Source organism: Pithys albifrons, chromosome 12 (genome assembly GCF_047495875.1).
Source record: "Pithys albifrons albifrons isolate INPA30051 chromosome 12, PitAlb_v1, whole genome shotgun sequence".
NCBI lineage: Eukaryota > Metazoa > Chordata > Aves > Passeriformes > Thamnophilidae > Pithys > Pithys albifrons.
Genome location: NC_092469.1, coordinates 17,472,832 through 17,761,189, shown reverse-complemented (window position 1 = coordinate 17,761,189; position 288,358 = coordinate 17,472,832). Strand labels below are relative to the sequence as shown.

The window sequence follows — 288,358 nt, the reverse complement described above, 5'->3', positions numbered from 1 at the left end:
GCACACACTTGTACTGTATTAATAAATGGCATTACATTTGTGTAGTCATTTTGCCACCAACCGCCTCTTCTGCTTTTCCTGTATTTTTTGTGGCCTTTGGAAAAAAAAATAATCTTGCTTAATCTTTCTTATGCATGCCCCAGTGTTTTTTAGCCACAGCAAATACTAGAAGGAAGGCTATTTTTAAGCAGTATAAATGCAGAATCATGAACTTGGTGATAGACCTAATTTGATCATGGGATGTTGGAGGCTGCACGCAAACGACCCAATTAGAGCTTCTGCACTTCAGCAGCCATTTGTTCATACAAGCTCCTCACTTGCATGCACAGGGGGCACACATGTGATGCAATGAACAGTTGTTTATGCTCTGCCTAGGACAAAGAGAGTTTAGATGTTAATATTTGACATCTGCATTTATTTAGTGGGTGTTTTTTTAATCGCCCCTTTCTGATTGACAGCTATTCAGAAGAGTGTTTCTCTGGGCTTATATTCTCCAGGTACAAGTATATACTGTATCTATTAAGACCTTCTGATCTCTGTCACTTTTATTTTACTCAATAATGTACCTGTCGTTTTAGCTAAAACCTGATTCCAATTTTTGTGGGGGCTTTTTTTTTTTCTCTTTCTTGCAACATTTGGCTTTTCAGAAATCACAGGCTGCATCTTCAGAACCAGCCCTTAAATCTGCTCCAGCAATCAACTGCAGGTGCAATTTTGTGAGTACAACCAATTGCAGGAGGAAATTATGGAGCTTAAAGATCAAGCCTTGCCCTGATTTGTAAGCACAAATAGCAAGTTATAACGAAGTCGATCGGTGAGTGCTCAGTTGCTCGGTGTAATGCTGCTGTTTGCACCCGCAAATTAGATGATAAGAAATCAAATCCTGCTCTTCACAGTGTCAGTTGATTGCAGGATTGATGTGGGAGACTGAGATGAGGTCAGTCCCTCTAAAAATGTGATCCTTCCAGCTTACTTGTGCTTTTCCAATAAACACAGAATTTGCCATGCACTGTTGGCTGATCTGTCTGATTTGGCATCTTCAGCAGTTGATGGCATCCTTTGCTTCTTTTTTTTTTTTTAATAAAATAAAAAATGGGGAAACTAAACATAAATCTGTGGGGATGCAGAGAAGTGGCTTGCAGAAAGCTAAGAGGTGATTTTATAGGATTCAGCCCCATAGGTGCTGTTCCTTTGCAGTAAATATCAATTTTGAGAGCGAGTTCATGTGTGCTGGGACAAGAACTGACAAAGAAACTTCCTCTGCCCCATTTCCCTTCCTTCCCTCAGTGGGTTTGGGTCTTTGGAGTATGTGTTGATCAGGCAAAGACTGTCTCCCAGGATATCTCTGTGAGTTTATAGCCCATCTCCTTGCAGCCTGGTGACAGCAGAAATTGCAATGGATAAATCACTACATAATCTCTGTGCCTTCCTGTGTGTTTCTTGAAAATGAAGCATAAAATGTTTTATGTAGTCCCAATGTTGGGTTATAGGTTAAACTCAAATCCAGATGTATTTTTTGAGCCTCTTACACTTTGGACTAAAAGGTAATCATTTACTACTGGCTACCCAGAATTTTACATCTATATATATCTGAGGGGTTTCCTAATATACACTTAGTACTTTGAACTCGACCATAATTACACTGTTATTATCTTCATAAGCTTTACTTATCTCATTATCAGCTCCTTCCCATGCTGGAGGTCAGTGGAGTATCCCTTCTATTAGCCATTTAATCCTTTTACCCAGTAGCTCTGTTCTCATTGATTCACTTACTGTATTTCTCTGCAGCTAATATTTCTGACATTTCAGCCTAACCTCTCCCCTTGCCTTTTCCTCTGTCCAAAGTAATCTCTCCCCCTATAGATTCTGAGTTCATTACTGCCCGTTTTAGGAGTGCTGCAGGTCGCCAGTAGAGCCTTTATGGATTTGCCTTTGGAGTCGCTGCCGTTTGCTGGGGCTGTGTGTCCTCAGCACAGGGTGGGACTGGGGCACACCATCACAGTGGGAACTGTTTGCAGGGAGACAGCTAAAGATTGTTGTGCTGAGGGCAACAAATAAAAGGAACCCATTCCCATAACTAGCAAAGGTACACTGAAATCACCACTGTACTAAGACAGAACTTTTCCTCATTTATTTTAGAACAGATATTTTTGCTGATGGATACTCTGCTGTTTTAGAAATAGCATTTATTGATCTTGCTTTCCCTTTGAGATATAATCAGCATCTTTGTTTCTTAGTCCCTTTCCATCATATTGTCATTCACATGTGATCCCATTCAACGTGAATCCTGGTTTATATTTCTGACAGGAATTGTCACTGCACACAGGAACTTCCGTGGAGGAGAGAGAGAGATTGGTTTTAAAAAATCTTCCAACTACTTTTCCAAAGAAATTATTTCCTGTACTCTAACTTGAAGTATCATTACATCATTTTTTTTTTTAGTTACTTTTTATATTTTCATAACATGGCAGTTACTTAGGCATCCGGAGTGCACTTCAGCTCTTGGCAGTCTAAGGGTACAGCTGAACACGTGCTAAGTCTGGCAAGGATAATTATACCAGCTGTGACCTTTTGGAACAGATATTTGGACCAAAGGAGTTTTCAGTCACTTTTGATTGACTTAGAGCTTACTTGAATTTGCTTTCTGTAAACTTCAAATATTACCTTCCTGGTGCCGTGGTTAAACTTGGTTCTGTGTGTGTGGTGAGTGGTTTCATCATTTGATATTTGCTCCACTTTATGATGTTTGGTGGCTTTGGGGAAGTTTTGCTGCAGACTGGGCTTCATGTTGAATGGTGTTTTGGGCTCATGTGGCTGTAAGAGGATGAGAAAGGTGTCCCTGGAGATGGGCACTGGGTTCCTGCCACTGGGGAAAGGAAGGATGGAGTCTCAGGGTGCCTCAGCAGCTCAGTGATTCCTACTTTAATGCCATGTGCTTCATACCTCTTAGGGGAATAAAGGGAAGATGAAAATCAATAGAGATAAAAGTTCTCTCCTGTTGTTTGGTTTTGGGTTTTTTTCCTGGCAGGGGGGAGGGAGTGATGGTGTGTGTTTAAATCAAGACATTACTGGTGTTTCTGAGAGTCTGCTTGGATCCACAGTGGAGTCTTGGTTCTACTTCATGCTTTTTACACCTGCAATGCTACATCTTTATCTCTGCTTTATTATTAAAGGGCAGCTGCTTAATTAAGGCAGCCCTGTTCAAAAACAAATGACTGCAAGGTATTGAACAGAATTTTTCCTTCTGTTGTAGAGGTACACCCCTGAGTGTGCATGCTGGATAGTAGGATCAGTTAATGTAGCATTATTATTAATTTAATCAATGAACAGCTTGCCCAGAAGTGCATGAGAATAATCTGTTGCTATTTATGCATCTCTCCTTTTCACCATTCTTATGCTCACAGGGTATATAGAGTCATCTTTTATTATTTCACCTTTTTTGGCTTCTGTGCTCCAGGGCAGGCAGAGTTGGCAGCATTTCTCAGACTTGGTTGCTTCCCACTAAACAATTTCACTGTTGACCAAACAATACGTTTGTTTCTCACGGAAGGTTGTGCTTCCTGTGAAAGGCAGGGAACTGTCAGAGTGGAGACATATAACTCCAGGCTGCTGAAAAGATCTGGACTTCATAGGGCTTTGTAGCCTCTCAGCAGCTACGGCTGAGCCCACCCCGTGGTCTCCATCACTGCTGCTCTTCCATTGAATAGGGTTTGTGGGAGTGAGTTCTTCCGAGGAGGGTGAGCAGGGGTAATCCTGTTGTTAGGTAAACTACACCTAAGAGGATTAAAGAGGTGACATTCGTGTCCTCTCTCTGATCATTCACTTGTGCTTAAGATAAGAGAGGAGACCTTTTTTTCACTCTGAATGCACCAGTCTTATGTCAGTGTCAGACTGGGACAGGGCAAGTGAGCTGCTTCCCTTCAGGACTCCATTTTGGGGACATCTGTGGCTACCAGACAGATTGGTTACATTGGGAAATAATGCAGGTTTCCAGAGTAAAGCAATTGCTGGTGGGGACAGTACTGGTTTGAGGCATTGTTCTCACAGCTAACTCTGATGGCTGAGTGTCCATTGGTGCTGGGAGGGCACTGTGTGCCTCTGGAGCTCATCTGCCAGGGTTGTTTCATCCCAGCCTTTACATCCTTGGGAACTGCAATGTCCTGTGAGCCCAATCAGAGTGGGGATGATGGAGAGGTACAGTTCAGTGGTGCATCTGCTATCACAGCCTAACAAAGAGGCACTCTGTGTATTTTGCAGCAGGAATAAAGCCTGGAGAGTGCCTCTAAAACAACACAGTGTGTACGCATCCATCTCACCTCAAATCTTCTCTGTCTCTGATAAGTCTCTTGTGTTCACATCCAGCTCATCTAACACCAGGGCCACCTGTCTCCTGTGAAGCCTCGAGGATGTTTTTGCCTTTGAGTTCCCTGGCTGGGAGCTTGGCCAGAGCTCGCTCTGCCTCTCGGCGGGTGCTCGAGTTGGAGTCTGCGATCCAATTACCCAGGCTTTGCCTGCACACAGCCCTAAGTGGCTGCTGAAGGATGACTCATCTTAAATCATTCTTTCTGTCAGCTTTTGTGTTCTTCACCACACTCTTGTTTGTTTAAACCAATGTAGTCACATATAAAACGCTGACAGCACATGCCCAGCGTGCAGGTAATAAAGAGAGGGCATCTCTGCACAGCCTGTCCTCTTCAGCAATCCTTATTTTGGGGTAGTGCTGTTTCCACTGAAATCTTGCAGGCAGGGATTTTGCTCCCAGGGAGGCATCAGGCTAAACTTTCCTGTAAATCCCACCCTACCTATGCATTTGGCACAGTCATGTTGTTTTAAAACATGGTAAAAGCAAATAGATGGCATAATGTCCCCTTAGCAATAATGCACCCTCTGCTGAGCTGGGTTTGTGTTCCATGCAGGTTATACACAATGTTAGAGATATTGTGGCCAAATTCTTCCCTGTTTTAACACAGAGGTGGACTCTGCTGGAATCTGTATGTGGAAGTGGGTCATGAAGATATGGCAATGCCCAGATGTGTGACCCCAGGAGCAGCCACCCTGCTGTAGGCACTTTGACCCAGCAATGCCACAAATGCAATCAAGAGCCTGGTAAAGGCTCCAAACAAAACTGCTTCTTGCATTTGAGCAAAACAAATGCTCAGCATGGAGCCAATTCCTTCAGAAACATGAATGCAGATAGGTTTGCACCCAGGAGACTGCAGTGCAAAGGCCAAATGCTGCATTTATTTAGAGGACCTGGAGGTAAAGGAGTGTGGGGGGTTTTGGTTGGTTTGTGGGTGTTTTGTTTTGTTTCTTTTTTCCTTTTAGGAGCAATTTAAGCATCAGTACTGAGTAATGAGTGTGACCCAATGTGTGGCACATTTCAGGGTCCCTTTTTCTGATCCATCTCCCACTGGGAAGATATAGAGAAGGAAGCCCAAAAGTGTCAGCACTGGCTTCCACATGCAACACTTTCTAAGTTTCAGTAGTGTTTTACAGTTGTACAGCTGTACATTTTCCCCTGCACAACCCAACCTGCTCAGTCTGGGCTGCAGGGCTATCACAAGGTGAGCACCATGAGCAGGGTCACCCTGCATCCAGATCAAGTGGTGGGAGCCTGAGAGCTTCCCAAATGTTAATGTTATGAGGCATAATATCCTGAAAATCTTTCTCTCAAATATATCTTGGGATGTATTCCCAATAGATCTTTTACCTTGGAGAGAAGCCAGGGCTCATTCTTTTAGGCTGTAAATTCTTCAGTGCAAGGATTTTTGTTTTCCTTTATATCCCCAATGCACCCCGTGCCACTGCACACTCAGTCCAAGCCAAGTAATATATTACCATATGAAAACATCATTTACATCCAGCCAAGGTTCCTTTTATTCTCCCTCAGAAAGCTCAGACATCTGAGAGGCAGATGGGGTAAATCACACAATACTGAGCCTCTGAAGGCCACCCTCTCTAACCTGGCCCAAACCCAGCCCTCTGCCCCATGGCACCCCACCTACCTGCAATTCATCATCCCTCAGTGGCACAGAGGTGCTACAGGGCTGGCCAAAATCAGAGTTTATCTGGGGGATGTGGCCCTGTGTGAAAAATCAAGGCAAAACTACACAGAAGATCCAGTGAGGGAAAAAACACAGTGTGGAAATTTCTAAGGTACAAGTCCTGATGAGCTTGTGGATTCCTGTAGTCTGCATAATATTAAGGATCATTAAAATGAAAACAGTCTGGCATTGCAGGCAGGAAAGGAATCTATACCACTTATATGATAATACTATGAAGCTACATAGAGGCTCATGAAATATGAATGTGCTTATATGCACCATACTCTAACTCAAATTTGTAATGCTAAGTAAAGTAACTACCTGCAAAACACACATCCAGGCAAAAACAGTCAAGTGGAGAAGGCTTCTTTTGATGTACCACAGCTTAGCACTCTGTTATTTTCTTGTTAGTGTGGCATTTTATTTTGCTTGTTATGCAGAAATTGTCTCATTGGGTGTTCTAATATTTGTATTGATAGATGGGAGGTCACTGAGGTTTAGCTCTTGGTCATTTTTGTGCATCTCCATTTTCTTGGCATTATCTGTAGTGTTTGAGTCCTGTTTAAATCTTGGATTCCCCATTTTAGAAACTGCAACTAAATTATAGATGCCTATTCTACACGTGAACATTCACCAAACATGCAGATTATGTGGGATTATTACTATTTAATAATTATGTACTTGCTCACAGACATCAACAGCCACATGCACACAGAGATTTAATTTCTGTGGCAGTGGCTTTACAAACCAAGGCTAGTTTTGCTTGCTGTAGACTTCAATGAAACTGCTTCCAGGATGTGAAGGTTGGCATGGGTGATAAAAACCTTTATGGGTGTGGAGACTAAAGGCACTGAATGAAAGAAGGAGGTGATTGTAATGAGAGAATTAAAAAATATATCCTGAACTCACAGAGGGTTAGGGCAAAGTTTAAGAGACTCTGGATTTATCATTTCAATGTGAGTTTATATGTCTGAATTATGGCTTCAGGTGGCAACTGTTGTGACTTCTCCAGTGAGCATACAAAGTCATGGAAACTACCCAGAGTAAAATGTACTGTATTAAGAAATAAATGGTAGGAGATTTAACAAAAAGAATGGTGCCTTAGCTGCAAAAGCCTTCTCTGCTGCTCATTGGGGCTAGATAATTGCTTTCAAGTGTTGTGGTTTTGGAAAGGAAAGAAATATTATTTGGATGGTCAAGAGAGAACTGGGGAGATCCTGCTGTGACTGTGGCCTCGACCCAAGGCATGCCAAGCCCTGCCATGGCATTCCTGGCCCTTGGCTCCCTTCCCTCAGCAGCAGGAGCTGCAGCTCTGCAGTGAATGGCAATCAAACCCCTGCTTCGTTAAACGGGCTGACACTGCAAATGTTTCACACAAAGTGGTGCTTGTCCACCTGGACATCCCGAGTGTGGGGTATTAGACAGACTGAACATTTGGTCTTGTGGGGAATTGGTGCATTTTTAGGAGTTAAACTTCAAGATTAAACTATTAAACTGTTTCAAGACACTTCTCTCAGCAGTGTCTCTCTGTAGCACAGCTGGCAGTCGTTGTGCTGCCCCATGGATTTGGAGATGCTTAAAAAAGCTGCAGTGAAGCCTCTTGTTCTTCCAATTGACCAGGGGATTTGGTGCATGGGGAGTCTGTAATAGATGGACCCCATGGGATGCTCAGCCTTGCTTTTGCTGATGCTTCTTTTCCCTGCCAAGAGGTGACACATTAAAGCTTTCAAACACCTCGTCTCGGTCTCAATGTGGAGACTCTGTCGGGGTGTCTGTTGTAGAAAAAACCCCAAACCTCACGTGGCTCCCCCAGAACCTGGAGCCAAGCCCTACCCTGGGAGAGGAGGGTGTGCAATTGCACAGACAAGAACCAACAAGGGCAAATCAAAGATAAACACCTTTCCTGCAGTTTGATACCTTTATAAACACTTTTTTCTTTTCTTGCAGCATTTAGGGCAAGTGTCTAACAGTCTATTTTTCCTTGGGTTTATTTTTTGAAGTCTGTTTCTCCCCAGGAAGTTGAATGGATGAGCAGGAGTTTGATATTATCTGCCCCTTGCTGTGGAAAATGTCACAGGCATGCCATGACAAATGCCACTGCTCTCCTCTTTCAGAGGCAAGAGCATCAGTTGCCAGTCACACACAAACTGGTGGTTATATTAGCAGGGAAGTCAAGCTGGCTTTTACCCAAATCCGCATTTGTGGAAGAAAAAATGCCTGTGCGTTCCTCTGTGACAGAAATGAAAACCAAGATCAATGACTTACTCTTCCAAGTCTTATGTGCAAGGTAAAACTACTCTTTCACTCTGTGATAATGTCAAGTGGAGAGAAATATACACCTCGTGAGGTCATGGTCAGTTCAGGAGAAATATGTTTAAGAATAAATGGCCTGCCTTTTCTCTCTGTGTGTGGTGGTACGGGGAGGTCTTTTTAGTAATGAAAAATAAATGAAATGGATGATTGCTATATCTGTATTAAATATAACAAAAAGTTAAAATTATGGGAATTTTTTTTCTATTTCTGTTTAATCAATGTGATTTTTCTACTCTCTCCTTTCTGGCTGTTCCAGCTCTTTGGTAAAGGCAAAACTGCTTCTGGCTCACTTGACACATTGATTTAAATGTTGTCAGCTGTTTTGCAGTCCAGCCCCAGAGTTTTCCTGGTATTTACAGCAGCAGGAGGGTGAGATATGCACTGGGGAGAAACTGGAAACCAGGGAACACTGTGCTCTGGAGGGAAGGAGGGGGATTTCCTGGCTCAGATATCCCTCAGGAAATGAGTGCAGTTGCCCACAGGTTATGAATAGTGGTTTGTTATCAGGAAAACCAAGAAGCTTTCCTGCAGGTGTTAACTGGGAGAGAAGCAGATCCATACCCAGACCTTCCAGGGCTTTAACCACAGCAAAGAGCTGATGGAGAACCATGAGGAAAAAAAAATAAAATTGAAACTTGGAACAGCCACAGCTGAGGATTTGGTCAGGAACAGCCTTTCTGCTGTGACTTTGTATTGGTCCAAAATCTGAGTTTACTGTCCATGCAAACCAGCAATGCTTGTTAAAAGAATTTCCAGTAAGTAGGTGTGTGTGATAAGGATTCCAAGTTCTTTTTTCCTTAAGAAATAACCTCTGATCTTGCTTGTAGTTGTATATCTCTGGTTTTTTATTTAGACTTTTACGTAATCTATCAAAATTACCATTGGGCAAGATCTCCCTTCTTGATCCTGACACACAGCACAACATTCCAGTTTGGGGATCCTAAATGCTGCTACAAAATATGAAACAGGAATAGATGAGTGTGCTGGTTTGAAGGTGAACCAGCAGGGAAATGAACTCACCACGAGAGAGATTATAAGTCAGAGCTAAAATTTAATAATAATATTACAATAACAACACTGATACACAAGGGAAATTGCTTTCAACTCACAATACCCCAGCAGTATAACCCAGTGTCCTGGGGCACAAACCCAAGGGGGTTTGTTTGCCCTTCTGCTGAGACCCCTGTGGCTCCCCCAAGTCCAGAGCAAAAGGAAAAGAAAAACCTGTTGGTGCAGGCGAGGGCTGTGGTCTGGGCGAGAGCGGGGATCTCCTGCTGTCAAGGTCCTGCTGCTGCTCTGGATCCGACGAGAAGGTTCCCGAGGTCTTCTTACCCACCACTCATGTACCCTCAGGGAGCACTCAGTCCCTCCCCCTGGGCGGGGACTCACACAATGGGTGATTAACTCTGGGAGCCAGGGGTTGTTGAGCTGTTGATGGCCCATTAGCAGCTCCGCCCCCCTCAGGCTGGGTGTGAAGTGATAATGGCTCCCTGGGCAGCTGCTGCTAATGGCCCATTGTCCTTGGGGAATGAATAGAGGGGGTGGAATACACAGGTTTGATCACCACCACACAGGGTTAGCTGGTCCCTCCAGCTGAACTAGGACATTATCCACCCCTTATTCCACTCCATCTAGTCATTCCCAAATTAACCCCCTTTTTACCTATACATATATATACACATATATACAATGAAACATTACAAACTCTTCTCGCTCAAAATTAGGTCCCCTTGTGGTACACAACGTGTTTCTCCATCTTTTTGCATTACCCACCAAGTGCAACCAGGTCCTTGAGCAAAGACAATCCCTCGGATGGGTTTGCCTTTGTTTGAGGTGGGACTCACCCAAACAGTCTTTCCTAACATACCTCTCATATGGACCACCGGGACTTTATCTCCATCTACAGTATTCAAGAGTTCTGATTGGGCAGGGCCAGCTCGATTGATGGAGCCCCGGGTGTTGACCAACCAGGTGGCCTTTGCCAAATGCAGCTCCCAGTGTTTGAAAGTTCCCCCACCCAACGCCTTCAAGGTTGTTTTCAGCAGTCCATTACATCGCTCAACTTTCCCGGCAGCTGGAGCATGGTAGGGGATATGATACACCCACTCAATGCCGTGCTCTCTGGCCCAGGTGTCTATGAGGCTGTTCTTGAAGTGGGTGCCGTTGTCAGACTCTATTCTCTCTGGGGTGCCGTGTCTCCACAGGACTTGTTTCTCAAGGCCCAGGATGGTATTCCGGGCAGTGGCGTGAGATACGGGGTATGTCTCCAGCCATCCAGTGGTTGCCTCTACCATGGTCAGCACGTAGCGCTTGCCTTGGCGTGTTTGGGGAAGTGTGATGTAGTCAACTTGCCAGGCTTCCCCATACCTGTATTTCGACCACCGTCCACCATACCATAGAGGCTTCACCCGCTTGGCCTGCTTGATGGCAGCACATGTGTCACAGTCATGGATAACCTGTGAGACACTGTCCATGGTTAGATCCACCCCTCGGTCACGAGCCCATCTGTATGTTGCATCTCTGCCTTGATGACCAGAGGCATCATGGGCCCATCGGGCTAGAAACAATTCACCTTTATGCTGCCAATCCAGATCTACCTGAGAGACTTCAATCTTGGCAGCTCGATCCACCTGCTCGTTGTTACGATGCTCCTCATTAGCCCGGCTCTTGGGTACATGAGCATCTACGTGACGGACCTTCACACTCAGCTTCTCTACCCGGGCAGCGATGTCCTGCCACATCTCAGCCGCCCAGATGGGTTTCCCTTTGCGCTGCCAGCCGGCCTTTCTCCAGCGTTCCAGCCATCCCCACAGAGCATTGGCCACCATCCACGAGTCAGTGTAAAGGTAGAGTCTTGGCCACTTCTCTCGTTCGGCGATATCCAAAGCCAGCTGAACAGCTTTCAGCTCTGCAACCTGACTTGATCCACCTTGTCCTTCAGTCGCTTCTGCGACTCGACGTGTAGGACTCCATACAGCTGCTTTCCATTTCCGGCTTGTCCCTACAATGCGGCAGGAGCCATCTGTGAAGAGAGCATATCGCTTCTCCTCTTCTGGTAGCTGGTTATATGGTGGGGCCTCCTCAGCTCGTGTCACCTGCTCCTCTTCTTCTTCAGAGGACAATCCAAAACTCTCACCTTCCGGCCAGTTGGTGATGATTTCCAAAATCCCAGGGCGATTAGGATTCCCTATCCGGGTTCGCTGCGTGATCAGAGCAATCCACTTACTCCATGTGGCATCAGTGGCGTGATGGGTAGAAGGAGCTTTTCCTTTGAACATCCAGCCCAACACTGGTAGTCGGGGTGCCAGGATGAGCTGTGCCTCAGTGCCAATCACTTCTGAGGCAGCTCGAACTCCTTCATACGCTGCCAGGATCTCTTTCTCAGTTGGGGTGTAGCTGGCCTCAGATCCTTTGTATCCCCGGCTCCAGAATCCCAGTGGTCGTCCTCGAGTCTCCCCAGGTACTTTCTGCCAGAGGCTCCAGGATGGGCCATTCTCCCCGGCTGCAGTGTAGAGCACATTCTTCACATCCTGTCCTGTCCTGACTGGCCCAAGGGCTACTGCATGGGTAATCTCCTGTTTAATCTGCTCAAAGGCTTGTTGTTGTTCAGGGCCCCACTGGAAATCATTTTTCTTCCGTGTCACAAGGTAGAGAGGCCTTACAATCTGACTGTACTCAGGGATATGCATCCTCCAAAAGCCCACGGCGCCTAGGAAAGCCTGAGTTTCCTTCTTGCTGGTCGGTGGGGACATAGCTGCTATTTTGTTGATCACCTCTGTTGGAATCTGACGACGCCCGTCTTGCCACTTCACTCCTAGGAACTGAATTTCCTGAGCAGGTCCCTTGACCTTACTTCGTTTAATGGCAAAACCAGCTCTTAGGAGAATCTGGATTATCTTCTTTCCTTTCTCATAAACCTCCCCTGCTGTGTTCCCCCATACAATGATGTCATCGATGTACTGTAGATGTTCTGGAGCCTCACCCTTTTCCAATGCAGTCTGGATCAGTCCATGGCAAATGGTGGGACTGTGTTTCCACCCCTGGGGCAGTCGATTCCAGGTGTACTGCACCCCCTTCCAGGTGAAAGCAAACTGCGGCCTGCACTCTGCTGCCAACGGAATGGAGAAAAAGGCATTGGCAATGTCGATGGTGGCATACCACTTGGCTGCCTTGGACTCCAGCTCATACTGAAGCTCCAGCATGTCCGGCACAGCGGCACTCAGGGGGGGTGTGACCTCATTGAGACCACGGTAATCCACCGTCAGCCTCCACTCTCCACTGGACTTTCGTACTGGCCATATGGGGCTATTAAAGGGTGAGTGAGTCTTGCTGACCACCCCTTGGCTCTCCAGCTCACGAATCATCTTGTGTATGGGGGTCACAGAGTCTCGGTCAGTGCGGTATTGCCGACGGTGCACTGTGGCTGTGGCCAGCGGTACCAATTGTTCTTCAACTTTCAGCAGTCCTACAGCAGAAGGGTCCTCTGAGAGGCCAGGCAAGGTGCTCAGCTGTCTGATTTCCTCTGTCTCCACAGCAGCTATGCCAAAGGCCCAACGCAGTCCCTTTGGGTCTTTGAAATATCCATTCCTCAGGTAGTCTATGCCAAGGATACATGGGGCTTCTGGACCAGTCACAATGGGGTGTCTATGCCATTCCTTGCCAGTCAAGCTGACTTCAGCTTCCAGTACAGTCAGCTGTTGGGATCCCCCTGTTACCCCAGAAATAGAGATGGATTCTGCCCCGACGTATCCTGATGGCATCAACGTGCATTGTGCGCCAGTGTCCACTAAAGCTTTGTATTTCTGTGGGTCTGATGAGCCAGGCCACCGAATCCACACAGTCCAATAAACCCGATTGTCCCTCTCCTCTACCTGGCTAGAGGCAGGGCCCCCCTAGTTCTGGTCATGGTATTCACTGCGCTCTCCCTGTGAATATGACCGGGAGGTTCCTTCAAGAGGATCGGGCATAACATCATCATTCCTATACTGTCTGGAGCCTTGCCCACGAGAGACCGGAGCAGCCTTCAACCTTGAAGAATTGCCTGTGTTAGTTGTGCCTCTTTGCAATTCACGTACCCGAGCTGCTAAGGAAGAGGTGGGTTTCCCATCCCACTTCCTCATATCTTCTCCATGCTCATGGAGGTAAAACCACAGATTGCCGCGTGGAGTGTACCCTTTCTCCTTAGCTGGGAGACGCCTGCTTCTGATGGCGGAGACTCTTGTTTGTTCTGGAGAGATATGGAAGAGTCCTTCCTTAATCTTCTCTTCCAGTTCAGCCAGTTTTGTTTCCACAGCTGAGACATGGGCTCGTAATGGAGCAGTGACAGTGTCTTCATAAATCCTGAGTTTGCTGACCAGTGCACCCACCTTGTCTTCTCCCTCTCTCCACTGCAATGTTGCAAGGTAGCGAGAATACATTTCTGGCCCAAGTCGTGCAAATTTTAACCACATCTGGGATGTGCACTGGACACCATCTGGACTTTTAGGGAATCTCTCATCCTCTGAAAAGATTATCTCCAGTACGGCTAATTCCCTTAAGCACCGGATACCTTGTTCCATTGTGTTCCACTGTCCTTGCTGTACGTGGAGGTCCTCCTTACAAAGATATCTCTCCCTCACGCTTGACAACAGTCGCCGCCAGAGGCTGAGAGTTTCCTGTCTCTTTCCAATGCCCTGATCAATGACAACATCTCGAGACAGGGATCCCAGCTGCCTTGCCTCACTCCCATCTAGAATTGTATCATTGGCTGCAGCATCCCAGATTCGAAGTAGCCAGGTCAAGATGGACTCATTTGCCTGTCGTGTGAACTCTCTCCGGAGCTCACGCAGCTCTCCCAGGGATAGGGACCGGGTGATTATTTCTGGCTCCATTTCTTCTGCTTGAGATGAAGGTCCTGACTCTTCCTCGTCATGCACTATACGAACTGATTTGGTCTTTGATTTTCTTTTCTGGACAGGGGCAACTGCTATCGGTTTCTGTTGTCCTTCTGGCTCCTCCATGGTTTGCGTGGACATGGTGCTGGTTGATGTATCTCTCTTCCTCTCTGGCTCAGTCATGGTCTGGGTGGACATGGCGCTAGTTGATGTATCTCTCTTCCTCTCTGGCTCAGTCATGGTCTGGGTGGACATGGCGCTAGTTGATGTATCTCTCTTCCTCTCTGGCTCAGTCATGGTCTGGGTGGACATGGCGCTAGTTGATGTATCTCTCTTCCTCTCTGGCTCAGTCATGGTCTGGGTGGACATGGTGCTGGTGGGTTTGCTCCTTTTCTCCTCCTCCTGATGATGCTGTACCACACCAAGCAGTGTGCGGTAGGCAGTGGCCAGGGCCCAGCAGGTTGCTGTGAGCTGCACATCTCTGGGACTACCAGAGCATCTTCCTTTCACATAGCTTAGCATTTTGGCAGGGTCCTGCAGTTGTTCCGGGGTGAATTTCCAGATCATTTGAGGAGAGAAGGTCTCCAAATACTGGCCCATATCTTCCCACTTCCCGTGCCACTCAACATCATCCGCTCCCAGGGCAGGCCTCCAGCAAGTCTCCTTAGAGAGCCCAGTTCTGACCCTAAACATGGTGTATACAGTACAGAGGAGACAAAGCAACACTAACAGCAGGATTATGCTGTCCCTAACATCAAAAGGAAGCTCAATATTTTCAATGATTGTTGTAGCAGAGGTGAAAAGGTGGAAGTAACCATCTCCGCCTGTTTTCCCCACAGTCTGGGTGCTATTTTTAATGAGACCCCAGAGGTAACAACCCAAACCAGGACAGGCAGACCAGACTGAATATACATTCACAATGAAATTCATTGCTTCTGATGTTATGACAACATAAACATAGTATATTAATAAAGCAATTTTGATCCTTCTCCCTGGTATTAAAGAGAGCATCAAAACAGGCACATGGTTCCCCATGTGTCGAAATATGAACAGGCCCAGATACACCATCCACATGAATACATCAAGCAACATGGTAGTCAGGGAGTTTCTGTACCCAAATACACAAAATGAAATTGTAGTTCTGACTTCTCTCTCGTGCCCCACGTTGGGCGCCAAAAGATGTGCTGGTTTGAAGGTGAACCAGCAGGGAAATGAACTCACCACGAGAGAGATTATAAGTCAGAGCTAAAATTTAATAATAATATTACAATAACAACACTGATACACAAGGGAAATTGCTTTCAACTCACAATACCCCAGCAGTATAACCCAGTGTCCTGGGGCACAAACCCAAGGGGGTTTGTTTGCCCTTCTGCTGAGACCCCTGTGGCTCCCCCAAGTCCAGAGCAAAAGGAAAAGAAAAACCTGTTGGTGCAGGCGAGGGCTGTGGTCTGGGCGAGAGCGGGGATCTCCTGCTGTCAAGGTCCTGCTGCTGCTCTGGATCCGACGAGAAGGTTCCCGAGGTCTTCTTACCCACCACTCATGTACCCTCAGGGAGCACTCAGTCCCTCCCCCTGGGCGGGGACTCACACAATGGGTGATTAACTCTGGGAGCCAGGGGTTGTTGAGCTGTTGATGGCCCATTAGCAGCTCCGCCCCCCTCAGGCTGGGTGTGAAGTGATAATGGCTCCCTGGGCAGCTGCTGCTAATGGCCCATTGTCCTTGGGGAATGAATAGAGGGGGTGGAATACACAGGTTTGATCACCACCACACAGGGTTAGCTGGTCCCTCCAGCTGAACTAGGACAATGAGTGAAAAGAACACTTTGCTTTCTGCAAAAAAAGAAAAGTAGCTGTGTCCTTCCAGCCCTTGGGCACCCAAGGTTGAAATTTGGATCCCTCAGGGAGGTTATTTGCCAAACCACTGTTAGCTTGATTGCCTCTTTATTAAAATTACAAAACTGGTCATTAGAGGAAAGGCAGTTTGTATAATCCATCTATGTTTCACAACAGGCCAGTTCCAGAGCCTCACAAAATCCTCCTTGGAAAAGAAGTGTGAAAGAAGCTGGTGGTGCACATGATTGCATGGAGACTGTGCTGGCTGAAGAAAAAATATTGGTGCATCCATTTGGAGAGAAATAGTCTCAGGGGTGCTTTGGGGATTGGTGTTAAGCCTTGTTTTGTTTAATGAAGTGAAAGATGGAGTAAACAGCAGGTAAATGCAGGTTTTTCTAAATTGGAAAGGGTTGCATCACTTTGGAAAAATGAATCAATGGAGAATACAAAAAAATGGAGGAAAGGGGAAACCTCTGCTTTTACCAAGATGGTAAAATTCAGGCAGTTAAAATAACTACAAAAGAAATAAGCTAAGAGTTAGGCCATCAATTGGGGAAGGAAAAGGAATTAGGAAGGAGCAATGACTTCAGGCAACTGTGGAAGGCAAAATGAGAAAGATGTCATGATGTGGAGCAGGAGCACAGAGAGGAGACCCTGGGTTAGGGCTCTGTGTGTGTGTCATGGGTAGATGTCTCTTTAATGCCACAGAGAAGGGCACCATTGAAATATTGAGGACATTTTGTCCTGAAGGCTGGAATTTTCATAAATGCTCTGTACTTGCCAAAACCTTCTTCCAGGGAGCATCCCGGGAGTTTTGCCATTGATTTCCATGGGAGTAGATTTGGGCCATTGCTGAGACCTTTCTCAAATTCACCCTTAAAAGACAAAAGACGCTGACAAGATAATTTGGCCTCCGAGGTAGCAGCCAGAATGATCAGAGTGGCTCATTTCAAAGACAATATTCAAATAATTGACTCGGCGTTGGCTGCGCGGATGTTTGGCTCGATAACGGCCTTAGCCTCGGTTATCTGTGGGCAGCACCCAAAACTGAGGTGCTGAGCGTGGATCAGGAATGCCCACAGGGGGAACATCTGGGCTGCAAAACCACCGTGTGGCACAAAGGTTGAAATTCAAAGTCCTTTGCCAGGATGAAGGGCAGCCAAGAACTATTCATCAAAAGGAAGTGCCAGGTTTCAAAATACAGTGAGCACAGCACATGAGATTAGAATGAAGCACTGTCTAGGGGGACTCTTCTGGTTTCAGTTATTCCACAGAAATTAATTGGCTATATATTTGTGGACAGCAGGTAAAATGTATTTTTGTTGACAGCAAACAGTTCTCATCCCAGATGCAAAGAAATAATTTCACTTTTTCTTGCATCTTTCTGAGTGCTTGCACTTCTCTAAACCCTCCTTTTATTCTGTCATGATAGGGGTTTAAGAGGACATTAGAGGCTCAGATCCTTTTATGAAAAAGTGACATTTGGGGACAGGAATGTGCAAAGACACTCCCAAGCCTGCACAGAGCACTCAGTTTGTATCTTCATGTTACTGCTCATGGATGGAGAGTATTGAACTGACCTGTCTCTGACAGATTTCCTCTAAAGAGGTAATATCCTTCATGGAAAATAACTAGGTAGGACTTGTCAGTACAGCAGGAAACACTGTTTAGAAACATCTGAATGCAGGTGTTTAATTTAGCTTTCATCTGGGGTCCACTAATGGACATATTGTTAAATACAGCATTTTATATCTCCCTGCAAACCACACCGTGTGCTGGGCACTTTCCAGGGCTGATTGTCACTAATGCCCACCAGTATGAAAGGGCTCTGCAGAAAATGATGCTCTTCCTGACACGAGATGAGGGATGTAAAACTGTGGGAGATAGTGCTTCCATCAAACCCATCATGCAGAGGTCACCTGAGGACATCAGAGCCTGAATTCTGAGGTTCACTCAGAGCCAAGCCAGGGCAGGACGACACTGGAACATCAAAAATTGTCAAACCCAAGTCAAGGGGAACTTCAGATCTCTTGTTCCTCAGATATCTCGTTTTGTTTATTATAGATCCTTATTTGATATTACATATTTCATATCCTCACCCCAACCCAAATATAGCGAAATTTGCAATGCAAAGAAGGTCATTGTGTTACTACAAGTGAAAAAATCCCTACTGCATTTGTTAGCCCTAATCTGTGATCTCATCTACAAGATATTTTATTCATATATTCACATCTGCAAATCTAAAGTTAGCACCTACAGAAAGTGTAATAATAAACACCTATACAGAAATATTGGAGGATAAAGAGCTGAAATCTTTTCACTGATATTCTGAATTAAATAACCATTTTTCAATAGGGTCTCATAACTCAGTGTCTTGGCAATGAGGTGAGCAACAAATTTAACAGGCTTGACGTATTTCAATGGAAACACAGCAAAGGTGGGTATGAGGAGGGAAGTGTCTGACCATGAGTCAGAACTGCCATTCTCAGTACTCGAAGATTTGTATTTAAATCTAAAGAAAACATTTGCAACTTCTTTTAATAAAGAATAAAAAGAAGAAGATGATGTGATTTTGAGACTCCACCTCTCACCTTCCTGGGATATTAACCAAATGCTGACACCCTTTCCTGATGCTCTTTCCTAATTTTTCTTAGTATTGGACAGTGAGGAGGAAAATAGCTCCAAAATTGTCAGATGTGTTTGTGCCACTACCAGAAAGCTGAGAAAATTGCAGACCTACAGGGAAATATGAAAATTGCAACTAGGGAAAAATGCTTCACAAATGGGGAAAGAAAGAGCAAAGGCCATGGATATACTTGACACAGGGACTGTTTGTGCTGTTGGGAAAGAATTTATGTGCTCCAGGTGAAATCTCAACTGTGTCCAGGCCACAGAGGACTGGAGATACAGTGACAATGCTCTGTCACCACCATGCCTTGGTCTAGAAGGTGAATGACACCTGCATGATGATTTTACAAGCATGTAGTGTCAGCACCATGGCAATAAAAAGTTCTTTTGGTAGGAATTCATGTCTAAATACCACAGTAGAGTTCTGGTTTTGCAGTCCTTGAGGAGTGTTTGGTGCTGACTTGTATGTGCAAAAGTTACACCTTGTTGTAAGTCCTAAGAATGTGGAAAATAGTTAAGCCTAATATTTTTAAACTATTATAGCTCTAAACAGTCTTCTCTGAACTACTAAAAATTGTTCATTGAATCACAGAATCGATTGGGTTGGAAAAGACCTCCCAGATCATCAAGTCCAACCCTTGGTCCAACTCCAGTCCCTTTACCAGATCATGGCACTCAGTGCCACGGCCAAGCTCAGTTTCAAAACCTCCAGGGATGGGGAATCCACCCCCTCTCTGGGCAGCCCATTCCAATCCCTGAGCACTCTCTCTGCAAAGAATTGTTTTCTGCTCTCCAACTTCAATTTTCCCTGGCAGAGCTTGAGCCCATCGTGCCCCCTTGTCCTATTGCTGAGTGCCTGGGAGAAAAGACCAACCCCCAGCTGGCCAGAACTTCCCTTCAGGCAGTTCCAGACAGTGCTGAGGTCACCTCTGAGCCTCCTCTTCTCCAGGCTGAACACCCCCAGCTCCCTCAGCCTCTCCCCACAGCACTTGTGCTCCAGTCCCTTCTCCAGCCTCGTTGCTCTTCTCTGGCCCCGCTCCAACCCCTCAAGATCTTTCCTGAACTGACGGGCCCAGAACTGAATTTCTGCAGTCATAAAATCATAAATGGGTAAGTTTGAGCTATAATCCCATGACTTCATAGAAAAGCTTCACATCTTGCAGAACTCCACTGCATATTTCTGCAGTATTTCATGTACGTACATCATATGTGTAGAGCTAAACACATGAATGATGATGGAATGTGTATGAACAGTCAGTGAAACATTTTAAAAGGTATAAAGCAGTTTAAGTATTGCTTGACAGTATTTTGAGGATATTCTCTTGCTAATGTACAAGAGACAACTTCCCCATCTCCTCCCCCACCTCTTTCCCACCAGAAAACTTTAACATGCAATGCATTTATTCCAAAATCAAATTTACAGCTTGCTAAACTTTCTTTGTGTGTTCAGAATGCACCCATCGAATGAATTTATCAGAAATAATTAGTGTTTTTATCGCCAACGCTGATTGCTGCAGCATCACATTTCAGTGCTGGTGTATATAATTGCAAATCATTTCCTAGAGGTGTCACACAAAAGCAGAAGATGCCTTTTGGAGTAGTGTAGTGCCCATGGAATATAAGATTAATGCTTGTATAGTACAAGAAGACTTGTAAAGACTCGCTATCTTTTTTTTTTCCCTTTCTAACCTTGTTGATGTCATGAATATCAATTTACATCTTTCTTTTTTTTGAGATAATTTAACACCCCATTTAGTCATCCTTGGTAATGCAAATCATATCAATTCTGCTGCCAGACTACAAGGTGATCTCCATTGTATCCCTTGGAAATGAGAGATCCATTTTTCTTCATTTTATTTTTATTAAAAGAAAAAATCTTCCTTTTTAAGCCTTTTGATAAGAAACAATTGAGAATTCCAGGAATTTTAATCAGGGAGCAAAGTCGTAACCACCCAGAAGTATTACCCTTTACTCCTCAGTTATTCTGTCTGCCTCCTCTCCCTCCTTCCCTCTCAGCCCATCTGCATAATGTGATTAAGAGAGCAGTAATAATTACAGCAGCACAGAAGGAATGTGCAGAGTCCTGCATGTTCCTGGTAGGAAGCAGCAATGCTGTCCTGCACATTTCCCAAACATGTGAAAGAGCCTCTGGTGTCCTGGTCAACTCCCAGGTCTACCCAAAAGGTCCTCAAGTCTCCTGTTCATGGACCTGAGGGTCACACATGGACACACAGAGCCCACTCTGCCCCCCATGGACCTGCCTGGTCTCTCAGAGCACCATCAGAACCTTCAAGGTACTCGGTGCCCTCAGTGTCTCACTCTCCTCAACCAGAGCTCCTGTCAATACAAAGACATAAGATATTAAACTCTGCAAAGGGAACACTTTTTCATGCAGAAATCAATGGCTGATGCTTGAAGAGCTTTTCTTCTTTAGGTTGCTTTTACAGTTTTTATTTATCATAACATGAGCTGCAGACACTTTGTGTGCCTGTGTGTATTCTGTCTGTGCCTTAGGCTGGCCCTACCATTAAAAGCTACAGAGGGAAATAATCACCTCAGAATGAGGAAATTCAATATTGAATCTGTTAGTTGACCCCAGTTAATTCACTAGTCCCCAGTTCTCAAAGCCTCTGAGATCCTTGCCAGCCTCACAGCATTTCCATGATGTGGGAATTGGCCAGGCAGGAATTGCTGACCAAAGCACCCAATGAACTCCCTGCAGTGGGGCAGCAGCACCTGCTGATTTGTTCCTTCCCATCCTGCTGAATATACACCTGCAAATACACAGATTTTGTTTGTTTTTTGTATTTATTACACAAGTGTAAAAGGAAGATGTGAATACATGCTGTAAATGAGGAAGGAGCTCAAGGACTTGTACCTTCATGGTATAAATCAGGTAAAAATTATATTCAGGGAAGAAACCATATCCATGGAAAAAGCAAGTTTTTTCCTATTGTATATGTCCAGGTGCCAAAAGAAGCACAAAAACATTTGACTGTGTCTTCAAGCCAAGTATAGTTAATGCATTCTTTTTCTTGTTTGTTTTGGTTGCTCTGGGGTGGGTTTGTACCCAGATACAGGTAGGGACTGGCACACCTGGTGCCTGATAACATTGGTATTTCTCCCTGGCATACAAAGCCAGTTGCTGCAGGGTGGAAAGGTGCTGCAAACACTCAGGAAAATAAATACATAACATCCAGAAGGAAAGCAGAGCACATCAGAGCTGAGTAATTTCAGATTAAAAACCTTGCCCTCCTTCTGCAGGAAGGCCCAGAAGATGCAGGTTCCCTGGGACCATCCAAAAACTGTCCCATCCTGCAGCACTCAGTGATGTTGGGGATGGGGATGGGGATAGGGATGGGGATGGGGATGGGGATAGGGATGGGGATGGGATGGTCCAGCATGTGTGGACCTCCCAGGGCTCTTGAGCTGAAAGGAGAAGGAGGAGGAGGAAAGTGAGGCCAAAGATCTATTGCATCAAACATAATGGCTTTTTGGTTTCTTGTAGTGAATACTGGGGTGGCTTTTTTTAATGCAAAGAAGTCAATGCTTCCTTTTTCAAACTATTTTTTGGAAGTTTTTTTTAATTCTTTAGCAATTCACAGGTTGAGGGCTATTTTGCATAAAGACAGGTCAGCTTGGTCTGTTGAATGAAAGGCTTACAATGGAAACTGCCTTTTGTGGAGAATGAATATCCTTTGATTCTTGTGAGAGCATCTCACTGAGAAGGTCATTGTGAGGAGCTGTGCATCCAATTGTGTCCCTTTGAGAGAGGGAAGTTTTCTGGGGACACACCTGGAAGCCCAAATCTGCATGAGAAATGGAGAGAGGGGCAACTGCCACCTCCCCTCTGCAAGCCAGGACTGTCTGTATGTAAAGAGAACATCTTTGCATGGCTTTACATGGAAGGAGCACATAGAAAGGCATCCACTGATTAATAAGAAATAAAAAATCTAATTGTGTGATTGTGTACTTTCTTGGGCCATTTCTGGGAGATCAGTTCAGGGGCACCTTTGTCCCAAATCTCCAGCAGAAAGCTTTTTCTTTTTAAAAATATAATAGCACTGGTGAATTCTGATTTTGCTCAGGAGGAAATGGCTGAGAAATTTTCATTCTGGAGGAAAACGTATCAAAAATATTCTTTTAAAATTCTTATTTCCATGGTTTTAAAGCTGTAATTATTTTAAATGCTTAATGGCAGCTCACTATCTATATTGGTGACTATTCACTTCTGTTTGCCCTGTGAGTTTATCCTCTTAGTGCACGTGTGTGAGTGTGTGCATTTATGGATGTTTAAAACACATATGGTATGGAAAAACTATATATTTATCCATTAGAAGTTACTTGTTCTTCTGTCTTTTCAGATGCCTTGCTGCCAGCTGCCTGTACCAAAGGAAGTGAGCAGCTGAAACATTACAGCAGTCTCATTTTATGTCTGTTTATTGGGCACTGCTGCTGTGCTGTATATTTTCTAAAAGAGTTTATTGTCCACTAGGGCTCCTTTAAAGGGAGGTTTGGATACTGGGGACCTTAAAAATGATGAAACTTAAATGCAAATCCATTCACCTTTTCTTCCATGCAGTAAATTCTACTGCTTGTGCTCTAAAATGCAGAAGATAACTGTAACAGTATCCTATTTTTAATCTAATTTTTACTTTTTTGGGCTAATTTTCTTGTATTTACTCTTTCTCAAGCATGATGCAATTGCAGAATACAGAAATCACAGAAAGACAGTTGTTTCTTCCAGTTACAGTACGATTCAATGTCCTTGGTCAGTGCTGTGATGGTAATTTTACTGTTATTTCATCTTTGCTAGAGGGCCTGTTCCTGAGTAATGGTGATGTCCCTGGATTTGAAAACAGGGCTATGGGAGAGGAGGTGCTGAGAGGGAAAAGTGAAGATGGGTGTGAAATACTGAGGTAGGGAAAAGTATTTCTTCTTCAAACCAGGAGAGTAACAGATGTGTTTCTGGCCTGCCTTTTGACTCTTCGTGATGGATCTTTAGAGTCAGAAATCAGCACTGAAATCAGTCTCCAGAAGAGATTCAGTCCTCAAATCAGAAATTCCTTGAACAGTCTGTGCTCAACTCTAAGCATGTGCTTAGCTCTTTGCTTGCCCTCACTGCCGCATGGATGGCAGAAATAATCATCTGTGATGCTCAGTTTTGTTGGAAAGAAACTTCCATCCATCCGAGGGATTTGCATAATTGATTCCTGGGGGTATCTTTTCAGATCTAACAACAGTAATTAGGGAAAAATGCATCAAGAGCTGAGCTTATCTGTGTCCATGGAGCTTGGTGGGGTCATTCACTTCGAGGGTGGACTTTAGGCTCAGGCAAGACGAGCAGGTAGACAGCAACATCTGCTCACCTCTTTTTAGGTGTGTATTGCAAACTGTTTGCCATCTCTTGCATCACCTCTATGATGCTTTTGATAGCAATCCTCATCCCAGGCCACCTTTTTGCACAGTGCTGGGAATGTGCTGAGGCAAGCAGAGCACTGTATATCTCCGTGAAGCCCGTTCTTTTCATAACAGGGAGCTGCAAGTGTAGACTTGATGCTCCATAAAATTCTGACATCCTGGAAAGGGAGTCCTAGATCTGTTTTATACGCTGTAGTAAAGGTGATCTTTGGAAATTGCTTGTTGAATAACTCCACAATCTGCTGTACATCATTTTTATTGATGATAAGGAAGATGTCATCAGTATGGCTTGCCTTGGAGAGGAGGGTGGTGAGACATTGAGTAGGCTGAAAATATTATATTCTGTGTTAAAGACTTCAGAGGCTATTGTGGAAAGAAAATGTTCCCACTGGTATTCCTGGGTGTACTGGCTGCAAAGTTTACCAACATCTCCCAGTGCTGCTCAGCCCAGTGTCACACAACTTCATGTTCCAGGAGGTCCTTTGCTCTTGTAGAGGGGCTTACTTTTCAGTGCTGTTTGGTGGTAACTTGCTGTGAATTACTGACTTGTTAGCAGTCCAGCCATGGGGATGGACCTGTGCAGGTCTTTAACCTTCAAGTTCAGAAATACATCCCTGCCTGCTAAATATGGTTAGGGTGGGGTTTATGATGGCTGCAAACTGTAGACTATTAGGGAAGAATGACTGGGTTTATGAGCAAAGCAGGAACTCTCTCATCCACTGTGTGTGCTGGATCATAAAGGGGTCACCTCTCTTGTGTGGGATTTACATGGACAACTGCCTGCTGTGCTCCTGAGAGCAGGAACCATTACAGGATATTATGAGAAGCAGTTTAGAGGTTACATTCTAAAGCATTCACACTGCTACTAACCAAGAGGACTTTGCAAACTCTCTCTCTCCCAAATCAGTTTGTATGCATTGAAAACACACAAAACAATTAAAAGTGAATCATTGTCAAAGCAAATATCTTCTTTCCTCTTCAGATGGGTTCTTAAACCTCTTTATAGAGCATTTCCTCCTGGAGTTTTCAACCTTCAGAAGTATTCTTTTAGTACTAAGTGCTATGCATACATACCAGATTTGTCACAATTCTATAGATCTCTGGGGCTGCAACCTCAGCACCAAGACTTGGACACAGCTGTTTTATGCTTGTGAAAGGAATTGTATGGCAAGACCATCTGCAACTAGGAAAATAAGGACTTAATGACTCCACAGATCATTGTTCTTTCTTATTATTTAGTTCTTGGGCTCACAACTGCAATTCCTGTCTACCCCAGACAGCCTTGTATGTTTTGTACTTTTAAATCCTGTACATTTTCTCCCTTTAGATAATCAGTAATAGAGGTGTCCCTGAGACTGGAACCTTTGAGAAGCTCCTGTTAGAGGGCAACTGGTGTAACCCTCCTTCTAACACACACAGCTGTTTTTCATCTTTTCCTTTGGGTAACTCTTGGAAAAAGGACATACTTGAATCTCAAGAACTCACATCATTTGCTATACCTGCCTTTCATTTAATACCTACTACTTTCTCAAGACATTTGCTTTCAGAGGCGTTTTTCTCCTGTTTGTAGTTTTGATGGATTTTCAGCTTTTCCCATCCATAACTGAAAATGGGAATTAACCTTGAGTTTGAAGATTCATAGTCCACTCATTACAATATCCACAGCTGAAAGATCAGTCTTGTGTGAGCAGGTGAATGTAACTGCTTGCATCTGAATTTACAGCAGTATCTTCCTGTACCTGCTGCCAGTGGCTGCCCAAATAAGTTGGTTGACATCTGACCTTTATGCCTATGCCTGTTCCTTCCAACATAAGGTAACTATGTAAGATTTGAGTTTTCTTAGTGCCATCTGTTTTGTGACCCTGACTGGTCTTTCTGTTCTTCCTTTCATGGTGGCTGTGTTAGGGCCAGGAATAAATAGTGGTTAGATCACACAGTGCCCTTGCACATCTGTCCATAGAGTGAGCCACAGCAATGGACAAAAATATATCCTCTAACTTTTCTCCTTAACACCCTGTTCAAAGAAATCTGGTATTTCTTCCCATTCACGCCCTGGCCACTGATGCCCACCATGTCTGAATGTCAGAGAGGACAAAGGAAACCTCTGCTATCAGTATTCAAAATTTCATAGAATCATAAAATCGGTTTGGGTTGGAAGGGATCTTGAAGATCACCTGGTTCCAACCCCTGCCATGGGCAGGATACCCTTCCCTACACCAGGTTGCTCCAAGCCCTATCCAGCCTGGCTTTGGACACTTCCAGGGATGGGACAGCCACAGCTTCTCTGAGCAACCTGGACACCAAGGATTTCTTGAGATCTAGCAAGGAAGAACCCCAGCTAGGCAGCAGTCTCCAAAAATGGGAGTCATTGCCCATGGTGGGAAGAGAGGATGCCCCAGGTCAGCACAGCAGGAGCCTCATGCAAGCTGCTGCCAGACCTGCTGCAGCTGAAGGGACACAGGCTGGGCAGAGCTGCCATGGACTGCACGCTGCTGTCAGCACCCATTAAAACCATCAAAAAGGGGAAAACTTATGGCAGCACTTAGTAAGTCCCAGGTTATTTGCTCGGTGTATGAGGAGACTTGTGTGTCATATTTTATATCAGTGCATACAGCAGAGATGTGCTGCCCACAAAGCAGTGATATTCTGTGTTTAATAAATGTGAGTATTGATGTACAGCACTCGACCGGGCGAGGAACAGCCTTTTTTTTTTGCAAATGAGGCCACCTGTTCCTCCTTCCCCGATCTGACAGGTTTTAGTCTCTTCACTGCGAGTGGGCGGACAGTTGGATTTGATTTACTGGCTACTCTCCTCTCGTGTGATTGCAGCATAATGAGATCGATAATCAGCTCCATTTGCGGCACACACATAGTGACACACACACAGTCACACACACACACACACTGACACCCTGACACACACACACAGTGACACACACACAGTGACACACACACACACACTGACACCCTGACGCACACACATAGTGACACACACACAGTGACACACACAGTGACACATGCTGACACACACACACACACTGACACACACATACTGACACACACAGTGACACACAGTGACACACACAGTGACGCACACACAGTGACACACACACAGCGACACACACACAGTGACACACACACAGTGACACACACAGTGACACACACACAGTGACACACACAGAGTGACACACAGTGACACACAGTGACACACACAGTGACACACACACAGTGACACACACACAGAGTGACACACACACAGTGACACACAGTGACGCAGTGACACAGACGCACACAGTGACACGCACACAGTGACACACACACAGAGTGATACAGTGATACACACAGTGACACACACACACACACTGACACACACACACACACACTGACACACACACAGAGTGATACAGTGACACACACAGCGATACACACACACACACACACACACACACACTGACACACACACAGAGTGATACAGTGATACACACAGTGACACACACAGCGATACACACAGTGACACACAGACACACACACACACACACACACACACACAGGCGAAACGCGTCCCGCCCGTTGTTCAAAGTGCTTGGGGTTACGTGATAATGTGATAAATATGGATTGATTTCTAACAGCTCAGAGCTGTTACTCAATCGACCAAGTGCGTGTGGTACACGATAAAATTTACAGTTACGCTCTGTAGGTATTTCATCAGGTGAGACTGGACCTTGTTAGAGAAGTGTAAAAAATTGGAGAATCGATTTTTTTTTTCTTTTTCTTATTTTGATGCGCAGGTTCGCCCGGAAAATGGGAAGGAGATTAGAGATGTGGAAGGGGAGTTCATGCTACAAAGATTAAATATATGTATTTTTACACCAAAAAGATTGATCAAAATCATTTTGGGGAACATACAGTTTCTCACCCATCTGAAAGTAAAAATTGTTGCATTGTTTAGGCTTTGGCTGATTTTGCTGGTTTTGAGCTCCAGGAAAGTATAAAGGCAGATATAATTAGAAACATCCTTTCATTTTTAATAAGTATTGTTGAAAATACTTTTTAAGAGTCATAGCTTTTTTTAGATAGTTATTTTTCAGTTTTATTACTTTTAAATGGCTGCTACATTTGATGCACACTCATGGATTATCAATTGACCAAGTATTTTACCATGGGGAAAAAGTTGTTCCAAACACTCTGGCTTTAAAACACATACAGCAGTTTGCCATCAATGTCCATGCAATTTGTGTCATGTAAATTATACTTAAAGACAACCCAAGTGTTTATTGCATTGGAAATGAGGAATCTGGAATGGGTGTGTGCTGGATTGGTTAAACCCTTAACCTAAGCCAAAAAGCAGACACATGAATGTGCTGGAATCTGAACTGAGCAGCTGGTGAGGTGTGGAGTGGCACCACCCACAGGCAGTGGCACCAGGAACTGGCACTTAGTGGGCTTTTTCTGCACTTCTGTCCTCACCACTTCAGCTGCTCCAACAAAGTAGCCTGCAGATAAAGGTGGATAAAGGTGAGGATGAGTGGTGGCTTCCATGGCAGGGATAACCTGGTCCAGTCACCCCTGGAGTTACCCCTTGTCATCCTGCAGGCACAGCTGGACCCGCCAGCTGTAAGCAGTGGAGCCAGCAAATTTCCCACCTTCTCCATGTCCTCAGCTCTGGGCTAACACCTTTGAACCTCCAGCAATGCTCATCCAAAACTTTCCTGGTTTGTTTGGTTTCTTTGGTTGTTGATTGGGTTTGGGAGGTTTTTTCCCACTAAAAAAAAAGCCATTCCTGGTTTTTGTTTAAATACTCAAATCAAGGCACCCATGCTGCCTACATAGACCTGTCCTGGATAAACAGAACAATGTCAAGACTGTCGATTCAGGTCCTTCCACATGCATGAAGGCAAATAGACCCTCTCCAACTTATGCATATAGTGTAACCTCATCAAGACTGACAGTTTCTCGGTGGTGAGACTTTTCCTCTGTCTATCCCACTGCTCCAGAAGCTCCTTACCCTGTTTTATGATGACTGAGCTGCGCAGAGCCAGGTGTGCAGATGTCCCAGGTTGCCCCACTCTCAGTGCAATTCATGCTGGTCTGCAAGACCAGGATAGATGGGTGGTTGTTTCATTTTTGGCAGCACCAAAAAAAAGAGTCACTCAAACTTAATTAATTGTTGTAGCAAAGGCTCCCTCTGCCTTCAGCTCTGCAGTTCTCTCTGCAAGGAAATGCCAGGCAGCAGGGGAGGGGGGGACTTGCCACCAAGGAAGTCCTCACAAGCCCTCTTGGCTCACACTCACAGCCTGGCAGACCTGGAGCCAAAGCAAGTTACAACTGCCTTGATTTCTGGGGGCTTGAAATGCATGGCCTGATGTAAAACTGTGCAGAAGTAACACAGAACAATGTTGCTGGGTTTAGTGGCTGGCCAAAGCCAAGGGAGCAGAAGATGCTCCAGAGAGAGTTGTGGCTTTTCCCTGTCCTGTGGCAAGGTGTGGTAAATCAATCCTCTGTAAATTCTTTGTGCAGTGTCTTGGGTTTGAAAGTATTTGATACAAAAAAAAATAAATTCTAGCTAGCTGGAGTTTATACTTTTCTACCCTCATCCATCCTGCTTCATGGGTGATATTCCAAACACCCCTCCTGGTGATGGTGACAGCATCAATGTCTGTGCCACTTCTGAGGCTTGTGACATCACATCACCACCCAGAACATTTCCAGTAAATAAGGCAGGGCTAAGGTGCTTTGCCAAAGTGGAAAATTTAATTTTATTGTTGACTACACTGAAACCTGGATGTTATAGATCTGGAGTTTTGCCTTTGTGTTCTTCCTCTTGAAGATAATTGTGTGTTGTGCATCACAGTCTACCAGCAAACACCACTAATAGTAACAAATCTGACACCTGCAACTGAAGCCCTTGCTGGTACCCTCCTGTATGTGATGACACACTGGGTAGGACAGAGGAATAATTCATCAGAGCAGTGAGAAAAGAGTTTCTTTATTTACATGCTGGAGGGAAAGGATAGAAAGGAAACTTGGCAGGAAGGAATATCTAGTATCTTGCTAGAAGTGATCTTAGAGATGACACGTCATTAATAAAATAAAAACCCATTTCTTATCGATTTTCTGGCAGTTGTGTATCTTTAAATAGGCCAAGCAAAATTACAATATTTGTTTTGCTTTGTGAGCAGAAAGGTTAAAAAAATCATTTCAGCTCATAAAAAAAAAGCAACAAACCAAGAAGAATTATTCCCTTAGCCACAAGGAAGAAAATTTCTCAAGATCTTAAAAGCATCTTTAAATAAAATGCATTGTGAAATACAGTAGTTCAAATAAGCTCAACTCTTTTTACATATAAAAAGCTAGAAACTATTTGCAGAGACAGATTTGTCTGATTTGAAGTCACATTTTTAATGGTGAGTGGACCAAAACTCATCAAAGTCTAGTTATGAGTCAAATATTCTATTAGTGTTTTGTTATCCTAAAAATAACGGAAAGCTCTAGAAAGGCTGGAGACTGTTCAGTGTGTGCATGTGAGTGTATTTATGTGGGTATTTAATAGGGGTAGGTCTTTAAAATTCCTGTTTGAGTAGAAATTTAACTAGACCTTTGGCTTCTTCATGCTGTGAAAAAGGAGCATGTTGACATTTTATTGGTGAAATGTGTGCATTCAAAGCAGAGCATGGCATTGAAAATCCCTTGGGAATTTTGTTTGATCATTTTCTCCCTGCTAATGTTTGTGTTGCCCTTGTGTGGCTCTCTTGCTGTTTCCTTGCTTTGACTGTGATTTTATCTATTCACTAAGCAAATTATTTTCTCTGTTTCATGAACCTGTGTAAGAGAACTTATATATTAAGATAATTGCTCCAGAAAAAGAAAGACCAGGAGATCTGCATTTCAGGTCATTGAACTTCAGTTAAATTATGTTAACCTCTGTGTGAGAGGGAGGTGGGCATCACTTCTTGCTCCCTCCCATCTTGCTTCTGCATGTGTCCTCCTTTCTTGGGCAACCCAACTGCTGCACTGCAAGTTCCAGCCATAGGAAGGAGTGGCTGCAGTGGGTGGAAGTGGATGAACACTTGGGATAGTAAAACTACAAGGGTAGACTGTGGGGGTGACAGTGTATGTGTGGATCTCTTAAGGTCTGAGGTGACTGATGAGTGCATCCTTAAGGACCAGAGAGCCACCTGTATACTGTGGATGCCCTGTAGCCAGTAGAATCTTTCCATGTCTGTGAGGTGACCTGCTGACCAATAGTGTGCTGGCATGTTGGATACAGGAGTAGATAAAAGTGAAGCTGTTACTAAAAATCAAGTCCTTTGTCTTGGGTGAGCCTTCTGATCCCACTGCAGCCTGAGCTGTCTCTGCCTCCTCTGACCACTGCAAAGCAAATCTACCTCACCATGAACAAGGGGGACCCCAACGCTAGGCTGTGGTTCTGGGCTGCACTTCTAGGCTGTCTGGATCTCTTAAGGTCTGAGGTGACTGATGAGTGCATCCTTAAGGACCAGAGAGCCACCTGTATACTGTGGATGCCCTGTAGCCAGTAGAATCTCTCCATGTATGTGAGGTGACCTACTGATCAATAATGTGCTGGCATGTTGGATACAGGAGTAGATAAAAGTGAAGCTGTTACTAAAAATAAAGTCCTTTCTCTTCGGTGAGCCTTCTGATCCCACTGCAGCCTGAGCTGTCTCTGCCTCCTCTGACCACTGCAAAGCTGATCTACAATACCCCAATAAAGGGTGACCCCAATAGCAGACCAGATCCATGGTCCATCCTGGTTCATTTGATCGTAGCAGCAATGGCTAAAAGGGTTTGCTTCCCTTCTCATAAGGAAGGATACCTACAGCTCATCCATCTCCACTTACAGGGAGTCATCCATCACTGATGACTTCTGCTGGATATGTGTATCCAAGATTGAAATTGTGTGGCCTTGGAGAGCTGCAATTTTTTAAAATAAGGGCAAATTCTTCCAGTTTTTTCCTGTGTTGTCTCACTTGAAATGCTGTTTCTGTGTCTGAGACTTTCTGACATTGATGACCACATGACAGTCCAACCTAACTTAAGGTAAACCCTACTTCTAACTTCAATACTCTGTTTCTACCTATAGCAGACAGCTAGAAGTACATTTCATTGCAACCTTCCCCTTCTCCTTCACAGTAGATGTTGTGGCTTTTATCAACCTCTGTAAGAAGAGTCTGTCTCACGTGTGGTAACATGAAGAGTAACATCTAAGCCCAAGAGAATCAGTTAAGAAAAAAAGGCTGCAAAAATTAAATGTTTCCCTGTGTCTTGTTTTAAAGTGTTCTGGTGTCACTGTTGTGTTGTGTGTAAAGCAACTTGAAGAACAGGCTGTGGGAAACTTTTTCTTGGTCATATTCTCCCAGCTGTAGCGCAGACAACAAAATGCCAAAAGCAATATCCATGCTCTGAGTGTAATATTAAAGAGGAGGTTATTTTTAGAAGTTTTACCCAGAAAGCACAAACTTTAGCAGCCCAGCAGTGCACCAGTGAACCGATTGTGTGCTTTGGAAAGCCCTTCTCCTGGTGAGTGCAGATGAACATGTCCTTGCTGAACCTCTGCCCAGCCAAAGCCTCTGCAGCTGGAGTCAGGCAGCAATGAGCAGATCTGTTCTGCTTACAAATCGTGTATGGTGCTAAAGAAACTGTGGACTTTCTGAAGAAAGCATATGGGGATGTTCTCCTGTCTGGTGATCATGCTAATTTTTCCAGTTGCATTGTTTTCTGACTCAATGTTTGCCAGCATTCCCCCAGCAGCGGTGCCAGGCACTGGCACAGGGATGCTCCAGGGACTGTGACACAGAGGATGACAAGATGCTTCTCTCAGCACAGCCCAGATGGAGCTGCTTGAATTTTTCCCAAGGCAGGAACAGCCCAGCAAGCCACAGCAGGAGTGCAGGGAGAACCCAGGCCACAGCACCTCCATGTGTGCTCAGATCAGGTTGTACTCAGAAGTCTCTATATAAATGCTGTAAACCACCATTTAGGGATCTGCAGCTGGGATGGGCAAGTTGGAGTTTTTGGGAAAGCAAGGAGGTAGCAAAGCTAAGAGTGGCTCATGGGTTCCTGAAATCATAGAATCATAGAATCAGTTGGGTTGGAAGAGACCTCAGAGATCATCAAGTCCAACCCTTAATCCAACCCCACTTTGATTACCAGATCATGGCACTCAGTGCCACGTTCAGTCTCAGTTTAAAAACTTCCAGGGTCGGAGAATCCACCCCCTCTCTGGGCAGTCCATTTCAATGCCTGACCACTCTCTCTGTAAAGAACTTCTTCCTGATATCCAACCTAAACCTCCCCTGGCAGAGCTTAAGCTGTGCCCTCTTGTCCTACTGTTGGTTGCCTGAGAGAAGAGACCAACCCCCACCTGGCTACAACATCCTTTCAGGTAGTTGTAGAGAGTGATAAGGTCTCCCTTGAACCTCCTCTTCTCCAGGCTAAACAACTTCAGGTCCCTCAGCCTTTCCTCATGGGACCAGCAGCAAACTGGTATGTAGCTAAGAAGAAAAACTAGAAATCTCAAAGGATGTGTGTGCCCACTCAGGACCCATTTCATCCCACTGTGGCAGCTGGGTGAGCAGAAACCAGTCCCTCTGCCCCCCTCCGGGTCTCTGTGGCAGGAAGGCTGTGCTGTGGGCTCTGCTGCAGGGCTGGGGCCCCATCCCACCTCACTGCTGTGTGACACTGGCCTTTGCAGGCTCAGGGCAGGTGAAAACCAGTCTGACATTTGGCAGATGCTGGGCCCAAAAACTCTGAGATCTGCTGATTGGTTCAGAATTTAAGCTCATCTTCTGATCCATATTGAGAGAGCCAGCACCGACCTAGCGATCTTCCCCAGCCAGAAATAGATTATACAAAAAAAAAAAGTTCTTTACTGATAAATTAAACCAGATTTCAAAGTGATTTTGGCAAAAGATATACAGGGATTTTTGTACATTGCTATTACGTTAGTTGGAGGGTGTGATTTTTTTTTTAGTTGTTTTTTTTTCACACTCCTATGTGTCAGAGCTGGGCTAGCAAAAATTCAAATGTAGACCGAGCTTAAGAATGCAAGTTGTGTTTTACCATTACTCCTCAGGATGGGAGTATGGCACATATAAGAGCATTTTGCTTCCCTGAGTAGCAGATGAAATAAAACACCCATTTACTTTTCATGCCCAGAAATAGTAATAGCGGCTGGAGAAAGGAGATGACAATTTATTTTGAACACCAGTCGTTGCAGCACAGTTATAGCAGAGTTAGGGCTGGTCTGTGGCTGTGCTGCAGCCAGCAGGTTTTAGAGTGGCAATTTTGCCTCTCTGCTTGCCTAGGGATCATCTGTAGATTTTTGAAATGCACCTGTATCAAAAAATGGTCATTGCACAGTTTCTGGGACAGGTCCTCAAGTCTGTGACACCTTCCCTCCAACCCAGTAGTGTTCCCATCTGGAGCAGTTACAAGCTGTGCTCTCCCATTTGCTGACAGGAACCAGTTCAGGGTTAAATTGTTCATCCTGACTGTCCATCAGGCTTCTCTCCTTTGTTTTCACAGGTTCGGATTCAGCAAGATATCCGCATATATTTGAATTCACCTGTGTGACTATTTCCACTGAAATACAATAATAACAACAATTATAACAATGATAATAATTATAATAATTATTTGATGGTGATGATTATAATAATAATAATAATAATTTTTAAACCTACTGTCAGGCCTAAAAGTGAGGCTTATGCTTTGTTGCCATATCTGATCCCAGCCTGAATCCTGGTGTCTGAGGAAAAAACAGAGCCAAAAGCTCAATCTGAACTTTTAACCACCCTTAATGAGTCAGATGTTGAGTTCCTTGTTTAATTTTGAGTCAGACAAAGCAATCCCTGAGCTCTGAAGAAGCTTTGTCAATCTTCAGGATCTTACTCATACGGATTTTCCTTTCCTTCTCACCCACCCACTGTAAAGCACCATCTCAGTGTGCTCACCATCCACCCCACCCTCACACTCCCTTCTCAGCTCAGTCTGGGAAGCTCATCAGCTCTAACCCACCCATTCAGATCAAGAGGGGAAATGGGAGAAAAAAGGAAAAGAGACAAGGCAGAGACATATATCACATCATCTTTGGCAGCCCTGGGATGTTTTGCCTCTGGTTCGTGGTGTTTGTTTCCTTGTGCTGAAGGTGCTTTGGACAGGGACTCGGGTCTCGCTCCCCACTCCATCCCACCAGGAATGCTCACAGCAAGGAGCAGTGCAAATTCCAGATGGTATCCTGCCTCCAGAGGGACTCCAAGGCTTTTTGGTTTGTTGCTAAACAAGCTTCAGCCCTAACCCCCAGCAAGGGTGCTCCTTGCAGGCAGGAGCTGGGAGGAGACTCGGAGCAATGCACCTTTAAATGGCAGTGCTGGTAAAGCAGCTGCTCTGGGTATCAACTTGAGCAATGAGCACTTTAAAAATGCAACAAATAGGTAAAGAATCAACTCCATTGACTCCATGCTTTTGTTTGAGGAAGGCAAGAGGAAATTAAAAATCGTGAAAAAGCAAAACCAAATTCAACTTATAAAGGTATAAACTGATCGATAAGGAAAGGGAATGGAACGGAGACCCCGAGGGGAGACTGTGTTCACAAGTGTCAGGAATCTGACCAGCAGGAGAGGTCCCCAGGCTGCCACAGGGACAGAGACATGGGTGACCTTGGCCAAGTCTCTTTGCTTTAGATGAGCTTATGTTTCACCTGAACTGTCTTAGGTATTCAGGCTGCAAACTCTTCCCAGCTGGGACTGTCACTGTGGATTCACACAGTGCCAAGCAGGAAAAGTCCTGAGTGATTCTGCATTTCTGGGCACCTGGTAGAAAATAGCTAATCAGGTCTGGGGTTAATGCATGAAGATCAGGCATTACAGTTGATGTGAAAAGAGAATACAGCCTGCACTGAATGTTTCTATCCAGAAGTCCTATTTCTTTATTTTTTACATCTGCAAGGAACCCTAACCACAGCTGAAAACCAGTCACTTCTGTGCAAAACTGAAATGGCTATTTTTACAGCACGCAGTTGTTTTGGGCAGGATATGAAGAATATTATATCTGATTGAATGTGTAACAGCAGCAGAGGTGGACAGGATGTAATTACCCAAATTGTGGTTTGGCCAGGACACCAAAAATAGCCAGTATGAGATGCCATGAGGTTGTCAGTTCCTTTCAGTGTCCAGCACAAGTATTTAATGGCACCTCCAGAGATGGCACCTCCCCCAGCACGGATAATTCTCCATCAAAGGACAAGTACAATCAGCTCAATTGCTCAGCCCTTTTTGTGCAATACTTTCTGTTTTGCTTAACAGCCTCCTTTTCCCAAGCTGTCCAAAGCCAAAGCTATTAGCTTGCAAAAGCTGCCCAAAGCAGTGTGGCTGCAGGGAGGGATCTAGGACATCCTTAAATTCCTGTAACACGTACAGGGTTTAAATCCACTCTTGTTCCATGGGGTGGAAAAATGCTCCCTGGGTGGATTAGTCAAGAGAGGTGAGTGGTAGTGATGTGCATGAATTAATTTTAAGAAGTGCCTCACAGGCAGTGCCCAGATTTCCCTCTCCCCCCAGATGTGCTGGGACAGAGGAACTCATTATCTCTCTGGGGCTTATTTAGCAGACCTTGCTTTAGTCAAAGAACCAGTCCTGAAGGCATGAACTGCAATCAGAGCAGATTGAGTGAAGAAAATAAAAAAAAGGAAGGTAGTGGATTTCAGATTTTCACAGCCATTGCACTCTCCTTTCATCATACAGAGCCTGCAAGGGCAGCCCACAGTAGGTCCAAAGCCCTTCTCATCTCTCCCTGGGTTGCAGGGCAGTTGCTCCTTCTTTTCTCCCTCAGAGAATGGAAGGGCTCCTGCAATAGGAAATTCTTCCTTGAACTTTGTAGGCTGGTTTTCATATATGAGTCTTTAGACAGCTTGTTCTCACTGATTTCTACTTCTGGCAGTACTGTTCATGCAACCAGACTCTTTAGTGAGGGTTTGCAAGAGTAAGCTGACAAACCCTTTGGTGGGAGGGAGGGGAAGAAAAGAGAGAGAGCTTTTTTCCTTTTTTTTCTCACTAGAAGTAATTTGTGGCTCTATATTTGAAAGCTGCCTTTTACTGGATATAAAATTACTGTAATCCCAAAACGGTCTCCAAAGTGCCCCAAAGTTGCATTTAAAATGTGTGTTAATCTTTACATCACAGATGGCCTTCTCGTTTCCCGCTTTTACAATTCCTTTTGCTTCGAAGAATTGTTTTTATTTACACCTCCATGAAAACAGAATCAATTCCCCCACTGTTGCATATTCTTTGGAGAGAATATATTGATTGAAAAACCTTCTACCAGTCTTAATAATCTCAAGCAGTATTGACTATGTACAGTTGTACGTATCAGTTGTACATGTGGAAAGCTCACAAAATAACAATATCAATAATGTTCTGCAACAGAAACAATCATTTTATAAATAATGAATGTAGCATATTGAATTCTACAAGTATTTGGGGCACTTTTTTACTTTTACAGGCCTCGTGTCCAGCTTTGTTGACACCAATATAAATAAAAAATAATTCCATTGCATTCAGTGCAGTTACATTCGTGCAAGAGCCAATATAAGAGTGTCTTAGAGCCGTCGTTTGTCAAACGAGAAAGTAGGACATGGCATAAGTACCATCTGTGGAGAGTGATTCATAAGACAAGAATGCAGCATAATCAGTTAAATAAATACTACCCTTGTGTTTTCTAGTCTAAATGGACCTTACTCCAGCACAAATCATGGTGCAAAGTCAAAGCAATTGCAGGGACACGTGGAATTTGTTTTTCCAATTCTTAGAACTATGAGGAATTAGCTCCACTTTAAACTGAAGAAAAGCCAGTGACCTGCAATTATTCTTTTCCCCAAAGAGCAGGATCTTAATTTCTGCCTGAAGGAACATGGCACAAGAGGCTGGAGCAGGTCTTAACCCATCAGCCGACCTGAAGACATGAGTTTGAGAGAAGACAACTCACAGGCAGTGCCAATGCACGTCTTGGCTGTGCTGGGTCACCACGGGGTGAGCACAGAACCAGCTGGAGAGGTTGGAGAGGTTGGCTCCCTTTGTACAGCTACTGGGGCAGTTCCCTTGAACAGTGGTGGTGTAGAAAGGTTTCTGTGTAAGGGGAGCTTAAACCCAGCCCGAGCTCTCAGGGTTTGTTAGATGAGTCATCCTCCTTCTTTTCTCTCAAGCTTGGATTTTTCAAGGAGTTTGCTTTGTGTGTCCTCTGTTTAGAAGGAGGAACCTGCACTTTTTCAGAATTTTGACTTCATCAGAGTCGTGATATCCTTCAAAGCTAGAACAGAAAAATTGACATAATAAATACTTTAGCAATGAGTAAGATATTTAAAGTTACTTTAAAATGTACAAGGGCGTTATGTGGAAAGACATCAGGTATCTTTTACTTTTTCTCCACTATACTATTATTACTTGAATCACCATAGGTCCTAAAGGTCACTACTACAATTAGTAATCAGTATCACCAAACTCGAGTGAAACAAAGACCCTTCTCTAATGGGGTCTGAAATGTCAAGTGATGGGAACAAGAAAATAATAGAAGGAAAAACACAACATGATTTGTCCCAGGGTTATGCTGTGATCAGGCAGCAGACCAAGGGACAGACCTGGGGCCCTGTGGCTGAGAGCTGTAATTTTGCTTTCAGATCCCATGGCCTCTCCGTTATCTTTTCCACTCAGATCCCTTTCTTCACCCTTTGGCTGTTGTCACACTCACTGTTTTGCACTGCAGTGGACTTGCTCCAGGAGAAAAGTGCCCTTTAGTTATCAAGGCTCAGATGGATATCTGAAGACTGGGTGCTTAATGCCCTCAAGCTTTAAACTGTGATGGCAGCAGTGCCTGGGTCTGGGTGTGCCCCTTTGGAGCAGCTCCCTCATTTTGATGTGGTTAATCACAGCTACAATGACTCAGGCCCGTACGTGCAGGCAAGGCTGGGTGGGATCCCAGGGGTTTGTGTCTCCCTCTGAATTCCTAGAACTTTTTGTTCTTGCTTCTTCCAGTAATAAAAAGGGAAAAGCCTTTCTTTGGTGGCATTCTGGCATTTCTGCTGCTGTGACTCATCAGAGGTATGCAACAACGAGAGGAAACTTTTTAAAACTTATTGGCACTGGAAGGAGGCAAATGTTTATTTTAATCCAGCTTGCTTACATTTTCCCTTTTCTTTTACAATTCCATTTGTAAAAGGGAATGCAAATTACTGACATAATCTTAAACATGCAAAGAAGATGAGCATTTAGAAACTATATGGAATGTTCAATTCTAAATCTCTACAAAAGTGCAAAACATTAAACTCAACTAAATTCTAGTATTTGGGCAGTGTTTGAAGGACAAAGGATGGTGAAAACATTACAAATGCACTAGCTTAATTTCTCAGTTTGTGATGGATTAGCTTTAGCATGCATTTTAATTTGTAGTTGGATTTTATCAGCTGTAGACAAAGTTTGATAATCTCTTCTTGTTTAATTAGCACAATCCTCTTAGGAGGGAGGAATGCACAGACAGTAGTAATTTAAGTTCTATGACAATTTCATACTGACAATCTTGTCCTTAAAACATACCTGTATGGGATTCTTTTCAACATCTCTGTCCTACCTTCTCTTTCTGTAGTGGATCCCTGTGTGTACATCTAAGGGGAAAACAAAGAGAGGGAGCTTGAACTATAAAATATTTCCTCTGCGTAAAGAGCCAAGAGAATGTGTAAACAGAGTGTATAAATAACAGCTGGCTCCTTAGAAACCAGGAGACACACTCATAGAGGGGCTCAGATCCCTTACACTGCCTGAAATGGGAATCAACTCATTAACATTGAGACTTTACTCTGAATTTTATTTTTTTTTTGCACAGGTGGGTTCTGAATCTGGCCTTTTGTCTCTACGCAGAACAAGCATTTGTTGTTCTAGAGAACTGAAGCCTTTCTCTGGGGCTGATATTTTCTCCTGGTACAAAGCAAAGAAACTTTCTTGCCTCTCTTAGAGTTTCACACCATAAATACATCCTTGGCCTTCCATCCTTCACACTCAGGAACAAGGAGCTGATCATGGACGTTCATGCAACTGCCTTTGTCAGGACCTGGGACTCTGTAACCTCTATATCTGTTTTGGAGTTAAGCCCATACCACCAGGTTCATGAGGTCAGCACAGACCTCTAGGAATGTGGGCTGCTGTAGGAGAAGGGAATGCACTGAAGCATCCCATCCCAAGAGGTGTTGCAGAGCAGGAAAGGTGCCCCGAGCTCCCTTCTCCACACCAGGAAAGTCTTGCTGAAGCAGAGGGCAGTGACCTGGTAGCTGTTCAGCTCATCTGCACAGCCAACAGAGCTGTGCCTGCTGACCTCAGTCAGGCCTTGCCCTTCCACTGGGAAGAGCTCTTTGAGTTTCATGGCATGTAAGGCCAGTAGGAGCAAGGTCGAGCTTGCTTTGTGTCACATACATACACACATATAACCATAGAAACCTGACATAAATTTTTTAGTGCATACTTTACACTGCAAGGTTTTTTAGGTCAGACTTTAAAAGGACTGAATACATTTTTTTTCCACTCATGCTTTCCTTTGGCTCTGCTTTTAAAAATCAAAATCTTCCCCTCTGATTCCAGCAAGACTTAATGGTAAATTAATGCTGTTGTAATAACTTGGGCTGTGCCTTTGGAAGGAATCAGAAGACTCTTTTATTGCAGGCGTATCCAAAAAGCCCTATCCAGTTCCCAGCCCTCTGTGAGGCTGTTTTCCCATCCTTCCCTGCCAGTTTCCAGAATGGAATAGATGAGCATTCCTCCATAACCACAGATGGCTGGAACAGCACTGTCAGAGGTATCATTTTCAGACTTGTGGTTTCAGTATGTTCATTCTGACCTTTAGGGGGAAGCAACAGTGCCCTGACATTTAGGCTGGTTTATATCCCCTGCAATCCCTTTTCAATTAAAACTCATATCTACAGGGCTCCCTCTGAGCACCCCACAAACATTTAGGATAAATCCCTGATGAACCAGCACTGAATGGGCTGGACTGTGTTTTCACCTGGTTTCCAGGCTGCTCTGAACATCAGGAATCCTTGATTTGACCCTCTCTGGATGTATTATTTTGGCCATGAATATCCCAGGGCTGCCTTAAAAAGCTGTGGTGTTTCAGAGGGAGGCTGCGTGGGAATATTCAAGACTTCAGTGATGCAAAGCAAGAGGACTGCTGTCCATGTTGATGAGACCAGTGGTGGTGCCCGTGGGGAACTTGTCTCCTAATGATGTGTAAGACTGGCTGCTGGATCAGGGAGAGGCTTGAGAGCAGCCAGCCATGGAGATAACTCCATCCTCTGTCTGGCAGCAGCTGCCCTGCTCATTGTGAGCTGCAGTATCAGAAATACCATGGAAAAATGCACTTAATGAATTAGCTGTTAAACTCTGGTTCCCACTGATGCCTCTACCTTCTCATTTTGCCTTTGAAGTAACTTCTTTGAAAACTCATATTCTGTGTGCTTAAACTCACAGTGGACTGGGATCACACTTCTTAAACTCCTCATTATGCTTTTCAGAATAAATATATGCAGATATTGTTGCATTTTCTTGCTTAATCTCAGCAGGCAACTTCACTTTAAAGTATCTTCAGGCAATTACTACCCAGGCCTTCCCACAGCAGCTTTTCTGGCATGGGACACAGCTTGTGTGTGACAATACCCAGCCCAAAGAGTGCTCAGGTGCTGTTTTATCCTTTGCATTGGGCCAGCACAGGAAGGAAGATGTCACCCGTCTTTGGACACTCCAAAGCAGAGCCTAATTCAGATTTTGAAGCAGTGATTTGGCACTGCCCATGGGTGACTCTGTGGCCAAGGGAAGGGTTTCTGAACAGCAATTTCATCTGTAGGGACTGAAGCTTAGGAGGGAGGATTGTATATAAATGATGGCAAGTGTACTCATTTTTATTTGGGGCAGAATAGAATTTATTTACTTCTCATATATACCAAACAAAACAGTTTGTTGCCTTTTTCCTTCACCTCTATTCAGCTGCTTCCCTGGTTAGTGCAGGATGTTTGCAATATTGACTTGCCAAGGCTCCCTGGGTTGTTTTAGGATGTTTTTAGGCTGTTTTCTAAACAGGTTGTTGTTGTTTTACCTGTTTTGCTGCTGGCCATGGCTGGCAAAAGGAGCTAAGTGCATTATTCATAGAGTCAGTGTGAACCTGTGTGCAAGCTAGAGAGAAAACTCAAGATTTCTGCTTAGAGTAAATCACATCCTGCCTTTGCCTATCAGTAAATATTATTACTATTATTATAAAAATGTTAATGCTATCAGCAGTGTTTTGCAGTGCAGGCATTAGGAGGCACAGCTGAGCTTGTCTGACCTGATCCAGCTGAAGCAATGCTTGCATACTAATGAATTCATTGCCTTATTTGTCTCCTGATATGTTTTAAAAGGTAAATTAATGTTCTTCTACCCAGCCTTTAATGAATATCTTACATCCTGCATTAGGAACTCATTTACTTTCCTAACTATTGCCAGCACCAGTCACAAGGAACAGTTAGAAATTTGCTGGTGCAGGAAACTGTAGTCTTCAGAGTCGAAGATTAGTTTGATAATGGGAATTTTTCCATTTTCACACCTATGCTTGCAGTTAGGATAGTGTTTATATCGAGCTGATGAGCTGTATTTGAAAGATTACTGGAATAATTAAGATTTCAAACACAAGCAGTTGCACATCCCCCTTTATTTTCCTGTCAACACATATATAGGAGGTTGTGTCTTCTCCTATTGTAAATAAAGAGAATGACTGATGCTCCCCTGACATTTGGGGGCTGTTTTTAATGCAGTGCTATCATTTCCTCAGTACAGCAAATTTTCAGAGAGGCTTTTTATTTTACACAGCCAAACTGGGTTATTTTGCTTTGCCTTGTGCACTGTGGCATCTCCACAGGCACCATAACCTCCTTCCCTCAGGAATCACAGTCAGCTGCAGCTCTCAGACACTGCTGGGGTATAGAGTACTCAGCCTACACAGCTCACAGCAAAGACTTCTCTTCTTGTGGATGATAATAATGTAACAATAATAGAAGGAAACACCACATGGGGAGAGCTTGAGGTTCTGCAAATCCACTCTGGCAGTGGCCACCACCAGATGAAGCCAAGAGCCCTCCAATGAGCTCCTGTAGTGCAAATCCTCCAGGGAGTGGATTTTTTCCTGTCATTCTCAGGGCCTCACCACAGTTATGATCTTCTTGGCTGGTCCAAACCCCTGGGTTTTGCATTATGTTGTGGTTCCCCACGTCCTGTGCCATGAGAGCAGAAATTCAGAGGAAAAGGCTGCAAGAAGGGTACCCTCCTCATCAGCTGCTGAAGGCTGGACCACTGTGCATGCACTGGGACACCCCTGGACTGTCACATCACAGCCAGTGCCTGGATAAACATGGGATGCATGTTTTAGCTCAGAAGTCTTGCCCTGTCTGGCTTTGCTTTCACATCTCCACTCAGAAAATGGAGATAAGGATCCTCAGTTCTCACCTGAGAGAACAGTGAAAGGTGTTTGTTTATGTGTGTCCACAACCAGAAACACAGAACTACAAATGGCTATTTTAACGTTGCTCTGGAGGAAGGGAGTGGTCTGGAGGAGGTGACAAGAGGGAAGTCTGGCTAATGAATGACACAGTCCAGGTCCCTGTCACTCACTGCTGCTCCATGGCAAGTTTTATTGCTCTTTGATTTCATGTTCCAGTAATGTGAGCACTGCAAGCACAGAGTAAGAGAAGGTCCATGTTTGAGAGAGATTTCAGTTTATCTGAACAAGAGGTGAAAAGCTAAGGAGAAAAAGAAGGCAGGGGCAGGCCCAGGTGGAGCAGAATGCCTGGAGCACAGGACAAGGGGCCAAGCCCACATCTCCAGCACTTTTCCCACTGCTCTATGCATTGGACCAGGCTCTTCCCCAGAAATACATTCTGTGAATAAAATTATGGCCAGAGACCCGTGGTGTGTGTGTGATGGCCCTTGTCATCTTTGGTTCAGTTGCATTTTGGATCACCAAAGCTCTTTGGCAAAAAGGAGTTTTCACAGAGATTATAACTGGCACAATAGCCAGCCCTCGCTGGATAATTTCTTTGACTAATTTAGACATTTAACATTTTCAAATTAAATATAAATTTTAAAAAAAAAAAAGGTGAAGAAGAAGAAAAAAATATGGTTGGTTGCCTACAAGCCATTTAGAGTGTAATATTTCTGACAGTATGTGTAAGTTTCTCCATGGACAAAAGATCTCGTGATTTATGGAGCCATTTATTAATTAGAAGATTACAGCATGACTGCCTCTCAGTAGCAAAAAAAAAAAAATAGACTTAGAGTTAATTATAAATGCTGTAAAAGAGTATAAGAAGATTCATAATCCAACTCACCCTTTCTTCCTGCTTCAAATTATCCATGAAAACACTTAAAATATGTTGAACTTTAAACCTGCTAAATCCTCTTCAGCAAAAAGACCTTAAATTTAGGTAGGTGCTGTTATGCCTGTTCTTGGCCAGGAGGGTGTAAAGGCATAAAATAGGAGTTCAGCATTAAAATGTGTCTGCATCGTGGTTGCTGTGCCCCTCCTTTGCCAGACCTGAGTTCAGGGGCTGCAGAAATTGTGTCCGTTCCCTGGGATGTTTCCTCCATGGTTTTCATCTTCCTCTTTGCCCTTCAAGGATCAGCTCCACAGCAAGAAACTGCCGTTCCTGACACCTGTCCCTCCAACATCTTCACTTTTGTGAAACAAGAAAATCTGATTCTTATCTTTTGCTCAGAGTTTTGTTCCTATTTCCCACAGGATTTCCTTTTCTGTCAGCTTAATAGCCACAAGCTCTCTCTTTGCACTTGATAATCCCTTTGATCTCCTTCCCTCATTGCTCTGCACAGTGCCATGAGGATGTTACTACCTTTAATCTTTTTGCCATTGATCAGTAATATTTCTGTCTGCTGCTTCTCTGTGATTCCTTTGCTGAAATTACCATTACATGCCCTCTCTGTTTTTGGGGAGGAAGTGTCATAACATGAGGAGCTTTTCCGAGGAAGATCATAGTTGCTGGAATGAGTAAAGAGTTGGAGGAGAAAAGTTAGGACACTAACAGTAAATTTATTGGGTGTTTTACATATTTGTATTGTATTTTTTTCTAGATAGGGGAAAAACTACATTTAATCACCATTTCTGCTCTTTTGAACCCTGTCTGCTTCCTTTCTCTTCAAGGCATGAAGAAGGAATTCTAAAAACTCTGTGAGCTCCCATTTCTAGTGTCTCTCAATGGTCTGTGGGTGGAATTACATCTCTTTACAAGGCAAATAGGAGGTTTCCAACTCAAGTCAAGATGTGAGAACAGGTAACATTCCTGCTGCATCTGCAAATAGGTCATTGTGGAGAGCAGATTGGCTGATGAGGGCACTGGGGATGACAGGGGATGCAAAGGAAAACCCAACCTTCTTTTCACAGCTTTGTTGTTTAACAGTAATAGTAATAATTAAAAAAAACACTGTGAAGAAAGTGAGGCCATTATGACTCAGAGCCTCACAAAAGGTGGGCACTGGATCAAGAAGGGATCTTTAGCATATGTTCATTATTCTGGGTATAATTACACTTGACTGCAAATGGGTTTCACCTGCCACATGTTGTGTATGGATTTTTAATGGTCCAGGTTGTGAGACAGGGAAGGGAAGAGGCAGATTTGGTTCTGCCCATTCTATGTATGAAGAGTCTTCACAAAACTGTAATTCAAATGAGTCAGAATTCTGAGTGCTCCGAGGAATGAACCACAATTATAGACTTTTATGAAACTAAGATTGTAATGCATCAGAGGGACAAATGTTAATCTGTTAATCATCTAAAAAAGGCAGGATTTGGGGTCTTACATTCAGCTTATACCTTGTTACAAAGGCAGGGTCGACTCTGCCACAGGCATGGAGGGGAAAAGGGGGGTTTCCCAGACCCCATTATTTCTAAGCCCTCCCATATGAAAGGGTGGCTGTGTTGGCTGAGGGAAGATCAGATGAGCTTTGTTGGATGTTCATTCTGGTAGTGCCACCTCTGCCTGTTGAGGATGAGGTAGTGCCATCTGACCTGCTTGTTTTCCCTTAAAGAAAAAACTCCTTGTTCATTTGAATTCTACGCGAGCAAGAGATATTGCTGCTCCACTTACATGACTGAAGGTCTTGTATTCCCAAAGGGAGTCTCTTCCTCACAGCCCTGTGCTCAGGTTTGCTTTTTAACCAGAAGAGCAGACAAGTTCCTCTGCTAGACCAGAGGCTGCTGGTGCTGAAGTATCGTGGTTTGTGATGTATAGCAGAGTGTCACCTGTACAGAGAGAAATTATCCTCTCCACTCCCTCTGCATTTATACCTTGTATCTGTGAGTTATTGCATATTTTCCTGGCCAAGGTCTTGATTGCCTGAGAAAAGAATAATGGGCATAAGGGAAAATTCCTGCCTGTCTTGGCCCTGGAATCTGGAGGGTGGTTATTTCAAAACACCCACCCAGGCTGTGCACAAGAGAACTGCACATGGGGCTCCATTTGCTGTATAAATTCCCCTCTTAATGCCACGTGATGCAATTCTGCAAAGCCACAGAGCCACCTTACTCTTCCTAGATGTTCCTTAGTTTGGGGAAAATTCTGCATTTAAAGAGAGTCAGGGAGCCCATCTGTGGCCCAAGGATTACAATCCCAAGACTAAGGGCTAAAACCAAGCTCTCAGAGGGACTGGCTGGCTGGCTGCAGCCCCATGTGATGGCTGTCAGTCCCATGGGGACCTGCTGGGATGCCCAGCCCCCCTTACCCACCCTGGCAGGCACTCTGTCAGCTGCTTGCAAAGCTGGAGGGTTCACTTTGAGCATCATTTGCTGTTTTTTGAATTATTTATTGCAATTATGCTGGTGATCCACAGAAGCATTGCTGCTGTGCATCATATCCACATGTCTGCAAACACACTCCCAGGGCCAGATCCTAATTTTAGCTGCTTCTGCAAAATATTCCCCTCTGGACTGAGGGCTTGTTTCTGTTTCTGTTGAACTCTACAGCTAAGCAGAATGCTGGCTTAGGGAGCTGAAGACTGTTCCTCTGAAAGACAGGGATCATGAAGGGCACATATTTTACTTGTGCAAGATGATAAGTCAGGCTTCTTCCGTGTCATTTCAAAGGACAGCTGGAAGCATGGAGACCTCTTGCATGGCCAAGGAGCACAGAGCTGGAGCCAGGGTGAAGATCATTTGCACTAAAGACATTGCAGCTAAGCAGCTCTACCCCATCTTTCCCCAGTGCAAGGCAAAGCCCCGAGGCTGCAAATCCTGATCAAGCTTTGGTGTCCCGTGGGAGCTGCAAATGAGGTCCTGGAGCTTTAGTGAAGTCAGAGCAGTGATATTCATAAAACCTAACCTGTCATCAGGAGATACTGTAATCCAACCTGCTGTTCCTCAATGAATTACTAAGCATACGTAATAAGATGCATTTATTTAGCATTTGTAAGTTGTTAATCAGGACCTTGGGGTCAGGATGGGTTTTGCTTTGCTCAGTGACATGTGGGGCCAGCCTGGGAGGTGGAGCTGTGTCCCATTACCCAAAAGCAACTCCCCAGGGAAGATGACCCCACAACATATGCCAGAGTTTGGGTTTATTTATTTGGGCAGTTCTGAGTTTTTCATGTGCAGTTTTGTTAAAATCTTTAGGCTGTAGTTTATTTCCCTGTTGTCCTGATCAATTGGCTCGTAGGTCAGTTCAAACAGTGGGTAGGAAAGGAGTAAATACAGGAAAATCCACAAAATGTGTGAGATGGGGAGTCAGTCCTGTTGCTTCTCACAGTCCTCTTTGCTTAGCAAGTGAATCAGCTGATGTGTTATGAAGCTGAGCTGTAGGAGCACACCAGGCTGCCCCAGCATGAGCAACTTTTTGCACTGGACTCACATCTTTATTTATTGCTGCCACTGTTACTGACAGTGGTGGTAATTTTTTGTGTACAACACCTCCAGGCTGAGCATTTGAGGCACAGCACAACTTGTTTCCAGAGTGATGCAGGAGGCTTAACAACACGGGTTTCAAACCCATGCTGGTTGTAAAAAGCATAATTATTGTATGGAGGGTTATAATTATTGTATGGTGTGTTTATTAATAATAAAAGTCACAGTGGGTGGCTTTCTGGATGAAGTGCTGTGAGAAAAGGGATGCTTCCACCATCTCTCAGTGGGCCTCCCCCCATCCCAGACAGCAATACTCTAATTAACTTTTGGCAAGTAAAATCCAGCAAAATGGAGTGATCCAGAGGTGACTACAGATCTGTCAGATGCTACCTGAGAAATTACTCTGCTCACCACAAGGAAAGGGAGGGTCAAAACCCACTTGGTAATGATCAATTTTCCAAATGTGGTACATCCTGGGACAACAGATGCACACAAACTGAAGGGACACTTGGGGGAATGGAGTAAAACCCAAAACTGTCAGGATTCATAAATGAAAGAACCAAAGGGAAGGAAGAAGAAAAAGAAATCTCCAAATTTCATGGTTAGGAAAGGAACATTTCTCTTAAGATGTAAAATAATGACAGTCTACTGGGACTGAAATATTTAGTGTCCATTCAAGGAAGAATTAAAAATCAGCAGTACAGCTTTCCCAGAGTTTGCTTACATGTGTAAAATCAAAACCCTGAGTCATAAATTCCCATCTCCCACATCTTTCCTCTCTCCCAAATTCATAGATATTTATGCCAGAAGAGACTATCATGATCATTTTTTCTGACTTTTACAGGGCTTTATTTCCATACAAGGGTCCTGCTGAGCCTCTCCCATGCCCAGAGTTTTCTGCCCACCCTTGGCCTGTGCATTTCCCATTTCCCTGGGGTCTCACAGCCCCCCACACGCTCTGGTGGCACCGCTGCATTCCCACTGCCATCTCTGTGGACACAGAATTGCAAGATTGGCACCTTTGATTGCCAGGGACAGGAGGCATGTCTTCTGCTCCATGAACTGCCTAGCACATTTTTAGCACAGTAATGATAATAATCACACTCCTGAAATGTGTTCTCTGGGCATAAAATGACTTTGGTGTCTAGAATAGGTCTTAACTGCTTTTGTCAACACTTTAGGTCTTGAAGACCCTACAAGCAGCAATGGGTGTAGTTTTTAACCTGAAAACACACAATGCTTATCTAACATCAAAGCTGCATCCTAAGCAAGAAACTTGGTGTTTCTCTGCTGAGACTCAACCCAGGAAATGTCCTTGGAGCCTCCACTTTTGGATGCAAACACCCCAAAAGCTGTTAGTGTTTTCTTTCACTGAATTTCTACTTGCTTTTCTCTAATACAGCACCTCTCCTGTAGGAAAGAGGTAAGATTTTTGCTCCCCTCTGTCCAAACCCTAAAGCTTTTATTTTCCAGGGAAGAGTGAGGTTTTTGTCAACCTTTTTTCCATGCAATGGAAGCTTTCTGCATCACTGCACACAAATGCATTTTTGGTATTGGTAGTGTTCCAGCTGTTTAAACATGCATGTGTGTGTTTGTTTATCTCTCTAAAAAATCAGCATTTGATTGTATTTGTGTGTATATGCACTAGGAAATGTAGATTCATTTCAACCACAATCTTGTTATTAGTTCCACAAAACACACCCCTAATAACAACTGTGAAACTGCACAATTTTACAGTGCTGGCTTGTTTTGACTGCATTTTGAGCAAGGGCTACAATGGGGAAGTTCATGAGATCATAAAATCTGACTTCTAAAACAGTGCCAGCCACTGAAACTACCAACTACCCCTTTCACACACACAAGCATTATAATTATGGGATTTGTAAGGTAAATCTGAACAACAATGCTTGCTTACATTTTAAAGATAAAGGCATGGAAATGTTAATTACATGGTCTTTAAAGATAACTGATTAATTTCTTAAGGGATAGGTTTGGAAAGTCCCCCTTCAGAGGCTGCCTAACAATTGAGCTGCTGTTGACATATGTAGTTTTTGCTGCACATTGTATTTTCTGATGATAACATAATAGGCATAAATTTGATCCACTGTAAATGTGAGACTGAAGATAGAATTTGAAATTGTTGGCTGTTCAGGAGTCTGCACACGATATTTTATTGTTGGATAGTATTTCACATAAAGCTTAGAACAAGTCTTTTTGACTGTGGATACTTTTTTGCGTAATTTAAGTCTTTGAATAGTCTTTTAAGAATCATTGTCAACTCTTCAACTATATTGCCTTGTGGAATCATGATATTAATTTACACAAACTGCAAATCTATGTCATTTCCAAATTTGCAATTCATTGTTCCTCTCTGCTTGAATAAACCGTGCAGCTTTTTAAATGTAAAGATGCTTTTTGCCGTCACTGCTCCATTGCAGCTTTTTCTTTAACCTGGTTATTTCTCAGGCTGAATTTTTGCCCCTGATATAATTATTTCTAATTGCATGTGATTAGCTGCCCCTGTGTTTTGCTCAGCTGTGGGAAGGTGACTGTGATTACCTTGCTAAAGCACATCCCATGTTCTTCCCCACTGCTGGGATCAGACCCATGAGCTGGGAGAGCTCCTGCCTTTGGAAGTTGGGAGTTCCCTGCTCTTCTTTGTGCACATTTCATGTATTTGTGAGAGTTGGAGAGAGTTTATTGCTACAAATTAATGATTTCCTGGTTTCAAAAACCTTTCTTCAGATGACCTCAAAGCACTTCAGGTGCCCTCAATTTTGTCGAAATCAGCACAGCACATGGAAAACTGGGGCTTTCCAGCCCTGCACAGGCACTGCCATTGAGCTGCTCAGGCTGCTCAAGTGTCAGCTCCAAGTTCAACCAAATCACGTTTATCTGACACCACGAGTATAAGCCTGAGAGGAGAAGGAACAAATGCTCTGAAGGTGCTTTTTTAGACCCATATTCCTTCCCATGGACAGGAATACAGCAGCTCATGTGGATAAGCTGCTGCTCTGCTCTGCTCTGCTCTGCTCTGCTCTGCTTTGCTCTGCCGGGTGTTGGCTCTGGTATATCCCAGGTTTAGCAGAGGAAAATGAAGCACTAATTCTGCAATATTAAAGCAGACTTCTGGCTTTGCCATTCCTCCTACAGAAATGGAATTCTTCACAGGGAGAAGGCTCAGTGTTTCTGGCAGGTTTTTCAGAGGTGTGCTACAGACCACTGAGTCTCTTGGGATGTGACCTCTGCCAGCCTGGCTGGAGAGTCGCCGACCTCTGAGCTGCCCTCCAGCCCTGCAGCATTGCTGGAGAAGGAGGGTTTGTTCCTTTCAACATCCAAAATGCTTTCATCTCTTGCTTTGTTGGATGTTTGCATGCTAATATTTTGGGGGAGCTGGTGCATTATCCCTGTGCTGCCAGCAGCCTCTGTGCCTGCTGTATGGAAATTCATCTTCCCCAGAACTGGTTCTACATGAAGTTACAGTTCAGGCCTATTATCATTATTTAAAGTCACTTTTGCAGCAGCATAATAATAAAGCTTTTTTTAAAAAAAATATATTATCATTCTGAACTTTGTTGTTAGCAAGAGAAAGCAGAAATAACAGTATGCTGGGTTCAGCCATCAGTATAGAGTGTGTATCATCAGTCAAATCCATAAAGCTTTTAAGCTGTCTTGTTTTAAATTAAGGTTTACAATGCATTACAATGGGATATTTAAAACTGTGTACATGTTTTATCAGGTCCTCGTGACTCTGTAAATGCTCTCTGATTAGTAGGTCTAAACACAGCAGGCTTGATTCAAAGCTGGCTTTTACAATTAAATCCATTTATTTTGCAGGATGTTACCTGTATTGTATGGGGGGAATTAGAGCTCTGGTTTCATTTCTCATCAAAGCCAAAATTAAATTGGAACCAACTTTGATATTCACCAAAATCTGACAAGACCTGATAAAACAACTGAGTAAAAGGTTTGCCATTAGATGAAGACTTTGGGCAGGATGTTGCATTGTGGTAGTGAAGGGGAAATATGAAAAAAGGGGCAATATTTTTAAGTCTGGTACATATGCCATTCTTTAAAGTAGTGTTTACATGTCTCAAACAGTGTTATGTGCTCAGTGTTAAGTGCCCTTTAATGGTGACATTCATGTGCTGTAGAGATCTCACCTTCATTTAGACAACACAGAAAGGATGGAAAGGGAACCATGCAAAATGACTTGTCTGCAGTCAGCCATTCAGCAGCAGAACTGTGATTACAACCAAGTCTCCTCATTTACAGTCTGGTGCTCTGAATTCCACCAGCTGAAATCCCCATTCTTTTCCTGATCATAACTGCACATCCTGGCAGCTCTAAAAGAAGCCTGGCTTAGCTTCTACAGGTAGCTGCATCATCTGCAGTGGGAGAAGGTCCCACCTAAACCTCCTCCCACACTGCTAAGCATCTTCTCTGGAGCCAGGTGTTTAACATGGAATGGGATATGTTTGATATGTAAGGATAGTTGGGTTTCCAGACCAAGGTTTCTCCAGTAAACCTGTCAAAGCAGCAGCTCACCTGAAAAATGTGGTGAGTCACACAAAGACAGAGTGGGGAGGTGAAATGGGATATAAGCACTATGGATGCAAACATAGGTGGCATGAAAATTTAATTTGGTGCTGGAAAATAGTTTTCTTCTTCACTTTTCTATTTAGAAATTTGAAACCCCATTGGCAAACACCTTTGGGATTGAGCAGAAGGTCTGCAGGCAAACAGGAGTGGAGGAGTAAAGAAGAATACACAGAGAGATGACAATGGATGGAGGTCTCAGTGTGGAAAACTTGAGCGTACGTGGACCAGTGAGGTGAGCAAAGTCCTGATGGGAGTGGAGGGGATCAGCAGTTTCAGGTTGAACCGTAATTGTATTTCCAGGAGTGACTTCTCTCTGTAGTCTTGGTTGGCACTGTTAGGCTAAAGAGAATAAGCTTCTAAGTTTCAAATTCAACCCACATTATATTAATGGTATTTGAGTCATGCCTATGATGAGTGCAAAGGCCGGAGAAATCAGAGATGCAGGAGAAACCAGTCACAGATCAAAAGCTCAGATCAAACCTAAATATTCTCTTCACAGTCTTATTAAAGGTGGTGGTCAAGGCAGGCGTTGGCATTTAACTGTGACTATACAAGACTGACAACTAAATGAATGGGAAATCAAAAGCCAGTTTAATTGTTGCCTGTTGTTATTGTCAAAATGACCAGCTAATTAAATATTTATTGTTTACTGGTTTCAAGCATATATTTGGCATATTGGGATGCTGTGTAATCAGTAGATCATACATTTCCCCAGAACAAAATAGTAGCCTCACGGAAGCCTGTTGTGAGGATTAGCTGGCTAATGGGCTTGACTCACCCCCCGGAGCACCGAGGGTGCAATTTGCAATTGCGGTTTTGAGCTCCCAGCTGGAAGTGCTTCATGCTCCCATTCCATCTCCCTGCGGGGGGATACAGCTCTCTGCCTCCAGCCTGGGCTCTCTCGGAGCCCTGCCAGCAAAAGCTGCTCACCAGAAGCAGTGATTTAGTACAGCTGGCTCTGTCCTCTGTTCCCTTTCCTGCCCTCGCCTCCTGCCCAGCCACGTCCAACTCCTGAGCTTGATGGCTCATCAACTGCCCTGAAGAAAGAGGTTGTGTCTCACTCCCCTTCCTAAAGGGAAGCTTCCCAGCAAGCGGTGATGCCTGAGACTCCAGAAACCAGAACACTTTCTGCTTGAGCTACAATCACTTGGCTGTTTCCATCAGCAGGAAAAAGAGAGATCCTATAGGATCTCACAGTCCTGTTGAGTCTTAGATAAATGGGGATCCTTTGAGGCATAGGAGTGACATGAAAGAAATGAGGATAATGCAAAGACCTCCAAAATGCAAAAAAATCTTAAAATGGCCAGAGAAGGGCAGTGAAGCCAGTGAGGGATCTGGAACACAAGTCCTGTGAGGAGCAGCTGAGGGAGTTGGGATGCTTAGCCTGGAGAAAAGGAGACTCAGGGAAGACCTTATTGCTGTCTACAACTCCATGAAAGGAGGTTGTAGAGAGGTGGAGGTTGGCATATTTGAATTAACATATGATAGAATGACAGTTAAGGGCCTCAGGTTGCACCAGAGGAGGTTTAAATTGGATACCAGGAAAAAATTCTTAAAGAAAGGGTGGGGAGTGGTAGAGTTAACACCTCTGTAGGGATTTAAAAGACGTAGATGTGGCAGTCAGAGACATGGTTTAGTTGTGGGCTTGGCAGTGCTGTGGACTTGATGGTCTTTTCCAACTTAAATGGCTCCATGATTCCGTTTTCCTTATGCTCCCAGCTGCAACTGCAACTTTTTGGGAATGGTATTTTAGTGTGAGGGAGGGAGAACAACTGCACCACACCACGGCCCAAATGGGTGGCAGTAGTTGGGTGTCAAACCTGAGAGATGCCCCTGGGAGCCCCTCAGTGGGTGCAATGCTGTCAGCAACTCTGGGAGGGGGAAATCACACTCACAGACTGCACAGCAGAAAACACTTCATGCTCTCAGCTGAGCTTTTTCTCTGCTTTCCAACCCAGAGCAACAAGACTGGGTCTCAGCAGACTGTCAGCATCACTTGTACCTTCCTGACAGTGAGGAGGGAAGGGAAACAGGCCAAAGGCGGTGCCAGACCACCCACTCTCAGCACCAAACCTTGCAGGGGCAGATTGCCAAGCTATGAGTAAGCAAGACTTGGGGATGCTCACAGGCCTGGAGACATCTTTATTAAGAACGAGGAGGAGAATCCAGGCAAGCAAAGTCAGAAGGAACGAAAGAAAGTCTGTAGAATTGAGAGTGGGCTCATTGCAGGGAGCTTCACTCAGAGCTATCCCCACTAAATATCAGGAAAAGAAAAATAAAGAAAAAAACCCACAAAACCTGGTATTTTCAATTTCTCAATTAAAATGTAATTTACACCCTGCGCTCTCCCTCAGATAAAAGCATGCTCTGTTCACCCAAGTGTGAAACAATATTTACAGAAACATTTTGTGGCTTAATATGCTGCTCTGAGGATACAGCTGTCTGTGCACGTACAGGCCAGCCCTGCGTTGGCCAAAGGCAGCTCCCAACCCCAGGGCTCAAGGGATGGGGACTCAGGGAGCACTTGGGAACAGGGCAGTGGGGAGGGGAATTTCTCCAGACCTGAGCTGGTTGATCAGGGCTTAATTTGTGGCCATGGAATAACAACATCCTTCTATAAAGTGCAGACCATCAAAGCCTTTGCTACCTGAGCAGGCTGAGACCTTCCAGAGGAGTCATTCCTTCCTACAGCAGCTTCTGCGCCTCGGCCAGAACCTGATTTTTGTTTTTGGAGTCCGTAGGGAGCTTTGACCATGAAATAGGGTTTTACTGGGCTGGTAGGACTGACTGGAGGTGGGAGCAGGGATGCTCTTGTAGTTGGTTAGTGCTGCCTGTGATAAGGAGGAATTGAACCACCAATGGATACTTTCCCCTCCAGCAGTTACTGAAAGATGAGAAAAGATGTGTGGAGAAAAGGCTGTGTTTTGCTACATCATTTCTGGTCCTTTAGATTTGCTTGTGAAGACGATCACCTTCCAGCTCTGTCAGTCCCAGACTGAGGAGCTTTTGGCATAAATAAGATTGGAAAGGCTTTCTGGTACTTCCCTATTTGATACAAGGACTTGGCATGAGGTCTTTCAATGCAAGGATTTAACTTCCAGTACAGACTCACATGGTCCTTTCAATAGAAAATTATGGTTATTTCAATCATCTTTTTTTCCCAAGTTACCCAAATGCATTCAAGGGCAATGCATATGCAGTTTGTGTTTAGGGAAAAAATCTACATGGAAGTTAATAGAAATCTTCTAACAAGAACCCCACTTCCATTAATTGATTCCCTAATCAAGTGGAGCAATAGTTGTATCATTAATTTCAAGCATTCGATCTCTACAATCAGAATTGCTGGCTCTGATCTGAAGCCAATCAAACCACCAGCAGCCTTGCCACTGATTTCCATGGATGAGCTTCAAAGGAACTATGCACATGTTAAAATTAAACACATCCTTAATTTCCTTGCAGGGGGCCATATTTAGATTTCTTTAAATTACCTGTGCCAAGCAGAACCCTACAAATACTTAAAAGTGAGAACAAAAATGCAGCTACCTCCCAAAAACATGGTGCCTAACCCTGAATGGATAAACTTACCCAAAGTGTCGCTGTGTTTTCCTGGGGTTTGGCTCTTGTCTCTAATCCACTTACTAAATTAGAAACTCCAGCCACTGTGACATAGGCTGTCTCAGACAGAAATATTTGGGACCAAAACCTTCCCTTAGCACCTGACCTGGTTATGGGAGGTCAACCATCTCTCCTTAGCACGGTGACAACATGACTGCATGGCCATGGATGGATGCAAAATCAACCACAACAGAGTGGCACTGCAGCTCATGGGGGATTTAGGGGTCTTTTTGCACAGCAGATCCTGCTGGCATAATGTTTGTGTCCTAAATTTATAATGAGAACTCAGAGCACGATTCTAGGTTGAGCCCATCTGTTCTTATTTTTAAGTAGTTCACCTGTAGTTACTGTAAGACCTTTGCTAGGAAGACATATGCCCATCTTAGTCTGGGTCCAGGGGACAGCAGGGCTTCTCCAGGACCTGCAGCAGGGAATTCAGCCCTGGCCCAGAATATCTCCCTCTCCTCAAGAGCCAGTGTTGCAACATCTGCCTAAAAACTGGTGCAGGCTAGAAAATCCCTTCAATTAGGCAATTAAATTGACAAAATACCTCCAGTTCTGAAGAAATCTAATAATTCCTGAATTGGGGGCTTTTTGTGTTTTTTCCCCCCTACTTTTTTAATTATTACTATTAGAACAGATTAGCTCTACACACTGCTATCTTATTTGCAAGCCAACGAATTATAGATAGTAATTGGATAATCTCTCAATTATCCCCAGTGACTTAATTATCATCATTAACTGTATTTATTTCACTAATGTGAAGGATTTCTTTTGGGGGTTTCATTCTCCAGGCCTATTAGTTTGACTGATAATGGGGTATACTGGAAATAGCAAGGCAGAATTATATAATTTTTTACAAAATTATGGGTCGTATCTTCCAAAACACAAGGAAAAAGCCAAACCCATTCTATTTCAGGGATACATCTAAAACCAGAACTTTCAGCTCAGAACTTGATTATGTAAATTATGAAATTTTGTCTCTATTGCACCAACTTGCTGAATATACAGTGAATTTTGTTGTGCTATGCTACAAGAAATGGCAACTGTAAATTGAAAGCTGATGCAGACAGCAAGCACAATGCCTTAAGGAGAGAGTGCCATGATCTGAAATTCTGGGAGGTAAAGCAACTTTGTCTGACTGGTGCACTTGTACTTGAGCGTAATTAAAAAGCGCTGGAAGTGAAACTAATTCCTGCAGCTTTATCCTGGGAGATGGATCGCCCAGCTAATGAGAGAGATCCCATCCCCGCAGTCTCCATAGCAATGCCAGGTACAGGGGGGCTTTGAGCCCCATCTTGAGGCTGCTGAACCACAGAGGTGGCTTGGGCTGGGTGTCCAACACTGTTAACCTTCATCATTAGGAACATACACAGTACCTGGTCCAGCACCAACAAACAAAAATGACAGTTCTTATTCCTTTCCATGCCAATTTTCTCCCTGGCTTTGTTTGTCTTTTTAAGAGCCTGAAGCAGAAAAATATAACTGTTGGAAATTGCTTTACATTAGTTGATTATCTCTGGCTAAGTTGAGAGCATTTGGCCTTGCTTATTTGGAATAATTTAACGTGAGAACCCCACGGAGGGTGGTAATTTACAGGGTATAGTCTCAATTGTGGTACGTACGTTCTGCGAAGCAAAGGGCGGAGGAACTGCCAAACATATTTAGATAAATCTTTGAACTGCTGCTTATTATTCCAGGCCTTATCTTGTTTCAGTAGACCAAATGCTGTTAAAATCACCAATGTGCTCATATTAGAAGCAACATCATCTGAAGCTCTTTGTCTTTTCAGACCTGTAATGCCTGAATTTCCAGTGTAACCCATTTAAATGTGCTTTATACACAGATACATTTGAGTAGTTTATGTGAAGTGCTCTGCTGTAGGTGGAGGGTTGCTTTTTCTTACACTCAAATTCTCCAGGTTATTGCCTCATGCCCCTTTAGGTTAAACTACCCTGTCACCTCCCATCTTTGGCAGTCAGAGCTTTGTCTTACTGCCTGTGCTGGGGGCCAGCCAGCTCAGTACTAACACCTGCTACTGATCCAGCTTTTGATTACCTGAAGGATTATCTTGAATTGTGATTGTTATTTTTTTAATTACAATGGGTGGATTGCAATACTGTTTCAGTAACCAGATATCCATTTTATACATAAATATTGGCTTTTTGGTCTGGTGCAGCGGGAGCATACTCACACCTCTGCCAATAGCTTCATCCCATGTAAGTAATTGGTTTTCTCAAGGTTATTTATTTAGATGATTATTTGATAGCAGACTGCAATTTTGTTGTCTTTGATACATGAAAAGCTAGTTTTTTCTCTATTAATTTGTCCTCTGAACTTTATTCCTTCGCTCAAGCTACAGCCAAAAGACCAAGCCCAGTCATAGATCAAATGCCAATATCTGCTGTAAATCCATGTAAGCCAATGGATTATACAAGCAGAGAATTTAGGTCCATATATATTAGAAAAAGAGAGAAATAAATCTTACCAGCACTGAGAGAAGGCATTAGCTTATTGTGCTTGTAAGACTTTGGAAAACCTAATATAGATTCCTCCAGTGGATGAGCACCGGGAGCTCCATCATTTCCTACAACAACTACAACGTCGAGCTGCTTTGTGCTTTTATTTTTGTGCCTTGTTAAGTCTAGGCAGTGAGTTAGCTCAGATGGGAAAGCTGACCAGCTAAACTGGATTTCACCTCTCAGCAAAGGGAGCTCAGGTGAAAACAGCCTGATGTCAACGTAGAGCACTGATGTTAAAATTTAACATGGTTTAGCCAGACCTCTTTTAAATCACATCCCTGTTTAACCCACACACCTTTCCTGAGGGTCCCCTGAGCAGCTACGGCACAAATTTAGCCAAGATTTGCTTTAGTTTCACAGATTGTGGGAAACAAGGGAGAATTTAGGCTGGGACAGTGCCCACCCATGCAGGATCTCATCCTTTTGGCTCATTTCAGAGCTTCCAGAACAAATTTTTCCCCAAAGGCAGGCAGAGCTGGAGATCTTTGTGCTGATTCTCTTGACACCTGGTTTCTCTCTCAGACCTGGAGCAATTTGATAAGGTGAGAAGCTCAGCTCTCTGTTAAGATACCTTGAGCTTTCCTCATTGAAGAGAAAAGCCTGGAGGCATGAAATGGGGATATCTGGAAGGCTCAGAAGCTGGATAGCAAAATAAACCTCTTGCCTCAAATATTAACACTTCAAGCCTTTTCTCACGATTCTGAGAAATGAGGGCAGTGTCAAAATTTTGGGGAGACCTGAGCACTTGTGCTCAACCATGCTGTTCATCCTTAGAGAAGGAGCTGCTGAATCCCATGAGATTTAGTAGCCTCAGTGGGAAATGAGAGGTACAAATGAGCAGGAACAAGGGTAGCATATCCTATTCATTTCCTTGCTGTTGCTGTTACATGGACTTACAGCACCAGAAGATTGCATTTAAATCCCAAAAAAGGTTTTAATTAAAAAAAAATAAAAATATTCAGGTTTCGTAAAGTTCACCTTTCAGTGTAATCTTCCAGTGATTTAGAAATGTAATTATAAAGCCAATTGACAGTGCCCTTTAAAATATGTCATGTAGGAAAATTAATTTCAGGATTTTTTTTTTTTAATTTTGCCTCACTGTCATATCTTGGGCTAGAGAAAACCATCTGAAGCTCCGGTGAACCTTCCTCATAGGAATGGGGAATAGCAGGGCAGTGATAGACAATCCCACCCATGTTCCTCTTTCTTGCATCTCCTTTTAACATTTTGCTGGCTCACAGGCCAGATGTTCTTTCTCCTCAGGACTTTCACCAGCAACGAACAGTTAGTTCTGTGGAGTGGGACAAACCTGCTCAATTTTTCAAATACCTTGGGCAGTGTCCAGATGACAGTACAGAAGTGCTTTGGGATGAAAGTATGCTCATGGGAAGTGGAGCAGGATGAAGCAGGGATGGAGTGGGGAAGCTCAGACCTCCTACACACACCTCCCTGTGCGTGGAAGGGACCTCTTTAGCCTCTCCCGGTTTCCATGACCTAAGCACAGCCTGAATGAAGTTGCAGCAATGCAAGTTGCACAACTACAGACTAATATAATTTGTCACAATTAAGGATTGATTGGATGTTTTCATTCAGGTTGATCCAGGCCAAACTGTTACAAATGACCTCTTAGGCTTAGAGCATAAAACAGATTTGCTACATCAAGGGTGAGACTGGAAGGAAGAACATGGGGAGTGGCCATGCACCTCAGCAGTTCCAGTGCCATCCGGACTTGGAAGCTCTTGAAAGCAGGGAAACTATTCAGTGCACACCATTTAGGAACATTCCTAACTTAGGAGGAGTATTTTAATCTCTCTGAGTATTTTAATCTTTATGCAAGTGTTATCCATGTGCTTTGTACTTGGCTTTTGTTTCCATTTGGATGGAAAGATGAGAAAGGAGGGGGAAACAGGAACTTTGCCTATGGCCCCTCCAGGTCTGCAGCAAGATCAGGGACAGCAGTGTGTGTTGGGGAAAAGGGGAGTCTTTCTGAAAGGTGAGGAACTCACTGACAGCCTGTGGAAGCTGCTCAGTTTGGAGCTTGGTAGGAGAAAGGGGCTCCAGGCTGAGCCTCTCCCAGGAAATCATTCCACTTTGCAGGGAATGCTGTTATAAATATGAAAAATTGTTCACCGGGTCATGGATGTCAATCCTTCCCTCCACCCTGGTGAGTGCCTCGACCCACATTACCCCTTCAGACCTCCCAGAGCAGAAGACAGAGCCCAGCCCTTTGTTTCCAGCTGGGAAGCTGGAGGAAGAGCTGCCAATCCCAAACCCACGTGTCCAGGCTGCAACCAGGATCAGAGGCCCTCAAAGCTCGCAGAGGACAGCGAGGGATTGCAGCTGGAGGCAGGGTGAGGTGCTTCTGAATGTAAAGAGAAGTTTGAGGCTGTCAGCTTGGCTTGTATTTTTGGTGGCCAGGGCACCAAGCATCCGCTTCACCTTGGCACTCTGCGATGCTCCCAAAATAAGCACTGATAATGATGGGATGACCACTCTGCTTTCCTCCACTTGCAAGCCATTGGTGATAATGATGCTCATTATGCATTCAATAGGCTATTTTACTATATGAGGTCATTTAGAAAAGGATAATTAGTCCACAGCTTGCTTTCCATGTTATTTAATTTCTTTACTTCTGTTTGAGGAAAAAATAAAAAGAGGAAAAACTAAAAAAAAAAAGGGGCATGTAGGAATTGTGTTATTTTTGCAGCAAGCAAAATGGAGCTGTTTGATTTTCCTCACTCACAAGAGATATCATGAAAATGGTGCCCTGGTTTTTGCTAAATAATTTCTTGTCATTGAGCATCCAAAAGAGCATTTTAATCTCAATGTACGCGCTGCTATTGTATCAAATTAAGAAGAACAGGCACGGGAGGCTGCTCAGTGAAGAATCCTCTTCTCCATTAATTTGGATGTGTTAAGTGCACTTTTGGAAGCCAAAAATATTCTTGTAAAAACATGATTGCACAGTGGGATTTCTTTCTAGGGCTTCAGTCAACTACCAGCATTCATCACTGCTAAAATTGAAGCGAGAGTGAGAGAGCAACATCTCCAATTAACAGAGACGCATCACTGAGCTGTTTGTTTTGGTTGGGTCTGTCAGGGAGATCCTATGGGGAAGGTTTCCTACAGACCTACCAGAGCAGAGGATTTGGGGCTCTGAATCCCTCCTTGCACTTCCAAATCCCTTTTGCTTTTCTTGCAACAGCCCAAAACAAAGCAGTTCCCATTCAAAAGGCGTTCAGGCACAAACTGAATTCTCAGCCTATGAAATGGCAATCGTTATGCTCCAGGATGATACAAATATATTACTTTCTATATTGGCAGCTGCAGCACAATGCATTGATAGCTCAGGGAGGATGGCTCCAAAAGGTTTGCAGAAGATGAAGGATAAGCTTGGCACTCTCATTGCTTCCAGCAGGGAAGTGTATTGCTCTGTCCCTGGGTATGTCTCTGCTCCCTGCTGATCTGGAGCCACAGAGCCCCCTTGGATTGGGTCCCTCACTCAGCTGAGTTAAGAGGAGCTCCATCCCCCCCTTTTTGTGTGATCCACTGCACAGCCAGGCAGCGAAGGCAACTGAAGTCAGATGGTTTTCTATTTCTATCAAAGGGAAATTAATTTCATATGTCTGAGGAGGAATACCTGGAACTGCACTGGTGCACAGCAGCACTTCTAGGGGACTGACCTATTTATTGAGAGCTCAACTACGATTTTAGGTAAGTAGTCCCTTGAGTCCCTGGACAGCTGCTATACTAGGAATTTCCTAAAGGTGCTGTCTCCTGTACAGCCAGAGTCAATAAGGCATGAAAGAAATAAGATCTGAAACAGTGTAATGTATGAAATATGAATTGCACAGCAGCCTTGGATTACAGCAAGTCCAACCGAAATGCCTCGTGCTCCCCTTTACTTTTATTTCTATTAATATTCCTCAAGCAACAGCAAAGATCGATTTGAAGTCGAGAGCACAGAGAGTCATGGGAGTTTCATTAGCATGCAAATCTGAGTGAATTCATTAGCCCTGCAACTGATGCTGATGCTCCTGGAAACTAGTAAAAGAGTAAAGTCTGCAGAAGTAAATCAGGCTGTGCTAATGAGCCTGTTAATAAAGCTTTTGTAAGTCTTTTCCAGAGCCAAAGTGACAGAGCACATTGTCAACGTTAGATCTCTGTAGTGTGCCTTAGATGAGGGACTCATATTCATATATTTTATTTTTCTTGGTGCTAGGGAAGAAAGCAGAGAACCGTAGCAAAGGTAGAGAATGAGACAAAGGCAGTTACAGAATTTCCTCATCAGAGATAAAAGTATTGTGTGGCTGCAGAAAAGGGATGGAACGACAATTGCAACTGTGCAAATAAGATCCATTTGACTCAAATTTTATTTTAAAGAAAAACAGGAGACCGAATTTGTCATAATGGGCCTTTCACCTCCTGGCTGTGTGTTCTCATTTTCCCCTTGCTTTATTAGGCATAATTTCAGGATTGTGTTTTGTTTCATCTTCTCCTGAACTTGCAGAAATGCTCAGGCCACTGATGCAGTGCCCAGCTCTGTGGAGCCACTGCAGCCCCCACACCTCCTCTCTGTGTGGGGTGGATCCAGGGACACCTGGCTGGTGAACCCTGGGGCTCTGCCCCTTGGTTATGGGGACTAGAAAGACCTATACAAGGGCAGCCTCTGGTCCTGGCCCCTCATCTGTGGGGTAAGGTGGTCTGTGGCAAATCTGGTGGGTTCTGACAGCCTCAGTGCCCCCAGATGAGGAGCTCTGTGGTGCAGAGAAGGGCTCTGCTGGAGCAGCCTGGCCCAGCTGGGTTCTTGGCTGCTGGTGCAGAAGGATAAGGGAGCTGAGAGCAGCCTGTTTGGAGCAGCAAGTGACTCCAGAGGGTGTCCTGATTTCTTCTGATGATGGCAATATTGAGGAGGGAGCACATTGTGTTTAACAGAGTGAAAGCTGCATTACAGTCCTTCCACCTTAGAGTGGAACCCTTCTCTGCACAATATTGGCATTTTTTGACCCCCCTGGTTACAGGTAGGAGGGTGGATACCTGAGGGACTGGGTGACATTCAGTCTGAAGATAATTGTAGCACTGCAGCATTCCTTCCTTTGCCTTCCATTTTACCACTATTCCAGGTGTTGTAAAGTGAGAGATCTCCTTTCCCTGCTATGGCACCAAGGCTTTAAATTTTCCAGGTGGGAAATGAATTGCAGGGCCCAGTCCTCAAGCCCTGTCAAGATCAGCTGCCACCTGCACCAACAAGCCAGGATGCTGCTCGTGCCCCTCGACCTTGTGCCCGCTCTGCGTGGCAGCAGCAGCCACAGCAAGCAAAAAGGCTGCAGGTTCACCAGGCTTTGAGGCAGAGATAAGGAGGAGGCCAGTTAGAAATCTATTTGGGCTCTTTTTCCAGCAACCTCTTTGTGTAAAAGAGCTTGATGCAGGGGCAACCTGATTACTGCTTTCTCATCAAGTGGAAAAAGAAGTGCTTTATACACAGGCTGATGGAAAACTACTGGAATGGTTTTCAGTTTCCCTCTCTAACCTTTAGAGCTTTTGGGTGCCTTTAAGGGAACAAAAAGCTGGACAGGAAAAAGGGGGGAAATATATCAAAATATATTTGGAGTTAATGGCAGGTAATACAATAGACAATGCAGCTGGGCAATAAAAAGAGAGGCAAGGGGAAAGCATCAAAAATACCATCAGAGAGTGGAAAGAAAGAAGACAGAGAGAAAAGGTAAAAGCAAGGAAATGAAGAAAAAAAGCCGCTTGTATAATGGGGCAAAGGACAAGGAGGAGATGAGGGAAGGCAGAACAAGAGCAGTGCAAGAGAAATGAAGAGGCCTTGGGTGAGTGATGGAGCAGAGTTATGGGCAGGCACAAGCAAAGAGGAGAAATGGAGTGAAACAAAGTAAAAGGACATGTGGAGTGGCCATGATGCTGCTGATCTGTTTTCCTTAGAGCTGCAGAGTGATGGCAAGTGTTTGCATTAATAATGTTAATGCCTGGTTATCTGAGGGGAGAGGGAGCTGTGGCAGCTGGTGTCAGGCTCCTTCAGTGCTGTGCATTGAGAGATGGTGGGCCTTTTCCACAGCCTGCTTGGGTTAAAAGGGGAGGGAAAACACCATGAGGTAGATGATGCCAAGGTCTGGGCTAAGATCCACTGGTCTGAATGCCCACCTGCAGATTGCACCTTTTCCTGCAGTGTTGCTAACCTGCCACCTGCCCAAGGACATTTGGCTTGCTGCCCTTCAACTCTGGGGAGCTGAACTTCATTTGATACCATACCAGAGCTCTTTCTGCCCTGTTTTCATATACACAAGTTCACCCAAGGAGTTCATCCTGCCCATAATCTCATAAACCCAAGTGTCACAACACCTGGGCTCAGCTGCATTTCTCATCCCTGCTGCATGTTGACATTGCACACCCACCACAGCACTCAACATGCCACACTTTAGGTGCCCTCACACTGGCACCTTCCACACCAACTGCACCATCTGCTTTGATTCCTCTTTCTTTTGTATTATATCACACTTTGGTGGGGTTTTTTTTGCTGCAGCTGCAAAAGCCTTGGGAACATTCCTATAATGACTCCCATCCAGCTTGGTTTAGCAGATATTTGGGCTCTTTCATTCTTAGCTGCTGCATTACGTTTGGTTATCAACATGCATTATATCTGCTGTCAATTAGCTCTTATCTAACACCGTGAAATGACTTAACTCCTTCAGCCTGTTCGGAGATCTGTCCCTGGGAACACACTGCACAGCTTGTATATCAGCTTGCAAAGATCCAGGCAATTTTGTCACTTTTTTTTTTTTTTACTGGTCCTCATTACAGCTAAAGGTCAGTTGTGTTTCCATTGTAAGCCTAGAGATAATGGCATGATCCAGCAAACTCTTTCTTGTGTAAAGTTAACAGGACGATTTGCATAAAAATCCTTACTCAGGGAGTAATTTGCAGGATTGCACCTTTAAAACCTTCGCCTCAGGAGCAAGGCAAAAGCTGGAACCTGGAACAGCAATCTTCCAAAGCCGTATTTTATCAGAGGAAACGATCAAAATTTAATGAGGAGAAAAAGGTACTTAATGGCTGTAGATAGTGTAATTTCAGCCATAAAAATGGGATCATCTTGTGAGGCCTCTTGCTGCGGCCTTTCCAATCAATGGCAGCAGCCTCGGTGGTTACAGGATGAAGCCCTACAAGATGTTGGGCACAAGTCCCAGCCCGCTGAAAAATGCACGTGATGGACCACTTGGATGAGTGACTGGGGCTTTTGCTCCATGAAATCCATGCTTGACTGCAAAGTCATGCTATGACACTTTTTGCAAGCAAGCACAGTGAAATCTGAGGCAGGATGGCCTTGCAGTCGTGGCCAACGCTGCTGGAATCTCAGGAGGGTTTTCCTCTGCTCTCACAGCAAACGTTGCAAGTGTTCCACCAGCTCAGTTGTTTATCCTGCTGGAGACTCCCTGAGGTTCAATGCTAGCCTTGAAAATCTATTTACAGTTTTAAATATATGCCAAAGTGTAAGCTCTGGGACAATTCAGAGAAGTTAGGTATGCAAAGCAACCAAAATGGAATAAAAAAACTCCTTTCACAAGTCTTGGATGAGCATTTCTGCATATCTCCTTGAACAGCCCAAATGCCAAAGGCTAGCCTAAACATCCCAGGCCACAGCTAAGAAAAGCAACAGATGGATTTGGCCATTGGTGAGCAAATATTAGTCCTGGACAAAGGCACCGCTTTATTTTCCAAGTGTACCAAAATTAGAGAACCCCCTAGTGCTGAATAATTCTCTTCTGCCTTACTGTGAAAATTCCCAGTGTTCAATAGCCCTCCACAAGTTCTCATTTGATCCCTGCAGTGCAGTGCTCCTGTGGCTATATGTCAGCTGCAGTGGTGGTAAACATGTACACACTACCCATTTAGGGGCTTTTAAAAGGCTTCTCACTGTGCCCAGAAATTACACCTGTGCTTTCTTTCCTACCCATGCTGTTGTCTTTGTTTCTCAGGCTATATTAAGCTCCCACCTTCTTTTTTCCCCTTTGAGTGAGTGGAAATGTACAAACCCCTTTAAGTCCTGCTTTCTCCCTGGCAAGAAAATTGTGCAGTGGGACAGAGACAGTTAATCTGAACAGAGAGAAACATGGGGATGGCAGCAGATGTCTGCCCCTCCTGAAGACACTTGACTTTTCAGGAGCTCTGTGGTGTTAGCTGAAATCCCTGGCAGCTGCAGTGCCTGGTTTCCCGGAGACAGGGACCTGTGATATTCTGACTGTGTTTTCTCTATCTCAAAATAATGAAGGGAGACAGAGTATGTGGTAGCCTGAGGAGCTGCATCAGAAGAAGAGGAAAGCTGGATGCAAGGGTGCAATGAGGCATTGGCCTCTAATAAACTTCTCCTTTGTAGGAGAATCTTCTAATATTAAAGATGATCTGACAGAAACAAGAATAAGGGGAGATATGGTAAGTAATGTAAAATACCACATCTAAAAGGATGTTTGATCTGCTTGCACCATACTGCTAGAAAGGGGTAATTCAAATAGAGGTCCTGCTAATGTCAGTGGTCAAATTCTATGCTGGTCTTACTTTTACAGTACTTTATGTGGGAACTTTCACTCAAAAGAAAGACGAAAAAATCTAAGAAACAAAAAAAGGAATCAACCTCAACTGCTTGAACATCTCTGATAGCACAATGGTACTTTGGATGGTGTGAAGTTGATCTGTGAAGCTCTGCAATGACAGATATGACTAAGAAAATGACTCAAAGACTTTTGAAGTAAAGTGCTAGTACAGGACATGTTTGGTACCTCCTCTCTGACAGAGACAGAAGTGCCAACAGTGATCCTGCACTGAGTTTTTCTGATCCAGCCCACCCCAGTGACTCTGCTGTCAGAGTGCCTGCATGGGTAGTGGTGCTGCTCTCAGGTCCAGACCCAAGTCCCAGCAGGCTGCCTCTTCTACAGCTCTTAATGTGGTTTTTTCATGGGGCAAGACCCAACGTTTTTCCCAACACATCTCCATTTGCAATGCCAGCGTGGTGTTTTACTGTTAAATATCTGCTGATGCAACTCTGCTGAGAACTTAAGTCTTCAAGTTTTATCCAATTCATTTAAAAATAATAAAGCTCTTGCTCTGCATTTCACAAATGTGAGAACCAAGCCTCGGAGGCATTCGCATTAATTATGTTTCAATATCAAGAAATGCCTTCTGAGCTTTCCCCTTGACTCTTTGCAGTTCTCAAAGCTCTGACTGATCATATTGGGAGTGAACAGCACGTCTCCTCTCAAGCTCAGATCCTGCCTCTCCATTCTGCAAGTGGAATTATCTCTCTACGTCTGCACCCATAAAATGAAGTGCACTTGTGCTTCCAACTTCCTCAGAGTACCAGACAGTTTTCTGTGCTACAGTTCCTATTAATGCCTGCAATTAGCACTGACAAAAGTGCTGTTCCCCCCCTCCCTCCCCAAAACCACGCTCCTTTTATTGGTTTTATAGAAAATCCCAGGGCATTGTAATACCTCCCTGGTAGACATGTTTCAACAGAACAGCGAAGTCAGTGAGGCGTGACAGTGCTCTTTTTTCTAAACCTATACTGAACATCCTTAATCAAGCTTTGCTTTTTTAAAAATAATGGGCCTAATTCTCTTTTGGCTTACAGTATATTCATGCTTGTGTAATTCCATCAGGATGTACCCTCAGCTCCTGTAAACTGGCAGAGCATTTTCAACTTCATTTAAACCCCAGGAAGACTTGTAATAGCTGAAGATTTGGGCTGCTGATTTCCAAGCTATTCCTGATTTATGCCAGTTCAAAAGGATAATGGGTTCAAGGTTTTTTGTTTGTTTCTCTTTTTTTTTTCCATTAGATATACAGCCTTTACATCATTTATGTCAAATAATACACAAAGTACCAAGCAACTGCTTTTTCCTGACCTCTCAAACCCACTCCATTCCTGCTGACCTGTCATAAATCTTGCAGATCCAGCAGCTCCTGAAAACATCCACCAATCTTCATAAAGGCCCTCAGGAGGATCAGGCCAAACTATCAGGGAAAGTTGCCTCACACTTTATAGATACATTACATTTTTGGTGCTCTCTAAATTAGATGTTGTCTTCCCACACACAGACATACAATGGCATATTGTCATGGCTAGATTATGCTGTCTCCAAAGATCTCCCAGGAGGAAGATGATGGGTGGTTCATCATATCTCTGTCAACCCAACAGCAACAACACATCCTCAGCCATTGCACTGAGCAGGTCCTGCAATGAAGGAGTTGTGTTTAGATCTTCTCTCTCTTTTCTTCCATTCCCACATTCCATAGTCATCTGCCTGAGCAGCCCCCCCAGCTCTGGGAAGAGCAACAGGCAGGGAAGGAAAGTGAAGAGCTGAGAGCCAGCATGTTTCTGCTCAGCAGAGTCGAATTTGTCTCTTGTAAGATCCTGGTGACTTTGAAATGCAAGAAGGATGTGAACCAAGAAAGGAATGTGTTGAAGGGCTGCTGGGTTTAACTCCATTCCCGTGATCAGAGAGCACATTTTTCTCCGGGCAGCACTGTGGCTTGGCTGACATTAGACTGACGTTTAAATTAGGTACAGGCTCAGGGATAACTCTGATTGCACCTGGGACTCCTGAGTGCAGCACAGGGCAAGTAAATAATGATGCCTGTAGCAGTAGATAGAGATGCTGTTACTAACTTTGATACAGCAGTGTGAAACACTGGGTGAAACATCACACAGGCTGACAGATTAGAGACCTCATAGGCTTCAGGTACAAGAACAAAGAAAATAAAACTTGAGCTGAACTTCCTGTTATAAAAGTAGCTATGGAAGAGGCTTTCAAACAGCTGTAAAAGCCACTATGTGGTTCCAACTGGTGGCTGCACCCAATACTTCAGTGTAGAAATATGAACTGTAGCAATTGAGCTGTAGTTCTGCTATAAAATTTTTATAAACTTGGGGTTTTATGGATCTGGAACGCTACAGAATGTAGAGCATGAAAGCTATTTCAGAGGGAAAGTATCTAATTGTTAGGTTTGCACTGACTTACTTCATTCAGAGACACAACTTGTGATCTTTATTGCACTATACTGACAATATGTGCCTGCAAAAAGTTTCAGGCTTGTTAAGTCAGCTCTGAACTATCTGGTTGTTTTTCATCTCCCTTCCCAAGAAGAAAGGGCAGAAGGAGAGATATGTGAGGCAGGTACCAGAAAGCCAGAGGAGTTTCCTTGACATATTACACTGTAAAAAATACAAAGACACCTGTTATTACATTTTTGGGACTTCCACATAGTGATCTCTCATTAAGGGAACCACTTCAATATTCTGGGCACTCTCAAAGGTGTAAAGTCAGTAGCCCAGAGAATGCTTCTCTGCCCCCAGTCATGCTCTGATGTCTTTGTTGTTTTGAGTTTCCAGCCCTGGGACATCTCTCAGATTAAATTAAAATGCACTCAGCTTTCCAAAATGCTTCATTTCTCTTTTGTGTTTGAGGCTTGGCTGCACGAGTCAGAAGAATGTGGTGTCATCTGTTTTGGAGGACGAGCCCTGGCACTTCAAATGTTTTCCCTCCTGTAGGATTATTATCATCATTTATCATCCTCTATATGCAGTATATGGTATGAATCCTCACTCCTGACCCCACCAATGACATCAGTAGAGAGAACCCCACACTTTCATCAATTGTTTCCTCTCAACTGCTGCTCAGGTTTTAATATGGATTAGGATGAGTAAATCAGAACAATTTTATGGTGTTCTGCCAGTTGTGACTCACTGGTTTTTCCAGCACTTTGGATACCGATGTTTGTGTCCCCCAGAGAGAAGCCTTTCCACGCATCACTCCAACCCAGAGAGAGCTGCTGAGTCCCTGCTGAGACTCTGAGCTGTGCCCACCACGGGAGCTGTACAAGACAGGGAAGGCTCTGGCTAAGGACTCAAACTGATATTTATTAATAGTGTTAATTATTAAAAACTTATGCAATGTCCTCTCTCCGTCATCTTCCCAAATCTTTGACTCCCTGTAATGTTAGGAAATGGGATTCAGTGTTGCATTTGCTTTTGACGTGTATTCTAACCTACATAAGAGCAGAACTAATCATGCTATAACCTCATGAACACTTTTCTGTTGGCTTCAGCCTGATTCAGATACCACATCGTGAGATGTAAATCAGAACTGAGATACACTGGAATAAAGCTGGTTCATGCTAGAGGGGAAAAAACAGGCTCAGATTGGTTTAAATTACCCTCTTGCTTGCTGAAGTGCACATCAGTACTCCTTCCCAGGAAGGAAGGGATTCTCCACCACATTAGCTGTTTTCTGTTGTGGATAAGATGTATTTGCTGAAACCTGCTGCATGTTTGGAGGCCTCTTTGAAGATGATGTTTCATGAAATCAAGTGTAGGACAGTGCCCTCCCTCTCCCCACAGTACATTAGGGTTGAAGTCATGGAAATGAAACAGTTCTTGAAAAACACTTGGTGAATCTACATAATTAAAAATCTTTCCTGCTGGGGGTTAATGATTTGGGGAGATTAACTCGATAATGTAATGTAAAATGTCAAAATCCAGAAATCCTAGTGAAGCTCAGCAATAGGAGACAATTTTAAGTAAATAACTAGAGAAAGTATTTTGCAATTAAATTAAAGATGTTTCCAAACTACTGTACTTTGCTATAAAAATGCATCATCTTGAAAAGTCAAGTTTCATTTATTTTAATTAGCACTGTCATGAAGTATTCCATTCAGCAAACACTGACTAACAAGCCCTTTTCCAGACACCAATTTGAAATGTTTGAAACAGAAAAATAATCACAGACCCTTCACATGGTGTCTTCTGGCCCAATGCTCAGGTAGTTGAGATCAGCCTCACTCCCCCAAGGTCTGTGTGGCACTTGATTTATAGTGGGTGAAACAGAGGCTTTACCTTCCCTGATATGCCCTTTGGGAGGTGATGCAAAGTCTACTGACATCCATTGGAAGATTCCTCTTGCTTCCAGAGAAATTCAGGTTCAAAGCTGTGTGTGTTGGGATTAATCTCTGGCCCCTTTTGCTCTTCCCACACTTGAGTTATTTAACTGGAGAGGCGTCAGTATCAAATTGATGGAAAGCCAAAGTGATCTTGATCCTCCTTTGAGACTTATTGTTGGATTGCATTAAATATAAGCATAGAAGCTTTTTTATTATTAATGGGATAGAAAATCAGAACCATCAAGGAAAATAATATAAGTCCTATTAAGATGGATGAGTTGAAGTTAAGTCTATATATTCCTAACAAGATTGTTCTCTGTGACTCTTGTACAAGTGTATTGCCCTCTCAAGAGAAAACCTCACCCAGGTGGAAAAATGCCAGGGGAAATGCCATAAACTCCCCCTGGGCAGCTGCCCAGCCTGGCAGGGCATTGTGTAGGCAGTGCCCACACATGTCCAGGCACAAGGCTGCTTGGGTGGATGGTCTGCTCCAGGGTGGGAAATCTGAGGCTGCCACTCCAGGAGCTGACTTCCCTTAGGATCTCTTGCTTAAATCCTTTTCTCTGTCATCCAATTTGTTTTCACATCTGCCAAATATTGCAGCTCCTTCTGCATGTCTAGTGAGGGGATTATTTTACAGGCTTAACTCTTACTCCTAAAAAAAGAAAGTTACACTCGTAATGCTTGTTGTCTACACGGGGAGGTTGGTGAGAAATAAATAGAAGTGAGTGCGAAGGGCACTGTCAATTCTGCAGAAATGCCTCTTGTTTCACATGGCTATGGTCACATCCAGAGGGCTCAAAGCAGTGTTTGTGCAGCACAAGGTATCCTCCCGGGAGGGAGTGAGGACCAGCCGTTCTGGGCTGCTCCTTATTTAGCTACATAAAATCTTTTGATTTCATGCTGTTGCTCACAGCTAAAAACCCTTGTTCCACCTTAATTTCTCCCTTCTCTCTGCTAACGCCCTTCAAATACTTAGAGACTCTTCCCTCTTCCGTGCCATTTAGCCGTGCTTTAATCTCACCTCTTCATTCATTCATCACAAATCAATCTCTCCTGCCCCTAATCAGGGCAATGCAGCAGCTCTGCCGGAAGCTCCTCCCGTCAGTGTGGCACTAATGAGGGCACCGAGAGCCGGAGCGGAGCCGCGCCATGCCCTGGGGGATGCTCAACACCCACCCCCGCGGTGTCGTGTTTTCCATGGGCTGCCCCACCCGCCCCCCTGACACCTCCTAATGCAAAATCAAGGTCTGCTCTAGTCCTGCTGGCAGCTTACCCCCTTAGTATCAATTGGGGAAGAATGGTTTTGTACAGATAATAATAATAATTTTCATTTCCCCATCCTGAGTGTCCTCTTTTCTTCTACCCATGGGTAACTGACTGAGTGACAACGACACTCCCTCTTTCCTTCTTACCTTATAATAAGCACCAGCACATCTCTGCTGGTGTTGAACTCAAGCAAGTGTGCTCTCTGCACCTTCGAGAGGATCCTAATCCAAACATTACATGGCTGAAAGCATTCGAGTGCTTAAAGGATCCACAGCTTTTCCCTCCATTCCCCAGGGGTATTACACACAAACCAGTCTGGCAGCAGGTCCCTCCCCAGACCTTTACAGCAGGAGCAAGACCTCTGAATAGTCTCTGTCTGCACAGACTCTTGCATCTGATTTCCTCTTCACTGCTAATTTGCAAATCTTCATCAAAATTGCTACTATTAGGTTGTCTTCCACAATGTTATTCCCATCCTGAATGCTTCTAACACTTCATCTTGGCACCTCAGAATCAGCTCTGTCACTCCTTTGCTTTGAATTATATCAGTCTACACAATCTTCCCTTGAAGAATATCTTTCTTAGTGTTTACCCTCAGTAGAGCTGATGGGTGAGCTGGTCCCTGTCTGGTGTGTCTTTGGGCACTCAGGTGCAAGCTGAGTGTTTGAAGCCAAGAGTACAGCTGCTCCCCAGACCAGGGTGGCAGGATTTTGTTCTGGTTTACTTTCTTGCTAGTCCTTAAGAAAATATTGCATGATCCTAACATCCAGGCAAGGGATCCTTCCTGCCCTCCCTGCAGCACTGTACAGTTGTGTTTCTTCATCTGTCACTGCAAGTCTGTATGCGTTAGATGGTGAGAGGGAACTCACAGCTGGAGGCACAGGGTAGATGTTGCACAGATTCTTCTGAATCAAACTCATGAGGAGTGACTGAGGTCACTTGGTGTGTTCATCTGGAGAAAAGGAGACTGAGAGACATCACTGCAGTTACAACTTCCTGAGGAGGGTCAGAGGAGGGGCAGGCACTGATCTCTGCTCTCTGGTGGCCAGTGACAGGATACAGGGAATGGCCTGAAGTTGTGTCAGGGGAGGTTTAGGTTGGATATTAGAAAGAGATTCTTCCCCCAGAGGGTGGGTGGGCACTGAACAGGCTCCCCACGGCAGTGGGCACAGCACCAAGGCTGCCAGAGCTCAAGGAGCATTTGGATGACACTCTCAGGCACAGGGTGTGACTCTTGGGGAGGGTCCTGTGCAGGGCCAGGAGTTGGACTCGATGACCATCGTGGGTCCCTTTCAGTTTGGCATATTGTGTGATTCTGTGATCATCTGCAGTGGTGGCAAGCTGGACTGGGTGATTGCTCTGACCACTCCTACTCCTGTGGTTCTATCCTTTCTCAGTCTGATTTGCTTGTGTTTCACCACCACTGGGCTGTTCTCAATTTCTCTTCTGTGTCTGGTTCCCACAATGCTCCTTTTCTATTCTTCTATTATTAACTCAGTGTGAGGGGACCTGGCCCTTCCCTTGAATATCTCCTGCAAGTGAGAGAGATCCTTTCTCATCACAAGGCACCTTCAGTGATTTATAAACACTGCTATTTCTGTTTCCCAGCTCCTCTGCATCAGCTGGGGGGCTTTGACACCCTCAACTACCATGCACTCCTGCTCTTTTACCAGCAAACTGCTTCTTCCACATGGCTGTCCCAGTGTCTCCCAGGCAAGCTGCTCTGCTTTCCCCCCTGTCCCAGTTACCAAGGCAGCCCAGCCAGTGCCATTAAATCAGTTCCCTCTCCAGTTCACCTCACATTCAGTGTGGTTTAACAGGGTGAAATTCCCCAGTTTCTCACACAAATCTGGAAACTGTTTGGATCAGGTACTTGTACCCTACACTTAAAATGAACCATTTCTCACTGCGGTAGTAACTGCTGCCCTCAATGCCCAAATAGCATGAGAATACTATTTTTTTATCTCAGCATGATGGACTGAACTATTCATGGCAATGTCAGAGATCAGAAGGAGAAGGACAAGGCTGAAACCAGGGGAGCAGAGCCAGGGTAGTAGGAAGGAAGCTTGGTGATAAAAGAAATTGGTGAGATGACAGCCAGATGAGCTGTGATCTAAGCCTTCCTCATACCTTGGGTTTTTACACATGCACTCAAAACATGTGTCAGGGCTTGAGATTGTTGTCTCCTTTCTGGAGAATTATTTTGTCCTTACTTTAGCTGACAGGCACTGGGGAGAATGAAACACTGGTTAGACTCAAACACTTTGGTTGAGGCACAGTAGTGTTTTATTGCAGCTGACACCAATCAAGGCAAATAGTCAAAGTGAGAATTTTGATTTGGGATCCCTGAAAAGAAGGGAAGAAGTGAAGTGAATTTGGACTCACAGTTCAAAGAAAGGGGTAAGTAGGTCTTAGGAAAAGGTTTATCTTATCAACACTTCATGCTTTGGGAGGAATGGGCTGTTCTTCAAGGGACTCAGCAGCCCCTGCAAAGCTGCTCTGGCAGGATCAGTGCTTGGTACCATCTCTATTCCTGGGATTTCTTGAGTCTGGTCCCAGAGGGATTGTATTATTGCCTGTTTGTTCTGAGATGGCACCCATGGCCCACAGCAAATCCTTACCCCCTGGACTGACTAGCACACGACAGAGCTGTCACAAAACCCCTGTCCAAATGCAAGGGAAACCCTTGTCCTTGCAGAGGCTCAAATCCCAGCACTTACCACTCTGAATTAATTACCTTTGAATATCTCCATGGGGTACTGAGCAAGAGAAAACATTAAAAGGTGTCAGTGACTGACCTCTATGGACAGCTAGGGCTGGGTAATGACACACCAGCCCTCAGCCATTGAGGTGGCTCCGGGCAGGGGAATTTCAAAGCAAGATATGATGAGTTGGAGGCTGAACTTGGTTATATGGTGGTAAAGCATCTGCCATCAGGGGAGCTCCCCCAGGCTGGCATCGGTGGGAATGGCACAGGAACTGGCCCCACAGGACCAATGGGGAGTTAGAATGGCCTGAAGCAAACATCTACACTGACTTGCTCATATGAAAAAAGGTGACAAATTTTTGCAACAAAATGCAGAACTGTTTGAAATTCACAGTTTGCCGCAGCCCATTTTGAATTCAAGAACAGTCCTTCTATCAAAGAAAATTTCTGTGATGGCATATTAAGAAAAAATAGGCCACATTCTAATGAAAATGACCTACCAGGTCTACCAGGCCTGGTCCTGAGTGAGGCTGTGATAATATGGGCCCATTTCCCATGATTTTGGCTTTAAAAATACAGAGAAGGGCACTCTGTCCACAGCTGGTACAGAAAACAGACTTGTCAGAGCTGTGAATGAAGGAAATGGGAGACACCTAGAAAAAGGCATTTCTATCATCCTTTTGGAGGACACTGCCCAAACATCTACTGAACATCTCTCCTGTGAGGAAAGGCTGAGAGAATTGGGATTGTTCAGCCTGGAGAATAGGAAGCTTTGTGATGACATAATTGTGGTCTTCCAATACCTGAAGGGAGGTACAAGAGAGCTGGAGAGAGACTGTTTACAAGGGCCTGGAGTGATAGGACAAGGAGGGATGGCTTCAGACTGAAAGAGAGGAGGTTTAGATTGGATATTAGGAAGAAATTCTTCCCTGCAAGGGTGGTGAGACCCTGGCACAGGTTGCCCAAAGAAGTCCCATCCCTTGAAAGTGTTCAAGGCCAGGGTGCACAGGGCTTGGAGCAAGATGGGCTAGTGGGAGGTGTCCCTGCCCATGGAAGAGGGTTGGAACTAGATGAGCTTTAAGGTCCCTTCCAACCCAAATCATTCTCTGGCTCTATGAATTTATGATTCTAATATTGAGCATGTGTTTAGATAAGGAAGGAATTTATCCATATATCCATGTACTGGAAGAAAATTCTAAGGACTGCACCCAGGTCACAGCAGGATTCATTGCTCTGATTTAATATCACGCCTGTTTGTTTGTGCCAATGAATTACAGCACTTTTCTTTTTCACTCCTGTATCATTAACAGCAAGAAAATCAAGTCGCCTACAAATCCCCACACCTTGAATATCCAAACAAACCCACCTCCTCGGCTGTGCTGGTCTGGGTACGGAGATCTGTACGAAAGGAAGGATAAAGCCAAAGCTCACTTTGTTTTCTTGCTGCCCTAAAATTCACCTCGCCTTTGAACAGCTTTGTCGCAGCACTTTGAACTTTGCACAGCTCTTAAGAATAACGGGGAAACACCAAAAGAGCCGTTTGTTTGTCCCCAGCCCAGAGCGGTCCCTGCGCTGAGCCCCCCAGCCCGGGGCGAGGGGAGGGAGCGCCGGGCACGGGGCAGCTCGGGGTGCCCGGGGCGCTTCTGTGACTTAACAGTGACATCCAGCGGTCACCCGGGTCCCTCTGACATTGCCCTGCCCGGGAAACCTCGCGAAGCCCCTTTTCTCATCTAAAAGTCGGGATATTTATGCATCAGCAGGAGCTGAGCTGGGAGCAAGCTCTTCCCTCCTGCTCGGGTTGTTCTAACTCAGCTGCTCAGCGACGTTAGTCTGTGCCTTCCACTTTTGGTTTAAACCTCAGAGTATCAAATAATTTCAAAATCACCCTGGTTTTCTTCACTTTTGTAACCCCCATGTGTTTGCAGCACATGAATATTATTCATAATTAAGCTGTTATAAATGTAAAAATCAAAACCCTGTGAAACATCAGACCACAGAAACTTTTCCTTCTACTAGTTATTACACTAAACAGAAAAATAAGCAGTTTTCATCTCAAGTTTAACACTACAGGCATATTTTTTCATGATAATTTGGTTTTCAAAAAAAGTCTAACTGTGAAGTTTAATGATACCAAATGAAGCAGCTTGTCAGTTCATATTTATATTCAGTTCTGAGCTTTCACAGTTCCCAGTGTGTTTCTTTAGTATTTTGTTGAAGATATTCTGACAGTCTTTCTCAAAACTGTCTCTAGGAAAAGCAGCATGAAAACCTGCAAAGAAACAAAAATCTTCCTACACTTCTGGCTTAGGGTTTGGATGGTTGAGGAAGAGACTTTTATTTCTTCATGGATAGGATGCTGATGCTCAAAGGCTCAAATGCTCCTTGTTGCTTTTCCTACAAGCCATGAAAAGTCCTGGAGGTTAAAAATACAGAAATCTGAAGGATGGAAAGCTGCAGCCACCCAAGCATTGCTGAATCCACACATGAAGGTCAGGTACCAATTCTGGGACTCCCCTCTCCCCTTTCTGTCCACTTTTCCTGGTTGCATATCCAGGAGATGAGGTTTCTGGTTGTTGGTTTCCAAGTGTTGCTCTCAGCTCTGAGATGGATGCAGCCTACCAAGCATAGCTTTGACCTCCTGGGTTACAGGACCTGCCTTACCACAGGTAGCAAAACCTGAGCCATTATTCATCATCTGTTGCCATACAGTGAAAAATAAGGGTCACTTCCCTGCTGACAGGGGTTTGTGGGAGAAGGTCTTACTCCTGCTCTTGTCTGAGGTGGGAAGACATCACTGAGCCTGCTCTGGCTGCCTTATTTAAAGGAAGACTTTTTCTGTGGTTCCCACAAAAGCCATATGCACTTTGAATGAGTTTTCTGTTGCCCCCCAGATCCCTTCTTCTCCTCAGCTGGTGTGGCAAAAAAAAAAAAAAAAAAAAGCAGGGTAGAAGCAAAGGATGTGCCCAAAATCACAGGCACATCCCAACATACAGCTACATAATATGCTCACTGAGGGTGGGGAAGCAAAAACCTGGGGGTGAACCCTGCTTCTCCTAAGTAGAACCTATTTTGCACCAGAAATTTAATGTGAAACCCTCATCCTGTTGGAGAGCTCAGGTACCTCCTCAACCTGCCCCACTCTCAGGGAAGGTCACCCCATGTCACATGCAGTACAAGCTGTCGGGAGCCAGAAGATGTATTTCTTTTTAATACAAGATATGGTGGGTCTAAAATGACTGCAACTGCCATTGCTCTAAAAAATATATGTCTGCTGCATTCAGGTTTTTGATGTCAGGTGTTCCTTTCAGTCTCTCCTTAGATGACAGCTGCATTTCACGGTCTCATGGCCACTCCAGAAACAAAAGCAACCTTTTCATCCCGACAACCAAGGGTGGACGACCTCCTTTGAAGCACCTCCTGTTTCATGAGTGTTCATTTGCCCTGGGTTTCCTCCCCTCTCAGCCCCATTGCAGGAGCCAGCGGACAAGGTGACTGGAGCTTGGGGGCCGTCCCTCTGCGAGGTCTCTTTGCTGCCTTCCATGTTTTGCTGTGCAATAGTGGAGGTGAAACAGTGGGGAATGTGCATGGGGGTCTCTGAGGTGATCCTCCTGTCCCCTTGTGTCTGCCAGCACTGCCCAGTGCTGGGCTGTGTGAGTGGAGCTGCCACATCCCACAGCACCAGCCGCAGGAAACGCGTGTTAATTCCTGATCGGCTTTTAATGATCCCAAACCCCGCTACTGACTCAGGCGACAGCTAAATTTATCCCAAGGTTAGGGTGACTCTGCTGTACTGAAATCTATTTAAAGTCAAAGCAAGCACTTCAGCATAACAAGTTGTTATACAACTCCAGAGACCAGGCAGCTTCCCATCTTCTTTTTTTAATGTAAAAGATAACATATTTCCATATTTTGTACGTGTTAATTGTTGGGAACACTGTCAGATGGTTCAGCAAATTGAAAATGACAACATCAACCTGTTCAATCCATTAAAATCTCTCCAGGATTGTATGGGACATTGTCAGCCAAGTGATGCTGGCACCCCTGTGGTAAAGCCATCTTGATTCTCATTAATGACTGTCTTTACAAATGAGCAGATTTCCTCAGTGTGCCCTGTTCCCTCACATTATCCAGGAGGGGCACAATGTGAGGAAACCCAGAGGTAAAAGAGAAGGCTCTCACCCCAATGAAGAGTTAATGAAGAGAACAGATTAGTAAAATTTAAATAGGTCCCAGGCCACACAGCCAAGATAAAAAGCTGGGAATAGCTTTCTCCTTGTCCAAGGACCACTGCGGCAGTTTAGATGGAATACAGTGAAGATTCTGGACCAGGCTTTTATAAGAAAGAAGTGTTACCATTTGGAACAACTCTCGAGTCCCATTTTCAGGAGAAGCTAAGAAGAACAGCAACCCAAAACCCCAAACCCAAACCAGCTGTAATTCAGCTCTGGGCAGTCATTTGGGGGAGTCAGGTTTTTAATACCTTGACCTGGACCTTAGCTCCTTTGTGCAGAAACACAAGCCAGCTCCAGTCCAAAACGCTGTAGAGATAAGTTAGTGCTGTGCTATGCCCAAGCCAATATATTGTGGTATTTATTTCCACCAGTATTTATAACCTTGGCTGTGGTATTTCCCAAAAGCAGAAAGCAGCTGTGTATAACTTCCACACCAGAATTTCCAACTAGCCAGGACTGGAGGCAGAAAAAACTTTCATCTGTTTTCATCCATCCTGATAGACACATCCAAAATCATTTTGCTTTTGAAAATGTTGCCATAAAGCTGTTAATTCATTGTAGCTGTGGGCTCTTCAGCCCAGCCAAAAGCTGAACGTGAGGATCCTGTCCCTTACCCAGCTCACAGTGAGCAGGGCCTGCTCCTCTTCAAAGGATAGCAGCACTCTCATAAAAACCCCAATATCTCATCATCCTAATGCTGATGGTTCTCTAATACTAAAATAATAATAATTCTTTCACTTCTCTAGTATTTCTGCACTCTCTTTGTCTCTGCAATGTTCTTGTGGGTATAAAAGCCTATTGGGATGGATCATAGATGGAGAGAGAGCATTAATTTAAAACAGTGATGGAATAATGACTACGACACAGGGGAGAAATACAGGGCTGTTATTTAAGTTAAGAGCAAAATTCCCATTGTTTTGTGTTTTAAGGCTGTGGAACATGTCCCAGGAATGGCACATTTTCTCCTTCAATATCCTCAGCAGCTTCACATTAGTGTCTCACAAGCTTAGCTGTTGTTCTGGGAACACTGCAAGACTATTAGTATTTCTTTATCTTTCATTTATGTCATCTTGTTTGCTCTCCTGGGCTGCTCCAAGGCAGGCTGACATTGCCGAAGAGATTTACTGCATGTGCTTTGTATACACTTTAATTAGGTCTCTATTCATGTCTCTCACCTGACACTTACATAAGAAATCACTCATAAAGTCCTAGCACAGCACAGAGATCAATACATGTCTTAAATGCACGGTGACTTTCAGGCTGAAATTTAGTGCCTTCACCTACTCAGGCTGTGTCCACCTCCACTTCATGGCATGAAGACACACAGGTTTGCTCACAGGGTTGTACTGCAGCATCCTCTGCTCACACAGGGGGCATCAGTTGCCCCAAGCACAAGGTCTCAGCATGGCTGGGATGGTGCCTTCCCCATCTCTGCTTGTTTAGACACGTGACAGCTGCAGCCAAGGAGGTGTGCAGAAATTAAAACTTTAAACAAGGAATGGTTTCTTTTTGTCACTTCAATTTCATTTAACTGGAGTTCCTGACAGCTTTAAGCTTCAAACATCAGTGGTAACAGTGGCTAAAATATAGTATTATTATATCACTGTCATTTCAAATTTTGCTTGTGTCTCTAATAGAAATTTAAATGATTAGGTATTTAAAGTTCATGGTCCATCAATAGGAGGCAGAAAAAATACAACTACCTATATTCTGGTCTAGCACTCTGGAAATGACACTTTTCAAAAGGGGATTTTCTCTCAACTCTTGCGTTAAAGCACTTTATTTGCCTCTCCCTGTGTGAGGGGCCTCCATTCACTGGGCAGATTACGTGCAGAGAGAGAAGGATGGATTATTGTTTAGTTTAGGGGTGATTATATGGCTTGTGGCAGTGCTGTATCTCTGTGCCCTTGGGCATCCCAGCCACGACCACTGCTGTCAGCAAGGCTAAGCTGTGAGCTTGCCTCTGAGTGAGCTTCCACCCTAGTGGCTGCTTTGTTACTCATCTTGCAGCCTTCTGAGCACAGAATCCATGAGAAGAGAGTCCCCTTAAACTTAACACCCCAAGTTACATGGAGGAGAACCCACTGAAGTCTTTCTTTCCAGGCAGAGGGGAGACAGAGGTGAGAACCTTGAATCTGTCTGGGCTGTTTCACTCCTGCAGGAACATGGTGCCACCAAGTGTGCGAGACACACAGGAATCTACACAGGAAAACAGCATCTGAGGTGCAATCAGCTCCAGGACAACCATTTGTCTATATAGTGATTGTATGGAAAAATTGTAAGAAATCCTGGAAAATACACGGTCTGTCCAAACACAGACTTGCCAAAATGCAGGAATGTACTTGACAGCTGCAGGGGTTTTTCTTTTTCAATAATAAGTGCACAGTAAACTCAATTTACTATTTTCTGTTTGGTTTTTTTTAAAGAAGATACCTGAATACACGCATTGAAACATGCTCAGAAGACCTCATCAGTCATTTACATGAGTTTTCCTTCATATGCTTAATTTAATTTTCATGTGTCCTTTTCTTCCTGCCTGTGACATTCCGTTCCAGAGATGTTTCTACAGCTTCTTGGCACCTTGACAGTCACTTACACTGCAAGAGTCTTCTTTTCAGAAGGCAGAAACTTCATTAAAGGCAACGGTTTTGACAACTGGGGACTTCATTTGAGGGAGATGACTAACTGGATGTTGGAAGTCCTTCCCATTTGGACTCCCTTTTCTTGGACTAAAAACCAAAACTCTTTTTTGGCTTCAATGAATGGTTGCCACAGGCTGTTTTCCCTTTCTCAGAGACACCAGTCAACAAAACCTTTCCACCCAGCAGCATTATTAAACTTTAATCTGAAATCACCACACTGCAATCTACAGGATTGTTTCGAATACAGCACCCCATGTGAAACAAGCAGCAGCACTGCTGCAAAGAGCAGAAATGAAAGACTACATTTCCTGCATCTGGAAATTCAAAATCTCCATTTGAAGTCACAACATCGGGAGTCAACTTTGAAAGTGTAAATCTTGACATTCAGGGAACTTTGGGGGGATTCCTATTCTTACAGTTCAGAGGACAGAAATCCCTCTGCACACAAGCACATCCAGTAGATAATCTCAAGTTGGAAATTAATTTGTAAGCAGTGTAATAGTCCCATTAATAAGATTAATGCCAGCTACAGCTCTATAGATTATTGAAAAGACAAAGCAGCCTGATCCATGCAATTAGAATGAGATACCTGCATTAATTAGGATACTCACCTGACAGTAATGGTTACATGAAGCAGCTCAAGGAATTCAATCTCCTCCTCTGGTCTCATAACTCTTTCTGGTTTGTGCTGTCAATAGCTTTATCAGTTTTCTTCTATCATATCTATTCCAGAAGAATAATGTGTTGTCCTGATATGCAGTTTAAAATCCTTTCTTTCTACATCTTGGTTCTTATCTAAGTGATAATCAAATATTCAGCATCAGTTTTTGTGTTGACTTATTGGAATTTGGGAAAAGCTCAGATGTGTGGTGGATGTGAAGTAGGGCAGTGCTGACTCAAGAACCAGACACTTTCCCCCTTCAGACAGAAGCAGAGTCCACCCCCAGTTTTTTCATCCAGGTGTCTGCACATTAACACTCCATTAAGTGAACAGAGGAGGTCCAATAACAACCAAGGCAGAGATAACATACTTTCATAAACCAGAAATTCTCCTAAAGATATAAACCAACCCCAAATAACACACTGTTCAAGCAGAGAATGCAGCTCAGGCCCACGGTGTGCTGATGCTCAGGGCTGCCTTACAGCACCCTTGTCCTCCACAGAATTGTGCCAGGGCTGTGCCAGTTTCTGGATCCTCTTGATGCAGAGCCCAACACACGAGTATGGGTGAATCCACTGGCACCTGATCTGTGTCACTTTCCTTGTGCACCTCCAGGGTAAGTCCCTTTTTCCAAGGAGTTTTCAATCATGTGTGAGCTGTGGAAGGGTTCCTGCAGTGCAGTGAGTTAAGCACAGGAGTGCCACATCACCCTAACAACCATCCTTGGGGAAGGAAATCACTCTGTTCTGCTCTGTTGTACTCATTCCCAATTACAAGCTGAGTATCTCAGTCATGAATGTCAAAACAGATAGTATCTGGTTAAATGATACAAGATAGGAGCAGTTAAGCCATAAGCTGTCATGCACCCAGAAGTGATTGACAGGCAAGCTGTCTCCTGATGGTACAGGGGAATTAGCTGAAAGCTTAAGGTGAAGTGATGTCTGCTTAGCACAGCCCCTGTTGTTCCACATTACATGTAATGCTGGCAGTGTTGCTGTTACAACAGGGTATGTTGCTTTTATTTTTTTTACAAGGATTACAGTGCTTTTGTGTCTTTCTAAAAATGTGTTGGGCCCTCTAACCTGCTGAGATTAATTTTAAAAAACCAAAGCTACAATTCAGACTAAAGAAATGCTCCATTTTTAATCTCTGCATCACCTGAACCACACTGTGCTCAAACCCACTGCTCCCTTTGGGGGACGGGTCCCCTGGGTTCCCTTGAATGGTGTGACCTACAAACGCAGCAACTCTCCTTTGATTTCTGTCTGCACAGGGTTTGGGCCATTGCTTGTGATGCCCAGCTGGGAGATTAATGTGTCATTCTTGTTATGTCAGAATTACTGGCGTGCTGTTCTGTCATTTTGCTGAGCTACAAGAGCTGCTGGGCAGGCCTGGATTCTCTCCAACAAGGATGAAAGGAGGGATCATCAAACTACAACTGGAGACTCTGCTTGGGATTTTGCTGCTTGAGCTCTCAGAGTCACCTGTTTTGTTTTGCCAGGTTCTAAAATCACTTCTGCCTCATCTTCTGTTGTGAGAGTGTTTGCTGAGAGCTTACAGATGGGAAAAAATGGGCAGATCAGCCAAAATCAGTTTATCCACATGGTCACCCCAAGCCTTGACCTGCTGGACCCATCTTCTTCTCTCCACCCACCAAACCACAGAGCAGGAGGTGGCTGAGGGCTGGCACAGGTCTGTGCTGAGAGCAAGAGACTCCATCCACACCCCGGCAGTGGGGCAGATTCACAGAATATGCTGAGTTGGAAGAGACCCACCAGGATCATTAAGTCCAACTCCTGGCTCAGCAAAGGACACTCCAAGAATCCCACCATGTGCCTGAGAGAATTATCCAAACACTTCTTGAACTCCATCAGACTTGGTGCTGTGATCCCTTCCCTGGGGAGCCTGTTCTGGTGCTAAACCTCCCACTATATGAAAAACTTTTTCCTTATATCCATCTGAAAATTCTAAAGATGTTTCTCTGCCTAAGCAGGATTAAAAAAACACTTTACAAAACAATCAGCAGGGCTGTCAGTACATTTTTACAAACCTGAATTGTCATTTTTGTGTCTTTATGCCCAAACATTTGCAGCATATTAGAGTCACACATCTGAACACCTTGCATATCCAATGAACAACTGGCCAACAAGCTGGAATATCAGCTCTACTCCCAGACACATCCCATTTTGTAGAAAACTTGCTCTAACCCAGCTTTATGAAAGTCAAATCCTGCTCTGGATATTTCCAGACCAGCAAGTGTTTGGGGTCAATTTGCACCTTTCAGACTCCAAGTGGAATTCGGCCTTGCTGCTGAGAGCACTTTTCCTTGGGCACTCAGGTACCCAGTAAGTGCCCCAGCAAAGGGGGGTGCTGGAAGGAGCGTGACCTTCCACATCCCACTCTTCAAACATGTTTCCATGGACATTCCAAGCAGGATCTTCCCACACCAGTGTTGGGTGCACCAGGGACCTGCCGTGCAAGCTCAGGTGTCTGATGCTCACTCACACTTCTCTGTTTCCCCAAGATATATTTGAACTCTGTCCATGATGTTTGTCCAACAGAGAGGTATTTGGACAGCATCTGAGCTTGCTGTGTTTGAAATGTTCCCACTCTGCATAAATTTGTCAGGACTGAAGATTATATTAACCATAAACTCGCAGAGGAAAGTTTCATCCCCAGCCCTCCCTCCTCCACTCACTCAAAAATGGACTTGTAAAGTGCTCAGACCAGGAACCCTTTCAGGCCAAGTTCATGACTCAGTGAACCAGCCCTGAAATGCAATTCCAACCCTGAAAGTGAGATAGGCTTTCATTTCACTCCCATATCTGCAGAGTTTTCTTTTATTTATCTTTTATTTCTCTGCCCTGGTGTTTATAGCCTGATTGGGCTTGTTCTCCTTTGCAAGGAGTTCTATACTTGATAAAAGACAATCTGGGGGCAGCATGGAAGATATTTTGGGAGGTCTTGAGTGTTGCCAGAAGGACTGAGGAGGAACAATTTCGCTGGCAGATAAATCGTTGCAATAAGTGACCTGACATTTCTTTCACATTTGACCATGTTGCACAGCAAAAATTGACAAAATCCTGTTCCAACTGAAAAGATTTTCTCCTGGTTGTGGTTAATCCTTAAAGATAGCCAGATTTTCCATCCCACAGCAGAGGAGCTCAGCTGTGGCTGTGTGCTCATCAGTCCCAGCTGGCTGGTGTCATTATTCAGCTGCTCTCATTCCAGGCTATTGTTCCAGTTCACCTTAAACCAGTTACACTAAAAACATCTTTGAGAGTGGCAGTGGCACCATTTTCTGGGCAGTTGAGGACTTGAAAGCATGAAAGCCAAATAGGCAGACGGAGTCAATCTGCAAAAGTCAGCTCAAAATCAATAAGATGATACATTTCAGGTGAGAAGATGCTGAATAGTTATTTTAAAATGCCTTGGGATTAGACAAAATGTACTTCCCATCCCATTCATCTATAATAAGTTGTTGGCAATTTCTGCATGATTGAATTTCATTTCATATCTGGGTTGTATATTAAGGTTCACCTGAATGTGTATGGTTTTTTTTTTTTTAGTTCACAGACTATTTTGAAAAATGTATGGGTTTTTTTTTTAAATAAACTGTATCACACAGAGGGCAATGGGAGCAAATAGTTTTCTGGGATGTGAGTCCTGTTTAAGAGCTTTGCTTGCAAATAGAACTGTCCTTTTGGGGAGGACAGGTGAAATGCACTATGTGAGAGGGAAACCAGAGGAGTTTGCTGTGGGCTGTGTTTGCAATCCTGACAGCTTCCCTCAGGGTGCAGGAGCAAACCTCAGTTAGTCTGTCACTGGGTACTCCACAAATGTGTGGGCACCTGCACAAAACACCATTATCTGGGGCAGGGGAGAGGATAATAGAAGCTCACTCCCACAGTAAGGTAGTTCACTGCATGATTAATGATTAATGAACAAAAGGTTAGCAAGCTCAGTAAAGAGAAAAAGCATGGACTTCTTTATTCAATTTCCTTCCAGTTTGTTTGGGCAATATATGCACACTGGAGGCAAACTGACTGAATTTCAGGGTTTTTTTCCTGTGCCTTTGACAAACCTTAAATACACCTGATGTTTTCAGGATCTCCTTTAAGATCTAAGAGTCATAATGAGAATGAGAAGGGCTAACATAGGGGTCCAGGCTTGGAGGGCTCAGTGTCAGAGCATCACAAGGATAGCAACAGGTTTCATCTCCTCCAGAACAGGCACTGACCAGGAATGATGTGCCTGCACCTTCCATGCCTAACCCATCCCACAGGGCTCACTGCTCTCCTCTGACCTCAGGAGCAGGGCAGAGCTCAGGTCACATCCCCTGCCCAACTGTGTATTTGCAATCCAAACACCCTCATCTGTTCCAAGTTCTCTGGGACACAAACCTGATTCCCTTGTTTACCATCAGCTTCTAAGTTTCCCACAACAAAAGTCAGCCCGTGCTGGGAAAACCCACCTGTGTCTGATAGTCCCGCACTTTTCCAGGGCCACCCTTTGCTGCAAACAAATCTGTCAGTCTCTGAGGTTACTAATAATTTCAATTCATGATTAGTATAATGATGATGGGGAAAAAAAGTAGCATAAAGATCTAGATTTTGCCTCTAGTAATTCCTCCATCTGTTGATAGGCCTAGCAGGGTGTGATGCTCAGCCTCTACAGACTTCAAATCAAAGGTTTGCCAAGATACTTAACTGAGTTAAAGGCAAATCAAATACAGCAGCTTTAGAAAGTTACAACAACCACCCCATTGTTTGACTTCCACAGTCTCTATTTCAAGCCTTCGGTTTCTTAAGAAAAGAAAGATTCAGCTTAGTATTTCAATAGTATGAGATTCAGAGCATTAATTACAGTGGGACAACTGGCTGTTTTTAGGTCAGAGGGACCCCAGTGCAACCCCTCAATGCCCAGACTCTCTCACATAATGAATTTGGTGTGTCCATGTGCTTTTTAATCAGCACTTGGGTCCCAGATATGGAAATCACGAAACTTTTTAAAATCTGCCAACTGATATGAATAAATAGTAATAATGTATTTTATACATTAATGAATATGGGAGGGGTACAGGTTGTCCAAGAGTGATAAAGAGAAAGTAATGCCTTTTCCTACATAGTTAATGACTTAAGAAATGGCATATGGATGAATTAGCACTCACAAACATGCAGGTAGGTGAGCAATTTCCTAAATGCAATATTGATTTTAAAGATTAACAGCATTTTCAGAACTTGTGTGCAGCCAAGAGTTTTTGCCAGATGTCCAAATACCTAGCTGTGTAGCTAGAATGGAGACTTAAACAAGAATCTGAGTTGAAATAAATGTCTTATTTCCTACTCTCTAATCTTGTTTGAAGCTCTGGGAGTCCCGCCGTTCTCAACACCAGTTGGTAGTCAACAAGCAAATAAAGCCTATGTTGGATTAGTGGATTTCGTTCCCCCCTTAGGACCTGAACATTTTTTCTTTTCTTTAATGCTCAGACTGAAACACTTACTGCATAATAACAACAACCTGAGTCAGATGCAAGATGCATAACTGTGAAAAATGTGTTCATTGCTTTCCCTGCAGCCTGCCAGTTTGGGAAAGAGAGAGCCTGGCTGACATTCAAGCTTTGGGGATTGTATCATAATTTTGAATAGAGCCCAGGATGCATCTGAGACAGGAAAGTCAAAGCTAGGAGGCCTTTATAATCTTAAAAGCACTACTAGAAAAATACAAAACAGTCAAAGAAAAAATCAATCAGATGGCAGCTGTAATTAGTCTGTGTGAGCTCCTTGCAAGAAGGACCATGCTGTACACTTGGTGTACACAGTACTGAGCTGCTGCCAGACCTTGTCACTCTCCTTGTGCTGCCTGGCTCCATCAGAGGGGATGGCAGGCACCAGACTCATTCTCGGGCAATGCAATTGGTGAAATCAAGCCCCTACACCAGCCCCTTGCCTCGGTGCCCTCTCTTTTGAGGGCCAGCCCCCCAAATTGGATCAGCACATCCAAATACAGTGTTCTGGTTTGACTTAGGAGACAGCTGACAGGAGAAAATGTTTCATTTCTGGGCTGTGTGGGTGGTTCCAGCCAAGCTCATCTTGATGGCAAGCAATATGCAATTCTGAGAAAAGTGCCCCTTCAGTCATTTATACAGGAAATAATTATAGATGCATATAATCACATAATGAAGACATGCAGAGATCAGCACATATTAATGAAAATTCTGTCTTTATTCTGATATAGGAGGAAAGTTCATCTAAGCTCCATCTCCCCTGTATTCTTGTTTCTAGCTGTGCCCAAAAACATTTGTCCTTGACAGTGTGCACATGGGCAAGAATTGGGGATATTTTCCAGGTGTAACCTCACAATGCCCATCAGTGTGTCACCACATCTGGAGACAGAGCCAGACAACACAGGCTGTCAACCAAAAGGCTGGCAAGCTCAGAGCCTTCTCCTACAGGATTCTTTCTGTTGGTTTTGCTACTGATTGAACATTCTCTGGATTTCCATGTATTTTCTTGATGACGAAAGGTCTTCAGTGACTTTTCCTACTGGTTGTGAAAAGCCAAAATTCAACAGTTTGTGCTAATATGGCATCACATCTTCTTTTGAAACTGTCATCATAAAGTCTTGACACTGGCTTTGGGGAGATCAAAGGAAATACAAATAGAAGGAACTCTCAACAGCTAAGCCTGTGGGAATGCATTTCCCTCTCTGCCAATGGCAATGACCTTACAAGCATTGCAGACTGCCATTCAGGCAGAAGCACCTCTTTCTTCACACCACACATGAATCTCACATTCCACTCAACTCTTCTGTGAGAGCTGAATCTCAATTTATGATCCAGGAGCTGGTGTGTGAGCCTGAAACCTGCCCACAGACACCTCCCCTCTGCACTGGTACCTCCTCCAGCATTACACAACTTGCAGATGCCAAGCTCTCCCTGTGACCTGTCACCGTACCCAGGAATGCTGACCCAGGTACCACCACCTGCTGGCACAGGAATGGCATCTCTCATGGGTTTCTACTGTTGAGCATAAAGTTGTACTGCTAAAGGAGAAAGGATTTCCTTCAGCTGGGCTTGAACAAAGGAAAAAAGCTATGAGCCCTGCCTGTTCTTTACCCAGGCTCTGGTTTCTATCAGTGGTCAAAGGTTCAGATCTTCAGCGTGGCTTTCACACATTGACCCTGTTGCACATTTTGTGCTGCTTTGCTCCTCTGGTCTGTGTATATTCCCAGTGGTTCCCAGCTAGATATTGAGATCATTTATGATAGAAGACAGGAAAAACTGGCACAATAATCTACCTATTTTTAATTTCTCTCAAGACAACTAACCCTATTCCATATGCACAGCCTGCTGACATCTCCTCTTTTTCTCTTCATTAAACCATCTTGAACAGCATATCTCATTCCAAAAAAGCTGTGAAACAGCCACTTTCCTGGGTAACACTTCTTTGTTCTGGCTCAACTTGTGGAAGTTATTTTGATATTCTGTATGCGTTAATTCCCTACTTGGAGGAAAAAACTCTGAGAAATGAGAGGTTTAAGCTCACATATTTTACCTTACACACACGTAGCCAAAGACTATGGTAGGCACAGCTCTCTCTGCTGGTGCACTGTAGAAACCTGTTGAACTATGGTAAATAGTATTTCTAGACTCTTAATCTGATGCCTCAACTGCTTTTGAAGGTACCTTCTTCCTTCTTTACACAGCCTTGCAGCTTGATTGTTTCATCAGTGTAGAACTGAATGTTTCCTGCGGACTTTCAACTCTCCACAAGAACACTGAGCATCTCAAAAGGTCCAGTGAAACAGCTATGCAGAAAGGAGATGCCCTGTCAGCCAAGGCCAGACTGTTTCCCACATTTTAGACATGATGATATGATCTCTGTAATCTGGTTCATAAAAGAGATATTCCACACCTGCTTTCTCCTGCTTTCACCAAAAAGAGGGGTTGAGGTTGATATGACACAGCAGTCTATTCACCTATTTCATTGTCTACATGGAGAAAATGGTCAAAAGGAGACCAAAGCATAGGACAGAACCCATGGAGGAATTCTTGCTGGACAGTGGAATAGCCTACAGCAACAACAAGGAACAGATTCACTCCTCATCTTTACTACTGGCAGGAGGAAACACTGAATGTTTCCCACATCACCTTTTCTGCAGTGTTGTTTTGAGAGTCCCTGCCTTGGGGTCACCAAAGGAACAAAGCCAGGAGCCCCAGATCAGAGAGTTAGTTCCCTGCTGCAAGGGGGCACATATTCCACAAGGAGTCTTGGGTTTGACCCCTGGTTTAATTCTATGAATACATCAGCTGAGATATCTAAAATACCCTCTCATTTTCTTCTTATATTCCTGTCCCTTGGGAATTGTCTGAATGTCATCTAAACCCATGGAACTGCAGCTGGGTCACCTGAGCAGTGGGGCTGCAGTGCTCCTGGTGGCCAGCAAATGGCTGTTCATTTACCTGCCTGTTATGCTCTCAACAGGACTGTTTTATCTGATCTCAGTTATTCCAGCTGTGCAAATCTTTCCCCATTATGTCCCTTCCCCTGCTCACTCTGGGTGGGTCAGCAGTGCTCTAACATGGCACTGCTGGGCATGTCACCGAGTTCACAAAGTGCTTCAGTCAGCAGGTTGCTCCAGCAGAAACCTCTTCTGCTCCCCACCAAGCAGCGCTGCCCCAAAGCTCCATCCAGCCTTTGAACACCAGAGATATCAGGATCCTGAGGCTGGATCCCAGCCCATGTTCCTTCCATAACAACCCAGCATGAACCCAGATGAGCTGTCAAGCTGGCTGATGATACTGTTTTAAATTCACGATAATATATTTTTCTAATTTAATCTCTAAAATGGAAATGCACATTTCAGCTCATGATTTCCAACTTATCTGCTATTTCCTTTCAGCTTTTCAATGTTTCTGAAATGCCTTATGCTACAGGCAAAACACACTGATTATGATGGGGCTTTTCTTTCAGCAGCTGCCACTGAGCAATGTCACACATGGAGAAAATGGAAAGTTGACTCTGCCCAGTTGTGTCAAACATTTGAAAAGAAGAGAGGAAAAAGAACACATGGTAGAAGGCAGGTGGTAACTGTTGCTGTTGCATCCTGCTTCAAGGAAGAGTACAGGAGGGATTTTTTTAGGAGGTTACACATGGTGAAGCTCTATGAGATGAGCAATCTGGTAAAAATCAGCCCATCAAAAATGCATGATATGTTAAGCACAATGATTAACTGAGCTTTGGCTTTATGGCATCAAGACAGATGCATCTGTGTATCTTTGAGAAGGAAGGGGAGACAGGGAAGACACTGATTTCCACAATGTGACTGAAAGAAGTGTGGCCAAACGCTTGTTTATACCAATCTAGCAAAGTTCACCCCCTCCACAATGGGGACAATTTTTATCTGGTCTAAGAGGTGAATTTCAATGCTGAAATTAAAGCAAGCACATGAACCTCTCACTTGCACATTGTAGCCTTTGGAAAACACTAGTGATGTGTATGTTTGCTGATCCCATCTTCATTATTCACACCCAGAGAGACAATTGCAATTAGTATGAGAGCTGGGGGGCTCCTTAATGATCTGAAGCATATCATGCAGCACTGTGGGATGCAAGGGTTTCTGTTCAAGTGTGTCCCCTGCCTAGAGACACAGGCAACACAGTACTTGTATCCAAACTGGGAAAAATGCAGCAGGACATGTAGTTGCTTGTTGCCTTCAAATAAAAGCTGTTTTGAAGCACCACATCTCTGCCTTTTTGCTGTCAAGAGACATTGCACTCTGTGAGGGTGACCTCGATTAGAAGCTGCTTGTTGTGACAACCCGGGGAGAAGTCTGCGTCAGATCAAAAACTCCCACTTTGTCTTTGGAGAAGAAGGTTGTCCCTCTCTTTTCCAAGGTAACCTTCTCTGAACCACCTCTGTTTTGGATGAAACTGTTCCCTCTCAGAGAGAAGTTGAGCTCGGCAGGTGAGCAGCCAGGTAAGAGGGACTCATCAAAACCAGCAGCTGTGTGTGACTTTCTTCCTTCAACTACAATTGTGCAGCTGATAAAGGACATTGATTTTCAGTAGATTCACTACCCTCAACTCATTTGGGAGTGGGGAACTGAAATTTCTCGGTCTAATTACATGGCTAGAGCTTTGACATTTCTTTGCTGTGAAAAAGGGGCAGGGAGTATCACGTAAGAAAAACTTGCCAGAGAAAGCAAAGCCAGAGAAAAGCTCTAAACCCAGATTCTCCTTGGGACTGTGTGTTTGAGTTGGGCACCGTGATCAGTCACCACGCAGCCCCAGATGGCACCAAACCATGGGTGAATAATGCTGGCTCTGCTCATGGCCAGGAGGGTGGGAGCCAGGCTGGCACACCTGCAAAGAGCGCCTGCATAAAAGGCATCCTGGCAAACCCTGCTCTGCTGAATCGGTGGCTTTCCAGCTCACTCCTGGCCTCCACAAGGGCATCTACTGCCTGGCAGAGCCAGAACACAGCTGCTTTCTGCAGTCATCTCTTGGTCACTGCTCTCCCAGTGCCAAGGCAGCCCCTGCCTCTTCTGTCCTTTGAGCCCATAAATGCTGCTGGCTCGAAGGCAAGAGCACCAAGAGGCAACTCTCAACCCTGCACAGCTGCGCGCTTTGCCTACGCGACACATTTTGGAGGAGCGGGAGGCACTGTGTGTTCTCCCAAATTATCACACCATTTTTTTTCCCCTGTAATCCTTTTCCCAACAGTTTAGATGTTTCAGTTGGGGGATTGGGAAAAAAGCTTTCCCCAAAGTGAAAACGGAAGGATGTATCCCATGGGATGGACATCTGCCATCCCTGCCTGAGGGTGCTGAATGCAGCAGAGCTGTGCCAGGGCTCAGTGGGAATGAAACACAGGGGACCCCATCTCCTCTCCTTTGCCTTAACCACTGTGGGAGCTGAAGTTCAAAACTGTTCCATGCACTGTGAAAATGTGAGGGATTAATTTAGTACCTCAAAATATTCCTGCCTCCCAAAGTACACAGAGCGAGTGCAGCCCTCACGCTCGGTGGAGAGGTTTTCATCCTCGCTGCAGGGAAGCAGGGCTTGTTTTTATTCGGAGCGAGCCAGAAAGGTGCATCTGATGTAGAGCAGACAAAAGATGCAATGAAGATGTAGTGCTGGGTAGGGAGGGGAATGGAGAAGCACTCGTGGCGTGGCTTTCAATTAGGTGCCCTATTCTGTTCGCAGGGCGGGGAGGCGTTTTGATGTGTTCCATAGGCAGACAGGGATTGTGCAGGACCGGCGCCCTCTGCGAGGATGCTCAAATCTCCCTAGAAAGGGAAAAAGAGAGGGACTATCAAACAGATGTTAAACAATGAAAGCAGCCACACAAGCCTGTTAATGTCCAACGGAGCGCTGCGGTGGCCACTTTCCCGACAGATTGCTGTGTTTTCAACTCCATTCCACAGTTCGGGAGATGTTCATCGTGTGTGTGGCTCAGCCATCCCCCCAGACTCCTCCTACATCAGCAATGCCTGGATCCAAGGCTTGTTTGCCATTGGGGTGTAGTTTTCAGAGATTTAGTGTGGATTTAGCTTAGAAGGTGGGATTTAAGAGTTTGTTCCTACAAACCTGATGAAGATTCTGGTAGCCTGTCCACTCATAAACTTCATGTATTTGCTGAGTTGTTGAAGACAGTTCTTGAGATCTGCAAAAAAATTCCTTACCTTCTTCTATTCACAGTTTCTTTAATAATACAGTATTTCTCTGGATTAAATTTCCATCATGAGATATCCATGGATCTCTGTAGGGTCATTCACTTAAGAACTGGGCTTGGTGATCCTTGCGGGTCCTTTCCAACTCAGAATATTGTGTGATCCTGTGAATTTGCAAGTGTTGTCCAAAGTGGAGCAGCAAGTACCCTGGTATGTTATACTATTCTTTGTATTTTCTCATAAGATAAATTGTAGCAATAATTCACCCTGTGAATTTTACTTGTCCTAGATTTCTCTTTGCTTCAGGTTCCTGGCTGTAAAATGTTATACATTAGGAAGAGTAACCATAAGGATAATTAATGAAATTCATTATTTAGAGGAGGTGATGAACCTCCACCTCTGAGAGGGTCAGGAACAAATCATATAATGAGGAGGTTTCTGACATCTCTGGTCCATTCCTGGTGCACAGGGGTGGAGGATCATCATCTTGAATTCTGTTTTTACTTTATTTTCTCTCAGTGGTCAACCACACACCAGCCTGAGAGGGGACTTCCCAGGAACAGGTAATATGTATTTAAGGAGTACCAGGAGAGCTTCAGTAAAGAGAATATGTCCCAGGAACTGTTATTTTTGTTCTCATCCACTTCTTGGATTTGACACATTGTACATCACTTGAGCTTGTTCTTTCCTTGCAAACAGAGGAAAAGGCAGAGAGAGTAGAAGCAGGCAGGGATCCCCTGAGAGGCCACACTCCTCTGGCACAGCCTGCAGCTTCTCACAGCTGACATTTATATTGGCTCCACTGCAACACCACACTCCGAGGGTGGCATTCACCCGGCCTAACTTTAAATGCCTCCAGTGATTTTTCTCTTCCCAAACTTGCTCAGATAAATTATACCTTGGAAGAAAATCCTTCTCCTGGTTTACTGTGGAGGGAGAATAGCCAAAAGCTCCACAGCAGAGCACTGGAAGACACACTAAGGCAGGATGTGCCCCTGTTCTGCCTGAGCACACTCTGCCTGTACTATAAGTCCCACTGAATGAAATTAGGTTTTCATAAGGCACAGCCTTGTGGCAAAAACATCCAACTTAAAAGATGCACAAATCACTTTGGAGTAGCAGAATCCATAAAAACTCATTACCAGTGTCATGCTGGCTGGAAATTGAGCTCTGGCGTGAGTTTTCTCATGCCTAATAAGAGCTAAACTAACACTGCAGAGGCTGTGCCAGCAAGCTTGGAGAAAACTGGAGAAAATAAATGTATCTAAGACTGTCCCCCTCAGCCAAATTTGACCAAAGCCAGCCTGGGGTTCAAAATGTGCACAAGTACACAAAGCACAGTGGTGTTGGTTTGATTTCTGCTAAACCAAGCTGAAACAAGATTCTGCCTCTGCTGAAGTCAATCCCATCTCTGTGGCCAGGAGTTTCCTCAGAGCAAACCTGAAATTATCTCTTTCCACAACAAGGGGATGTTGCCAGCTGAGCTATTTGGAATTGTAAATGCTTCCCAATCATGTTTTATTTTCCCATTATCTTGAGCGCTCATAAAACTATTGCCTTAATTTTAACAAGATTACACACAGTTTGGTATAAATACCTTCTATCCATCACTATATTAGAGAAAAGAGAAACAATAATAACTTAATTATCTCTTACGCAGAAACTAATTATAATTCTCTGGATTCATAATCAATACTTTAAAGCTGTTCTATCTCAGAGAACACTTTGTCAATATTTTATATACTGTTAATAATTCATGGGTTTATTACCCAATCAAAGAACAATCTAACTGCAGAAGGCCTCAGCACAGGAGGAAACAGCACAGGAAAAAATGAAGTGGAAGAATGCAAATGCTCAGAGTACGAGGTGAGGGGGAGAGTGACAGCTGTTCACACACACCCTGCACCACCAGCCTGCTCCACCTCTGACCTGCAAGGGCCAGGCTGTGTTTGTCCGACAGAGGAGCTGGTTAGAGGAAAGAAGATGTCAAAAATCCTTATTGAAAGAAGCTGGAAGGGAAAACAACCTCAGCTGTATCAAAAGCTCTGTCCTACAAATGCAGAGAAATAACTCACAGTCTCCTTTCTTAATATTGTCTTAAGCCAAACACTTGTCCAACACTTGTCCAACACTTGTCCTTTGTTACTGCAGTCCAGCAAGTGTTGACTCCATTGTCCGTATGCCTGAACCCAAATGACCAGGATGATGCAGTTTCTCAGTAACCCCTTCAAGTGATCACCTCAGGAGACACAAAAACTGCCTAAAGCCAAAGGCACATGTGGAAGCACAATCTCTGTGATGCGGGGGAAAAAAAGAAACAACCACAAAAAAAAAAGTGAAATAATATTTATGGTGATATAACTGGTATTTGAAAGAGCTCATCATCACCATTTGAAGAGAGAACCCAGGGAAATGTAGGAAAAAAGAGCTCCTCAGGTCAGCCTGACATTTGCTGTCCCATGTGTGGGAAAACACTTTCAGTGAAAATAAGATGTTACGATCATGAGGACTTGGAAGCAAAATGGGGAAAGTGTTGGCTGTGATCCTGAGCAATTAGGGACAGCTGCCTCTGCTGGTAGGCCAGTGTGTGCTGCAGGAGAATGTACAGCCTGATGTAGAGATGCAGTTCTGGAATGTGCACAGAGATGAGACAAAAGGTGCCTTCTGCCTCTGAATGTCTCAGCAGGTTCAGCAGTGGCTGAAATCAAGGCTTAGCATCACTCCCTTACCTGCAGGAACCCCAGCAGCAAAGCAGCCAGTGCTCTCTTTGGGATGGGGCATGAGAGACTCCAATTTCTAAGTTTTGTGCAGCATCTTGCACACAAAAACATCCTCTCTGTCAGTTTGGTTCACTTTAATGAATGCAGAATGGGTGTATTGGGGTTGTGTGGCAAGGTTTTGGTAGCAAGGGGTGCCATAGGGATGGCAGAAGCTTCCTCTGAGGCCAACAGAGCCAATGCCAGCCAAGATGGACCCACCACTGGTCAAGGCCAAGCCCATCAAGGATGGCTGGTAATGCCTCTGGGATAACAGATTTAAGCAGGGGAAAAGCTGTTGTGCAACAGCAGCTGAAGAAAGGAGTAAAAATTTGAGGGGAAAAAACAGCACTATAGACCCCAAGGTCAGTGCAGAAGGAGAGGCAGGAGGTGCTGCAGTGCCAGAGCAGCAATTCCCCTGCAGCCCATGGTGCAGCCCATGGTGAGGCAGCTGTGCCCCTGCAGCCCAAGGGGGTCCATGGGGCAGCAGACCCTGGATGGTGCCCGAAGGAGGCTGTGACCCACCACAAGGGGAGTGCTCTCTATTTTTTCTCCCTTAGCATTTCCATTGCACTTCATGAGGAGCAGTTTTGTGGTGTGTCTGTAGCAGAGGCTGGGATAGAGTAGTTCTCAAGGCACCCTGTCGTTTTTGTTTTGATTACATTTTTTTTAATATCATTATCAACTTTTTATAAGTGTCTATAAAATAGGTGCAGGATAGTAAAAGTCTTCAGAGTAAGTAAATGGACATTGTGCTAAATGAGTTATGCCTTTGATGCTATTATCTCTAAATCAGCATAGATTATTCAGGCTAGGGGCTTTTAGAATCATAAGTGGCTGAGATCATTTCTCAGTTCATCATCCTATTACCCATAATGAGAAAATACTTCTAAATAGGAAGATTACTCTTCCAAAAGATCCCTTGTGAACAATTCCCCAGGCACTGACAATATTTATTAACTCTTTTCCTTCCTTATGGAAGGGACTGTGAGAAACTCAAAATCCTCAAGGATTATCCTGAAACATTCAGCAACTCTGAATTTGCTATCACTCTCCTGGGACCCCTTTGGCTCTGCACTCCCATCTTTAACAGCATTCGCTTCCACCTCTGCAGAGCTTTTCTGCAGTATGTAAATCCAGCTGCTGGTGCTGAACCTGGAGTGTCATAAAACCTTTTAAAACTTCATTTCATTATTTTTGAGTGGCTCTGTTGATGCTGGTATTAAGTTTCCATTTTATCAAGCATAAGTTTGGCTGTTTCTCCAGCCAATGATTTCTACTTGCAAGCTCGACAAAATGACAGTGGGAAAGACCCTCAGCGTAGCCGTGATGGAGCTTCCCTGTCATTCCTTCACTTTTCCACACCATCACCGACTCATTTCATTATTGTATGGGTAGAATTACTGCTTTTAGTTATTGAGCTGCACATTTTTAAGAATCTGTTTAGTGCACAGTTTCATTGTGACAGTTTTCATGGAATATAAAGTTCACATTCCAGCTCTCGAGTAAGGATTTCTTTTACCTGCTGCTGACTAACACACAGGTCTGTAAAAAAATACCTTCTTTTGCTGGGCAAGGCAAGATTTCAGCATTCCACACCTATGAGCTAATCCCATCTGGAAATGCTGCTGCTCTTGCTGCTTTGGTCCCATTGTGTTTCCATGGAAGAAGTTCAGGTCTGTGATTAGGGACCTGATTAGTTGTTAAAAGCCTCCACACAGTCCTGCATGTCCCTCGCAACACCACTTTACATCAGCTTCTACAACACCACTTTACATCATCATTTTACATCAGAAGCTGATGGAAATGGCACTGTAGAATTCCCCTATAATGTCCATTTACCCGGGTAGTAAAGATCGAACCAGCTACAAAAGGTCCACATCAGTCTGAGCCAGGGGCATCTCAGAGGAGGTTTCACAAAATCTTCTGCACCTCATTGCAAAAATTACCCCGCTCAGATTGGCAAAAATTAGTACCATTTCATTAGTGTATTTTCATCTGTGTAAAACCATCCTTCTGTAAATCACAAATAGAATATCTTTTCATTTTACAACAGAGGATGAAGCAAATGAAAGCACCTTTTTTCCTCCAGGTGAACTGGTATGTTTTGCATGTTATACAAAGAGCAACTGCTACATCCAACTTCTGCCTGGCCTTGCTATTGTTTTCTTATTTTCTTTTCATGCAAAAGTACCTGTGCTGGTCTAATTATTTATTAAAATGTGTGTGTTAGTGAAGTTTTGTCAGAGATCTGCATCTGCAAACAGCACATGATGTTTGCATTATTTCAGAATTGTTTGAAAGACTTCACGGGCAAACGCCAGGCTGGGTGTTGACAAGAAGCTCTTTGATGGCAGTTTATGACAGGCTTTTTTTGTATCATCACAAAAGTTGAAAGAGTCTCTTGTTAACACCATGTCATAGCAGAAGCTTGAGGTTTACTTGCTGTAATCATTTTGCAATATAAAACATGGGTAGCAAGAATTTACAAACACAAAGGAAGACCGAAACCTTGAGTGAAGGGTGAATTATTTGACAATTTCTCCCTGCATGATATTTACACTTCCATCCACAGTATTTCATGTTGGCTGCTGGCAGACACAACACCCTGGGAAAGGAGAACCCCACATCCAAAGCAGTATGACATGATCCACATTCATCAAAAATAGATACTGGTTATTTGTCCAGTCCTTCACCATGAGATAATTTTTCATCAGTCTTTCCAGACAGCTCCATAATTACAGATAGAGTACACTGTAAAATGTCAACACTTAGAAGAACATCACTGGAACTATCAGTGTCTCCCAGACCTGTTCTCCCATAGTGTGGAGGCAGAAACAACCCCCCTGACTCTGCATTAGTCAGAACAACCAGTGAATTAATGCTGTGCTGTATGTTCAATTAAACAGCCAATGTCATGGCATGTGCCTCACCCCATGGCCTCAAGCAGCCCTTAGTCAGCCCCACAACTGCTGTATTTTTGACCAAACTACTCATCTTTTCAGGGTATTTTAAAACTAATCTTAGTGGTGAGCTTGGCTCTGGTGAAAGGCAGTGGCAGCCCAGAGAGCAGCAGGTCAGAGGTGTGGGATGTCTGGGGGAAAGGGTGGAGCCAGGTGGATCCAAGACAAACCTTGGAGCTTTGCTCAGCATGACTTGGGCTTTGCAGGGACAGGTCTGAGCAGCCAATGGACCAGATGGAGATTCCAGAGGAGCTTGGAAAGAGTCCCAGATGAGATGCTACACCAATTGTACCCTTACAGGAACATTAGTTCAGTAAGGACTGAATTGTACATTGTGTAGGATATCAGAGCTTGGGTTTTGTTTTGTTCTTGTGTAATAAAAGCACCCTTCTAAATAATAAAAGTCCATTTATTTACCCTGTACCAGCATATGAGATGATGGTTATCAGAGAGGAGGTCACAAGGTGGGGCTGAACACAGCACAGTCCTGTTCCATCCCTTCAAAGGATCCTTTCAAACACATTACCCTGGTCTTGAGATTACTTTTTTCTGAACTACATTACTGTTGATTTCTGAATTTAATGTGATACATAAATCAGCCAATTTCAGCTGCATTTAAGAGCCAGCACTGTTTCACTTTTCCTGTGTCTTGAAAACCCACCATAAAGCACCCTAATTTTTCTTAAAACAATAATAATAAATAATAGCCTATCTGTTTGCCAGAATAAACAATTTTTTATAATTTCAGAATGTCTTGTTTAATGATCATTATCCAGCCATTTAAAATAAAGTCTTTCAGGAAAGATGTCTTCATCCTAAAGAAGACTTTAAATTGATTTTTCTGATTCCCAATGTTTAAGATTCAGCTCAAGAAAAGCAAAGACTCTTTTTCAGGATAGACAGGCTCCCCACACGTGCTGCCAAAATCTGTGCTTGTCATTTTTTTTGGTGGAAATTGCTGTTTTAGAAATGTTTATACATTATCAAAATTAGGTTCTAAAATGAGCTGGCGTGTCTATTAAAAAGGGGGCATAGTATTATTTTAGAGAAACTAATTGGAAACTTGTTTTTAGCTAAAGTAGTTATTATTTCCATTATGACAAGCTGGAAGCTGATGAAATTCACCTTTATCTCCCCCAGCCTGGTGCCTCATGCTATTTATTCAAACTGAAATTAAAACCTGACAAAACCCCAATGAGGTATTTCACACCAGTTGAAGACTGTTCTTCTGGAAATGAACTTTTGTTCAACAATTTCATGATGTTGTTACAAAAATATTTATTACAAAAGGAGGATACAATCCAAAGATACCCAGCTTTGCTTATCTCTCTGTGCCCCCAATTACCAAAACAAACAAACAACCCTTAAGATTGTACTTTTCCCAGAAAACTGAAGTTCTGAAACGTTAAGTGACCATCAATTCATAGAGTAAAGAGGGTGTGCTGCAGCACAAGGAAAACTGCCATGCAGGAACTGATGCTCTGACAGCTTTTGGCACCAACTGGACCCTCACTAGTGAGGGCAGAGCTACAGAATCACAGAATATTCTGAGCTGGAAGGGACCCACAAGAATCATCAAGTCCAACTCTTAAGCGAACGGCCCATACAGGGGATTTAATCCATGACCTTGGCATTATTAGCACCAAGTTTTAATGAGTTCAGTCAGTACAAGCAAGAGAAGGGCAGAAAACGAGGAAGAAACTCTGCTTTGTGCTGCCTTCATTCTGCTGTGCCAACTTGTAGCTCTTTGCCCAGCGAGAACCAGAGTGTCCTCCTTGGATTGGAACAGGAGAAAAGGGAGAATTGTCAGGCTGGACATTGCATGGTTAAACCCAACACAAAATAGCAGCTGGATGTATTATTTGCCATGCAGGTGTTTCCTTTGGGTGAATAAAGCTCTGAGTCCTGTCCCCCTGTGAGAAGTGGCCAACACAAGGCTACACATTCCAGCAGTGGCATTGGGCAAACATGGAAGCAACAGGGGGAAAAATTGTTTCTACTCTACTAGCTAAAGGATATTAAGAAGGATAGGGTCACAGGGGTGCAGGATTCTTTTCATATTTAGCAGGAATTTTTCCAGAAGTGTAAAATGATAATTGTATGAGGAAAGGGTGGGTAATAATTTTCGCTGTTAATTCAAACGCACAAAAGTTAATTGCAGTTTGGCAGTCTGAGATATACAAATTAGGAGAGTTTAATTCTGCTAATCCTCATTTTAAGTTGCAGGGTATTGAATATAAATATGATTGTCTCACAAAGGGATGAATCCTGCCTCCAACTGAAGCCAGTAGAGTTTTCCCATTGACTTCAGAAGGAGCTGAGTTCAGTCCCAGGTGCCTGGGTTAGCTGAGCCTGTACGAGTTAACTGGCTCAGTGAGACTAATATGGTTTTTTTCTCTCAAAATGTGGGCCAAAAATTCCTTGGAGATTCTGAAGAACTTTGAAAAACTTCCCCAGCCCCACTATTCAACACATGCAGCTCTTTTTGGCTACTCACATGCGCTGCAGATGAAGTTGAAGTTTGTGCATTTTCCATTTCTCGCTTTGTTGTCTGACTGATTAAACATCCAATGCCAAAAATTCCTAAAATTCAGGGGCAGTAACATAACCTGTGCCATTCCACATTCACAGCCTGCAACAGTGCCTCTGCCTTACCAAACTCTCCTCCTTCCCTGTACGCTGTTGCCATCACTTGTTGTTTTACACATCTCATATGACACCACATAAGATTTTAGCCCCTTCATCCTGTGAGTAACCCCAGGGAGACAAGAGAGCCAAGCAAAGTTGCTGCCAGAGGTTGGATATTCTGCTTGATGGAAGTGATAATTTTGCTGTCAACTTCAGTGGGTGTTGGATGAGGTTACCTGTGATGGTGTAGGAAGGCTGCAGTTCAGACCTCTGCCCCTGAGATAGTTAAGTTTTGGGGACAACTGTTGCCTTTCAACACCTCTAAAATGACAATAAAGTTATTTACCCATCTTTGTAAAGCATTTGCACACCTGTATAGCTGAGAAGTGTAATATAAGGTTGAACAAGTGAGAAAGGCTTAGTCTCTTATGGTGCAATGTATTTGGGCCAAGTACCCTGCCATCATTTAATTTGAATTCATGTGTACAATTGACATAAATAGTATAAAGATCAGTCCAATCAGAAATGTAAAAGGCTTGAAAATACCCATTTGGCTTGAAATATTGCAGGAAAATCAATCCAGGATCTCTACAGAACTGCCTAAGAACACAAGTTACCAAACACCTCTGATGTAAGCCAAACCTCCTCCTGAGTTCAGCTCTTGCTGACCTTTCAGCTATTATTCATCAATTTAGATGGAAAAGCTGAACACAGATTGTTTTCAAAACCTGTATGGTATTTCCAAACACTTCTCCTGCCTTCCTGGTGATGATTATTATACGCTGTTCTAATTAAACAGCTTGATTTACATCTCCCATCATGAGAGAACACGAGTACCAGAGCAGATTTATCTCTCTGGACGGCTTCCCTCAGTCACTGCTCGCAGCTGTGAGGCTGCAGCAGCATTTTCTCCTTGGACCTTCCAAACTGCAGGGGCAGGAATGCTCTGTGATTCTGAGTGAAATAATTTTGATGTCACAAGAAATGTCATTAAAACTGCTGCAGTCTTTTAATAAACTCCTTCTTGGGAGAATGGATTTTCAGCCTCTTTGCATCAGCACTCAGCAGAGGAACTACAGTGAAGCTTTGTACCAGTGTCCCTGTGACAAAATCCACTTCTCAAGGGTTTATAATTACAACATGCCTATAAAAATTTACTTTAGTCTTAAGCCCAGGATGGGGAGGAAATATTGCTGCCTGAACCTGGTTTAAATCAATTCTGTGTTTCAAGAAACCAAAAATAATAAGGTTTGTGGGGTTTATATGCTTTTCCTGTGGTTCTATAATTCAGAAAGAAATCACTTTGTAGAATAAAGTGTCATGTTTGTTTATAAAGCAGAGCGGGAGAAAAAATAACACAGATAAAACTTTTTATAGTGGCTACTGAAAATTCTAAGAAAATCACTTTCTCAAAGGATTTCCCTACAGTGTCCTCACAGCCAAGCCTTGCCATGAACAGATATGATAATACATATTGCAGGAACTCATGAGTTGTGGAGAGCCCTTTTAAACAGCTGGAGAAATAAGAGATGGGAGTTCCTACATCAGATGCTGCCTTGATGAAAATTAATCTGATCCATTTCCATATCAAGGACAGGAGAAGAGTCATGGATGGGCAAGGATGCAAAAGGCTGGCACACCCTGGCCCTGTGCTCACAGATTCACGTGGTGCTTGTGGGGCTGCTCACAGTCAAACCTGCCTCACACTTCGCTGAGTCCAACGAGCATTTATCTCATTCCACATTACGGCAGTGAGAAGGGAAGGAGAGTGTGCCCTTATAAAGATTGCTAATAAAAACATCAATAACTGGGCTGCACACAACTGAGAGTTCCCATTTACACCGGTGTTGCCAAATGTCTTGCAATATTTAGCCTTTGGCTTTCATCAATAAAGAATATAATGGTGCTGCTAAACTGAAATATTGGTGACACAGGCAAAGCCCAGCAAACACAGAGAGAAAAGAAAGAAAGAAAACAAACCCTCTATATCTTAGTGTAATACTTTTAATTATATTTGGAATTCACAATCAAGTCAATTTTATCCAATTAACTGTTATTCTGTCTTTGTCAGCTCTTCCCTATTAGCCAAAATGTTCCACTTCTCAATATTCTCCTCCTGTATCAAATTCACAGGGTCATTTTTCACATGACAAGCTGAGATTAAGGTGATATTAAACCACTTTGCATCCAAAACCCAAAAGCTGTTTTCTGCTGTTGGTGTCATTAAGGACACCCTTTCTAGAAATTTTGGTGGGTTCCTGAATATCTTCACTTTTTCTAGCCCCAGAGGATACTGATATGACATTGCAGGTTTGAAAATTGAATTTGGACCCATAACACTCTCTTTTTTGCCATTAGCATTTTATTCAGCCAGTCTTAGGGTAACCTGAGGGCCCACTAACAGGCACTGCAGGGGTACCCATTTGCTACAGGTGAGCTTTTTCCTTTCATTTCAACGAAATTAGAAGTGTTTTTAACTAGTTCACTTAAATTATTAAGAGTAGCACTATGACTTCTTTAAAGTCAACCTATATAAGGAGAATTATCTCTTTTTGTGTGTTATTTCCACCTTGCAACGTATCAGGTATTTCACTGTCACCAAATGATTGAATAAATTATTTAAAAAAAGAAACACCTTATGATGGAACATGGTTATAAAAGCATTTGTCCTTCCTTCAACTTCAGGCTTTTAGCATCACTGATTCAGATCCCATATGTAAAGAAATATATTGAGTACGTGCGTGGGTATAAGAGGAAGGATGTATATCTTCCTCACCTGGCTGAAATCCAAATGTGCTCCTAAATCCTAAAGGAATTTTGCCCATAAGACATGCTGGTAGTGCAGTGTGGGAGTGTTTAACTGGGGCAAAGGGGGGGCTCTAGTGAGGAGCAGAGAGACGTCAAAATAAACCTGATGATGATGGTTTGCTCCAATCTAATGGTTGTCCAGGACTTTAAAAGCTTCATTTCTACAGCATTTCTGGAAATTCTAGAGGAGGTGTTCAACATAAGACACGTGTTTGGGTAACAGTCTCAGGTTTCTGTTGTATCATGTTTGGTCTCTTAACTAGCACTGCAACTCAGTTCAGTCACGGCTCTAGGAAGAGATGCTAAAAGCCATTAGAGATCAGATTTTACTGTAAATTTGGACTGAACCCATCAGGGCTTAACTGTGTAACCATGTTTTCTGCAACAACACAACAAAATAAGACACAGGAGCAATGTTACAAAACTAATTACCTGCTACAGACCCATGGCATGAAGCAATCAATACACCATGAAACGTCATTGTTTGACTACCACCTCCTGTCAATATTTTCTTTTTAAATGCCAGGGAAAGCTAAGCAGTCTGATTTTTCTGACTGAGCTTTTAAACATACATTTTTCTTCCCCAGCAGGAAATTTCTCGTGGTCACTCCTGTGCTTCCCTTCTTCCACAGTTTAGCTGGCAAAACCAAGGACATATTCACCCATAATAAAGGAGTGCTGTGCAATGGTCCATTGCAGGAGAATTCAGGAAGAAAATATTAAAAAAACAACCTGTAAGAAGGGTAACCAGATAACAGATACACTTCCCAAATGAGAAAAAGGGAGATTCACACCAGCCTTTTTCCCAAGGCAGACTTAAGACAGTAGCTCTTCCCATTGTATTGCAATATTACTCCACTGCTTTTACCCTTCTTTTAGACCCTGAAGTTTCTTAGCCAGCATTGCATAAGAGCAGGAAGGTTCACCAGTTCAGCTTTTCTCTGCTGTACAAAACTTTCAAACGGTGATTTTCTTTCTCTACTCATGTAGTTTTGTAATGAAATGTTAACTTGGACCCCATAAATCCAGTTAATTTCAAATAAGTTTCAGATGGGCAGCAGGACTTTCAGGGACATACTAAAATAGAAATGGATTTCTTTCTGGGTTTGTCCAGTACCATCCAGGACTCATAAAACTATATTAAATATCAGCTTCACTTTTCATAATGTTGCAGTGATGAAGAACTAGTTCAAAATTGATTTATTGATCCCTAAAAAGAGAGATACATAAGGTTACTAAGTTAATACCTCAATATGTGCAAAATCTAATATTTGAGCTTGTTAACATTCATGTGTTGGTTAACTGTGGATATAAGAAGGCACCTCCCCTCTGAAACAACTGCTCACAGACAAGAATTCAGCACTATGTCTTTTCTGGAAAGTAGATACATCTAGGCTGGAGTTACTGAGAACACCAGTTGCTGTTCAGTCCTTTCAAAAATTGTCATGTATTTAGACCACATTCCAAAATTTGTATTCTGTTTTTCCAGCTTTAGTGTCTATAGTTGTACCAGGACCTTACACATGTGTCTGAAACACTTGGCTATTTTCCTATGAAGGTACTTGCAAGAAGGAGAAGTGAATGTTCCCTGTGTTTGGAAATCAGCCATGCACCAAAGTATGGATTTAAGGACTGTAGGATATGCAGGTAGATATAGATATAGATATAGATATAGATATATGATATAGATATATAGATATACAGATATAGATATGTTCAGAGAAAAGTGTTTCATTTCACAGATTTAAATGAAAACCTTTTCCAGTCAGAGAAAGCAAGGCTCTTATGGTCCTTTATTTTGAATACATTCGAGTTTTTAATAATTTATTCACATGCAGAGTTTCTCTTGCAGTGGGTTTGCTTTTGTCACATCACCTCAATTTTTCTAATGAGTTGCTAATGAGAGGTCAATTACTTATAGAAATTAGAAAAACATTCATTGAGGAACTGTACTGAGGTAAAGTGTGCTGGCTCATAATGTTATGATATAAATCATTACAGCATTAATGAATCTTTCACTCTTTCATGCCACAGCTTATTTCCCAACCTATAAAATGGCCTTAAGATGATTTTGAAATGAACATGAGTAACTGTCCTAAAAATGTCACCATATTGTATTTACGACAACTGCAGAAGAATATCTTTTTGCTTTTGTTATTAAAGGTTTGCTCATCCATTAACATCTTGCTGTGAAATCTTCAGCTGATTGGAACAGCAGTGTTAGGAACACCAGATTTTTTATGGTGAATCAGAGCACTGATCTGACTTCTACCCTGGCGCTGTCTCCAGGCATTTTGGGTGGAAATGGACATCCTGTAGAGCACAGGGCCAGCTGGATCTACCCAAACTGTGCTTGCAAATAGTCTCCTGATCCCAGGTATCCAGCAGGAAAGCAGCCAGAGCCTGCAGCACTTCATCCTGACCCCAGTGTTACTGAAGTCTATTCATCTTTTTAGTTAATGACCGTCAGGAATTGGTGGCAGGCAAGAAGTTAAAATGTTCACTTCACAATTCTCCTTCCTGGGCACCTATTTTGTGCTTTTTAAAGGTCTTGAATGAATGGTACAGAAACAGAAGAAAAGAGGCAAGAAGAATTTGAGGGACCAAGAGGCATAGTGGGTTAGTTGCCGTACCACACAATTAAATTTAGAGGCCAGGGATATAATTCACTGCTGAAATTCAGCTCTGCACTGTTGTAAGTTATTATTTCAGAGCAGAAGCTGAAATGGCCAGAGAGGGGAAAGTGTACAAGCAGAAGTATAATTGGACTTCAGTATTTCATATTGATACCCTGAGACTCCACTGCTAAGCACTGTTTCAGAGGCTGACCAGGGTAACACTGCAGTGTAAGATCTCCCATATTCAGGCCATTAGATTATTCCGTTTCCTCTGCAGGCACTGTAAATCAAAAGCAAAAGACACCCTGTTATGTTCTACAAGACAGTTTTGTTGGCCTTTCTTTCCAAACACATTCTGAACACACATGTTTTTTATGTGAGTCTCATTTACTTCAGCTTTAGTGTCTTGAAAACAGATTTAAACTGGGGGGAAGTGAAGGAAAGTTAAAAAATCAGACCTTACAAATAAGCAGCTATCCAAAGAGAAGGCATTTGGCAGCTGGGTAAAAAAAAAAAGTTAATGCATCATCATGTGGATGTGATTTTCTCAGTTTCTAAAGAACTACAAGGTCTTTGTCCCTTTGAACAAGTCTCAGTCTGGATTCAGGTGAAAAACCTGCAGTTATTCACTCAGGTGTGTTCACAGCCCATCATTTGGGTGCACAGAAATCCATTGTGCTTATTAAGAGGTAAATCAGTTGGTCCAAAGTACAGTGCTGCCATTTACTCTCAATTTCACCTTGGGTAGAACTCACATTTATGTCTCTAATTTCCCATCCCTTCCCTTCTCCTTGAAAAGACAAACATGTGAACAACAATGAGGTATCTGACTACTAATCGAAAGCAATACGGTGCTGCACAGATCAGCTCCATGGTGGAATAAAGAAGAAGTGAGCGTGGATCTAAGTACCTTCTCTTCATATCATAGTCTGTGTGTTGTTTTCAGGAGCAGTTTTGTCAGGCAGTGATGAAAGGCTGAGAACAAAGTGAAGAAAATTTCCTTTTACTGCTTAAAAATCCTCAGCTGGTTTGCCGTGTCAAAACGCCGTCTCTTTAAACAAACCGCATGGTTAAAAATGCCACGTTATAATTCAGCAACCAACTCTGAAAATGACAATTTAATCAATCAGAACCAATCCTCCTGAAAAAGAGAGAGAAGGAAAAAAAGAAATCTTAAAGCTTTCATGCAATGCAAGTGGTTGAAACTATAAAAAGGTTCAATCACTGTAGAACAAGCCTGGAGCATCAATGTTTATTAAAGTCAAGGGAGTCATGTATTGACCTGGGAAACAGCGAAGCACCAGCAGCACTGCTGGATTGCACTTTTATAGTTAACAAACGGAAGGGGATATTTTCCCTTTCTCTTTTAATTGCGATTTCATCAAATCCAAAATGTTAAAAGCCTCCTGAATTTTAAAGGAAAGCAAAGAGAAGGATGCTCCATACTGTTCTTCAGTCATTCTGCTCTAACTCCTGGCATGGGGATATACCAAATAATTGCAAAACAGGATCAAATGTTTAGGCTCGAATTTTTAGGCTTATCCACATGCCAGCACAATGCCAGACTGGAATGTGTTCCCACCACCACTTTAGGTCATGGCACAAGATAGGGAGCTACCATTATGAAGCTGGTTCTTTCTGCAATCAAAAAGGAACTACTGTGTTTGTTCATACAAAGGCCACAGTGTCATGGGGACAGCCAAAAGCACTCAGAATGAATTCCCTTCTCCCAGACTGACAACAGGCACTTTTTCCAAAGACACATCTTCATTGTTCTGGAGATTTCATAACTCTGTTTTGCTACAAACATGCCTTTCCATGCTGCATAGATGTGAACCACCTAATGCTATTAAAAGAAACATGAACTTTGTTTACAGACCCATGTTATCCAAATAACAGAAGTTTGGTGTCTGCTTCACTCTTTCCATACCGTCCCACCCACAGGAAGACTTGGGGTTAACTGGGGAACACAGGGCAAGGATTTGAACCACTCTGTGTGTGTCAGCTGCCACCTAAACCGGTGTCAGTGCCAAAAAAGGGGACTTCAAAAGCTAAGAGGATGAGTCAGTGCAGGCTGAGCTGAGAGCTGTAGCTAAACCCGTATCCTCCGTGGATTAGGTACAAAGCGGGCTGAGCAGTGCGGGGCCAGCAGGTTATACACTCGTTCATCAAAGGGTGATGAATATTGTAACAAATCCCCAGCACCGGGACCGAGCTCTTGTCAATACGCCGCATGCATTAGCAGCTCAGAGCTTGGTGGGAGCAAGAGAGATAAAAAACGAGTCCTCCGCTTCAAAACGGCGCCTCTACCACTCGGAGAATTTCACACCATCTCTGTAGGGAGCACAGGGTACGAAACTGCTTTTCTGATCCCAGCCAGTCGTACACAGAACTTCACACCTTCCTTTCAGGTTTGCAAACAGACCTCCGGCGGCTCTACTTCTCGTTTTCTTTTCTTCATTCATAGAGAAAAACACATATTATCCTTACTTAAAACACAGTGGAGGAGTTTGACACAAATTAATGACTCACCTGTCATACCATAGGAATTTCTGTATTTGCGGGGGGCGGGTGAGGAAGAAAAGGCTTCAGGTATTCTGAGAGCTGTAAACAGCTGCTTCAGAATTAAAAGACAGCTTATAAAAAATCAAATCAGCTGACAGGCTGGTGTAAGGCTTGAGATATCCATTTTGCACTAACATCACAATACTATGAGAATATGAATAAATAAAAGGTTGCAGAACAAGTAAGACACGAGTTCCCTCAAATTAGATCCCATTGGCGTGAAATTAGTTCACAGCTGTCACTTGTGTTTCTCCAAGAGAGATTACTTCTTAAATAATGTTAATGACAACTTTGATTTGACTTCTCTAATTACTAGAGGGAGAAGGGACCACATTTCCTAGGAAGAGAAATTTTTTATCTGCTTGTTTAATCTTTGGTGAGATGGAGCTCCTTTCCACGGAATTATTTCCCTGAGTATTTTTGTTTTGAAAAAGAAATGGATTTCCAGGTTGAAAGTGGAGCTGCTGTATAGCAGGCAGACCTACAGAGAGGTGTCTAATTGCATTTACAATGACCCTTGATTCTTCTCTAAGCAGAGCATCTCTCCTACTTCTCCTCCTCACCTTCGCTCCACCTCACAAGCAGGTGTATTTACAGGGCTGGATTCTTCTCTGAGTTGCCTCCACCAGCAGCAGTAAATCATAAAAATTTCTCCTATAATCAATGGAGTGTCTTCAGATTTACCAGACAGTATAATCTGGTCCACAAGACAGCTGATTGTTATCTATAACTCCCCATCCAATTCAAGTGATGGGAGATGTAATCCAAAAATTTCCTTCAGACTCTTTTACTGCCAAAATAGATCAAATTCTGTGGCAGCCTTTTTACAATCTCCACTTTTCTAAATAAACATCACAGAGCCTATACTGCCTTTACTGCAAAACACTTCTCCCTGCCTGTACTGAGGCAGGTTGTTGGCTGACGTGCCAACACTCAGAACAAACAGAGGCACCAAGACATGGGGTCCAGTGGGGCTCAGGCTGTGCATTTTGAGTTCTCACTCATCAGGGAACAACCCTCATTGTTAGATGAGCTGAAAACCCCTTGCACTCTCTCCCTCCCAGTTACACACTGCATGGTGCTGTAAATTATCAGACTCATCTCCCAGAGAGTTGCTGGTGTGATGTTCCTTCACTCTAAAGCCATCAGGCAGCTGGTATGTGCTGTGGCCTCATCCCAAACGGGCTGTAAGCAGTGCCTGCAGAGGAATTGTTGAACTAGAAGGTTCCCAGGCACTCAGCAACTGGCCTGGGCTTAAGCTCTGCCAGGGGAAATTGAAGTTGGAGAGCAGAAAAAAATTCTTTGCAGAGAGAGTGCTCAGGCATTGGAATGGGCTGCCCAGAGAGGGGGTGGATTCCCCATCCCTGGAGGTTTTTAACCTGAGCTTGGCCGTGGCACTGAGTGCCATGATCTGGTAAAGGGACTGGAGTTGGACCAAGGGTTGGACTTGATGATCTCAGAGGTCTTTTCCAACCCAATCCATTCTATAATTCTGTAGCCAGGAAGGAGGGACAGGAACAGCTTTTGCAAAGAGCACCAAGCAAAGCTGTAGCTCAGTGGCTGCAAAAGGCCTGAACAGCCTGAAGTGATGTATTTAGAAGGAATCATTCAAAGGACATTCCTGGAGTGTAAATGAACTGCAACTGCTCAGAAAGGGCCTGATTGACATTAAAGGCCACGCAATTAAACACAGGGCTCCGATTTGCAATGATCAACAAAAAGCAAATACATTATTAGAATGCATGGCAAATAGAAACTAATACCAAAAATGGACAGATTAAGACTGTATCATGCCATTATATTAATTAAAAGCTTTTCCCTATTGGTTTGTTCACTAAGATTCAAACATATTCATTCTTTGATGAACATTTGTATTCAGAAAACGGCAAATTTCTTCCCAGCTTTCTTTTGTTGGGAAGGGTTGATAGCTGTTAATGAGAAAGGGAACAGAGAAGGAGCTAAACAGGATAGTTCCCACACTCATAAAGACACTTTCTCACTGGGGCCTTGAATTTCAGAGCAACTTCAACTCATTTACAGAGCCTGGGAATGAAGGTGCCTTCTCAATATGAAAATTAAATATTTTCAAGCAGTGTTATGACTTTGCCCTGAAGCATTTGTTGCTCCACGTTTTGTTCGCATTCCTGGTCATTTTAACCCACTGAGCTTAACTGTGTAATAAGGATGTTGAGTGGATAATTCTTCCTCCTCTCCCTCTGCAATCAGGTTTTGCCCTTCATTATACCTTTCTGTGGACTCTATTAGAACATAAATTTTCACAGAGTTCTTAAAGCTTTGACCTACATCTTGCATATACGGGAACTTTTCTCCCTACATTTGTCTTTTGGAGCACTTTACATTAGAATTTTGAACACTGAACCCTCACTCTTATTGCTTTATCACCCAGTTGATGTGCCAAATGTCAAAACAGGAGTCAGAAATCTGATTTACGAGGATTTAGAGAGAAATTGTGGTACCTGCTTGTGACTGGGAGTCAGGTGGCAATTTCCCATCAGGATTCCTCCTCAGCTCCCGAGCCCAGAACCTGCAGCCCAAAGACAGGACTGAATTCACACATCATGTTCCAGGACAACAAAGCTTTGAGGTTTTTTTGTACTATCTTTGAATTTACGTGTTTTCCAGTTTTAATGAGATTTGACCATTTTGTTTGGGTTATTTTGGGTTTGATTGGTTGGTTGGTTGGGGTTTTTGTGTCTTTTTTCTTTTTGTTGTGGGGGCTTTGAGGGTTTGTTTTCTTTTTGCAAGTAAAAGCCAGTGCTGGTTGTAAAAAATGAAACATAAACCAGTCACTCTCCAAATGCCAGTGATGCAAGACAGATTTTATTCTTTTTTTCCAAATGCCAGTGATGCAAGACAGATTTTATTCTTTTTCCTTCTCTTTGAAGTGTCAGCAAATCACGGATGAAGCCACGAAGCGGCAGCGCCGCGGAACGCACAAGCCTTGCTGAGAGACATCTCGGGTTTCCCTGACAATTCACCATTTCATACCGAGGCAGATTTATGCCCGCTCTCCCCGCCGATCCCCCTCACCGCACACAAGCACAGAGCAGCTATTTCTGGGGCAGGTTTTGCCTTCCTGGGCCCGCGGGGCTGGGGGTGTGGCCGACCCACCTCCCCCGCTCCGCCCGCGGCGGGCGCGGCCTCGGCGCCACGCGAGCGCGGGGATCCGGCGGGGCCTGCGGGCCGCCATGGCCGGGGAGGTCAAAACCAAGCTGTCCAAGAACCTGCTGCGCATGAAGGTGAGCGGGGAGGGGGGGCAGGGGATGCCCGAGCCCGGCGCGGGGCCGAGGGGAGGCTGGAAGCGGCAGGATGGCGCTGGTCGGTGCCTGGGCCGCGGCGGCCCCGAGGCCGGGGGGCCGTCCCGTGGCCGTCCCGGAGCCCCAGTTTTGGGGCATTTCCCGTGCCCAGCCCCGGCCCCGGTCGGTGGGTCCCGCAGCCACGCGTTACTACAGGTCTGTTCATCCATCCTGGAGGCCGCGGCCCTCCCGGGCTCGGCGCTGCTCCTCTCCGGCCTCCCCTGTGAGAACGCGCCGCCACCCACACCCAGCTGCTTAAACCTGGCGAGGGGTGTCGGGGGGGCATAAACTGCAGAGCAGCCTCGTGGTTCCGCCTCCGAGAGCCACCTCAGGCACCTCTGGACGGTGCTTCAGTTCCGTCTGGCTCCTGCAGTGGGTTCACTGCGAATGTAAATGATGAGACTTGCCCCACCACCACGTTGAAATTAAAATATTAATGGTGCTTGGTTTACTTGGGGGTGGGGCTTTTAATAATGGGGTAGGGGGAGGTTTCTTCTACAGTTTCTTCTGCAGTCAGCAATAGGACAAGGGGAGCTGGGCTTAAGCTCTGCCAGGGGAAATTTAAGTTGGAGAGCAGAAAAAAATTATTTTCAGATAGAGTGCTCAGGCATTGGAATGGGCTGCCCAGAGAGGGGGTGGATTCCCCATCCCTGGAGGTTTTTAACCTGAGCTTGGCCGTGGCACTGAGTGCCATGATCTGGTAAAGGGACTGGAGTTGGACCAAGGGTTGGACTTGATGATCTCTGAGGTCTTTTCCAGCCCAAACGTTTCTATGATTCTTTTTATTGTGTGTTTCCCACAGAGTTATCTCCCTTCCTAGTTCCTAAATGCCAGGGGTCTTGGTAACATCCTGACGTGCCTGTACTCTTGGAATTGTGCATCTTGTGTCACCAGTGTGAAATTAGTCTCTGTTTGCTGGCTGATGGATTCTGTTCCACACAGTGTACTACAACAGCTCCTGATTCAGCAGAGTCCATTCTCCTCAGATTGATGGTTCCTTATTGCTGGAAAACAACCAGGAAAAATTGAGTTCCCATTATTATTTTTTCTAACGTTAACATCCATTCAATTTTCATAGCTGAATACAATGGGGCCTTTGTGGCTTCTTGCTTGTGGTGTTTCATTTAACCATTTTCCCCTGCACATATTTATATGGGACTATATTTCACATTCTGGCTGAAAAGAGTTTGGCAGACTTCAGGTCAATCTTTAAGATAAAGTACACTCTGCTGCAGTAAGATAATGGAATATTTAACCCAATTAACAGATGCTGCTAACGAAAGACTAAAACTTGTATGCAGAGGGGATGGAACACATCTTACCTTGCTCTCAGAAGGTGTTGAGCAGCAGCCCATGACAGTCAGACTCTTATAACATGGATCGCAGCATCATTGTGGGTTTTTATTTTTATATTATACTGTCTTTTAAAATGAAACTCCTACTCGTGTTGTTTGCCAGTTTATTAACCCCCTGGAGATTTCAAAAGCAGGTTTTTAGATTTTTCCTCCACGGAAGGCCATGAAGAACCAGCCTGTGACATTTGCAGGTTTACAGTCTGGGCAGCTTTGAAGAGATGAGTAGGTTTTGAAAAAGTCATACACAGACCTTGCATTTAGCACTTTCCTTCTGCACATCTTCCTGTTTACAAATGTTTTAATGAAGCCTTTAACAGCTGCCTCCACACCTACTGATAAGGTGTATCACCAGAATGAACAAGTGGGTGAAGTGGCCCCCAGAGGTGACAAGTGGTCAGTGGTAGCGTTGGGAAGACCATTTGCTCTATCAGTGTTGGGCCAGGTGTGCTCACCACATAAGGATGGCTCATACTTTTACATCTTGCACCATTTGATCCAGATGCCACTGCCTGGGGAAACTAATCCAACCAGCCACTCAGTTACTGACTTAGTTACTGACCTACCACAATGTGTATATTTTTAGTTCATCTCTGTGTGTTTACATTTTAGATAGATGTGATCACATCATTTTTATCTAGTTATTCCTGTGGTAATCTTGAGGAACATAATCTTTAAAATGTGGTGTGAAATGATTATTTAATTGGGTGCTTGTAGCAGAATTTCTCCTGTTGTGATTTCTGACTGGCTAACCAATTTGCTTGAGCAATATGGTTTTCCACATGATAGATTCACTTATTTTCCTCAAGATACTGTAATTTTAATTGGAAAGCTTTGACATATTTTGAATTGACTCAGAAATCAAAAGTCAATTTTTCTTTCGTTAAAGATCTTGTACAGTGGATACAAATAGAAATATAAATGGAAAATGAGACACTAGCTCTATTGGCTTTTACTTCAGAGTTTGGTTTGTTTTGCTTGAGTGTTTTGTAAAGACTAAAAAGATGTGTGGGGTGTATATAATACATATGTTAGATGTCTATATTATCTGTATATTTTAAATAAGCTCAGCAATGCCGGGTTTTGTGAGAGGGAAATGTTACGTGATACTTTCTGGGGCTTTATCTCCAACCAAGCCCTTTTTAGCTGTGACCTAAACTATGTATCTAAACATAACAATGATGGAGCTTTAAATGAGAAGGGTAAAATGACTTGATACAAAATTCCTCTGCAATGTTGCACATACAGGGATGCTTTGATAGCCATGGAACAGGTTTTACAGGACTGCGTGTACTGCACAGCTAGACCTGCCTCCATCTGAGAATTACATTGCTATAAATATAGACCTCAGACAGGTAAAGTTATTCCAACACTTTATGTAGATCCTAAGGGAGGTTCCAATTTGGAATACAGGGATTATTTCCATAACATAGTGAAGTGTTCTGTTTTTTCCAGCTTGTTGCATTAACATTGTTGAGACTTAATTGCCACTCAGTTCAGGCTTGAGACAAATGGAAATTACAGTGATCTTTCACAGCCCTCAGGTCTGTAGTTCTGCCCTCTCAGCAGTTTTTCATGGGCTGTGACAGATGTCTTGTACTGCTCCCAGCTGTTGGGAGGTTGCTGTCCCTACCTGCCTGTCCCCATCCTCTGACAGAGGTTATCACCAAGGAAGGGATTGACAGCAATGTCCTTGTATTAGGCATAAATAGAGTCTTACCCTACACTTAATTATTGCTCTCAACTATTTTGGCAGACTGTTCCTGCAGTGAGTTCCAGGTGCTTTTATATACTACTCAGCTGGGGCTTTGGTGGATCATCAATGGGAAGTGAAGAGCTGGTAACATCTTCCTTTAGCACAGCTGGATGTAGAAGATTTTTTTTCACAGTCTGGTTTCAGAGTCTCAGTTATTTTCCACTTCCAAGGGCAGGTTTGTGCCTCCAGAACTATAAATGCAATGCAGTTCATTAAATTAAATCTGAGAAAAGAAGAGGATGGTTGAAAGTGTAGATGTTTCAAAAAATGGCCAGCTGGGTATGACCTACCTCTGGCTCTGAGTTGTGTGGATGGAGTTGGTTTCTGATGTGCAGCAATAACTTCAACACCATTATGTTCTCTCTGGCCTTTGTTGAAACATTAGACAAACCTTGGCAAAATTACAGTGTTGTGATATCTCAAATACATCAAAACTAACCAGAAAGGATCTGTTTCCTTATATGTAAGTGCAGATGTGACTGACTGTTGACTTGCTGTGATCAGCAGCTGTTTAATTTTCCATTGCCTCTTTGCTCAAACTTAGACCAAACTCAGAGAAGAATCACAAGAAGCATTTGCTTTTATCAAATGCTAAATACTATGCAATGGATAATTGCCATCATGTAATTAGTACATGTTCAGAACCTCCTCACGTTGGAAAAAACTGAATCTGTGTATTTATGTATCTCTTTTTGTAGTTCATGCAAAGGGGTTTGGATTCACAAACTAAAAAACAACTAGAAGAGGAAGAAAAGAAGATAATTAGTGAAGAACATTGGTATCTCGATGTACCAGATCTAAAGGAAAAAGAGTAAGCTGTAACCTTTTGTATTTCTTACCATAATTGGATTGTTTTGAAATGCAAATAATATATTCATATTTTTCTGTAAAATAAGTATTATTAATAACCAGTTAATAGAAGCAAAAATACTGACAGACTGGCATTACAACTTTATTACTTATTTTCAGGGCTGTTCTCAAGGCTGCCTAGTGTAGTTTGACCTACTTTCAATTCTTGTGTTACTTTCTTTCACTCACCCCTTGTTCTAGATGCATATAATTAGTTTCTTTCAGTCAGGGACATATTCATTCATTGTTGCTTTTTCCCTTTATTTGGAAAAAGAAGTTTGAAACTTTGTGTTAGTAAATTGTGCTCCAGTCACACGGTTAAGTCCATTCAGGACAGTTCTGTGTTCTTGTGTCCAGCTCACTTCAAATCCTGTTTTTGAAATAGGAGAGATAATGGCAAAAATAAAGGAAGGCTTAGCTAATAAGGAAGCAAATGTCCTGCTCTTCAGAAAGGTGCTTTAAATAGCAGAACTACTTTTAAAATTGCTTGGGTTTCATCCTTTCAAAAGTGTAAAAAAATTCCATTGAGGGAGAACGTACATAATTTTGCAAAAGCTGAGACCCAAGGAATTAACTGTAGTTGAACAAGCTCATTGATAAACTCTTTTCCATTACTCTTGATGGATATGACAAAAAGGTATTTGAGCTTCAGTTGCAGCAAGGAAGGTTCAAGCTGGACATGGGGAGAATTTTTCTAACAATAAGGCTATTGAAGCTCTGGAATAATTGCCTGAGGAGACACTGGATTCTTCATCATTGGGAGTCTTTTGAGGACAGGTTAGATGGACCTCTGCTGTTCATGGTACATGTTTAACTGATACTGCCTTAAGGCAGGAGAATGAGCTTAGTCTCTTCAGCCCAACTTCCTATGATCATGAGAGTTTGTTTCACATGGGAGATGAAGAGGTACATACATGTGTGAGGAAAAGAAGGATGGAACAATTCATGGAAATACTTTTATCTAACACCTTATTACGAACACCTCAGGGTCATGTTTCTTTTCTCACTCCATGCTCATTAGAAGAGGAAAAAAAGGAGGGAGAACAGGGAAATCTGTCCCTGCTGATCAGAGAATGACACAGTGTTTTATATCCTGACAGACTCAACTAGTGCCAGGTCTTAACAGCACAATGAAAAATTAATTAGAAGCTTTTGCTGGTATAGTAATGCCACCTGGAGAGTGATATTTATGTGGTATTTTTATTCTGGCAAAAGTATTAATGTAGGTGGAATCATAACAGCAAAGAGTGCTTTTTGTCAGGAGAGTTAATTTTGTATGTGGAACTGGCACAGCCTTGCTGGGAAAAAGTATTCCTTTGCACTCCAAGCTCCTTGTACTGAAAGATTTATCAGAGCAATTAAGCTTCAGAAAGTAGATGATGGTATAAAATACACTGTGGTTTTGTTTATTTGTGTGTGGGGAAGACAGCAAATCCTTTTTGCATTTGGTTAATTTGATTATTTTAAGTGCACCATTTGACAAAATGCTGGGTTTGGGGTTTCATGCAGGAGCTGTATAATAGAAGAGAGAAGCTTTTTGCGATGTGAGGATCTGGTTTATGGCAGAATGTCCTTCAAAGGATTCAATCCAGAAATTGAGGTACTCAATGTCCTGGTTTGAGGTGGTCTCACATTATGAATGAAGCCCTTGGGGATGGGGATTTGAGTGTTTACACTGCGTCCTGTTAGGCCTTTGCAGCACATTCCATAAATCCTCTCATGTACAGGAACTCCATGGTTCAATCCAAAATGTTGATCAGTGCAGCATCTGGTAAATAGAAGCTTTTTACCTCCCTGTGTTGATAGTCAGTAATTGCACAACTCCTGCAGATATTCCCTCTCTGAAGTGAGGAAATTGTCCCACATGCTGCTCACCAAAACAAAAGCTTGCTTTTCCTCCTGACATTTAATGCAGAGTCAAATCTACAAACATTCAGCCCCATTTATTCAACACTTACTTGTGTAAGTAAGGGCTTAGAGTTCCAAAGTAAAAGTGCTGGGCAAGAGAGTCTTTAATTTCTTTCTGGCACGAATCATGCTGATAGAAGTACATGGGCACAGTAATAAAAAGGTTACACTGAACTGAAGCAAGAGGATGAAGGTAAACAATCTAAGAGGTTTACAGAAGGCTTTGCAAGGTGATTTATTAGGGGATTCTTTTAGTTATTTTGAACTGGCTGTTCCTGTGACTCAGCATCTGATTGTGTCATGGCTGTTACCGTGAATCCTGGTAGATATTTTTTCCTCTTAATGAAACCATTTCAAGGACTATGTGCTAACATCACGATGAGAAATTAATTCTAATCTAATTCTCTGGTCTCAAGATGTTTGGAGTGCCCCTTAGGATGTTTGAGTACTACAATACACTGAAAGCACTCTCTCTGTGTCACCTCTTTTCCCAAAGGCAAACTCTAAGATCAGCTTAGCAACAAACAGGCATATTGCCTTCTCTTCTTGAGTTTTCATAACAATATGCTCTAACCTGACCAGGAACAGCAAATAATTGCTAAATTTGATTCTTACCTTGTATGCACTTTTCCTAGCAGTGAATTTCAGCATTGTTGCCACTGTGTCATGGTTACGTATTTAAGCTCCTTCTTACTTCATTTTCAGAAGTTAATGATCCAAATGAACTCTAAGTGCAAAGAAGAAGAAATTGAAGTGGATGATAAAATGGAGGCTGATGTGTCAGATGAAGAAATGGCCAGAAGGTAAGTTATATTTTATTACATAATCAGTACTAGCTGGAAATACGATATGTTACTCTGTTACGTTTGGGGAAATAAAACCCAAAAAGCAAACAAACAAAATAAAACAAACAAACAAAGAAACCCCACAACAGATATGATACTGTACAGAACTGATTTTCCAGGAATGCTGGTGTATATTCAGTGGAATCTCAATCAATTCTGGGGATAAAATAAGTTGTAGGGGGTTTTTCCCCTTTGATATCCAGGTATTCCCTGCTAATTCCCTCCTTATTTGCTAACAAATTCAAACTGTCAGAATGACTAATAATCTAATAAGCCATCATGTAGTACTTGTGCTTCTCAGGCTTCTAATGACCAGGGGTTTTTACACCACTTAAATTGTTGATTAGATTTATGATTTGCTCCATTGAATTTTTCTCTGATTTTAATAAAAGGTGTAAAATCTTTTTTTATAGATACGAAACATTAGTGGGAACAATAGGGAAGAAATTCTTGAGAAAGAGGGACCAGCGTGTACTCGAGGATGATGATGAAGATGATGACGTTGATGAAGATAGAAATAGTAACATAATACCTAGTAAAAAAGCTAAGAAAATGTTCTTAAAACCTCAGGATTAATGTCAACTGCACAAGTGGAGCCAATAGAAATGTTACCTAATGCCTACCAACAGAGTACCACGAACTGGACATTGTTTGGAGATTTTGCTATTTAATGTAAAGGGTGGATTTGTAAATCTGTTCTGTTCTCATTGAAATTTCAGCCATCCACGACAGACATTTTTCAAAGTGGATGTGTGTATAATGGATGTCATACATCCTTTCCTCTCAGCAGCTTTTAATGTGTGGGGCTCTAATCCCATCAGTCTCTTTAAATGTTGTGCTTAACTAGATCAAGTGTCACAGGCAATCGAGAGCAACGTTATTTACAATTTATGGTAACATCTGAAAGAACTTTCCAGAGTAAAGACAAGCTGTGTCCAATTCAGTAAGGCTGTTCAGCTTCCACTGCTTTCTTTATTATGAAAATGAAAACCTTTTCTGTCTTCAAATTGAAAAAAAGTCAGCAGAAACATGTTTGTTTTGTGAGCTTTTTACTGTGCTAAAAATAAGATGGGGAAAGAACAGAGATAAAATCCACTTTATTGAATTTTATTTTTTATAAAGTTTATTTAAAAATAGAGGATTTTGTAGTGAAACTTTTTTTTATAGAGCAAGCCAAATATTGGGCAACGTTTACAGTTTGACATTTGAGCAGATTGTGAGTCTTAGTTTCTGTCTTCTAAAAGAGGTTTGCTAATCTTGTCTCTTTTTCAGCAAAAACATCCAGTCTTACGATTATCCAAGTCTTGTCATAAAAACATAGTAACAGCTTCAGAAACATACTTGAAAGCTGAATAAAAACTGTGGGGTTTTGTGGTTAATGATTGTGCTTTATCTTATTTACTCTGAAAAAATTATGCTTAATACCATGTGCTATAAGAAGTCATCCCTTTTTGTGCTGGCCACAGATGTCCCCAAATTCTCGTTGAGTGCACTGATTGGTTTAGCATATGATGAAGTTGCCTGAAGTAATATTAGGAGGAATCATAATGTTCTTTGGCCAGTCAGTGCTCTGGACCTATTGAAAAATGTCAGTGTGGTCTTACCTAAAATCACAGCCATTCTCTGTGTACTACCTTTCAACAAAAAATAATTGCTATTACTAAATTTCCTCAGGATGTCTAAGTTATTCACATTTAATGCTAACTCTCTGGAGAAGGAGGAACTGGTTAAATTGAAGAGAGGAATGGCCATTCTGTCATAGACACAGGAGGCTTATTTTTTATTTTTTTTAGTCTTGTCTTTTTTTAATAGCTCAGTGAAGCAAGAGATGAAACTCAATTATTTAAAGGAGGCACTGTGTCTGCTGTATTTTGTATGTGATATATGAACTATAATCCATATATCAGGAGCACCTCATTAGATATTCAAGATGGATCACACATGGCAAGAGAAATACACTTTTAACCTAGTATGGGGACCTCATGCAGGTGGAAAGGCTGTGATTCATGATCTGAGATGGGTTTTTGGAGCTAATTAAATGCTACTGGTTCAATTACTTAAAACCTGATCATATATTATTGCTAGCTGAAAAGAAGTTAATGATGGCAAGACATTTTTCTTCCCATGAAAGATATGACCCGAGCTAAGAAATGATTTATTGTTGGTCATCACAAGAAAAACTTGGAATATTTCCCATTATTCTTTCTTGCATATTAGTAGGAAAATTACTCCTCTCTCTGAACACATTTCTTGAATGGAGAGTGAATTTCTGCATAGCTGTGCTGGATAGTTGAGGGGTTAAGTGTGTTCTAGTGAACCACCAGCAACCAGGAGATGTCACTGCAATTGCATGTCCTGAGAGACAGTGGATTGAGGAAGTTTCTGGTGGTGCCATGTAAAGGAGCTTTGGGGTTATAATGTATGTATTATATATGTTTGAGATATATATTTGATAATGATACTGGCTCAGATGAACTCCATGTGAAGTCTTCCTTTGCCAAGGCTGTGTGCAAAGAGCTCTCCTCAATTGCAGCATCCTGTCCAGTCCAATAGGAGGTAATTTTGTTCAGTTAAAGGGCATTCTGCCATATGCTGGTCCTTAATTTCATGTCATTTCCCAAGGACAGCTGGCAATGTGAGTGGCATGCTCCATGAATAAGCACATGAGTGAATGCTAGACAGCTTCCTAGAAAATCCATGATTTTGGAATTAGGATCGGGGAAGGGCAGTTCTGTTTCCTAAACACGCCCAACACCAGCTGTGAAGAAATGGTAGATTTCAGTTTATTGTCTTTCATTCTGGGGACTTTGCTGTTCACATTGAGTCAGCAGCCCGGGGAGCTACTGAAATGCTACAATAAGACCAACTACTCATTTTTAGCACCACCTTTTATTCATTGGGAGTTTGTAAAGTGTGCCTTTGAAAGCACTGTCTATAGTGTGTTATTGTGAGCAAGACAAAGCCAAAAATCAGCCCTGCATGACTTTTTAAATGTACTTTCAGTGCCCAAAGTTACAAGGAGGTGTATTATGATGGGATCTTCTGAAATACCCATCTACATTTCCAATTGTACAAGTACATATATATGTATGTGTATTTATATAAGTCTGAGTCTAGTTTCCTATCCAAGGTAGAAACATTCTGCTGTGCAAAGTCTGTGCTTGAACTACTCTTGAAAAAGTTGTAAGTGTAGCAGTGAAATATTCATGAAGAGAACCTACATTAATTCCAGCCTTCTTGGCTCTGACACAGACTCAAATACATTTTCATATGCAAGTTCCTAAGCTGTAGAACTTTCCACGTGGTCATGTTTCTACAAGTGTTTCTTCCATGAGAACAAAAGTTGGGTAAGTGGTGTTTTCATTAAAGAAAATGGCTGCCAGCAAAATGTAACTGGTGAAGTGTCACCAGACACCAGAAGTGTTTGTGCCTGTGACACTGAGGTGCCTGTTGGAGTGAACAAAGTGGAGCGTGGAGGATGTAGTTGGTGCTCACTGACAGCTCACAGTGGTAAGTCTGTCCCTTGTTCAGTGGAGTTTGGTCCTTTGGCAGACTGACAGTTTTATTTCTGTAATAACTGTTATGGTTGGAATCTGAACAATAGAACTTTGTCTTTCTTGCTGATGTTTCTCATTTTACTTTTATTCTGCTTAGTACTGGATCTTAAAAAGTTCAGGATCAGAGTCCAACTGAAATGAGCCATCCTGTGTCCTGCCTTTAGTAATGCATGAGGTGATTAAACTTTGGTTCTTTGGGGAGGGGCAGGATGTTCAGTGGTGCCACGGAGTTTGAACCGTGTTTCTTCTGTTCTGTGTCTTGTTTTCTAATCAGACACTCCATTATGCAATGCTACAATGACTGTTGTTGCCATTGGGCATTCCGTGTGTGTGTAATGGGCAGCTGGGCTGGGATTCTGGGACTTGATCCAGCATTCAGACTTTAAAAAGAAATTGTCTTGTCTTTCTCTTAATTGGAATACCATACTTTGAAATTGTATTTGGAATTAGACAGGTCTGGGGCCAGGGAGCAGGAGGAGGGGGAGGGAGGGAGGTTTCTAAGCATTTGTTTTGCTTCATTTCAACAACAGTGCAAAACTAAAACTGCACAATCGTTCAGGCAGTCATTAAACCTTTCTCAGAGAGTGTTAATAAAGCACAGTGGAGGTGAAGGACGTAACACTTCCCACAGTTCCTCCTGCATGTGAATGTGAGTTTCTGTGAGAGCTGAGGCTTTAAGAACTTGGTTGTTTCTTTTCAGGCTGGGAGAACATCAGCTTGCACAATAATGCCTTGTTAATGGAACCTCAGCATGAAGCCTATGGCTTTGTTTGGTTATGTTTTGTTTTACACCATCCTCATCTCAAACCTTTGAGGCACTTTGGATCTGGCCTTCACTTCTCAATAACCTGCTTTCATCAGCTTTTGGGGAGCTTCAGTGAAACTGTGAAGCTTTCTTAGCTGTCTGTGTTGACATATCATCATGTGATTTGATGTTTCACAGTGAGGACCTGATTATAATTGTCACAGCAAGAGGAAGAGTCCCACTCGGAGTGGTTATCAACAGATGGAGCCAAAGGGAGGGTTGAAGCTTCAGTCACCATAGATTTTTAGTATGAACTGAGCAGCATATGGAGTATCTGGTTGAATCCCATCATTGCAGGCACTGTTAAAAATGCTGATACGAGTCCATAGACCTCTGCTCAAGAAACCCTTGTGGTATCATAACCCAAGCAATTATCTGGGAGCAAGCAGGAGCACCTCTAGGGAGGCTGGGAGGCAAAATAACCATTGTGATAATGGCTGTCCTCAAGACAAGAGGGAGCAGCAGCAGAAAACAAGTGTAGTTCACTGCATACAGAAATGCAGTTTGGTTACCTGGGTGAGTGCAGATGGGAATTTCCATCAGCTAGAATGCAGGTGGTGAGTGTTTCAAAGCTTGTAATGTTCCCTGAGGTCTCAGGAAACACCTCATAATTATCAATCATTTAGAAAAGGGTAAAACCCCTTAATGGGACCTTAATATGAGAGAATAATACCAACACAAATTACTGAACAAATTCCATTGTTCCATTATTAATAGAACAGTTGTGTTCTCATCTCAGTAAGATCTTTCAGTGGCCCCTATTCCCTCTTGCTTGGCCCTTAGTTGCTCCTCCCTGAGCAACGCTGAGTGCACCCAGGCCATCAGCTGCTGCCACAGTTGTAAAGGATTGGCACAGGCTGCCCAGGCAAGTGGTGGAGTCACCATCCCTGGAAGAGTTCAAAAAGCACGTGGGTGTGGCACTAGAGGACAGAGTTTAATGATGAACATGGTCCTGGTGCTGGGTTGACAGTTGGACTTGATGACCTTAAAAGGTCTTTGTTATCCTTAATGATTCTAGGAAGTTTGAAGTGGGAAGGGTTGGCCAGGAGTCCTGTATCAGGAGTGAACAGACCTCACTTGGCAGATGGTGTATGCAGGACTCAGGCAGCTGGGCACAGCTGTGCTTAAAACAACTCATAATGTTTTTATTTTCCTTTTATTTATTGTCAGGTATACACTTACAGCATTTGTGAGATTAATGACTGGATGATGTCTTTGAGCAAAAATACGCTATCAGTGGGAGGAATTAATGTTTGACCAATACTCAGGCTTATCACAGGCTGTGGAGAAAGATTGTTTTCTTCTGTTTCTGCTATTTTTTTCTGTAATTGTTTCCCCTTTCTTAGTGGTTTCCTTGGCTGGGCTATTTGCAGAGAAGCATGGTAGGAGGAGCAACAGTTTGTTGTTTTTTTTTAAATGGAGAAACATGATTATGAAATAATTGAAAAGAAAAGGTTTCTTTTAGATTTGGTTGCCTCCCTGTTTTGTTTTCACTTTGATGCAGATGAGCAAACTCCCTTGTGACATTAAAGCTGCCATGCCAAGCAGTACCCACTCAGGACAGCCATATGGACTGTCGTGTTTGCTGCACACAAAGGAGAATTAAGGGTATAGTGGGCTTAGCTCCATTGTTCTACCTTTGTTATATAAGTAAAATGCAATGCCAAAAATACAACATTTCCAGAAAAGTAAATGTAAGCCAGCAGTGACATTTAAGCACCAGTCACCATTTATAGGATGATTATTTGTCAGAAGCAAAGCTTGTAGCTTTCTCCTTAGAGCCCATCACCCACAATAATGCTGCCATATGTAGAATTTTCATCACCAGAAAAATATGTACATACCAAAAATTACTTTTTGGTAGTTTAGCTTATTGTAGTAATGACCAAATGGATGCACATGATGATAATTTTCATTTTGTACTATGTTCTGTCTAAGGATGATGGTGATAGAATTATTCCTCCTAATGCTCCTTTCAGAGATGACATAGTTTTGCTTATATTAAAGATAGAGAAATGACATGAGCTATGAGTGCTTGGATCTTGTGAAAAATGAAGTTTTAAATGTGTACTTCATTGTCTAAATGTTCACAGATGACTTGTCTCCCTGTAATAACCATAGAAAATGTGTTGGCAGCATATCACAATTAATAATCCATACTCCTATTTGTATGCTACAGGCAGTCCAATATTCCCCAGACATATTTCTTACCCAAGCTTATATCCAGATTCAAATCAGATCCTACATTTGTGCCAGAAATTGAACAGCAGTCATCTCACAGCAAGTAATTTCATCTAACTGACTCAAGAGTCTTAAATTCCTGATTTTTTCCCAAAGTGAAATTCACTTCAATCCCATATTTATGTCTTTGTCTTTCAGTCAGCTGCAAATGATCCCACAACCTTGCAGAAGGGATTGCAAAGACAGTGGAAGGTACTGTACATGCATCCTGATCATCTAGATTGTGTAAGGTCCTTTAACATTAATTGGGACAAGTTTTCTTTCTAGGGTGATGTTGAATTTCTCTTTGAGGGTTTTCTCCACCTCTTCATCTTCAAGAGTTACAAATTCCACCAGATCCATGTTTTCCTTGTAGTTGTATGTGGTCTCAGTGAACGTCCACCCAATTAGTGCTCGGAAGCCATCAGTGGTCTGGAGGGTGCAGATGGACTTCTTTGTAAAGAGGGAATCTGGAGAGGTCTGCAGGTACGTGCACTGGAAACGGAAATCTTCCACTGTCCGTGGCTCCAGACTGAACATATAAACCTTCCGACACTCTTTTTTCTCCAGAAGGTCAGAATTGGAGAAGTTTTGGTTGGGGATATATTGTTTCCGTCTCATTTTCTCAAGGTACCAGACGGCATTTTTTTCCGTGAAGCGGAAAACGCCGGGCGCCTGCGGCTGGTCTTTGCCCGACACGAGCTCCATGGGCTGCCACATCTGGTAGGATACACCAAAACCTCCATCAACGATGTAGGCTTTGCCATCAATGACTACCTTCACCAGCAGATGGGTCATGATGGTGGCGTATGCATTTTGGTGTGGGTTGAACACGTATGCTCCCAGGAAGGTGGTGTCGTAGCCCAGGCACTTCAGCACCCAGCCCAGCAGCTGGTTGTTTTCCATGCACCAGCCACCCCGCTTCCTCTGCACGATTTTGTTGTAAACCTGCTCCAGTTCCAATGTAATTCTCTCCCCACAATGGATGCTGAGGTTTTCAAAGGGAACAGCACGGATGTGGTGCTGGAATATATCGGTTAAGGTTTCCAAATCTCGTTTTTCAAGGGAGCCTTTATAGCCAGTTCTCGCAAAATACTCTTCAAGGTTCATGTCACCTGTAAGGGAAGGAATTGCATTTTGGTTTGGTTTCTTTACATGAGTGATTTATGATGCTGTGAAAAACTGCCCTGGCTCTGCCAGAAAAGATGCTTTTATCTACTGAACCTCATCAGAGCAGCTTTTAAAGGTAACAAGTATTCACATCAAATGGCTCCCCAGGCAAAGAGCAGTGCATGTGAGAGTTTGCTTTTGTCTTAGACTCATCCCAATGGCAAACAGCTGATGCTATTTCAGCTTCATATGTGGTGGCCGTGAAATGGGGATTTGCTGTATTTGCATTGCAACAACAGGGTTAAGAAGAGAAAAAAAAAATCATGCTAAGGTGTGTGTACAAGGGCTCATGAAAAATGGTCTAAATCCTCTGTTCAGTGCAAGGAGTGCCAGTGGGGGAAACAGTGTTTTTGCCCCTTGGAGGGAAGATAATTTGAGCCAGGATTCAGTTGTTCTTTTCATGAGTCTGCCACTGACTGACGTGACAGTGAATTGCTTGTTCAGTACATGCCGCTCTTCCACCACTTACTGAAAGTTAAGATGATACTCCTGCACATTTTGTAAAGTGTCAAGTTTTATCAGATAATTTTCACTGGAAAAACTCTGACCTTTGAAAGAGGCACAGACCTCTGAGGCTTCTGTCTGCTCTCAGTTTTGTAGAAACTAATTTGGGTGTTGGAATAATGAATCCTAATGGAGGTGAGTGACCTGAGAGACAAAGAACACATCTCCTTTCCCTCCTGTGCCCTGCGTCTCACAGGGTGCCTTGAAAAAGGGCATGGGCTGTTTTACACCTCTCTAGGCCTTTGTCAAAACTGACTTTAATCCTTCCAGAGGAGGCATGACTGAGAATTTCCCAAGCCTCACCCAGTGCAACCGTGGCCTGGCCTGCCTCCAGCAGTGCCCAGCTCCTGGCCTGCCTTGGCAGGACTCCTCATGAACAAGATTTCTGGATGAGGACCTACTCAACTTATTTTCTGCCTTCTAATACTATGAAAAGCCACTCACACTCATCTGGCTTTCACAGTGGCCCATCACAGTCTGCTGGCCACTGTTATGAGCTGGATCCTCAACAGGTATCTGATAGATGTTACTTGTAAAATACACTGTAGATCATCTGCTTGGGTTTGGAGCTGGGCACAAGGGGTTTGGAAGGTTTGAGCCTTTGCAAAGAGAGCACTGAGCATTTAAGCACTCCAGAGCTACTGCAAAACTTCAGCTTCTTGAGAACACACAAAGCTACTTGGAGATCTTTTGTGCATAGACAGTAAGCTGAGGTTTAGACAGGTAATAGTGAGTAGGGAAGATTATTGTATCGAGGTAAATTCAGTGGTGAACTGTTGAATGTGTCCTGCCAGCCTGAGTTTCTCAAGATGACTCTCAGTGGCAGATTCATGCTGTGCATATGCCTGGTGTTGAGGCAACTGCCCAACGTGCATGGAGAGCACCATCACAAACCAGTCCAGTAGTTCTGCACAGAAAGGAATTCAGCTTACAGGGGTGTCTCAGTGTATTCTTGGAAGATAGTTTCAATGTAGCATGTGTTAAGTATAACACAGGATTCATGGCACTTTTTTCTTTTGATTTGCAGAATCCAAGTGTATCCAATCCTCCCTGCTCTGACTGTGAATGCTAAATAAATCACACCAGCAGAAAGCTGGTTCTGGAGTTTATATTATTTGTGATTTCTCTCTGCAGCTACATAATATGATGGATCAGCATTAGATCTGGACTGTGGGAGATGAAAGCTACTGTTCTTTTGAATTTTGAACAGGTCAGATGAAAAGGCAGGTACTGACAAGATACCCCCGAAATGTGGCTCTGATTTGTGCAGAGCAAAACATCAGCAGAAGAACTTTAAAGAGCTGTTTCTAAATGTGCAAATGAAGGTAGTCATACAAAAATATTCCTTACCAGGACTACACACACTATTAGCAATTCTACTGTTAAAAATATGTTATTTATCTTCCTTTATCCTAATACATGAGCACATGGATTTTCTGGGCTAAGCAACCCACAGTTTGTAATATATATTTAAAATTTGTTTTTAAAGAACTGCAATTTTATTCCCATGAAGCAGAATCTATTGATTACTAGATTGCACTTTTGCTTCCTTTGCACTCTGAATACTTTTAAATAAACTTAAGAATCTAAAAGCACCACTTCCAACAAGAGGTTGCAGTTCTAAATTTTTATCTAGTATTGTATCTAAACAAAAGAATCTCTCTCATAGTCAAGTGAAGCCTCTCCTGAAGAGTGAAAGGTAGAAGAATTGAAATTGCATATTGCTTTTTTCGCCCTCTTTAAGACCCCCTGTTTAGCAGGTGATATTTTAGCTCTATATCCACACATTTTTAGAACATTTTCCTAGAAAATATTGCTTACATTATTGCCCATGACCTTTAGCACCATAAAGAAAGCAGGGTTTTTGTTTCTTTCTTTGGAGGGTTTTAAAAGAAAATAAACTTACCTCTTAAGAGATCCCTTTTTATTTATTGAGGTATTCAGTTTCTGGTGGTTTGTTACAGTCAGTGCAGCCAGGAGTGGATACAGATTGTGAGCGTTGTCTTTGTAAGCTCCACTGGCCCTTGCTCCTGAATCTTAAATTCCAAGAAAGGACAGAGTCCACCCAAAATGAATTCACATTTTTAGACTTCACTGATCCATGAGCAAATTAAACTTTGTTTCTTCTCTATTAGTAGATGTTTATGTCTTCCCCTGGTTAAGACTAGAATGAACTTGTTTTCCATGTAAAATAATTACAGTAGGCAAATGGCTGTGTAACTTTTTAAATTAAATGATGGTTATTTTGCAAACCAGCACTTTGTGGTTGAGGATGGTGTCTCTGTCCTGGTGGGCACACTGAATTGCCAAGGTATTGCAGGCTGTGTGTCCCCATGGATGTGCTCTGTGCATGTTCCTTCCTTGCCCACAAAGGAACTTTTTCGATCTAACCACCTGCAGCAGATGGTTATTGTGGAGCTGCCACACCTCTTGATACCATGAGAAATATGTATTTGCACATTTTCCTTTTCAGACTTGGCCTTCTGCATCCTCAAAGTGTTGCAGTGCTGTTTATTTAATTTTCTCTCTGTCAGGCATGTCTCCTCTTCACTTGATGGAGGTGGAATGTCCAAGCAGGTCCTTTGGGGGAAGGCAAAGAGCACACGAGACTGAAAGCACCTGTGTTTTAGGCACATCAGGTGCTCTGTGGGTCTGTGTGCTTGACTAAAACAAGTGTCAGTCTTTTCCTGGGCTGAAGACTGATGCTCTTCTTTCATGGCACATCCTGTGCAGTACCTGCCTCAGGTATCACAAGGTAAAAAGCTTTTGTGTTTTGTATATCTCGCTGTGAAACCACACCATTAGCATGTCCTAATTTCCCAGTGGTTTCTCTTGCATCTACACTATCATTTTTAAGGTAGCTTTTGTCCAAAATACTTCTTTGTAATAAATATGAAGAGTTTTATCTATAATACTGTCCTGCTCGCTTGACATCACAAGAAGGTTTGGTCCCAAAAGTTTAGATTATAGTTTGCAAAGGTTGATCTAATTTTGTGGGGGGTTTTTTTCCCAGTTTTGATACCAAAAGCCTGATTTTTTTTAAGGACAGTTGAATCATCTCATCTTCTATGAATTTTACTTCAAATTCAGAGTTGCAGAAAAATTAGACTTAGAAAAAATGAGGTGCTCAAAATTAGACCTATTCGGGGAGGGGGGAGGGTGTAGGTGTCCGTGTATAAATACTCACTTTAAGTCAATTCCTGGTAAGAGAATAGGACTCAGGTCTTTCAATTTGTCTCATCTTAAGCTAATCAGCACCTAATAGTGTCTTGTTTTGAGAAAGCATTAACCATTCATTTTTTCCTAGTAAGTCTTTGAAAGCCCAATGCAGCTCAATTTTCAGACTTCTAAAGGAAATGAATAATTTGTAAAACTCTGCTGAGAAGATTGGAAATAACACCAAAAAAGGTTAGAGGGCTTCTGTGTAAAATGCTAACACAGCTTCTCCTTCTGTATCATTTTGGTCTCCTTTACCACAATATATACCTGCAATAAAATGAGTTCCAGAGAGGTGGAACAAAATGTTAAGGAGTCAAAAAGCAATTTCCATATGAGCAAATCAGAGGTAGTAAGATGTCTTAGTTTCTAAAAAAGGAGAACTTAGGAAAAAAGTATGCAAACAGTATATGCAGTAAACTAGAAATGCACTTGAATTTGCCAAGCTTTGTGACTAATTCAACTTTAGAATCAATTAATGTAATTAATGCTAATTTTAGAACTTTTGTATTGGGTATTTAAAGATCCATCTAACACAGTATTAGAATTAGATCTTATCCACTAGATTAGGTGGCAAGCCCCGAACATTTACTGGTACAAGTTTGTTCTCCAGCTCTATATTGAATTTATCTTTCAGTGTCTTCTCAACCTCTTCATCTGTAAGAGTTGTGATGTGCACCAGGTCCATGTCCTCTGTGTAGTTATACTTCATCTCAGTCAAGGTCCATCCAACCAAGGCAATGAGCCCTTCAGTGGTCTGGAGGCTGCAGATTGACTTCTTCTGGAGGATGTTATCTGGAGACACCTGTAGGTATGCGTTTAACTCCTGAAAGTCATTTATATGTCGTGGCTGCAGAGTGAATCTATGTATTTGTCTGATATTCCCCATTCCTGGAGCAACACTGAAATATGGAGTCTCACTTTGCTCAGGAATATAATGCTTCCTTTTGACTTTCTCCAAGTACCAGGTGCCATTGTCTTCCTTGAAGCGGAAGATGCCGGGGACCTGGGGCTGATCCTTCCCAGAAATCAGCACCAATGGCTGCCACATCTGGTAGGCACCACCAAACCCAGCATCTACTATGTAGGAATTTCCTTGGATCTCCACCTTCAGCAGGATATGGTTCATCTCAGCAGTGTATGCCCTCTTTGCCGGGTCATAACTATTCGCACCAAGAATACAGACGTCGTACCCTAATTCTTGCAAGGCCCAAAACAAAAGGTGGTTGCTTTCCAGGCACCACCCTCCACGTTTCTTTCTCACAATCTTATTATAAGTAGATTGTAAATCCAGCTCGATGGTCTCCCCACAATGCATGCTGAGGTTCTCGAAAGGAATGGCCTGGATGTGATGCTGGAAGATGGTTGATAAGGTCTTTAAGTCTGCATCCTTGTGGGGCTTGTTGTAAGATATTCTTCCAAAATACTCTTGGATGTTCATTTTGTCTGTGTGAGAAAAAAAAATAGCAAGTTACTGCTGTGCAGCTGTCAAGGGCTTCACTCCTATTGCTGCAGCACAGGTTAACCAGCCTGCAAATGTTGCCTGGGCCATTTTACTGAGGATTTGAAAGAGAGTTTTGCCCTTGATAGGATACAAATGCAGGCTAGACTCTGCCTGTGGCATTTGTATTTCTTAAAAAAGAGACAAGGACAGGAGCAGGTGACAATAATGCTCTCCCTCTTTCAGGTGTTGCCTTCAAACCAGGGGGATGCCTTTCCTATGGGAAGATACAGCAGAATCTCTGGCCACAGATGAGGGTCCCACATGACAAAAATTTTCTAAAACTGACAAAGAACAGGTTTGCAGAAAAGCTGATAGACCATATGGCATAAAAGTCACAGCAAATTCCTACTGTTTCTTTTACTGTACCAGGTAAGCAATTCTTTCTTTATCCCACAGGCAGTTTAAGCAGAAGGTTTTGCATTCATGGCTTCATTTAACTGGGATTAACATCTCAGTGTGGCACCATTTCAGACAGGCTTCCATGTGAAGGAGATTGTTGTTTTCTTAACTGTTTAAATGTCCCCATGAAGTTTAGACAGGGCTTTGGCCCTGGCTGTGTAAGGAAGGAACCGTTAATTTTTCTAACCTAAAGATCAGAGGAACTGATAATTAATAAGAATATATTTGTCATCTTTTGGGGCTTTTACCATCTTGTACAAACCAAAGACTTCCATCTCAGCTCAAATTACTGGAAATATTTTGTGTCTTTGATCCCCTTTCCTTTCATTATCAGAAAGACCCTGTTACTGGTACTGGCTACATGGTCCAGAAGCAAAAGGTTCCCTGTAACACTTCTAACCAACTGACTTACCTGGCCTCTGCAAGGATTTCTTTTGCCTTTAGTTTAGGTTTAATTTGGCTTTTTTCCATGGAAGGATATTAATTTTCAGAACAATTCACAATCTGCTAAGGATTGTATTCATTTCTAAAAAATCTGAGAATTTCTGGCTCAAAATCAGTGAAATATTCTCTAGGAATATTTTCCAAAAATCATTTGATGGGGATGAGATGCAAGAAACTCCTTTCCAGTGACTGTTCTCAGCTTTGGTCCAACTGCTCCCCCCAGCAGTTTGACCTCGTGTCCATGCCAGCACTCAAGTGAGTGCTGTGAGCTTGTGAAAATCCCACCTCAAATCCACGGGTGGAAATGCCACCACCCCAGCAGGTGAGAACGTCAGATGACCTGATCTCTGGGCTTCAGCCCAGCCTTGATGGCAGCAGCACAGCTCCCATAACTTGGTTGTATTGCTCCTGATCTGACTGGTACCAGCACTCAGCCTGGCTGATGCAGAACCACAGAAAATATGACAGCATAGAGAACCATCCCAATTAGGGAATAAGAAATAAACATTTTCACTTCAAAAGGACCCAAAGAGGCTACATGAAAAAAACAGTAGTGTCTCTTTGATACCTCATATTATGCTTTTTTTCCATTCCTTTTTTAGGACAAGGGCACTTATCTCTGGCAGGATCTCCTTGGAAACACTTGTAGAAGCCATTTGCTCCCCAACACACAGCACACGTGTACACTGGCAGGCTCATCCTGTGGTCCTCTGCCTTGTTTTTCTTTCTATTCCCTCCTTTAGCAATTTTGCATAGCAAGATAGAAACATCTTTTCCCTGTGACTGTGTTGAGCTGGATCTCTGAGGCCAAGAGGGCTCCAGGGGGGTCTGATATGACTGAAATTTGCCTTCAAGCAAAACCCGATGAGTCCCTGCCCTGGGCCAGCAGCAGAAGACCTAATGCACACCCTCTAACCCATCTCCTGGGTCTGGGTGTTCCCACTGCTCTGTTGAGAGCTCAGCATATAACCAGGTCCCCTCTTCCAGCCATGAGAGAACTTCCATGGTGTGCTGGCAATGAGACTTTGGGAAATTTGCAGCCCATGCCTCAGTTTCCTCAGCTGCCCCTCCTCTGGCCTCATCAGTTTAAAGCCTGTCTCAGAGACAGCCTCATGGTGCCTGACAAAACATGTTCAAAACACAATAAATAAAGAGGTTTAAGTATAATAAAGCTGCACTACAACATTGTTGACATCAGGGAGCACCCACCTAAATCAGTGTTTACTCCCTCGCCTTCCCAAAGGCAGATTCTTTTCTTGGCCCCCCTTCCCAGTGTACGAGCGATGAGGCTACAGCAGTGAGAGCAAGCCCTCACCCAGGGGATGGGTTTTGTTTCAAAACTGAGTTGCCAAATATCCCAAGCCTCAGTTCAGCCTTGTTTGCTTCTGCTCCTGCAGCAGCTGAGCTTCACTCAGCATTCGTGCAGCTTGGTGGGGAGTGAGATTCAGACATTAGTTCTGCCTGTCTGAAAGAGTCCCTGGGGATCTCTGTGTCCTTCCGTAATTAGGGTGAATATTAGGAACAGTTCTCTGCTAAAAATCATCAGGGACTTCCAAGGCTGGATCCTTTTGCACATGCCTGTACTATTTGTTTGATTTTAAGTTAGTCTGTGAGTCAGTAGCTGTTTTTCATACCCTGTGGCTCAGCATAAAGGAGTTAGTTCCACTCTCAAACACTTGAGGTACTTGGAAAACACCCTTGCAATGCAACATACTTACCCTTGGCCCCAGTGTTCCTGTAATTTATGCTTTGCTACCGTGCCTGCAGTGCTCATCATAGGGTGTGCAGACCCACGGGGTGGGCTTTCCCAAACTGAACTCTCAGGCTGACTGAGGCTTCAGGATGAAGTTAAAGATCAGGCACTCAGCTCTTACCTCTCAGGAAGTCAGCTCAGGCTTCCCACCCTGGTGTGCTCCAAAGTTCCCAGGAACTGCTGCACTGGGAACTGCTGCTCTTAAAGGTCCAGGCTGCCTTTACTGCCTGTCAGGGGCAGTGTTATCTTCTCCTTTTATGATATCTTATATTCTGAGGGTTTTGTTGGTTTATTTGTATTGGCATATGTGTAGGAAGCTTTTCATGCAATTCATTGTGTTAAGCTGCCTGAAAATTATCCAGTCCCCAAATTGCTTATAATATCAAGTAGATTGTAACCTTGCAAGTAACTGAATGAGAACAGAGGCCCTTCAGCAGTGCAAAGACAAAATAGCATTATGGGTATCAGGAGGAACTTTTGTTAGTGGTTATAGTCTATAAACCCATCCCAAACCTGCAGGTCATGCAGGGGTTTCAGTTTCTGGGGCACCTTGATGGGTGCTCCCATGCTAAAGTAGCAAAGAAATAGTGAAATTTTTGATACAGATTTTACAGATTTTGATACAGACACTCATGTGGTCTGGATCCCTGTAGGAAGTGACTTAGGATAGAGAGTAATCCAAGGAAAGAAGTTGCTGGTTTATTTACAGGGATGGCAACTGTTGAATTAATCACACCAGACTGAGCTATTCCTCGTGGCTCATACCAGCCCCCCCCAAAGCAAGAAGGTCAGATTTGCCAAGCTGTTTGAATCCCCTTGGGTTCCAGGAGAAGCCCTGTCCTTCAGCAGTGGGAACTCTGTGCTCCCTGAGCCTGCTGTGCCTTTAAGTATTTGCCTCCAAAGTTAGTGATAAGGAAAAAACAAACCAGTGCAATCAGAGGTGAAGAGTCTCCTTTTTATTCTTTTTTTTTTCCCCTTCCAACAGCAAGTTTCATTTGGTTGCTCAGCAATAAAATCTGCTTCTGTGGGTGTGCTGAGCAGGAGGCCAGAAGTGCTGAACTGTGCCATGGAGGGGCAGCAGCCCTGGCAGCGACCGGGGCACGGTCCAGGGTGTGAGTCAGCAGAAAGAAAAGTGGTTTTCTCTGCTATTGCCTTTCACATGCTGAATCTCTGGGGCAAGGGACATAATCCCTATTCTGATCTTAAAGATCTGTGGGTTTATGGTTCTTTGCTTCCTCCCCTCACCCTGTGGAACAGCACAAAGTGCAAGAAACACCCAGGCACAGAGAGGAGCAGGCACAGCCCCTTCTGGGTGTTTCCTATGTCAGTTCCCACAAAGGATGGAGCTTCCTGGCTCTGCATTGATCTTCTTCTGCTCTACAACTTTGCAAGATCTGCCTGGACTTTTGCCTGCATCCCAAAGCTTTCCTCCAGCTGCCAGGCTGCTGCAAGGATAAACCCACCAAGTTTAGCTCCTTTAGCTCTTCTACTAATGTGGGGACCACAAAAAGACACAGATCACAAACAAGGGACAATTTCTTCTGACCATCTATGTTGCAAACTACTGGTCCACAGCATAACAATCCTCTTTTTCTTCTGCAACCCACTACAAGATGTCATTGACATTTCATTTCCCTAAAGGATGAGAGAGCCTCGTGCTGTAAAGGACAATTGCACACCTGCAGCCAAGTTTGACTCGGGGGGGTTGGGGATTTGGGACCTCACTGTGTCTCTACGAAATACACTTTGAACATGCAGAATTGCAGCAGCTTTTATTAACCATAAATTGCTGGTTATATAAAGCTGCACATACTGCATACCAAGTAAAAAAGGTTCAGTGAGTTATTGTGGTTTTAAAAGCCTTAGCTGCAAAATATTAGCACATAAAAATAATCAGGAGAACTGCAGTGATTAATGACTTTTTTACTTTGGGAATACATGTTGTAATTTGGGGGGGAAAAAACCATCTGAACAATTCTACCACACAATGCTTGATTTTTTTTAATTTAATTGTAATTCACTTATATAATTTACTGAATTATAAGTGCATAGCTGCAATGCTTCCAAGATTTGTACATGAAGGAACATCAAGTATCTTCTCAATGGGCAAAGTGATCACATTTGAGTAATTTCTCCAACTAGAAATCTTAGCCTTTAGGTATGTGATTAAGATTCATCGTTTCTCCTTATATCAACATAATTTGTATCACTGCAAACACATGCTCAGTGGAACAGATAAGTTTCAGAAAAATAATTCTGTGCATGTTTTTTTTTTGGGTTCAGCCATAATAATTAATGTGCAATAACAGAGTGATGAGAGGAACATGTATTCCCAGCAGTCTGCTGTGGGGTGGTAGCAAACAAAATGCTCAGGAAATGCTTTCAGTTCAGAGAAATGCTGCGTTTTGGTTATGTCACCAAGAGAACAGGCATCAGGTACAGTCTTAAACAAGACAGAATTCTCACTAATATTTCTTGTCAATGGGTTTAGGCCATAAACAGTCTGTCCTTAAGTATTCTCACAGTGCAGCAGAGGTGTGACACCCTCCAACTGCCCCATGGGAGGGTGTTGTGGATGCAGGAACAAAAAGCACAGGCTTATGGAGCACACTCAGCACAGGATGTCTTTGTTTTTCTGGCTATTAAATTCCCAAAATAATATAGTGTTCATTTAAGAGGTGGGTATGATTTTCCCCAGGTGGCAGCACCAGGTAATAAAGAAAGAGACATACAGTTCCATCGTTCTGCTTAGCTACTTTGGGTGTGTTTAGAGAGGCTTTTAAGAGATGAAAGGAGTAGGGAATGTGCCGAGTGTGCTTCCCACTAGGCACAAACAGAAGGACAGTGATTTGATTGAGCTAGGAAGAAATAATTTGTACTCAAATCAAAAACTGATGCAGGAATGGTTGTGAAAATTCATTTCTTTTCCAGATTCGTGCTAGTATGTTCTGCCTTACACTGGAGTAGATGGAAAGAAAAAGCTTAACCTTTAGATGCTTGTCTGAAAGAGAGGGAGGAATTGCCTGTAATGCCCCTCCATTGAATTATAATTCAGGCAGTGAGTTAGAACATAGACAACCTGCTTGAATTGACGGGTACAAGTTTCTTGTCTAGTGTTATATTGAATTTCTCCTTCAGTGTTTCTTCTATTTCTTCATCTGCAAGGATTCTGACTTCCACAAGATCCATATTATCCCTATAATTGTAGGTCATCTCAGTGAGTTTCCAGCCCACTAGGGCCCGGATGCCATGGGCAGTCTGCAGGCTGCAGATGGACTTGGTGACGAAGAGCGAGTCGGGCGCTGTCTGCAGGTGGGCATTGCAGCCCCTGAACTCCTCGATGTCTCGTGGCTGAAGGGTAAAGAGGTAAATCCGACGGCAAACTTCTTCTTCCATGTTATGGGAAGTGGAGGCACTTTGGTTGGGAACCAACTGCTTCCTTTTCACCTTCTCAAGGTACCAGATCCCGCTCTCCTCCTGGAAGCGAAAGACCCCAGGAGTCTGTGGCTGATCTTTCCCTGAAATCAGCTCCATTGGCTGCCACAGCTGGTAGGACATCCCAAACCCGCCATCCACAATGTAGGATTTGCCATCAAGCACCACTTTCAGCAGCAGATGATCCATTTCCTCTGCATAGGCCTCAAACTCCGGGAAATAAACTCGTGCTCCCAGAAGGGTGACGTCATAGCCAAGAGTTTTCAGGACCCAAGACAAAAGGTAATTGTTTTCCATGCACCAACCCCCACGTTTCTTCCTCACTATCTTGTTGTAAGTCTCTTCCAGGTCCAACTCAATCTTTTCCCCACAGTGGATGCTGAGGTTTTCAAAAGGGACAGCTTGGATGTGGTGCTGGAATATATCTGACATAGTACTCAGGTCTGGCTTATTGTGGGAGCCCCGGTAAGAAATTCTTGCAAAATACTCCTTGATGTCCATGCTGCTTCTGAGAGAAGGATGGGAAAAAATAATAGGTTGTGTCAGAAGTGATGGAAGTCTCTTCCCCATCCCTTATAATGGGGTGCATGGAAGAGGAGTGGGATTGGACTAATGTGTGTATCAAAGGCAGCAGAGTATTAGTGCTGAGAGAAGCCAATGGGATGCTGCTGATGAGCACAAATGTTATTTTTATTTGCTTTTTTTACAGCTGTGATGAGAGGCTCCAGCTGTGCTAAGCACATTTCAGCAGAGTTCCTGCCCAGCAAAGCTACAAATCTCCGTAGGAAGGAACAAAAGCAGTAGCAGTGATGTTTCCCTGCTAGAAATTATAGGAACTGAGACTCTCCAGATCTGAACTGCTTTGCTCATGGTTTGACTCATCGAAGCAGAAGCAGAAAACAAACCCTCCCACTCTTGCAGAGCAATCCAGAGCCTCCTCTGCAAGCAAATATGAAACAAGTCTGTCCTGCCATGGTATTTCCTTTCATTATTCAGGCAGCCTGGCACGAGCTGGTCTCACCTGCTCCTGCTCTCTGTGTCAGCAGTAGCAGATGTGACCTGGAGTGCAAAAGGCTTTTTCAGGGCAGAAAAGGCTGTGGGAGGTTTTTTTGCTGTATCTGCTGTGAGCTGCTTCCCCCTAGCACAGCTTAGCTCCCCAGCATGCCAGCAGCAGGAGGAATCCAAAGGTTTGGGCCAAAACTACAAGTTGCAGGGGACCTCAGATTTTCTGACATGATTTTTTGGGATGCATTTGCTCCTTCTGCTACTCATGGTCACCTCAGCACTGGGTGGCTGCCCTTGGGTAAGGGAGCAGACATTGCCCCACCCCAGGATGACAGAGTAAGGCTGTTTCACAAACCTGGGGGTGGAAAGCAGCTCAAGCCCTCCCACCCTTACTGGAAGGAATAGGATTTTGATGAAGCCAAGTACTTTTGTTATTCCTCCCCAGGCACTGCTAAAATTCAGGCATCTGTAAGTATGGAGCAATGTTGTTCAGATTATTGACCTGAGAGGTCCCAAAATGCTCTCAAGTTCCTGTATACAGCACTCCAAGTAAAACCATAAAATAAACTGTTGCAGCGGGATTATATTCTCAATCTGATGAAAAATGGCACACCCAAAATTATAGGGGAATTTAGCAAAGATACTTTCAGTACATAAACAAAGCAATGAAAATGAAAAATTCCCATTTGGTGTAATGTCCTGGCAGAAGCAGAGAGTGCCTTGGCTTGGCTCCCCACATCTCCTACCCTTTAGGACAGGAGCATTACAGAATTGTAACTGTTGCATCGTGGCCACTCCCACATCTCAACACCCAACAAACAGGCCTGAATGATCCACTATTGGGTTAAGAGCAAGAGATTCAGGGGGTTCTCTTTGTTCAGCTTTGGCTGTTCCCAAGATTTTCCCCGAAGCCCCAGAACTAAACTCTATTCATTTCTGAGAACTTGGCATAAGCTTAGTTCTTGCTGTGTGATTTTTAAAGCAGCATCACCAGCAATGAGCTGTTTTTCCCTTTCTGTCTCCCGTCCTTTCCTTTTGCCACAGCAGGCAAAAGTAACTTTTACTTACAGGGAAAATGTTGTTGTGGGTTTTTTCTGTCTGCCTGTCCATCTCTTGAAGGTGTGCTAAGGCTGTTTTAACTGAAACAAGGCAGATGGCACAAATGCCTGAGTAGCTTCAGGCAGACAACTGAGTAAATAAAGCAGAGTATCTATGACACTGAGCAGCTGAGCTCTCCCCACTCTGCCCTTACACCATTTCTGCCGTGTTTTGTTTCCAAACAGGTTTAACTTCCTGGTTGGAGAGCGTTCAGCTGCCAAGATCCGGAGGTTAAGATAAAGGCTTACCTGGAAAATCAGTTCAAGACCAGCGCCAGGACACCTCCGGATTTTGGGGGGCTGGTTCTAGGCTAAAGCAAGTGGTGAGGCTGGCTGTCCTCTACCTGGCACAGGCAGGGCTAGGACTGCTCTCCAGCTGCTCTTCAGGGAAATGTCTTTTCCCTGAACTTGCGTTCACCCGCCTCTGTCAGATTGCAAAAGCTGAAAAAAAAACAACCTCAAAGGGTGGAGCGTGAGAGCTGGAGCGAGGCAGCAAAGCCGACAGCAGTGGCTCCACACACATGCAAAGCTGGCTGGTAGGGCAGAGGCTGCCTCACCTTTTCGCTTGTCTCAGCTGTCACCAGAAGGGTATGCTTTTGTTCCAGTAGCTTGCTGGATGCACTCAGGTGATTTATTTTTTTCTCCCAGGTATTAGGTTACTATTTGTTTGGAAATGTGGGAAGGAAATCTTGCACACATCCAATCTGAGAAGGATTTTGCACTGTTTTCTGAAAATCAGCAAGATTTCTGCACACCAGCTTGCACCTACAACCCCCTTGCCCCAGCCAGCAGCACAAGAACTCCAGCACTGCCTTTGCTCTCTGTGATTTATATGTATTTTTTATTACTCTAATTTCATAGAATGTAAGAAAGCACTGGGACAGCAGGGTGTCTTCTTCAGTCCTTGCCCACAGTTATCACCTGTGGGTGTTATGGTGGTGAAGATGCTCTTGGCAAAGTGATGACTATGAAGTGCTAACACACAGGGAGCTCCACCTTCTCGCTGTATTTAATATCACTTTTGTATCCACCTACTTTGCTTGCATTTTGCCAAGATTAGTCTGACTGATTCTCTGACATATACACCTGGATTTGTTTCCTGCTAGCTCTCCAAAAGTAATTCCAGTCCTTCACATTCAGTATCAATGGCAAGTTTCATTCAAACACTGATTTATTGGGATAATTAACAGAGATAATAAATCAGATGAAACAGAGATGTCTGTGGTAACCCATTACACAGCTCCAGTCCCATATCAAAATTTGGCTCTTTATCATCCCATCAGGGACTGGTGTTTGACCCCACAAGCAAGAACCAATTCCCAAGCCAAGAGTCACAGAAAGGAATGGATAACCTGCCCTTGCCAGGCTCCCTCAGGCAGATGCTGTACATGGAATAATCCCTTCTCGTCCCACAATCTCCAAGCCCCTTGTTTTAACAGAGAGAAGCCAAAAGCAGAGCAGCCAGACCACAGTGCTGGTGGGAGTTGTACTGAAAGATGCCCTTGGACCCATCACTGTGTGGTGTGTGAGCAGACCTGGCCGTGCTCCTTCCCAGAGTCAGTGGGGACCACAGATGGTGCCAGAAGTGCACACTTGCTGTGCTCCCTCAGGCAAACCTGTGGAGTGCCTGCGGATCTGTTCCAGGTAATTTTGGGGTCCCATTAAGTCACAATTAAGTAGGAGAAAACCCTTTTCCCCTACTATTTTGATACTCAGCTTTTCTCAACTACTCTCCTTCAAACACAGCTGATATTGAGCATTTTCTTCCATGTCTTTTAAATTCTCCTCCCAGCTCACTGCCCTATGCAATCATTCCTGCATCACTCTCCATTTTCTTCCCATCCTTGCACATTTTGGCCCCCAATTCACTAAAACCACGAGCTCTCGTCCTCCCCAGGTATGCCCAAGGCCAGCACAAGGCAAAGCTCACTCAGTGAGTGCAGAAGGTAAGGAAGGGCCTTGCTGGAGTCTGCCTTTCAGGGCTAATTCCAGGGGTGGTGGGGCAATAAAGAGCAATCCCAACTGTGGATAATGGCCATGACTTGCCTGCCCTCGTCCCCAAGAGCCACAGGGGGGAACAAGACCACAGGGGGAAGGTGCAAATGGGAATGTCCTTGGGAAGGACATTGCTGGACACAGAAATGCCATTTCCCAGCCTTGGCAGGAGCTGGAGCTGGCTGAGCTTTTTCCAGAAGTTCCTCAATGTAACTGCACTCAATTTTATTTATTTATACATTTAAACTGCTGGCAGCATTTAATTTATTACAGAAATCCTTCTCTCATCCTAACTCTCCTGAGAGGCCTCATCAAATATCCTTCCCTCCCTGCTTTAACAGAGTATTATATCCTGCAATATGTGCCTGGGGAAATAAAAGCATGAGGTGCTCTGTTTGGGGTAAGTCAAGTGTCTGCTCCCTTCTATGATCACCTCTCTGGCACACTGTGTAATAAAGCAAGGTATATTATATATTAGATCTCATCATAACCAAAATGCTTAATATACATTAACTATTTAACTATCTGGTTTTGAGGGGAAGGAAAAAAAGAGAGACTTTTAAAGTAATAAAGCAACTGAGCTGTTTTAAATGGAATTATTCTTGTACAAGGTCAGATCCTACTGAGCTCTGAGCTCCTGGAAAAGGAAACACTGCACACTCTGAGCCAAGTGGCTGGCTCGTGCCTTTCATTTCCAAAGGGAATTTAATAGATGTAGGCTGCCCTAATCCAAGACTGGAAAATAATAGTCACACTTATAAACAAATTTGTCATGGCAGAACTCCCTCATGCAGAGTATTCATTGTCTTCCTTATTTAATTCTAGATATCATAAAGCTGTGGCTACAAATCCTTCTGCATCCACCACATGCAGTTGGTTGATGTCCAGCACACTGGCCAAAGGATGAGCCACTTTTGCCCATGGGACTAGAGAAGGGAGTAGCTCTGCAGGACATCTCTTGGCTTTTTCTTAGTGAAGGGACCAAATCTCAATTTTAGTGTTTCCCCTATCTGAGTCATCTTTCTGAGAGCTGGGAGGTATCAAGATTTATCTCCTCTGCTTGTCTTACCCTGCCAATATGAAGTTTTTCACATAAGCCAAATCCAAGGCTGTTAATGCAGAGCAAGGAGACCATGTTGGTCTGCAGGTCCTTCCAGCCCTGAGGGTTTCAGCACAAATCTCTTACATGTAAATGGTCGTAATTCAGTTAAATTCCATTACAAGGGGAACAATCTGCTTTTCTGCATGAATGGCTTTATTTCATACAAGTTTTGAAGGAAAAAAATACAACATTTTAAGTAAGTGCTTGGATGAAAAACATGCCCATATTCCTGCCTGTTAGGAAGAAGAGGAAGTTGCATCTATTTCACAAGAAATAATCATACCCTCAACTTGTCCTTCCTGTTTCCATCTCGTGGGCCTCCTCTCCTGGAGATGCCAGCAGTGTTGTCAAACAGTGAAAACACTGAGGAGAAAGTTCTGCAGGTTGGAGAGCAAAGTCATGCTGAGCATACCAGGAGCTGGGTCTGCAGGGCTGGCAAGTGGCTGGGGAGGCTCCAACCCACAGCAGGAATGGCATTTGGAGACAAAGTGTTGGAGAGCACTGAAAAGGAGGATGAAGAAGACAAGGAGAGTAAGATGGTGCAAATGCTCCCATGATTAACCAGTTAATAATGACCATCATGTCATTGCCTAAGACAAGTGTAATGTGTAATGGAGGCATCACCTTTGCTGGCTGGACCCTGATACAGTTTCATCTCACCCATCTTGATGAGGACTGTCCATCACACTGTCAAAAGCCCACCCAACATTTTCCAAAGACAAAAATTTGAAAAATTTGAAAAATTTAGGGCTGAAGTGCTGTTACCAAGCTGCAGCCAGGGAAAGTGGACAACCATAGCAGAGCCTGCAAACAAAGCAGATGGTCTGTGGGGAAATACTGCTTAAAATTCTTTAATTTTGCCACATTTTCACCTTTATTATCCAGCACTCATGGATAGCTCCTGTGTAATTGCAGGGCAATGCATTCTGTGCTGGGACAGAAATGCCTCATTTGAAAATAAAGATGTTATGTTGGTCTAAAAGTTCAAAAGTCAGCAAAAGACATCCTGTTACATCCTGTTAGCTGATCATCTGCAAAAATTCTGTACAGGTGCTAAACCAGTACATAAAATAACCTGTGACCTGAGCACACATAATTCCACCCCTTTAGGTATGAGCTGCCAACCAAAGAGGGCTTGCAAGTCAACAGTCTCTGTCACTGCCAGGCCCAGAAAGGGCTGAGTATTCCTGCCTGTGCACCATATGCAAAAAATTGTTTTTGCAAAATAGAATATTCCCAATTAATGAAAAAGTGCAATGACCAACTTAGTGGATGAATACAAGGGGGTGATGAGAATTTGCTCAGCCTCTGAAATTCCTTTGGTGAGCTATATGTATATATTATATTTATATATTAATATTTATAAGCTTTAAAAAAACCCAAACCTTTGCATATTGCCTAAATGCAGCACCAGTCATCATTCATGAGCAGTGATAGTACCAAGCCCCATCCTCAGCAGGGTTAAATTGTCCTCATTCCACTGCAGCCACTGAGCAATGCCTGGCTTTGAGCCTGCCCCTCCAAAAACTCCTCTAACACCAAACTGTTGCTGCAGTGCAAAGACTCTCATGGATTTCAATGGGAATTTGGATCAGTCATAATTCAGGCAAAGCAGGAACAATTACACGAGTTCTGTCATTCCCATTACTCAGATTTTTTTTTTTTGAGGTAGGTGGGAGAGAAATCTTTTATCTTAGTGAAGAGTAGGAAACAGCATTGCAGTGACAGCAAGGGGAAAATCAGCAACTGTACCTTTGGAAAAACACATTTTCATTACGATGTACTAACACGCATCACAGAAATAATATATGTTTGTGATGACATCAACCCCATTGCTGAATTTGGAGTGCATTTGGGGAAAAGAAAAAGAGATGCTCTGGCTTCAAAATGCTCCCCCAGACTTATTTTTGTTGGTATTTTATTAGCTTTCCTTCTTGCAATGTGCTCATGGGGGACACAGGTGTGACTTCCAAGTGGCACTGCAGGGACTTGTGCACATGTAAATACACTTTTCACAAGTTTTTTTTTGCTTCCCCAGTATGTCCACAGAGGCATTTATAGCACAAATTAATGTGCACCACGTGTAGGTGTATGGAAAAGAGGAGAGATGAAGTATCCACACCTGGAGCAGGAGGGGAGCAAATGGAGCTGGGAAGAATTGCCTGTGGATTTGCTGGCTGGCACCCTGCACACTGCAGTATCCAAGAGGGATGGAAGGAGGAATGCAGCCCTCCAGGGGGTGGGAAGGACTGAAAGCTGGGAGCAGATTTTAGATTAGGTCAGTGCAGGGAGTCGTATTCTGGAGTGCAGAGTGGGGAAAGAATTTCAAGGTAAATTGTTATAGCTGGTGGGATCTCAAGTCACATCCACTTCTGCATCGCTTAGGTGGGAACTGAGTGAATCTTATAAAAAAAATTCAAGTTGCTGAACCTGATCATCATCCAGGAATTTGGCAAGGAGCAGCCCTTTCCAAAAAACCAGCTCCACACCTGCTGTGCTGACTAGCACATTACCCACAATATTATTACTTTTTTTTCTAGCAAGGAGCAATTTGGTCCTTGATCATATGAACACAAGAATGGCCTTTGCTGTGAAATGATGAACCTGATTAAATTGACATCAGCCCTGGGCATTTTCTTCCCATAATGTAAAAGGCAAGTAATTTCCATGCAATGGCAACAGTACTTTCTTTTCCTCATCAAACCTTTGCAAATTGATGCTACACTCAGTTCAGTGTTCCCTCACAGGCAGATGCTGAGGATGCTGTCAGGCTGCAAGATTGTCATCCACCTTCCAAACCTTTATTTAATAGAAGCCGTAGTATGAAATTCTGGTCAAATTGTCCTTGAAAAGTAACCACCTACTTTTTAAGTATCTGGAGACACATCTCTTCTGTTCCTCTATTCAAAATAAATAGACTTGTCATGGAGAAAAGCCTCTGGTTCAGCCACACACCGTGAAGTCCCTCTGAGCCCAAATCTAACAGTAGATTTGTCAGTTCACAGTAATGATATTTTTAATTGCTTTCTCAGCAGTTGTGCTGGGAGCTCAGCCAGCATTGGGTGCTGCCCCTCGTGTTCCAGCACAGCTCCTCCCAGCACAGATCCAGTGGAGTCAAACACGGTGTTGACAGATGCAGTTTTGTCTGGGACCCTAAACCTGGATGGTGATGAAGGAAAGTGCCTTCAACTCAGGAAAGCTTTCTGTTGAAATATCAGAGCTGTGCAAACCCTTTGGGAAATTTCTGAGACATAGCAGGACTCAGCAAAGCAGTTGCAATGTCCTTATTTTTCCCTTTCCAGCTTTCTCGAGGGGCACCAGGTGCTGCCCAGCCCTGCAGGGAAGATGTTGTGAGCAGGTCTGTGAATCCCTCAGAAAGTGAACCCCACCCCTTTCATCATCCATGAGAGCACTAAGGAACCTCAGCAAAGCAATAACCGGTCCCCTCATCTGTCTTTGCCAGGTCTTTACTCAATTTGCAATTATTCTTCTAATTCCTATGTCAGCTTAGCTAATAATTTTCCAGATACCGTTGTATCAACCTACTGAAATGCATCACCTGAAGTCCCACTGCACATTTCTTCCCTGCAGAAAATCAAGTACCTAATCATAGAAACTCAGTAGTTGATTTGGGCTACAATTTTTAATGAACTCCCATTCTGTGGTTGTTGCTCACAGAGTCAGAGGCAGCCACAGCCTCTGATGTGTCTGCATCTGTCTCTCCCCTCCTGCATCTATCTGAGGGAAATTCTCCAGCGGCATCTGAAATTAGACAGTGGGAATGGATATTCTACTTTCAGCTAATAATTGAGGGACTAAACCTGCCTGGCTGCTGGGGACTCAAGGGAAGGGCTTGGAAATTGGCTGAGAGCTTCCTCAACTTTTGTCAAAGCAGCTCCTGAATGTTTCATCATACAAAAATTTGCCTGTATATATATATGGCCACAGTGATACTCTGTTTAAATCCCCAAAATCAATTCACCAGCTGCATCAGTTCTCTCTGTTGTTACTCCAGCTAACACATCTGACTTGGTTTTCATCACTGCACAATGAAGATATAAATAGGGAACATCCTGCCCCATCCTCCTCGAAGAAAGAGTCTCTCCAAATGCTTTGCTCATTAATGTACAATTTACTCATATCTAAAAGTACTTAGGCAGGACAGCTGACTGGCAGCCCAGACTGGCTAAGTGGACGTGACTGTGGCCAGACTGATACTCAGAACCAAAAGAAAAAAAAAATTTTTAAACTGTCATCAGTCAATCAGTGACCTGAAGTAGGAAATACTCAATCAACATCACAAAAACAGTGAGTTCCTATTGCTGCCAAGTACAAACCCAAACCCCATTTTGGTTCAAGATGCAAACCTGAATCATAGCACTGATGCCCAGCTGGTATTCCCTCTTTGTTTGATTTTTCCTTAGTGTCTGTCCAGTGCTGAGGCAGAGCTGCTGCCACACCACATATTCCAGCCATGAACAGGTTTCATTTGGCTCTTCCCTCCCTGGGGACCAGCACATACTTTTGGAGCTGCACATCATTTTATTATTTCTATTCCCAGTCTTCAAAACATCGAGTTTCTTTTCTATGAATGTGCTGCAATTTAGTACCATCAGCAAACTCTGCTGAAACTGTGGGAAATGCAGACCTAGGAAAGATCCCTGTGGAAATCCACCCCCAACCCTTCCACAGCACCATCACTTTGCTCTCTGCCAGCCCTGCAGCACTTTCATTCACATAATCTACTGTCATTTGTAGCCCACCTCTTTCCTTTGTCTCCATTAATGATCTGGGGGTTTGTGCTACGTGTCGAAAATACTGACTAATAATACATGTTTATTTTTTCTGCTGCAAGACCCTTTGTGTAATATTAGTGATCACTAGATGTCACTGTAATTTTACTCTGTCTCCAGTCCTACTGAACTGACCTGGCTGCTGAGCTCTAGCAAGTTTGCTTTAAAATCCTATTGAAGAATCTATTAGTGATCAGAAAACTACCCAGCTGCTGTCCCAACAAGAGGGTTTCCTGGGGTGGGAGGGAAGGACAGGTTGAACACACAGGTTTCAGCTCAGCACATGAAATCTTGTTGATTTTATGCTGAATTATGGAATCCCTCGGGTATGTGCCTGCAGCAAATTGGGTGTGCAGCCCTGCAGTGCTCTGGCTGTGTGAGGTTCACCAGGGCTGGCACATCCATGAGGTTCTTCTGCAGATTTCCCTGTAGGTTTAATGACCAAATGCCCTTAAAATCTTGTTGTCTTTTCCTAATAATTAGCCCACTTCTCTCCCAAACACATAGCCCACATTCCTTCACTGTCATCTAAGCAGTCCCATCTCCTTCCTTTTCATCCAGTCATCCCATTCCTACTGTAACTTCAGTTATTCCCACAGGTTTTAGAACTCAGAAAATTCTATAGAAGTATCTTGCCTCTTTCCCTTGCCTTAAAAGATTTTACAGGATGTATTTCTTCAAGGCCAACTCAAATCAGCACTCCCTATTTCCTGAATTGTTGATTTCTCTGTTGTACTCAGCCTTTGGGATAAGGCAATTTAAATATTACAGACCACACTCCTGCACAGGCACACATGGGATTTATTCTATTTTTTTTTGTTTAATTGGAAAATAGGCACCACTGAAATGAGTGGAAATGCCTGCTTAAAAATCACTTGTCTCCATCTGATGACATTATCCAGATCAGCAAGAATAAGACTTCACTCTGTACTCCAGTCCCACTGGGGAATGTGCCAAAATCAGATTGTCAAGAAAAGTCAGTTCTCGGGTGTGCAGCGCTGGCAGCTGAGCCCAAGGAACCAAAGCTCTTTGCTGGCATCTTTTGGTGAGCAGGGAGAAAGGACCAAGGGGCACGACTGTCTCCATGTCCCTGCAGTGGCAAGGGATGGGTGGCAGGGCCTGGCCACGTCCTGGGGAGCTTTGCAGCCAGAAAAATGGCTTTGCTGTGAAGCAATTTCATGAGCCACGATGACAAGAGGGGCGTTGGGGTGATGTGCACTCAGTAGAAGCCAATTGAAATGTCTGTAACAACATATTTCCCTTTGAACTCATCCACTTTGGCTTTGGCATCTGATCTGGTGACAGCAGGTTTTAAAGGCTCAGGGTGCTGCTACTCCTGCAGCAAGAGTTGGGCCATGTGTGCAGGGTGTAATGCCACAAATAAAGGCACCCTCTGGTGTGCTACTTTCACCCAGATTATACAGCCTGTCCACCTCTATTAACCCTGACATTGCTGCTTTAATGCTTCACATTCTGGTACCAACACCACCTCGCTTTTGATGAGCCTTTCTGTTTAGGATTCATTAAAGAGAACTTATATGAGCAACAATCTTATGGACAAGCAATTTTTTTTCTGTGGAGCCACCAGAGGAGACTTGTTGGTTCCTATGCTGTCAAACACCTTTTGTCTTCTGTCTCAGCCACAGCATAAAAAGTCCTAAATTTCTGTTGAATTCTGTTAATTAGCTGAAGTGACACAGTTCTCGCTTTACAAACTCTCCTCACCCAACTGCACACTCCACATTTTGTCTGAGGAGTAACAGCAACAGACAAATTAGAAGATAAAGAGCCCATTTAAAGTTTGCCACTAAATTTAGACAAATGTTAGGATTGTGCTGCTGACCCTCAAGCATGACTTGGAACCTTGTTAGAACATTACAACCACATCTGTGTTAGATTACTGTCCAGTAGACAGAAGTCCTTGTTAACTGGTAAAAAAGGCAAGGAGGGACAGAGAAACCAAAGGACTAAAGCTGATGAAAACACCTCACTGGATCTGTTCATATACATATAGCAGGAATTGAATTAATTTTCTTATTTCTTTTGAAGGGCCATAAATTACCTTGGAGCCTGATTGTGCATATATAAAATGTGTTGAAAGAGTTCAATTACAGATGTGACAACTTTAAGCCCCATTTAAACATGGGCAACTCCCTACACAAAGAATGTCTCTCCAGGTCATTGACTTACTTCAACGTAATTCAACTCAATCAGGAGACCTTTCAACAAAACCCAACATTAAACTGGTGTCAATCCAAAGTGAGGGATTGCATATTAAGAGTTAGCACACATTTCATTCCCTCAGTTGGAAAACAGATTAATATTACATGGAAAACAGTTCAAAACAAGACTAAAGTTATGTGGAACAACCTTATATAAACATTACTGTAAATCATATTTTTGAACAGATTTAATCTTTGTTTACCCAGAAATATCCCAGAAGACTGACTTGAACAATACAGGGCTATGAATTGGTAGCACAGATTAGTGAAAGCAGATGGTGAGCCTGTGTGGATGCACTCCATCAGAGAAAATGTGGCCATAATTGGATTTATTTTAATTCACTTATATTTTCACTACAGGAGAAATGTGGGTAGAGTTCCTCCTGCAGACAAGCCCTGAGGTGAGGGCTTCCAGGGAGCCTTGCTCTCAACTCCATTTTGAAAATTGGACTTAAATGCAAAAATAACATTAGGTGTTCATAAATGAAAGTGAATCCCCAGCCTTAAAACCTTTATTCATGGTCAGATCTTGCCTCCTTAATTCACTCTGACTGGCACTTTATGCAAGTGGCCTTGAGTGATATAATACTCCCCATAAACAGATCTCACTTATCAAAGTGTTCTGCACAGACAAGGCTGACTGTGCTGGGGATGAGGCCACACTGCTCTCCTCCAGCACGTCCCATTTTCACTGGCTTTGCAGCAGAAGAAGGATACAAGTTCCCAGCAGGAGGTACCACTCCTGCCATGCAGTGCTGAGCCAGGGAAAGGTGGGAAAAAAGCCTTTTCCAACCACATCTGCTGCTGCCTTGGATGTGCTGCATTCCCACCTCTGCAGCCTGAGTTCTTCAGGAATTTTCTTTTCACCTCTTTATTTGTAGGGTTCTTGTATTCCCACAGAGCCTCTCTGCTGTCTGAATGGTACCCAAGCATCCCTTCTAACCTGGGTTCTTGTTGAAAAGAAGACTACTTGCTTTTGCCTCCTAGATGGGTGCTGGTGCTCTGAGCCCTGACTATGCTGAGGGTGCTGGACATGACTGGGAGCAGCCCAGCCAGAGGGGGGAAGGGGTTCACTTCTCTCTGTACTGAGCTGTAATGGGTATAAATATATTCAGTAATTACAGGCATATTGCTGTGCAAACACATAATAATTGCAGCTCTCATTTCTTTATGAATTATACATAATGGGCCAGCCCCATTAAGAGCTGGACCACATGTTGTGCTGACTGGCCGTGCTGAAACCTGCCAACTGCAGCATCACAAGCCTCAGTTTCCCTTATAATTTCCCAAATGTTCTCTCTTTCAAACTGCCCCAGCAACCCATGAGTGCAGGACACGTGTGAGCTGCTGCCCAGCTGCCAGGGACCCTCAGCCAAGCCAGCTGGATGCCACGGGAGCACATGGAGATGTGGGACTGCAGAGCCAGATGGTGTGTGGAAAGGAATGACCTGCCTGGACACACACCTCTGGTATGTCTTTGTCTCACCACATTTCATTGACACTGGTTCTCTGTGTGTGCTTGTTCCATGTTTCAACCTGGCAAATGCTGGCTGGGTGAGGCAATGACCAGCTAAGGACAGGCTGTGGTTTCATGCTGAGGGATGGAGAGCACCCCAGCAGAAACACAGCTTTGTCCCTGGAGCAGTCACTCTGAAATCACTGCTGATTTGTTCCAGCAGAACCCAAATCCAATTTCACTTACCACTACAACAGTCAAAATGTTTCCCCATTCAAGGCATAGAGCAAAGGGCAAGACCAAGGTGGGATCTGTGCTCAGGCTTAGTGAGGGGAACCCTTCCCCAAGCCTGCCCTGGGGAAACAGCTGTCACAAGCCCTCGAACACAGAGGTGTTGCTTCCTTCCTGCAGTGGTTTTTTCAGACCTTTTCTCAGCCATACTTATTTACATACTGCTGATACACATTGGCAGAAATCTCTTCTTGCAGGCTGCCCAAACTGTGTCTTTAAACTCAAATCACATCCCTGTTCCTTGTCTCAGTTCTACTTGGCATGAAATCTGCCTGTGTTGTAGCACTCGCCCCAAATCTTCCAGCTCACAGGGAATTTCCTTTTGGATTTGGTAATTAATACATTATGTTCCTCGCAAAATATTTCTGTAATTGGCCTCAATTTCTCTGACTAGACATCTGCAAACTAATCTTCCTGTAGAAAGTGTGAGCACACAGCCAGTCTGTGAGACCATCATCCACACAGAGCCAGGCAGTGGGAGGTGGGGGGCTGTTCTAAAGGAAAGCAAGGTTTGGGGTACAAAAAGCCACTTTGGTGACATCACCTATTTTTGGTGTCTCCAAAGCATCACAGGTGCTGGGTATGACCAGGAACATGGGGCAGGACTGCTTGGACAGCTGCACCATTCAAAGAATTGCAGCAATATTGAATGAGATGGAGGGTGTCTCTAAATTCAGGTTGTGGAAGTCTGTTGGTCCTGAAAGGCTCAACGTTTCCATCTCTGTTTTGTGCACAAAATGCTTAGATGTGCAGTGAAGGCATTCTCCCCTCTAATGCCACAGCCAGTTCCCAGCAGCCACTAGATGTCACCAGGATTTAACTTGCTTGCTAGTCTATGCCCAAGAGGGGATCAGAAGAAAATAAGAGGAAAATAAGCATTAATAATAAAAAGATACCCACCTATTACAATGAACACAGGGCTCAGAGAAGGGAGAAGTGACCCAGACTCCTGCTTTTTTTGTCCCATCTCTGAGAGGATTTACACAGAACACCTGTACACATGGTATGACTTTTGTATTTGATGGCAGATAGTTTCATATTTTAAAAACTGAGTTTTTCTGCTAAGCATCAGGCTAAAACTGACTTTTGTTAAGGAATTTATGAGATCCCTGTTTAATTATCCAACCTTGCTATCTGTAAAGTTATCCCCCCCCCCCCACTTGGTCATCCTGCCTGGAGAGAAGCAGCTAATGGAGAACAGCATCAACTGGGCAGTAAAGTGGACAAGGGAAGATTCGGGGATGAGATGGACCAAATGGCTCCAAGTACAGACAAATCAGTAAAGCCACTTTTGGGAATTTCTCTGTCTCCAAAATGTGTGAAGCCTTCAGAAAACAAAGGGCTCCATGATCAGCTCAGCTGACACATTTATTTCCATTGACCGTCACTGTTAATCATTAACCTGTAACCACACCCTTCTTAATCTGGGGGATAAGGATTAGACACTGGATTTGTAACCACAGGAGGATCCATTTTATCTCTCACCTCACAGGCACAAAATCATGTAAAGGCAGCCCCAGGTAGAGGTGGGATTTTGGCAGCGCTGGAGCCTGATCCAACTTCCACACCTGTGCCAGCATAAAAATCCATTTTTGCTTTTGGTGATGATCTCCCCCTCCCCTAACACTGAGGAACTGGGGCTACTTCAGGTGTCTGTCCATTAGACATTGAACCTGTGGGCTGGTTTTTAAGATATTAAGATACTGAATTCAACAGGATTCTTTGGGGTTTTTCTTTAAAACCCTGATCCCCACCTGTTGAGTTTTTTTTTAACACAGTTATCTTCATAATCCTGCCCCACTGGTCAAATACCATCACAAGGCCTAACCCAGGGCATCCAGCTCATCCTTGTCCTGTTGTTCTGCATCTTTGGGTCTGAGATGTTTGTGCAAGTCCATGCCCCTCACTTCCACCAAAGCCCAACAACATAAAAGCCCTTCAAAAGGAGCTGAGATATCGACCACAGTTCATGCAGATCCCTGTGAGACTGTCTGGCTTTGGATAAGCCTTGAAAGGCATAAATTACTGTAAATAGGGATCTCTCTGAATATATTCCACAGCAAGATGAAAGTGTCCCCACCCCCATCAGCCCCAGATACATCCCATTTTTCTGCTCAGAGCTAAAGGTTTATATCCCACATCAGTAACTACTGGAGATACCCACGTGTGCTGAAAGGATCATTCCGGGCCTCCTACAGCACAGATTCTTTCAATCTAAAGCTCACTGTTTTCCAAGGAAAGTCAAATAAAACAGACTTACAGCTCTGTCTCAAGACAGCCTTTTAAATTCAATCCAGGGTTATTTTAATTTTTGCCTCATGACACGTAATATATTTAATACAAAAGAAAATATGCCTGGCTTGGACCTTCAGCCAAAGATGACAAGTCCAAAATTCTCTCAAGTTAGAAATATTACTACCCAGGTTATTAGTCTGAGGTTTGGTTTATGATCACTTCTTCCAGCAGTGCTGCTACACTTGGAATTAATTGCAGTTTATTATTTTCTGTAGGGAAGAAGGTGAAGCAGAAAATGTATCTAATGGTGACTTCTTGTGTAAACATAAAAGGAACCCAAGTTTCTTATTTTAATTCCTTCATGAAAGAATATCTGTAGCTTTGTCTCTTTGAATCCTGCTACTCTTTATGGAGTTGATGCAGGTTATCCTCCACTTCACAGCTCTCTTTAGGAAAGAAGGAAATATCCCTCTTTTAGGACTAAGAAGTTCATTTAAATTTCAAATTATCCTCTCTGACAAAATATCTTCAGTTGGTTTTGATAGTAAAACTTGTGTAATACCCAGCAGGACTGGTCAGAACTCACTTCCATAAGGAAGACAAAAAGAAGTGCACCTCTATTTCCCTTAACCCTCTTTTCTTTCTTCCCACACCCCCTTGCTCAGCACATAAAAGATCCCCCTGCCAGGCAGGGAGGGTGATTCTTTACCCTCTGCCCACAGCTCCAACCTGTGATAACCCCTCACAGAGTCAGTCACAGGGTCTCTGCTCAGAACTCAGACATTACTCAAAGTCCTCAGATCTGGGCACTGAGATTTACCTTTTTTATCTTTTCCTTTTTGTTTCCTCCTTTTTTATTTTCCTTTTTTTTTTTTTTTGATCAGGCAGGTGTGTCCTTCCAGGGCCCTGCTTTCTTAAGAAGTGAAAAAAATTTGCCTTTTTATTCCTTATGTCTAACAAGAGGTGATGGATCCTCTCCATACACTGATCACACCATCAGGTGAGAGTGGCCACCAGTGGAGTGGACTCTGTCCCAAGCAATGGCACTGCCAACATCACCAGAAACCTCAGGAGGTGGTCACCTCACTCTGTGAACTCTGGTTCACAACCAACACTTCAAAAACACAACTGCAAATGGCACAGACGGGTAATTCCTTCTCTGGTACATCACCCAGCCAAAGGCCAGGTGTCAGTGCCAGGTGAATGACAAAGAATTTGGGGGCCAAATTTCAGCAACTTGCTCCCCTAAAGCAAGTGCCAGAGTGAGTGATGGGTGCTGGGGAGGTGCAGAGGACCTGCTGCCTCCATGAGTAGCACAGTGGAGCAATGCACCTTGCCATTTCTCAGCCTTGTGAATTAATTAACACCACTTCTTTAGCTTGTCTATTTGCATTAAGCCCAACACTTTGGATGCCCTGATGTGGGTTTTGATACTTTCTTGCTGTTGCATTTGATGTACCTATTTGTGATTCAGCAAATAGTACCTAAGTAATCAATATTCTGTCTGGGTGGACAATTTATTTATCTACAGAGCCACCATATGAATTCAGTTGGTTTACTGGAGGTCAAACACTTTTCATCTTCTCCATGAGCCAAAGAAAATTGAAAGATTTAAACCCCCTTTGAATTCCTTTGATTAACTCAGTGAAAATATCACACTCTTTTTTTCAAGCTCAGAAGCAGAATTATCCTCACTATAAATCTACTTCATTTTGACACATTGATCTCTGCATAATGGGTAACATCAAGTGTTGAGGCATAAACTGGAAGAGGAAGAAGCTGAGGAAGAGTTATGAATGATGCTGTTAGCAATTATCATCCATCCCTGCACACTTCCTTTGGCTCAGTTCAAAAAAAGAACAACAAACCCTAAAATTCATAAGAGCTCCATAATTAGCTGTGGGGGAACAAGGACTGGGTTTCATTTGGGAATTGCATCCCTGTGGCACAAAGCGCCCACACTGAAATGGTACCTCAGTGTTACATCAGTCTCATGCCCACCCCAGCTGGACCAAACCCAGCTGGACCAAACCCAGCAGTGCCACTGCTTTCATCACAGTGTTTGAAAAGCAAGAGAAAGCTGAAATGTGGAGGAAAAGAGAAGCTGAAGACCAGATTTCAGCTCCTTCCTCACGTACCTTGTGCAGCTCCACAGTGCCCCAGCTTGCAGGACCAACAGGAACAGGGAAACCCAGGGACTAAACCAACTGAACAATGAAAATAACATTCTGGATTTCTCATACATCTTTCCTGCTTTCTTCTCTGATGACTTAGTTATTTTTTAAGGTTTTACAGTGAAATTTTAAAGATTACTTAAATGATCCAAATGTTTGCACATAAAAATTGCATCCTTTTAAATAAAAAGCATGACTTAAACCCCATTTAGTTAATCAGGAAATTCCTATACAGATGCATTTGTATCAGTTTTAGTGTCTTTTTCCTAGTTATTTCATTTGACTTGGAACTGATTAATTAAAATAAGCCACTCACCCAATACACTGAGACTTGCATTCATTTAGCTAAATTAATGTGAAAAGTGGAGTCAGGTTAAACAAGGGCAAATTCTTCACGTTGGCAGAACTTCATGGCACTTCTCAGTGTGATTTAGACACTACTGCCCAGGACCACAGAGCCTTCAAATACACTTCATTTAATCAGCCAATCCTTTATACAAGTGAGAACTGAGTTCTTCCAGTACAACCATGGCCTGAGCACCTGGATAAAACAGCCATAAATTTTCCCTGGGTGGTTTTCAGGGATTCAGAGCTGAGATGATGAGAGTTGCAGGGATGGAGGATATGGGATGGGAAGAGCAGATGGGCTCCCACCTCCTGCACTAGGGCAGACTCAAGGAGAACCCACGGGCACAATGTGGGAGAATTAAAGAAATTCTGCACATTGCAACACCAAATCCCAGTGCTGACATGAGAGGGCAGTGAGCTGTTTCACCCCTGCACCTCCTACCCATCCATGCCAGCTCCCTCCTGCTCCACATCAGCCACCCCCAGTCACCTCAGCCAAAAAGTTTTTGCCCTTGCTCAGCTGTCTTCCTCATGGACTAAACAAACCCTGTTCTAGATAAGAGCAGTTTCTGATAAGGGATTTTGTAAGAAAGGTTGAATTATTTTTGTCATTTTTCCTCTGGGTTTCTTTCTCCCCCTCCCTTGTGATGCATAACAAGACTCAACAATCTTTGCCTCTAAAGCACTGTGGTGATTGGACCTTTTCTTGCTGCTCTTTGTGAACAGCCTTTCTGTTTCAACACATCCACTTTGGTGTAAATCTTTCTAGCCTGTATTTCCTCTACTGTTTTAAAGGAATGTCACAGGCACAGCATCAAAAGTCCTCTGAGGATACAGACAGATCAGTGCATACTGCAGGTCTATCTCAGAAATAAATTAGAACAGCTTGAAATTATTTGCTCTCAGAGCAATGTCTTTTCCTGTAGACATTTCCATATTTTTCAATAAGGCTTTTCAGTAACATGCTTGGTACCAATGAAGAGAGGAATACCTGGGAATAAAAGTCATGCAGGTGAACCAGTGGAGCCAGGAGCTGAAGCGTGAGGAAACCTGGTGGGCATCTCTCCGTGGTTCCCTTTGTGGCTTCAGTGGATTTATTCAGTCTTGCTTCATTCAAACACAAGCGATGCTTTTATGCAAGTTGGGTGCACTTTGCAGAGCACTGGCACATGTTTTAACCTCTGGCTCCCAAGAGAAGGTGGGTGTGTGCACATCCCCAAAATGCCATCCCATGGCTCTGCATCTTTGGGCTCATTCCCACTCTCCGTTCATTCAAACTTTCTCACACTTCATGCAATCCCTTTTGGCCACAATTTACAGAAGTTACATGTTTGCAGCATCTCTTGGGGTGTCTGGTTTGTTCCTGCACTGCTGGCTGAGTGAACACCTGCACTGTCTCCTATGCCACTGGACAGCCAACTCTTCCTCACCATCACCAACAGTTCCCACAACAGACTATGCCTAAGAAAATAAGGGTGTTGAATCCTTATTGGACTTTCCCTCATCAGGAAAGCAAAACCAGCTCTCAGCTTTCCTGTGACCCTGCTGCTCCTGCAAACATCTCTGGAGCGGGTAGTGGGGATGGACCAGAGGGATCTCACTGGAGCACACAAGTTGTAGGTATGAAATGCATTTGTCTACACCACAGCAGTAACAGGAGGTTGCAGCAAGGGCAAGGTGGAAGTGTACAAAACAGGGGTAACAAGTTGGCAGCCAGCAGCAAAGGAGGTCATGGCAGTGCAGGATGCAGTCCCCAGCTCTGGGAATGGCCTCACTTCACCAAGCTCTTTTTTATGTCCTTAGATAAGTGAGTGAGTTTCTATTTCCTACCAACTGCCAGGTAATAACAATTTGTTTGCCATCAACCATCTGACACAGGGGTGCTTGGCAGCACCATGCAAGAAAACCGGGGCTTTTGCTTCTGTCAGGCCCCAAGCTAAAAAGAAACAATCTGCCTCAACCCAATTTGGCCATGAAAATGCTTGTGAGGCATTCCCAGCAACCCTGTCCTGGGAGCAGTTTGGCTCTGAAGACCATCAACAGTGTTTCTGACCACCTGATTTTCTGCAACTGGGATAAGATGACTGGCTGATGGTCAAGGAGAGGAAAAAGCAAGAGAGGATTGAAGCAACTTGTAAGTGATAAGTCTCATCTCAGCAAGCAGAACAAGGTGACCTCCATCTTAGTAGCCTGAATGATGTTCTGACAATGTTTGGGGTTTGATTATTTTTTTTAAAGGGATGATCCTTTACCATGTTGAAATACTCTTCCACTGAACCTTTAAAGACATCTCCTGGTGACCCAACTCACAGCTCCATGAATCATCAGACATTCAATCAATCATCAGCATTTGTTTTTCATAAAATAGCAATTGATGTTGTATGTTATTAGTTTCTTGGCACCTTGTAGTAGGCTTTCATCAAAGCAAAATGCTGATGCAATTAGCAAAGGATATCAATTTATGCAGCAATTCACATTATCCCTCAAAGCTTCATTAGCCTCAGAAGCTCAGGCACTGGAGGGGCAATGTGGGGAAGTGCTCTGTTCCCTCCTGCAGCTCAGCCCATCTGCGCTGCTGCATCTCCCACACTGGGCTGCCCTTTGGGGCCGGGAGAGGCAGAGTTGGCAGCTCCTGCTCCACAGCACAGGGACAGCCACTGCCTCCACCAGCCCAGCCCAGCCCAGCCCAGCCCGAGGACCTCCTTGCTCATTTTGCACAGGTCAGAGCTATTGCGTGGGACTGAATGGGTTTCAACAGCCACAGTCAGAGCAGCTGGGGGCATTATTTGCAAGGGAAAAAATAGAACTAAAATTCAAGTTTCTGGTCCCAGAGACAGTCTGGACCTCCTGCTGGTGGGTGATGCTCTGCTGCTGTGCCAGTATGCCCTGACCAACTCATGCTTCTCTTGTTTCCTACAATCACTCCCGTGGTCAACAAGGGATAATTGCCCCATTATTTCACAGAAAAGCCACTGACATCAGCAGAAAGCAGCTGCCGGTGGGATGGAAACCTCACTTTGTGGCCCTTTGCTGGGAAGGTAATTTGGTCTTTAAAACTCTGAACACAACCACCTCTTCATACCTGTTTCATTGCATTTACCAGCAAATGTTTGGTCTCTGGGGTTTTGGTGTAGTTTTTTTTTCTCTTTCAGCTGAATAACTTTTATTATGTTGATCCACGTTGTTGTCTATCTCTCAGTTATTCTGAATACAAGCCTTGCCCTTGACTGCACAGCACAATGAAAGCCTTCAGGTCACAGCTTTCAAAACACTTGATATTGTTTTTTCTTTCTGGAAAGAATAAAAAAATATTAACCTCCCTTTTAGTGCAGAGGAAAGAAAGAAAAGGAAAAAGCTATCAGAGGCATGTCAAACAGACTGGAATTGGGCTGGAAGGATTCTAAGCTCATAGACTCATTTGCACAGCTTGACACAAAAATTAACTCATTTCCCAATTAGCTGAATAATTGAAGTGCATCATCAGATTTCCAGCTACATTGAGGAGACAGATTTACTGGGGAAACCATGGCCATGTAAAACTCTATTTTCCTTTTCCCTGCACATGCAGGTGGAGCTGGGTTGTCCAAACACAGGTACTGCCACAGTGCTGTACCTGGAGGTGAAGGCTCAGGAGGGACCACACAGGCTTGTGCTGATCCTAGACAAGCAAAAAGCAAATGATCTACATGTTCCTACATTCAGATGTCTGATATATCCCAGTGTAAAGCTGATATATCCCACAGGAAACCTATTCTGATGCAAATTCTACTTGATATTTTTCTTAATTATCCTCTTTCACATCCTTTCATCTAGTTTTCAATCTTCTCATTATTCTGTAAGACAAGAGAGCTTAAAAAAAATTAAAACATAATTAATTGTGCTATTTTACTTGTCTACAGTGGCGTACATTGTTGTCTTTTAAAATTTTTTAGCAGCTTGGAAAACAGCAGGAATTAGCAGAGGATTTTCTAAGCAAACCAGTCCATTTAAATTGACTGCATGATCCTTCTGGCTCCATGCTTGAAAATGCAGGAGAGTCTGCTGAAAGAACAGCATTATTGCTGTGCTGGAGGTGAGAACAGGCTTCTGGTAGAGGCGTCAGTGTGGGACTTTGGAGAGAGACACATCCAGTTCCAGCTTCCACAACAGGGCTGTTGTGTGAGCTCAGGTGCATCTTGTACAGACAAACTTGTCAAAGCAGCCACTCACCTGCTGGTGCAGATCAGCACCCATGGGACTCGTGGGCAGGAGCTCATGGAGGGCTGAAGTGCTGACTTGCAGGTTCTCACATTAATGTATATCAGAATTTTGGCATGCATAGACCTTTAAATTAATTGGATCTTAAATTTAATTAGAGGATCACTTTTAGAAGATCAGGTACAAAGAGCCCGATGTGCCTCAGTGCAAATGTCTGTGGCATGGTTGGGTCACCCCTCCAGCTGCCCAGGAAGTCCAGAAAGAAAACAAATCCCACATCTGGCACCTTGTGAGGGAAATTCTAGAGCTGATATTCACTTTTCTGAATCTCACATCCAGGACAGGAGACATAGTTTGGCTCTGCTAGGATTTCTAGGAGCTTTCCTGTTACTGATTTTTCTAAAAAAGTGTTTCAGGAGTGTCTATTGATACACAAATTTACACCCCTGATCCAGCCAAGGGCCTTTGCATGAGACAAAGCAGATTACTTTGCTCTGAAGTCCAAGACACATCCTCAAACCTGCTGGCTTTGCAGGAATTACTCTGAGTGCTCCCTTCAGCTCTCCCTTCCCATCACACCATGCCCATCTGCCGCATGGCAGGATCATGCACAGCCAGATACAGAATGGCTGAACCTCTCCCACTGCCAGTGGGCACAAACTTCAGGAGGAGCCCACAGGGTTCATCAGCCCACAGATGGCCCAAACCCCCAGTGAGCAGTGTGTGCCCATCATCATCAACACCCAGCACTGCTGGCCAACCACAACTTTACCTCATTGAAACCAAGGGCTATTTCTGCAGCACAAAGGGACACCAGGCACTGCAAGGATGCAGTCATGCTGTAAATCCCACCCTTTCTGCTTTTTCATCTGTGTTTTCCTGACAGATGGCAGATTGTTACACAACTGTAGCATCTCCTGCTTCACTGCAGCACTACTTGCCCTTCCAGCTGCATGAAGTCCATCATTGTACAAGCCCTTTGGTGGCACTTGTTGTGAAATCATAGAATATTAGGACTGTCTTTCATATTTCTCTGAATCTCTGCAGAATTGATAAATTTTTATTTCAGGGTAAGATTTGAAAGTATATAATTAAGAAGCACAGCCAGGCAGTCACACAGGTAAAGAAGCAGCAAAAGAAGTTTCAATGTGAAAAATTGAATCTGCCTAGATGAGCCCAGGAGAGGGGTGTGAGGGGTCTGGAGGGAGAGATGCACTTTAATTAATGCTGTCTGATGGGGACCTCTACCTAGAAACAGCCTGAAGGGTATCCTGGGCACAAAGAAAGAAATCAAGAGCCCACTGTCAGGAAAGGATTAGGTGAGAAGGAGGACAGAGCTCTCTCCAGTTTAAACTTTGTGTCAGTAAACTGAGACAGTTTATCTTCATGGTTTCTTTTGGTTTTGTTTAATTCTCACCTATATTTGTATTTAGACATTATGAACAAATACTTAAGTCCTGGTGAGAGGCTGATGGAGTTCGAACCTTTCTTGTTTCCCAGGTGAACACAGATGACCACAAGAACAGACACTGCTGGTGTTGGGCCTTGCCTTCTTCCCTTGCAATGCTTTTTGCTTAGCATAAACAAGTGGGGAGCCCTGGCAAGGCTGTGGACAGCCAGCTGCATCCACAGCAGACTGCAGTGCTCCCCGTGCCTGGGAAGATTTCACAACTTCTCAGTTATGTATGAAATACGATTTAATTTGTAAATTCAAGCCCTGGGTTTTTTGTTTTGTGGGGGTTTTTTCCCTTTGCTTTTACTGTTTACAACTCTCTAGGCTTTCATGAGAACATCCTGTGAATCCCACTCCACACATTCCTGGCAGGAAGCATTTACTCAGGATGAGAATACCCTTTGCTTCAGTTCAGTGCCTTTAGCCCAAGGAGGGGACACTGTGTCTGCAAGAAATGTTGAATGGTTGGCACTTCTGTTTCCTCAAGCCAGAAAGAAAATTTGCAGTCAGTTTCTGTTCAAAGTAATTAAGGCTTTAAGCTGGGACAGTATGTACCGTGATCACCTCCTTAGTACATTCAGATTGGCTCCCACTGTTTTTATCACTAGGTTTAAGTTCATCAAGTGCACAAACAACTTTTTTTAATAAGATAAAGTAGCCCAGACTTGCTCATTACAAACAGCTTCCTATAGACCCATGAAGATGGTAAGAATTACATGCTGCAGGTCTAACCCCACAATACCAGCAATTGGTCACATGTCCAGTCCCAAAAATGCATGTGAGGGCAACAATGTTGTTTTTATAAAAGGAGAAAACTATTCCTACAAAATTACCTGGAAGCTGCAAAGTCCAGAGTCCTTCCCGTGCTTTCTGGAGCTGTAAGATCAGTGCACCAGTAAACACCAGTCTGCTCTGGGGCTGAGTGCAGCCCAGTATTGCCAAGCCTTTGGTGTTCCCCCTGCCTTTCTGGGCTGTGCTCACTGGGCTGAGCCCATCTCTGACACCTTGGCCAGGCACCATCAGGGTTGATGGGAGATGTCCTGCAGCTGACTCTGAATTTCCTGAGCCTGCTGCTCGGGATGCCTCATTAGCTCCTGACAGCACCTCACAACACACCTGGACACTCTGCCTTCCTTCTTAGCATTTTCACCTCTATCATTTAGAGAATCCATTTCACCTGTCCCTCTGGCAGGACACATCAAACTGCGGGTCACCACCTCAAAACACCAGTCTCCCAAATGCAGCTCAGCCATGGAAATCCCTGTTTTCCTTTGGATTTTCCAGGTGTTACCTTCACTCCTCTCCACCCTGATTTTCCTCTTCATCTACCACAGAAAAACAGCTAAACCATCTGCTTCTTTTCCTGTTAAATCTTATGACAACTACATTATTGGAGTTAAAGAGACCATAGCTCAGTTGCAGAGGAGATGTTTTTGTTGGGCAAAACTGGCGTGAATTTTAAGGATTCCTGAGATTATTATTTTTCGTTATTTTGTCTCTTTTCTCACAGCCTAAAGCATCTCTGTGAGAGGATTTATTGCTAAAATTCAGGTGTAAATATGCTGTAAATATTTAGCAAAGAGTAGTAAATTGGTTTGTTAATGTGCTGGGAGAGAGATGCAGACTCTGATTGCTGCCTGAACAGTTTTCCGAGTGGTTGCAGCTGAGCACGCTGTGGGATGTTCTGCTGTCTGGATTTTAGGGGAAGGGGGATTTTTCCAATGAATCCTGCCCCCAGGTCCCCTATATAGTGCTCACAAGAGATGGATTGTGCCCCAGAAACACCTATTTTCCACTTTCATTGCTGCAGCTGCTGAATGGATCGGATCAGGGAGAAAGGAGCCTTGTGTGGTTTGGGTTGGAAGTTGGAAGAAAACTGTTCATGGGAAAAATCAGCGACCAGCTCTGCTGCCTAAAGGGAAATGGGTTGTCAGAGTCACCCTGGACACAGGCAGAGAGCAACCAGCTCAGTGGCATGGAGGGGTCACAGGAGAAGCAACTGCTGTCACTGCTGCTTCCCAAAAGATACAGCAGTATTTGGCACAGAGAAATTCTGTGATGCTGAAACAGCTTGTGTGACAACCCATGGGGAATCCCAGTTCATTAGTGGAAAAATTAAGACACTTAAATGCTTCAGTATTGAAAAACTAATTACCTCACCAGGAATTTGTTAGATGTAGAAACATCCATTAAGAACCAGTAACAACCCAATCTACAACAAAGCTTCAAAAGGTTAAGGAAACCAACCCTAAAGAGCTTCCATTTCCCTGTGGATATATTTGCTTTATCTCTAGGGGCCAGTGCAAGAGCAGCATGTATTGGATGCTGCCCTGGCCATCCTGGTGCAGGTGCCCAGGGACCCTGCAGGCATCACTGGTGCTCTGACAGCATTCCTGCTGAGCCAGTGATGCTGATGGACAGGATCTAACTGCCCATTCCCCACTGGAGAGGCAACATTTATCTCCATTCTATGACTCCACTTCCAGCAATAAATACACTCTGGAGCTGTCAGATGGAGGCAGCTCTAACATGCAAGAGTTGTGCTTCTTGAGCTGCTTCTTCACATTGGCTGTGGCCATTCTGCCTCCTCCAGATGTACAGCCCAACAACAAAGGAATGAGGATTTGTCAAGACCTGCCTAAATCAAGACCAAGCAGCAGCTCTGGGGAACCAGTTTCCGTGGTGGCACATGGGAGTGTGAGACAATCAGACCTTAACAGAAGAGCAACCACAGGAAAACCCTCCTTCATGAGCCCTGTTTTGACTTCTTATCCAGGTGCACTCACTGCCAGAACAGACCAAGCACTATGGAGTAACAAGAGAAAACCAAGAGCAATCCCTACATTCAGTGGATACCAGGAATTTGTGCAAACTTTATGGGGAAAATTAACCCTTCCAGAGACAATTGGCACTTCTAAGCCAATTCCCTCAAAATGGTTGGGACTAACTATTTTCTGGAGGCACTGGGTGTTTTTTTGGAGTCAGATATGCAAAAAGTCTCAAGAGCTGTCACTCAGCTCACACAGACAGGAGAGATCCCCACAAGCTTTTCCTCATAGGCACAAAGATTCACGTCTTCAGCCATTAATCCCCTAAAAGACAGACAGAAGGGTGAAAACATCCCATACTACCATTAAAAGTCTCAGATAACTTTAGAGTGAAAGCCCACAATTCCTTCCCTCCTCACAGAGGAAGTCTCTGATGCTTAGCAATGATTCCAAGAGGATTAAGGCTAATTAATGAAACAAACAAAACCAAAAAATCTTCAAACAAACAAACAAACACAAAAAAATCCACTTCAATCAACCATTCAGCACTCCCTGCTGCTCCTCGGCACTGGTGAGGACACAACCTCTCCCAGGCCAGGATTTCCCTTATCTCCATTGCACGAAACCAGTTTGATGGATTTTAGCTTTAAGCTCTGCCTGGTACGTGGCACATCCATCACGTTGCCCTCACTCGTGCTTAGGCCCCCTGTCCTCTGTGATGCTCAAATGCAGCTGACACCACAGGGCTGGGCTGCTGTGCCACCGCTCTTCAGCACAGCCATCCATTATGGGCCACATGGGCCTGTCACAACGTCCCATTTGCTTCTCCACACCATATGTTAAACCAGCAGGCTGAGCAGAATCATTTATCTTCTGGTTTTTAACACCAATCCATTTTCAGTATTACTATTAGACTGTTCCTATGCTTAAGAATACTTGGAAAATGTTGAGGGAGCAATGGCATGGCCCAAGGTCGTGTTTCTGGGTCACTGCTGGTGAGTGGATCCCTTTTTGGGGATGTATTTGGGAGTTGGTTGGTTGGTTCTTTGGGGTTTTTTTAACCTTTAAGAGCAGTGTTTCCCACTCCAACATCTAAAGCAACATATTTGCAACTGTAGTGGCACATTTGGGGTAAAGGGATACAAACCACACTACATTATTGCATGAACATGCAATTCAAACCACACTCTGAACCAGCCAGCTCCCAACATGAACTTTTACCGCATTTCTACATGATAAAACATTTTCAAAAACGCTGGTTTTAAAGCCTATTATTCCCTTAATTCATCTATGCCAAGCATGCAACATAATTACATTGATGTATTTACATGAAAACAAAACGACTGTTTGCTCTTCTTTCCCCAGTTCATATTCCTAATTAAATTACTCCTTTAGTACTTTATCCTTCAGGCAGTGGATGTAATAGGTTTTCCAGAGAAGTCAGGGATGCTTCACCCCTGGAAGAGTTCAGGTCCAGGCTGGACTGGGCTCTGAGCAACCTGGTCTAGTGGAAGGTGTTCCTGCCCACGGCAGCAAGATGGAACTAGATGAGCTTTAAGGCCCCTTCCAACCCAAACAGCAGGGGAATAAATCACCCTCTGGCTGTTCTCAGATGCCCATCATCTTCATCTCGCCTGCTTTGTTCGCTGTGTCATACACACATCAGAGGTTTCCACACGCTGGCGGATCCCTGTCAGCACTTGCTGCTGACAGTTCATGCCCACAGAAAACCCAGACAGACAACAAAGCCTCCTCTCACAGATTGCTGGTATGGAAATTACTGTGGCTAAAGGCCAATATTTTCTTTTTTTCCATTATGAGTACACCACATAATTCTTTCCCCCAAAGAAAGAGAGCAAAGAAGTTGGCACTGACTGCTTTGTGTGGGCTTGGTGTGGGAACACTGATGTGCTCTGCTTCACCACCACCATCTCCACACTCCCAGGGGTGGGGAAATACAAGATCTCTGTCTCCCATTGCCACCCATAGCCACAGAAAGTAGGTCAAGCTTGGAGCAGCCACCTCCATCCTCCCCACAGCACCCCATGTCAGAACAAGGCTCCCTGGTCCCTGGGTTTCGTGGGATGGGATGCTACAAAACCAAGAAACATGAGTAATTAAAGTAATCAAAGTAATTAAATTTATCACAGTTCACAGTGTCTTAAATAACACCTTTTCAAGTCAGGTATTGAGGGAGGAGGTGGAGAAGGTGTGGAAGACAGAGAGTAGACTGACATGACCACGAGTGTGAGGTGCCAACAGAGCTGAACCTGCCTAAACCCATTTCCTGAGCATCATCATTGTGTCACTTTGTTTTCTTTAGATCTTTCACACTCACACCCCTTGATCTTTACTCTTTCAGCTCTTATTTTGAAATTTGAAACATGTCCTTTGATACCACAAAGGAAAGGTCCCAAACAGAGGAAATGTGTGCAGAATGCAAAACTCATATAAGAAAAAAATTGTAATCAAGAGGTCACTTCTGAAAGACTCTGTAGAAAGAACAACACTCTGCACCTCCCAGAGCTCTCCTCATTTATCAGACTAGTAGCAAAGGCCAAACTGGCTCCATCCTCTGACCATTGATCTGTCCTTACAGCTCATGGCAGATAGCAAGATCCAAATTCTTAGCTCACAGGAGTAGTTTCCAACTTGTCCAGTTCTTTTTCCAAAGGTAAAGGCAGCAAGATGACCAGGGATATAAACTTGAATCATTTAACCTACATATTCCAGGCACTCAACCTGTGGAGACTGTTTATACCACGTAATTACTTTCATACAGGCTGATAAAGTCACATTCATTAGCTTAGGTTACAATGACCTATACAACATGCTTAAAACCCATTTAGCCTATTAAAGGGATTTAAAACTCACTCCTTTCATGAGATGTCAGTGATTCTTGATTTATGGTTTGGTCATGCTTTAAAAGTAAAAGCAATTACCTCTCTTGGTGTAGTAAGAGCCCACTGCCTCAAGGTTGCCAGAATAAATACATCAATAACTGAACAGCATCAGCTCTGATGTTCAGCTTGAGTGACAAAAGCTGCTGAAACAGTGCCTGTGGTGGTGTCTGCACAGCAGGGAGTGCTGCATCACCTGGCAAGCTTTGGCAGGAGCAATTGCACCCCAGATATCTCTCCCAGGATCCACCGAGCAGGGAGTTTCCTGGCAGTGCCAATGCTTTACATTTATGTAGCCTCAGACTTTTGAGAAGTGAAAAAATACCCCACCCAAATTCCATGCGAGCACCAAGGTGTTTTGTTTGAACACTTCTCCTTTGAAGCTCGCATGAGTTTTATTTCAAAGGAATTTAGGTGTTCCTAGAAACAGGGTGACTCTGTGATGCACAATGCACTTGGCTGTTGCATCATTTTAGGAATCCAGCTGACTTCCAAACCACAGACATAAACAGGGGAAACCAGGCAACATCATGTCCAGAAAAGACCCCAGGCCCAACCTCTTCAGGAAAAACATCCAAACTCACATATTTGTCCCAAACATCCTGCAAATACCCTTGGTGCCCAGATAGCTGCTGATGCCTGGCTGTGGACTCTTGGATTCAAGCCAATGAAATGTGGCCCATTTGGGCTGTACTTGTGCAGTGCTGTGCCCAGGCTGGTAAATTTACAGCAAGACCAGCGTGTTTTGATATCACTGAGATCTAAAAGTTCCCTGGAAACATCTTCTTGTTAAAAAGAATATGTACAAAAATTATAATGAAAAAAACCCTTCATACGTGTCAGGGCTTGCACTCAGAGAAACATGGAGGTTAATCCCTGTCTTCTGAAGATAGCACAAAGTGGTGAAATCTGAAATACTTTAGTTAAGAAATAGCGAGACTGATGTTCATGCTCACTAAATTAGACAAAGTGACTCTTCTCTTTCTCCTCATCCTGGTCTGGGGTTTTTACTATTGAAATATTGGTCTGTCCAACCTCCTACAGACCTTGAAAACAGTTTTATGATTAATCCCTGTCCCTGCATGAGTCCATAACCCTCAGAGAGCTCCCCATTCTCCTACGCCACCAGTTTTATCCAACTCAAACCCCCCTGTCAGAGCTCTCATTTGAGCACACTTAAACTTTCTCAACCCTCTCCCTCACCTCCAGCCACATGGACAGTCCCACACATTAACACTTCTTGAAATGCAGAGATGATCCTGTGGAAAACTTCCCCATCAAGGACAGCTGGTGACACAACCACAAAAATGCACAATATTTTAGCTTTTTTCCATAGCCTGCAGTGCTAGGAACATGCATTAGGCATTGCTGCTATCAGGGGCCCCATAAACAGGGCAAAGGGAGCCAGGATAAAAAAGAAAGTTATTAAAAAATTGCTTTATAACTCACCTTCTGTCTCACCAAAGCTGCATATTTTAAAATCAATTCTTCACATGAAGTAAGAGTATGTGTCAGCCACAGTAATGAATGCAGGGAGGAGAGTGGGAGCCCCAGGACACCAGCCAGGAAATTGCTTGGTAAAAAGCACCCAACAGCATTTACTTCTTGGCCACAACCTGCATTCCAGAGGCTGGATCAGAGGAATGTCTATAAAGCCTGCTCTTTAATCATGATTTCCACAGCTTATAACCCCTTTTAAAATATACACGTGTGTTTTTAATATGCACACACTTGATTAGTGTGAGGCAAGTGATGTTTTGGAGTATTATTTATTAGTCCTTTTTTAGGGCCACAGCCAATTCCTCTAATTTCTCAGATGCTTTTTCTTCACACCATATGCATTTTGCCAGAAATGTTAGCTTTGAAAACAGACCCAAATCACAGCAGTTAACTTGGGGATTTTAATACATCAGTTTCCACTTCTAGAACTGAATATCTTCCCTTCCCACCCCTAAAATCAGCCTTTGTGGTAAGAGAAGGAACACTCAGACACTTGTCCTCGAGAGCACGAGCCAGTGTCAGCACTGACATCCACATGGTCTTGGTGCCCAAAAGCACCCCAGAATTATTCTGCAGTTCTCCCAGTCACACAGTTGGGATTGTTTGCAATGCAAGCCCTCAGCAAAAGAAATTTGCTTCTAATACTACGGCTCATTAAATGACACATAATTCAATAATGTGTTACAACAGAATTATCTTTAAAACACAAAGTAAGATCCCTGTAGGAAAAATACAATAACCGACTTTGATACCACAATTATTTGAGACTTGCTAAAATATCTTGGTAGTCAGGTGAGGAGATATAAAAATGACTCTTCAGAATAGAAATATCCTGGGAAATAAAAGTAAAAAAAAAAAAAGACAAACCAAAATTAAGTCAAAACTTCCAAGTAAATGCCTAGTTTAATATGTCTGCAATGTGCAAGATAATATTCCTATTATGAAAGTCAAAGGGAGAAAAAAAATACATTTTATAACCACTGCCAGATAACAAAGCAACGATTAAAGATTGTTATGAAGATTGGTAGGCAAAACAACCAACTGACTGCCAAGAGACTTTGGGGTTTATAATGTATAATGAGTCTGAGGGCAAAATTCCAGCCCACAGAATTTACACTTAAATTGGGTGTGAAGAGAAAAACAAACACCTCCATCAATGCTGGAGACAGAGATAGGCTGACTGGCAGCAAGTTCCCTCACCCTGAAGGCAGCCAAAATTCAGAGGTTGCCACCCAGTATGGCATTCTTCCCTTCCTTGCAGCTCCCAAGGTGCCTTGGAGACAGTTGGGATCATGTCCTGCCCCAAATAGGGCACCAACTGCCACCTTGCCTCTTTTCCTTGGAGAAACTCCCCATCATCTTCCTCCTTGGTGCTCTCCTGCTGTGGGGCCAAAGGCAGCCCAAGAAGGGAGGGAACGTAGAACTGATCCCCCAAAACCACAAAGGATCAGACAAGACAGAAAGAATCACAGCCATCCAGTTACTATTAGGTTTTTTATTAAGCTTTTTTGCTGATACATAAAAAATTTGGGGAAATAGATAAAGAAAGAAATTGGCAGAGGGAGAAAAACAGTCCCAGATTTTCTGAGTTTAAAACATTATTTGTCATATTTTCTCAAAGTAAAGCAAAAGTCTGTAATCAGGGGACTTATATAAACCCACCTGGTGATAAACCTCAGTAATTGTGATAAAATGTACAGGACAGGAGGATTTCCCCACTGGGGCACAGATTAAAGAGATGGCCAGCCAAGCCCTCTGAGCACCCTCTGTGCATTTATAGGAGACTTGCCTTGACGACTGAATTAACACTACAGATGCAAACTGAATAGTGATTTTGGCTGCAAGAACACATCACATCACTAGGACTATGATAGAAGAGGCAGAAGTTGCACAGAAAGGAAAGGAAAAGAGTTCATCTATATTTAAAGCCCAGAAGATGATCACTTTTAATTATTCAGCATTGGAAAAGAAATGTATTTTTTCAAAGCAGGCACAGGACAGATTTGCCAAACCAAGGAGCTTGGGGGCATGAGGATTTCTTTCAAAATACCACAGCATTTCAAAGCCCAGGGATGTGACAGGCAATGCAAAAAGGGAGTAAGGTGGGAAAAATAGAGGTGAGCTGCCCAAGCACTTGGTATTGGGGAAGGGTTTACAGCATAAGGCACCAAGGAGGGCACCTGGTGCTCCTAGAATGAGTTTAGGAAAGGAGAGAAACCACAGTCTATGAGAAGATGGACACTGGACTCCAGTAAAGCCAACGTGGAGACTGAGTGATCTTAGAGGAGTGAGCACAAACTCCCCCCAAAGCAGAGGGAGATAAGAAGGTATCAGGAGAAACGGGCAGGAACGTGACTTCTTTGTAAACTCATAACTGAGAGAGGAATTGTACAAAAAGCAGAACTGAGATCAGACTTCTCTAGTAATTCGATGCACACAGGCAATATATATATTTGTATACAGGCAATGCATAGAATGGCCCAGACAGTCATATCAAATCAGGAGCTAATACACTTACTATGTCTATTTCTATTACTGCAGAAAGGAGATTGTTTCTTCATAAAGGTCTTGATCTGTCCTCATATACTCCCACCTCCTTCCCCCCAACTAATTTGTGTTGCTTGGTCTAGCAAAGAGAACACTCTAAACTTCACAACCACACATCACAAAATTTAGGTGGGAAGAAAGTCCAATCATTTCACAAGTTCAACAACAACAGAACCAGAAAACCAAACCTCAAGCATATTAGGCTGAAGCTGCAGTGAAAAAGACTTACATTAGACATTTCTAAATCTCTCCAATGATAGGAATATATGTAAATCCTTATAATATTTAAGAAGGTTGTTGATTCTCAAGGGTGTTTTGTTTTGTTTTTAAAAACAGGTTATACATCTGTCTGTGTGTTGCTGATGCCTTTTGAAGCAGACAGGAACTACATAATTTCATGAGATATCTTACAGGAAAGGCAGGATATAAAGACATCAGGAAAACACCAAAAATCCCCCCAAAAATGCACCATCTGGGAATAGCTTTCTATTTCTGTTATCCACTGCTTTTCCTGAATATTACTCAACACAAAGGTTTGCCTCTTTGCAAGGCAGTGTAAATGCAACTTAAAAAGACAGTACTATAAATAGCAGTGTCTTAGAGAGTTTTTCACAGCTGTCTCATCAGGTGACACAAATGCTGATGAACACCTTAGAGGTTTTTGCCTTCATCTTCTGATGTTCTCAGCTCCCTTGGAACAGACTCAGCACTCAGCATCTTACTAATGAAGAAGTCATAGAGCCAGAGAGGGAAGCAGCAGAAGATGCAGAGGAGCAGGTAAGCCCCTTTGCCAGGGGTGTACAGGCCGTGTGGTCTCCTGGCCAGCAGAGCGTGCAGGACATTGCCCAGCACAGGGGACAGGTCGGGGTCACAGCAGGTGGGCAGTTGGAGCAGGTACCTCCTCAGCCCCAGGAGATAGTCCTCACCATAGGCCTGCCTTGTGTCTGCTGGGAGGTTCTCCATCAGCTCCTTTTCCTGCTTATCCCACAGGTCGGATGTGCCTTGGATACCTGCAGCAGAATCAGCACATTGTTTTAGGACTGAATACAAAATGAGTGAAAAGAGTAGAAAGAACAGAAAGCATCAGGAGCACAACAGAGGGAAGGAGTGGAGAGGAAAGATGAGAGGCTGTATAGAGTGATATCAACAGCAAGTAAGCAGGATGGCAGGTACTGCTGCAGACACTGTGGTGCAAAGTGGAGCAGCTCAATAAGGAGGGCTCTGATACTGAGAAACGTGGGACTGACAGGGGGACCCAGAGGTCTCATGCAGGACAAGGAGGTCATAACATCCAAATTGAATCAAATCGGGTCCAGAGAAGAGCAACAAGGCTGGAGAAGGGACTGGAGCACAAGTCCTATGGGGAGAGGCTGAGGAAGCTGGGGTTGTTTAGCCTGGAGAAGAGAAGGCTCAGAGGTGACCTCATTATTGTCTATTACTACCTGGTTATAGCCAGGTGGGATTTGGTCTCTTCTCCCAGGCACTCAGCAATAGCACAAGGGGGCACAGGCTAAAGCTCTGCCAGGGGAAATTTAAGTTGGAGATCAGAAAAAAATTCTTTCCAAAGAGAGTAATCAGGCATTGGAATGGGCTGTCCAGAGTGGGGGTGGATTCCCCATCCCTGGAGGTTTCTAAACTGAGATTGGCCGTGGCACTGAGTGCCATGATCTGGTAGAGGGACTGGAGTTGGACCAAGGGTTGGACTTGATGATCTTGGAGATCTTTTCCAACCCAATCGATTCTATGATTCTATGAACACACCACAATGCTTGGTTCATCAGCCTTGACAAAGCTGGAGCAAAGGGAAGGCACCAGTTGTGTGAACCCTGCCCTGGCTCAAAGCAAAGACAGCTTTGCCCAGGAGAGGCAGGGGCAGGCAGTGCAGTACTGGAGGGAGCATCTCTCACAAAAAACACAGATCTTAATTTCCATAACCAACACGAAGAGTAGGAAAATGGCTCCTGAACATCACTCAGGGCTCTGCTTGAGGATGCTGAACTACAGGGAAAGAGGAAAGGCAGAAAGAACAACTCGAAATGTCAAACACCAACCTGTCCTGAAGCCTGATGGATGAATTGCAGCAACTTTAATTCCCCATTTGGAAAGCTCTTGCCTCATTACTCCAGAAAACATGGACAGAGCTGCTTTTGATGCACCATAAGCAGCATACCTCGGTAGTGGAATGCCTCCTGCAGGAGCAATAGAAACATGAGAAACCTCAACAGTGGCCCTTTCCAGCCTTTACTGTCATGATTTAGAAGGAAGATTACAACACAACCAAAATTATGCATCTCTCACTGAGGTTAAAGACAAGTCAGTGAGGGAATCATTTCTTGCTAGAGGTTAAAAAAGAGTGAAAGTTTTAAATGAACAGTTGCTTGGAGCAGTTATGCTCAGTAACACCTGATGAGGCACCTTTTAGGGCAGAAAAATAAACTGTTTTGCATTTAAGGGTAAAAATTGCTGAAAGTTATGACTGTTGGTTTGAGAAACACTGATAATGTTTCAGTTCATATAAATAGTGAAGTAGGAGTTCTATGCTCCTGTTGTTGTTACTGTAATACAAATTTCAAACTCCTACATTAAGCCATAATTAGAACAGGCTAAGTAGCAATTCCAGCTTTGTAAAGCCAGCTTATTTTCCTATCTTTCCAGGTAGTTTCAGAAAGAGCAGAGACAATAATGCAGAAAACCTCTGTGGTCAAACCAAACTGGAATCACACCCTGCCGGTGTCAGGACTTCCTGAGACCCATCATAGAAGCAGATCCCTGCCTCTAGTTACATCTCATCTTCTCCAATCTCAGAAGCATTTGTTCAGATGAAAGAGATAAGAAAAGAGCTAATGTTTTAGGTGAATTTAAAAGAAATCTATATGTTTATAAAAACAAGCTTCCAGAAAACAGTATCTCCCAAATTCAGAGATTTTCTCTGTCCCAGAAACCAACAGACTGTCACTTCTTCAACTTTAGAAAATCCCATGCTTTGGTTTGAGCATATTCTCCTTTTCAGCCCTCCTTCTTCTCCACAAGGTCGATGAGGTTGAGCAGAGCATCTCCTGCCAGGCTTGGGGGCAGCAGGGGCTGTGCTGGGAACGAGGGAATGGAATAGACAGCCCTTCTCCTTGAGGCACATTCCTCCTTCTCCTGCTTGCAAGGCCAGTTGGGCACAGCCTTCCAGACAGCCTCTGTTTCACAAAATTCACATTCAGCTCAACGTGTTTCAGTCCTTTAAAAGCAAAGACTTGGATACAGGGGAATTGTCAGGTAAGCCACTGGTGCCGTCTGTTGGGTATTGTACTGCGATGACCGAGGTGTCCCAGGAGCTTCTTACACAGTCATTCCTTTCTAGAAGTCAGGCCAATTATCCGTTAATTATTCTTCTGTACTCATCTGAATAAGCTGCAGTTTCAATTGGTTTGAGCCAACTGAATGACATACTTTTCCCTCTGAGGTCAGGCTAACCTGAGGCCAGTTAAATGAGCTCTACACAGACAGATTGGGCACAACGAGACCTCGCTAACTTTCCCACTAATGTTTTACCAAAGGACCCTCAGGAAGAAGCTGTTCACCCAAAGCAGACTGCGGGCAAGAATATCTCTGCAGACAGCTATAGTTTAAGCAGGGTCATTATCAGCTCCTGTAAGGGCAGATTGCTCCACACAGGGAAGCTCTCCATTTATTCCTGCAAGGCAGCTCAGGGATTCATGCCAGGAATGAAGATATCTGCCCCAAAAGGCCAGTGCAAGCTCCACTTGGGCACTCAGAGGAAACACAGATCTGGCCTCAGCCTCTGTGCCTGCAAGGGCTGGTGGGCAGAGCAGCACCAGAAAGGTCGTCCTGATAATTCTGTCCCGATTTCTTGAAGTGTCAGCAACGAACCATAAACACAGACTCATACAGGCAACTGTTACATAAAAGAATTTGCTCTCTGTTAATACTGTCACCGGGAAAAGAACACAGTTATTCTGTGTCATCATTTAAGAGAAGACTGTTTAAGACCTTGTTAAATAATTTCACAACACTGTTACAACTCTCCATACATTTTACGTCTGTAAGATACAAGCCAGCTTTATTAGGGGCAATTGTTTTAATATGGAGAAAATTCAAAAGAAGTAACTGAAACAGGCAACATTTTTCTTGCTAACATTTTACCTGGAACTTTTCTTGCTCTGAGCATTTTCAGCCTGCCTTGTCTGTTTTCTCACTTCCATGTAGTTTCCCCATAGGTACTTCCTTCCCTGCTCCCTTTTTAAAAACAAATTAATTTAATTTTCATTTGTAGCACACATCCAACCAGGCAAGGGATGTTGCAGAAGCTGGATAACTTCTGAAACAGCTCCCTGTGTGACCAGTGCCAGGACAGTACAGCCGGACCTGCCTTATGAGTTCAAAATTCTCCTCTCAGGCTCTTTCTCTGGGCCAGACTCTTTACAGCAATCAGCAGAGAAATTGCACTTATGCAAATCCTAATTACACTTCTACAAATCCTTGTATAATTTCTAAAATTGTGCATGAAGGAAACCAGAAGTTCTCACTGTAGAAATGCAGATATAGAACATCTTTTGGATTATAAAGAGAACATTCGGTGTAAGAGACAGAGACAGATCTGAACACCAGGTAACACCTTCTCAAGCCACCCCAGCAATGCAGCAGGATTTGGGTGGACTCCAACAGCACAAAAGGGTCCAAGCAGACAGAACAAAGGAAAATTTGGGAAGCAAATGGTGCAATAAATACTTAAGAAGTCTGAAACCAAAATACTTTCCAGCAGCATGACATCCTGCTTCTAGCAGGTCTCGTTTTCAAAGGAGCATTCTTGCTCCTCAGCTGTTGGCTCCCAGATACTGTATTACATTAGTTCCTACATCTTATCATCTCAGCTGTCCTCCTAGAATAGAAGGTCACATTATAAAGGCAGATATACATATATATAGTAAGCACAATTTGTGTGGGAAAAAATGGAAAGCATATGTTAATTTTTTTAAGAAGTAGTTTGGGGGGATTTTTTGTAAATATTTACCACTTTGCTACTAATTTTGGCCTAAGTATTTCTAAGAAGATATCCAAAATATTTTTAAAGAAATATAAGCACAATGTCTTCAGCTCCAAGCTTTTCAGAAGATACCATAAGCTGTGGTGGTCACAGACCTTGCCCTGAACATGTTATTGAAACATCTTTGATGTACCACCCACCTTTATGGAAGCTCATAAAGTTATAACTCATAGCATCTAGAACACAAGATCTGAATTTTACTGCCTTTTCTGTCACAGAATATTTTTAGCCATACTAAACACTTCTTCAAAGGCTGTTTTCTGGAAATAGTCTCCCAAACAAAAGAAAAACCTGAACTTATTTCTTCAATAATAATTCCCTGGGTGTATAGACAAGCAAGACTGGCTGACACCTTCCTCAGCATTTTTGCCATGGAAGTTCATGTTTTTTTGCTCCAGGAATTCACTTGGTGCTTTAGCTGAGCTCACCTGCCATGCTGGACATGTTGACCAGCCTGCCCTGGGACTTCCGAAGTAACGGCAAGAAGGTCTTGGACACCTCCACGGCCCCAAAGAAGTTCACCTCCATGCACTGCCTGTAGGTGCTCATGGGCAGCAGCTCACCATCAGCAGGGAAACCCAGGATCCCTGCGTTGTTCACAACCCCCCAGAGTCCTGGGAAGAGGAGAGAGCACAGGGAATACACAGCTATACAGCAGGAAATCAGCTCCATAAGGATTACTGTTTAAGCTGGATCAGATCAGAGCAGAGATCAGCTGCAGATACACATTCCCTGCTCCATGAACAGTCATTGCCACTTTCCCATGTCCCAGAAAGCTGGAGTCATCAATGTGAATGCCCAAGACTGTGCCATGGAAACTACCTGGTCTAGCCAACAGTTAAGAGCTGCACCTGGTTAGCAGATACATCAGTACTGCCATTATGAAGGGGGGTTATACCTGTATTTTGCACCTTCTCTGAGACTTTCAGATAGGCCTCCTTGACTTGGGTGGCACTGGTTATATCCAGCTGCAGGAGAGACAGCCTCCCAGAGCAGGTCTTCTTCAGCTCCTCAGCACCAGGCCCATCCTTGTCCAAAACCCCAGCAAACACCACAAACCCCAGGCTGTCCAGGTATTTTGCCAGTGCATGTCCAATGCCGGTGTCGCTTCCTGAAAGCATCAAAAAAACACTTGAAAAGTGGGTCTGTTAAATATTATCAGTAAAAAAAAAATATTAAAAACCACACACACTGGGAATCAATGCCTTTGTTATTTTTACTGTTTTCCTGTTTATGAAAGAGCTGCAATACCCCCCACTTAACCCAACCATAACCTGCCAAGGCTTAGTCTGTGATTCCAGCACACCAAGGCAGATACTGTCATAGTTATTCACAGATCTGCTCCTACACTCAATATCTGTAGTCAATAGAATTTGACTGCCAGAGATATTCATTGTAATCTTGCGAGATCTTAATTTTTGAATTCTGTCTTTGAACTGGGGCTTTAGTCATTAAAGGTGAAAAAAAAATTAGTTCCAGGTGACTTGAAGGAAACATGTACTAAATGCCTGGATCAGTCAGTGCAAGATGTAGAAAAGAATTACTCATTCTCTATTTAAGACTTTAAAAAAAAAAAGCAGCTTTTTTTGCATTTTAAAAGCCTGCAATTTGTTGAAGATGCACCACAGCACTACAAATATCACATTAAGCTTCTCCAGTCCTGACCTGAGAGAACAAATCTGCATTCTTGGAATTCCCTAAAGAGACATGAAGAGGCCTGCAAATATCCCAGACATGACAGATTTCTAGGTTTGGACATGGAACATCTTTCCTTCTTTTCCTTTCAGTGAAAAGCTCTACTTTTGGATCAAATCCTTCCCCTTAATCTTTCCCAGAAAGTACAGCTCTGTATTACTACATATTACTAAAGTTTTACAGTGCAGCTTTAACTTGAGAATGGGCAGAGTACAACACAGCTTGAAATTGGGATGGCTGGAGCAATCCTAAGAGAATAAATGTAGTGTTTGTCTGTGCCTGATGCTGGATTTGTCCCTGGCTTTCTTAAAAAAAATAATAAAAATAAAACAATAAAAAACAAAGTATGATTTGAATTTCAGACCTGTTACTGAAGTCCAGAGAAACTTTACGCTTCAACTCCTAGAATTCAAACAGTATTTAGCTCTCTATAGGGGAGGGAAAAGGGGAAAAAAAGACAATTCCCCCCAACCACATTCTTGCTTTTATGCCAAAAATAATTTGTGAATTATGAGATTTATTATAAGGAAGGCAGTCACCACTGAGTGTAACTGAATCAATACTGAGAATTTATGATTTGCTCATGCTGAGCATCAACCACCAAATCACACACCAAGACCAGAAGGACCAGATTAACTGGAGAGATTCATCCCACTGCACACAGAATAACTGAGGACAGAATTTTATAATTCCTGTCACTTCGGATCTTTGTGGTAATTTAAATTTTCAGGAAGGCGGTTATTGGGTTTGCCAAACCACACTAATGTGTTTGCCTGCCCAGGAGCTTCTGGTTTAGGGCATTCAGCACTTGCTCCCAGCAAGAGGGTCAATAGAGGAGTTTCAGCAGTGGCTCAAAGTCTGCTCACAGGCCCACAGCTACTCATGAGAAAAAGCATTTTGACAGCTGGGCACAGTTTTTCCTCATCTTGGTGCCCTGGTGAACTCTGAGGTTAAATAACACACAGCAGCACCAGTAGGAGGAGCATCCAAAGAGGACCAGAACTATACAGGACAAAAGCCAGGGAGAGAAGAAGAGACTCCACCAGCCACTGGCCATAGGCAGCCTTCTCATGAGTGATATGTGACACCTGCCCAGAACACAACCACATTCTTCAACCCTGCAGGGCTGAAAGGGGGAGGGGGAAAAATTAATCAAAAATCACCATTTGCCATGAAGTGGCTGCTGCAGGTCTTGTCTAAATTGGAGAAAAAGACACAAAAACCTTTTTAAAGGCACCTTGCACCTGCAAATGTGGCCACACATCCTATAGTTGGTATGGGGAAGAACACTAAAATCAGGGCAATTTAACCAAGCCACATGAGTAAAACTTTTGTTTCAGATGATGGAGGCTTCAATTGATTGCAGAGGATTCAAAGACAGAAAGGAGCCTCCTTGAATGAATCAGCTGTCAGAGATGTCCAAACTTGCATTTCTTCAGGACAGTTGCAGCACAGGTACAAAGAGAGCACATTCACTTACTGCACTACAACCCAATGTTCTTTACTCCCTTATCTTGTCCTAATTCAGATTCCCCAGAGCAGGTAAACTCCCAGAGAGTGTTTTTTCTTGAATATTTGCAGTCTTGCAAGGAGATGCCCAAGTGCAAGAAAAACCCCCGAGTCTGCAGGGGGGTGGGATAGGAGTGCTCCCTATTTCCCTGTGCCAATCCCATCTCATGTGCTACACCTGCAGGGACAAATCCAGCTGGCAGATAAACTGCAAGGGGAGAACTTGCTCCTTCTCTTGTCCTCTCTCAACTTCTATATTTAATCCCCATGTTAAAGCTTGCTAGGCAAAGCTAAATTATTTCCAGGTGTCCCCATAAAACAAAATGAAATTCTGCAAGAAATTGCTATATAAACCAAAACAACTTAATTCAGCTTTCCAGAGGGGAAAAAAACCACAGAAAATAAACCAAACCCCAGCAAATTAACAGTGCAAGAAGCAGTTGGCAGGCACTCGGGTTTAAAGATTTGATTAACACAAATAAACAACACCCAAATAAACAACATTTAAAGTTTTAGAAGAAACAGGAGAAAAGCCATAAAACTACAAAGATGCCATCCCTGCAAAATAAAAGTGGAGTTTGAGTAGATCAGAGTGTTAATAGAGACTGAATTAATTAGCTCTGAACTTTCACTGCTAGTGAAGGAAATGACTCCCTCCAGAATGATTTCACACATCGTTTCAAAGAGACAGAACCAAAGCAGCAGTGGCTTGAAATATATACATGATATACACAGTGTGCACTGTGTACACACACACCCAACAGATAACTAACTGTACATCCCTCAACAGGCAATAAATTCAAGTAAACAAAAGTAATGCATGAACGTAGTGTTCTGAGGGCTCCCACAAATTATTGTCTCTCCTAAAAAATTAGCCCATCATAAGTATTCTCATGCTTTTTGCACCAGTTAATTTCACAAGCATGCCTAAAAAGCTACTTGTAAAGATTAAATGGGACACTAAAAAATAACAGCATATATTAAGATGTTTTTCTACTTAATTTTAGAACACTTATTTACCTGGAAAAAAAAAAAAACATCTCTGCCAAAGCAAATAAAACAAGATGAAAAATAAAATAAAAGAACTCTTACAAGCACACACTTTACAGATACCTAACCCGAGGACATGAAGTTTTCCAGCCCACTTGTGAGAAAAGCCAGTTCTTGTTCCCTGCAGCAGCACCTTACCTGTGACGAGCACGGCTTTGTCGCCCACGGGCAGGAGCGTTTGGCCACCCAGGAATGTGGAGGAGATGAGGCACGTGGCCAAAAACACCCCAAGGCCCCCCCCAGCCCCCAGTGTGGCCACACACAGCAGCCCCAGCAAGGCGGGCAGGAGGCACCAGAGCAGCACCTTTGGGCTCCTCTGGGCCATGAAGAGCGTGGCCACCCCAAAAAACGTGGTGGCACCAACACAGAGCCACCCAAGGGGGCTGCTGGCCAGAGCATCCATCAGCAGGTGTGGAGAGAAGGCACTCACACCCCACCACCGGCTGGGTGAAAGCAGGTATTGCTAACTGCAGTGTGTGTTATATAGGAGCAGGGGGTGGGGCACAGAAAGGGGACTCTGTTTAAAGGTTTGACATAATCTCATTTACCCTTGGCATCAGCAAGAAGCAGAAGCCTTCCCTTTCTTACCTTTCATTCCTTCTGCCTGACAGCTCCACCTTCTGAACAATATGCTGGCTGGATAATGATTGACAGCACTGGGAATGGACATGATGTAGCAACTGCTGGCTCCGGGAAAAAATTAACTGCTAAATTTTTTATATCTTCAAAGTACATTTTCCTGGACAGTGAAAAAAAAGAAAAGTTTTCTTCATGAGAAATGGTTGGAATTTCTTATGTAAAAACTTAGGGTGTAGTTTCAGTGGAACTGGCTATTGATGGGCAGTGACAAAAATTAATCAAGATAAGGTTATTTAACCTCAGAGTACAAACTGTGTGATTAGTGATGGGCTTTCTCACACATAGACCACCCTCCTCTTTCAACAAAAAGCCTCAAATGATCTTTCCTGCTTTAGTGCCCGTCTTTGGCTATTTACCTATTCCCCATTCAGCAGATACCTACAGCTAATTAACATTCAGAGCAGTCTGGGAGGCTGGGAAGGGCTGATTGCCGGTTTGCCATTAGGGGCACTTTGTCAGGTGAACACATCCACCACACCTGAGACTGAGTCTTCAGTTGACCTCCAGTGATGACATTCACCTTAGCTTTGGGAGGAGTCACTGGTCTGATACCCACAGCAAGTTGGGAGGGGGGATAGTCAAGTATATCTGAGAGTTTGGCACCTACTGTGCTGTATTCTGGAAGTTATTTAAGCAATAAGAAAATTTTAAAATCCAGCCAGCCAAAAGGATTGAAATACAATTTAGGCATATTTAACCCTGTTTCAAATCTCTGCTAAATGGTTTGAGAGACAAGCCTAAGTTATGACAGACCCAGCAAACATGATGTAGCTGGTTTTCCAAAAGAAAATGTAGTGCTGACCTATCTGATTTCAGACACTGAAGTTTGAGGCACATGGTGCAAACCTGACATGGAACAGCACATTTCCATTCCGTCATGCCTTTGGAGTTTTATGGGATTACAAATCTGTTGAATATACACTTTTCCAGCCAGTGAAAATGTTTACATTCCCCTATAGGTAGTTTACATTAGAGATTAAGTCACTTTCTTAAAGGAACATTACCCTCCAGGTCTGTTCATCCTTCCTTGCTGTTGGGAACACTCCTCCACCCGTCTTCCCACCAGTGTACAAAGTGTGAAATATTTGCACTTCTCTTTGCTATTTGCTGTCTTTGCTTTTAGTACCATGCTGGCTTTGAGGTCAATTATGCCTTGCTCTCAGTTAAGGTATCTTCTTAAATACTTTCTAGGCCAATTTTGCTCTCTCCATCATTGGTCTTTACCGTATGATTGAGGTGATCTCAGATGTGCTGGCATTTAAAGCACACACTCACACTTGAGGATACAGCAAGATGGAGCTTTTCCATACTGGGATGAGGGGCAGAAGTGATCATCTCCAGCCTGATGTTTGCCCTCACTCCCCTCAGCCCATGGGGATGGACAGAGGTGGGCAAGGGGCCAAGCTGTGGTGGCCACCATGCCTGGTCCCTGCAGAGCAAGCTCCAAGCTCCACCTCTCTGCTCCCCTGCCACGTCCCCCAGTGAAATGTATAAGTGCACGTGCACATTCCCTCCCTCAGACACTGGGTCTCAGTGGGGGGGATGTATGGAAAGTTGGGAATGCCACATGCATGAATTATACACCCATCTGCTGCTGTGCACTGACACACCACCTGCCTGCACCCACAACCCTGCAGAACAACTGTGGGAAGGGCTGCTGGGGACACATGTCTGGCTGAATTAAAGTTGAAATTGTATTTTTAATATGCAATATAACCACTGAAGGCTTCTTTTAATGAGAAGATGACCATGTGTTCACCCTGGTGTGTGAATAAAATTGTGTGTAAGTGCAGAGATCATACCTGGATTGCTCTCAGAAAGGAGAGATGATCTGGGACTGGCTGAGAAATGCTAACGTGGAGAACCCACTTCATGAGGCCTCTGCCCCTTCTCTGACACCAGCAATGACAGATTGCTATTGGAGGGCTTCTCAGCAGAGTTTTACAAGGTAAGTATATCATCTCCTGCCAACTACTCATCTTGAAAAAGCACCTGCTTTCCTCTCTACCACTTTGGGATGTCTCCAGCTGTCACAGCTGCACAGCAACACAGGATTGCAATGGTGTTTGCATTATTTCCTCTTTCTCTATAGCCAAGCCCACTCATGCTATGAATGTACACCTTGTCTCACCTCCTTCTTGGTAATTCAAAATTATCAGGATGTTGCCTCAACATGACATCTGTGTTATGAGAGGTATGGATTTAAGTTCATTGATCTGGGGCTAAGCTGCATCTACCTTTGCCAGGATATTTGTCTTTCTTCCCAGTCCTCCAGAGTCACCTCACAGAAAGTCAGTGCTCTGGCCCTTTACACCCTGACAATGTACAGAACCCACACTAAAACCTGAACCCTCATTCCATAGGCAGTCCATGCCAATGCCAAACAGCAGCAGAGAAACAATCCCAACCAGGCTCCTGCCTGAACCAGCTGCTGTGCCATTGCTTACCCTCACTGAGCACTCTGTACCTGTTTCTGGTGCTTCTTCCTGGGGTTTTGCAGATGCCAAGAGTGCCCCTCCATGAAGTCTCTTCATTTAAGTGATGACTTTTGAAGGTCAATTAATAAAGCAATGGCAAAAGAAGACTCCTCTCATGGAGAATGCTCACCCCATAGTGATCTGCCACATGAACAGCCAGTCTCTACACAGTCTCCTGAGTCCAAATCCAGCTTGGTTTCCTTCAGCTTCTACAGTCACAGCATCGTCCACCCTGTGTAGCATCACTGTAGAAGACTTGCCCCGGGGCACAGCAAGGACACCTCCCCAGTGTGTGGGATCTTTACCACAGGCATAAATTCATTGGCCACGTTCTCATTCTTTAGGTACAAACAGTTCTTCACAGTTATTAATTTATTCCTTCCCCATTCCTTGAAGCTTTTCTCCTGACACTCTTTGCTGGCTCTGTGTTTTTCCTTTGGCCTGTGCTTTCAGTTGCTGTTGTTAGAACAAAAAAAAAAAAGAGTGAAGTATTCAGGTTCCTCAGTTACTTTGAAATGTGGTGAAGCTGAGACTGGTCACAGCTCCTTTGAAATGCAGCACCAAGCACTTTTTTTGGTTCTACCTTGGTACTGAGCACTCTGTCTTTGCTTTTCATGGCTCCACTTGCAGTTCAGAAGTTTTCCTGATGTTTGTATTTTTTAAAGCCTCTGTAAATTTTCAGCATAGCAGAAGCTTCCAGTTCAACCACAAGGGTTTCAGGTATGACTCTGTTACCTCACCCTGCATCACTTTTCACTTCATTGGCCATTTTTCTCATGGGCTTTATTTACCCTTTCCAATAATTTACTATCAACATTTTTTTTCTTTTCAGCACTTTCCCTCAATCCAGAAGTACCACATGCCATATCCAGCAGCTGCTGTCTGATATTCTTCTGCCCCAAGTGCAATATGAATTCCATTATCTAGAAGCACAAAGCAATTTTTCTACACAACCAATCTCTGCTTCAGCTTCCTCTGCCAGCCACAGATTTGGTTCTCATTTCAGGTTAGAATTTCCCACAGAGCTCTTCAGTTTTCTATTTTGTTTGCTGATTCAGGGTTTTTCAGCTGTGCAAGGCAATGACTTCCTCATGGGAGCTCCTGCTCCATGTGCTTCATGTGCTTTTGTGGCTTGGGTGAGAGATCTGCGTTTCAGGCTCTGTAGGGAGGCTTTTGTATACAAGGCTTTTCCTGGAAAATAATTTCATCATTAAACAAGTTGGAATCTGTTTCAACAAATGAGTCATCAACCAAGACAGAAACATGCTTCTAATGAGTAAATACATATAGGAGCAGAAAAATTATGAAATTATTGACTTTGCTACAGATTCTGAGAGTACATAAACACCTTCATCCATCTGGATTTTGGTGGACTTGATGGCTACACAACTTGTCAGGCTATTAGTCCTGGCTGTAGAAGCTTTTGAACTTTCATACACAGAACTCAGACTTTCCTCTTATAAACACTTCAGAACTCCTGTACAAAGGTTGAGATAATCCTCTGCCTTCAGCCAGTTCTCTCTTCCTGCACTCAACTTGAAACACATGAATTGTTCCAATTATCCCAATTGTCCCCATTACTCTGCCTAAAGCCAGGAATGCAGCCAAGTATCCTTGTGAATTAAGATCTCTGAATTCACAGGCATGAACTAAATTAGGGCGAAAAAAGATTATGGGCAAATGAAAATAAAGCTGTGTAACCTCTCCTTCGACTTCAAACTATTTATTTAATAGACTCTTAGGGAAAATAACTCTTGTCAAATAAAGTATGCATCCATTAAAGAAAATTAAGGAATATCTTTTACCTCTAAGCTACTGGAGATTTTGGGTTTAGAAATATAGTAATGTTAAATATTGTATATTCAGAGATTAACATTAATTTCTGAAGACCTACATTTGGAAGTGAAGAAGTAACTGTAGCCCATCATTCCTCAACATTCAATTCTAACAAGGGACAATAAGAAGTAGAAGAGCAACAACAACTTCCTCAACGAAATCTCCTGTTACTTTCCCAAGTGTAAGCAAGAACCTCAGAGTGAAGAACATTTGTACTTATGGCCAAACTGGACTTGTAAATGAAGCCAAGGGCTGTAAATTCTGCCTCAGTATTTACATGAACTTTAATCACCCTTTGTAAATTTTCTACGATAGACAAAACATCTTAAATCAGAGAAATCATTAAGATGATGAGCACTCCTTTGTAATTGCAAGGGAGGTTTTCTTCTTGAACTCTCCAGACATCTATGTATCTCTAGGCTTTCAGGAAGAGCTAAAAAGGGATTGCACTTTTCAAAATAAGTCATTTTTATCAACCCAGTTGCCACTATTTTCCAAGAAGAAATAGTGATCGAATCAGGAAACCTACAAGTAATTAGGTGCCCTTTAGGAAGTTAGCCAGGAATCATCCCTAGGTTATCCTCAGGAGAAATTCGCTTTCCTTTTTTTCTGTCAGCCTGTACATTAAAACAGCTTTCACAGAAACATCAGTGTTAGAGGAGAAAAGATATCACTTTGTCTTAGTCTGCTTCTCTGATAGCACAGACTCTTCCCTAAAATTCCCTCTGGCTTATTCAGAGTGAAATTCCAACCCTGCCTAGGGCAGAGCACAGCACAGTGGTGCTGAAAACATGAGAAATAAATATATAAGCTGTACTCTCAGCTGGAAGATTAGCTTGGTTTTCCAGCTAGATTTTTATTATATCTCCTGATTTCCTTCCCTTTGCTACAGCTCTGCCTCTCTGAAGCTAAGGCAGCATCTCTGTGCCCAGAACCCCAAGGATTTCCCCATTTTCCCAGCCCACAACCTGCTCGTTTCTTTGCAGGTGCTTCCTGAAATGCAACTGCACTTTTGCCTGCCTTACTTCTAGATGGGTTCCCCCAACCACAAGTCATATCCACCTTATCTACATCAGATAAAACACACACTACTCTCTTCTTTCTGTAACTTTTTCTCCAGTGTGTCTCCAGGCACTAACAGGTTGGGAAAACATCTGGTTTAAATCCAACCTTTGCCATACATGTTAATATAAGACCACAAATCATTTTCAAATATTCAGGCACTATCTATGTGAAAGTCACATGATTTTTGGCATAAATTCATAAATAGCAATGTAAATATAGAGGTAAAACAGAAAAATAGGGGTAATCAAAAGTCTGATTAAAACATGAGTAGACAAACTGAGAAACTGCCCCCAGAGAAGAGTCCCTTCAAAGTGAGGGAATTTACAATGTCACCAACATGACTTGTCCATCATTGTAGATAGTGACAACATTACAAATAAATCATACACAACTTAAAGCCCCAGAACATGTCTCTGAGCTTTGAGCGTGGACTCTGCAAAGGGGATGAAAGCAAATGGGGGACAGCACATCCCCATCACCACTTGGGTTATTAGCTATGCACATCTGCAACGTGCCTTCCCTCCCATCTGCAAACTCCTGAGAGCGTCGCTGCCTCTCACAAACAGAATTCACTTATTTTTAGCTTTTCCTCACAGTTACATCAGCTGGTCTTTGAAATGAAAGCCAAAGCTGAACGAGACGAAAAATGAGCGATGATTCAGAGAGCATTAAGCAATCAGCCACGACAAAGTGTCACCTGCCCTAGAGCCATTCTGTTTTCTGTCACTTGAAGGACAAGCCCCTCGCTTCCCAAGCCATGTATTTTCCCTGCTGAGTATCCGTGACCTCACTCTGTGTGTAAGCAATGACTTACATTATGCTTTGATGGAGTGCGTGTTTGCTCCGTGCCGGATGTCCCCGATTTCTCCTTCACTGCTGCCTCTGAAGGACATTCCCATTCCTGTTGCTTTCCAGCCATGGTTGTGCTGCCTGCAAACTGCTGCAACCTGCTTTGGATGTTGCCAGTGAGAGCAGCTCCCTGTCAGGAGTGACTCGGTGGCAGCTGATCCTGCTGTGGAGCAGCAGGACATGTTGGTGACCTCTCAAGGTCCCTTTCAGGACCTGTGGGGGGTTTGATGGTTCTGTGGCAGGTAGCATTTTAGTAAAATGATATTTTTTTCTTTAGGCAATCCACTAGCTATGGAAAAAATCTGTGTATTCAATGTTCTTTTTTGTTGTTTTCCTTCCCTTTATTATATTGTGCACCCTAGACATTTTATATTGTGCAGTAACCTTAACCCTGACTCCAAAATAATTTAGATGTAAGCATATTTAATCCCATTAAAATCACTATGAGTATCCACACACAAAACTAAACAGATGACTTAATAGGTTGCTGAATGACAGTTCCAAGACCCATTAGGTCTAAATGTTCCTCAGGAGCCCAAACTCAAAGGCACTTCGGTACATTCTTAAAAATAAACCCAGAGATTCATGAGTCAGTAAAGGAGAGAAATATCCATAGCCCTGTTTTGGAATGTGCACACCTGCAGAATTAGAGCCTGCCTTAAAGACCTGCCCCACCTGGGTTTGAGGCATTCATGCAAATGAACCTGCACCATAAAACTATTTCTTTTACTTTCCAGGTAACGCAACTACCAAGTGCAACTTTAAAATGAATTTCTCCAAGTTTTAAAGTCAATATAAAATATTGTCAAGCTCCAGGTGGAGGCCATTCCCGAGCAGGCACAGATTCTGTGGGGATAAGTCTGCACAGCACTTCAAAATAATCACCTCTTGTAAGGGATTCCTTTCTGAACTGTGCAGAGTTCGTAACTTGTTTTATTAATGCTCTAAACTACCACTTCACTTTTATTTTCTATTTCAAAACTGGTTTTTAACAACATATACAAGAGCCTCAGGGCAAACCTCTCTCTTGGAGGCACGGAAACTTTGCTGGAATCACTGAGGGTTATGCAGGCAAATCTTCAAAGGCAGACTTGGGACCTATAACTTTAATTCATCCACCAAATGGAGCTTCAAAATCCATTAAGGAAAAATAACTAGTAACCATCTGTCTTTATTCATAAGGCTGAAAGCAGTTAATCAAACCTTGTGGACATTTTTACTTTCTTCTTTCTCTCTCAACAGCTTTGAACACAGATGCAGCCTTTCCATAATTAAGCTGAGCATAGTAGCTCCTGGACAGATTAATTCTGGAGAGCTTGTCAAAAAATGTCAGATGGCAGAGAAGTTGTGCATCTTGTCCCTCAGATTTCTGGGATTTTTTTATACTTCTCTATATTTCTATATATAGATATATATATGTATGGGCAAATTCAGGACACATTTATTAAAATTAATATCTCTTTATAGCTCTTAACCCATTCTCTATGATAGGGTATATTCTTTTGCTATCTGTTAGGGGTGTAAGTCAGAAAAGCACCTCCACAATGAGCAAATATCTCCAGGAACTGAACTGAGACATGGGATGCAAGTGGCCACCAGAAGGAAGTTACTTTCACTCACTGCTGAACCACACCTGGAACTGTGGGGCTAAAATGTTTGTAAACACATTGACAGTGTTCTGAAACAACATAAAGATGTTCCAAGTTATGGAGTTTCACTCTGCCAAGCTGGAGAATCATTGAATAGTTCATGGCTAAGAACTATTCCAGACAAGTGTTTTTAGGACAGTTCTCAGACACGACATGGTTTCTATCAACTTCAAAAGGATATACAGGAGTATCCAAGGTGGCTTTTAGATCTCAATTACTATTAATAATGAGCTCAAATGTGGTTCTGATTCCCCTTCTAACATTTTAAAGCAGAGAACATCTCCAATTCTTAAGGATTTTATGCTACTTGTTACATATTCTGGTTTTTCAATTTAACTCTACAATCAAGTTTATGGACTGAAACCAGGATTTAAATGTATCAGCCAAGGAGTAATTTTTGCTTCTTTTAAACTATTTTATTTTTAAGTAAAGTAAAATTTCATGTCAAATACATCTTTGAACTGATAAAATCAGAATTTCAATGTCATTTAAAAGTTGGAAGTTTGAAAGTTCTTGCCCTTAGAATTGGTTACAAAGGAGAGTTGATTACTAATGATAAAACAATGCAGTTTGAAATGAGATGTGCAAAATAAGGAGAGACTGCCCCAGAGAAAACCATTCAATGACTCCAGAAGAGAGACAGGCAGTGGGATTTCCAAGCAGTCCTTAAGACTGGACCATGAGAAGTATCAATAAAAATCAGTAAATACTGGCCAAACATCACCAGTCAAATTCAAACTAAGGAAAACAATGAAAAAAAAGATCTAACTAATCCATGGGAATTATGCCAAAAGCCTGAATAGAAAATATTATTGTATGAAGATTTTGCCCATGGCCAATTGGTAATTATGACACACCTGGTCTCAATGTGATTCACAGAGTGTTTCCTACACACCAGATATTCCTCTTCTCCTATCTACTTTATCTGATGTTACCATCTCCACTTGGTTCATATCTTTTATCATAAACAAAATTTCAGTGTTGATAAATCCAAGCATAACTGCTGAAAAAAAACAAATCAATTTTTTTTTAAAATGACAGGAGTTTAAAAATTCTAAATGTGAAGTTGTTCCCACACTTTTGTAGAAGGCACGAACTGTTCAAACTTGAACCAACATGCCATCAGGACGAGTCTCCAATCCAAGATCTTCACCGAGGCACAGACTGTACCTACATTGCAGCAGAGGCACATTAAGCTCAGATTTATGGGGAAAGCAGCAGTGAGATGCATATCCAGGTGAGGCTCTTTACAGGATGCTGTTTTGCAGAACTGCTGCAGGTTCAGTCCTGAGCACTGCCCCAGTTTCACAATTCTGGCAGGGATTCTTTGCACCCCACTCTTACCTTTCCTATCCTTCTTCCACACATCTTCCTTGAATCCAAGTCCAGCGGGAAGAAGCTGAGTGGGACTCTCACACCCACCATGTCCCATTTGAGAGTGGATCCTCCATGCAAAATTCTTTGGATTTAACCAACAAGGGTCAGAGAGGAGATATCTCACAGACAGAAAAAGTGCAAAGCTGAGTCTCAGGTGAGTTCTTTTAAAGGTTATAGAAACCTATAGGTTGGAAAAGACCCTTAGGATCACTGGATACACGACAAAAAGTAGTAACACTGGAATTGCTAAAACTGGAACTCTGTCAAACTTTGTGAGCTTGTTAAACAGCTACTGCAACCTCTTGAGATACAATCCAGCATCCTACACACCTGCACAAACAGGGAGACATTCCACAAGTTAGCCTTGAAAATGAAAGTTCAAGTTTACAGTAATGCAAGCCAGAATAATAAGAGAAAAATACAAAGAGTTTTAATGAAAAGATGAGAAGTGGCAACCATTGTTCTTTCGAATGTCATCAACATACCTGTGTGTTGTGATGTTACAAACAAGTCTTTTGTAATCTCTAAAATCTCTAAAACATGTAGATTTAACTGAATGGTATTGAAGGTTTAATTTGGTACCTCACCTGTGAGAGTACAGTTCAGCTATTAAAATAGTCAGAATTGGACAGCTCCATCACCCAGAGACTTCAGCAAGTGCAGCTGAAACACAACAGGCAGAATTCAAAGGCTGCAAATGCAGCCACAGAACACAAGTACTAAAGGGAGGAAAATGAGTCTGACAACCTTTCTTAGAGTGCTGTTGTGCAGCCTCTCACTAAACAAACTGTAGTCACTTCATGTGATTTATACTCTGTAGAATTTACATACAGATGTTTAGTTTAACCTGAATCTGCACACTAAATATTCCTCTATGCATTACATAAAAGAAAAAAGTAAATTAAAAGTTTGTAACCCACAGCACCTTCACCCCAAGGTATCAGTCCAGGACAATCAGTTCAGCTACTACGACCAGAAGCAACAAGCAGTCAACTTGTTAAAGAAATTCAGTAACTCAAATAATCTAATTATTTTAATTGTAAGAAGTCTAATTTATGGAACACATTAAGGATGTAATATTGCACCAAGATTACCTAGAAAAACTGGATTCAGTAACAGAAGATGTTAGCTGAGATCTGTCTTTAAAGTATAATCTACAGGAGATGGAGCCCTGTGTCCTTGTTCAGCCCTGGTCAGACTCCTTCATTTCATGCCTGTTTTGGGATTCTCTGGCCAGGCTTTTGGTAGCTGGGGGGACTACAGGGGTGGCTCCTGTTAGAAGCTTCCAGAAGCTTCCCCTGTGTCTGGTGGAGCCAAGGCCAACCATCTCCAGAACAGGCTTCCTGCCACTGGCCAAAACTGAGCCCACCAGGAATGACAGTAACACCTCTGGGACAACATGTTTAAGAGGGGAAAGAAAGTTACTGCACAGTTGAAAGTTGCAGCCAGGGAAGAGCAGAGTGAGAACAAGGGAACAGCAATGCAGACCCCAAGGTCAGTGCAGGAGGAGGAACAGGAGGTGCTCCAGACCTTGCAGTCCATGGTGACCCACAGGACAGCAGTTTTGGGAAGAACTGGGATGGACTCAGTGGAAAGGGTCATGCAGGACTGTCTCCCATGGCAGAGACTCCATGGGAAGCAGGGGAAGAACTCCGACTCCTCTTCCTGACAGCAGCAGAAACAACTGACCGTGACCCCCAGTCCCATCTCCCTGCACCACTGGAGGGAGGAGGTGGAGCTCGGAAGGAAGGAGAGGTGAAGAGAAGTTGGTTTTAAGATTATTTTACTTCTCACTCTCCTGCTCTGTTTCTGTCAATAATAAATGTAATTAATCCCCCACTTTGGGTCTGTTTTGCCTATGATGGGGATCAGTAAGTGAGCTCTCCCAGTTCTTACTTCACCTCGTGGATTCAACTCATGAATCTCTCGTTCATTCTATTTTCTCTCCTCTGTCTGGTTGCAAAGGGGAGGGACAGAGTGGCTTTAGTGGGTACCTGGCATCCAGCCAGGGTCAACCCTCTACAGCACCAGAGATGAAAAGGGGACTAGAATTCCAACCAAAATGGGAGGAATTATTCTATTCTCCCAAGGGTCATCCCAGCTTTGAAATTCTGTTCAAGTGAATAAACTGCAAGACACGGTGGGAAGTCCATCACTGACACAAACCTTACTGAAAAGGCAAAAGCAGCATGGCCCAGTTGCAAACAAGACACAGGGAGTTTGGCTGCATAATATATTCTTATTGACACTTGCAGACTCCGAGTCATTTTGATTTCTCAATTATAATTGTGGAAGGCATTTTCTTCATAAACAGATAAAACATCCTGGGAGGTGGGATGGTTCTGCCTGATAAGCTGATTATGTGTGTGTTGTTTGAGTGTGATTAACTGTCTGCTTTAGTTGATGCCTCTTCCTAGCACAGATTACCTTTGTTTATAACAGCAGGGAAAGGAGCCAGGGCCAAAAGCACATGAGAAACACAAAGGGTAAAATCTCTTGGCTTTACTGTCAACAACATGGCACTGAAGGGATTCTCAGTGGCCACTCAAACTGCTTTCCCAGGCTTTCCCAGAGTAATTTTAAAATGGGCAAAGGACCTCAGGCAATGTCAGGGAGAGAATGAAATTGTTCTAGATAATGCTTTCTCTTGGAAAGTATTAAAATGACAACTGTTAACCAGGCCTTCTTGTGCTAATAATAATAATTATAAATTGATTATGTCATTTTCTTCTGTATAATTTTATTCAGCTAGTGTATAAAGAACTCCTTCGGTACAAATTATGTTTTTTTTATAAGTTGAAGATTACATGTTAGACTTGAGAAGCCTTCATTATACAAAGAAGGCAGCCACTAGAACATGTTGTTCTTCTAAGTCATTTAGAAGAACATTTCAACTTATGCAGTTTGTCCATAATGTGTTTGATGTTTGATTCTTCCATGTTCCTGGGATGAATGAAGAATTAAGCTGATGTATGACCTGGAATTAATCCAGTGTTTTCAACTGGCACAAATTCTGTTTCTATGGGCTGGATCCTCTCTGAAAGATAATGAAGCAGCACTTCAAATGCAAAGCTCATTCAGAATTCTTTCACTGCAAGAATCAAACAAAAAAAAATCAGATATTTCAATTCCCTGGTTATTCAGATCTTACTTCTGCCTCAAAAGTAGCAAAAATTCCAAATTAGTTCTAACCAGATGCTGCGTCCACAACTTCTGCTTAGTGGAATGAAAATTAAGATCAAGAATAGCTTGCAGTAAATTACTTGGAGGTACAGCACACTCACACTCCCCATTGAATCGCTCCCACTTCGACCACCTTCATCATGTTACCATTCCAGGATAAAACACGCCCAGAAAAGGCTTTTGAACAGAAGATAAAGGCATGTTATAATGATCTCATCTGTGTAACTCCAGTAATTCTTCCCTGTTTTACAGTTATCAGATTTCTTTTGTTTTAACCTGGTGCCTCAAACCTTTAGAATTCTTGGTTCTGAACAAATCTCCTTCAAGGGAAAACTCAGTCTTTTGTCTGAGCCTCCTAATTTGAATTAGCTCAGAATTCAGTCACACATCAGGCCATGATAAAATGCTTATGAATTCTGAATTCCACAGTCATTACTTTCATAGAACACAATAAATCACCACCACAGATACATAAGAATGTGGTGGTCTAGCAAAAACAAAAATGCCTTTAAGGCAGCCTTGTGGAGGTTATCTAATTTAAACACAGCTGAAGCAAGAAAGTGATTTTGTCTTTTTTGAGGTTGTCTTCTACTTACATGTTACAACTCTTACCTAATCTTTCCTCTGCAAAATTATGCAATTTTTGCAATGTTTTCAAGGTAATTACAGAACTAAATGGTAGTGTCTGTTCTCTTTTCTTGCAGTTCTAAGTGCCTGAAAATGGGAGAACACTGCCTGGACATTAAACACAGACCCATAAATATCAAAGCACCAGAAGTGTGAAGATGGACAATAATTCCTCAGCCATATAATTCCTTTCTCCCTCTGCAAACACAGTTTCTACTGAGAAACCCACAGAAATGGTACAACAAATTCAGGCTTTGGTGTTCTTGCTGACACATCTCATCCTCACCACCAGTATCTGCAGACTTCTCACTCACAGAGAAAATTAGCACAGCACAAAATGCAGATTAATGAACACATTCTGCCTTGAGTTTGTTCTGCATATGGTATATACAGACCATGATTAGCTGCCTGTGAAGCTGAAAGATCCCTTAGATCCCTCCAAAAGATCAAAGTACTACATCTCCAACCATCAACTGGGTGTTCAACTATTAGTGTCAATGATTCATTGCACACTGATCTCATCTTGGGTTTGCTAGAGGGTAAGATTTTTGTAAACCTATGGATAGCTTAATTAAATTATAAATTACTGCAACAGGGAAGCTGTTCCTTGTTACCAGTGTGATAAATAAGGGCAGCTGAATGTACATCAATCACACTTGAAACCAAATCAGACAATTAATGAAATCTAAGTATATAATTACCTTCTGAAATAGCTGCCTATTTAAATATAGAAGACTTGCTTTAAGTAACAGAATCAAAGGCATTCAGCACTGCATTCCAAAGCCTGTCCTCCCTCACTTGCAAAAACATTTGTGAAAGTATTTTCACTAATATTTTGCTAGTCTTTTCATAAGACATTCTCTAATGTACAACTTTTAAAGTATATAATCCTTTCAGGTACAAAGTCCTGGAGCCCTTGCAGTCCTGTGGGTCTCCTCTGCAGTATGAGCATTATTGAGGAAGTTACAGGATGGGTTAAAATTTGGTTTTTACTTTTAAAGTGCTGCAATTAAATTGCATAACATGGTTTTATGCTTTTCACTATGCAACATATGTTGCAAACAGCCATCAGCACCTCAGAACATCAGGTAACACATCAGGCCAAATTGCAACTTAAAAAAGCACACAAAGCTTAAGATCTGTATCAGTGGAGCAACCAGTTACTTCAGACACCTGGGCTGAAATGCTCAGGAGTGGCTGAGTCTCTTGACACTGTTTAGCTCCATGGAGGTTATGAACATTGATATACACTCATTCTGAAAACTGGGTTGTTGATGTGCTCTGCAGGGTACACAGAGACACACAGACCATAAACAGCAATTTGGTGTCAAAAAGGGAGAACACAGGTTGTTCTCAGTCCAGTGCTCAACCATTCACTTATTCCAGAATATGCAAACTTTATTCCATTCCCTTTAGGATAAATAACTCTTACTTTTGAAAATGTGATAATTTACATTTTTGAAGCATTACAGAAGTTGATTTCTGATGACTTCACAGAATGAATGTAACACTTCCTATTGCTGAATAAACATCTCAGAATCAAGCCTGTTCTTTAAGAATTTTTGCAAAAAGAATTCAGAGCATTTTCAGTGTCTTTTATAGTAATGAGTTTTCATAACTAACAGACTAAAGATGCCCACAGTGCTACCCACCCATCAAATCCAAGTTAGCCAAGGTCTGGCTCCTGAGCCTAAATTGTTCTGATCTGGGAGCAGGAAGGAAAGCTGACTTGTGCAATCCTGTTGTTTGCATGATACAATACACATATGTTGCATGAAATATCTCCTTGGTAACTAAGCCTTGACATCAAATATAACACGATACCAATGATGTGAGAAGCTGTGGTGCATCAGCACAGTGGTACAACAGCACCCTCTCCCAGGGCACACTGAGGAATACAGAACTGCAGAAGGCATCAACCAGACACTTCAAGCAGCTGGTTTGACTGACAACTGCTTGATATTTCTACCACACCAGTTCTTTTGGAGTGAAAACAGCCAAAGTTTGAGTGGTTTTTGCCCTCTCAAAAGCTGACTGTACCTTCCTACACCCACCATCCTGGGCCAGAGCTGCTCCACTGCCTGGTGAAGGGAGGTGGTGGAGGGCTCCTGCCCCCACAGCCTTGGAGAGATCCCTCAACAAATGAGGAGACAGAAACCTGTGAGCAGGACCCTGCACTGCTGCTGACAGCACCACATCCTCCTCACTCCTTTAGTTCTTCACTGGATCTTGCTTCTGGATATGAATGAAAAGGAACTTCCCAGCCACAGGCCACCATTCACCCCAAAATCCTCATCCACATTCAAGATGAACCCAACACTAAAATAAATTAATTTTTGGACAGCATAGAAAGAATTATATAACAAAGCCCACATATCTTCAGTGCAACATGCACCAAACTTCCTTCCCCCAAGGATGTCAAAGTACTCTGCAAACAGTCTTACCCTTTGCAAGAGCTCTGTTGAGTAGAGACAACATTCCACTTTGTGAATTCCTACCTTGATAAGGAACCCACTACTCCCTGCACCTCCTTCTAGGCAGGAATGGAAATGTTTATAAAGTTATATCTCCTAAAGTGAGAGAACACAGAAGAATTAGATTAGGAAAATTACACAAAGCAATGGTTTGGATGAACAATTTTAATCAGCTCGTGTGAATGATGTCCACTCAGCAGTAAATAGAATTAATGTTGAAATCCTTTTCCTTTGCCAATCTGGAAGAGAGAAACTAAATTTTTACACTACTGGAACTCACAGGAAAAAGCAACTAGAAGTGCTCTGGATTGTCATGTCCACATAACCAGATTTATGACACTTTCCACAAGCACAGTCAACAGGTGTTCTAAGAAGTCAGTGTTAATACTTTCCAAGGGTATAATTAGCATATTCCCTAAACTCTTTAAGCCCCACACCACTGATTCCCTCCTTTATTAATATTTTTACAGCAGCTCCCGCCTGGGCATCAGAAACATAAATGGAACCAGCACAACCACAGCCTCAGGCACTGGGGAAGTGCAACCCCACCTTTGTCACAGAGCAGAAATCCATTTCCTGAAGGTCACTCAGGAAACCTCTGTCAGAGCCAGGAGTAAAACTCAGACTAGCATTTTCATCCTTGAGCTTGTTCTTCTTGAAAAATATTCCAGTCTAATCCACTTTGATTCTAATTCTGAACATTGCAGCTCTAATTCCATTCACAGTGTAGATTCTCTTTTCACCTCTTTAGTACCATTTTAACCAATTGGTTTTACATGTTTTAGTAAGACCATAAATGTGCTTGGTTCTGACCTAGTTTTAAATCTTGTTCTCCTCTTTTATCCCATTGCTCAATTGGGGGAAAAAAAAAGACAATTAAGTAACACCAAAAGAAATCAATCAAATAATACAAAAACAGTAAGCTAAGGATTATTTCCGCAGATGAAATATTGCCCTGCTTCCTAAAATAGTACTGTTGGCATGCTTTGTATTTTGATGACAAAAATAATTCTACTAGCTAAGTATTTTAAATTGCAAAGGGAACTAGATGACTAACATACTATGAAAGAATAATTAACAATTTCATTGTTCATTCTTTCTAACTTGCACTGTTCACAACAGCTGCTTATTTAGCTCTGTTTAGTTGCTGATTTAAGGATTTCTTTGCAGCCTATTTCAGGTTGATTGCAATTCAGGTTGTGATACTAAGATAACTCCCACTTATACTGCAAATGCTTCCGGCCTGACACATCTTGTCCTAATGTGCAATTCCAGGTATCAGTGTGGTCTCTGCGAGTGACTGTAACATATTCTGATCTCTGTGTGCTGGGATACATGCAAGGCATGCTCCAAATGCCTGGCTCTTTAAAGGTAAAATTAGGGTTTACATATTTTTTTAAAGAAAGACACAATCTCAAGAGAAACATTCTTTCATATATAAAGTAAAATTGGAATTCCATTTATTTCATGGCAAACCAGAATTTATGATACATTCAGAAAGTCCATAAAGCCTTAGAAAAAATGGAGTCTCATAGGGAATGAAAGAACATTAACAAGTGGGTTGTGTAGAACCATGAGATCTGAGTCTTAATATCATATCAACAGCAACACAAGATGAGGATAATATTTACTCACAGCTTTCATAGATATCAGCATTTTGAAGGAATGAATGTTCCTTACTATTCTCTGAGGCCAAAAAGGACAGTTCACTATAATGAGAAATAAAACTGATAGTGGTTTAAGAGCAAAATTCTTACAGTATTTTAACTACAGCTTTATTATATTCATAATATTTAATCCAATTATGAGATAATCTGACACAATTCACTCACTGTAGATGCCATACCAGGCAGAGAGTGAGAAAAAGCAGAATGTACAGAGAGAGGCCTCAAACTGTCCTGCATGGACACATCACAAAGTCCAGAGGGCAAAACATCATCCTGAGGTGAACAGCTGCCTGTTCAAACAAAAGGGTTTACTCACACAACGTGGAGTGCAAGGTCAGAGACACCACTGAGACAGCACAAAGTTCTGTGAGCCATGAGGAGAAAGTGGCTGGACTTGTGGAGTTTCCCCTCTTGGAGATATTCAATAGCAACACAGACCTGGGTAACCTCTCTGGCTGAACCTGCTTTGTGCAGGAGGTTCAGGTGGGCCAGGTCCTTCCCAGCTCAGCTATTCTGTGGTGCTGCAATATTTCAGCTAACACAACCTGTTTGATCAGAAGGCAGACACCAACTCCCACCATCTCACTGAGACTCCCCAAAGACAAAAACTTGTGTCTGCAGACCTCAGGGAAATTTCAGAAGTCTTTTGTACTTTGCAGGTGATTAAAGGCTTGGGAAATGTTCAAGGTTATGCATAATTCCAGAAGGCATATGCAGCCCTACAGAATTCTTATATTTAGTAAGAAAATCTTATATTGAGTAAGAAAATCACATAAGTGATTTTTCTGCTTGTGAGCTGGAATTGTCACAATTCTGTGAACACAGCACTGATAATACATGTGGATAGCATTTTAGGGCTTGCTTCAAGGTTGCCTCAAACCCACTCTCCTACTATGCAGACAGGGGAATCAGCTATGACTGAAGGATGCCCTCCAAGCCAGACACTCTGCATATCTCCATAGGTGCATCAGCTCTGCAGAGTCAGGTGTAGCACCAGCTCCATCTTGAAATTGTTATTTAAGAATCCCAGAGGTTAACCAGCAGGAAATCATTGCTATTAAAAAAATTAGTTTCATATTTACAGAATGCTTCTTGGAATCTGTTTATTTTTAATTCTTGCCAGCCATCAATCACTGTAACAACACAGCACACTGCATCTACATCCATCAAGGTTTTGCAAAACAGCAACTTTCAGGTTTTTAAGTGGTTTTGACACTGAAACCACTTTCTGACATTCCCCAGGTGACTCAGTTCTGCCAGAGAAAATTGGAATATACCACAAACCAGACTTTGATAGTGTAATTCTTCATTGTTTTCCTGTTACAGGTCTCTCTCGCAGACAGCTGCAGTGGATTGCTGCTGCTTAACTCGGGAGCAATTCTGCTGCAGTCAGTGAGGGCTGTGCAGTGTTTTCCCACTGCCAGGAACATCTCAACTCCCAAGAGGCACAGCAGACCTCTGTGAGTGCATAACATAGTTCAGGCTCACAGCAAATGAGCAAATGCAGTGGCATTTGGGGCACCACCTTCATCCATGGAAATGCTGTGAGGGCACTGGACTCCCTGACATGACAGGACAATCACAGAATCATTTAGGTTGGAAAAAAACCTCCAAGATCATTAAGTCCAACCTCGGACTGATCTCCACCTTGTCAACCAGGAGGTCAGCTATGAGGGCACAGCTCTCCCAGACACTGTGGGGCATTCGAAGGCAGCTGTGGCACTCTCATACCAGCAGAGAATCATAGAATTATTAAGGCTGGAAAAGACCTCCAAATTCACCAAGTACATCCTTTAACTGAACACCACCTTGTCAACTAAACTATGGCACAATGTGCCATGTCCAGTTGTTCCTTGAACATCTCCAGGGAAGGTGACACCACCTTCCTGGGCAGCCCATTCCACTACTTGACAACCATTTCCATGAAGAAATATTCAGTCGTGAGGTCTGAAACTCTCCTGTCCACCCAAATTGCCCATGGCTTAAGAGCTCCTGAGCCTCTTTTAAGTGTCCCAGACTTTGGCAGATCCTCACACCACTGGGACAAGACTTGCAGGCACCTCCCAAGGAATCATAGAATGGCTTGGGTTGGAAGGGACCTTAAAGATCATCTGGTTCCACCCCTCTGCCATGGGCAGGGACTCCTTCCACTGGTCCAGGTTGCTCCAAGGGACCATCTGCCTTGAATACTTCCACAGCCACAGCTTCCCTGGGCAACCTGTGCCAGGGTTTCACCACCTTCACAGGGAAGAATTTTTTCCTAATACCTAATTGAAACCTACTTTCTTTCAGTTTGAAGCCATTCCCCCTTGTCCTGTCCCTTCATCCCCTTGCAAATAGTGTTGTCCCATCTTTCCCAGGTAAGTTCCCTTCAGGCAATTAGGTCACCCTGGAGCTTTCTCTTTTCCAGGCTGAATAATCCCAATTCTCTTCACCTTTCCTCCTCTGACCAGCTTGGTGCCTCCTCTGCACCACTCCAACAGCTCCACATCCCTCCTGTGCTGGGAACTCCAAGGCTGGAGCAGCTCTGCAGGTGGGGTCTCACCCGAGGGGCGCAGAGGGGTAGAGTCCCCCCCTGACCTGCACCCACCAGCACCCCCCAGTCCTTTCCCCTAGGGCTGTTCTCTCTCTGTTCATCCCCAGCCTGGATTCATCCCGGGGGTTGCCCCAGCCCAGGGGCAGCACCAGCACCACAAACACCCGGACGGGACGCAGCTGGAAAAGGCTCTGATTTGCCAGCCAGCCACAGAGCCCCCATTTCCAGGTGCCTCAGGCTGAGCGCCCCGCGCTGATGGGGCGTCCCTGGGGAGGAGCAGGGCACAAGCAGCGCCCTCCCGGCCCATGAATGGACACAACCCGGCACACCCAGGCTGGCAGGGCCGGCCCCCCGCCGCCATCTCTGGCTCCATTTCCCGTGATCCCAGAGCCCGGCACGGCACGGCAGGGACGGTACCGGCACTGCAGGTACGGGCGGGACCCCCCGGACTGCCCGGGGAGGGAAATGGAGATGAACGAGCTCGTCATGAGCAGCTCCAGGCGTGCTTTTCTCCCTCCTCCACGTACCACCTGCGCGGAGGAATCCCAGCGCTGCCCTCCCTCCCTCCCCGAGCAGATGGTGGAATGAAAGGCTTCACTTAACGCGTGAAATAGATCGGAGCATAACTGAGGGAATGTGCGCTGATATTAAAACTCGGACTGGTTTCAATGTGTGTATTTGCAATGTGTCTTACAGAGCAGTTTGATCATCCAGTGCCGAAGGAAAGAGGATGGAACCAGGAAACACTGCCAAGGAAAGAGTCCTCATTACTGGTGGAGGTGGTTATTTTGGCTTCCGGTTAGTGCATTAAATAGTTATTACATACAGGAATAAATGTAAGAGGTTGCTGCTGGGGAGGCAAGAAAAGCCATCTATAAAGCAAAAACTGCGAGCCTGAGATGCCCAAACCAGTTCACCCCATCTTTGGTCCCTCTGGGGTCACAGTTTCAAACAAACATGTTACTCTGTTTCCGTATGTTGTAAGTAACTCTGTTACCCTGTTTCCAAATGTCAGGCATCAGTGGCCTTGCACACCTTTACCTGTCTGGTCACCTCTGTCGTGGGGGTTGGTCACCACCTTTCAGCCCGCTCTGAAGGACAAGCCTACACTGGTACACACATCTTTCTTTTGACCTGCAAATAGCTACACACATTAGTTCTATAGATTAAATAGTTCAGCAGATTAAATACTCTGTGTGCTCAAGAATATATTTACTTGCGTGGACTGTGATGTTTTAGGATTACAGTAAGGTAGGCAGTTCAGTGAAATCCATTCCCCCTTACTGTAGCTGGCTCTGCAGGCCTTGAAAAGAGAAATCATATTTTGATCCCTAGACTATCATGAGTACCTTCAGAATTAAAACTGCTTAGAGAGAGGAGAGAGATCACAGCCAGGTCCAAAAAGTAAATGCCAAGTGGAAGGTGGGGGGAAAAATAAATCTCAGAAGAACCTATCTGACTCCTCGTGGCTTTTTCCTCCACTGTCTCCCCCTTAAAGTACTATAGACATAAAACAATTGTAGAAGAGAGGCACAGAAACACCAGAGTTACACTTTGTGTCAATACTCTTGTAAATACCTGCAACTTGGAGTAAAATATGACATGGGACAAACCATTCGTTCCAGGTAAGAAGCACTTCACTCACTCCTCCAAAAATTTCAAACACAAAGGCAAAGACCATCCTGTTGTTCTGAGAGAATTGGGATGGCACAAAAGCAGTAAGAAAAAAAAACAATAAACTTTTTTTTTCCCAATATTTAGCTAGAGGTTTACATCTGAAAGGTTTGCTGTTGCTGATCTACAGGAGTCAGAAGTGGGGTTCTTTCAAAGCTGTGTTCTTCCAAAATGCTCCTGAAAGTTGCTTCTGTTTTGAGTTTTTAACAGCCATTCTGCCTTTTTTTTTTCTCAAAAGTATTGACAGAGTGTGAGAATTCAGTACCTAAAGTATCACACCTGAATCTACCCCATAGTAGATGGCTGAATATTGAAAAGACTCCCATGAGAAAAATAATCAGCACTAAAACAGTTAATAGTCTTCTCTTCCCTCCAGGTGAAGTGTTTCATGCACTGTTGTGCTATGAATCCTAACATATGGTTTCTCTCATGTTTCAGTTTAGGTTGTGCCATATATCAAAAGGGAGTTGATGTGATTCTCTTTGATGTTGTGAAGCCACTTCAAGCCATGCCAGAGGGAATAAAGTTCATGCAGGGGGATATCTGTTGCCTGTCTGAAGTGGAAGAGGCTCTCAGAGATGTAATCTGTGTATTCCATATCGCTTCCTATGGAATGTCAGGGAGGGAGCAGCTGAACCGAAAACTTATAGAAGATGTTAATGTGAAAGGAACAGAAAATGTCATCCAAGCCTGCAAGAGCACAGGAGTGTCGAGTCTGGTTTATACAAGTACATACAACGTGATATTTGGAGGCCAGATTATAGAAAATGGGGACGAGTCTCTGCCTTACCTACCTCTTCACCTCCATCCTGATCACTACTCCCGAACCAAATCTTTAGCTGAAATGAAGGTGCTGGAGGCAAATGGTGCTGAGCTTGGAAATGGGAAAGGTGTCTTAAGGACTTGTGCTCTTCGACCAGCGGGTATCTACGGGCCTGGAGAACAGAGACACCTTCCAAGAATAGTCAGTTACATTGAAAGGGGACTGTTTAAATTTGTCTATGGAGATCCTCTCAGTTTGGTAGAATTTGTGCACGTAGACAACCTGGTTCAGGCCCATATCCTTGCCTGTGAGGCCCTCAAAGCCAGCAAGCAGCACATCGCTGCAGGCCAAGCCTATTTTATTTCTGATGGCAGGCCTGTAAACAACTTTGAATTTTTCCGACCGTTAGTGGAAGGTTTGGGTTACAAGTTCCCAACCTGTCGCCTCCCTCTCTCCCTTGTCTATTTTTTTGCATTCCTTACTGAAGTAGTTCATTTTCTTGTAGGACACATTTATAATTTTCAGCCCCTCTTGACTCGCACAGAGGTTTACAAAACTGGTGTCACTCATTATTTCAGTATGGAGAAGGCCAGGAAGGAGCTGGGCTATGAGCCTCAGCAGTACAGCCTGAATGAAGTGGTGGAGTGGTTTAGATCCCAGGGGTGTGGAGCAAAGCCAAGAAATTATACCGTTATGCAGCTTGTTAGGGATGGAGGGCTGCTTTTGCTGCTGATTGCTGTGATGGTCTCATGGTTTCCATCTGCAGTTACATTTTCACTCTAAAAGATGAAATGCTGAGGACAGAATTCAGTTATTTTCTCTGTGTACTCTTGGGTTTGACAGACAGGAAATAAAGATTAAAAAAATAAAAAGAGAAAATACACATTTGTGTGATTCAGATAAATATCTTTAACAGTTTTATCCCCAAGGAACGGAACTGCTGAGTAAAGAGGTGTAATTTTCATATATAGTTTCTCTTCAAAGTAAAACTGATCAGATCACTACCCCGATGAAGCTCAGTATTACTGCAAACAGCATTTTATGCTCAGCTACAACAGCACACTACAGTGAATGGAACAAATGTCCTTAGGCTGGCTCTTCTTCCTCCCTCATGGGATTATACCCTTGATCCCTGCCCTTTGTTCCTAAAGAGTTTGTGCTACACGATCCAGAGAATAAACTTACTCTCTGATCACATTCCAAACCCCAGTTCTGTTTGCCAGATTGGATGTATATGCCTAACCAAGATTAACTGATAAACTGCTAGACAACAAACAAATGTGATTTCTTTACATGACTAGATTCTGGTACGCTTTTCTGGGTTAGCTCTGTGATATCTAATGACACTTCTGGAAAATGCACTGTGGTTAATCTAAATTACAGCAAAGTGCTTGAAGCACCACAGATTGGTAGATTTTTCTACCAGTAAAATAAGTCTGTTTAAAATTAATGAGTTACCTAAAGTTCATTCATAAATAAAACCTATGATTTTCCCCAGCATTATTGAATGGTTAAACAAATAATGCATCAAAGACATTTGGTAAGTTATTACATTCACGTTCCACTATTTATAAAGCGTTTTTAGCTTTAATAATATTTCTTTAACACCTGACACAATTTGAATAGAAATTTACCTTTGTAGGAAGATAAACACTTGCTACAAGGAAACTCATAATTTTATGGAATTTTAAGACTAGATGATAAGACCTTGTTAAGTACAGGTCACTTCTGTCCCAAGCAGCTCCCTCTGTCAGTGTGATATACGAAGAGAAACAGAAACCACCTCAAATGTTAAAACAAAAAGTTCTCTCTTAACCCATCAGCATTACAGTTTCTGTACCCCTTGATAAAAGGAGAGTTCTTCAAGAATTTCACACTTCTCTTTAAACATTAGTCTTCCCATTTTAATAACTGAAACAACACATATTAAATTATTTGTAACTTCCAGTTACTTCATTTGTTAAACTCTGCTGCAACTGAAATGGGGAACTGAAGAGGAAAAGGCAGACAGTAGTTTGACTGCACTGTTAAAGGATTCTCAGAACAGTGACTAAATAGAGGAACCAAGCCAAAAGTCCACTGCCACCCCTGTTTAGAAGATGGAGGAGTTTGTAGTTAATAATGATTGGAGACAGCATTATTTTTTGACTTTTGCATTCTCTTCCAGAAAAGTTTACCTTAAAAAAAACCCAAAGCAAAACAAAAACAAACAAAAACCCAACACAGTATTGGTAACTTTTCTTGTATTGTTTTGCTTGAAGTCAAACTTTTCTCCTTCACTCCCCTATCAGTAAGTACACCATAAAGGAAGATAAATTTAATACATAGCTTGAGGGACAGTTCAAGAGGGAACTCACTTTTTCTTTAATAGCAAATAAACTGTGTAGCAGGAGTGTTGCTCTCTGTCATAAAGAGCTTATGTACCTCCAACTGAGCTCTGGTGGCAGAAGGGCCACTCTCCAGAAGTCATTAATATACACCATCATCTGCAGAAAGAAGAAACCTTCTTTTTAATAAAACCAAAAAAAAGACAGCCATGACCTCATAAAAGCACTGGGCCACTGTTCTCTTTCCAACAGCCTTTTTTTCTTTCAAGTGGAAACCACTTTGTTGTTTTCCTCTTTAAGTCCTCTGGGTTTGACACAATGTTATCAGAAATAGATTAAGAAATTTTAATGCCAGCAGAAGACAAAACCAAAATGCACAACAAATTGCACGAGCCTGTTGCACAGAAACGGTATCAGTATTTCATGCTACATTTTGTAAAAAAAAAATCTTTTTAAGATATTGAACCTAATTCCTGTGCCCGTGGGGAATTCCGTCTGCTATTTGTAATCTTTTAGCAAAACTCAGCTACTGCTATTTATAATTATCTCAACAGTGGGGTTGAAAAAAAATCTATGAAAGGGTCCTTAGGCCATGAATCCTAAATCCATACTGTCAGTACCAGCTGAGGTTTGAGCCCTGGACAGTTTTGAGGTACAACAACAGCGGAAGATCCAAAGACAAAAAAAGCCCAACCAAACCACAAATAGCAGAAGTTCTGCAGCAGCTGAGCTCAACACATGAACCCTTTCATCTGTCTGGAGCCAAGGACAGAACTCCTCACCCATAACAGAGTAGGGGGCACTATTTTGTCCTAATGCCTGTGACTGTGCTGGGGCACAGGGCATGGAACAGGCACTCATGGGCAGACACAGCAGTGCCTGAGAGGGGTGACCCCAGAGCCACCAGCTGGGACATCCATCATCTCCCTGTCATTCAGCTTCATCCAGGAAAAACAGCTCAGTCCTGACTAGAGAGGAGGTGAAGGATACTTTTCCTCTTTCCAAAAGGCAATCTGTGGCTTAAGGAGATACTCTAAAATGACTTGAAAATTACATCTGTACAAAGCCAGTCACAGCTGCTCTATATTAAGGATTTTACAATGAGAATTCTCTCTCCTTCTTCCTGTTTTATTTTGTTATCACTCCTCTTGCAGGAACATCTGAGTAAGTCAAGGTAATTAATCCAAGTGTTGTGTCTGTTTTCAAATTTTAATTTATTACCTATTTTCCTGAAACTGATTTACCAGAAACATCTAAAACTGGAAAAACCAGAATGAAAATATAGCACAGATTCAGTTTTTCTAGTTGTCTACATTACTGAACAATTGGCAGGTGCCTCACTGTGGGCAAAGTGAATAGAACCCTCAGTCAGCTGCTTAACCTCACAGACACAGCATGTCAAGGCACAAATTTGCCAGATATACATGAAGAACTTACACTTCTAATGTGTATTTAAATATATTTATTTTAGATTTTTAATCAGCTTTAAAGCAGACCAGGTTTTATACTGCCTTCTCCTAAGAGACCTGATGTTGCTTCATTTCTCTTTATTACCAATTTCCACATACTTTCCAAAATATAGTGGCATATTTAATAATTCATGATGTGATCTTCAGAGAAAAGCACCCTGAACACTGATAATTTATACATATTGTAAAAGATCTGGGCATTAAACTGCAATTCAAGAGTACACAAGTGTTAAGGGAACTACTTCTGCTTTATTTTTAATCAAGCTCATGTTTTGCTGGAGTAACAGCTAAGAATGTAGACTAGGAATGAATTAAACTGCCTTTAATTTAATTTAAATTCTTTTAAAACTAATAGCTGTGCATGTTTATAAATACTGTTATGGATCAGAAGATAAATTTGTCTCCAAACTGATTCTGAAGGTTCATTTTCATTATATTTAACTTCTATTTCTAATGATATAAATGGAATTTCAGTCTGGAACAAAGCCAACTAGTTGGATTGCCCTTGGAAATGCTGACACATGGCTACAGCAGAATTCCAGCACTGCACTTCAGCTTTCACACCACATTCAGATTATTACAACTGGTTTGGAGAATTCAAAGATTATGGCTGGTACACAGCTCAGTCCCTCACCACCTAGAGAACTAACAATGTGCTTCCAACAGAGAAACAGATGCATTGGGCTGGAAAAAATGAGAATACAGGCAACAAAACACTTAAATTAAGCAATTTTTTGGACTGCAGAGCTCATACATACCAATACTCACAAATGCAAAGGTGATAAAGACCCTTGGGCTTACCTAAGGACCTTCTAGAAGAATTAGGCTGCAGACACCTCATATTGATTCATGTTCAATAAGCATATAGTTTTTATCAAAGATTGAGAAAAATGTTGTTCCCAAGACCACCAAAAATTAAAAAAATCACAACATAAAGACAGTGTGCATGGCCCCAGCAGCACCTCAGTCCATGCAAAGTAATAGCAGAAAGTGTGCTGGTAACAATTTGGGCAAACATTGAGATTACAGTTCTTTCAAATTACCACCAACTTAATCTTTGCCTCGTTCAGACTTCATTGTTCGAGTTCAAACAAATCTGATTCTCAGTGGGGCTGAAGTTTGTATTTACCTCTCACTGAAAAAGGTCGGGTAGGAGTTCACAAGTTCAACACGATCTTTGACCTTCTCCTTGGGCCCTGCGTGTTTGCAGCCAGATGGAAGTGCAATAACCATGTCTATGGAAACAATCATTAAGTCAGTTCATCTTAAAAACACAGAATTGCCCTTCTTCCAACCTCTAGCAGAACATGCCACAGCACACCAGCAGACCACTCTTCAGTACGAACTCACTCACTGCTTCAAATGACTGGCAAAATTCATGATATTCAATGAGCAATACATAAACAAAGGAGCATCTGGCATCAATCACATCACTGAGATGTCAAAAATTATTTATTAAAATAAGTTATTTCAATGATTTTAAACAGTTCTTATGAGAATATAACGGTTTAAAAATTGTTAACTTCAAAAATTTATAAATGTTTTTCCTCCTAGATTAAAAAATTAGCACACACATTCAAACCTACGTTCATATTCAAACAATTGTGACTGTGAAAAGTTGCTACAGAGCCTGCCCTGATCAAGAACAGAGAGGTGAGATCTTGGAGTTGAAACAGAATACAAGAAACAAAAGAAGAGTCAGATCCTTAGCAAGTCAACAAAACAGTCATTACAGTATTTTCATTTTGCATACAGTGTAACATCATACTCTGGGGAAAATGCATTTTCATAAATACTGAAGGAGAGCCTCTTAACTTCTGACATCACATATGTGTGAAGAATGTGCACAGGACCTTTCAAAGACCTACAAAATGTTCTAATTCTTAAATATTTGCACAACAACAGCACAAGGAAACTCCTGTGTCCACCACATAATGGTTGTCCTGTGTCACAAACACCAAAGAAGGAAGCCAGGACAAATGAGACAGTTTGCTTTTGCTTGTGTCTGCTCTGGAACTGAGCTTTAAAAAAATCCTCACAAACAGAACAAAAACCTCACCACAGCCCCAGCCTTGATCTCCAGGGTTTGAGTTCACTAAACCCTGGCATCCTGTAGTCTACTTTTTGTGACCAGTCCAAACCTAGCCGGAATTCACTGCCCACAATTCCTGTCCTACAGCAGCAACAACCTCAGGCACTTCCAGCCAAGGCTTTGGGCCACCTTCTCAGATCAACAGTGACAACACAGCATTCCCACAACATTACATGGGAATCACAGAGGCTGATGAGTGAAATATATAATACAGGGACTGATCATACCACAAACTGACCACATCCTGCAAGGTGCTGCAGAATACACACACACCAAAAAGGTGACTCCCCACCTCGAGGGAGAGCAACTGGATCACTACATCTGGATCCTGCAGATTAAATCAGCTTTATACAGCAGCCTGGGTTACAGCTCCACCTCCCAAATCCACAGTTGAGGTGATATTTTCTTTGTTTGAGGGAGGTTTGCACCCATCTAGTGCTTGAACAGGTCAATCACAGCTGGGTACTGAAGAGATTGCAGGAAGGAGGATGAAAAGCAAAGCATTGTCTTCAACTTTGCTCTGTTTTTCAGTTGAGTGATTAGTAATTAATTTCTTTATAATAAAAAATTTACAGAAGCCACCCCATTGTGGGATACACTATTATAATACTTTCAACTTTGAGACAAGGCTGTCTTTACAGAATAACTAAAACCTCAAGGGGGTTCCTCAAACCATCATCTCTGAATGCACAATGGCATCAATTAAGCACCTCTTGAAACAACAGAAGTCACAGTGTGGGAGCAAGAGAAATTGAAAATTGCTGAGGCAGCTGCATCAGGCCATGAATCTCAAATCCATGCAAGTCCTCTGTGATCAGAAATACAGCACTATGTATGCAGCATTTTATGCCTCAGGCAATCGCTCAGGCAGAAAACTAAACTCCTCTGCACACATTTGGAAGTTAAAGTCAGGAATACAGACAGCAAAACTCCACCTGTGCAGAGATAAGGCAACTAGAAATGTTATAATAATAACACAGTGGCAGCACAAAGGACCAACACATACACAAATTATGACAACTGCTGTTAAATATTCCATGGAAGGATTTTAGTTTGCTCTGGCAGGAAGACACACACTTGCTAATCTAAGAAGTTTTCTCATCTGTAGCTCCATGTTCTTGATCAAAGGCACAAGATTGATGTACCTCTGTATTTGTGCACACACTCATTCTTAGATTAGTTACATTTTGGGGAAATGGTCTACACTTACAGAACACCACCATCTGACTATTGTCTACATAGGATTGCAAGATTAAAAATGGACAGTTCATTTAAAAATTCATTTCTAAGCACATTAGCAGCCGAAGGGATTTGCACAAATGATACTACACAAAAGTAAATGCTTCCCAGAATTTCAAATACCTTCCCTTTCTGCAAACAGATATCTCCTACTGCATGTCTTAAAACTTTTCCTTCCAGTGCCTTGAGGCTGTGAACATAAGTTCAGAGGGGCTATTAACAGAGGTTCACACATTGCTTCTTTCTTAAACCTTTACAGAGAGTTCTACAGGAAAAACACAACTACAGTCACAGAGGGTAGTTGCTTTCAACAAAATTAACATATTATCTTGTTTTCAAAAATGTAACAGAAAACTTTTAATAAGAGACAATAAGGTACAAGCTATCAGCTGCCCAAAATACTTTATACAGTACCAACAGAACAATCTGCTGTCCTGGGGACTGTAACATACATGATATGACAGTGCTGGTGTAGAAGTGTGTTTACAGCATTTAATAAATTAAAAACTCACTACTAGTTAGTCTTGAGGAGCCAAGTTGTTAAAGTGGTATGATTCCATGCATGCAAATTGAGAATGTCTTATCTACAGCCTGCATACACAAATACAGGGGATGATTTATACTTGTACTTCAGGTACAGATAATGAGAAGTGAGGTCCATCCAACTACATGTCCTCGAGTTTAAAAAGTCTAGAATACACAGAAGCTCTGGCCTGCACAGAGGGTATGCTTTGTACAGAATATAAATTATTAGGAATTAAAATAGTTCTTCTTATAACAAGAAATTTTTAAGGAAGTCCATCTTTGCTCTTCCTCTTCTTCTTCCAGTCATTCCATCTGACGAGACCATCACTGAGCAGGACGAGCAGGACAGATGAATCTCTTCCTGATCGCACCATAAAGCAGCATCAAAGAATGATGGCTTTTAAGAGTAGAATTTGCTGTTACTGACTTTCTTCTCCTTTAATCTTAAGGGAAAAGAAAAGGAAAATGTCAAATCTACTAGGTATTTCTCAGAGGAAAACAGTCTATCAAATTCAATTTAGATACCAAAATGAGAGGTTTATCAGCAACAAGCATAGCAATTTTTTTCCTCAGTAAATGGGAGTAAACCAGGGATTCATACAGCTGTTCAGGACACATAAACAAGGGTAAGAACTTATAAAGTCTTGAGATCTGCTCAAGGCTTCCTCCTGGTACATGAAGTCTCTCTCTGTCTCCTTCACACTCATCCCAAAGGTGGCAGCAAAGGAGAAAGAACCTTCCCCTAAGCTCTGGATAATGTACTGAACTGACAGTGTGATGCTGTTACAGCTCAATACTCATTTTATCTTTTGTAGTTTGTGTATCTGGAATTGTCCTCTGGTCCTACATATCTAATATGACATTTCCAGGAACACAATTTTGACAGTGTAGAAAGAGTGAAGAGGTAGGTTTATTTGTCTGTATTTACTTCCAGACTCTCCTCCTGGAAAGCAGAAGAGAGGAATATAAAACCTCACAGGATTACATGTTTCACTGTGATCCCTGAAACTGAGATGCCAACGAGCTGACATTCCACAGCTTGTGCTGGCCTCTAGTGGCTTCCAGCCCAGCCTGGCTTCTCTGCAGTCCCTCCTCACTTCAGATGAGCTCATTCTGCCCTTACCACCCTTTAGAGGCTCATTTTGATACATCTGAGGTTTCCATACCATAAAACAAGTGTAGATAGAGCTGTCTTGGAAAGGAGAATGATGACCAACCCACCTGCGGTTGCATGTCTCTTGATAGATCTGTAGTTTGTGCTCATTCACACTGAATTCCTTCAATATAGCATCTTTGTTAGGATTCCTTAAATTCACATGGGTGTCATAGAGGAACAGCTGGTTATTGAGCTCCTCCTGGCGCTTCCGGAGTTGCCGACATGAGGAGTAAAGTTCTTCTTCACTTTCCTTCAAAAGAGTTTTGGAAACCAAAGCAACTTGTAAGACACATACCCAAGATGACACAGTATCATTATAGTTCTCCTAAACACAATTCAATAACTGTATAGAATGTTTTATAAAATTAGTTTGATGTGATGCTTCTGGGATGTTTACAGAAATGAACTAACTTAGAAAGCACTGAAAAAAAACATCAGTCCCACAGTATCACCAGCCTTACTCTCTAACAGGGGGGTCAGGGGCATTCTATCACAAGTCATGAAATGTGTCTATCTAAACACTTCTACTGGAATGTTTTTCCCTAATAAAGCATGCCAGTCTGTTGAGGATAGAACACAAAATAGTGTATCATGGTGAGTTACCAGGTTATAACAGTATTAAATACACTTTTTAAAAAGTTTAATTTTTGGCTTTTCTATCATATTTGTGTACTATGCAACAAACTGCCAATCCTGGGGATTACCTATGAAATCTAGACTAAAGGTCAAAATATCAACTAGCAAATAGGACCCCTAAGAGCAGCAAGTACTCAGGTGGCCAAGAAAGGAGGACAGATGCTGTAGTTCTGTGAGCTTTGACAATTCACTATTTGCAGAACTGTCTGAGCTTCTGTCGTTTTATGTGGCCCACAGTAGAAGGTCTCACATTATTTCACAAGCATAAAACAGTCATCATGGTTCCCTTTAGGACTTCAAATTATTTTAATACTTCAAAACTTTGGATACAAAGGCTGTCTCTTTATAGAGTTCCTAGTGGGGAATAGAACTGGCAGGACTGAAGTCTTAATTTTCACAGCAGCACCGAAACAAGATACTCATTCTACAAGAAATGACATGCAATCAATAAATGTAATAAACCCAAACATTTTCAAAGGCAGCATAGTAATAAGAACACCTCTTTCTGCATTCAGTCCAGGCCTAGCAAAACCAACAGGTTACCAAGATACCCAGGGGGTTTCACTTAAGACAACAAGATCCCTTTCCAAAAAGTGTTTCCTCCTGAAGTACATTCCTACACAGACATGAGTTGAAGCAACTGAAACAACTTCAGTACTATGCTCCTGATTAAGATTTAAAAAGTAATTTATTTAATTTTTGTTTGTAAAGCAGTGGGAAACTTTGTATTCCCAAATCACAAAGGAAATGCAGATTGCTAATTACCAATTTGCAGGTGTAATCATCAAGATGCATATGTATTCCTATTAGTTCTTGTAAATAAATGTATCCACAAAGGCAGACCTTAAAACTGCATTAAGAATGTCCACTTCAATCCTTCTGTCGAAAATATATACACCATTGGGGCTGACTGCAATTAGAAAATACTGAAGAGATACACTCACTTTCTGAAAGCAGCAAATCAATTTTCAAGCAACTAACACGTGCTCCTAAACGCAACAACCACCTCAGTACAGTACAATTTCTACACGATCAAGAAAACTGTTCAACTTCTACAGGACCTGCAGAAGGCCCCACATAACAACTCTCAAATGTGCATGCTTACATCTACAATATTTCTGCTTCTCTGTTCCTGAGAGACTCCACAGCCATCTGTAATTCCTGTTTATAATTTTGTATTTCGTGTCCAAGAGCATGCAGATGGGCTCTGTATATAAACAGGCCTGTTATTAAATGCTATCATTTTGTGGACAGTCATCACTTTTGAAAAAGAGGCAGAAGAACAGAGACAGCCTCGATCCTTTCTCGTGCTTCCTGAATGATCTGGCAAAAGTTCTAGAGCTGATAACTATGGCAACTCTGGGGTTGTTGCAGAGTGCCAAACAAAAGGGAGAATTTGTGGAACTTCTCCTTCCACTGCTTTAGCACCCAGAGACATCAGACATTGTAAAACACAGAGCTGAGCTGCATCTTCATTTGCCTTAACAAGCAGAAGGGGCTTCCAGAGTGTGAAATGTGCTGCTGTCAAAGGGCTCAGTGCTGACAGGCTGGGAGACACACTGCTCTCCTATGAACAACACTTTTAGAGCTGCTCCTGCCCCAGGCAAATAATGAGCTGAATTCCTGAAGAGAAACCACGGCAGGAGGGATTCCCAGTGTATCCCCAAGTGATGTCCATGCTCAGCATTAGGCAATGGTGAGTTACTGTCAGTTTTCTCAAAGGCAGCAAGCCAAACCCCAGCAGTTTACCAGGCCTCCTCCATCAGATTTGTGCCAAGGAAATGCGAACAATTTAAATATTATCTTCAAAGCTCATAGGTCTCTTGTTTACACACCCAACCCTGGTCTCAGCTTCCATCCCTCTCCTGCCCTCAGGACTCTTTGCTGGCCCACAAAGGAATCTATCAGTGCTGTCAAACACTGTCATTACACAGTCATTCCACATCATATGTTATAAGGTGGCTTTGTACAAACATCCACAAAGGATGTTTGAAAAAGGCTGCCACTCCTTTGGGAAGAAAAATGTGACTGAATTCAGCAATTTCCAGTTCAATGTGTACAACTGCAGGTGCAAATCCCTTCAGAGACATAACGACTTACAGTTCACAGAGGTTGGTGTTTTAATCAGAAAAACAATGTACACTGGTGTGAAGTGCAGTGTAGGCCTGGGTGGTTGTAACAGACTACAAATAAGAAGTTGAATTTTTTTTTTCTCTGAATCTGAAGGATGCTGGAAAGCACCCTGAAATAGCCACTTCCCAAAAGAATCTTTAAACTTTCATCACACAGCCTCTACAGAAGTGTATTTAAATTACATAAAATTCTATTGAGGAAGAGGCTGAGAATAATCCTGTTTCAAATCAAGATACGCACCTTTGGAACACCAACAAACACTGTTCACAGCTCAGCCACTTGAATGCCTGGCTTCATGAGCAAGGATGAACCATTATAATTCCTCTATGTGTTTTAAAATATTAGTACTTCAAGTAAGTGTTTTAGAGATGCTTAAAAGAAGCAGATTAGCACTTCTGTAAGGATCAGATATATCTTCCACTTGGTGGGTTGTTTATTTTAATAAAATACTGGTAGAAATTACTATCTTCTCTTGCTACAGTGATTTCTTTTTATGTAGGACCTTTAAAAAAAAGATTCTTCTATGAAGCCAAAGCTGATTTTAGCTACTTTTGCATGGCATTGGTCAGTTAACAGGGACAGACAACGACCATGCTGTTATAGCAAAAACTAGTGAAGATAATGATGCTTTGTTTATGCATTATTTCTTTTAACAACTATGTAATCTGTTCACCCAGAGGGAGAGTAACTCAATTTGTGCTGTTTGTCTTCCCCACTACCTGCAGAAGAAATGCCTGACAATAAGACATCAGGCACAGAATGGAAAACTAAATCCTCAGTTCCTGGTTTCCACAAAGAACTGATAACATACACCCTATATGCACAAAAAACCCAGTGATTCTCACCAGAACTTGCTGCATTTCACAGTGAACCAGAAGGGAGGCCAGCTCTATATCTTCACTGTAGCCATTCTTGAGAGGAACTGACCTAAAACCTGGGCCAGGGGGAACATACACAAAGCACAGTTAGAGTCCAGGCAAAGGGTGATCTGCAGCCACACAGTCCTGAGGGGATTCTTCAGTGCTCAAATGTTCCACTTCTGAGAGAGGCTTTGCTATGGCAATTAGAGAGAAGCAGAAGGCAAGAATGGTGAAGCTGAGAAACACATGATTTCAAATGCTCTTGGAAATCAAAGCCAGAGTAAGTTGGGTTCATAGAGGAAGGGGGGAGTTTGACACAGTGGAGGAAGTCACAATGCTGAATAACACCTTTATGACATAGCCCCTTGTTATAACCACTGATCCTACCTGATTTGATTCCTTTGATGGGAAAAGTGGCGTGTGCTAGGAAATTGGGATCACTGAACATGTCCTCCTCATACACAACAAAGCGCAGAAACGCCAGATTTGGGTCGTAGATTTCAAATTTCACTTGCTCTGCACAGGGTGCCCAAACTGGATTGAGGCCATTGTCATCTGTAATGAAAGGGAAACACTTGCAGCATAAAGCAGTAAATCCACCTCATTCACATATGGGTATGTATCCCAGGACATCTTCTAGGGATACAAGGGCCCAAAAATCCTATTTACCATCTGCCTCATATTGTAACCTTGCTTCAGAAGGTTTGTGTCTGTTTACTTGGTGGACTACCCAGGGATGAAAACCCATTAAGAAAAGCTATGATTTGTATTTCAACATGCAAAATCCCCTTGGACACATATTGGGGGCGAGGTAATTAATAGCTCATATTCATAAGCCTCACACTTCACATATGAGTAAAAGCAGAAAAAGCACTAGGAAGACTAACGTACCCTGGCCCAGTTCTGGCAGCCACACACAGAACACCAACATTTGGTGTATGTGACACAGCCAGGAAGTTTATTCTCTTGGTCACTTCCCACAAAACTTTTAAATCATAATCCTCTTCTCTGAAGTACCAAAGAGCCACAACGCACATTCCTGCCCCTGATTTTGTGTCTATTTTCCATTGGTATCACTGTTTTGGATACTCAGAACGAAAGGCTGTTGTTTACCAGAGGAAAACTGCTGCGTCCAGAAATACTAAATGGTGAAATATGGAGTGGCTGAGATATTGCCCCATTGCACTAAAATGAAGCTCATTTACAAACACACACCCCTCATCCAGAACTCCCCAGCAGTGGGCTTTGATCAAACTTCTATTGCATTGCAAGTTATACTATTTAACAGCCCTATACACCCAAGTCATCTCCAAGGAGGTGCCAGTCTTAGAGGCTGAGTTTAAACAAACATAGTCTGGATGCCACAGCAGGAACTCTCTATTTGGGCCAGACTTTTGGGAACTGACTAGCACTGTTGGAAGCACTTTCAAGACAGCAATTTTTTAAAATATGCAAATACACAAACTTATGCATAGGCAAAAGCATAACAGAATGGGACGAGGTTTTTTTCCAAACTGCAACAGTACCATTTTTTCTAAATTTGATATACATTGAAGTTTCTCAAACTAATTAGCCCTGAGGCAAACAAGAGGATAAGACTGTAGGACTCATCAGTCCAGAGCAACAGTTAACTTACTCTTCTCTGTATTCTAAGTTGCTGGCCAATTACAGGCAACACAAATACATGGTCATCCTCTGCTCATTTTATTTAAGTACACTGGAAGTATAATCATAGCCCTACAACACAGAAACCCACAGATACTCACTCACAACTGTTGTCTTGAATTTGTTGTTGTCATATTCAGCCCCACAAATTTCAACCTCTACAAAGGGACAAGCAATGCTTCTGCCAGGTTTGGGGAGATGACGAGCACCCAAAACCTGCAAAAGCAACTGTAAATTATAAGCAGCTCCAAAGAAAACCTGGCACCATTATTTCTGAACAGAAGGTATCCTACAGAACTAGAGGGAGAAAAAAAATCCAGAATAATGTGGAAAAGCACACACTCTCTTGAATATGTTTGCATGTATTAAAGATACTATCTCTGCAACCAATAACTATTGCTTGGGTAACCCAGTGATTTTCATTTTAAGATACTGTAGCTGACATTTATTACACACAGTATATACAGTCCCAAACCAAGTCTGTAGCAGAAGTTTGGTTATCTTTTTCAGTCTTTATTGCATACCTATTTCAGGACATTTCTGCTTTGCACTCAGAGCCCCTGTTTACCTCATCTTTAAACAAAGCAGTTAATGTGCTTCTTCTTTCTCAGAAAACATACTTTTAAAGGACATGTCCTACTGCATAGCAAATGAGAACAGATACAAGTTCCATCCCTGTTTGGCACTAAGTCAACAAGGCAAAATTTTTCAATGATAAACCCATCTCTCAAAGAAAAATAAGAATGACATGCAGATTAAATCATAGTGTATTAAAATATAATGAAGGGGGGATCAGCTTTTTTTTTCTTTTTTTTCTTTAATTTAGTTTCCATATTTCAGGATAAATATCTTTCTTTCACCCTCAAAATCTCTAAATGAGTTAGTATTCTGCTAACCCATCTCCAACAGGACCCTTCCATTGAGATGTCATTAGGCTGGAAATGCAAGTTGGTTTTTTTGGCGTTTTTATTAGCAATTACATAAAATCATCCCAGGATTGTGTTTTCAGTCCTAAAGCATGTGCTTCATTAGCATGATAAAGATATATATTTCTTTTCAGGAACCAGTGAAGCTAGTTATATTCACAAACACACTGACATTTAAAAACAGTATTTTGACAATCTGTCAGATCTTGCTCTGAAGCATAATAGCTTTATTTTTAGTTTTATAGATATTTATGACTGGTAAAAAACCATAATTTACAAAAGAGATTTACCCTCACTGTCATAATCATCTGCAATTTCCTCTTGGAGTCATTTGGCATCGGGTCATACTCCTCACTCCTCATGCTCTCTGGCTGCAGGACGTAGCCAGTGCGTCCATTCAGTGAAAACAAGGCATGGTTCAGTTGCATGTATTTATCTAGGGAGAGAGTTAACCAGTCATAAGAGAAGATCCCCAAAGGAATAAAGCTAAGGAAACACTATTGGCTCCTCTGTGCAAGACTTTATCAGAAAGAGCTGGAAAGGCAGGTTCAAAGACTCTGGTCCTTTAGTAACTCATCAATTTTCATAGCCAAAAACCCATCTCCATCCACAATTAGCTTCCTATCAATGTGTCATAAGCCTCCCCTGTGGCTGAAAACCTATTCATACACCTGAAACTTAGAGTGAGTATCTCTGCTTACGTATCACAGAGATCAAGGTGAAATAAATCTTATAGAGTTTAGGGCTAGTTAGGCTCAGGGACAAGGCTTTTGGAGACCTATTTTTGGGGCACAGCTCTATAAGGCACACATTCAAAAGCAAACTTCAATTCTTGCACACCCCTTCTAGCAGGGAAGTGCAAACAAATAGGAGAGGGACTAGAAGGGCAGAAGGGCCAGAAAGGGGCTTGTTTATGGTGAAATGGAGGGGGGATTAGATCCTTTTTCAAAGGGAGTATTACCTGGAGTTTGGAAGTTAAGAGCCACCATCTGGGAGCCACAAAGCCAGAGGCGAAATGGGTCATAGTTGGATGAGTCGACCCTCTGTCCTTTGGGATAGACCCGTGTCAGTCCCTTCAGGTTGTATTTCAACAACTCAACTGGCTTCTGCTTCACAATGTTCTCTGCCTTGGTTTCCACAAAAGAACGGATTTCTTTGAAATCAGGGTTGTCTGCATAGGGGTGAGAGGAAGAAGAGTGGTTACCAAAGGAAGAAAGAAGTTGACATTTATACTTATTTTTACCAGTGCTTTGTTTTACATTGTTTAGCTTTGTTCTTTAATGCAATAATTGGCACAGTTTTCAGGCAGACACAGCAAATTGGTTGAGAATCAAGTCTGAAAGTTAAAATTGCCTGCCTGCCACATACTTTGTAGGAGGGCAGATAAGAGTCCATAGTCATGTTTTCATCTCATCATTGCTAATAATGTACTTCTGACCACTGCAACACATATTTAAATGACACATCTTTTCCTGGGTTTAAATGGGGAGAAGAAAGGGTGAGCCAGGGTTAGCCAATGCTTCAAACAATGATTATAATTATAATGTCCTAACAGCAGTGACAGCTTATTAAAAATATTTGCAAAGAAACTGAAAGAAAAGGGCACATTTCTCCAGCAGCAGTGACACAAGAATGGAATGAAAAGTACATATTTCAGTATCAGATTCCACACCTACACTTACACAGACCCCAGTTATGAAGCCATATACATTCCAACACCTTAGGCTGGCAAACAGGTTCTTACAGTAAAATGATATAATGCACAGTAAACCTGTTTTGAAGGGTTTTTTCAAACAAATCACAGGTGTTCAGCCAGTGTTTTTATTATCAAAAACGTCAATTGACACATAACTAGTGAGCTTCCCAATGGAACACACCTACAAGAGGGTGTCTCTACTTAACTGGTTAGAAATTTGTGATAGTTTTTTTTGTGACAGATGAACAGCATCAAATTCCCTAGTGAACAATTTCAAAGTGCATTGAAAACTGCATGGGTGAAGCAGAACTTTGTTTTCCAGCAGGACAGATTTTATCTTCAGTTCTAAAATTTCAGCTAACATCTGTAAAGATAGCAGAAAGGATAAAATTCAGATGCAATATTAAAGGCAATACCTAAATTGTCCTTGGTTTTGCTTGTTGGCTTGCAGTAGATCACCAGATCAGATAATTCAATAGCAATTAATTGATTCTTTTCCCAGTATTTCCTCCTGTTCTCCTGGAAAATGTAACAAAGTTTTAGATTAGAGACAGGCTAAGTATTAGGGTACAGTAACTCCAGGGTATACTCTAATGTGCATTCTTTGGTTCCAGATTCCCATCTGATGCTTTAGACACTTGCATAGATACAAAGTAATTTCAGACCCAACTCAGAAAACAGGCCATACCCACATGGTTTGGGGGTTCAATTGGGAACGTGCTTTGGAAGAGAAAGGTGGCGTTTACTGGTTTTTAAGGGGTTCCAGTGCTCCCCTGATCAGTCCTGCTCAGAATCCTGGCAACATTTTTTTTATTTTAATGTGGCTCTACTCATTTTCAGTTACATTCTTAATTCTATACCTCATACAAATGCAAATGTATGCAGAAAAAATGCAACGGGTAGTGAAGTGTCTCTGTATTTATTTAAAATTCTGAGCAGAACTTAAGTCTTGCTAGTGACTCCCAACCACCTAAATTCAAACCCTATGAGCACCACTCCTGTAGTTTTCTATTTATGCACCAAACCAATAATGTTCTGCATGGAAAATCACATGCAATCTTGTTGGCATCACCAGTACTAAACCCACTATCTACTTCCATGTTTCCAAGCACCTGCTCTGTGGAAGCTGAGCAACATTCCCTGCCAGCAGAGACTGAGAACTGCTGACAGCAGCAAGGCATGTCCTGAGTGGAGATCTTTGAGCTGGAGGCTTTTCAGACTTAGGAAGCTACTACAGGATAAAACCTGTTAGAAGAGTCCCATGAACAGTGATTAGTGTTGGCACAAGAGATGATGAAGCAGCAGCAATTAGTAAGCCTTCCAAAAGAATTCCCTCAACAAAGCAAATGTAAGAGGAATGAAAATCAGAACCAGGGAGGCACAGGTTTCCAGAATGTTTCACTGAACCACATTGAAGTCTAAGAAAAGCAGAGAGGAAGACAGTATTTAGACTTGGAAATAACCTTGGGAAAAAGCTGTACAAACTTCATTGTACTCAGTGATTCACCACAGTTTCCCAGAAATTACTTAACAGTAATCAGAGCTCCAAACAGCAAAAGACCACTTGTAGATGGCATGGGCTCATCTCTAGACATAACCCTCTAGTGAAAACCAAGCAGGGCAGCTAGCAACAAATAACCCCTCCTGGGAGCACGGCAAAGGTCACTATTGAGTAGAAATGACCAGATACATGAAGCTTAGTTTTATTTCCTGTGTATAACACACATTGCCCAAATCCAAACTTATTTAAAAAAAAAAACCCTCTGTATCACATGGCACCATCATGTTAACTCACTATGCCTTTTCCTTCCCCAAAATTCAGCCTGTTAACTGTACTGGCAACAAGGGCCTTTCCTCATCTTTATCCCCTCCCCATGCAGCAGTCTACCATGTGAACTTTCTAGAAGCCACGCTGTGAGGAAACCCTCTCAACTGACAAGAATGAGTTTTAAAGCATCTTTGAACACAGAGTGTTTAATACTTCTCCAACTGTACAGAGAGAAAAAGCTGCCAAGCTCCTGAAGAGCCATTGTTGTACTATAAAAAACATTCAATTTAGAGACACTTCTTCTAGGTCATGTTTCAATTTTTCTCATTTTTATTTCTAAATGAAAGCCTGGCACAAGAACTGTATCTCTCCTCCCCCAACAACAGGTCAACAGCTCCTGTTGCTTCTCCCCTCACTGAATTTGCAGCCCTTTGCTTGAGACATCAACGTGCCTGCTATAAATAGGATTAGGACAACCCTCAGAGCATTACCACTCCATATGACAGATAAACAGCGTGAGCCAACATGATACTGAAACACATTTTCCATCAGTCATATCATCCACTTAGCAATAAAAAGTGAATAAAAGCAACAAAGAAGAGTATACTTAAGCATAGCCATTGTAAGGACTTCTTGGTCATGTCACAGATTTCTTAAATACTGGAAGACATGACAGGGAGGTAAATTAGTATATCAAAACAGGAAAAGCAAGTCTTGAAGAATGTCTTTAAGTGGCAGTAGAGGAATACAGAAGCTGAACTTTGGCAGAATCCTTGAATTTTTAGGCAAGTATCTGGAAATATTACTACTGGGAAAACTGGGAAATCCAGAACGTGCCTATTAGTTACAAATAAATAAAGTATTAACCAAACAATTCCCTATCAGTGCCATTGCATTCACTGGAAAGCAGTGTCAGTAAGGAGGATTAAGAATAGTTTGGAGAGCAGCAGCTCAGATTTTACACATATTCACCAATGAATTCTCAACTCTGAATAGAACAGTCTTATATCCGAGTTTCTGCTGCTTAACACCAGGATGAACCAGAGGTAACATTGTAATGGTATCTTCTCTTGCCTACCAAGCACCATCACTGAGGTGCAGGATGCAACACACACAGTGCTGTGCTGAAAAACTCCTGGTAACACAAATTTACATAAAATGCCAATTCACATTCCATTCCCCAAGGATTTTATGGAACAAGATTCACAGCACCGATAAAATGTACTGAACACAGCAACATGCATGACAATGAAGGACCAGGTGTTAGCAACATTTAGCAGTGTAGGGCAACTACAGACAAAAACTAATGTAAATTTAAAGCAGTGCATCATAAAACCCAACAATGAATAAATTTCCACCAATACCTCTTCTGCAGTTTTCCAAGTGATTTCACGGATACTTTGGTACCATTCAAAGAGTTCTTCTACTTTATCGGTCGCAAACTCAACACAAGGATCTTCTGGATTCTTAGGTTCCAGAATGAAGACAAAAGGCTTTTTGTGCTTCCCTTGGGGCATTTTCACTGTCAGACAATACAGTAGCAAGAAATTTATACTGAAATCCAACAGCTCCTTTTCTAAGCTGCCATTGTTGATTTATGGCAACAGTATTACAAGAGTTCAATGTATTGATTGCACTGGTATATTACTACAAGTAGAGGATTCAGGGTTTTGGTGAGGGGGTTTTTGTTTGTTTTTGAAATCTTTCCTTGTAAACATAAAAGTCTACTCAACACAGAAAGCTCAGGAGTGCAGAAAATACATACCAACGTTGTAGGTATTGAGCACCAGGATGCCACGGCACAGAGAGCCCAAGGGATTGTCCTCAATAATCTGAAAAACATGAGTTGGATCTGAACCTAAATGTTTTCCTGAGTGAACATGCACAGAACACTAATAAACAATAAACATGCACCATTAAATCTAAGCTCAGTTTCACTGAAAGCAGACCCACTGTAAAGTTTAAAAACCTGTATTTAAAAGCCTGTTTCCATATCAAAAACTTCTAATTTTGATACACACATGAGAATCTCCTCAGTGAGAGTAGTCAAAATGAGGAGTGCAGCCTCTGACCTGACACAACAGCTCATTTTTCAAGTCTGCTTAAGGTTACAACGACCGAAAGAAGGAAATTTAATACTTGTGTTCTCCTCCAAAGACTCCTGGAAAATCATTGGAAGTGCTTCAGAACAACAAAGGAATTCAATGTTTTATTTTTAAAACTCAAAACTGTCAAAATGGATTATTGTGAAATTCTGTTTTCTTTTGTTGAAGAGCTCTTTGTCCAAGTCTCTGGACAAAAAGTATGGGGTTAGTTATGCATACAAACTTAATAATGGAGAGTAAAATGGTTAGTAAGGTCTGTTTGGACTCACAGTCTTATTTGCAAATATTAAACAGCAATTACATGGGAAAACTAGTTTAAAGTTTTGGACACACTATTGTTTAGCCAAACTCTCTGAAAAATCTAACCTGGTATGAATTTTATTAGCAGGAAAAGATCAGAATTTCCTAAAACCTCACCAAATCAGCTGTTTCTTTAAACAGTTTTCTTTGAGGGATGTCCTGACAAAAATATTCAGCAGCAGAGGACAATGAAGAATGCATTCATGTCTCTATTCTGTTCTCTCAAACAAAGCATGCAGAGTTGTGAGTCTAAAAACCAGACTTTCACTGCCAGGAGGTAGACAGGGAAATGCAGTGGACAAACCATAACCCTCACCTGACTTTCCAGCTCAGCAGAGTTATCAGATGACATTTCTTCAACATAATTAGATGGAAAATAATGTTGGATTTTTTCTCCATAATCTCCCTTCCACCTGAATTTAAACAGAAAAGTAGAGAGAGAAAAAAAAATTAGTTAGATAGCTTCAACAGGCCATTAATGAAGCAATAAGCCCCAAGAAATTGGTCATTAATACCCCATCCTAGCTTGCCTAGATGGCTCTCACCAAAATATAAATGATGAAGTAGCTAAAAGCTCTAACAAAGTGATCATTAACTGTAGTAACAGATGATTTCAGAGGGATTACAGTTACTGTAAACTGCAATTAATGACTTTGGAGGCTTTTTCCCCCTCCAGTACTAAAAGTACTATTATGTGGTTGATTACCCTGTAGAAACTACAGGGAAACATTGGATTCCCAAGCTTTCCAAGCAATTTACAAACCAGCTAAAAAAGAAAGCCTGTTATGAAAGGAGACTGTACAGAGAACTAAAAAAGGTGGGTTTGATTCCTCAGAAGGGCTTAGCAGAGCAAGGACAGAAACAGAGCAAAGATTACAATGGTAATGGATGAGTGACTTCCCAGAATACACAAATGTTTGGGAAGGATGAGGGTTGTAAAGGAAAAATACTGGATACATTGGGCTATGGAGGTTCTGCAGTCAGAGGTTATTGCTGTGGGATAGAAAATTAGAACAGACATGAAAGGAGACTTGAGGATGAGGGAATTTTGTGGAGTTTTTTTAATACACTGGCATTGAGATTTATAAGGCCACAGTTAATAAGCAACAATCAGACAGGAGGCAGTATTTTAAAACTACTACTCAAAGCTCTTTTTTTCCTCCATCTAGTAAGTCACCAGAAGCTCTCCCATGAGGAATCTTTGTCCTTACCAGCCTCCAGTTTCCTTTGTGACATTATGAATTAGAGCTCCTCGAGAGAAGCTCAGTTCATCACTCCTTTTGGCTCTGTAGTCATACAAGGCTTTCACTGTTCTCTGAGGCTTTAAGAGAAACAGAGCAAAGGGGTCATCTAGGGGGATAGGTCATAAAATAATCAATAATCCAATCTTTAAAAAAAAATTAGGGAGCATTGGATTATTTTTGTTGCAATGAAGCTTAGAAAACAAAATACTGAAGTTCCAGAGTGACATCTATTGGTGGAAGCAAGTGATGCTATTTTGTTATTCAAGTATCAGCTTGGGGAAAAAAAAAAAAAAAAAAAGAATCATTCTTTTTTTGGGTGCTGAAACATAACTGTGGTAGGAAAAAAACATCAAAAACCCACACACAGTAAAATATCAATCCTCTATTTTTATTATAGGTATTCATAAGCATTTGGAGTCTGTAGACTTACATGCCTACAAAACCTTCACTTCAAAACCACATCCTGCTGGTCACATTTCCTTTAGGAAGACATGCAGTTTTAGCAGGATAAGCAATTCCTTTATCTTGAATTTACTACTGCTACCCAAATTCTTCAGCAGCAATGCAAATTCATTGGTCAAAAAGACTAAAAAGAATTACAGTCACAATATTTACAAGCAGGTGATTTTTATGGGAATTTACAAGTAGGCAGGCCCTGGCAGGAATTGCAGGTGAGTAAGGTTTGCTGTGCCACTTGTTTGTAAAACAGTATTTATGTCTTGAAAGAAGACAAACTTTGATAATTCATTAATAAATCAAAGGCACCATTTCTATACAGAAAGCACATGAGGACACTCTGCACCTCTTTGTGCATTCAGGCCATGTTTGCTGATGGAAATGCAACGATTTTGTGCACACAGTAACAATGTGTAGAGACACTCACAGGCACAGAAATGGGGTTTACATCTTGTACTTTCTTTCCATGAAGATGTGGCCTTTTCAAATTGAATCTTCTCACAGGTATTTAATTTGGGGGCACACCTGCATAAGCCAAATCAAATTGTCTCCACAGACTCAATGCAAAAAGTGCCTGAACTCCCAGTATGAATGAATCAGTACAGGATTTGCACACAAGGAAATGTGTGGGTACAATTTTAAAGAGAGACCAGAAAAAAGTCACACCCTTTGAATTTCTGCTGTCCAGTCCCCCATGATCAAGCAGCCTGATGCTTTCAATTCTCTTTTTCATCACTGCTAACAGGAAACCAACAAGTCTCATAATTTTCAGAAGTCTACAGTAAATGTGAGTATCTCTCTTTAAGCATACCACTGTGGGGGTGATTTCACTGGGTTCCACATACATCTTGACATCATAGAGGGAATTAATATCTTTTTCCTAAAAATAGGAAAGAAAAAAAATAAAGACATTTCAGGAATCAAAAACTATGCTTAATGTTAATAAAACATTCATTGCTGAATTTTCCTTTTTGCCAATACATAGGCAAACAGAAGAGGAGGGAAGCCAGACATCTGTTTTGCTCTTCTCTATAGTTGACCATAGCTGAACATGAGTTTGTTATTTAACCTGTCTGTGCCTCAGTTTAATGAATGGTGAATCCCAATGAAACAGCAATACCTCACACAAGTATCTCTTAATCATTCAAATAGCTTTTTGATTGTGAGTATCCTTCTATGTGTAACCAGGAAAGAAACACCTACATTTGTGATTTCTGTGTTATAGTACTTTAGTAGCAGTATTGGTTTCACTATTAGATAAAAATTCTAAAAGAATATACACAGTCATATTTTTCATTTTATTCTCTCATCGTGATTTCCGTTGTACTTGGTCATAAGATACAGAACCTTTGCTACAGGCAACATTATAAAAAATCCTGAGGTCTAAAATCTTTTCAGTCCCTTCTAGTCTCCCCAGAGGAAACAAAATCCATAGGTTTTGGTTTCCTCAAACACCACATGTATTTTTCCTGCAGACACATTTAAAAAGAGAGGACAGCGCCTCAGGTTTTCCAAAACCCTCATATTGAAACACATCCATCCAGAAAGGAGACCTTTATCCTCAGCTAATTGTTCAGGCTCCTAGTTTAGTCAAAGGGGAGTCTCCTGAGGAGACTTGCTTTGTGAGAGAAGTCAATATAACCATCTCAGTGTCACAGCAAACTGCCTGCCCCACCTCCCCCAAGCTGCTCTCCCAGCCCAGGCTCAGCCCCACCCCAGCGCAGCCCGTACCGTGCAGTAGCGCTCCAGCAGCTCCTCCGTCACCGGGTACCGCAGCTTCATCTTCCTGTACAGCCGATGCTTCTCGTAGTAGGTCACCAGCTCCACTAAACTCTCAAAATAGGCCGAGGTGCCCAGCACAAAGTGACGGCCTTCTTGCTGGATTCGGAAGTGCTTCACCTTCCCCTCCGCCCTGCGGAACAAGCGCAGGTGCTGTGAGAGGTCTCAGAGTGCCAGTGCTGTGCCCTGGATCAAAGCTGCCTCGTGCATCCTAATCATGTCAAATCATTTCTCCCTCCAACAAAGACACTTCCATTCAAATCAAATTACAGTTGCCTGATCAAACTCACACAAAAAACATTTGCACTTTTCTACAACGTACAGAGCCTTGGGACAAATCCATGGGTTTGCTTAGAAAGAATTTCTGGGTTTTCTTTCCCTTACAGAGAGGTATTTTGTCACCTTCATACTGACACAAATGTCTCTGATCAGACTGAGTCCCTCTGGAATCCACTGCTGCTGATCTGCCACTGTCTCTAAGCACCAGACAAATGAGCAGCTGTCTCTTGTCTATAATCATTTCAATAACTACAGAAATCAATTTTGAAAAAAAAAAAAGAAATCTCCTGTGCTCAAACACAAGGTTTGTGTTTGCACTGATAACAGTAAAACAATCCACTGACAACCATCCCACCTAGAGAAGATGGTTTGTGTTTGCATAGATAACAGTAAAACCATCCACTGACAACCATCCCACCCCCAAACACCCCTTTTCAAGCTGCTGAAGTTTTGGTCCTTCTTGTTTTCCCCTCTGTGGATGGTTTTGTTGAGATTCTGCAGCTCCAGTTACTTCAATATCCACTTTGATAACAGCAGAAAGCTTCAATCCAAAGTACAGAGGGGAGTGGGAAATTTTGGACATCTTCCATACACAATAAGGCATAAAAATAAGCAATTTTCTGTTGCCAAATTATGCATTTTCAAAGAAATGCAATTTGATCTGAAGGCACAATTCTATACATTTTATTAATGTTTTTACAAGAACCATAGTTTCAAAACTCTGTTCCCTGGCAAGAAAAGCCAACAATTTCACTTTGACTTTCTTTGCAGTTATACAGCAGGTCAGGATTTCTAAGGGATAAGGACAGAGAATCACTGAGGAACCTGCACCAAAGGAAGCTTCAAAATAACAGTGTCTAGCAAAGGGTGTAAAGGCAGTGAAGAAGGACTATGCACAGTTCTGCATGAGAAGAAAGGGACAGCTGGTGCTCAAACAGCCTTTACAAAAGCATAAAATGTTATGCCAGCCACAAATTAACTCTTGTACACATTCCCCTACTTGGACCTGCGGCACAAATCAACTACTCAAATGCTCATTACGCAAAGTTTGAAAGCAAGAATATCATGACTCTAAAAAGACCTTTGTTTTTAAATAAGAAAAGCCAGACCATTGTTTGACTACCTTGTCCTTGTCTTACCTGAAAGTCATGGCAAACGAACCAGGTTCATCTCTCTTCCTGATGAGAAAGGCTCCGTCTCGAGGAATTCGCATGAGCATGTCTTCTGCCTCGCCTCGACTCAAGTTGCTGTAGTACCAACTACAACAGTTAAAAACCAAAATGGACAAGGCATTACAAGGCTTGTCAAGTGTCATTCAGGGAGAATAACAGACAGCATTATTAGCAATAGAGTGTCAGACATAATAAAAAAAAATATGTATTAGATTTTCCTCATCTTGCCACGTATGACAGCAGTTTATTACAAAACATTGTAACACAGCAGCTTATTTTGGATGAAAGGAAAGAATATATCAGAACACCTTGTCTGTCTGAAATCATAAGACATAAATCTGCATTTCCTCCTGAAACAAAGGCACTGGATCCTGCTTTTAGTCTGCCATTCCACTTTCAGTAGTTAATTAAGTTTTGACACAACTGATTTAAAGTAAAGCCCAAACACAGAAAAAAGAAAGACACCAGGCATTTGAATTCTTTTATTCAGAGCTTGACTTTGTCTTTCACTGTAGAGATCTAATGCGCCTTAAGTGAAGCTGTGACCACTTACACTGAGAGTATATCCCTACCTTATTCAGAAAGGGATGAAAGTCTAACCCTTAAACTCCACCTTCCCCTCTCACTGGCTTTCAGAGTTATCTATGGGTGCTCAGTGACTCCCAAAAAAACGTTTAGTCACAGATCAGTATTTTACATGCAAAAGAGATTTACTTTCCTCACTGTTGAAAGGCAAAAACAGAAAAAATACTCAACCAAATGAAAACCCACAAAAAACCCAGAACAAAGGACAGCAATTACAGTGTTCTGTCAACAAACAAGGGCAAGCTCTGCCCAGAGGACAGACAAATACCAGCTGGAAAGAAACACCAAGCTGTACTAGTTCCTACCAGGAGGTGAAGTCAGCCTAACCAACTCTGACAGGGGTGAGGTGGAGGGCAGGATTAGGAAAACGTCACTGTTTGGGCTCACTGCCCCAGTAACAGTTTCCAGATGGCACAGACCATGACCACTCAGTTGCCAAACCACAGGCAACTACTAAACATCTAATCCAACCCACTGGGTGTTGTAAAAGACTGAGCAGACAAAGAAGGACTTGGCACATTTCCACAGCATTACAGTTCTCACTGATTGTCCCAGTTGCTGCTAGTAGATTGCTTTCCCAGTGACTGCTCTTTGCTGTACCAGGTCCTCACGAAGTCAGTGGTGTTACTAACCAAGTTTCAGGGTTTCTTATTCCTCCAGCTTCCATGGACAAACAATGCTAAAGTGTGCTCCTGAACCCAGGGAATTTTCTGTGCAAAAATCTAAGACCATCTAACCCAACGCAAAGGCCACTGACATAACTCAGTGCTCGCCTTCTGTACGTACTCTTTAGTCTCGTGAGGGCTGGGATTGGGCACAGCATCCGTCAGGCGCAGCTCGAACTCAGCACATCGCAAATGGGCCTCCTTGTAGTGTTGGATGAGATCATAGATGCTGTCAAAGGTGAGGTTGTCTGTCAGGTAGTACTTCACAGTGTCCCCATCACTTGTAGAGCGGATCCGGCAGTGCTGGACTCTCCCTGACCTCCTGAAGAAGTGAAGGGGGGCATAAGGAAAATACTGGTTTAATAACAGGTTTTCTTCTTTTGAAGCCCTTCCCCACCCATTCCTGGTCAACTAGTTGGTGAGATTGTGAAGAGCAAAAAATCTGTGTCCTAGTAAAACAACCAAAGTAACAACAGCAACAAAAATCCTGACAAGGGAGATTACAGAACCAAAAATAATAATTTTCAGCTGACAATGGTTTAAAATCTGTCATAAATTTATTCTGCCAAATTTGTTCTGACAGCTCTCTGGGTCAGAAATTCATCTGACAGAATTCCTTACAATGACCCAATCAGAAGAAAAGAAAAAAAAAATAACAACAAAAAACAGCCTATAAAAAAACCCCAAAACACCTCAAAATTCTTTCTTATTTTCCCTCTAGAGGATCCTTACATTGAAAAGATCAATCTCTGCTAACAAATGTGCACTCATGAGACTATCCTTTCAGTGTAGAAATCAGCAATTTATTCCCAAATTAAAAGAACTAATTTTGGCCCAGTCATTGAGGAAATAGAAAATCTTGTGTGCTGCCAGAACAGCAGAAAAATTGGGGAGGAGGAATCAAACTGGTCATTCCTTTCTTGACAACTCTAACAATTCAGATAAAGCCTACTCTGCCAAAATGCACTATGTTACATTGAAGTTTCATTTAGAAAATAGTCTTTCACAATCCCATCAATAACATTTGGGTATTATCCCTATTTCTTCTCAGCTATAAATGCATATTTGAAAAACACTCATATCCTTTTGTGCAATGCCATAAAACAAACAAATCCCGTATTAAACTTGTATGACAATCACCATACCAGAACGACAAGGTGTAATCATCAGGGAAAGCTTCACTTTCCCTAACTAGGAATGTCCCATCCTTGCCACCCATTTCAGCACAATATTCCTGGAGCAGTCTCTCAGCAGTTGCTCTCCCCCCTTTCATTTTCCCATGGAACCATTTTTCTTTTAAGTGCAGTTCAGTACGTTTCACCTCCTAGACCAGAAAATAAGAATTTTTATAATGCACTTCTAATTTCATGATTTTGAAACAAAATACTTGCTCTTGATAAACAGTGTACTATTTCAGGATGTCAGTTCTTCCTAGGCCTGAGCTCTCCAGCCAACCACCTCTACAGTCACCTTGCTTTGCCATGCACAACAGCCAAGTGACACGTGCTCAGCTGTGACAAACACCTGGCAAAAGGGAAATGAACAACGTGCACCCTGTAAGAGCTGTGCTGTGCCATTAGTTCATGCTGTTTGGTTTGAGAATAAAAGTACCAAAGTTATATTCCACTGTCTCTGCAAGTCCTCAGTTAACCAAAGGAAAAACTTGTTTTATTAAAAATAAGATTAACTGCAGTTCACCTTGGCAAAGACCTTTTTATAAATTCTTTATCTCCACACTTGTTATCTGACACGGCTCCTCTACAATTTCAACGTTGGCATAAAAAATACAGATCTATAGACACTGAAATTATCAAAATAAAATTAATATGCCAAAACAACAAACACAGCCATCACCTTGGATGAATCTTCATCAGCATTTTGTTCTATATCATCACTGAATGAAAGCTTTTCATCAGCAATAGCACAGTAGTGCCGAGTCCATTTCTGAAAGTTGGGAGATATTGAAACCATTAACAAGACTGAAGGAAAACACAATCTCAAAACAAGGTTTAACAATAAAATAACTACCTTCTTCCCATCATCCACACCTGTTCAACTGACAATATTACTTACATCAATATTAAGAAAATTCATGTAAATTTAAAGTGTCGCAGAACTAAGTAACAAACTAGCAAATGCCATAGAAATAATACCTGTTCTATTGTGTCCCACATGTACAGTTCTCCTTGTTGCTTCTTTTCCTCTTTCTTGTCTTCCAAGTTCACATCAATGTCTCCCTTTGGCCCCAGCTTTTTGTGCTTAATGATAGAAAAACAAAAAATGCATCAAATTCACACACTTGCAGAGAATCACAAATAAAATTGGTCTTAATATTTCAGCACACTCAGCATTACTGGGAGTATCTCCCTCCATTGTACAGCCACCTTCTGTTATTACCATAACAGCAGCTGTTCCACAAGGAACAACAGGGTTGGGACTTCTGTCTTTAAAATTTAGATCTCAAAATAAAGGTTAAAAAAACAGTAGAGGTATCATTCAAACAATGAAGAAACAACTAGTTTGATAAGATCTCACCATTCTTTAGAGAACAGAAAACATGAAGTGACACATACCAAGAAATAAGGATAAAACAAAAATCCTTTTGCAGAGAACAGGACATAAGGAACAAAAATCAAAACAAAATAAAAGGACAAGAAATTAAAATGCATGGGGAATTCACTCTTTTACAAGAAAAATGAGCACAAGGGAAATCTTTTATGAAAAAAAGAGGGCAAGTTCTACTTTCTTGAGAGCACTCACAAAAACAGTATCTCGAGGGGCCACAGGTAATATCAATTACTTAAGTGCAGTTAATTATGGGATTAATTTTTTCATACCTAGTTCTCAAGCACATTCAGTTCTGTACAGCCTACTGCTGGCAGATTTCAATTTGACAGGCTTATCTGAAAAATCTCACAGGCCAGCAGAGTAGGAGTTGCCTCTGACTGTTTACTAAACACATTTTCCAAACAAAAGTCAAACACCACAACCAGCTCACTGGCAGGTGCTGATCTATTTAAAACTCTTCAATGCTCTTTTAGACAGCACTGAGTGTTATGGATATTCTCTTGTGCACACTCATAGGGGTTTGTAATCCCCTTTAAATCAGATCTGTCATGTGCCTATGCAAGTCCCCTCTATGCTCTGCAAGGGAACAACAAACAGTCTGGAGGGAACAAAAAAAAATGCTAAAAACTTTAGCACAGAACTTTTGCACCTTATACTGGGGTGCTATTATTTCCAGACTTAAATTCAACAGCTGGATGCTTATACCCATCTAGCCTTATTTCTTCCATTCAGAAGTTTAATACATAGGATGCAGTACTGTTACAAGAGCTGGAAAACTGAAGCATGGACAAAATAGTATTTCTGGCTCCTGTTCTTGTTTTCCCCTTTTTCCTCCCAGCACACAAAGCAAGCCTACCTTGATGATGATTTTTTCTTTCAGCTGGGTTGGTGATGGGAGCTGATCTGCACTGGCTTCAACAGGCTTCACTAAAAGCTGATCCCCAAACACCTCCTTGAACACTTTGGCCATGTGTCGCTGCTGCTCCACACTACAGTGCTCCTCAATGGACAGAATGACTGGGTATCTTTGATGGGGAAAGCCAAGGTGAATGAGGACAATTTCTTTTTGCTACAGCTGGCAAGGCAAGGAAAAAAACACCCTCCCTCAGCCCCCAGATGAAAGAAAGTATTTTAAGCAAAAAAGAGGACAAAAGGAAGAGATAGACACTCAACCAATAATAACTAATACTCTTTGCTGTAGATTACAGAGAAAATCAGCTCAGAAAGGGCTATGAGAACATGCTGAAAGAAAATCAAACAAAGCTTACTCAGATGTAACAAAGGCATGATCTTTGATTGCCTGTACTACGTCATCAAACTTGATCTTTGTTGTCCGTGTCCATCCATGGTAAATGATGGGCTTCCCATCAGGGCCATCCCAGCAATCCACTAGGTAAGACAAACAGGGGGAAAAGGAAGAGACCAAACGGTTCCTTAAATCACTTTAGCAGAAAGAATACATCCAAAACTTCAGTATTCTACATACTGATTCACAGACTAATGTTCTAATAAAATATTCTATTAGATGAATTCCTATCTCTTACAGAGGAAAATGAGTTCATTTAAGTAAGAACAAGACAAATAAAATACAATATAAAATCTTCCCCAAGCATTATTATGTGGGAATCTGGATATAAGAGATTCAGGCAACTATACTGACAGTCTACTAGGTTACAATAATTTCCCAAGGATCAATACAATTTTAACAAGTGGCAAGTTGAGAGCTTAAGTATTTTGTTGATTTTAACCCTGAAACTCTAATTTGCTATACATATTTTATCAGCCAAATTGAAGAGGCAATAGCACTGAGTTACTTTTTATGAAGTAACTGGTGAAATAACATGAAATAAAGTTAAACTTCTCAATAAGGAACACGAGCACAGGGATAAGATGCATACACGATTGATGGAGAACAAATGCACAAAGACATCAATTGATTTACAAGCAAGTTAAGCAGAATGAAGAATGGCACCAAATCACAAAAATCTCTGTGTCTTAGGGCTGGTCTGTACTACAGTGAAGGCAAATAAACTATGTTACACAAGTACTCCAGTTTAAATCCTAAGCTTTCATAGAGATTCTAGATTGCATTTTTGGTGTACAGTGACAGGAGATGTAGAAAGACTTTCTCAAAACTGCAAGGGAACAAGAATCGGAGGAAGTGAATGGGGCAATAGTGAGACATAAGAAAAACAATTTAGGGAATCAGTGTTTTTTATATGACTAACTTCAAATTCAGAAAACAAACTAGTTCTTGATTTCAGTTCTTTCTTCTTTCCTGGTAAACAGGGGAAACTGCTTCTACAGACAGCATGTTCCAAACTACTCCACAAGCTCTTTACTCACACTCAATACATCGACATCCCATTCTCAGGCATCTGATGTAAGCTTCTGTGGAGGACTCACTGCGAAGCTGGTCTCCTGTCAGGTATCTGAGGAGCAAAGAAAAACAGCACAGGACAGGGAGTCAAAATCAACCAGTCCTCACGCACTCACTGGGTGACATTTTGCCTCCTGCAATGGAGAATATATGTTGATAATTTTTTTTTAATTGTGATGGAGGAACCAGACTTTGCTAAACCTGATGGTATCAGAGTTTCAAATGGACCAAATTATAGGAGGTTAAAGACTCAATCTAAACATCAACCAACTTTAACTGACATGCTTCTAGAGAGGAAAAATGAGCTTTGAAACACACCTAAACCTCATCATGCTCAGGCATGACCATGTTGGAGGGATGTGGAGGGTACTTAGAGTGATACCACACCTTACACTTCAAAATGTATCTGAAAGTTATATCCACATCCACTTAATTGTATTCCCTGCAAAAACTTATTTGTTCATCTCTCCTTCCTCTCTTTACATCTTTTTTTCATTACAATGCTAGATGAGCAAATCCCCTTCATTCGAAGACAGTTCAAACTCATCATCACATACTTTGTACAACTAAAGTTGACACCAGTTCAGCAAGGCTGTTGGTGCCTGTTAAAAATGGAAGCTCCTTCAACAACTTACATTTCTGAAAGCAGAGAGGCTGGAACAGTTTCAACTCAATACTTCTTTTTAATTTTGGAACCAAATTTAGGGTTTGGGTTTGCAGGCAGCTGATCTTGGTTATATCTCAAAACCTCAAAGGTCTTATGAGAAGAGGAAAAAGGGGTCCCACAAACTTTATTTGCCACATTTACATCACATCTTAGGAAGGTTTTGTACATCCACACAGTGCATTTCTGGAATAATTTACTGTCTCCTAACAGGAATTAGGTTTGTTTAAACAGAGACAGACAACAGGACTTCTGGTAACTTACGTGTTGTGAGAGGAAGAAATCCAGTAGTGGGACAAAGGATTATTCATATCCTGCACATCTATTGAATCATATTTCTCATCCCAAATACTGTTTTCTTTTGCAAAAAGGTAAGCAAGGAACTAAAATACAAAGAGAGAGAATTTAAATGTTTTTACCATACAAGACTGAAAGAAACCCAGCAATGTAGCAAGAGAGGCCCAGAGGACCTGCCATCCAACAAAAATGCTGTGGAAGAAAAGAAGTCCAAGAGAAGTACTATAAAGTGCTGTTATCTCACCTCATCAACAAAGAGGAAAGGTTCAGCAGTTTCTCTCATAGTGTCATCGATAAACTTTGTCATTCGTTCTCTGACTTTATTGAGATCTTGTGCCCAAGATTCCTTCAGATAATAACAATGCAATAGAAAAAAAACTTTAGAAGTGGTGTTGTTCATTATAAAAATTGATCAAGGAACAGAGAGACCTACAGATGTGATTTACTTCTTTCTCATCTGCCTTGTTTACTGCCAATATTTGTTATTGTACCAACATATCTTAAGGTTTTCCCTTATGATGTCAAAGGGGGGAAAATAAGATCTCCCTGTAAGTACATTTCTGCAGACTGGAGGCCCAGAAGATACACACTATCTAAATACATATAAGCACTGACATACAGAAAAAAGTTGGCCTCCTTGGACATTCCTTATCTACAATCTCTTTCATTTCTAAGTGCAATCTGAATGTCTTTTGAACACAGTGAAAATGAGAGAAAAAGAAAGTATCAAGCTTATACCGGAAGTGCAAGTCTCACTTTTCAACCTTTTCTGCAAACCTGGAGCTCAGCAGTGCCTTGTGAATCTCACACAATGTTCTCCCATGGACTCTGTGCTAAATAACCTTCTAAAAATCATGGAGATGGTTCCAATCCCTGCCTCCATCCCTGTCTGCTTGCTGGCATGAGACATCCAACTGGCTCCATCCAACAGAAAATTGCCTTTGACTGGAACACAGGCAGGCAGCTTTGTGAGAGCTGCTAAAATGGGGCCATGGCCAAGGCACTACCCTGATGTACCTCTGCTGACAGCTGAAACCTGGCCAGGCAACCACCTCTGACCTACACCCAGCATTTATTTCTAACCTTGCCTGTTTATCTACATGACTAATGGGAGGCCTGTTCAAACCTTATTTACTTTGTCCTCCCTCTTGTCCTCTGATGCACCTTCAGAGGCTTTATACAGATGAAAAATAATAGTTCTTGTGAACTTCAATGGCAACAAATGAGAAATCTTTCCAAGGCCCAGCATTACAGTGAAATCAATCATATTCTGTGACACATCACATTTCTTTTTAATGAGCCCAGAATTCCGTGAGACAAGAAAAAGAACTCAGTATTTCTGCAACATTCCCACCTGCTGCTCGTGGAGCAGGAATCTCTGAAAGTCATGGAGGTGAACTGCTGAAGCATCTGGACGGTCAGTGTTTCTTTAAAAGAAAGAAAGGGAAAAGTGAAGCTAAAGAAATAAGAGAGTAAGTGGGACCAGGTGTTACAACAGAAGGTAATATGGATTTGTATCTTGGATTCATAGTATAAATGTGCTGTCACCACTAAGAAACTTTTTATAATTTCAATAGAATTTAGAGTGGGTTTGTAGTATTGTATTATCCAATTACTGTATTTTCAGCATTCTGTATCCCTGAATGTATTTTAATCGTAATTCACTGGGAAAAATACCAAATCTGTTCCCATTGCTTTGTAGCAAATGAGCTGCATTCACTTGGCAGGGGTGTTGGCACGTTCAGTTAAGGCATATGGGGGCATTATTCTTTAAAATACCACAGAGCCACACCTCCACAAATACCTCCTTTTGTGTAATGTTTAGATGATCCACTGAAATGGAACAAAACCTTCTGAAAAAGGAGGCAAGGGCAGCAAGGTAAAGTGCCATAACTCATTTCCCTTTTGCAGGCCACAAATGCAGCAGCCTGTGGTACCAGCAAGGTAATTATAACCTGCCCATGCTTGATAAATCTGTGCTTTTAAGCAGTCCCACAAAGTTTAATTCATGTGACATGACCCAGGGCTAAGGAAATTCTCAGTACACTCAGAGCAAACTTAAGTTACTTCCTTAACCTGTTAGTGTGATATTCAAAGCCAGGATAAACTGGTTTAGTTCACAGTCAAAGGGTTAGCACTGTCTGTGACCTACTTTTCATGCTGTAAACATCTCACTTAAATTTTCAAGTCCACCAATAGAATGGTGTAGAAACTGTTACTAAGAGAATTCTCCTCTAGTCTGGGCAAAGCCTGTGCAACACACCACTCTCCAGACTGAAGTTAAAATTTCTGCATCAAACAGTCCTTCCACTGTTGGGTTCAGCTCTTTATAAAACCAGAGGATAGACAACTTCAGTTGTTCAAGTCCATACCATTTTTATAGTCAGAAACTAAAAAACATTCATCAAATTATATCAGAACTTACTTCCAGTGTAATTTCACCTTTCTGAATGTAAAAATATGTATCATTTCTTTTCACTTACTAAAACATCAGAACAGAAAAAAAAATAAACAGTGATGTAAATAAAAAAAACAACCCAGCAGCAAAACAACCATATGGAAATGTGGAAAAATAATGCAAATGAAGAATCTCACCCAAGAATAAACACAGAGGAATCCTTTTTGAATTCATCGAGAATCTTAAAACAAACAAAAAACAAAACAAACAAAAACATTAAAAGGTGGAAAATATAAATAATAAAAGAATATGCAATTTTCTAATTCCTTCTAGTCATGTCCATTGGTTTGGGAAGGGGAAATAAATGTCTGTCTACTCTAGAGAAGTCACATATAAGTTGACAAGAGCGAGGGCGTAAGAAAAAATATACTGCCAAGGCTGGCAACTGAACTTCAGGCCTTTCAGTGTGAACACACAATTCTCAGGCAAAATCCTTGCTTTGATAAGGCACCTTACACACAGTCAAATTTGGGGAGAGCTTTTACTGTTTGATATCCCGGCAAAACTGGAATTAAGTATCATCCATCACATTTATTCCTGTGAATGTAATACCTAAAAGGCTTCCAGCTTGGCACAGCACAGTTACAGATTGCAGGAAACTCATCAACTGACCCAAAGCACTTCTCAAGCAAACTGAGAAGTTTCTTTGAAATTATTCACAAGGGCCCATAACAAGAGCTTAAGGAAATCAGAGAGAGTCTCCTTGCTGTGTTTTACTCTTCAGCTTTCCGCTCAAGGTAATTAACAAGACTTTAATGACCAAAACTAAAACTCTGTCAGTAAATTTAGGGTCTTTATCACTTTGCCATGATTTCAGCATTACTTTTACACAGCACAAGCTCTATTGCCAAAACCCAGCACTAACTATTGAAGCTTCAATTTCAGCATCTGCAAGTTGAATTGACAATAAGCACATAGTCAACAAAGACATTCATGCAAGTAATTTCAAATTATGTGCTTCCCAACTTTCAGAGTCACTAAAGTTGGCACCAACTTCATGAAACTGTACATAGTTTGGCAGCTGCCCAGTTAAATTGGCTAAACAGTAACTCCATTACACTTATTCCTTCCAAAGACAGTCTGATGTGTGCCCTGTAATGGACTTACTGCTGGTAATCTGGAATAAAGAATTCCTTCTATCAATGAAAAGATCAGCCAAGCCTAATGAAAAGACATTGCACATCCTGAACAAACTGACAAGAAAATTTCTTCCTAAAAACACCATTCTATCTGTATATATCTCTATTACCAACATCAAAAAAAAGCAACATGAATGATTTATTCATCTTCTTACACCAGCTGCTGATGGTGACTTATCTACCCATCAAGTACAGTACTACACCCTTCCTCTGGGACAAGAACGAGGGAAAAAGAAAACCAGTATCACACAGAAACCAAGATAATGAGCTCTCACTCATTCAGATCAAGCAGTTGAACAGTATGAGACTATTCATGAAAAAGCTTACCGATTTCTGTTGTTCAAACATGATTTTCTTGTAGAACAAATGAAACTGTTCAAAAGTAAGCTCTTCCTTGTGAGCACCTATTTCCTACAATGGAAAGCAGCATGCAGTGAATTTAGAATTCCCTGAACTGCACCTGCACAGTGAACAAGTTGCTCTTACTCCAGTTGCCACCCTCTCACCCATTCTGGTCTACTCCAACATCATTGAGGATGTTTTGAATTTATTCAGTTTTTTAAGAATCTTAGTTTTTGACATATACTCTTAGACCACATATTTGGCCTTGCATTTTGTACCCTGATTCCATCTCCATTACTGAGAGTGAAGTAGTGCCCCATTTACTCATGGAGCAGCAAAAGCAAGAATGTAATGTCAGCTTTAAGGGTGGAGAGTTGGAAAGCAAGAAAAGGTGGGGATATTTAAAGTTCCTGTAGGAATGGAAATAATAACTTTCAGAAGTTATTAATATTAGCATAAGTTTGAGCAAAGAGGTTATTATTGATCATATTGCAAAAAAAACCTCTTTTACTTATATATGAATTTTACCTTAGAGATAAAATAGTTTCCTATGCACTTGCATAAAACTGGAGCTCAAAATCCAGTGTTTGGTTTAGTCAACCATACAATGAACAGATGGAACATTTATGTCTATATTTTCCTAGAGCCTTACTTATAGGCAAAGCCAAGCTGAGAAATGAATCAATATAATTTATTTAACTGCACATGATAAAATTCAAAAATATAGACAGTGTCCTGAAAAGAAATATCAACTCCTGTCAGATAATACCAAACACATTCAAGTAATCTGGTAATTACCGCAAATTTATCCTTCAAGAACTTCATGCTGCTCACTTTGAAGTTTACTTGGGGGAGGACAGTTTTCAGCTCTCTAAGACTAATACTGGGGAAACAAAAGGAAAAAAAAAAGCATTACAAAAAGATACCAAACCCATCATAGTTCCGCTGTGTCTAATCAGCCACTCGTGTATTCTTTATCAACACAAAAATGTGGTTATTGAAACATTTTGGGTTGAGTTCCTCTCACACACCTGTAAACTATAAATGTAAGACTTACATGGAAGCAACCTAGACATGGAGAAACAGGCATTTCAATTCCTTTGAACACCCATATCAGAATGAGAAGAACCATATTGCAGATCCACCCTATTTCTCTCCACCAAAAATTAATCAGACCTAGATGATCAGCTCAAATGTAGATGTTTACACATGGTCAGATGAACTGTAGCCTTTCTTCCACTGTTCCAGTCTCACTGAAACTGGATTATAGACACAGAAAACATCCCACAAAGGATACACCAAACACTGGAGTAGAAATAGAAAATAAAAGGCTCCAGTTTTCTCTACTATTATAACTTCTCTACAGCTGTTATTCACTTAGAATGTAATGCTGATTCACAGAGCAAGACTCTTCCCTTCTGCAACATCTGAGCATGACTTCATACTCCCCTGCCAACCAAGTCTTACCAGAAAGACTTGCCTTCCAGATTCAATTACACAGCCTTCTGACCCTTTTTACAGAGTCTCAGAATGTCCAGTGATATCCCAGCAACAGCTGAAAACCCAAAGTTTTCTGGATAACAGCAGGACAGCAAGTCAAGAGAAAACAGGCCCAAGATCTGTGGGTCCTACTGCCAATGCCCATAAAGCACCTAAATAAAAGTAACACTCTCTTCTATAGTGTTCATACAAGCAGCTACCCCATGAGATCTTCTCATGTCCATTGTGTAGAGAGAGAGAAAGAGGCAAAGCAAGGAGGAACTTAGCCAAAGTCCATGCCAAAGCCAGATTAGAACTCAGGAAATTCCTGGCTTTCCGCCTTGTCGCCAGACCTCTGGAAAAAAACACTATTAGGAGCAAGAACGAGGGCTCCATTTGTACCCTAAATATCAAGAACAAGCAATTTCCTCTGGCCAGTCAAGTGCAAGTGAAAACAAAGAGCTGGGATTAAACTCCACTGGAAAAAACTCCATCTGTAAAACAGGACTTGCCTGGAAGCCCAACCTTTACAACTAACCTCTCTCGAATCTGCAGCTCTAAACACGATGGAACTTGGTCCAAACTCTTTTCCTGAATTTTTCTAAAAGCATGAATCCTCTAGGAAGAGAATGAAAAACTGCCCTCTCCACATTGCAAGTCCCCTTGATCCCAATCAGGCTGCCTTGTGGTGATGAAACAATCCTAAAGCAACAAAAGAAGCATCTTCTGCAGACATCAACAGGAGAGTCAACCACAGTTGCTCTATCCTATCACTGGCATTTGTTTCATGATCCCCAGCAACACATCCCCACTGCAGGGGGAGTTTTCAAAACACATCAGGAGGTTTAAGCCCATCTCCAGTAAAGGATGGTATTGTTCCCTTCCCCACTGTGGCCAGTTTAGGAACCGTGGCTCTGAAATGGTGTCTCAGCTCCCCCTGCCCAGTGCCACAGGCTGAATGCACAAGGGTGTGATTTCCTGCAATAACACAGCCTCATGCACACAGTGAAACACCAGCTGTGGCTTGCTTTTAGGAAAAGGTGTAAATGAGAGGAAAAGCACCTACTTTTCTACACTGAATTACACTTCAGAATAAAATGGGTATTTCAGACAAAGAGAAAAATCCTGGTAAAGTAATAACACTCAGGGCAGGAGGGGTTAACTTTCTTCTGTGTCACATGATTTCTGGCAACTTTGAGGAGAGGTTTGCAGCTGAATTCATTTTAAAAAAAGAAGTCTCTTTTGCTGTGCAAAAGCTACAAAGCCACATAGACCTGAAATGAACTACTGAATCTAAAACACACGAAGCTACACAGCACATTGGGAGCTGTAACCCACGGGACTTCTGTCACATGAGGAGCACCAGGTCAGAGGTGATTCTTCTGCTTTGGTCAGTTCAAATATGTGGCAGAGACAAGTCCAAGTTGCCAGGCCAACTGCTGGTTGAATCTATCCTAAACATGAGTGAGTGCTATGGGCAAAAGGCAAAATGCAAGTAGTTAGATCAAGAGCAAATACCATTTTTCAGGGTCATCATATTCACATCTTGAACAAATGATTATTTATTTATTTTTATGCCATGTTAGAATCTGCAACAAAAGTTCACTAAAAGAGACTGAACAAAGAGAGCTTCTTACCTATTTCTTCTAGATTGGTCAACAGAATAGATCTGCTTTCTCAGCCAGCTTGTGGAAAAGACAAAAAAAAAGAAAAAAAAAAAAGAAAAAAAAAGAAAAAAAAAGAAAAAAAAGAAAAAAGAAAAAAAAGAAAAAAAGAAAAAAAAAAGAAAAAAAAGAAAAAGAAAAAAGAAAAAAGAAAAAAGTTTAATCTAAGAACTATAAAGAAAATACAGCCAACAAAATTTCAAAGTCGATAGACAAAACTAAATAGAAATACTTAAACGTCTTAAGATACATCTAAGGATTCATCTAGTTTTATAACTGCATTTGTAAATATGTACTTTTTTGCTGTTTAATACTGCATTTTCAAGTCAATAAAACAACAAAAGTCATATAAACAACACAGGAAGGGGAAGGGCAGGCAGGACTGAGAAGAATGAGCAACCAGAAGCTGTGAAAACATAAGGGGATAAAGTGAGCCAAAACTTCAGCTAATCTAAACTGGAGGAACTCCACAAAGTCAATGATTTAACTCAGCTGAGGCTGCTGGCTCAAAGATCTTTAGATGCAGAAGTGCATGTCAGTTTTAGGTGCAGAGTAAAATACTATTAGCAGCATCAATAGTAAATTCACTTTCACACACACAGCTTTTATCTAAATGATGGATGCACTGCTAAGCTGATCCTCAGTCTCAACAAGAATTACTCATTTGACAACATCAATGTCAAAGCCACAGTTTGGTCAGGGAGCAAGAGAGGGCAGAGTAAACCCTCACAACAGGTAACACAAGTGACCACAAACACAAAAGCCAGCAGTGATGAAAAGCAATCAGGTATGGAGACAATGCTGAAAGCTCATCAACAGAACTGGCAATCTGAGCATGAGTAGCTGATGTGCAACATCCTCAGATGATTAAGGGCATGAGTTTACCATCATAGGGCTGTTAAAAAGTAATTCTTAAAACTGTTCATTTCCAGCCTGAGACTCCAAGTCAGGTGGTCACACTGCTACACAATGCAATGGGCCCAACAGAAAGTAAAAACTGTAAAAATGTGCCTCAGAATTACTAGGACACAGAACACATGCACATCTACCAGAATAAGCCTACTATGGCTGCATAAGACATTGGAATTTTCCAAGAAGCCAATACACACACACAGGTGTTCTTGTGTGAAGAGACCTTTGTTTGGGTACAGAGAACTAAACAAATTGCAAGTCCTCATTAGTGGATGAAGCAGAGTGCAATTCCAGAGCATGTAGGTGGCAAAACTGATGTTGAGATTTCCATATGAACTTTTGGTATCCTACACTAACTGGAGAGTAGCTGTCCTTAGGGGAACTGACAACCAGCACTTGTTGCACCTTAAACATTTCTTTCAGTGTTTCCACTTTCAATTCCAGAGCAGCATCCAGTCTCACAAAGTAAAAATGTGTTCCCATACCTCTCTGTGATTGCAGGTGTGGGAGCACTCATGACCTCTTGATACAAGATATTCAAGCCACACAACCATTTATCAGTATCATCTTTAGAGTCAGCTGGAAAAAGTAATACATTATGAGAAACATCAAAATAAGATCATCACAAACCCAAGACATACCTTGTAATATTTAAACCCCAGTACACAAAGATGCTGACTGACCTTTCTCTTTGATAAATCTTATTGCAGAGCCTCCTGTTGCCCATAATAAAACTAATACAAAACAGCATAAATTTGGGGGTAGGTAAGCTTTGGCAAAAAAAATACCTCCCTTTAGAAGTCTGCTTATCAGGGTAGGAAAGTTTCAATATCTCAGGAGAAACACTATGAATCTACTGCTGAGCTCCTGTAGTATCACAATCAAAATTAATTTTCTTATCTCTGCCTCCAAAGTGGCAAAAACCCAGGACCTAAATCAGAGCAACCTTAAGTGCACAGGCAAAAGAACTCAGTGTTATAGGATAAAGCTGGTTCCTTATAATTCAAGCAACCTACAATAAAATTGCAATATACTGGCTTTTGATGGATGTAACCACCTCCTGTCTGTCCTAACCATGCCTCTAAACACAGAGTGCTCCAGAATAAACTTAGGCAAGAGGAACAGAAAAGGAACAACGTACAAAACTGGTGTAGCTTATATAGAACACCTTTGAATACAAGTTAAAAAAAGGTCTAAAATTCCTAACATAGTTTAACACCAGCAACCTGGTACATCTTCCTCCCAACTCTGAAATTAGTATATCACTGTCTTCTTTTGTTTTAAATTTAGTTCACCTTTCCATTTCCCAGACCAGAAGAGTCCTCCCCATCATTTATTGTGATTGCATTTCATAATTCTTCAACCCAACAGAAGCAAGATGATGAACTGCCTGCTGGGTATAGACTTCCCTAGGAAATACCAGCTAAGCTGAAACCAATTTTCTGAGCCCTGGATGAGATGTGATCATCACAGCCCTCAGCTGGGCAAAGCCCATTTGATTTAGTATCCAGGCTATGAAACTTCACAAAGGCTTTCTCCAGTTAAACCAGTTCTGAAAAATTACTTTCACGCAGGAGCTGTAATCTGTGGAAATTCTTTTAATGGCCTTCAAAGTAAACCAGTTTCTCAAAATATGAAGATTATATTTTATTTAAACATACCTTCCAACAATGCTTTATCCCCCAAGGATGTAGCAAGAACCCAGCCCCAGCTCCCCATGGAAATGCTTTTCAATTAGTTGCAATTTCAAAAAGAACACCCACTGCCACTGCCAAAGCAATTCTTCTCCCAAGACAATCCTGCCCTTTATGATTGCTGCCATTCCCTTTAACTAACAGTTATTTTACATTGTTTTAAGAAACCACGACAAAGCACTTTAACAAGGAAAAGGATTTCCCCTTTAATTGAAAGTTATGTCGTGTTGTTCAGCATTACAGCAACATATCTCATGGCACCAAGTGTTTTCAGTGTTGGCAGAGCCCTGTTTTGAGAACTGCCATTGAGGAAGGACTGGGGGGGCTGTTGGAGGAAATCAATCTGAAGTACCTGGCACAGCTGCGTGTAAGCACAGCCACTTACTCAGAATCTTCACAGACTTCAGTCAACAATGGTAAAACTTATTTAAAGTTAAAAGCCTCTAACAATGGATTACTCACAAACAATCTTTCATTTCGAGAGCATCAGACTGCAAAAAACTTGTTTTCTAGTACTGCAATCTATAAGCAATTCATTCCATTAAAAAAAAAAGAAAAAGCTGGCAGCATTAAAACACTTATGAAGCACTCACCTTTTCTCACATTAGGACTTTGTAATGAATTTAATGATTTAAATGGGTAAGCACGTTCCTGCTCAGAACAGAGAGAACTACTACTCCATATAAATTGTATGATTCTAAACCAAGGATTCATTACAAACTTTTTAGAAGAGAAATCTCTTTGTAAACTTTGCTAGTTAGAAACTGTATTAAGTCTGCACTGTAGGAATTTATATCCCTTTTAATTTCAAAATCTTTGGGGTTTGTGACCTTGGATAATCTCACCTGAAATAAGAAGTGCCCCATCCGTTTCCATAGATACCTGACACAATGTCCCTCTGTTTCACACAGATTGCTTCACTTTCAATTTTTCACCTCAGAAATTTATTTATGGTGCCCTAGTACTTCTTTATAAGAGGTTTAGTATTATCAGGTGCACACACATAACCCACGCTAGAACTTCATTGTTCCAAATTAGTCTGCAATTTCTCATAGGAAAGTTTCTGTGGCACAGTTGTAGTCCAACCCTGTATGGGTATTTGTCCAGAATCATTTTGGCCAGACTGAAAATGCCAGGACAATATTCTGGCTGCACTGAATAGCTGACTTTAAAGAGGACAAATGTCACCTCTGCTCTTCAGTGCTGAAAACCTTACTGGAGATATTTAACCAGCAAAACTCTACCTTACTAAAAATGATGGAGCAAATCACAAACAACATTTTGATGATGCACTATTTGAAAGTGAAACACTATAAATAGATCATAGAATCATAGAATGGATTGGGTTGGAAAAGACCTCCAAGATCATCAAGTCCAACCCTTGGTCCAACTCCAGTCCCTTTACCAGATCATGGCACTCAGTGCCACAGCCAATCTGGGTTTAAAAATCTCCAGGGATGGGGAATCCACCCCCTCTCTGGGCAGCCCATTCCAATGCCTGAGCACTCTCTCTGCAAAGAATTTTTTTCTGATATCCAACTTAAATTTCCCCTGGCAAAGCTTAAGCTTGTCCTATTGCTGAGTGCCTGGGAGAAAAGACCAACCCCCACCTGGCTAGAACTTCCCTTCAGGTAGTTATAGATGCAGCAGTTCACAGATAAGAAGGTCTGAGTAAAAGGTCTGTCTCCAGATGTTAAGTACTCCTGAACTCCAGAAGTTAAACCCATGGTATTCTTTGTATTAGTTTGACCAATATGTTGGACTTGTTCCATCAGTAGCTTTAAAAAAAAAACAAAAAAAAAAAACAAAAAAAAAAAAAACAAAGAATAAAAAAGTACCTGCTAAACTTAAGGTGTTGAGGACAAACTGGGTGCCATAAAAAATGGTAAAGCAGTGTTCTTCTCTGTGCCTTGATCTGCAACGTTCAAAGTCCTTTGAGTTCTTCCCTGGACGAATTTCTTTTATTTCCATCAGATCCACTGAAAGGAAACAACATTCAGTCAGTACAACTGCAGAGCCTGAAAGTAAGATGAAAAACTGAAAGCATGCACCTACATAGAAAACAGCCAGATAGATAAACTTACATATTTGTATTGCACAAGAAATGCAAATTGCACCAGCTTGAAATCCAAGAATCCACAACTAAATACATGACTGACTAACAGACAATGGTAGAGAAGGATTAAAGGAAGAAAAATAATTTTTTATTTCATATTTTTATTATTTCCCTATCACTGATTGTCCATGGACAATGTGTAAACACACATAGCTCTTTGAGCTAGAGAAGATATGACTTCACAAGCAACATTTACTCTAAGCAAGAAATTTCCAATTGCCATGACAACTGTTCAGAGACAGAAAAGAAAAGATACAACTGCTACCTTACCCATCTAAAAGTTACAAATCATACTTTCAACAATCACCTTGTCACCTAGTCCAGTCACTGGCACTTGTAAGAAAAACATTTCAAGTAGGAATATAAAGAGAAAATTGAGCTTAATAATGAAATGTTTTTGAGTTTTCTCATGGGCATTTCTAAAGAGGTCCCTGTTATTTAACATAACCTGTTATATCACTTTCAACCTGCTGCTCTCTAGAGAACACGGGTACGTATCAGAGCACAGAGAACAGGACTGCTGCACAGGCACACACAAAGACAGCTCCCTTTTTATCAAACTCTTGCTACAAGGCCTGCACAGCAGGAGCAAGACAGCACTGAAATAGAAATATGTGCACTCTCGAGATAAGATACTTATTAGAACACTGAGGAAGTGGTTTTCTTCTGCCTGTGGACCAGACAAATAAACAGCTCTTCCCACTTCTGGACAGTCTTGACTTATGAGCTACAGCATGAAGTGTGAAGAAAAACATTTCAGGGCTGCTCTTGAAGTGTGTTCATCAGACCCAGCAAGATCCAAGGGAAACAGCTGAGGGTTTCTATCCATGCATTTAAGAATGCCACAATATAAAAACCCTGCTTTAAATGAGCACCTCATCAGTACAGAAAACAATTAATAACATAATGAAAAAACAAATGCTGCCAACAGAGGGTGAGCTGAACAGTGGGTGAAGCTTCAGCCTCCACGATCCCACATTTCTATGATGGCAACACAGGAACGAGAGACAAGCAAGGAAGTTCATTAACAAAGTCCTCATAATGAAGCACTAATTCATCTTGGAAGCAAAGTATCTCAGGCCAAACTTTCCACTAGATACTCCTTCCTCCCAATCATTAAATAACTTACATTGGGAAAAAGAGACCTCAAAGGTTAACGTGAGCTAACCATAGAACACAAGCATCTTTCTTAAACTAATTTTTTCAAGCATCTTTATCTTCAAGGTAGAGCTTTCAATGTCTCAACCTTCATGTCTCATCCACCCTCTCAAACCACGTAAACATCTTCTAAGATCTGCATATCTGTCTGGTTCAAGGGCCTTAAATTAGATGCAAAGTTCTAAAATAAATTCATGTTGTGATTATAAATGACCAGGAACTAAAAGCTCCTAATGGTGACTCTGATCCCTTTACCATCCAGAGGTTCTCTTAGATCACTAGTGATGCATCCAAATTACCATCCTCAATGCCACCATCTGAAACAGTTGATCATAGCCCATCAATTCACATTAATATCAGCAGAGAACAATCAGAATGCAGAGACTGAAAGCACCTGAATGTAGAAGGCAGGAGGCTGCATGGCTGCAGTAAATGGCATGGGACTGCACAGGCTGGCTCATTCTAATCACCAGCAAGAGCAATCCAAGACATCTCTTCTGCCTTCCCTTTACCTAACTGAAAAACAGCTTTAACTTCAAAGTGACTCCTTTCAGACCCCTGTACCTCCACACACATGAACACCACACCACGAAGGCCCCCTCGAAGTATAAACTATGAGCAGTAATAAAACAGATTTCACAACCTGCACTGCTGTTGTCATTTCCAGGGACTGTTACCTCACCCTGACCTCTGAAATAAACACACAAACTTACTCAATGCCTCCCCTCAGTTACACACACTCACTACAGTCCTTGCCTTTCAACCCTGCCATGCCATTCTCCTGCATGAACATGTGTGTATATCCATGAGGCACAAGGATTTTTGTAGGCACAGGTATATTACTGCTTCTCCAACTGATCTTTGAAAAGAGATCACTATGCCCCCAGTTGCTAAAAATTCAGAAGATAGAGAGATGGATCAGAGAGAGAATAAAATTGGGGAAAGGAGAGAAGAGAGAAAAATATTTATATAAAACCCCCTCAAATTCAAAGTTTTACATTAATCTACTTTTCATGCAACATATTAAATACATCCTACAGAATTCTGGCAAGATAGCACTACATTTGCTTAAATAATAAATGAAATGTTATAAAGAAAGATGTAATACATGTTATACTTTCGGAAAATGTATAGAAACTATCTGCATACACGTTTTATAGTGTCATTCAGTATGTGTTATTCCATATTATTGAAAAAAAAGCCAAGGCAGAAATTTGGATCTCACACTAAGCTCTGTGGTCTCCCCAGGTGGTTTGGAGTCACCTGGCACCTTCCACATGAAGCCCATGAACTCCAAAATGGCTGATCCCAACTGAACTGAGAAAGGAACGGGACAGGAAAAGCTGAAACATTTCAGACGCAGATTAGTAAATTAATTCTATTAATTTAGCTGTCACCCACTTACTGTGAACTTTTTACAGCACAATCTGTCACTGAAGAAGTAAAATGTAACTCCGTGCCTGTGCCAGATCTACAAGCACAACACTTCAGACACTCTAATCTTCATGCTGCCTTGAAGCACTGGAGTCTTCCTCCTCCTCAATGCCACATGCACATTGCAGGGACATATCCTGACCTGGCTGCACAAGCACATATTCCTGGGGCCTGATACACCCAAAAAAAGCACAGACTTGAACACAGGCAGCTTGCAGTGTCAAATCCAATGCACTTCCAGGTACAATTTCCACTAAAAAGTCAAAACTTATGCATTTCCCAAAGAAGCATAAACCAAAGTATACCCTGTAGAGAAGTTGACTCACACCCAGTCAGACAAGGAGGACCTCCCAGTACATTCAGTCCCCAGCCAAACAGATTATAGAAGTCCAATAACACTCTAAAACCCACAACACTAGTTTACATTTCATCCATTCCTTCATGAGGTTATTTCCTCAGGTTGAAAGGATCTCCTTGGCAGCCTCATCAGTCACCGATTTATTCTGACAACTCGCTCAAGTGGCTCTTTAATGAGACCAGACTCCAAGACACCTTCAATTACCACCCTGTCTCAGGCTCTGATTTGGATGTGCAGTATTCCTGGCAATTCAGAGCCTGAAGCTGATGAACTTCAGCTCCTGCTGTTGTGTGTTGTTTGGCAAATCAGTTAATTCAACGGATCATTACACTACTACATAGCTACTTTCCAAAGACTGCACAGATTAATTGCTCAGTGCATTCCAGGGCACCTGCTGGAGCTCTTTATTGCCATGAACTTCACAATAAACTTTTGATCTTCCACATTTCCACTGATCTCCACTCAAATAACTTGGCAGCAGTGATCACCTTCAGTCACACGCTTGGAGGTACAAATTCCTGTTACATTTCCTTCAGTCACACTTAGAGGTAGATGGTAAAACAGAACTTGGATTTCACTACAGCAGATGCTGTGCAAGCTGAGCAGAAGACAAGACACAAGGTAAGCACAGGTAGAAAATTATGTGAGCAGGAGAACTGCAAGAAACATTACGTTGTTGTACACAACAACACTGTGATGCTCATCCCTGAAGGAGAGAACAAACCAGTAGGGCCATTTAAAGGGAGAAGTTCTGCCTCTGTCTGCTGTGTGGTCACACACCACCCACCTCTGGTTAGCAGCACAATCATTTGGCACCCAGGTTAGGGAACAGCCCCTGTTGAAAACCAGACAGTGACAACAGCAGAGCGCCTTGTGTGAGATGCAAGTGCCCATGTAAATTCACTATAGGAAGGCAAGTTTGCACTGATCTCCTTTGGCCAAGTCAGGTAGTTTCAGGCTGGAAAGTCAGGCAGGCTTATATAAATGAGTAAGTAAAAAAAAATCCTTCAAGGCTGTCAGCCTAGCAAGACAGCCTTGATAGAAAAGTCTTGATTAGTGATGTAAAAGTTCACCCAAGTCTGCCATTATAGACTACAGAGTCCTGTAAGATAACACTGCTGATTCAAAGCCTAAATTCCCCAGGAGTCTGGGTAACAAACGCTGCTTGAATTAGAGGTCAGCAATGACTTAATGAAGGAAAATATAAAGCCTCCAGAGAGGTCCAGAGGAGGCTTACAAAGTCTGAAACCAAGCTATGAGCATTATTTCAGTAAGTCTCAAAAGGCTAAAGGGAAATTACTGGCAATGTTTCAGAGACAAAAATAAAGGACTCTGATCACCCAGGTGCTGTGCACTGAGACATGGGATGGGCATTCTCTCTGTGAATATATTCACATTTTCATTTGAGTTTATGCACAGCCACATTCCATGCTTAAGAACCAGATTTTAGAATACTTTTCTTTTTCCCAACAGTTTGCACTACAAAATATTCCAAAGAAGGTCTCATTTTAGAAAGACAGAAACTGCCCCTTGAACACAGGCTATGTGCAAGTGAGTGCCCAGAAAATGAAGAAAACCTTTAGTATCCTTTGGCAAATGTACTTCGAGGTGGTTAGTGAGGACAATGGCTCTGCCCTCACTTGTGCAGCATTAAATATTAACTACTTCAGGTGTGTTAAAAAGCCTCTTTTATCAGAGCAGCAATGAAACAGGAATGTTGTGTGACTCTAGAGGGAACAAAGTGAGGCCTCTCTCAGAGGACAAAGTCACAAGAAAGCAGAAAGCAGCATGGCAGTACAGATGTGGCTGGGAAAGTAATTCAGCTCATACAAACACAGATGGTTACTGGGACATTCAGTGGCCCAAGGAAGTCATTACAGAGAAGCCACAAAATGATCTGAAAACACAGTTACAAGGATGGAACAGTGTGGTGTACCTTGAGAAAGCACCCGTGAGCACCTTTCCAAGAGCCCTCTGGGGATTTAGCCAAGTGACTGACACGAGCTTTAGAGAAGTGCACCTTTTAAACCCACAGGGTTTTACATAATCAGGTCACGAGAGCTGTTCTCTACAGCAACAACAAATTACCATTGAATTAGTAACTTCTCACTAAATTTCTCAGTAGAACAATATGTTGCAGTCTTCCCACATTCAGGAGGCTGGGCATCTCAAATGGCTATTGGTTTCTTATGAAAAATTAAAAGGCACCTTCACAAAATAACATAAGAATCGGGAAAATTTACATATGTCCATAAAAGTTTACATTCTGCTCTGTACAACAAAACAAAACCATTGGCATGTAAACCTGACTTCGGGGAAAGTGTACTGGGGTACATCTCATACATCTCACACACTCACTTTGATCAACCACTTTAGGGGTGTCAGGCCTGTGAAGTTCATCCCATCCCCGTTTTGCTGGCTGGCCATGACAGGAAGTCTGGTCGTTGTAAGTTAGCATTAGGCATTGCAGAACTGAGCTGCTAAAGGGAAGAAATTATTTGAAAAGAGCTCGAAGCTACACACGTTCATTTTTTCATTTGACCACAGAAACCAAGCTCTAAATACTCAGCTGAAGACTTACACAAAGATCCCCTGGGTAACAACTGAAACACAGCAATTTCAAAACAGGGAAAAAGGTGAGTTTTAATGTTCCTTTGTGAAGATACTCCACAAAGAGCAGGAAATGGATTCACTTTTTCAATGACATGCTGTTCTTTAATAGTATTCAGAATACGGAAAGAAAACAGAATAAAGGCTCAGGTTTTTCAATTTATTACGGTAAGTCTGCAACAGCAAAGAAATTCAGACAGAAAGAAATTCTCCTAGAAGTAAAGAAAAACAAAATTCAGTGCTAGAAGTAGCATGATCAAGTCTAACATTCAAACCAAACGAAACTCTCATTTCACACTCCTCAGCAGAGTATGTAGATACTCATCACTTCTACCAGAGAGGTACACAGAGCTGTAAATGTTTATACCATCTTCTCCAATGGGAAAAAAAATAAGTTTTCCACCACAGAGGAACTTTACATTGGCATTACCAATTCTAGTAATTAAATTACTTAGCTGTTTAATGTATGGGTGGGAAAAAAATCTATATTTAAGAATGTAAGTCACTTGTATCAATAGTCTCTTAGGCATTAGTCTTTTAAGTTTCCCAGTATATCTGACAGCCAAAAAGTGAACTTAACAACAACATATCTCTTCCCTTTTCTCTTTCAGTCTTACCTATAACATGTTTGGTCTACATACAGAAACAGCAGTTTAACTCCTCATATATAATACCATTTTTCCGAAACATGGTGGTCCAAAGCTTTAAACCTACTCCTTGTTTTGTGCTTGCTCAACTAAGAACATTAAAAAATGGATTTTCTTTCTTTCCTTCTTTCTTTCTTTCCTTCTTTCTTTCTTTCCTTCTTTCTTTCTTTCCTTCTTTCCTTCTTTCCTTCTTTCTTTCCTTCTTTCCTTCTTTCCTTCTTTCCTTCTTTCTTTCTTTCTTTCTTTCTTTCTTTCTTTCTTTCTTTCTTTCTTTCTTTCTTTCTTTCTTTCTTTCTTTCTTTCTTTCTTTCTTTCTTTCTTTCTTTCTTTCTTTCTTTCTTTCTTTCCCAAATAGCAAGGGATTAAAATAGGATTTATTATATCATTATATAAAAGCAGGTCTCCTATTTGGGGGGGTGGACGGGCAAGGAAATTCCCAGATCACCAAAACAAGAGAAATCATCTTATGTCCTCAAACAGAATCTTCCTTGAAATGAGCATGTTTGTATTGCAGAGAATCACACCCACACTCAAGGAAGGCACCGCAGATTTCTCAGAGTACAAATTCTCCCAGTTGTGAATCATCCCTTCACTCACAGATTCATGGAAAGATATGCAGGAACTCACATATTTTCCAGTGACTAATCAAATTCTAACCACCATGAACTTTCCCTTGATAATTGTCTTTAAAGCACTTTGCATCTGATAAAGAATGAAATATCCATTACAGATTAGCTTCCTGGAGATTTACACCTCGCCACCCACTTGCCCTACAAGCTTAAATACCATAACCTCTTCAGGCCCCAGTTTATTCATGTGCACATAAATGCATACACCACAACACAAGGCAATTTGGGAGGTCTCATTCAGTAATACCTGAATGTCCTCTCAGTTACCAAGCCCCAGTGCCAGTCACACAGAATGTCTCTCAGCAGAGTCCTGGCCAGCTTTGCTCACCCTTGGCCACTGTGGCCTTCCCCTCTGCCTTTCACTGCTGTCCAGCAGTTCCCTCCACCCCCATCCCTGCTGTGACACTGCACTTGTTTGGGACATTTGGTATCCAAGCAAAGAAACAGCCCAGCAAAATAACCAATGTGGAGGCAGAAGTGACCTCCAGACACCACGGGGTACAACAAACACACCCCCACTGTGTGACCAGCCTGGGACACTGAAGTGGGGAGAATCCGCCCAGGGTGTGTATGACCCAAGGGCCCCCACCCAGACCCCACGCTCAGCTGTAAAGGTTAAACATACAACAAAAGTACAGAGCAGAACCATAAGGAAGCACCACAGTGCCACAGATCCTGCTGGCACGTCACAGCTCCACAGTCATCTATCTAGTATGCATAAATTTCTTTCTGCAAGAAAAGGGCCCTTTACAAATTAAGCATATCAAATCTCTGCATACAAGGAAACCAAACTTTCCTTCTCTCAAGCAAAAATTAGTTCAGCTTTACTATAGTCACCAAGATCTGTAATTCTTACTATTGCAAACCCATGAATATACAACGGTCTGTAAAACCTGTGGGTAAGTGATCCATACACTTTTCATATATTCAATGGCCAGAGCAAGAGACTCCAGCAGACAGGAGTTCAGAGTAGGAATTAAACTTTCCTCTGGAAGGGCCTTTCATTCTCTCAAAGGACTATCTGGGCAGACAGGTGAGACTAACCTTGGAATTTAACTGCTTCATACTGGGCTGTGAAAACATTCCCTCAAATTTATTTCACACACAGTCAGAATTATCATTCCTATTTGTAATCCTCATTCCCCAAACCCCCGTGCATTCTGCATCAGTCGTGAACCTTTCCCCAGGTCGAGTGTTTGCAACACTCACCAAAACTTACTTCTCATTCAAGAAACAGAGAAAATTTCTCCTACTGCAATCACTTGCAGGGGCTCCACTGAAACCAGAGTTAGTGTGCATAGCAATAAATATAAATGAGGAAAAACAACAAAACACAATGGCTTCAAAGCACTGGTGACCTGATGAAATATTAATATCACACCAGAACATACAAAACACAATAGGAAAAAAACCCCACAATTAAAAAAAACAATTAACAAAATCCACACATTTCCTCAAGGAAAGTATCTGTCATCAGAAGTTAAACCAATTTTTGGCACTCATGACTTAGGCAACTTTGGATCAACAGTGCTGAGATTCCACAAGCAGCCTCACAGCACATCTAGTAAACTTCAGGGTATCTTTAGCAATTAGGACAATGCCGAATGCAAAGAAATGCCACTAATATGTAAAAGGTAGAATAAAATGCTCTGACATTTTTTAGCCAGAATCTACAAGTATTTCTGCAGTGATCTTACAGCTATTAGGGCATCTAAAATGTCTCTATGCAGAGAGCAAGAGTGATATGATGAAAAGAAGCCCAAGCATGGGTGAACACAAGGCACATCTGGCTCAGACCTGCCTCCTTCAGCTATTTGCATAGCTCTCTGCAGGCCTCTCTAATGAAGCACATGGGGCTGGCAATCATTTTAATACACTAATGAGACCCTGCCTGCCAAACACCCGTGATGAAAACATTTCTCTAAGGTGCACTGCTCCCTTCCATCCATTCAGTTTTGATGATGAGTTGTGTTGGAAGACGTAAGATACTCCGGAGTCTTAGCAGGTGACTAAAAGAGCAGCAGCACTAAAAAACCTTCCTGGCCTCCACTAAACTCAAAAAACACTCCAGGACAGGCAGCTCCTCTGTTTCCATGGCTAATTGTTCCCTTTCATCACTTGATACATCCATGAAATGGAAACAAGGGCAAAGTTTATTTAGCTTTCCTTGAAAGATGGTCATTTACCAGTCTCTCCTAACTAATAAGGCTAACAAGAAAGGAAGACACTTGACAGTCACTTGACTTTCTTCGGGCCTACAAAGCATTACGTTTTACAATAGCAGAGTGACAGCAAATCCAGAAGTGCAGCCTTTACAATAAGATCAGAGTTTCCTTACAAACAGCAACATCTGCTGCCTTCAGCAAGTGTCACTGGCTTGGACAAGCTCAACAGCCAGTCTGACCTCATGAAAAATGAAATGCTGTCCAAGAACTCTCTTGACTTGAATAACTCTTGGCTGGACAGCTCTACAGGAAAAAAGACTGTTCATGCACAGGTTTCCAGCACCATTTTCATCTACTCGCAACAATTCAGAATATTCTCAGCAAATTCCCAAACACTTTTCAGTCAAAAGCTTCATTATGTTACCTGAGGCTCATTAAATTTAATATTTAATGAGCACATCCATTTACTATTAACTCCAAGTTCAGGTACACTTTGCAAATACTCACAGACACCTTCAATCTTGTCAGCTGTCTTGCTCCATGCAACCTGCCTGGTTTCCATTATGACTTGAATAGTCCTTCTTTCTGGGCTACTCTTTTTAAGACTGAATATTGTCATAACAGTTCCCAGCTCCAAAGTCCTTTTGATCTGGCTTTTCTCATACTCTGGCAGCACTCCATAGTTTATACTGTTTCTCGGCATTTTTTTCATTTTGATCAAACTTCTACGGGTTTCAGTGTCCTGAAAAGAAAAAGGGAAACAAATCAATATTTAAACCAGCATTTTCATTTCTTTCCAAATCACATTTGTGTAAGTTTGATACCTAATAGAGGCTCCTGTCCATGCAAACGCAAGGAAGGTACATGGCCAACATTAAAAGCATCCCTGCTGTTTCCTCCTCAAATGAAGTACAAAAAGCCTTCACAGAGGGCAGTTCCAGTGACACTTGGGTAGACACCCTGCTCCCATCTCTGTAAAAAACTAAGAGCTGGGTGGAGCAGCCACTGCATGCAAAGGATTTGCACCTGAACTTCTCAAGCAAAGCCCAGTGCCTCTCTTCTGGCTGCACCAAACCCCTGACTGCTCCCTCAACCTTCTCACACAGAAGTACTCAGTGTTCCAGGGCAAAATAAAGCAAGCCAGGGTCTGCTTAGCCCAAATATGTGAAAATCATATTAAGTGGTGTAAATTCCCATGTGCTTTTATGTGTGCACATCTTCAACTGCATGTACAGCACCCTCACTATAAACAAGATTTACATCTCTAAAGTCCCCACATTAGGACAGGGAAAAAAGGAGAAGGAAAGAAATATTAAAAAAAAAAAAAAAGAAAAAAGAAAAAAGCCTGCAAGAAATAACGTTTATAATAACCAAGTATTATGGACAAAAGAACAAAACACAATGAATGCAAACTACTGAAATGCCAAAAAACCCAACCTCGACCATAAAAAATAGAGCCTAAATTTAAACCTAAATAAAACTAAAGACCACATCAGAAACATGAAAATAATGTGTTCAAACTAGAACAGAACTATGTTTAAAACGTCTCTTAAAGGAGCAACATTTTGTTTCTCTGTAGCATTTTCTGCCACATTTCCTACACCTTCTCATAACCAAAAAATAATGTTAATACAATTCTGCTGCACAAATTGCTCTGGCAGTTCATTTCATTTACCAAACCTCCAACTTTTTTGCCAGTATATCCACAGGCCAAGGAAGGATTACTTCCTGGGATGGTTGCCCAAGAAACTCCTGATTAAACAGCCAAAACCACTACCTAGTGCAATTATGAACAGAACTCTCTAACACCTAGAAGGGTTTCTGTAGTAAGTATATCACTTACAAATTATACATGTGTATCAAATATAAAATATAAGCCTAACACACAGTATATTCTGTCCAAATGCACTTCCACCACCTCAAAGCACAAAGCAGTAAAAATGCCCCTCTGAAGCCTTCAAGTGGCAATACTGGGTTTTCCCCAGAAAATGGCAAGTGATACTGGTAGGTCCAAAAAAAGACTTCATCAAAAATTTCAACCCTGACTATATTTATCTTGATTTATTGACTTCAAGTGCCTCTCAAGACATCAAAAATGTGCACTTTGATCCTGTCAAACTTCTTCCAAGCATCAGATCTGCTTTTATTTACTTTATATAGGGTGAGAAAGTCTCTATAAGCAAAAGTTTCTTCTAACTGACATAGAGACAAAAGCAACTCTTATCAGAAATCACATTTCTATATGAATTTCTTTATCATTTTAGGATATTTCTAGAATTATGTTCCACAAAAATGTCATGAGTTCTGTGCAAGGTGAAATTTAAAACTCTGCATTCTTGAAACTGAGACTACTGCATGAAATACCTGGAAATCCATCTTGCCCCAGGCATTGGCAATCTAGATATCAACATGAGTAAGGCAGATACATGCAACAAATTTGAATTATATTCCTTCTACTTTCCCAGGATTAATTTCTTTTCATATTCCCAACACTATCTTCCAATGAACAAAATTATGTCCTCGGGTGAACTGCAGCAGGTTTGCTCTTCTTGCATCAGTTTGTTGCCTGGTGAGACCTCTAAAATCTGGGAAGCCTCACAGGTTCTGCTGTTTGTGTTACTGCCTTCTCAATATTAAATCAGGAGGAGCAAGGAAATGCTGAAAATTGAAGTCTGGCAATCCCAAGAAATAATTACACAAGAAATAATTGTATCAGCTCGCACAAACTCTTGCACTGTATTAGAATTTAAACCTCTGTGAGAGCTACATGAGAATTCAAACCAGGTAACTGTCCTTTTGACAGCTGTGGTGAAGGGACAACATGAGTAAATACCAACACTGAAATAAACATTGGGTGCATTTGAAAAGTCTCAGTTTATGCACTTTTAAAACTTCATAGTTGTGTTTCTCCTACACAGTCTTTTTTGTTACCCATGTGTCAGGTGGCAAGTATTTATGTGCACACACTTGGGACACATCTTGGCACCAAACACAGCAGCTCTCACAAATATTAGCAAGTTTCTGTGCTCTGGTCTCCCACACACCATTGCACCAAACAGCTAATTACAAGCCTGATTACTCCTCAGTGAGATCACTTACAAACAGGGTGCTCTGGAAACTGCTCTTTCATCCATGAATAGCATTTTCACACAAGTTTCAGGGGCTGCTGCCACACAGTTCCCAGTCATTTCCCTTAACCTCACCTCTAAGCAGGACAGGTTCCCAGACTCTCTGTGCCCGTGCACCAGCAGGCACAGCATCTCCTCTGCTTCTCTCCCCCTGTCCTCAGTCCACTACTCTCCCTCACGAGCAGTTTCAGTTTCCGTGTTGGTGGCTAATTCGACCATGGCACTTCTCGCTTCCCCTTCGCAACTTCTTGCACCCTCCTCCCCCTCAGCGCAGGCACTGACTCCTGACCTGCCCTCACTACAGAGCGCCCTTTTCTGCTCCCTCTCATTGAAGCCACTGACCTGCCCTTTGACATCATGTCACCAGCTGCTTTCAGTGCAATCTGTCGGACTTTGAAGCTGTCCTGTGCAATCTTTCTAATCCCTTTTTAAATTCTACCACTTCAAAAGACCTGGTTGTGGGGGTTTGTTGTTGTTTTGTTTTTTTAACTAATAGAGAAGCCTCACTAGTCCCCTTTTAGCAGCAGGGTGGCCCTTTCTGCACTGCCCACCATGAACCTGAAGTGTTCTAAGGCAGGAACCATCTCACTCCGTGTTTTGCAAAACGTTATACATATTACTTTGTGTTTTCTATCAATAAGCTTGTTCTGGTAATAAAAATATGAAGCATTCTTTCTTTATAATACTGGAAAAATATACATACTACAACCCTACAACTGAGAGAGAATGGACAATTTTAAGTATCATGAGCAACCACAGATGTTTTGTTTTAGCCATAATGTAACTGATCCTTTCAGACTCCCTGGAACTAATCAGATGACCATCTGAATTATCACAGGTTTGCATCTAACAACATAACCACAGTCGTCTTGCTACAATGACTAGAAATAACAAGAAATGAAAGGAGGGTATAATAAAAAATTAAATTAAAATCTTTGTACAGTGACTGTTTTTCTAACAAATAGAAGAAAACGTGTTTTCTCACTTTGCTCTTTTCATTAAGAACTGTAATAAAATGAATATGCAGTGATATAGGACAAGGTTTGAGCATTTTAGTAACACCTCACTGCAATAGTGAACATCTGAACTTTTAAATTGGCATCGGTTTTTTAGGAGAATGTCACAAAATATAGATCAGCTCTGCCTTTTACAGTACGAGGAGTACCTGTAAATTGAAACATGACTTAGATCAACAAAAAAAGGAGATTCTAAGTACGGCTATTTAATAAAGGCAATGCAGCAGGTTTTTTGAGAGATAAGTCCCTTAGCACAAAGGAACTGCCTCTCCGAAGTGGCTTCTTAAACAGTTTCCGCTGAATATAATACACTGGACTTCCTCTTTTTACAGCAGCCCTTGCTTCCAAAACCAGAGAGAATGGTGGGTTTAGTCTAACTTAATCCTAAGCCACATTTTTAACTTACTGTGAAACAATATTGTAGCTGAGGATCCCCCCTTTGTGAGAAAATGTGGAAGGAATATTGCAATATTTGACCAGCTGAAGTGACCACTTCTAGACTGAACTGGTTACCTGCTCCAGTTAAAGAATAACATCACAGAGCACTGTCTAAGAGTAAAAGGACTAACATAAACCCTTGGCTTGAGACCTAAACTTTAAAACATTAAGAGCTGTCTTACACTCACCACCAGGTGCCCCTCAGCCTCCCTACACCCATGACTGCACAGCTATTTGAATTAACAACACTTCTAACCACTCATGCTGCAGAACTTCATAACGACCCTCCATCACCCCATTACCCCATTACCTGGATGCCTCTAACCCAGCAGAGTGTGACCTACAAGATGCTGTGTGCAACAGAAGCATTACTGCTGTTGTACTGAAAAGTTACTGAAGCCTAAAGTAGAAAGGTCTGGCATCACTTACAGGATTCAACAAGTGAGCTAATAATCACAAACTCTAGTTTAGACACAGACACTGACACCTGACTCTTTCCCTTCAACTGTAGGAACTACAGGAGTTAAATTTTGAAGGTGTCCTGTACCACATGCAGAAGTGGGACCACTTGTTACTGTTTGTGTAAGAATTGTTTTTATATTGTTTTCAATTGAAAAGCCAACTGATCTGAACTAAACAGTCTAAAAGACCCACTGAAAGTAACCAAGTGAATGAAAAGAAACCTAATCTATCAAAAAACCTGTACTTCAGACTTTCAGAAACAAACCCTTCTTATCTGAAGATCAGTCCTAACTTTCTTTGTGACAATACAGGTCCTAATTTTCTTTGTGACAACAGAAAGTGAGGAGTAACTGTAATAAAGGTAAACTGTAAATGTACAGAGTAGCAAAGAACATCTCAGATAAGCACTAACAATTCATACTCTGTTACAATTTCACTCGTGTGACACAGCAGGTGCTTTCCAGGCACAAAAGGTCAACCAAGAAGTGCCACCCAAAGTTTGACTCCAGCCAATTTCTAAGTTTCCTCACGTGCTCTGCGCGCTGCAAAAGGGTTGTTGCATCCAAGCTGTGCCTTTGGATGCATTTAGGACACTTCCTGAGCCGAGCAGGCAGCGCTGTCAGCAGGGATATCCACCGGCAGCACTGACAGCAACCGGAGCGCGGCTCCTGCGGGAGCCCCGCGGTGCGGCGGTGCCAGGGGAGGCGAACAGCGGCGAAACCCGGGCCCACCTGCCCCGGGCCCCAGGGCTGTGCGAGGCTGGGCTGCTGTCAGGGCACGCTGCGCTGAAGGTTTCCTTCCTTCTTCTTCACCAGGCGGCGGAGAGTGGCCAGAGCCAGGCTGTGCCCTCGGGGAGCCCCACGGCGCCCTGTTCTTCCAGCTCGGGCACCCCCGGCCTGTCCCTCCCTCCGCTCTCGCGGGCTGCCCGAGCTGTCCCCGAGAGCCTGCAGCTGCCACCTCCCCTCCACAGACTCTCCCTCGCCCGGGCTCGCCGCCCCGCCCCGGCACCTGCTGCCGCCGGGGCCGTAGTGCCCTCGGCCGGGGCCGCGCTCACCTGCGCCGGGCCGGGCGCTCCGTGCGGCGGCGGGGCCGGTCCCGCTGGAGACGCTGCCGGTGCCGCTGGTCCCGCGGCGCCTTTCGGGGCTGCACTTCTGCTTCTGCCGTCACCGGGAAGGGGCGGTGCCACCTGACCCCGCGGCCACCCACGGGCGCGGGGCCGACGGCAAGGGGGCACTCAGCGCGCCCGGCACCGGCCCTGCCCTCCCGTGCTCTTCCCTGCCCATCTCTGCCCTTCCCTGCTCTTCCCTGCCCTCCCGTTCCCATCCCTGCTCTTCCCTGACCTCCCGTGTTCTTCTCTGCCCTCCCGTTCCCATCCCTGCTCTTCCCTGTCCTCCCGTTCCCATCCCTGCTCTTCCCTGCCCTCCCGTACCCTTCCCTGCTCTTCCCTGCCCTCCCGTGCGCTTCCGTGCTCTTCCTTACCTTCCCGTTCCCTACCCTCCCATGCTCTCCCGTGCCCTGCCCTTCCCTGCGTTTCCCTGTCCCGCGTCCCCGGGGCGGGTGTCGAGCTGAGCCCCCGCTGTGCCCTCAGCCGCGCCCTGGGGCACAGGCTCTAGCTCAGACACAGACGCCGGTACTGACTCTTTCCCTTTGACTGTAGGAATTGCCGGAGCTAAACATGGAAGGTGTTCTGGACCAGCTGGGTAAGGTTCCTACACCCATAGGCAGACAGCAAGGTCGTCACAAGGAACAAGTCATGCCCATTCAGAGGACACCAAAATAAATGCCTAGAAACCAAAGCTAGGGGATGGTACAGTATTTCAAGGAACAAGATTCCACGTGTGGGGATAGTTCTTGGCCATTTCTGCAAGGACCACTCCACATTACAACAGCAGTTTCTGTATTTCAAATGCTGGTTCCCAAAAACAGAAGTGAAGTCTCATGGAGGTAGCTCTTCATCTCCCCTCCTGCCAACACTGGTGGCTGGCACAAGGGAGTGAAAAGCACATATCTTTTGACAGACTAACCTACTCTATTAGAGGGGAAAAAAAGGTTTCCATAATTTCAGTCAGCATTATAAATGGTAAAACAGGAGCCAAACTGTGGGGTTTAGTAACATTTTCACCTATACCTGCAGAAAATACTGAAACAAAATGATACCTAGAATGAGTTAGCAACATGTTCTGCATCAAACACCTCCAGCGATACTACCTAGGTACCTGTGAAGGGAAATGTCAATTGTATCCAACTCTATTGTAGGAGCAATTTGGGAAACTCTTCCCAAAAGCACACTTACAAGCCTTTATCATAGTCAAAAGCACCAACGGGATTCGAATAATTATGACTTACCAGAAGTGAAGAACGTATTCAGAATACACCACCACAAAAGGAAATAACTCAATACGTGAGAAAGGTGTGGATCATTTTAAATGCAAAACAAAAACATGATCATTACAATCTCATCATTGTTCACTATTTCATGCCATCTTGCATTGCTCTTTATATTTTTCTAGATGCTCAAACCTGGGAGAAGTTTCTCTCTTAAGGACATGTGACTCAGTTACAAATTCACACAACAATATCTTAAAGGAAGCACTAATGAGAATAGCAGAATATGTACCTATCACATCATAGTGTCTCTCCCATAGTTTATTTTTAGCTCTTCATCTTTAAAGCCTTCAATGTGTTATTCTGAAACTGCCTTTGAAATAATGTGAACAGAAGCAGAATGCACGTGCCAAGAGGCCAATTTCCCCAGCTGCAGAAGCTCATACCCAAACATCTGTACACACCACATTCCATAGAGAGCTGAAGGGTGCAGGTGATCCTGGGCATTATACAAGCAGGAGGTAACAGCAGTCTGTTAATCCCAGCTGTCAGATCCAGAAGCCATTCAGGTCCACTGACAGTGAATCCAAGTTCCAGCAAATATGAGCCTCAGCAGCCCCTCCTGGTTCTGCTTCATTTGGCCAGGTACCAACAGTCTCCTCACCAGTCATATGGCACAGCTTCAGCACAGGAACCACCCTTGAGCAACCTGCAAGCCACACAGGAACGGAGTTGATCATCTTTATCATACTCAGAGCTTTGCTGCTGAAGTAAACATCACTGCAAAGTACATGGGGCTTTGGTGTAGACAGACTTGTGTTTGTGCATCACTTGTGTTCTGAAAGGACCACTAAAACCTACCAATTCCCAACATTTCCTGCTCAACCTTGGACTTACCTGATAAAACTCTGATAAAACTGAAGAGTCATTATATAGTCAGAGAAAATACCTATGTGGGAGAAAATCATAACTGCAGTGAGGTTTATGGCATTGAATCCTGTAAAAAAAATCCCAGCCATATAGATGGACTAAGCAATCCCTATAACCAAACCAATAAAATAGTAACTCTCAAAACCACCAGTTATTACTGAGCACATCCACAGAAATAGGAGTTCTCAGACAGCCTGACAATCACAGCAGAAGATTTATTATCAGAATAAGCAACCTGCCATCCAACTTTCACACCTCAAAGGCAGGACCTTCCAGGCAGACAACAGAATTTCCTGTAAGGAGAATGAACCTCATAGTCACAGACAATTATCAGGCAACATCTTCAGTTCTTTTGTAGCAAAAAATCCTGTATATGTATGTGGAGGAGAGATGTGGGGAAATTAGTTCTCCATCCAAGTTGGCCCTAGCAAACCCTGTGTGTTTAAAGAGGAAAAGAAGGTTAGCTACTAGAATAAAATCTTCCTTTCTTTTCTTTTCTTTTTTTCAGTTTAAATTTCTTCTTATAATTTTAAAAGGCTCTTTGAATTTTAAATAATATAATCACAATTCATACTATAAGATCTGAAAAGCAAGTTTTCTTGCTGGGAGTACATTTTTACATTTTGGTCATAATTCCCTCAGAAAGGGAATTTATGGTGTTGACAGTGACACTTTCTTAATTACAGCACTGGAAAGTTCAGCCCTGTCCTGTATTTGGTAATGAAGTGTTGATTGCTTCCCCGGAAGAATAAAGCAAGGCACAAAAGAGAATGACAGGACTGGCTAGGTGACCTCATGGATTTAATAAATAATGGTCACAAAACTGGTGCCACGTCCTTACAGCACCTACAAAGAAAATACAGCTTTTGTGGAGAAGCCAGAAGTTGAATAGCTTTATTCCATCAATTGTAGGAAATGTTAAAGAGTCATTAGGCAGGAGGAACAAATATTTTAGAGACTCACAGCCATTATCTAGCCTAAGGATTTACGCACTGTCATCATATCTGCCCTCCTTAGCAGGATGTGCATTACCTCAGCTAGAATTTCTGGTTAGAGCTGCAAAAACTATGACCAGATATTTCAGATATATAAACTTAATTTTCAAGTGTTTCTTTTACGAACTTTTCATTTGCAGGACTGAAGCTGATTTTAAACTTAAGAGAACTTGCGTACCACTATTTTGGGATTAGGTGTCAATCCAGTTTCCTATCAAAAGGAAGAGCCAATTTGTGAGGGGAGAATCTGTAATCATTCAGGACTAGCTGAAAACAGTCTGGAAGTGGAGTGGTATTACCTCTGCAGGACTTTTTCCTGCTTCATGGTGGATTTATGAGAAGGAATTTGCACACACATTCCCATGAACTGTTTGGATTCTGGGATTCTAGAGGCCAGAAAAGGCAGAGGATATGTTACTTTTTTATAGCCTTTTTTCAAAAACTCACTTATTTTGTCAAAGTTTTTCCCTTCCCTAAGAAGATTAAATTGCCTGTGTACACTGAGCAAGGCTAGTCCCAGACTTGAGGTTGCTCGTGATGGTCCTTCAGCCACCTCTTCTCCTCCAGCACATCTCAGCATAAGAGTTCAGGCTCCTTGAAGAGTGTGTTTCTTGTAAAAAAGTGTTCTCGTGTATACTTGGCTTCATTCTTATCAGAGTTGCATTTTAATCTTCGTAAATTATTGTCACTTAATCATAATATTTAAAGTAAACATTGACTTAAAGTAAACTACTTAAGTCAGTAGCGGAAAAGCTGACATGAAGGAAGGGAGGTTGTCCTTGTAAGTGGCTGGCCTGGTGCCTGCTGAAATGTTTGTCTGAGGCCTCAAATGTTCAGCTTCTCCTCAGTTCAGTCACCCTGTCCCTTGCTATTTGCAAGCACTGCCTGTAAAAAAAAATCCAAGGAGTTACTGCCTGCTGGCCTCACACACAAAATGCAGTGCTATCCCTTACAGTTTCTGTAACAATTTGCATTTGTAGGTGTCAAAACAATTTTTAGAAGAGAATGGAAATAATTATTTCCCATTTTCAAAGGCACCAGGCCCAGAGAGTGAAGAGGTTTGCCAAAGATCTCAGGGCAGTTACATGCCTTGGGCAGAGCATGGCTTCCAGGTTTTATCCTTAATGTTCTGACTTCAGAATGGTATTTCCTCACAGCAAAGCTCAGTATGCCAGAGGAAAACTTTTCATTTGTCAGAATTATTTTTTTCCAAAGTTTCAGTCAAGCAAGAACTCTGCTGTGGGTTTTGGGTTGATCAATAAAAACCTTTTTAAACATACATGTGAAAACATTTGAACAAAGCTGTCAAAGTGTGGGGTTTTATACATAAATTATCTAGCTATTTATTCAATGTCTTGAGCTAGCTTTGGCTACATAGAACTCCAGTGTATTCAGAGGGTTTGTAATCACACCTTCAGTTGAAATGTTAAATATTACAGCCACTACATCCACAGTGATAAAATGCCAGCAGCTCATAACCAGCACTATCACCAGTGAGTCGACATCAACGTTACCAAGGCCTTGACAGAATGGGAAGACTGCAGGAGGCTCTACAGGGAACCTGGAAATTTTTGCTCCTGTGCTTTTTAAGCCAAGTACACGAAGATCTTTCATAAAAAATAGTGTGATTTTGAGTGGGAAATACTTAGAAAAAAACAGAATTTGACAATAGATTTGAACAAAGTGAGCTCCAGCTCAGCAAGAAATAGTCTGGCTCTTCCCCCTTGGTAACTTTGAACCTTTCATTTCTCTCCCACTGTGGAGTAGCACCACAGGTGAGTTGAGGAGAGAAAAGTCTCTGTAACCACCTGCTTTGGCCTCCTGCTGTCTCTCATTCTCCCTGTGAGGTTGGACAGCCTTGGGAAGGGTGGTTAAGGTGGGCACAACAGTGGGCAAGGCTGGGCTAGAGGGTTTGGCCACTGCTCTGAGCTCCTCACGGTGGCATCTCACAGGAGGAACACAAACACACTCTGTGCTCTCGCACTGGTTGTTTTCCATTTTCCTTCCATTCTGCTGGATTCTTAGCACTGGTTTTGCTTCTGCTATTGGAAGCTCTTCCAGGACCCTAAAACAGACACAGCCAAGGTCTTTCTCTGCTCTCTACATGGCTGATTGCAGGGATTTATCATTGTCTAAGGCCTTCCCTCAGGGCACACAGGAAGGGAGAAGTTCCTTACATCTGTGCTCACTCATGCAAAGATCAGCTTTAATCCAACACAGGCTACATCAGAAAAGTTTAGAAAAGCCCTCCAGCTGATCAAAGCACTGGGGATAGAACAGAGAGCATGCTGGTCCTAATACAGATAAACACATAATTATGAAAAAACACATGTCAAAATCTCACTAAAATCAAAATGGGATTGAAAAATTAATGATGTACTCAAGTGATAATTTGTGAATAGGGATAGAATGAGAGATACTCTTCAGAGCTATGCCTTGCAGATGCCTGTGCCTTGGAGGAGTGTCCATCTGGTGTATTTCCAGGATCAGCAGATTTGTATAGAATGCAAATCATTATTGCAACTGCTGTTATCTTTATGCACTGTACTCGTAACTGAGTGAGTCACATCAAAGGGTCAAAACCTTCTGTTCTACTTTTTATGATAAGTACCTTTTTAACATACAGTGTCAGAGTATCTTTTTAACATACAACCTGTCATCAACAGGTTGGAGTTGGTATTGGGTGATCTACAACAGACCCTGGCACAGGGACCCAACCTTATTTACATATTTGTTAACAATTCAGAAGAGGGGATAAATGAAGGGGGAGAAAATTGAGATAATATATGCACTAATGACTAAAATCCTGACTAAATTAGATATTTTTAAATAGGCTGCTTGTGTTTCCTGGTCTCTCAAACTGCCTTCCAGCTTGCAGAACAAATCTGTGTCAGAGTCTGGTGAGGACTGTGCTCTGGGACAGGCAGGTGGAGAAAATGTGACACTGCAACTTGTGCAGGTGGAGAAAATGTGACACTGTAACCTGTGCAAAGTCTCTGAGGCCCAGGATCTGTAAAAACAGTCTGATACCATGGGGAGCAGATTTAACTTTGCAGCTCCAGAAGGGCTTCTGTTGGCAAAGGACCATTTTTCAGAAATTCCACCTGATATCAACAACCACCTATGGTTGCTGATCTCAAATTCATGTGTATTTTATACATACATGTAGAATCCTATTATTTCACTTATCATATTAAAAACATATATATATAAGGTGCTTTTCACATCTCCAAATATATTCAATTTGTGCTACAAAATTCAGAAACTTCACAATATGTTTGCAAGCACCAGCTGCCAACACTTTTCTGTCAGTAACATTTGACTGAAAAATTGATCTTAGACACTCTATGAGATGTTTTAAAAATAAACACAAAATTTGAACTTTACCAACAAAGAAAAAAATTAACAAAAACTAATCAAACTTATTTTAATGGAAAATTTCCAACATGTCCTTCATTTAACAGGCAACAATGTCTAGAATAAAGAACCTAACAATGTGAACTGCAAAAATCTTATCTGGCCTGATCTCCAAATAGGAATGAATTAAATAGCTTGGTTACCTTCAGCTGAGCACTCAGGGCATGTGTGTGCTTGTAATGATTTAAAAATTTCACACACACAAAAATTGTTTCCTCTTTTTTCTTAGACTGGGCTAAAATACCACCTCCTCTTTCAAAGGAAAGGCTTTTTAAATTTCCTTTATGATTAAGAAACTCCTTTTATCCCAGAGCTAAGCTACAGAATGTTTTACAAAGACAAAGGAGGATCTGCCAGGTGATTTAAACCCAACTATCTTCTCTCCAGAACCTTTCTGCCACACATCAGGAAATATTTAACCCCATTTTTGAGAATAGCTGCCCTGCAGAGGTTCAAAGGCAGCAATGCAGACCTTACCTTTAATCCTGTGCACAATAATGACTGACATACCGGTGAGATGAGCAGTGTCATACGGAGGCTTCTTCCTCTTTGTACCCTAATTCCACCTGGGTGAAATCTCACTGCTAAGACCCCTTAAGAACACAAAATCTCTAATCAAATTTCCAAATGCCTGGGCCTTTTAATTAATTTAAATTTTAAAAGAAAAAAAAAAGTTGTCACCTTTGCTGACACTCTCTTCTTGACAAGGACAGATTTTGTTATTGCTGTTGCTGCCAGGGGAGGACAAAAAAAGGGAAGTCCTAAGAAAGAAAGTGGAAGACTAATTCTGAAATATGTCACTTCCAAGCAGCAGGACTCTCTGCTTTCCTCTCCTCGTGGGCTGAGCTCTTTTCACACTGTCTCACTTGCATCATGCATTAATGACAGGGTAATGTGTTAATAATGCCCTCACCTGAGATCAACCAACACTGTAAGTGTCTGCTTGTCTTAGGCAAATTTTGAATTCTTTGCGTTGTGGTTTCTCAACCTTTGGGATGTCCTCTTCCTCTTTTAAGTTTTCTCTGTAACCAAAGGGTTGTTCATCATTTACTTTTTAAAGTCTCATGGACTCTGCTGATTCCAGCAGCTGGGCTTTGAGGAAAACATCTAATATCTTTAATGCTTAGGAAGAAAAAAAATCAAAGCACTTATGTCCGTCTTGAGATATACATTTGTAATACATATACACAAATGCAGCCTGTGCTCAGCCACGTGGTGTCAGGACTAAAGTAGCTTAGGCATGGAAACAAGGATTTAAAAGTTAGACCAGAACACAATTCCTGGCTTGCCACCCTGGAGGGAAATAGATAAAAAGAAGGTTGACTTTGTCAACAACTGGCACCAACTTTATTTTTTTATTTTAAAAATAGTGAAGCTGAATAGTACCAGTTTTTCTATTGATTTATATGCAAATAATAATTGGAATTTATATTTAGATCTATAGATAAATCTATTTAGAAATAAGATTTTCAACAGATTAAAAGAAAATGAAATATTTATATCAAAACAGTGCTTGAATATGGCAACACAGAGTTCATTTTTTGAGGTACTTTATGAAAACAATACAAAACATGATGCTATTTGACCAAAAAGAAAACATACAAACCTAAAATTAAATAAACTTTTTTAAAAAAATAAAAAGTCATGCAGAAATATAACTGGAGAAGTGGTTCCTAACAGGACCTCCAAGGAAAAGTCAGAAAATTCTGCTCCCTGCATGAGCCAGTCACCAACATTCCCCTGCTCTGGCAGCACAGACAGAGGTACCACACAGAGCTGCTGACTTGATGACAGACATCTACAGTGAGCTGAGGAGACCTGAGCTACTGTTGTGGCAGCAAAGCCTCAGTTACAACCAAAGACAAGAGCTAAAGGTGCTTTTTTGATGATTTCTGTAGCCTGACAACAGCCAGGCTTCAGCACCAGGCAGGGCAACAAGGATGTATTTACCAAGAAAAAAAGCCAGACTGGAAAGGCAGCAAAAGAACACCTTTGGCAATAGAGAAAGAGAAAACCCAAAGGTTTTCAGCCTCCTGCTGCAGCAGACACCAGTGAGGTGCTTTGATGTCAGGGAGGAGACCAGTCAACAGAATCAGAGAAGACCAAGGTTGGAGGAACCGATGTCTCCGACCCCTCTCACCACACCAATGCTCTGCTCTGCCTTCAGCTGCCTTCCTGTGCACAGCAGATTTCTGCCCCCAGAAGATGAGAGATAAGGTCAATGGGAAAACAATTTATTGCCAGACTGTGGCTAATTTTAATTTTTTTAATTTTTTTTTCAAAGAAAGGAAATTATGAGTGCAGAGCAGCAGTGGCTCATGCTGGGTCAGTCAGGAAGTGTGGGGCTGGGTATTTAAAAGATGGGTATTTTTGTTTCGTGGTTCTCTCAGAGAACAAAAGCATACAAGAAACTTCTTTTTTTAATTAAAAAATGCAAAGTTTGAGTTCATCTATAGTTAGCTGAGGTATCAACATTATGTTTTGCTCTGAAGAATGTCACTTTAAGCAGAATACTTTGCATCTGTGGCTGCAATTATTATAGAAATGCTAAATAGCTAAAACCAGGGCTCCTTTGGATTGTAGCACAGATAATAGCAAAGACAGGACAGGAAGGCAAGGAGAGATTATTAACTGTATTCCCACAGGTGAAGAGCTGAGGCATAATTAATTCAAACTGAAGTTTCACATACATTTTCATCGAGCACTTACAATGACAAAAGGCAGTCCCTGCTCCTGCCCTCCTCATCTGCCTCTTTCTGTCTCTGCTCAGCTTGGGCCATGAAGATAAGAAAAAAATCTGAAAAGACAAGTCCAAAACTGACATTGTGGATATGGCAAGTAATGGAATAGAGAATCAGCTGGAGGCAGAGCCCTATAAGTTACAAAACAGCCACTAATCTGGCCTTTCAGGGTTGTTACTTATTAGCAGTGAACTAGCTGATAATCTTTGCTGCAAATGCTCCTGGAAAATTAATGCAGGGAACGACTCAGAAGCTCACAAGAGTAGTCCTTGCACGGTGTAGTTGGCTGAAATATCTGGAATTCCATCTCCATGTTACATCTAATCTTCTGATGAGGAAGCTGGGAAAAGACTGTAATTAAGCAAAGCATTGTGTGTATTGAAATTTGTTAAGGAAAAATCCACTCAGCCAGCAAACAAGTGATTCCTTTGCTGACAAAAGGAAATGGCAGAATCTGGTGTGCCCAAGACATCTATGCACATCTTAAAAGACATTAAAGATAACACAGTTTAGATGAAAAAAAATAGAGAATGAAATCAAGTAAGATATTTGTCAATGATAAAAAACATTTTGCAAACAGGAAAAGAATTGCTAAGGTTTTTGAAAACATCCATGATGATTAAAAAAAATCACTAATAATTGCTGTTGAAATACTCAAGCAGAAAAGTTGATAGCAGAGCTGCCTCAGGAATGCTGTTTCTTGCTGACACATGTTTTACAGATATATTTTAGACCTTCAGACATCATGGGTTTATTTATGTGTGTGCTGAGAATGAATTTGCTGCTTTCCAGGCCTGTTCAAAAATGGTGCTTAATCATTCTATCAAAAATCAGGTGCTGCAGAAAAATTTGGATCAGCTGAAAACAATCTGCAGTTGTTCCTCCATGTGTGTGGAGTTCCCCACACCACACTGATCCAACCCTATCTCCTTTTCATTTTTAGGGCTCAAAGGAAAGGTGAATATTTGGGGAATAGGCTGGTTCTACCAATATAATAAAGATATTTTTACATTATTCTTCCCTCGAAGTGGAAAAGACCAACAGTCTTTCTGGATATGTTTTAGTTGAGAAAAGACAAGATAAAAACAGCCATACTGAAGTGCTGGGTTAGTGTAGAGGAGAGGAAAGCCAAGGCAGGGTAACAATCCCAGCTGATTTTACAGGAAATGTTTTTTAAAGAAATGACAGACACATTTTTAGCTCTTGAGTTGCAATGACTTGTTCAAAAAATACCCTAAAATCCCAAACACAGGAACTACTTATTTCTGTAGGGTTTGTTACATGCCCATGAGAACAAAGAGCAGAATAATAAACCAAAGGCCATCACTGAGGCTGTGCTGTGGTTTTGTAGCACCAGGTCACATTTGAAACCCCACCACCTGAGCTGCTGCCGTGGTGTGACCTCTGTCAGGCCGTTACAGTCACGTGAGAGCGGCAGGGGCTCATTTGCTTGTTCATATCTCTGCGGGCAGAAGGCAGAGCTGGGCTAAACAAAACTCTTGCAAAGTGTCCAGGAGAAACCAGTGAACTCGATGGAAAGCAGTTGGTTGTTCATTTTCCTTTCTTATTTGTCCTGAGTTTGGACAGCACATACGATGGAGGTTGACATGGTGAAGAGGACGGGGACAACTTTCTTCAGAAAGCACTGCACAGACCTCCTGAGAGAGCAGCAGCTCCAAAGGACTGGGAGCCTTTTTCAAGCGACTCAGAACATCCCACTGCAACATGAGCTTCCCAGTGCCCTCTCCAGAGCCCCTGAGTGTGGGCAGGTGGGCTGCACAGCACGGGGTTTGCATGTCAGGACACACTCCCTGTTGGGATCATAGCCCAGCTCCACAACTGCTCCTTGGGGACTCTGGCAAACCACTCTGGGCCTCAGTTCCTCAGTTGTAAAATGGAGAGGAAGAAACTTCTCAGTTTTGCTGAGATAATCTTTGCTTCAGACCTACAGGAGGCAGTATTTGTGATACAGTGTTTATCAGTGAGATAACATCTCTGATGCAGCACTACCATTACAACTGTCATTGTTATTATTTTACTACTGTTGGAATCTGCACTAACAAAAATTATGTTGCTGTATTTAGAAACTAAATCTGCATAAGTGTAGCACTGAAATAACCAACTTGTATTTCTGAGGCCAATAAGCCAACTATACTTATTTATACTTCTCTTTTGTCAGCTACCATATGATACAATCATATTAGTTAAAAAAGAAATACATTTAAATGCATCAGTTGTTTATGGCAACTTTAACATCTTCTATACCGATTTCCTGAAGGCAAAGGATTATGTAATAAAAAGAAAGTCAATATTACAGCACTGAGGTTTAGAATTAGTGTGATAAATTGAATTATAAAACAATTCTGGCCCTGTCCTGTACTTACGGATAATAAAACATAACAGAGCTGATGATTTATAGATTCTGCCACTGAGAATATAACACAGAAGGAGACTAACAAAGTAATATTCCTATTCATATTTGTCACATTGCATTTATATATCCCTTATGCTGCATTTCCTCAAGCTGGAAGGTTGTAGTGTGTGGACTGTGAGCCTCAGTCAGCAAACTTGCTCCGGCTCCAGCTCCATTCCTCCTGCCTAGAGCCCCAGCAAGTCTTCCAGGAGCCCCTGGCTGCCCTGGTTTCAAGCCAGTGACCCAGAAACACCAGTGAGCATCTTTGCCAATTCAGATTCCTAAAATTCTCCTCTCCCAGGAGGTTAAAATACCACCCATACTATTTATCAGCACTCTGACACTTGCTTTGTTACATGTACCAGGATTTGTGTGCTTTGTTCTGTACCATCTATGCCATCCTCCCTTTTAATGATCAACTAGTAATGGTTCAATGAGCCCAAACACCACCAGGTGTTTCCGTCACCGAGATCAGTTACTTTTGCTCTGCATTTCTACAGGTCATGAAGGCAGCACATCAGTCCCCAGGGAGAGACGAGAGTCATCTGCTTTCCATAAACCCTGGGGGCTGCAGGGCAGGGATGAAGGAGCAACACGAGATTCACTGGAAAATGGTACTTATTTCCAAAAGCTGCAGTGTAACAGCTTATTGTGTGTGGGTGTATGAACAGAACAGCAAACACAGAAAGGATCCCCACCCTCAGAATAAGCCCTCCTCAGCCTCTCATCTCTCTCTCTGTTGTGGCTAATCATCTCGGTTTGTTGCTCTGCTGCTTCTTCTGTGATACCACAATGCCACTCTCTGCCTACATCCAGTATTAGCAGACTTTCTGCTCAGGATTCATTTGGTAGAAATGTTGCTACCTCAGCAGAACTGTGCAGATTCGTGGCTTGGCTCCTAAGTGCCTCTTGTCATGCTGCACACCCACTGGACCTTTTTGACTGGGCTTTTTGAAAGGGGACAAATAATTGAGTGGCTAAATTTAACTGCATCATCAAAGTCACCTCCAGACACCCCCACAGCCATCAGCACGAGGTCCAATCCAGCCCTCTGACAGCTATGAAACCTTACAACAATCAGAGAAGATCCTCTTTCTGTCTCTGCCACAGCCTTTCATCTATCCATAGAAATGGAATTGCACAACACAAGAGAACATTTTGATCCCACCTTCACCAGTTACATCTTCTCTTCCCAAGGCTGCTGCATTTGCATGGGCACATGGTAAACCTGATCAAGGAACTAATTCAGAATTACCCCAGCCATGTTTTGTTACCCTGGCACCAAGAAAACAGGGCTGCCTTTTTCTGCTTTGCACTGGATACAATTATGCTGTTCCAGTAATTTTGATGCTTCAAAATTTTGACTTTCCCAGTTTCCCAGTGGTTTTTCTCAGGTTTTACCATTTAACTCATCCCCACAAGCTGCTTAGTGCCTAGTGATCTCTTTCTAGATAGCTTACAACAAGGATGGATTAAAGATCAGTTTAGCTATTAGCTCAGCTGTTTCAGTCTGCCAGCTTGACTTTCTCCCAGAGATAGGCCAGTTTAGCAGCTTATCTTCTCAAATCTGCTCTTGCACATGTGACCTATATTTGCATGTGGCACATATCCCATGGGGACAGCAGGTTAGTCCTTTGCCCACTGTACATTCCTATCCATTGTACAATGAGCTTTCTTTGGGTTAAGTAGTTGCTACAAGAGCACACACACAGGTATGCATCATACTGCAAATATTGTCTTGGGATTTAACTACAGGGAGGTGAACAGTAACAAGAGCTTTGTCCTAAAATTAGGCTTCAATAAAATGGAAGTAAAGGCCTACAAATCTATAACTAGAAATGGAGGTGGGATACTGTACTGACCACACTCAGAGCACCAGAGTTTCTTAGAGCTGAGAAGCAGACTCAGTTCAGACTTTCTTCATAGTTAGATCCATAATTTGATACTTTTTTAAAACACAATGTTTACCAGCTATAGCACTAAGATCCTAGAACAAAAGAAAATTTTTATTATTACTATTATCAGGTTGAAACAGCCTGCTTTAATATCTACTCAAGGCAGAGCTCGAGGCTGTGTTTGGTCTTCAGGATGAGTAATATTTTTCTAGGTAATGATTTGCTCTTGGGAGGTCTAGCTGATTAGTTTCCTGATTACCTTGGATGGAGAGCATTAGTGAAGAGCGAAATGACATTATAAAGAAAAAAAATAAAACAACCCACTTACCAAAGAGCAGACAAGGACTCCCTGCCTGCACACATGCAGATTGATGAGTTGGTTTGTTAGGTCTGTATTTCAAGATCTTAGAGAATCTCAGATTTATTACTGAACACAGTTTTGAATGTGCCGAAGTCCAGCGACGATCATTTTTTAGTGTTATTACTGCGGAAAGGTCATGACCACCAGCACTTGTCCAGCTGCCTGGAGCCCGCAGTGGTGGTCACTGCTGGCTCAGGTCCTGTTCAAACCCTGCCTTTGGATCTGCCTAAAACAGGCTCGTTTTCTTTCCTAGGCTGCCATGAGAGGGCAGCAGAGATTGAGGAACGGGGAGCTGGCGTGCGGGCTCTGAGGGGGCGGTGGCACTGCTCGGGAGGGTCCCCGGCGGTGTCCCCGGCCACCCTGGCTCCTGCCTTGGCAGCCTTCGGGCTGCTGGGGACCAACCCCAGGGACTCCTGCCGTCGGTGCTGGACATCCTGTGGGATGCGGAGCCTGTGAGGAATCAAAGGATAAATAAGTGTCTATTGCGTCCATAACACTTGAAATTTTCGCGATGGAGTCACCATCCCTGAAGGGATTTACAAGACATACAGATGTGGCACTTGGGGACATGGTTTAGTGGTGGGTTTGATAGCCCTGGGCTAATGGCTGGACTCGATGATCTTAGAGGGCTTTTCCAAACTAAACTGTTCTACGGTACTCAAACTCCTATAATGCAGAAAGGAGAAAGGATATAGAGCAGCCCAAAGCCTGTGTGCGACTTTCATGCTTTAAGTGGAAAAAGCTCAACACTGAGACTTGGGCTGCACCTGACCCTGATTTCCGAGTCTCGGTTAAGTCTGTTTGCTCTGGTGGCACTCAGCAATTACTTTAGGAAGAAGGAAACGCTGTCATTCCTTACCTCTCGATGCCAAGCCACAGCTCTGGCTCTTCCCTTGCGTGTTTGTGCAGTTGCCATGAGGTGGAGCCGCGCACCAAATCCCAGCCGCGAATCAACGGCGAGCGAGGACTTTTAGCTCTTTTTCGTTTTTCCACTTCAGCCAGTGACCCTAAGCCTCCATCCAAAGTCAGGTGATGTTTACAAGCACCGCTAAATGGAGCAGAAAGCGCTGCCGGTAATGCTGCGCGTTACTGATCAGCGGTGCAGGTGATGTGCAGGGGAGGGTCAGCCATTCCCACCATTCCCAGGTAACAGGGTGGCCTCGGGATGCAGCCACTGGGAATGGAGCTGGTGAGGTAATGCTTTGGGGTTCAGTTTCCATATCTGTGTTATGTTGTCCTGATTACCATTGCACAGGCCACTTAATTCTGAGGCTTAAAGAGGGCTGAACAGTTTGAGTGAGACTTGGCAGGCAGGTACAGGTGCTTTTCTCTAAGCTGCCTCTCAACCCTATAATCTTCTTTCCCCCTACAAACTGAAATCTTCAGCTTTCCCTACAAGTGTGCATTCTGCTTCCTCTTGCCTCTTTGCCCAGGGTCATGGTGTTTCCTGGCTGCCAGGGTGGATGCACTGCTTCACCCAGGAGATGAGCCAAGCCTGTTCACAGAAACTGGAGGGACAAAGCACCTGAACATAAATCCCACAGGTCTGTCAGCAGCACAGGCAAGGATGGATGTGAGAAACTGCTCCAGGCCAAGCACTGTGATTCAGTTTCATTTGGACCACTCCACTTTGAAATTGCTATTCTATTCCTGGTATAATTTTCATGAAGGAAAATTTGAAAATCTGAGAGATTTCAAGTTTGCTGGAACACTATTTCCCACTTAAAAACAAACATCTTGGAAAAATTCCCAAGAAGATCTGAATAATGTGTCTGTAATAGTGACAGCCTCAGCCCCTGTGATCATGTGTCTTTCAGTGCCTGGGGTCTATTTAAGCTATGAATCCCATCTGTTATGCACAAGGACGGCTACTGAACATCCCAATAAGAGAGTTGTAATTTGTCTGGAAATACATCCTACAATAATAATTTCTGCTATTTGGTGTAATAAAGGGAATATTGTCATTGGTTACCCCACTGATATGTAACTTTCTGTTGGCAAATCTTTCACAGTAAGGTTATAATAACATCACTCTTCAGCATCTCTGCCAGATACTCAACTCTTTATTTTCTGTTCTGTCATATAAGCTGAGTAATTTATATGCCTGTTTGATACAAAAGGTGGTTATTATATGTTTCAAGAAAGAGATTTGACAATACCTGCCTTGTAAGAAATACCAACTGAATCGTAGAGAGGAAAGGCAAAGGAAAATGTTGTAAATCACGTGGTGACAAGGCAGTTTTCAGATGGAATATTAGAACATTGTTCAGGGTTCCACAAACAAATATGTTGAATTATAGACAAAAAGCCACTTTCTAGCATTCGTCCCCTGTTGCTGCAGTCCTTTTAAGGACACAAATCCCACTGAAGTCAAATCATGTCTATAAAGTAAATTCCAAAATTAATCCATAAGTAGAGTCTGACATGGAAATGCTTATTATTAGTTTGATTTGTACAAGATGTATAGATACGATTTCAAATAAAAGCAACATTATGGAAAAAATTACGTCAATTGCAGTTTTGTCTGAATAAGGACTGCACAGTATGAATGTGTCCCAAAATAACACATCTGCAGTGATCTAAGTGTAGCTTAGCTAACATTCCCTGCACTGTATTTTTACACAGGTAATTCTGTGTGGCTGCTTAGCCCCAGCTCTAAAACAACACTGATCCCCAAGATCTGACAAATGGAGAAGGGGAGAGACCCTTGTTCTATCCAAGGGGAAAGAGCAGAGATGGACACTGTCCCCCAACCCATACAAAGATGCAAGTAGATGTTTTAGCTGTGGTACTAAGAAGCCTTTGCTGTTTGCAATTGCTCCAAAATGTGCCATTATGAGCCTGACTCCTGCCATACAGGCCAACAGTTGGGCACACTGTGGAGAGCTTAAATACAGCAAGAGCAGAGGGTAGAGAAAGCCCATTTGGGTGTGGGACTGTAAGGGAATGCACAAAGGAGCTGTGGAAAGCTCCTGCCTGGGTCTGCAAACTGCCTTAATCCCCCTCAGCAGGGCAAAGGAGAGCGCCTGAGCACCGTGGGAAAGAGCAGCTCGTTATGGAAAAACATCCAATGTTGTCAATCTGGTGCTGAACTCCTCTGAAGAGGCTGACAGGACAAGCCCACCCTGCTTCTGCCACTCTGTGCTGTCCTGCTTTCCAGGGCTGTGCTGCTCCACCAGCAGCCACCTCCATGGTGGACTGTCCTGCTGTCCCTGGGCTCAGTGGCCCCTGACAGCTGCAGGGAGCAGGGCTTATCCCACTCCTGGGCAGCACCTGGCATTTGGACATCACATAGGAACAGGAGACCCAGGCATGGGAGGAGAAATTCATCCTCCTTTCAGCTTGCCCTTGAGCAGAGGTGCCATTTCCCAGCCTAGACTGGAAACCCAGACTATTTCAGAGACCAAAGTGAACCTACCATTACTCTCAATTAAAACAGGAAGATCATTGCCAATGAAGATGGAAGGTCACGTTCCCTCTCTCAGAGCAGCCCACCTGGAAGAGGAAAAGCACCCTCACGCTACACTGGGAAGAAGAATGCACATCACTGCTCTTTTGAAGCAGCAGCTCGGGCAGGAGCCTGGTGGCAATGGATGTGATCCTTCCTCTAGAGGAGCTGCTGAACTGTGAACGTGCAGAAGTGGATTTCCAAACGGAGCAATACCTGCTGTCTGGAGTGACCTACTTTCCCTGCACGCAATGTGAATAGGGTTAGGCAACAGCTCATTTGGTGCTGCAAACTAAAACTGTTGGCCAGCAACAATTATCACATGTCTGGTGAACCTCATGGCAGGGGTTCCTGGGCAATACCCCATTCCAGCCCTAAGTTTTGGGTGCTTATCTAGCAGGAATACATGCCTTTGCTAAATTGAGCATAATCATTCAAATTCATTTATCAGATCCAACAGGAGTTTTTCTTATTACCTGCATGTTGATTTACCAAATGTAGTGTTTTTAATGTTATCTCTCAAATCAGAAAAAAACTGAAAAGCATTTTCATGCTGAGCATCCAAGCAGTCCTGTGTGTCTGGATGAGCAAGGCTGGGCAAGTGAGGCTGTCAGCAGGATGAACACACCAGCAAATCCAGCTTTCCCAAGGGCCTTGCCACACATCACAAATAACACCAGCTATAAAATCCCACCCTACATCATCATCACTCTTCACCCAGCCCTGTGCTAAGCAGGTCTCTCACGCCTCTTCCCTGCCATTATTTCATCTCATCTGGGTCAGCAAATGCTCACTTATATCTATACTGATTTATACTCATCCCTAACTGAGTTTTTACTAAGATTTTAAATGTTTGTCACCCATGAAGGGAGGAGAAATAATTTAACAAGTGAATCACTCATTTGGATTTTGCATTAGTTTCTAATGCCTGTGCTAAATGACTAACAACTGTTTCCAAAGTTGTGATTCAATTTATTTCCTGATACTTCGACTCTATACAGATATTTTTTTCTGAACAAAATCTCATTGCTTGATAAACTGGCCAATTAAATTAAACAGCTCTCCTCAAAATGATCCCCAGCTACCAGCAAGATATCTAAACCTGATGGTTGCAGCTCAGATCCAGTGTGTTTTATCTCCCCTTTTTTCCCAAAATGAGATCCTGGCACCCTAATTCACAACCACCAGAGCTGATCTCCATAGAGAGTCGCAATCAAGTCAACTCTTTCTTTGCAGCACAAAGGAAATCACATTTCTTTGAAACGCTGAGGAAATCTGAATGTGTGTTCCTGTTTAGCATGATTAAGGTGTCACATAGCACTCCCACGCAGCCCGACACAGAGAACTTCTTGCCGGCTGCTGATGTCAAAGCAAATCAGCTGAAAACACGGAGGGGTTCTGAGAAACACAACTAGGACGCGCCAGGCAGGCTGCCAGTGCCCTACCCAGCATTGGATGGACCAGGCAACCTCAAGGGCTGGCCCAGAATACTGGCAGTAGCGTCCCCTGCCCCCCAGAAGGTTTCTAATACAGGCATGGGGTATGTAATTTTCCTGATGTACAAATTTCTGCATGTGCACTGCTTGTTGCTGGTTATAAAACCCTGATAATAACAGTGTATGTATCCATAGCAATTGGGAACATCTCCAAGGGGTGCACTGTCTTGCTTTTGGATTTTCCCAAACCCTTCTTTGTGTGTGCTTCATCTTGGTCCCAGTCACCTGGGCCATCTCTCTCTGTCCCTGTTCTGTCTCTCATTGCCCTGATGGTTCTGGTTCCCATCCTCTTGCTTTTCTTCAGCTCTTTTTTCTGTATATTTTTGCTTGTGTCCTGTGGTTTGTCCACTACTAACATTAATAATTTAGGAAATTGTCTGCTTCTGCTGAAATCAATTCCTGTGCTACTGCTGCTAAGTGCTGGGCCTGGGCCCAAGAGCTGCTGTGACGGGACCCAAACAAAGCAAACCAAATGAAATGGGAACAGAGGAAAACAGGCGCCTTATCCTTCAGCACCCTGTGAATTTAGGTGGGGATGCTCAAAGCCTAAGAAACACAAGCAAAACATTCTGTTGAAATCTCTTCTTTTTCAAAGTTCTCCCAGTTACAGTCCTGGGTACAGTTCCAGTCCCTGTTACAGTCCTACTGCTGGAAGAACTCAGCCTCAGAGTGGCAGCTCCACAAGGTCCACGTTACCCCAAGGCAAAGTGGAAAATACATCCCTGTGTGCCTCTGCAGATGTTCATCTAATGAACACTGTAAAGAACCAAAGTGCTTGTGCAAAGCTATTGATGCAAGTGGCTCTTTCTAAGCCCCATCAAACCTCCATCACTGTGTCAGGGACCATTTCCCAGAGCTACACCAACCTCACACAGAAGGTGCTGTCTTCATGGTGACTCATTTCCTTGCAAGTGGCAGAGGAAGAAAAGCATGTTGTGTCTCGAGGCTTAAGCCATGGGGACCAAGTTCTCCTTATTTCCTTCTCTGGCATACACAGCTACACTGCTGAGAGCCTCATGTGGGGAAACTGTCAACAGGAGAGGGCACGGACTCTGTCTTGGAGAGATATTTTATGCTCTTAATCCCTGGACTTTAATAGCTCTGTGAGGGAGACAGATAAATAACAAGACAATGAAGACAGTGATTTAGAGCCCAGGTATGCAGGCAGTTTGACTAAGGCTAGGAGGATAAATTCATCTGGTATAACATCACTGAAGTTGAACTCTCATCCACACTGTTGAGCCAGCCCTGTCCTTCCTTCAGCAGCATTTTAGCAGAAGGACTTTTTAATAGGTTTTTTTCAAGTGTTTGGATCAAGACATCACCCCCAGACACATGTGGGCTGCAGCAGTCCCCTGAGGGCAGGAAAAGGTTGGCTGGCCAGAGGAAGACTTGTGCCAGGGCTGGAGCTCAGCTCCCACTGGAAGCTGCCAGCCCCCTGCAGCTGGACCCAGCCCCAGCACACTGTCCAGCTGCCCTGCACCCTGGGCTGGGAGGAATCCTGGGAGCACAGGGAGAATGCCAGAGCACACATCCCAGCCTGCACACCCAAGGAGGGTGTGGACATCCAACACCTCCATTTGCCTCCTCCTCCAAGGCTTAGCTGATGTCCCCCCGGGGCCATAGGGGGATTCTGGGGACCCAGCGCTTCACTCACCAAGCCCTCTGCTGGGTCCAGGTCATGTCCTTACTCTGGTGTCTGCTGCCCACTCACAGCACCCAATGGGCAGAGAACATGAGGACATGCTTCCAAAGGTGAGGACACACTTCCCCTACCCACCTGAGCTGGAAGTGCTTGGAGGCTGGGCAGGAATGTGGTGCCAGCCGTGATGGGACATGGCCAGAAGGCAGCACCGCTACCACAGTCACGTAATTGAATAACAAGAACAGATTAGGCAATCTCTGTGCTTCACGTTGACAAGGCTGAAGGAAAGAACAGAACATGTAATCAAATGAGGGGGGGTTCTTTCTTTATTTATTCATTTTGAAAGCAAGACAGTATTATGGCACTGTAAGAGGTGGCATAGCATGTGCTAATTATGCTGGGGGGATATTTCTCTCTTGCAGGTTTGAGGATAAGACTGAGGCTTTTATTAAAGCCTCAGGGAGAAAAGAACTGGAGGAGCTGGCATTCACTGGGAATTAAGCCCCCAATTCACTTAATGCTTATTCAATAACTTTCTGTCCCTCTGTTTGGCTAACCTGCCTAAGAACACATTCACTGCCTCGCATCAGCAACCTGCAGTCAGAAAAATCACCTGAAATCCAACTTCCTCCAGGCACAGACGGAGAGCTACATGGTCTTAATGACAGATCAGGTTAAATAAAAAGCACAGATCCTCAATCTGCTATCAGGAGATGTCTAAGGCTTCCTTCTTTTGATAATTTTTGCCAAGATATTCATGCTGAGTCACTGGGTTTGCAGTGTCGTGTGCTGGCAAGAGCTGCCAGAGCTGACCCAGGGCATGGGCTATTGCTGCCTGCAGAGGCTGAACAGAAGCTGTAGGGAGCACCTGGGCACTTTCCATGGGCTTTCTTGGCAAATCTGTAAGCCAGGATTGGAGTGAAATTGTACTGAAGAAATCATCTGACTGGTACACACTGGATTTCTTCACTGGCTTAACAGGCAACTAGACATCTATCCAGCTACCTGTTTCTCCAACCCAAGCATGTAATTTGATGGCTCATCACCATCCAGGTACCAGTAATGACAGGTGGAGTTTTTCCCTAAACAACTGATTTCAGATACATAATTCATTTAGATCTCTTTTAAAAAAATCTGCTCCTGATTTTTGTCTCTATGGTGCTAAACACATCTTCTGCAGCCATGACGTGGCTTACCCTGCAGGTGGGAATCATCCAGGCAAGGAAGGCTCTTTGCTTTTTTTGACTCACCCTTGTGAGGTGAGCTGTGAAGAAACTATCTGTCTGAAAAGTGACAACCTCAGATTTCTAATAAATGCCCCCAGGCTTTAGGAAGCCTGCCAAAAATCTCCCTGGAACTG

At 42.6% G+C, this 288,358-nt stretch overlaps 7 protein-coding genes across 17 annotated transcripts; 2 read left to right on the top strand and 5 right to left on the bottom strand.

The window, feature by feature from the left end:
- The first annotated feature begins 114,275 nt into the window (after positions 1-114,275).
- Positions 114,276-123,347, top strand: MPHOSPH6 (M-phase phosphoprotein 6). Its single transcript, XM_071567771.1, has 5 exons — positions 114,276-114,517; positions 118,381-118,493; positions 120,041-120,131; positions 121,145-121,242; positions 121,698-123,347. The coding sequence occupies exons 1-5, from the start codon at positions 114,467-114,469 to the stop codon at positions 121,858-121,860; spliced, it is 516 nt and encodes a 171-aa protein (XP_071423872.1). The 5' UTR covers positions 114,276-114,466; the 3' UTR covers positions 121,861-123,347.
- A 3,439-nt stretch (positions 123,348-126,786) lies between these two features.
- On the bottom strand, positions 126,787-131,601 carry LOC139677630 (arylamine N-acetyltransferase, pineal gland isozyme NAT-10). The gene is made up of 2 exons (XM_071567770.1): positions 131,447-131,601; positions 126,787-128,981 (listed from the first exon to the last, which is right to left on the bottom strand). Exon 2 carries the CDS (start codon positions 128,974-128,976, stop codon positions 128,104-128,106), a length of 873 nt encoding a protein of 290 aa, XP_071423871.1. The 5' UTR covers positions 128,977-128,981; positions 131,447-131,601; the 3' UTR covers positions 126,787-128,103.
- Positions 131,602-131,762: 161 nt separating this feature from the next.
- Positions 131,763-171,818, bottom strand: LOC139677629 (arylamine N-acetyltransferase, liver isozyme-like). 5 transcript variants are annotated; one of them, XM_071567767.1, is made up of 2 exons: positions 171,777-171,812; positions 131,763-134,202 (listed from the first exon to the last, which is right to left on the bottom strand). In XM_071567767.1, the coding sequence occupies exon 2, from the start codon at positions 134,195-134,197 to the stop codon at positions 133,304-133,306; it is 894 nt and encodes a 297-aa protein (XP_071423868.1). In that variant the 5' UTR covers positions 134,198-134,202; positions 171,777-171,812; the 3' UTR covers positions 131,763-133,303. The 5 variants fall into 5 exon arrangements, 4 of the variants coding, with proteins under 4 accessions (XP_071423868.1, XP_071423866.1, XP_071423867.1 ...); XM_071567765.1 differs by lacking the exon at positions 171,777-171,812 and adding an exon at positions 142,643-142,732; XM_071567766.1 differs by lacking the exon at positions 171,777-171,812 and adding an exon at positions 136,978-137,013.
- LOC139677627 (arylamine N-acetyltransferase, pineal gland isozyme NAT-3-like) lies at positions 137,798-142,733 on the bottom strand. The gene is made up of 2 exons (XM_071567764.1): positions 142,643-142,733; positions 137,798-140,799 (listed from the first exon to the last, which is right to left on the bottom strand). Exon 2 carries the CDS (start codon positions 140,790-140,792, stop codon positions 139,920-139,922), a length of 873 nt encoding a protein of 290 aa, XP_071423865.1. The 5' UTR covers positions 140,793-140,799; positions 142,643-142,733; the 3' UTR covers positions 137,798-139,919.
- Positions 171,819-173,325: 1,507 nt separating the features above from the next.
- Positions 173,326-187,909, bottom strand: HSD17B2 (hydroxysteroid 17-beta dehydrogenase 2). Of its 2 annotated transcripts, XM_071567778.1 has the most exons (6): positions 186,788-187,909; positions 184,270-184,420; positions 180,326-180,538; positions 179,856-180,041; positions 176,426-176,563; positions 173,326-175,384 (listed from the first exon to the last, which is right to left on the bottom strand). In XM_071567778.1, the coding sequence occupies exons 2-6, from the start codon at positions 184,349-184,351 to the stop codon at positions 175,026-175,028; spliced, it is 978 nt and encodes a 325-aa protein (XP_071423879.1). In that variant the 5' UTR covers positions 184,352-184,420; positions 186,788-187,909; the 3' UTR covers positions 173,326-175,025. The 2 variants fall into 2 exon arrangements, with proteins under 2 accessions (XP_071423879.1, XP_071423878.1); XM_071567777.1 differs by lacking the exons at positions 184,270-184,420; positions 186,788-187,909 and adding an exon at positions 183,820-184,122.
- A 16,492-nt stretch (positions 187,910-204,401) lies between these two features.
- SDR42E1 (short chain dehydrogenase/reductase family 42E, member 1) lies at positions 204,402-207,370 on the top strand. Its single transcript, XM_071567424.1, has 3 exons — positions 204,402-204,488; positions 204,757-204,858; positions 206,173-207,370. The coding sequence occupies exons 2-3, from the start codon at positions 204,791-204,793 to the stop codon at positions 207,278-207,280; spliced, it is 1,176 nt and encodes a 391-aa protein (XP_071423525.1). The 5' UTR covers positions 204,402-204,488; positions 204,757-204,790; the 3' UTR covers positions 207,281-207,370.
- Positions 207,371-211,727: 4,357 nt separating this feature from the next.
- On the bottom strand, positions 211,728-273,945 carry PLCG2 (phospholipase C gamma 2). 6 transcript variants are annotated; one of them, XM_071567345.1, is made up of 35 exons: positions 273,681-273,886; positions 273,477-273,592; positions 267,679-268,366; positions 260,796-261,030; positions 251,010-251,150; positions 247,963-248,056; positions 246,539-246,586; positions 244,221-244,305; positions 243,408-243,491; positions 242,079-242,122; positions 240,838-240,910; positions 239,728-239,829; positions 239,451-239,569; positions 238,489-238,574; positions 237,411-237,531; positions 236,999-237,167; positions 235,728-235,832; positions 235,429-235,518; positions 234,720-234,898; positions 233,696-233,896; positions 232,292-232,411; positions 230,826-231,006; positions 229,906-229,974; positions 228,606-228,715; positions 227,711-227,807; positions 226,755-226,821; positions 226,354-226,511; positions 223,638-223,740; positions 222,487-222,696; positions 221,816-221,961; positions 220,701-220,815; positions 219,322-219,489; positions 218,920-219,008; positions 215,371-215,555; positions 211,728-214,592 (listed from the first exon to the last, which is right to left on the bottom strand). In XM_071567345.1, exons 4-35 carry the CDS (start codon positions 260,998-261,000, stop codon positions 214,550-214,552), a joined length of 3,807 nt encoding a protein of 1,268 aa, XP_071423446.1. In that variant the 5' UTR covers positions 261,001-261,030; positions 267,679-268,366; positions 273,477-273,592; positions 273,681-273,886; the 3' UTR covers positions 211,728-214,549. The 6 variants fall into 6 exon arrangements, with proteins under 6 accessions (XP_071423446.1, XP_071423448.1, XP_071423447.1 ...); XM_071567347.1 differs by lacking the exons at positions 273,477-273,592; positions 273,681-273,886 and adding an exon at positions 273,913-273,945; XM_071567346.1 differs by lacking the exon at positions 273,477-273,592.
- Positions 273,946-288,358: the final 14,413 nt, after the last annotated feature.

Excerpts from the sequence above, each read along its gene's own strand:
- LOC139677627 (XM_071567764.1), bottom strand. The coding sequence starts at position 140,792 with ATGGACATCAAGGAGTATTTTGCAAGAATTTCTTACCGGGGCTCCCAC.
- LOC139677630 (XM_071567770.1), bottom strand. The coding sequence starts at position 128,976 with ATGAACCTTGAAGAGTATTTTGCGAGAACTGGCTATAAAGGCTCCCTT.
- MPHOSPH6 (XM_071567771.1), top strand. The coding sequence starts at position 114,467 with ATGGCCGGGGAGGTCAAAACCAAGCTGTCCAAGAACCTGCTGCGCATG. Across the intron at positions 114,518-118,380 it reads AGAACCTGCTGCGCATGAAG|TTCATGCAAAGGGGTTTGGA; the intron begins GTGAGCGGGGAG and ends CTCTTTTTGTAG. Across the intron at positions 121,243-121,697 it reads GATGAAGAAATGGCCAGAAG|ATACGAAACATTAGTGGGAA; the intron begins GTAAGTTATATT and ends CTTTTTTTATAG.
- LOC139677629 (XM_071567767.1), bottom strand. The coding sequence starts at position 134,197 with ATGAACATCCAAGAGTATTTTGGAAGAATATCTTACAACAAGCCCCAC.
- PLCG2 (XM_071567344.1), bottom strand. The coding sequence starts at position 263,548 with ATGCTGTGCCTGCTGGTGCACGGGCACAGAGAGTCTGGGAACCTGTCC. Across the intron at positions 231,007-232,291 it reads TCGTTTGCCATGACTTTCAG|GGCGGAGGGGAAGGTGAAGC; the intron begins GTAAGACAAGGA and ends CTTGTTCCGCAG. Across the intron at positions 214,593-215,370 it reads CAAGAGACATGCAACCGCAG|ATTAAAGGAGAAGAAAGTCA; the intron begins GTGGGTTGGTCA and ends TTTTCCCTTAAG.
- SDR42E1 (XM_071567424.1), top strand. The coding sequence starts at position 204,791 with ATGGAACCAGGAAACACTGCCAAGGAAAGAGTCCTCATTACTGGTGGA. Across the intron at positions 204,859-206,172 it reads GGTGGTTATTTTGGCTTCCG|TTTAGGTTGTGCCATATATC; the intron begins GTTAGTGCATTA and ends CTCATGTTTCAG.
- HSD17B2 (XM_071567777.1), bottom strand. The coding sequence starts at position 184,084 with ATGGATGCTCTGGCCAGCAGCCCCCTTGGGTGGCTCTGTGTTGGTGCC. Across the intron at positions 176,564-179,855 it reads CAACATGTCCAGCATGGCAG|GAGGCATTCCACTACCGAGG; the intron begins GTGAGCTCAGCT and ends TTGCTCCTGCAG. Across the intron at positions 175,385-176,425 it reads TCCATCAGGCTTCAGGACAG|GTATCCAAGGCACATCCGAC; the intron begins GTTGGTGTTTGA and ends ATTCTGCTGCAG.